The sequence below is a fragment of the Eleutherodactylus coqui genome, chromosome 6, assembly GCF_035609145.1.
Source record: "Eleutherodactylus coqui strain aEleCoq1 chromosome 6, aEleCoq1.hap1, whole genome shotgun sequence".
In the NCBI taxonomy this organism is placed as follows: domain Eukaryota; kingdom Metazoa; phylum Chordata; class Amphibia; order Anura; family Eleutherodactylidae; genus Eleutherodactylus; species Eleutherodactylus coqui.
The window spans coordinates 124,642,360-124,922,322 of record NC_089842.1 but is presented as its reverse complement, the minus strand read 5'-3'; the positions used below and the strand labels follow the sequence as shown (position 1 = coordinate 124,922,322).

The 279,963-nt window shown below is 44.3% G+C and overlaps 4 protein-coding genes across 7 annotated transcripts; 2 read left to right on the top strand and 2 right to left on the bottom strand.

Annotated features, from left to right (window-relative positions):
• Positions 1–39,260: 39,260 nt before the first annotated feature.
• PRIMA1 (proline rich membrane anchor 1) lies at positions 39,261–117,728 on the bottom strand. Of its 2 annotated transcripts, none has more exons than XM_066607514.1 (5): positions 117,409–117,724; positions 111,713–111,828; positions 102,418–102,586; positions 69,091–69,202; positions 39,261–40,359 (listed from the first exon to the last, which is right to left on the bottom strand). In XM_066607514.1, the coding sequence occupies exons 1-5, from the start codon at positions 117,461–117,463 to the stop codon at positions 40,287–40,289; spliced, it is 525 nt and encodes a 174-aa protein (XP_066463611.1). In that variant the 5' UTR covers positions 117,464–117,724; the 3' UTR covers positions 39,261–40,286. The 2 variants fall into 2 exon arrangements, with proteins under 2 accessions (XP_066463611.1, XP_066463612.1); XM_066607515.1 differs by lacking the exon at positions 39,261–40,359 and adding an exon at positions 64,243–64,513 and having other exon boundaries at positions 117,147–117,728.
• A 49,234-nt stretch (positions 117,729–166,962) lies between these two features.
• Positions 166,963–169,847, top strand: FAM181A (family with sequence similarity 181 member A). 2 transcript variants are annotated; one of them, XM_066605742.1, is made up of 2 exons: positions 166,963–167,125; positions 168,259–169,847. In XM_066605742.1, the coding sequence occupies exon 2, from the start codon at positions 168,321–168,323 to the stop codon at positions 169,179–169,181; it is 861 nt and encodes a 286-aa protein (XP_066461839.1). In that variant the 5' UTR covers positions 166,963–167,125; positions 168,259–168,320; the 3' UTR covers positions 169,182–169,847. The 2 variants fall into 2 exon arrangements, with proteins under 2 accessions (XP_066461839.1, XP_066461838.1); XM_066605741.1 differs by having other exon boundaries at positions 167,111–167,200.
• Positions 169,848–171,924: 2,077 nt separating this feature from the next.
• Positions 171,925–236,701, bottom strand: ASB2 (ankyrin repeat and SOCS box containing 2). Its single transcript, XM_066607513.1, has 10 exons — positions 236,473–236,701; positions 212,699–212,957; positions 202,815–202,916; positions 191,505–191,671; positions 191,119–191,274; positions 187,946–188,191; positions 185,193–185,367; positions 182,514–183,075; positions 180,064–180,217; positions 171,925–176,943 (listed from the first exon to the last, which is right to left on the bottom strand). Exons 2-10 carry the CDS (start codon positions 212,953–212,955, stop codon positions 176,804–176,806), a joined length of 1,959 nt encoding a protein of 652 aa, XP_066463610.1. The 5' UTR covers positions 212,956–212,957; positions 236,473–236,701; the 3' UTR covers positions 171,925–176,803.
• Positions 236,702–255,258: 18,557 nt separating this feature from the next.
• On the top strand, positions 255,259–279,475 carry CCDC197 (coiled-coil domain containing 197). Of its 2 annotated transcripts, XM_066607511.1 has the most exons (10): positions 255,259–255,317; positions 255,476–255,603; positions 263,642–263,687; positions 264,070–264,246; positions 264,340–264,497; positions 264,749–264,831; positions 266,135–266,307; positions 271,006–271,116; positions 274,569–274,685; positions 277,123–279,475. In XM_066607511.1, the coding sequence occupies exons 2-10, from the start codon at positions 255,497–255,499 to the stop codon at positions 277,306–277,308; spliced, it is 1,158 nt and encodes a 385-aa protein (XP_066463608.1). In that variant the 5' UTR covers positions 255,259–255,317; positions 255,476–255,496; the 3' UTR covers positions 277,309–279,475. The 2 variants fall into 2 exon arrangements, with proteins under 2 accessions (XP_066463608.1, XP_066463607.1); XM_066607510.1 differs by lacking the exon at positions 255,259–255,317 and having other exon boundaries at positions 255,425–255,603.
• The last annotated feature ends 488 nt before the right edge of the window (positions 279,476–279,963 follow it).

The window sequence follows — 279,963 nt, the reverse complement described above, 5'->3', positions numbered from 1 at the left end:
GCTAGAGCCAGTACTGCAGTACGGGACATGCTGGAGAGGCCCCTGACACGGAACGGCCAGTAATATACAGTAAGAATACCCTGACGGGCGTCTTCCGACATCGGAGCTGTACAGCCTTCAAGCAGAATGTCTTCAGACATCAGACAGTGGATTGGAAAGGATTAATCTATTTTATTCCTGTTTCTGGGAAAGCTAGGCTGAAACCAATATGGCCTCCATTGAAGCTTGCACAGGTGTTGCCTACTGACTGAAGCGAAAGTAGTGATACTCTATAGTCGCCATAGATTGCACTAGACATGTCGGTCCACACGGCATTGTACATACACCTGTATATACAGTACAGAAAACCGTGCAGCGTATACATATCTGTATCATATGTACTATTTCTATACAGGGAAGGAGTTTTCTATTTCTACTAATGTAAATACAGCTGGAATTCAGACTCCAGAGACGATTCCTGAAATCTCACCCAAGTTTATTTTTAAAAGTATTATTTTTTTGTTGTCAAAAATTAACTAAAAATCAACACTAATCTGCAATGCAGAAGTTACGCCAATGTTATTACTGTGGTTCTTAAAGGGAAACTGCGCTATTAAAATCTACAGAAAATATTATTTTGGTAAATACTTTGCATTACTCATCTTGCACCAGTTTTGGATAGAATGATGATCTTTTTCTCCAGTCAGATACAAAGCAGCAGTTTACAGTTTTGCTGGCTTCTCACTATCGTGGAGCAGAGCAGTGTGGGACTAATAGCACAATGAGTAGACTGGGGATAAACCTCTTTCTGTTTCCAAACTGCAGAATTTTAAAAGCAGCTCTGAGGGCTTCAGACGAGTGCATTCGCAAATACGTTTTCCGCTATGGGGCGTATTTGCGCATGAACCGGTTAAAAGTCTCCTTTTTTATTTACTGTTTAAACTTTGTGCTATTGCATGTGGGAAAAAAAGCATAAGAATAGGGCCAGTTGTATCTTTTCTCGTACATATAAAAACTTCATACAAGAAAGAGAGGGCAAGGCGTATTTTTTCTTGCACGCAGGAATATCGAAAATATAGCGAAAATGAGACCATTGAAATCAATGGCTTCGCTTTGTCATGTTTCGTGAGTGTGCTATTTATGCCCGCAAAACGATCCGGAAACAGGCTTGTCTGTTTAAGCCCCGATAGTGACTTAAAAAAACACAAAATCAGTTAAAGGGCCACTCCGGTGATTTTTTTCTATTCATTCATTATGTAGCTGTATCCCAGTATATATAAGTTGGCTCGCGTAAAGCTGCGTTCACACCGCCATTAGGGCTCAGTTCAGGGTTTTCATCTCTCTGCGCTGTTTTTTGGACAATAGAAACTGCATTAAAACTGAAAAAAATTTTCCCCATTGATTTCAATGGGGTTTAAAAAAAAAAAAAAAAAAACGAAAAAAAACAGAAAGCAGAAAAAAAGGCTTCGGTTTGCTTCTGTTCTGTTGGGTTTCCATTTATTTGGAAGGAAAAATAGTGCAGTCTGCATGGTATTTTTCCATTAAAAGACCCCAAAAACGGGGTTTTGTATTAATTTTACAGTCAGTTTATCAGTCGGTGTGATCCCTACCACGCAAACTGTTTACAGAATCTCCTATCACAGTTCCTGATGATGATCACACAGCTCCTGTCACACAGTTATAATAGAGGAGATCACAGCTCATCCTCCTGACTGTATAGTTATGAACTGTAACTTATTTTGGTGAATATAGAAGATAATGATATGTAAACTGTGCTGATGCATCATGTGATTGATGTGAAGCTGAACGTTAAATATTTCATTCTTCAGATGGTGCCTGATGAGTTTTAGGTGGCTGCACTGCAGGGAAGTGGCTGCAATATAGATAGGAGATGTCCAGAGTGTGACAGGCAATCAGGTGAGGGGAGCAGGGATGGAAAAATGTCTTTTCACTGGAGTGGCCCTTTTAAGCAAATTATTAGCAGTTTCTAATTGGATTGTTAATGATAATTGATGTATTTATGGCCAGCTTGTGATAAATTACCGGGGTCATTCTGTACCTGCATCTGACATTTGGTGCTATACCCATAGGTAGTTTCATATTATGACTGCTCTTACAGTAGAAACACTCTTTCAGTACTGATAGATAAAGATATATTTATACATAGCAAATAGGCCATTTAAAGGGATTACCTCCATCCATATTTACCACTAGGGGATGCGAAGAGACAAAAATCTTGTAATGGTTCAGTTGAAAGCTGAGCACTTGGGGTCCAAGCAGTGTGACCCCCATCTACATTTTCAGCTGTATTTTGAGTGATCTGCACAATCCAAAGAGTTACCTTCTCTTAGTGGTGGTGCATAATGAAATGTAGATTCATTAGTTATACACCTCATAAAAGACCCTTAAAGGGGTTGTCTCGCGAAAGCAAGTGGGGTTAAGTACTTCTGTATGGCCATATTAATGCACTTTGTAATATACATCGTGCATTAAATATGAGCCAAACAGAAGTTATTCACTTACCTGCTCCATTGCTAGCGTCCCCGTCTCCATGGCTCCGTCTAATTTCGTTGTCTGCTTGCTTTTTTAGACGCGCTTGCGCAGTCCGGTCTTCTTATTCTGGTTCGTCCGGGCACGAGCAGCGTTCTGGCTCCGCCCCCTTCTACGCGTCATCGCGTAGCCCCGCCCCGTCACGCGTGCAGATTCCAGCCAATCAGGAGGCTGGAATCGGCAATGGAACACACAGAGCCCATGGTGCACCATGGGAGAAGACCCGCGGTGCACCATGGGAGAAAACAGCAATGCATCCTTGGGAAAAGAACCGGCGGCCATCTTTGGGAAACTTTTTATAAGTTGATGAAACACAAGAACTGTGAGTAGAAACCTGCTTTAAAAGCCATTCACACTGGTGCATAGTAATGTATGCTTAAGAAGGGGGACTGGGCAAAAAAAACAAAATCACTGTTGCCTCGAGACAACCCCTTTAATATGGATTCTACTCAGGTTGAGGTTTCTTAGAGATGCTTAGGGCTCCTTCACACTGGCGATTGCAGTATCGGTGTGAGACATTTTGCTCATGTGATGTCTGAGCATCTTGCAAAAACATCGCTGCCGCTTGCAATTTTCTCGCACGTTTTTCTTGCGATAGACTATAGGAATTCCTAATTTTAAAAACGCATTGCACGAAAATTGCAAGTTTGTGCGATGTGATAAAAAGAAGGCTCAATAGGGAAAGATGGGAGAAAAAAACAGCAAAATGCAGAAAGATAGGACATGCTGCAATTATTTTTAACGCCACATTGCATGAGGGAACACATTACATATGGGAATGAAACCATTGAAAATCATTGGTTTCATAATTCTGCATTTTCACTCACTCTCGCATCGCACGATTTTATCGCAAGTGTGAAGGCGCCCTTACAAGGTGCTTGAAAGACAACTAATTTCCTCCAGATGTTATTAGAAGCCTATAATAATACAGAGAGATGATTTATATATATGCTGGCACAGGTTTATTGATTATATTTCCTGACCGGCACTGAATTCCGCGAGGCTATGTTGCCACTTGTGTTGCACAATTACTTGTCATATTTGTGATAAGATAGTTATAATCCTGGAAGTAATATTTTGATGCGTGAAATTTATATATTTGTAGTAGACCAGTGGTTTCCAGTTGTGATGCAGCTGCGACTCCACGTATGCCCTAACAGCAAAATTTGCCCAATATTTTTGTTATTTTTTTCATCTTGTGAAAATTTGAAAAGCAAATGTGGTCTCCAAGGAGACATACGGCAGACTTAATAATTGGACTAAGAAGAAATGGTGCAAGTTTATGCTGCACATCTGTATCTGCTCCTAGCAGGTTAAGGAAATATTTTTTGCACGTCTCAAGAAGTTCGTAAAACTCTAAATTCTAAAGTCGTTAAATTACTATTGTAGGCTATACGTTCGAAGGAAGAAGATTGCATGGCCATGTAGCCCCAACCCTTCTAATAATTTCCATTATATGTGGTAGGCAGCCGTCTATTGAGAACCAATTCTTAACAATTTTGTGTATTTTGCAGTAGGCAACAATATAGAATAGACTAAGGGGTAGATTTATGTCTTAAAGAAAACAAGTCTTGCTTATCCATAGCGACCAATCACAGCTTAGCTTTAATTTTTCATAGTGCTCTTAAAAAATGAAAGCTGAGCTGTAATTAGTTGCAGTTTTTCTTTTAGCTAGTGTCAGAAATTACCCACATTGTGCCATAATAACTCCACATCAGCCAATCAGATGTTATCTTTTTTTTTAGCAGTGCAGATTGGAAGCAGTCATCTGATAGGTTACTACAGGCAAATAGCAACCTATCAGAGCACTTCATGCTCTTATATGCATATTCGTCATTGTATTCTGAGCATGCTTGGAGAATGGAAAAAAATATGAAAACTGATTGGCTGTGAGGGGATCGTAATGCTACATGAGTCCCAATGAGAAAACATGGCATTGTTCCTGGCAGCAACTAATCCGATTTCATCTTTCCATTTATTCCAGTGCAGATTAGAACATGAAAGTTGAATTCTGATTGGTGGCTATGCACAGCAAGGCCATTAGTGGAGCGTCATTGAGTGATTCCCAGTCCCATAGATTATTCATCATATTACATACATGCACACCTGGCTCATGAATCAGTAGAATGCAGTAGCAGAAGATATTATCACTTTCCTCATTTGCTGATCGTAATATCGGCGTCATTAAAGTGCACTTAGAATTCTTGTAGGAGAACCGTGATAAATACATCTTTTTATGATCACATACTGTGCAGTTTATATTTTATTTAGCTGTTTTTTTTGTGGTTTTGTGTTTTTTTTTTCTACTGTGCTTTTTTTTCTGCTTGAAGCATCTGTGAAAACCCAGACCTTGTAAAAATAATTTGTAGTTACCCCAAGGGGTTGTTTTTGGTTGGACTTTCTTGTGTGAGGCTCTTTTTCAGTTCAGCCCATGAGACATACAGATGGAGCAGACTCTATTGCACATTCCGCCACTCTCTCCTATCTGCTACAATAGTGGCGTCCCATGTAATGCAACTGCATGAATCTTTCCGTCTGCTCATTTTCAGCTGATCATCAGCATAGAGAATGCAAAATCAGTTCCCTAATTAATTATTTTTGGGTTGAGAATCACAAATTATGTCCTGTGTTTTTTTTATACTAATAGCGCACATTAACGTGTGAATTGGCGAAGTTTTATCGCATTGCAACCCATAAGGCACAGAGGAGAACTCATGTAGCAATAAAGTCTGCTCCATATACAAACACAACCGAGAATCCCTGAATAAGGGCTGAAAAACATTTGGGGCCTAAATTGCCCCTTATAGATACACGGCGTTTGAAGTGGGGTCTGTCATCAGTACTGTCACTGTATGGCTGTTTTATGGAGTGTGACACATGCGCCCAGGCGTGGTACCCCTATGTCTGTAATTTTGTTTCTGTGCCAGCAAAATAATGGATCCAAATGACTCGTTTACTTTTCTGAGATATTTTATGTTAAGTATTGTAATAAAGAGAAGGAAGTTCTATGTGATTTACTGAAAATGTAAAAATGTGTTTCAATTAAATAAATCCATATTTATTACAGAGAAGGGTCTTCTGTTCATTATAGATGCCAATAGAATGGCTTGCATATGGGTTGTAGATACCAACACGCACATAAACTCCTTATTAATAGGGCGATAGTGACCAATAAATATTGTTAGCCAAAGTATGCTCCATAAACCATGACATTTATAAAGTGTCCTCATAAGCAATTGTTGCCATTATCTGTCGTCACTCAGATGGTGGTCTTTTAATCAGTGCCATCCATTATAGTGTTCCCATCAGTACCTTCCACTGAGGACCATCATAATCAGTACTATCCACATAGTGTCCTCTTAAGCAAAGCAAGTTCGAGTAACCCCGCAATCGCTCAGAGTACCCCTATATACAGTGTCAAAGTGCCTTATTAAGAATGTCTTCCAGACATCTGAAAACAGCCTCGCATCACTGAGAGGCTGAAGGGATCCCCCGCCGCAGCTGTGACAGCCTTGGCAAAAGATAGTAGAGTTCTCCCATTGTTTTCAATGGGGTTCGGTGAAGCTGCCGCCGGCCCCATTGAAAACAATGGGCGATATCACAAAAAGATAGAACATGCTGCAATTTTTTTTCCTGCATAGCATCAAATATGAATGAACCCATTCAAAAGAATGGATTTAATATCTGCACGAGATTTGTGCGTCTCGCATGATTTTGATGCCAGTGTGAAGGCCCCCTAACCCAGCTGGAAGGTTAGAAAATTTGGTCCTAGAGTCCTAGCAAATGTGGATCAGCTACATGGCTGCAGAATGCCACACTCCACAGTCATGGCTACATGACCATGAATCACTCTCCCTCATCTGTGGATTCTCCATCGCTCCATCTCTGCAGTGGTTCTTAGATCTCACATTTACATAATTCCGCATTATTTAGAGTCTGTGAGGCGTTCATAAAATACAGCTGACCACACGTGTTTTACAGGACGCAACACTGTAAACTGTCCCTGAAAAAGTGCTAACAAACAACTCCTAGATTTTATAGGCTGAATGATTGCTTCCGTTGTGCCATAAATCTGCAAAATGAACATTTTACGGCGCATGTTTGGAGTTTATGGGAGCCTTAAACAAGTGCATAAAAATAGAGCAAATACGAAACAGGTGATGGGATAATATATTTATTCTGCATTGAATGAGAGCTGAGGGTTACGGACTTAATAATTTGTCATCTCATCTGGAGGCAAAGCAAGACTGATGTACACTGAAGATCCACAAGGATGACACTGGTGCCCCCAAGAGCCGACTATATTTGAGGCTTAGATAATTAGGGAGTTTATGGATCCCTCGGGATCATGAAGGTAAATGAGGGGTATAGAGGTCAAAAATGAATGCTTCAGCAAGGAAATGATGATTGCCAGAGCTTAATGGATATTGAGCGCTCTGCTTTTATGGTTCCCCATACTTGGCCAAACGAATCTTTCAACCTCTTTATCACTGCACTTATGGTACATTTCTCTCCCATTTTTCTCTTATGGTAGATTAGACTACCCACATAGGCCAGTTTGTGAAGATTGTATGGGCCAATATTAGTGCTAGTCATCAGTTAACCTATGGGATCACATAGCCAGTCTGATAGGATGGTGATCATCTAACAGGCTAACCATCTTCTTACAGCATTGCTCACTTATGAAAGTCAGCTGATTCTGGCATTGTGTTTTATGTTTATGAAAAAGTTTGGAACCACCCATGGGCAGAGGCGTAACTTGTAGCTCCTGTGCCCCAATGCAAAACCTGTAACAGGGCCCCCAACTGTAATGCTTTATTCATAGTACTGGGCTCCCTATATGGAGAAGAGAGGCCTTATGGGCCCCTGAGGCTCCTGGGCCCGGGTGCAACCGCATCCCCTGCATCCATCCTCTACAGTTACGCCCCTGCCCATTGGTCTTCAGCAGCTGTGAGCATCTATTTCCATCTCAAATTGGAAGTGCTAGAGTTGTATGTTGTAATCATGCTCAACATCCCTAGGGCAAGACTGTCCGGCCTTTTCCTTGTTTAATAATCTTGGTGTCGCATGGAGGTCAACATAACCTTGCACCCTCTATTTTAATCCTTTATGGATTGCTTCTATGGTACATAGATCCACTGATATGGGCCTCCTCATTAAACCTATAGCCACCTCCTAGTGCTCCTTTATGAAGCCCCACCACTGTTTACAAAATCTTAGATATATCTCAAGGTCATTGTCTTGAATGTTCCGCATCTTTAAAGTTTTCATTGAGAGGATTGCTGCGTACAGAGAAGGACATTGCACTTGACAGGCATTTGTTCAGAGTAATTATAAAACACACAGTAACTCTCAAGAGGTGACAAGAACATTGTATCGTATGACAAACATGGTTTAATCAATTAGCGTCAGACAAAAATTGATTGATGCTCCTGAAAAAATCTTCTCCAGGGGTGATGATCTATCAGTTGTTCATAGATCCTTCCCTAGAGGGTTATAGGACAAGTTTACCCTTGGACTGCCGAAGACTTGTGGAAACATTTGCTGTGCTCCTCGCATTCACAAGTACCATTACACTAGAGGAGGGGGAACAGCCCTAGGGGCCGGCTGCAGATGTGTAGAAACCATTACCACGGCTAGGTTTTAGGGAGAGCATCAGGATTGGGGCATGTGTCCTGAGGCCTTCACCACCTTGGGACTCTAGGGGGTCACTACGATCTGTCTTATGTACACTCTTTGTAAAAAAGAAATCAAGAACCTAAAAGGAGTTGCTTTGTTGCAAAACTCGGCATGCAGTTACATCTTAGGCAGATATATAAATGATGAGAGCTGTGGGGTGATTAGGTGAACTGTCTTGTCACCTGAGGCCCTAAAAGTGGTTCCACCCTTGGCCTATAAAAAGGCTCTCAGAGGCTCCTTGTTTGTGGTGACCTCTCTTTCTGCTTGTGTAGATCTTGTTGGCCACCTCTAAGATGCAATCCAAGAGATTTTGCCCAGTTAACAGAGTTTGAGAGGGGAGCATTATTGGAATGGTCGTATTGACAAATTGCTACCGGGGCCGTTCTGACCAGCCTGTTAGGAGGTGTTGGGACCAGTGGATGTGTGAGGGCATGCAAACAAGGTGACGGGGCTAAGGATGCCCTCGACAAACCACTAGCTGACCGCACGTGTTTTACAGAATGCAACACTGTAAACCGTAAAATTTACTCTCCCTGAAAAAATGCTAACAAACAACTCCTAGATTTTGTGGCCTGTATGATTGGTTCCGTTGAACCATGAACTGATGTTCTGACAAGCACGTACAGTTTCAACTGTTTCGTTGTCCACCATCCAAAGACCGGAGGCACCATCATTTTCAACCATTTCCAGATGCTTGCTTGAAGGACATTTGGTCTCACAACACCTATTATATGAACTGCCTCTGACACTCACTGTCACCTCCATTTGCAGTGATGTCATGAACGACTAAAATGGATTGCTATGGAGTGGAATCAGGTTGTCTTTAGCGATGAATCCAGGTTTAGTTTGGGCTCTAATGACGGCCATGTTTGTATCTGAAGACCCTGAGGTGACCACATTAATCCTGCCTTTGCTGTGGAGCGGCACACTGCCTTCACTGCTGGTGTGATGGTTTGGGAGGCAATTGCAAATGATAGCCGGTCACCCCTAGTAGTGCTATGAGGGACCATGGCAGCTCACAGATAAGCGCTATAGAATAAGTTGGTGCTATACAAATAAAGATTATTATTAATATTGTCTTGAGGACATCCTGCAGCTATTTTCCATCAGGATAGTGCTCAGCCGCACACAGCAGGGATGTCACAGAATACCTCCACAGCACGGACAGACTTTGGGTCGCCAGATTTATCGCCAATAGAACATATAGGACAATATGGGATGGCAACTTTTACAGCCTACGAATGTGCATGATCTAGAGGCTCAGTTACAGCAAATGTGGACCAATATGCTGAGGGTACCATACAGAACCTGTATGCCTTCATGCCCACCCATATCACATCTTGTATCCAAGCTAGAGGCAGCCCAACAGGGTACTAGAGCCTCCATGTCCGCCTGTATCACATCTTTTATGCAAGCTAGAGGCAGCCAAATAGAGTTCTAGAGCTTCCATGCCCATCCGTATCACATCTTGTATCCAAGCTAGAGGTGGCGCAATAGGGTTCTAGAGCCTCCATGCCTGCCCATATCACATCTTGTATCCAAGCTAGAGGCAGTACAACAGGATACTAGAGCCTCTATGCCCACCTGTATCACATCTTGTATCTAAGCTAGAGGCAGTACCACAGGGTACTAGAGCCTCTATGCCCACCTGTATCACATCTTGTATCCAAGCTAGAGGCGGTACAACAGGATACTAGAGCCTCCATGCCCACCTGTATCACATCTTGTATCCAAGCTAGAGGCGGTACAACAGGATACTAGAGCCTCCATGCCCACCTGTATCACATATTGTATCCAAGCTACAGGTGGTACAACAGGATACTAGAGCCTCCATGCCCACCTATATCACATATTGTATCCAAGCTAGAGGTGGTACAACAGGGTACTAGAGCCTCCATGCCCACCTGTATTACATATTGTATCCAAGCTAGAGGTGTGGTGCTGTTTCTGGAAAAAAGCAGCCATGTTTTTTTCCTGCTGCGCAACCACTTTAACCAGGGATATGGTCTCCCAAGCCCCAGCATACCCCACATTTCGAGGGACACTCAGAGACGCAGCCTGTACACCACATACATTATTAAAGGGGTTGTCCCGAGAAAGCAAGTGGGGGTAAGCACTTCTGTATGGCCACATTAATGCACTTTGTAATATACATCGTGCATTAAATATGAGCCATACAGAAGTTATTCACTTACCTGCTCCGTTGCTGGCGTCCCCGTCTCCATGGTGCCATCTAATTTCAGCATCTAATCTCCCGATTAGATGCGCTTGCGCAGAAGGGTCTTCTCCCTTCTCTTGGGTCTCGGCACGAGCGGAGTTCTGGCTCCGCCCCATTCTACGCGTCATCGCGTAGCTCCACCCCGTCACGTGTGCCGAATCCAGCCAATCAGGAGGCTGGAATCGGCAATGGACCACACAGAGCCCACGGTGCACCATGGGAGAAGACCCGCGGTGCATCGTGGGTGAAGATCCCGGCGGCCATCTTGCTAAGGTAAGGAAGAAGTCGCCGCAGCGCGGGGATTCGGGTAAGTACTAAACGTTTTTTTTTTAACACATGCATTGGGTTTGTCTCGCGCCGAACGGGGGGCCTATTGAATAAAAAAAAAAACCGTTTCGGCGCGGGACAACCCCTTTAAGCGTGTAAAACACAGAGCATTTTTAGATTGTGAATATTTAACATTCTGGCAGTGATGGTGACGAATACTTCCTATCCGTGTGCTGTGGATGTCTCTGAGGCACCGAGTCCATGAAGTCAAGAGTCTAGAAGAGGTCACATCAAAGCCTGGCCACATAGCAAAGCACTTCCCAGCCGCACCAACAGTGTATGTCCTACTAATAGCCTGATGCCCAAGAATCTGCTCTTACTTATACCCGACTGATGGATGTGTCATTAATACAGATCATATTCAGAGGTGGAGATATTTCTAAACGACTATGGTAGCAGGTATGAAATATAAAGTAAATAGATCTCGAGCTGCAGCCTGTGTATTACCCTCCAGAGCTGCCCTTACTATTCTGCTAGTGAAGTCAATTTGTGCATACATTACTTATAGAGTAGACCCTGGTTTGGGTTATATACTTTTTAAAGGAACTTTTATTATGTTGAGAAATAAAGCACATTGAAAATGCTCAAAAAACAGAAATTGACACAATGATACAATCATGACAACGAAACAATACATGGCAATGTCGAGAGCTGCATCAGAAATGCATACTCACATTCGTAACATACACTACATTAGCCTTATCTGTTACTTTATTATGCTCTTATTGTTGCATTATTTACTACAAAACCAGGGGGTTAAGATTGCCAACTGTGGAACCTGGGGATATAAAAGGAGAAAAAAAACTAGTTAAACTCACACAGGTGACTTACTAGAAAAATGGAAGGAAGAAAGTCCCAGAAAATGGGAGCTCTGGCACGCAGAGATGAAGTGAAGCAAACAGGCAGTCTTCTCTAACACTGTTGCAGGACCATGTGTCCAACAACCCTATATCAAATTATCAAGTTTTGCAGGGCAACCATGGCATATATGTTAATTCATACAGGGGTGCTACATGATTAACCCTTTACTATCCAATTTTGGATTCAAGGTTTCCTAGGGGGCTTTCTCTTTCTGCCATTTTACAGTGGTGCCATCTGCTGGCTAGAGCCAGTACTGCAGTATCTGACATGCTGGAGAGGCCCCCGACAACAGAGCGGACAGTAATATACAATAAGAATAACCTGCCGGACGTCTTCTGACATCAGAGCTGTACAGGCTTCAATCAGAATGTTGGAAGACGTCAGACAGTGGATTGGAAAGGGTTAACCACATGAATCCAGGCATTTCTAGTCAGGCTGTTAAGGCTCCTTCACACTGGTGATTGTGATTTTGCAGTGAGAAAATCACTGTAAAATCACGTTTATTCCCGCTGCCACCCACGTGATGGAAAGCGGACGCCCCTGCGGCGGGGTGGTGTGCCACGCGCCGAACCCCTCCTGTTCTTTTCGCGAGATAAAACTGTGCAAAAGTCATTAGGGGTTTCTAATGTTAAAAACTAGAGATGAGCGAGTATACTTGCTAAAGGCAATTGCTCGAGCGAGCATTCCCTTTAGCGAGTACCTGCCCGCTCGAGACAGAAGGTTCGGGTGCTGGCAGCGGGCAGGGAGCTGCGGGGGAGAGCGGGGCGGAACGGAGGGGAGATCTCTCTCTCCCTCTCCCCCCCCCACTCCCTCCTGCTGACAGCCGCTACTCACCACTCCCCCGCGCCGCCACCCGAACCTTCTGTCTCAAGCGGGCAGGTACTCGCTAAAGGGAATGCTCGCTCGAGCAATTGCCTTTAGCGAGTATACTCGCTCATCTCTATTAAAAATGCATCGCACGAAAATCGCAAGTTCGTGCATTGCGATGCAATAAAAAGGAGCTCCATAGGGAAACATGGGAGATAAACAAAAAACGCTAAACGCAGAAAGATAGGATATGCCGCAATTTTTTTTCCACTCAACATCACGAGTGAAAACATTAAAAATGGGAATGAAACCATTGAAAATTATTGGTTTCATAATTCAGCATTTTCACACACTCTCACATTGCTCAAAAAACACACCGTTTTATCGCCAGTGTGAAGCCACCCTTAGGATCTTAGCATGCTTCCAATTAAGCAATATCACTTGCTTGGTGTAGAAAAGCAAAATTTATATAATTGGTTTATATCTTTAAGGTGCATTTACACCACAAAGATTATCGCTCAAAAGATGGCTTTTGAGTGATCATTTTGCATAAACTACTACTTGATTCTAATGCCTATTAGTACCAATTAGTATGAGCCACTGGGAGCTGTATTCAGGGAACAGACACCTTGCTGTTCCCTGATTACATTTCCTTTGTTCTGCCGCAGGGCTGACAGCTGAGAAAATGCAAAAAAAAGGTAATCTGCTACCCGCGGTGAGAACACAGTGTGCGGTCCTGCTTATCACCTGTTCTGCTAGACAATGGTTTTCATGCATAACTGAAATTCATTGTTCAGCAGAAAAGTGAAAGGTGAGCACATTTACACACAATGATTATTGCTCAAAAGACGGCTTTTGAGTGAATTTTGAGCGATAATCGTTGTGTCTAAATGGGCCTTTAGTTGCAAAGCCTGCTAAATTTCCCAGATGAGCATGCATAGCCTATAAGTCTCCTCATTCCATCATGGCACTCTCCACAAGGAGAAACAGTACTCCTTCAAATTTCGAATCCAGTACTGATCTGAATAGCCTATATTATTCTCCAGAGCTGCACTTATAATTTTTGCAGTTTCAGGGCTTAAACATATGGGTGTGTGAAAATCACGGCTGCATAATGGAACAAAATGGAACCATTGATTTCAGTGGTTTTGTTTCCACTATCGGGATTCTTGCGCGTTATTACTCTAATACGTTCCATGGAGGCAAGTATATTAGTACATGCACCCATGTGTTTTTGCCCTCAGAACTGAAATCTCCCAGTATTCCATGTTTGTCCAGTGTCAGCATAGAGCTTGCTCTGTGGTTTACATTTTGAGAAGTTTTCTTCCACCAAGTGCTACACAGTCATCTAATGTAGGAAGAACTAACACCCTCCACTCCAATGGAAGCATAGCTAAACTGCTAGGGAGTGTTTGTTCACCAGCTTGCTGACTGTTTTCAATAACAACCATAGGAGCCTAGTGAGAGCAGCTCTAGATTAACTTAGGATCAGTTCAGTAAGTAACATTATGTATGTACCTAGTGACTCCACTAGCAGAATAGTGAGTGCAACTCTGGAGTAAGGTTGTGTTCTGAAGAGCTCTGCAGGATCCAGGGTGTGGTCTGCTTCTCAGGTGGAGACCTTGTTGAGAGCCTAGGAACAGTGCAGGTTTCTGGGCTTTGTTTGTTATGCAGTCCCGCACCTCCTCCCTCCGATCTTGGTCGGAGGGAGGGAGGACAGAGATGGCCGCAACGACCCCCGCAGTGGCATCGGTGGCTTCTGCAGCTCCAAGATGTTCCGCAGCAGCGGCAAAATATAAGAAGCCAAGAACTGCTGGTGAGCCAGAGAAAAGGACGGTTCTAAGTCGTGGCAGCGGTGACACGGGCTCCAGTTGCAGGTGCAGTAACGCGGGCCAGTCCATCAGTGCAGCTGCATCCGACAGCGCAGGCAGCGAGATGGTGACGCATAGCCAGGCCCGGAGGAAGGCAGGTAAGCCACAGAAGCTGGCAAAGCCGGAAAAGTGGAGTGATAGGCCAGAGGGAGAGTCTGTGGTAGAGCTGGCCTCCCAGCTGGCAAGAAGCATGGCCAAGTATGAGACTGCAGGGAAGCAGATGGTTATGCAGATGGAAAAACTGCGGTCTGCCAGGCTGCAAAGAGACCAGGCCACCTCTAAAGGCAAAAAGGCCGAAGTCTCTAAAGTGATACAGAAGTGCAAAGAGTGCATTAAAGTGTGGAAAGATGTGAGAGACCGGATCTTGGAGGAGAGCGGTCCCTTTAAAGAAAAGATCATGAATGATGATCGCTTTGTGAAGATGGCTGCAGGACGCAGTAACTTGCAGCAGACTGATCAATCCAGTGATCGCGACGACAGCTCGGATGAGGACGACTACGAGGATGAACAGGAGAGTCTGGGGGAGCAGCCTGTGTGTTCGGCTGAACAAGCCCTAACCCAAGGCAGCACTACAAGCACCAGCAATCTCCAGCCAGAGCAGATTGGGCTACCAACAACCTCTGAGGAGTCTGATCTGGAGGAAGGAAATCATAAGGTGGGGGCTTTGGTGCTGCAAAAGTCGCAACTGCTGGAATCCCCTCCTCATATGGGGGGGGGGTCTTCATTTTGGTAAAGACATTCCCAAAGAGGATACAAAAATCAAGGATAAAAAAAGAAAACAAAGGAAGCCTCAGGAGAAATTTGTCTATGTGATGGGGGACGCTGGTTCGGCTGCAAAGCCAGAAAGAGGCACCTCCGACCTGGGACCCTGTGGTAAAGATGAGAAGGCTGAAGGCTATGGCGGTGATGGTGCCAGTAAGGCCAGTGATGCGGAGGGAGCAGCGGGATCAGCATCTGAGGTCTCCTGTGTGACAGGTCAGTCTGCGGGGATCTCTCGGTCCCAGGCACCCAGTGATGCGGAGGCTTCTGGCAAAGATAAAAAGAAAGGCAAAAGCAAAATTAAAAACATCTCTGCTATAACAGAGTGCTGGCCGTGGGGGGAACATTGCGGTAGTTGCAGCTGCACAAGCTGGGGCAGCAATGTTGCCCCCTAGGTCTGCTAAGGCCCGCTTGGACCCTGGTCCTGACCCAAAATCTGGTCCGGATGGTGAGAGTGCGTGCGAGAGAGGTGCTATTGTTAATGGGAAGATTTCCAGTTCAGCCCGGGTCTCTGATACTACTAAGAGATCAGAGACCCAGGGAGCTCTTGGCGCCCCTAATATAGGGGCACCTGCTGCACAAGCAGGTACAGTTTGTTCAGGGGGTCAGGAAGTGTCACAGGTTCCAGTCGTCCCTCCAGCAGCGACAGCACCTGGTAGGAGTTATGCCAGTGTCGCCGCTGGAGGGAGTGGGTCCTCCTTGTCTCCAGGCTCTAGGGAGGGCGTTTTGCAACAGCGCCTCTTGGAGGCTCTACGGAAAGGGGAGAGTTCAATTACAGTTGGAGGAAGAGAGGTGGACCTATCTCTCTGGAAAGAGAGACATGACTTGGGTGCCTTCCGAGAGCAAAAGGGGGAAATCGTATGGTCCCTACCGACACCCGGGCAGGACGCAGGTCGTAGGAATGTGGTCCGTCTTCGTTGGAGGGGCAATGATGCGTGTCCTCCAAGGGGGAAGGTAGTGGAGCTCCTACTGAAGATAGGCTTTAGGGCGGTTGACATCTTTGCCCTGATCCATCCCTTCGGCATGTCTGAGTTTGACATCAGCTTCGTTCGCCCAGAGGGTCTAGAACTTTTCTGGGGGAACTACGAGCTGATGAAAAACGAGCCCGGCTGGCGAGACTTTGCCATCCAGGTGGTGTCTCGCCAGAAGAAAGTGATCGTTTTGACTCGTAACGAGTCACTTTCTTGCTTTGACATTATGACGTGGCTCAGTAGGTACGGAGAGGTGACGGAGATGCCCAGAAAGAACTGGGATGAGCACGGCATATGGTCCGGGGCCTGGACTTTCATGGTCAAGCTGAAGCGTTCAGGAAACTCAGTGGCACACATACCATCTGCAGCCTTCCTCGGCAGGGATCGTATCTTGGCCTTTTATCAGGGGCAGCCGAAGCTCTGCCACAGGTGCGGCGACCCCTCACACTTGAGCGGTGCTTGTAAGATCTTGAAGTGCGCTCTGTGTGGGGGTCTGGGTCATCTTGCCGCCTCCTGTACAGAGATTAGGTGTAACCTGTGTGGTGATTTCGGTCACCCATTTAGCCGTTGTCCACACTCCTTTGCCAATGCGGTCTCAGCCCCTACGGATGGGGGTCATGATGTGGCCTCCGGGGGTGAGGGGACCAGCAGAGCTGGGGGAGCTCAGGAGCCAGGGAAGAACCGGCAAAAGACGGCTGCTCAGCAGAGGCGTCAGGAGAAGCGCAGACGGAGCAGGGAGCTGATGGGAGCGCCCACAATGGGTGGGTCGATGGAGGCCCCTGTTCCAGAAGCAAATCTCGCGGCTGAGGCTTTGAGGGACAGCGAGTTAGATGAAGAGGACAGGAGGATCCAGAGGGAGGAGACCAACTCTGCAGATTCCTCCCACTATGAAAGTGTGGATGAGGAAGGCAAGAGGTGGTTAGAAAAAAGGCGTAAGCTAGGTGCCACGAGGAGGAAGTGAAGGGGGGATTCAAGATCTTCTCCCACCCCGGGCCAAGTACTGGAAGGGGAAGCCTGCTCACCTCCAGTTGGACACTCCAATAGGTTCCGAGCCCTTCAAGACATCTCTTCCTCCTCTGAGGGGGAAGGAAAGGGCAAGTTTCCTGGGGCAAAAAAAGAGTCAACAGGAGGCGCTGAGTCTCCTTCTCGTGGAGGCATAGTTCCTACAGGGGAGGAGGCGACTCTAGAGCCTGGAAACAAGGACGACGGGGTCAGGGGATGCCTTGCTATGGACACATCTATGTCCAAAAAAAGAAGCAAGGGACTTTCCTCTGACCCCGAGGAAGGGGGTGTGAGGAAGAAAGCCATCTAATTTAATCACTCATGATGGCGGCACCCACTCCACTGGCTCTGGCATCAATTAACGTTGCCAGCATTAAGTCAGATACGGCTACATTTGCGGCCTTTGATTTTCTCAGCCGAGTTGAAGCTGACATTTTATTTTTGCAGGAGACCAGGCTGTCCGATTTGGCAGCCATACATAAGGCAAAAAGGGAGTGGAGGTCAGGCCCTTCCTACTGGTCTCTTGCGGCCGAGCAGTATAGCGGAGTGGTGGTCCTTTTCACCGCAGCGGTTGAATGCCGACGAGTTATTGAATTAGGAATGGGAAGGTACCTGATCTTAGATGTCCTCATGAAGGGACAAGAATTAAGACTTGTTAACATCTATGGTCCCCAGTCAAAAAAGGACAGGAAGAGTCTCTTTATGAGGATCAAGCCTTACCTTTTTACCAGCCGCCAAGTTGTCTTTGGAGGTGACTTTAATGCAGTCACAAGAGCCCGCGATAGGGGAGGCTCTGGAGACAGGCGGTTGACTTTTGACAGCGTCGCACTTAATAGTATAGCTAGCGAGGCTCGCCTGGTGGATGTCCACATCCGGCACACCCCAGGCCACGAGGGGTTCACCTTTTATAGAGGTCAGAGCAGGTCCAGAATAGACAGGTTTTATTTGAAGGAGGAAGCCATCTCTTCACCAGTGTCCGTTGTTGAGGTGGAATTCTCCGACCACTGTCTAATATTGTTTTCTCTGAATGTTTCAGAGACCCCCCGGGATGGGCAGAGGTTTTTGGAGACTGAATTCGTCACTCCTGGAGGAAGCAGAGATAAGACAGTCCTTTGAGGATTTTCTGCAGAGCCAGGTACCATTACTGGATCTCTGTAGCAATAAGTCAGTGTGGTGGGAGATGTTCAAGAAGAGGGCGGCGAGGTTCTTCCGAGAGCTCTCCAACCTCAGATGCCTGGACAGGTACCGCCTGTACAACGGCCTGAGGAGGAAACTCGAACATCTCGTTTCGACTGGAGGTAGCCGCGAGGAGATCTCCAGAGTGAAATCTTTGCTCAAGAAATGCCAGTACGATAGACACGCATCCTTGGTTTTTGAGAGGGATTTCGGGAAGTACCGCTCACCTGACCCTTACAGAAACTGTAGGATGTCAGTGAATAGTAAAGTGGTCACTGGACTGATTGACAGTACGGGGTCCCTGAATCGATCCAGATCAGGGATTCTGGAGGTCGTCAGATCCTACTACTCGCAATTCTTGGGAAAGAGGTATCTAGATTTGGAAGTGATGTCGGCTTTCCAGGCTGAAACTGTCCCTGAGCCGGGGGTAGACACCTCTCTTGATGTTTTGACAGAGGAGATCAACATAGAGGAAGTTAAACTGGCGATTGATGGGCTCCGGCTCAAAAAATCGCCAGGACCGGATGGACTAACTTCTGAGTATTATAAGACCTTCAAGGACCTCTTGAGTCCCCTCTTGACTGAGGTATTCAATGAGTGTCTTTCCTCGGGCACTCTGCCTAGGTCAATGAGGAGGTCAGCTTTGATCCTTCTGTCAAAGGGTAAAGACTCGAGCCATATTGAGAACTGGCGTCCCATAGCGCTTCTCAATACGGACAGGAAGGTTCTGGCAAAAGTGCTGTTTAATCGGTTGGTCAAGTTTGCACCCCGGCTCCTCTCGGGGACCCAGCATTGCTCTGTTCCAGGCCGTAGCACCTTTAGCGCTGTTCTCGGTGTCCGGGAGGCAGTGGAGCAGGGTAGGGCTGGTCACTGGGAGGGGTACTTGCTGTCCTTGGATCAGGCCAAAGCGTTTGATCGGGTTAATCACGAGTACCTCTGGTCAGTCCTTCTGAGGTACGGCCTGCCAGTGGGGTTTGTTGATTGGCTGTGAACATTATATACAGGGGCCAAGACTTTCCCACTGGTGAACGGTTGGCTGGGCTGCCCTTTCGAGGTGGGGTCTGGTGTCCGTCAGGGCTGTCCTCTAAGTCCCCTGTTGTATGTGTTTGCGATAGATCCCTTCCTCAGGGAGTTTGTGGTGTCGGAGGTGGATGGCTACTCAGAGGCATCTGGGTCCAGGGTCAACTGGGATAAGTGCGAAAGTCTCTGGTTAGGAAGGGGGGATCCTGTGTTTGATCTCCCGGACACTCTTCCGGTGCCCCAGACTTCAGCAAAAGTTCTTGGCATCAAATTTGGCCAGGGGGATTACCCCATGCAAAATTGGGTAGACAGGCTGGACGGTGCCACTCACAAGGTTAATCAGTGGAAGGGTTGGTCTTTAACCCTTCGGGAAAGAGTTAGCCTGATCAGAACATACCTGCTCCCTTTATTCATCTACCTGGGCAGCGTATGCATTTTGCCAGAGCCTCTCTGGACCCGGGTCTACAACCTGTTCTTCCTAATGTTGTGGGGGAACAGGTTGAACCTGATCAGGAGAGATGTTACATACCGCACGAGGAGACTAGGGGGGTTATCTATGGTCAACCCCGTGGTGTTTCTTGTAGACACCTTTTTTAAGATCAACATAGGCAACCTCTGGCAAGAGAGGGCTCCTCCGTGGCTCTACTCCTGCCGGGGATGGTTTCGGCCTTTCTTCCAGGAATGGGAGACAGGAGGGCGAGTGAAGGACCTTCGCACGCAGCACGGATATCTCCCGGCTTACGCTACCTTGGTTCTGAAGGTGATACGCCGGTGGGGTCTGGGGATGTGGGAGATCAGGACTCTGACGAGGAGGCTCCTCGATGAAAGAGTCCTGTTGACCCATTTCCAGAAGCCCCTGGCGCTGAAGGACTGCCCAAGTCGGGACCTGGAGGGAGGGTTACGTTTACTAAATTCAACCCGGGTCCCCTTGAAGTTTTGGGACTTGGCTTGGCGCTGCTTTCACGGGAGACTGTATGTAAGGGGTAACTTGAAGAGCAGGCCTCTGATTGACAGGGGTTGCCCCCGTCAGGAGTGCAGCGACGTGCTGGAAAGCATGGAGCATTTCCTGCTTCAGTGCCCCTTTAATACAGAGGTATACCAACAGGTAGGGGTCTCCATAGGTTGGCATCAGCTGGCACACCTCTCCTATGCGGAGTGGGCTTATGGAGCTTTCAGAGGTCTTGGTGGCAGGGACCGCTGCACTTTATTTCTAGTTAGCCTAGTGGTCAGGTTCCACATCTGGAGTGCACGGTGTCTAATCTCGACGGAGCTGAAAGTCCTCCCCGTGGATACGGTATGTAGGAACATCCTGGGTGACCTGGTGAAGGTACGTTCTTTGGAGTATGAGAGGCTGGGCACATCTAAGGCTTCTCTTCTATGGAGAGGGCTTGTATTTCGTTAGGGACAGTCTTTTCTTAATTTTCTAGGGGCAGAGTAGGGAGAGAATAGGGACAGGATAGGGAGAGAGGAGGGATAGGGCAGGGACAGTTTTCTATGAAGGGTCAGACTGAGGGGCAGACTAAGGACAGTCTAGGGCAAATTAGGGAGACCTTTTTAAAGAAGAAGGGAAAGGGCATTGCCGTGTATGTGCCCGGTTTACCACCTCCAATCCTGGTGGGGGGCTGTGAGTGCACCATGAAGCCTTTTGTTTTGGTTTGGGCAAAATGAAAAGAAGTAGGGCTGCAGGTGAGCTGACCTTAGGCTTTCGGGTTGTATGAATATTGTATAATATGTATATTGGTGTATGTCGGTGTATTGTTTATTATGGTTTTGTATATATTGTATGTATTCACATTCACATTTTGGGTGGTAGGTAGGTTGGGTGGGGAGTTGGGGGGAGTGGGGTTCACGCCTTGAGCCATAGCCTGGCACGTCCCAAACATAAAACTCTGGGCACGGACTGGTGGAGTGGGCATGGCCCCCAGGCTGCGGCTGGGAAAAGTGTGGTATTGTGGTATAATGTGTATATAAAAAAACAAAAAACCCTGGTGTGGATTGCCACGTCCTGAACTTTGAACTCAGGGCACGGACTGGTGGAGCAGGCATGGCCCCCAAGCTGCACTGGGGACCCAAAAAAAAACAAAAAAACCCCAAAAAACAAAAAATTTTTAGTTTGGTTATATGCCGGTTGGCTCAGTCTTTATGTTAGTATGGTTTGGTTAGTTATTTATGTTATTGTTTAACGCTATTTATTTTCATTTGTGTGGTTTCAGGGGGTTCGGCTGGACCTGTAGTTCTAGTTTTCTGTAGTGATATGCTCTTTTAAGTATTTTTGTTATATATTGAGTATGAGTGGCTGTGTGAGTGTACAGTGGGGGGAGGGGGAATGGGTATAAAGTGACTTTTCTTTTGTTGATTGGTCATGGACCAGGGGGGAAGGGCCTCATCTTGTTGTATACAGTTGTGTTATTGTTCATGTTTGGTTGTGTTTTATACTTTTCTAATAAAAGATCTACAGGATGTAACATAGGATAAGTAATGTAATGTATGTACACAGTGACTCCACCAGCAGAATAGTGAGTGCAGCTCTGGAGTATAATACAGGATGTAATTTAGGATCAGTAAGAATAAGGCTGTTCCGAGCTTCCGTCGCAGATCCGGCACAAAATACCAGAAGAATAATAGCTTCATGCAGCACTTTTATGTCTGGTAAAGTGGACAGCTGGGCGGAAACCAAATGGACTCTATTTTTGTCAATAGTGTCCATTCGGCGCCGTTCGGTTCTATCATAAGACGGATCCGTTCAGCCGGGAAATTTACCTTTCCTGCTCCCATAACAAAGCAGGAAAACAGAACTCCCCACTCAAATGTGAAAACAGCCTTAGTAATGTTGTGTATGTATATGTGACTGCATTGTTTATGTACATTTATTCTATATGTAAATGAAAAATTCATAAATCAGTGCAGTAGCTACCATTACACTCCAGATGTCACTGTTGCAGCACTTCTTAATCAGCTGGATCTACCCCTCCATAGGGTGATGGATTGATAGCGCAGTGTCTGAGCCTTGCTCTAATTAATCAGTTCTGCTCTGTATAAATGCATTTGCAATGTATAGAAGGATGCAACCTGTTAAAATACAGATTAGCTGACAATTAAAATGTCTGATTCCCCATTAACATGTTCAGCTGAACAAGTACAGGGTTGGATTACAGGGAGGGTACATGGGGCACATGCACTGGCTCCTCCACTTCTCACTACCCTTCATAGTTCTTTGTTAATTCTATCCTGTGAACTGGGGAGTGAGAAGCTGGATGGTTGTATCAGCGAATTACCTCCCACCTGGGCCGTTCTAACCAGGCTGTTAGAGTGTGTTGGGATCAGTGGATGTGACGGCACGCACACAAGGCAACCAGGCTCAGGACGCCCTCGATAGGCCACCAGTAGGGTGGATCGTCTAATCATCTGGCATGCAGCTCGAACTGTTTTGTTGCCCGCCATCCAGAGACAGGTGGCACCATGTGTCTGTCGGAACCATTTCCAGGTACTTGGCTCAAGGACATTTGGTCTCACAGCATCCATTACATGTACTGTCTTTGACACACATTGTTGCCTCAATTAGCAGTGGTGTCATAAACTATGAAATTGGACTGTTACGGAGTGGAACTGGATTGTCTGCAGCTTCAAATCCAGGTTTACATTGGGCACTGATGAAGATCGTGTTCATGTCTGGAGACTTCGGGGTGAGCAGCTCAATCCTGCCTTTGCTGTGGAGCGGCATACTGCCCCTACTGCTGGTGTGATAGTCTGGTAGGCCATCGTATACAACAGTCGGTCTTGCATCCAAGCTAGAAGTGGCCCAACAGGGTACTAGAACCTCTCTTCAAGTGTTCAGTTCATAAATTCTCCTTTTGCTCTGATGTTGTAATCACTTAAGGCCCATTTACACGGAGCGGTGATCGCTCAAAAATTGTTAAAAAACGATCGTTTGAGCGATCATTGTTGCGTCTAAACGCGTGGCCATTGTGCACTGCTAGCTGATCCTTAAATTCAGGCCAACCTAAAAATCGTCGTACGGCCTTATCAGGAGTTCTCCACGGGTAGTGCTGATAGCATTGTTTCCCACCAGAGAACAAAGGATCTGAAAGCAGATAAGAGCCCTCAGGCTCTTATCTGCTTTCAGCTAGAGGCTTCATTTGCACACTAAACAGCTATTAAGTAGCTGAGTAGCTACTTAATAGTTTATGCAAAATGATCGCTCAAAGCTGTCATTCAAACTATCATTTGAGCGATCATCGCTCCATGTAAATGACCCTTTACTTATACCAATATTACAATCACACAGAGAAAGTTTCATTTGATTCTGACAACCTCTTCCAGGGGAGGGATTTTTTTTTTGACAATGAGTGTAAATGATATGCATCAGTGGCAAATGAGCAGGATTCAATTGCAATGAGCACTAATTATCTTGGGGGAGCCAAAAAAGAATCCTGCCTTGGTAGTTTGTTACAATATATTAGAGCAGGTGAAATGTATCCATCTGGATATCTCACTCTAAAAACAGTTGTAACAAATCCTCACCTGCGAGACATGGATTGCCTATAGGGGTTTTAAGCCTTTGGATACAAACTACAGTGTTAATATTCACTGACTGCAAACAGAAATGTAATTATAAAGGACCTTTTGCACAGGCCGAAATTAAGATGCGCCCAAATCCGTAGCTGTGGAATTCCACGCTAGAATCTGCAGATCTAATTGCGGATTTTTAAGCAGAATTGCAGGCAGGTTATAAGATATTTTCAATTCCGCATCAAAATCCACATGTGAACTGCAGATTTTGGCACAGAATTTACCACAGCTTGCGGTGCATCTTGTGTCCTAATTCTGGCCTATGTGAAAGGTCTCTAAAATTCCTTCCTTAGGACTTATTCAGACGTGCGTATATCGGTCGGGTTTCACGCCCGGCCAATATATGCTGCCCCGTTATTAGCGTATCTTGACGCCACCAGAAGCTAGGGGTTTGACAGGAGGAATGCCCCTCTCACACCACTAGCTCCCGATTGGCTCAGGTCTGTAAGGTCCTTTCTTTTCAGTCTCGCCGCTGGCCCCCAGCCTTCTGTCAGTCCCATAGGTCCCACACAGTCCCTGTGTGTCCACGGCCGCTGCACAGTGCAGGGAGGGCGACGGGAAAGCGGCTCAGGTGCTCTCGCGGCTCCCTCACTGTCCGCCGCTGCCGTCCCGCATCCGCATCCCCCTGTGTGTCAGCGGCCGCTGCAGAGTGAAGGGAGGCCGACGAGTAAGCAGCTCTGCCGTCCCCGCCGCTCCCCCACTGTCCACCACTAGCCTCCAGCCTTCGCATCCCCCTCCCTCCGTTACTCACTGTGAGGCATCGCAGTACTGTGGCCCCCGCTGCTGCTGCTAATGCCGCCGCTGGTCCCCGAAAATCCAGCGCCACTGCTGAGTGCAGGGAACCTGACGGGGAAGCGGCTCTGCCGCCGCCGCTCACTCTTTCTCCCCCACTGCTGCACAATGCAGGCAGGCGGCTGGGAAAGCCACTGTGCCACCGCTCCCTCACTGTCCAGGTACGCAGCACACTCCAATGCCGGCTAAGGCGCTGTTAGTGAGTGCCAGGACCTGACAAGGGGGAGTGGCTGGCCTGTCAAGAAGACTGTATCTTGTCACCACCCACACTTCCGGTGGCGTCAAGATACACTAATACCCGCTGCCCCTCTTTGCAAGGGTAGGAGGCGGGCCAGGACCTAATGCACTGAGCTCCCACCCCCTCTCCACCCCTCGCCACTCTTTGCAATGAGAGTGGTCGGGGCGGGACTTAGCTCTACCCCGTCCCGCACCTCCCATTGCAAACAGTGGTGAGGGACGGAGAGCGGGCGGGAGCTCAGTGCGCTAGCTCCCGTCCCAACCCACCTCCTCCCCTTGCAGAGAGGGGCAGTGTATATTGGACGGGTTTGCAAACCCGACCGATATACGCACGTCTGAATAAACCCTTAAAAAGACTTTCACCTACTGTTATCCATATTAGTTAAACTTATGGGCTGAATGCAGGTGATCTGCTGAGTCTGGGGATGCAGATTTACCTCCCTCGACGTTCCCCTGGGGTCATCGCTGCATTGAGCAGAGCTGCTAAGCAGTCAGCCAATTATAAAATTAGAACTAGTGGTCTACTTAGTGTACTGCTCAATGCATTGAGCGGTGGCTTCAGCGCTGATACCGGGGGAACGTCGGGGGAGGTAAGTAAGACTCACTGGATCACCTACTTTCAGTCCCAAAGCTTAGCTCATAGGGCTACAATTAAAGATTCACTCTAATTAGTTGTCAGATCACATCTTGACCTTGAGCAGCTACAGTGTCATGTGCTGGTCTGTCCCTACATAAGACGCCTCAGGGGACACTCCATCTGCAGTAAAAACTGGAACCTGTTCTAGATGAATGTCCCTGTCAGGAGCTGCAATGTAATCCTGTAGCCTTTGCTGGTATTTTAATGTAAATGATATTACAGAGAATTGAATTTTAGTGTCCGGAGTCCTGCACACAGCGATTATCTGGGGAGGCAAGGCCCACACTGTGACATGATCCTGGCTCGTTAATCCATTGTCTCCACCGCTAATTAGGTTTTCCTCTTTAAATTTGGTTTTGTGCTGATGTGTTTTAAGAAATATTGAAGAAGACAGAGCAGCAAGGTCAGAGGGGTGGAGGACAAGAATACAGGAGACACTGCTGTCTGCTTACTACACATTAACACCATGGCCAGCATCTGCTTCATATCACCTGCCATGGTTATGTGTAAAGGTCTCCAAATACCTGCAAATTAGGGGTCAAGTAACAGCAGTCCCTCATGCTCAGTTGTACAGAGCAGGCAAAAAGGGACAGCACCACGGTGTACATAGGAACCAGGGGGCCCTATAGCAAAACTTAGAGTTGGGCCTCGCCATCATCTCTTCCCAAGGAGAGCACCCAGAAGGGGTGCTATTCTCAATCATTGTTTTACAAACTTGGCAAAAACTCATACTTTGATTTAAAGGAATGATGCCATCCAATAGGTAGAGGTATTGTTCCATCTTCCTTGTTTGCAGGTCTGAAGGAGAGATTTCACCTTTTCTTTCACATTCCTTGTCACAGGACTGGTTATTTACTGTTATGGTCATCCCTCCCTGGTATTTACCTAAATGCTATTGATCCCAACATCTATGTGCCATTTTACTATCTGTTTCTGGTATTTATCTAGGGCAAATTAACTTCACCATGTTCCTGCCCTCCCATGTAATCATGTGGATTTGTTCCATTATGCCTGAGGAAGGACCCTGTGAGGTTCGAAAGCTCGCTATAACATCATGTACTTTTGTTCGTCATTAAAAGGTATCATATCTACAAGATTACTTGGTTTCTCTCACTGAGAACAATCACATGTTGTTGCTAGATGAAATATACAGAGGTCAGCGTAGCGCTCCTGCGGTCATATATAGTGAGATATAAGATATTAAATGATGACTTACCCGGTACTGCGCAGGGTCTTATACCAAGACAGGCCCTGCCAGCACCTCTCGGTCCAAGATCGCCTTAAAATTTTTGATGAAAATTCTTCCTCCACATCCACAGATTGGGAGAGCTGCAGGGTTCCTTGAGTGCCCCAAGGAGGAGACCCAATAAATTCAGGAAAATGGTAGAAAGAAAAATGACCCCAGCGCTCGCTGGAGAGAAATTCCAATATGTATGGAAATAACTAGTTTATTTTGCAACGCGTTTCAGCCACTGCACGTGGCCTTTTTCAAGCATCCTTGAAAAAGGCTTGAAAAAGGCCACGTGCAGTGGCTGAAACGCGTTGCAAAATAAACTAGTTATTTCCATACATATTGGAATTTCTGTCCAGCGAGCGCTGGGGTCATTTTTCTTTCTACCATTTTTTCATGTTGTTGCTAGACATTCAAAGGAAGGGGAGGCGAGTTAGAGGTGGGATAGGGGGTGAGGCTATTTGAAGGCTCATAGCGGTCGTGGGGTCTTTCTACATGGGCAACACACCACTGGATATCGACCCCTTCTCCTCAGCTGTACAGAGTACATAGACAGAGACAGCGCCCCCTCCTCATCTGCAGTACAGTGCACACAAGTTAACACAGTGCACCCTACTCCGTGTTGACCTCATTAATGCTGACAACTCATTACTGCTTTAAGTAAATACTATTTATTATGCCAAAATAATTAATCACAGCTGATTTCTATGGAGAATTTTTCTCAAGTAATTGTTTTGTATTTTTTCTTTCTCCTGTACGCTGTTATATACTGTAGTTTATTGTATAATTATATAGATTAAGGAAATTGTGCTACATTTTAGCAGTCTGTCCATCTAGCCATCCATCAAAAACCTAGTTTTGCAATTGTGTGCTGCAATTCATAACAATTTTCAAGATCTCTGCTGGCTGTCAGTAAAATAAACATTCTTGCTTACATCCAAAGGCTAAAAACCTACATAGACCAAATACTTCCCAATACTGAGGGCTTAAACAGACGGGTACATGAACCAGTGTGTTTTTTTTTTGACTATCCAAACTCTGCACTGTTGCACGCGAGTTTGAAGAAAAAAGCAGGAAGATGGGTCCTGCACATAGAGGAACTACAAGTGAGAAAGATAGTGCAAGTCCTATCTGTTCTTAGGCGTAGTGTTAACGCGTGAAAATCTGTGAAATCAAGGGTTTTGTTTCGTTACCATTATGTGGCCATGATTTTAATCTAAAGAAGACCTGAGGAACTGTAACAATTGTATCCAGTCTAGACAATTCTCTTTGATTTAGGGCTTAAACACATGAACGTGTTTTCCTCCCCTTATGCGGCGACGAAACCACTGATCTCAATGGATTTCAGTGGTTTCATTTTCACTATCAGGATTCTCGCCTGCTAATTGTACAGTACAAGAAAAGATAGGACTTGCCCTATCTCTCCAGCACATGGTTAATACTACATGCGGAATATATATGGCAGGACCCATCTTCCCACTATTTATTTCAAACTCCTGTCCTATGGTGCGGAGTTTGATTGGCCATTCATGCGCAACTACTCTCTATACCGGATACCGGCGAGCGTAGTTGCGCATACGACCATGTGTTTTTGCCCTTAAACGCAGCAGCACAAATCTCTATCTGGTCTTAGAGTCCAGTCTGAGCACTAATAATTGTATGATATATCATACATACTTCCCAATTGTTGGGACTGTCGAAGAGAGACACTTTCATTTTTTTGTGTAAGGGTTTGTTCACACGAGCTTATTTGCAAGTATTTTATGTGCGCTAAACACAGAAAATAAAACCCATTGATTTCAACGGGTTCATTCTCATGCGCATGTTTTGCATCACAGTATGATCTACTCTTTTTTCCTGCATTTTGTGCCGCAGAGAACACAAAGAAGTCCATGAGAGGTGCGTAAATATGCAAGGGGAAGTGTGAAACACTGCGCAAATGCAGGGAAAAGAACACATCTAGACCTCATTGGGCTAATTAGCCTTTTATTCCACAGAAAGGGTGTGTCACGTGTCATATGGTGGAATAATATACAAATTGAGGTCTGATATACAGTCAGGACCCGTATAGATAAGCAATATATTGAGTTTATTAATGCAAATCTATTTTCTAGGTCAATGAGAGGGACATTTAAGGGACAAAGAGGGACACTTGGGATGTATGATAATATGTAGTAATATTTCATATAGTATGTCATCATTATTATACAGTACCGCCTTGTATTATGATTCATACATCAGTATGAGAATCACTTTGAACATACTCAATATCAACTAATATAGCATCTGTGGAGTATGAACCGTGTGAGGTCCTAAACACACAACCGTGATTTCGGATCATTTTGCAGGTGCGAAAATCAATGGTTTTGTTCTAACTAGCGTGATTCTCTTGCAATGCTACTACTCACCAGAAAAGACAAGCCTTGCCTTATCTTTATAGCTCGTATTTTTCATACGAGCGGGCACAGATAGCGCAGAAGTCATCTTCACGGTTTTTTTTTTGCACAGAGTTTGAAAGGTAAAAAAAAAGAACTTTTCACTGGTTCATGCGCAAATATGCTCTGTAGCGGTGAGCGTATTTGCGCATACGCCAGTGTGAAGAAGCCCTAGTGCTGATATTGTGCCATCTCTCACGGACAAGGCCACACACAACTGTAACTATGAAGTCAATGTCCATAGTGTTGTTTGTCTAGATACGGACACTGCTACCTGCAGACTCTTTAAAGTGTTGATCAGATTGAGCACCACTTAAGTGCACTGGAAATGATCCGCCGGCTGGGTCAAGTGTGCGTCCTGCCTCATTCCAATCAGCTGCACACGTGGAAGAATTGAGCTCGCCCCGGCAGGTTGATTAGATACATTGGATAAGACAGCTGGAAAGTATCCTGTGACACAAAAGATTATGAGGAAGACGCCAACAGTGGGTGACTCAAAGCTCGTAGCCTGGAGCTGAGAATATGTGCTTGGGTGGTGAACAAATCAAGTGAAACCCCAGCAAGTGGCGGGTGCGGTGTTACTCCGATGTCATCTCGTTATAGGCGCGAACAGACATTGAACGCGACATTTGCATGTATCGCCAGATCCCAAACCTGTCACTGCTGAAAACTGGGTGACACCTTAGAGAGAGCAGTGATAGCAGGAACTGACAGTTCCCAGTTACTGCTGTACTCCAGAGATGGAGGCTAATATTGTAAATCACTTCACAGGTGTGAACACTTTTGCATTGGGGGTTTACAGTTTACATCCCACCAGGGCAATGTCTGTATATATTTTCCTTGTGTGAAATGGGAAAATAAATCTCACAGCTGAAGACTTGTTGCAACTGTATCCAGTCTAGACAATCCTCTGTGAGCTAAACGCATCAGCACAAATCTATCTTCTGCCCTGTAAGTTCACATCTAGATGGTGAGTTGTGCCTGAGGAACTCTAGCCCTACTGACATCGGACAGCATGGGAACACCCATCTGTGTGCTGGATCCTATCCTATCCAGGATCCTGCACATTCATAGTATGTGCTATTCTTGTCTGTAAAAATGGATGAGAATAGGCTATGCAGCAACTTTGTTCACATAGACCGTTGAGCCATATGAAAGAACATTAGTGTAAATAGTCTAATTGGCTATACTGGGTCATTATGCTGGCCACAGAATACACATCTATTAATATACTAGCCTGTAGTGAATGGATAGGCTCTCAATTATGTCCCCGTTGATCTCTAGTGAATGGATATGCTGCATTCTCAGTGATGTAATTGCTGCTCTCCAGTGAATGGATAGGCTGTATTCTCATTAATATCACTGCTGCTCTCTAGTAAATGGATGGGCTGCATTCTCAGTGATGTCTCTTCTTCTCGCTAGTGAATGAATAGGCTGAATTCTTAGTGATGTCACCGCTCTTCTCTAGTTAAGGAATAGGCTGTATTCTCAGTGATGTCACCACTGCTCTCTAGTGAATGGATAGGCTACATCCTTAGTAATTCCACCTCTTGCCTCTGGTGAATGGATAGGCTGCATTCTTAGTGATGTCACCATTGCTCTCTAGTGAATGGATAGTCTGTCTCCATTCTCAGTGATGTCACTGCTGATCTCTAGTGAATGGATAGACTACATCCTTAGTCATTCCACCTCTTGCCTCTGGTGAATGGTAAGGCTGCATTCTCTGTGATTTCATTGTTGCTGTCTAGTGAATGGATAGTCTCCATTCTCAGTGATGTTATTGCTGCTCTCCAGTGAATGGATAGGCTGCATTCTCAGTGATGTCACTGCTGCTCTCCAGTGAATGGATAGGCTGCATTCTCAGTGATGTCATTGTTGCTGTTTAGTGAATGGATAGGCTGCATTCTCAGTGATGTCACCGCTGCTCTGTAGTGAATGAACCTTCTGCAGAACTTTCAATATAAATCATATTGTTGTTGCAAGTAATAGTTTTTCTATATTCATGAGACACTGGCTCTTGAAATTGTAAAGTTCCAGTGTCCAGTGTTACTTGTGTGATCTCTTGACTCTCCACTTGTCGGTGTTCTAATTCAGAAACATCTCAGGGGTGCAGTGACTGCAGTGACATCATTTAAAAAATTACAGATCAACACCAAGATCCAGAACTTCTCTGACAGCTGAGACGTAGATCCCTTTGCAGATGCTGATTTATGCTATGAAATCCGTCACGTCTCATCCACTGGATGGCCGAGACAGCGTAGAGTGATACACACGCCTCTTCGTGTCAGAGAAGACTGCGAGGACCCTGGCTGAAAATCTACCAGGTTTAGAAAATCAGATTCATCTGTGGAGGATGTGATTTTATTTGTGATTCACTGAATCCTATACTCACACACAAATGTACAATATTGAGAAGCCATTTGCTTATCTCTGATGTCAAAATATTTCTTGCCCTCTTCATAAAAATACAAAAATAATAAAATACAAAAGGAATCTCATCTGTCACTGCAATGTAACATGCAGAAGAGTAGCAGCCTGAGGGTGAGTTTACAAACATCATCCGAATAGTCACTCAAAACAGTCGCTACAGCAGGTTGTTAGTATACAAACAACTGTTGTTTGTGTGTTTTTACACAGAGCGATTGTTGTTCACTTCTTTATTTTTGTGGTGGCTGAATTGCACACCTCCATTTGAAGTTACTAGCTAGTCCTTGAAAGACAAACGAACGACAGTTTAAGCCAGAGATGATAATTAATCAAGCAGTGACTAGTTTTAGGTGAGATGAAACAAAGCAATTAGTAAATGAATTCTCACTTATCACCCGATTGGTAGTCATGTTTACACTTTCGCTTACATTAGCTCTATCGAGTGATTATTCAGATGTTGAATGCACCTAGTAAAGTCACCTTAAGGATAAGGATGTCAGACTGCCTGAAACTTCAATAAACTATGTACCTATGCACACAGTGATTATAGCTTTGCTCTAATAAAGAGAAACTGCAGTGTAAAGCATTGGGTAAGAACACAGTAGCATTCTAACGGCCCATTCAAACGGCCATAGGTGTTTTTACGTGTGCCCACCAATGCCGTTGGGCCTCACCTCCCTCCCCGTCGCCGGCTCACCTCCTCTCCTCCCGTCCAGCTGTGTGCAATGGGAGGGGGCAGGACAGGGGTGGCGCTAAGCCAGCTGTCTGCAGCTAGCAATGGCAGGAGAAGGGTGGAGCTTAGCTCTGCCCCTGCCCCCCCTCGCATTGCAAAGAGCCAGAGGGGAGGAGAAAGAAAGAGAGAAGAAGGAGGGAGTTTAGCAGTCACTTTGCTAAACTCCCTCCCACCTCCCTTCTCAGGCCGCTATCATTGGCTCCCATAGGATCCCATGCAGTGGCTGGCGTATTTCGGCCCAAAAGATAGTTTCAGGACTATCCTTGCGGGCCGGCATGAAAGTGCTTGGCGCTATATTGGCCTAGCCGGCACTTGCACGCCACGGGAATACGGCCATGGGATCTGATGCATTGGAATCCAATGCATCAGACGGTAGCATATATTGTCCAGACGTGAAAATGGCAGTCCATATACGCTCATGGGAAAGAGGCCTACGCCTCATAACTGGATATTGTAAACATTGATCTTGGTTATGTTGAGTCTTGTGGTGCTATTTATGCTGTAGTAAGGCAGTATTATAAACCCTTGACTCTGGCCTCCCCTGTGGATGTTACTCCGGACCCAGAGGGGAACATAGCAGAAAATATCATGTATGATCACTGGTGACAGAAGTGTCAAAAGAAACAAAGTCTCCTTTCCCTTCATCGTAAAGGTCACATTGCAGCATCTTTACAACTAATGTGACAAATACCTGCAGTATTACAATCATAGCTCTAATTTCCATTCACAAATGTACAGAGAAAGTTTAAAGGCAACTCTTCCCTAAATCCAAAATTCCCATGAATCATTTTTGATGTTCCCGCTACACAGACAGCAGTTGAATACCTTTCATATGATAACAGTGACATGGATATTCATAGGGTGCTGGTTTGGTCTGCAGTTGTTTGTGTGCCATATTCCCACTCCTCCTTAGTGTTCTGCTGCAGCAGGATCCCCTCTCCTTCCCCTCCGCCCCCCTCCCCCCTCCACTGCCCTGTCTGCAGTAAAATAGGTTGTTAAACTCTGCCTTTCGGCTAAGTCCCACCCCTTACCTCTCCTACTGAAAATGGACCTGATCAGCAGGAGATAACCCCTGTGTTCTGTGTAGGATTTCTACAAGACCTTTTGCTTCAGGAATATATGGAAAATTCTGCAAACTGACAAACAGTGGGGGCAAGATTATCTCCTATTTACTTTTATCATTCACTCCTACGTTTAAGTTAATCTTCCTTTAAACTTCAGACATCAATTCAAGATCAGTATGAGAATGGACTGTCAATAGAACCACTGACACCCATCAAGAGATCCAAGGAATGACCCTTATAACTGGGTTAAGGGAAGGGGAAATATAATTGGACGTAATTAGATGAAGCAAGGATACTTTAAGAGGTGGTGACAAAAGCTTGACTTTGACTATGAAGCAAACAGTAAACAGAAATGTGTATTTATTTAACCAAGGGGCATTGATGGATGAGGCGGCTTTTTTCACATTACAACTCTCACTGGGCCTGTTGAAGCTGTCAGCTCGTGTTTGGCATCCAGCTGATCAAACCGAGACATCGGACAATCCATGAATCTTTAAATTGCTTGAAATGTCTAATTGAATTATCCTCAGATTACAGATAAAGAAAGGTCCAGGGAAGATAAACTGCTTGTATCCCTACTGCAGTGCTTCTGTGCAACTCAACCCAGGTTATGTCGGAGAACACGAATCGGGAGACTTTCTGGAGGTCACTTAGAAGATGTCCTTCCCATCGGGGCACAAATCACGAATTTCTAATCAATTATTTATTCCAAAACATGTCATATTAAAAATTAAAAGTTTCCAGGTAGAGGCCATGCAATTGGGATGGACTTCATGAAATTTTGTGAACTGCTTCCATCTCTGATACATGCTCAGAATTGCTCTCTCCTAACTGTTGCTGGGACACGTTAGCCACACAAGTCTCCAAAATGTAGCGCTGGTAGACCCCTTCCCTATACCTGTAAAGGTTCTGTGCTCCTCATACTTGGGGTATTGTTTCTACATTGTAGCAAGCTCTGTCTGTTATCTTCTATATCTACTGTTCCCATTGATGCTTATTCCCTGCACAGTTGTCATGTAACAACTAAATTCTATGCAGCTTCAGAGGGAGTTTGAAAATTACACTACAAATTGTTACATTGTGGGACTTCACAAGGATAACAAATAGTGTTAATACTACAAGCTGGATCATCATTGGTGGAGGGGGCATTCTATTTGTTGATTGGGTGAGTTGAAGAAAAAGTTTCAAACATGTCTAAATTAAAGACACTGTTAACCCCTTAAGGACCTAAAGGACCAGACAGTTTTTAGGGATTTAACCCATGTGGTGGTTTTACTGCCCTATTTTTTTCCTTCAGCTACCAAAATTGTTTTTGCTGCTGTTTTTTCCCATGACTTATAGGGCTACTTTTTATATCCTTTTTCACTGACTTTTTTCCATTTTATTGGATTTTTTTTTCATTTATAGTTGCTTGTTTTTTTAATTAGTATATTTACTTTAAAATAATGTATGAAAATGGGTTCCTCATTTTATTTTGGACTTTGAAAACATTTTCAATAAAAGAAAAATGATTTAAAAACACAACAAGAATAACAAAAAAAAGAGAGGAAAGAATAAACAAAATATATACATATGTATACGTTGGACTATGTTATTGAGGTAATACCTTCAAAATCCCTACAATTAATTATTTGACATAGTTCTCAACATATTTATAATCAACATATTAAATTATCATGTAGCAGCATATAGCTAAAGTAACCCTGCTTATGGACGTTTTGATATATAATATGTATAGCTTTGTATTTAAGGGCACATACAGTGACAGTTTTGGTTGGCTTTAGCTTTGGGTTATTTTTCTATGCATATATTTTTATTTTATTCCATAATTTTATTTTTTTTTGTAACAATTTTTTTACCATCTAGGTCTCCTGTGATGTCATATAATACCTCTGGGGGTCACTCACATTGTATTTCTTTTTTTTTTTTTTATTTCATACTTTTCCACTGTAGCTAGAGCATTCATAGGAGCCCCAATTACAGGAAAAACATGCCCCTGTAGTGAGAATAGTCACTGTCAGAGCTGATCAGGGTCTCCTAGAACCCTGCAGCTCTGCTAAAACAGTGGGCTCCAAGCAGTCACCTGCCAGTCATCCGATGGTCTCATTGAGCGCTACGTACCCAGGAAAGGAGAAGACAGAAGTGGTTAAAAATCACTTCTCCCTTCTCCTCTGGGTCTTTAGCAGGAATTAACCGCTGAGTACCCGACCTGCTCCTGCTTGATTGCAGGAGCAGAGGCTTTAATCCTGTGCTGTATTACTACAGTAAGGCGGGTATTAAAGCCCAGGACCAAGAGCCGTACATTTACCAAGCTTGGTCCTTAAGGGGTTAATATGAAAGCATATGATAATGCACTTTAGCACCATGTGCTCTTTTTTCCTTCCCCTGCAGAGATGTACAGTAGATTTTTGAGGCACGATTAGACATCTATAACCTCCATGTTTGGGAAATAATGCAATGTTTGAGACCCTTCTGCCATAAGGCCAAAAAAGGGGAAACGAACAATAATGCCATGAATTGATTAGATGTAAATAGGTGGACTCCAAATCTCAGCAAAAATACACAAAGAAAGGAGGGAAAAAGGAAGGGGAGGTTAGAAAGATTAGTAATCTGGGTGCAGTTACAGTAAGGATGCAACTATAATGATTGCAGAGCATGCTCTTGAAGCCGAGCCCTGGAACCTTAAGGGCCCATTAGATCTCAGATCCCTATATGAGGAGAACAGTACTATGAATAAAGCATTATACTTGGGTACGGCCTTACAGATTTTGCATTGGGGCCAAGCATCTTCCAGCTAGGTCTCTGAATGTAGCATTAAACTTGTAGAATACTCCAAAGTAAACACATATGAATGTGCGGTCACCTGATTGACTTGTGCATATTTGGCTCAACTCTATGAAGGAAACAAAATGAGGTCTGCAAGCTAAATTGTCAACACAATAACCCTTCATGAAGTTCATATATACATTCATATACAATGCCAAAGACCACAAGGACAACATTGCCTAATTGCAGTATATCGCCCCCCAACTGAACAAGTATACTGATTGTGAACCAAAGGAAAACTATACATGTATAATTGAAGAACACAATGCATTTGAGCTCCAGACAGGAGCCTTTGTCATATACACGTGGTATATAAAGCCATAACAAACATATATACTGTTGATTGGCAGATGCATAATGCCTTGCTGCCAATCCAGTCCAGACCATAAAATACAATATTACATTTGTTTTATATCCTATTTTATGATTTGAACTGAATATTTAGCAAACCATTAAGTATTCGCCTATCGACAGTATATAGATTTGTTATGGTTTTATATATCACATATGCCTGATGAAGGCTCCAATCTGGAGCTAAAACGTGTTGTGATCTTCAGTAAACTGTTTATCATTTTGGCTCGCTAACAGTATACTTCAGTTGGGGTCCATAAGCCGCGCTGAGGCAATGTTGTCCTTTTGGTCTCTTAATATTGTCAAAAGATCAGACCTAGCCATTGATGAATAGTCCTGAAACATGCTGTAAACACAAATTAAACGGTTGTCCAGCTGTAAACTATTGATGGCTTATTCTTAGGATAGGTCATCAATAGCAGATCTGTGGAGGTCTGCCGCCCAGTACCACTATCAATCAACTGTTTGCTGGGCTGGTGCACTCATGGACTGAGCTTATTTCTGCTGGAAGCAGACAGCTCCTTTCTCACTGCAGTGGCCAGGCTTGGTATTACAGTCAAAATTCCCATACCTGTAATACCAAGCCTGCCCACTGCAGTGAGAATAGAGCAGTTTGCTTCCTGCACCCATCAGCTCAGTGCACAAGCACAGCGGCCTGGCAAACAGCTGATTGTCAGCCTTTTTTCTTAAATATAGTTGAGGGTTCACACTTTTGCATATAGCCCCAGGCCAGGTTTCTCCTTATTTGCTTAATTTGCAGAACCTGTGTAGAAAAGGTGATATGATTACCTTGATTCCAAAAATGAAAAAGGCGTACACCGCTTTACATTTGTCTCCTATTCATTTCCATGAAGAGTTTATCGTTATCTGATGACTTGATGACTTGGCCGCATTAGACAGAGGCTTGCCAATTGTCCAGAAATTCCGAGATGATCTGTAATCTTTTTTCCAGCATCCGTGAAAATTACTGGATGAGTCTGTGAATTTTTTTTAAAGCTGTTGGTACTTAAACAGGTTATTATGATTGCAATTATCATCAGTTTACAGCTCACAGTAAATGCTGAGAATGACTTCACATCAGACCTATAGACATGTATTTCTTTTAATCTTTTTCATTCAGTATGGTTGTCCGTAAAAAATTTGGCCATCCATGATTTTTGGATAAGTTGTCCAGGAAAACAAAAATGTGTAGTTGGTATCCCTGATTGGTCATATCTTGGCCAATCCCCCTTTTATGAAAACCCCTTTAAGGGCTCCAGCATTGATGACACAGTAGGAGTACATGTACAACATTGATGTAAAATCACTGCCGTTCTATGTAAATATCGTATATAAGGATCATTATACCTCATTATGTAGAAAGAAATGCCCATCCCCAATGAAAAATGTACACAAAGTCAATGTATAAGGTCAATATATTTTATTTATTATGACTGAGTATAGTGAGTTATCCTACCAGGATCCACGCATATTAAAACAATCTTTCATCGTTGCATGTGCTGCGCTAAGCTGTGAAGATTGTGGAATACATGAAAATGAATTGTCGTTCATGACACAGAATGATAAGTCACATTTATTAGGGGGATGTCACTTCAAGCTGCAGGGGATGGGCTGGCAGTAGCAAGGCTGAACGGAAGGGACTATGAACGCTCGAGCTGTATATGATATTCGTATATAGGGGGGTTTCTGTGGGATTTCAATTGTATTTAACCTAATTCCACATGGAGTAATATTCACAATCTATATAATTATGTGATACTGTATTGGTTACAATTATCTGCTCTCAAAGTTTAACTCATTTTTTTTGAGTTTTTACATGTTATGTTACATTGCTGATATTGCTGCCCGAGGATGGAAAATCTATAGACCTTAGTACATAGAGGCCAAGCTTATAGTAGTGGTAGGCAACTGTTTTATAGGATGAATTAAAAGAAGGGCTCTTGTTGACCTATCAAGTGGTCAAGTTTGCTCACCCTATCCATGACCATTAGATCATGCGAACAATACAGTTTCTCTGGAGAATGGAGCCCTTCCTACCACCTAATAGCAAAGGTGTTGGGACCAACTAGGATAGCCAAGGGCCTATAGCAGCCACGTGTGCTGTCTCTAAGCTATATGGGTGATTTCTGACATATGATTCACCCTTTGATCCATTTATGCAATCAACGAACATGATGGAATATCCCATGAAGAGCAACAAAATTTTAATGAACTGGAATCTGATGTAGAAATCCAATTCCACCTTAATTGCATTCTTACCTCATCTAGATTTTGACTATTTCAATATAGATCAATGTTGGCCCAGGTCAGACAGTGCTTGCGATCATACTAAAATTTCGAACCCATAGAACCCAATCAGAATCATTATTATTCAAGAGCAATTTTTTACAAAATGAGGGTGCATTCCCACGAACGTATATCGGCTCGGTTTTCACGCCGAGCCGATATACATTATCCTTGTGTGCAGGGGGGGGGGGGGAAGGATGGAAGAGCCACGAGCAGGAACTGAGCTCCCGCCCCCTCTCTGCCTCCTCTCTGCCCCTCTGCACTATTTGCAATGAAAGGAGGTGGGGTGGGGTGGGGGCGGGGCTAAGTTCCTAGAATTAGCCCCGCCCCTCTCCATTGCAAATAGTGCAGAGGGGCGGAGAGGAGGCAGAGGGGGGGCGGGAGCTCAGTTCCTGCTCCTGGCTCTTCCATTCTCTCCCCCCTGCACACGAGGACAACGTATATCAGCTGGGCGTGAAAACCGAGCCGATATGTGTTCGTGGGAATGCACCCTGAAAGCCAGGATTTGATTGGCTGTTATGATTCAAAGAAAAATTTGCATATATGACACCATTATATTAACCCTTACATACATGGACAGAACTGATGCTTTATCTTCTCTGGCCATGAGATCAAATATACAAAAAGACATTTGACACAATGTGTATTTTTCAAAACACCCAAAAACTTCAGCAGGACCCATAACCAATTAAGCTACATTAGTCTATCAATGAATATATAGGGTTTCCTTGTATGGTCATCATTAGAATTTTTTTTTCCTTTTTTGTAAGAATATGGCAGGTAGTGCTAGACAAGAACCTTATAATGTTCCCAATTGCTGTGTCCATGCACTGTATTTAATAGACACCAATTTTTTACATGACATCCCAAGTGGTCACGCCAGCAGGTCAGGTGAAAGGAATTCCCTCTGGGAGAGTGCTTGTCTGGCACTTCCTTCCCGCAGAACATTTGACAATATATAGCTTCCCCCATTGTGAAATAATGTGTCGTCCCTATCGTAAATTCTCGCCTTCCAGATACCAGCCTTGAGTTATTGCATAGTAGTGACATCGCTGCTGTGTTCCCTTTATATTAAGTGCATGCAATTCTGTGGATGTTTTTTACATTTAGGGCCTGTCCTATAATAAAATAAGGTTTGTATCCAGGGTATGAAAATCCCGTGCATGCAGTTGATGCTATCCATCTCTGCCTCGTGTTGGATCTCTCTGCCAGTTCCAGAGCCCCATGTGGGCAGTCAGTCAGTAGGGTGTGGACTCATGCAGTGAGAGTGCCATTGTGAGGTTCTCTTTCAAACGTCTGATGAACAGTTTTTATGCTCCACATACGCGCTCCACAGTAGCCAGCCTTGATTATGCTTGGCTGTCTTCGGGTATAACCTTTTTATATTTTACCCCCTCCAAAGCAAAAGTTCAACACCTTCAAGAGGGTGCACAGGAGGAAGGAGTGTGTGTCTGGCCATGATGCTTGGTACTTTGCATCTAAGCTGTTTCGAGGTTCATTGCATACTCAGCAGCCCGGGTTGTACCGTTTTCATCTTTATGGAGTGGTTTCCTTAAGCAAAGATGGAGAATGAAAAATAAAAAATATATATTATTACAGCAATGAAAGGAGGAGAGCATCATTATAGGTCAATTACATAAATTATGACTTCATCCCAGTACTTATCCTAAGTTACATCCAGAGCTGCACTCATTCTGCTGGTGGAGTCACTGTGTACATACATTACATTACTTAAGCGCTGTGGAATATGTTGGCGCTATACAAATAAAGATTATTACTTAATCCTGAGTTACATCTTGCATTATACTCCTGAGCTGTACTCACTGTTCTGCTGGTGGAGTCTCTAAGTAAAGGCACATTGCTTATACTGTACTGATCCTGACTAACAGCCTGTATTATACTCCACAGGAACAGTCATTGTTCTACAGGCTTCAAAGCTAAGATCTAAGTCCTACCTGCTTGTCCAGTGTCTGCACAGAACTTGGTCTGGTGATTTACTGTAGGAACCTGGCTAGTAGTGATGGTGTGTTTGTCCACAAGTGTGCTAGCTGTTTCCACTAATAACCAGCAGCATTGTGAAACCAGCTCAGAAGTATAATACAATCTGTAACTCAGTGAAATGTAATATAATAACCCCCCCATTTATTAGGACCCTTTTACACGGAACGATTTGTTAAAAAAAAAATTGTTGGATCATGCGAACTTGAATGATAATTGTTCAGTATAAGCACGGCTAACTATTGAATGACGAATGAGAATTCATTCGCTTCTTGTTCATGTTATACAGACATAAAACTAATTGTTTGCTTATTCATTGAGGGGGCAATAGGCTGAACTGTACGGACATATGTCTTTTTTCGGCCTTACATACTATTTTCACGCGTCGTTGCGTGTAAACAGCGTTCATTTAGTCATTTTCATTGACTGGTACTGTCTACCTGTATAAACAGGCTGCACAAGTGAACTCTGCCATTATTTGGTTGTGCGAACAATTTATCATTCCGTATAAGAGGAGCCTAAAGGCCCATTTACCTGTAACGATTATTGGTCAAATTTCGTTTAAGCTGACTTTTTAGTTTAAAAAAAACATTGTTGGCTCGCTGGTACTTGTCCTGTGTAAACGTTCAGCGCTTCCCATAGGAGATGAAGCGCTGAGCGAGAAGCAGACGAGAAGTCTGCAACAAGTCTTTCTGTGTAAACGCTCTGCACAAGCGCTGACGACCCTAGCAGTGATGTCAGCTCTCATGCAGCCATTTGAAAGACTGTTGGCCTATGTAAAAGGGCCATTAGGCCTAATGTGCACGGGGACAGATTCGCAGCGGGTCACCCGCACGCGTGATCCGCGCCCCATAGGGATGCATTGGACACCCGCAGGTAATTAAATACCTGCGGATGTCATTTTCCCCTGAGGTGCGGATTGCATGTGCGGGAAAACACCCGCAGCATGCTGCATTTTAGTGCGGGTCTCCTGCAGGGACGGCTCCTGCAGGCTTCTATTGAAGCCTATGGAAGCCGTGCAGATCAGTGGCACACCCGCAGCTGAATTCCTGCTCTCCAGCACGGAGTGCACGGCGCATGCGCGTGGCACGCTGCCGGCAGGCCGAGCACATCCGCTGGGCCGAAGAAAGAAGATCTGGCCGCGACGGAGGGCAGATCCGCAGCGTCCGGACAGGTAAGTAATGCTTACTTTTTAGGCCTCATGTCCGCGGGGCAGGAGGGACCCGCTGCAGATTCTGCATGAAGAATCCGCGGCGGGCCTGATTTTCCCCGTGGACATGAGGCCTTAGTCATGTAACAGTTAAGTTCTTTTTATGTAACAATACTCTGACATTGTTTACTAATAGCAGAAAACCAGTAAAATACTGAAAGCAGCTTCGATGTGACTGCAGAAGAAAACATTGGGGAAAGATTTACTTACACCAGTCTTAATCCAAGGTACACTGGAGTAAAACACACTAAATTTATTAAGGAGGGATCCACCTCCTAATAATTCTGGCAGACCTTCTGGATGTCTTTGCACCAGAAAAGCAAATCTATGCCAGGTGTAGATTTGCGATGTAATTAAAACCAATTTTTCTGGCGCAAATTTGGGTAAGTCAATTGGTCCACAGTAGTGCACCCCCCATACTAAACCCCGTTCACATTTCTAGCCACCTTTGAAAAGTGAAGAAGGAAACAAAACAGCAAAAATTACATTTTTAAAAAATATGTATCAAGCAGTAAACTTTGTGACCTTTTTTTAATTTTAAATATAGATTAATAATTTCCCCCATTGTGTAAATCAAGATTAGTAGACGATAGGTAAAGAAGAGGATTGATAAAGGTTAAGTTATTATATGTGAACTTGTAAGTGCAAACTCAAAGGCAAACACAAAGAATTTTTAGTAATTTTTAGAAAAGAAGTTTCGTTTTCCATTATGTTTAGCTTAAGAATAAAGTTAATAGTGGGGTAATCTAAAGGGAACTTGTCACTGGGTTCATGCTGCCTGAACCATGGACAGCAATAACCCGGGACAGGTGTACCCATTGTCCTTGTGTATGTGTTATTCTGAAATACTGCGGCATTTTAGAATAGCACGCTTTGAAGAAGAGCTCTGTTCTGAGTCAAACTTCAAAGAGGTGGGCCATGCTGAACCTCTCCCTACCTACAGCATGTGGACTGGCAACTCTATCCCTATTCACAAGCAAGGAAAGATCTGTCAGTCATGATGGTGTAGGCAGGGTGACATTGGCGCAGCCCACATCTTTGACTCTGAGCTGTTCTGAGTCAAACTCGAAATTGTGTGTTTATTTTGAAATGCCACAGAATTTCAGGATAACACATACATGGAAGCAAAGTTTCCTTTAAAGAGTACCTGCACTTTCATTTCGGAGCGCTCCTGCTCCGATGGCCATTTTCTACTCCTTCTAGCAGCTGAAGACAGCCCATATAGTGCTTATATAGCTGTATTTGGGGCTGTCTTCAGCTGCCGGAAGGAGCCAAACATGGCTGACGGAGCAGGAGCACTTCGAAGTGAACATGCATGTATTCTTTAAGGCAGGGGTCCCCAACTCCAGTCCTCAAGGACCACCAACAGGTCATGTTTTCAGGATATCCTATGGCAAGAACCCCTGTGGCAATTTCTGAGGCATCGACAATAATTACATCACCTGTGCAATAATGAGAAAATCCTGAAAACATGACCTGTTGGCGGTCCCTGAGGACTGGAGTTGGGGAACACTGCTTTAAGGGATAACTGCTATGATAGCATCACTGGTTGGTGGGCTGATTTTAGACTTGTCACCTGAGATAGGGTATTTTCTCTTCAAGAAAGTGAATCCAAAGGGCTGAGGAAAAAAAAAAAATCAGATGCACACTCCATTATTATAATACAGTGGTCTCCAATCTGTGTCTTTCAGGGAATGCTTGGAATTGCTATTTCACCACAGCTAGAAAGAAACAGGGTGGGAATTGCTGCTAATGTTTCTTCATTCACTTCGATACAATGAGGGTCAATGAATTTGAACTTTCTTCCACAGTTAACTCTTAACTCACAGAAAAGGAAGCCAAATCTGCATCCCCTAATACGTTGCAGGACAGGCTCGATCACCATGTTCCCTGATAGCATGCAGAGTGCCAGATTGCAATAAGAGGCAGCAATTGTTCAGTGCAGACTAAAATGCAGCCACACACCCCAAACCAAATTTAGGGAGGGGTGACTGCAGACAAAATAGTCTGCACATGTGAACTGATACCAAAGATGTCAGCCATAGAAAAGTGAGCAACGCTATACAGTAAACTCACACTGACCTAATACACCTTAAGGTCCTTTAGCATGCAAAAATAATCTTTCAAAAGCCGAAAGATTGAAAGGTTTAAGGCCCATTTAGACACAACGATTATAGCTCAAAATTCACTCAAAAGCCATCTTTTTTTAGTGATAACCATTGTGTGCATTTATACGGAAAGATGATCGCTCAAAATTCGCTCAAACGGCAGTTTGAGTGACAGTTTTGAGCGTTCACTTTGCATAAGCACGCAAGTAGCTAATTAGCTACTTCAGAGCTTATTAGTGTGTAAATGAAGGCTCCCGCAGTATACTGAAGACAACAGGGCACTGTCTTCTGTATACAGCTGCTGTGTTCTTGGAGCGCTCAGCTGGTATACAGCTTAGCGCTCCTAGCGGGGTATGCAGAAGACAGCTGGATCGCTGTCTTCTGAATAAAGCTCCTTTCTTCTCTGAGCTTTCAGCTGGTGTCGAGCCGAGAGCTCCGAGCCAGGTATAGAGAAGACAGCTGAAGCGCTGTCTTCTGTATACAACTGCTATGTTCTCGGAGCACAAAGCTGGTATACAGCTGAGCGCTCTGAACAGGGTATGCAGAAGTGAGCGATGAACGAACAGTGCAGTGTTAATGGCTTTAAAAATCTTCATTTGCATGTAAAAGAACCTTAAATCCCCTTTTACCTCCATAAGTTGTTTGCTCAGCTGGGCATGTGTTAAACACACACAACCAGCTGAGCAAACATCTATCAGCAGATTTCATTGTTCTCCTCCTGGCAAAGTACTCAGTGTACTGTATGCAAAGCAAAACACAATAGGTACACTGTATATCCTGCAGTCTTTTGAAAGATGAGTGAAATTCATTCAAATGGAACGAATTTGCTCAGTCTTTCAGCTGCTGAACGATGGATTTTGTGCAGTTTGAAAATCCATCATTCAAATGAAAAGTGCATGATGCCCGTGTTTACATGTAACGATTATCGCTCATTTTCGTCCATTTGAACAAATTTTGAGCAATAATCTTTGCATGTAAAAGGGCCTTTACACAGCTAAGGGTTTGCTACTGGTCCTACCACCCGGGTTGCAGGAGTGCAGCGCAGGGGAGCCCCGGTTCTAGTGATCTCCCCTGGCCGCTGTAAATCTGGTCGCCGCCGGGCTGCTAGGGAGGCAGCTGGTGCTGCCTCGCGCCGCGTCCCCATTTCCATGACTACCAGGCGTGCTTCCTTGGTATCTGTCTGCTCAGCAAGGCTGGGGGCGGTGTTCCCAGCATGTCCTTGATTGTGCCCTGCTGCTGTCAGGCTCCCCGCCCCAATCAGCTGCTGGGGCGGGAGTTCTGACAGCATTTAAATGTGTGTATTTTCCTTCTAGCTTTGCCAGTGTTAGTTTGGTCTTCCAGCTGCACCCGCGTATTGTTTTGACTCCTGTTGTGACCCCAGCTTTCTGACTTTCTGCTTCTTGGACTGGACTTCGTTTTTGCCTGACCCCTTTGTACCGCGTACCCTCCTATTGCCGACTGGGATAGTCTGACCATTCTACTGTTTGTTTGTCTCCAGTGTCTGTTTATCTTTCCCGTGTCCCGCTTCGCTAGTGAGTGTAGGGACTGCCTCCCAGTTGTCGCCCTGGGGGTTACCCCAGGGGGGGCAAGTAGGCAGGGACAGGGGTCGCGGGTTATCTCAGGGACTTCTATTATCCCAGACCCTGTCCTGACAGCTGCATGTAGTGGCATTTCTTTCTGTAAAATTCCAGACGGCCAGAAACCAAAAAGGATCCCATTATAGTCAATGGGGTCTGTTTGACATTGTTTGGTTCCATCAAATGACAGTTCCATTCAGCCAATGGGTTCCATTCTCCAGCTCCCATAATACTGCAGAAGAATGGAACCCACAGTGTGAACAAGCCCTGACAACACTGTAGTTAAGCTATCATAACTTGTTAAATGTCAAGTTAACGTTTGCATCATCCGGAATTCCCTGTGAGCTAAACACAGCAGTGGCATAAATCCTTTGATATATTATATCACACCCTCAGGATAGAAGAGAACGTTGTAAAGTACTGCCATGATACTTAGCTCATAAAGGACTGCTTACACTGGATATATTGTAACAATTTCCCAGCTATGTGAGCAAATCAAGAGAGAATTTCAGCCTCTGGATGTAAAAAAGAATGCTCCTATTCACTGACAGAAAGCATAAATCTTAAAAATGGTGAGGAATTGAAACAGTGTATAGGAGAGTTGCAGAACTTTCCCTTACACAATGACTTCTACACATAAAACTGGACCAGCCCTTTTAAGTGGGGAAGGTTGCTGGTATGACGGCTGCTGGTGCTTAGCTACTTAGCCAATATGGTTGCCATTACAAAGGTTATTGCCTAAATTTCCATGAAGGAATAGAAAATCTGTTTTCTCACACTCTGGAATGGCATATCTCTCTGGGGAGCTGGGGGTCATGCATTACCTTGCCATTCAGGAGTCTTGGAAAGCTGAATGAGAACTGTATAGGCTGGAGGCAGAAATTCTCCTATATTCATGACACATGAGTTTCCCCCATTCCCAGCTCCCATGGATTTGCTTACAGCTGTTTGGCCTAATTTAATCGGCAAACTATCTGGACAGTTGTGCAGATTTTGCAAATGTTTTTCCTGCATCTATTAATTTTGACGGTGATAATGAATGGTTATTCTGAAATGAAAATCGCCTCCCTCCTGGCCGCACAAGGTAAACGCCGCCGCCGCAATTTATACAACATCAATCATGGTGGAGATGACACTGACATATTTTAAATGGAGACTGCAGACCTTATCAAATCCTGAGTGTAATGGAAGGAAACAACACGAATTGTCTGCAGACTGTATAATAAGAAGTTGGGATGCGGTACAATGGTTGTCAGCAGCAGACATACAAACGTTTGCATTTTCACCTGTGACATGACAGATCCAGCCCGGACTTATTAATGGGAGGATTTGATAATCAGACAGCTCTTAAATCTCCCCAGACAGAAGCAGCAATTAGCAGAATGTAATGGAAGCAATAAATAAATAAAAATGTATTCAATGTTGATACTGTTCCCTGCAATTACCTCAGGGCTGGAGGAAACCACAGCTGACCATATGAGTAACCGAATTTTACTACCGACCTGAGAGTCAACACACTCCATCCATTAGATGTGAAGGCTTCTTCAGTATTAGTTAACCATCTTTATATTCACACACTCTAATTATGCACTGTAATTTTTTCAATTTTTTTGTGCTGTCCATGCTTTAAACTGCAGCACTGATCCAAAAGGACACTATGAACAGTTGGCCTTTTACACAGGTAGATGTGTTCACCCAATCTGCTTGTATGAAGGTGTCACCAATCAGCCAACAAATTTGTCAGATGATCAGATCTTTTACGCGGCATTAAAAATGATCTGTTGTTGGCAGAGTATTGCCCTGTGTAAACAGCGGTGTGCTGCCAACAATAATTGAACAGTACATGCCCAAATGATTGCAAAACCGACTTGCAAAAACATTGATCGGAGCTTGTTCCTGGCAGAAAATCTATCTGCGTTAGGGACCTTTCGCACGGATCAGAACTGCTCTACAATACACAGTGGAATATGCCGCTACGCAAATCCACATGTCTAAATGTGGATTTTAATTTGGAATTGCCAGCAGAATTATGCAGTTTTCAATTCTACATCAAAATCCGCGAGTTAGACGTCCACGGTAATTGAAAATCTGCGTCCTATTTCATTATTGTCTTAGGCTACTGCTTTCCCACCCAATGGTGTAGATATAGGGCTGACTACCCACTACAGTTCTTTTCACTGCGAAATTCGCAGCATTTTTTTTCTCCAGGGGTCAATGGGACTTGTTAATGTTAAAAAAAATCGCGATCGCACAAAATCATGGTTTTGCGGTAAATTGCGATTTTGCCGCGATGCGTTTTTAACATTGGAAAGCCCATAGACACCTGGAAAAAAAACCCCAGCACATTCGCAAACGCTAGTGGGTAGTCACCCTAAGGGTTGCAGTGGGCCCTAGGCTAGGAGGCCCAAAGGGACCCCCTCACTACCATGAGATGCTGCCATTGCCGACCCACAAATCTCTGTAGCAGGGAACAACTACATTACTCTCACTGTTGCTAATAAGGAAGATGGAACAATACCTCTGCAGCGCTGCCTACTGGATGGCAGCTTGCCTGTAAATCAATGTCCGACTCTTTATTCAGGTCTTTACGTCTCATGTCCACGGGCCCGCACCGTTTCCCTGTGCAGAATTCAGCAGCGGATTCCACCCGGCCCGCAGACATGAGGCCAGAAAATACAATATATTCACCTGTCCGGACGCTGCGGGTATCTCCTCTGTGGTGGCTGGTTCTTCACTCTTCTGCACAATGGATGGCTGTCTTTTTTTTTTTAAACTCCTACTTTCCCGCGGTCCCACAGCACGAACGCAGTGACAGCTGTGTCTGTACCGCGGATCCGGACGGCTTCTATTAGCTTCAATGGAAGCCGCGGGAGCCGTCCATGCAGGAAAACCGCACAAAAATGGAGCATGCTACGGTTGTTTTCCCGCATGTGCAATCCGCATGCCGGGGAAAAATGACATCTGCAGGTATTTAATTACCTGCAGTACCCAATGATTCCCTATGGGCGTTGATCGCACGCCTCGAAGAGGCCCGCACAGAAACATCACGGCTGACGCACCAGCTCTGCTCTGCGCACGTGCCGACTGGGCGGCAGCCGGCATATAGCAGACCAGAGAAGAAGCCCGGAGGAGGTGAGCCATGCTGGTCACTGCAGGATCACGGGTCGTATCCCGCTGCAAGAATTCTCGCAGCGGGATCCGACTCGGCCGTCTGCAGGAGGCCTTGCTCTGGGGAAAAGCACAGAAGGGGTACAAGCTGTTACAGCACTCTGACCCCCCCCCCCGAGCGCCAGGTGGGGTGCCCTGAACTTACACCCCACTGTCCATGCCTACTTGCCTCGACCTGGCTAACCCCAGGCGGACAACTGGACGGCGGTCCCTACCCTGGCTAGGGACCTGGCGACTGCACGAGATGAACCTAACTAACGGGGGACAGAGTAGGAAAGGCAGATGGAGTGACCTAACAGAAAATACTGAGCACAAGGCAAAGCTGGAAAAGGAAGCTGATGAGCAAACTAGGGAACTGACTGAGAGAACTGCAGACAGGACTGACTAGCAGCTGACAGAACCAATAACTGGCAGTGAGCTCAGGTCACTGCCAGTCTTATGACTACAGAACTCCGCCCAGGGGTGGAGAGTGGGTGGAGCCAACTCCCCCACTCACGGTACAAGAGAGACAGAGGGGTGCGGCCAGCACCCTACGGGCGGACACGCCCACGCCGCTGCACGCCGCCCGCCCCACGTCGCCGGGGAAGCCCTGACGTCAGAGCTCCAGGACGCCGAAGCCGGAGCTGCGCGCGCTGACCGCTGGACCCTGCGCCGCCCTGCACGGTAACACAAGCACTTTATAAAAAAAAGGCATAGGAAGCTACAAATACACTGTTAGAGCCACAGGGGGTATAATTACTTTGTAGGATGGCACAGAACTACATTGTGGGCGGAAATAGAGGGGGCACTACAACTTTTTTGGCAGGCAGAGAAGGTTACGATTATGTTGTGGAAGGTCACAGAGAGGGCACAATTATGCTGTGAGGGTCACAGAAGGGGGACTTTTACTTTCTGGTGGACCATAGAGATACAAGTGGTAATGCAGTTAGTCCATCACTATCCTGAAGACCCTACCTATTATAGGAGAACTGAAAGGCCTAGGCCACACTCCCTGCAGTGACATGGGTAGTGTGTCAGAGGGTGATGGGGGCGCTATCTTTGGCTGTTGAGGCGCAGTTTAACTGGCAGACAGAAGTGGTAGAGGTCTTTATAAAACAGAAGAGGTGGCATTAGCCACACGCACAACTACATCTGCATGCTGGGTCTTGTGACTGGAGGCCTGCAAGCTGACAAGGCCAGATGACCAGGGACCTGTGTAAAAGATCTGTGTAGTGGCTCCTGCATAGATGACGTTAAGAGAGTCAGAAGTATTCTAAGGGAAAGGCCCGCTGCACAGCAAGTGAATTGTAATATGGAGATCCAGAAGCTCAATGTAAGATGGTGGAATGTTGCGAGGAGAGATGTGGATAAGCTGATGGCCATGCTCCAATGAGTGACTGCCGGAAAAGGATGCAGACTGTCTCCTGAGAGCTGTGTTAGCAAGTCACAGCCAGCATTGTGGTTTCATCTTTTCAGAGTATTGAGCCATCCACCTGTGTGAAAGGCCAAGTTCCAAAGCCTTGCACCATACAATCAGAGCATTGCCATACACTGTAAGAGACCGCTACCTACTGTAGTGTACATAGGTGAACTTTGCCCTTTCAAACAGTAGTGCCCCCTCTTTTGCAGGCATAAAACAGGTGATAATCAGCATTTTTATATGTAGGCTGAAACAGTCATTAACTGATACAGAAGCAGTTGTGTAGGACGTTTCAAACTGGGTGAGGAATAGCCAAAGTCTGCTACAAAGGTGAGGTTGTGGAAGACAGTTTCATGTCACAGGTCATACACCATGGCAAGACTGAGCACAGCAACAAGACACAGCAACTGCATCAGCAAAGTCTCTCTCAGGCTGATTTCAAAGCAGACTGGGGATTCAAGATGTGCTGTTCAAGCTTTTTTGAAGCACAAAGACATGGGCAACATTAAGGACTGTAAACGTAGCAGTCAGCCAAGGAAACGTAGTGCAGCAGATGAAAGACACATCATGCTTATTTCCATTCAAAAGCAGAAGATGTCCAGTAGTGCCATCAACTCAGAACTGGCAGAAACCAGTGAGACCCAGGTACACCCATCTACTGTACAGAGTCTGGCCAGAAGTAGTCTTCATGGAAGAATTGAGGCCACAAAGCCATAGAAACAAGGCCAAGCAACTCACCTATGCACAAAAACATAGAAACTAAAGTGAAGAAAAATGGCAGCAGATGCTCTGGACTGAGGAGTCAAATTGTGAAGTATTTGGCTGTAACAAAAGGCAGTTTGTTGGGGGATTTGGTCAGGATTAATGGTGTCCCCAATGCTGAGAAATATAGGCAGATCCATCATGCAGTATCATCAGGGAAGCATCTGATTGGCTCCAAATGTATCCTGGAGCAGCATAATGACCCTAAACATCCAGCCAATGTCATTAAGAACTATCTTCACTGTAAAGAAGAACAAGGAGTCCTGAAAGTGATGATATGGCCCCACAGAGCTCTGATCTCAACATCATCCAGTCTGTCTGGGATTACGTGATGAGACAAACGATTTGAGCAAGCTACATCCACAGAAGATCTGCGGTTAGTTTTCTAGGGTGTGTGGAACAACCCCCCCTCACAAGTCCCTTCAAAAACTATGTGCAAGTGTACCTAGAAGGACTGATGTTGTTTTGAAGGTAAAGGGTGGTCTCACCAAATATTGATCTAAGTTTTTCTTTTGTTCATTCACTTTGCATTTCGTTAATAGTTTTTTTTCATCAATTAACACTCCTATTTTTAAAAAATGCTTATTCAGATGTTTGTATATCAGCCGGGCTTTCACACCTGGCCGATATACGCTGTCTCTCTCTGCAGGGAGAAGAGGCGGGATGGGACGGGAGCAGTGCAATGAGCTCCCGCCCCCCTCTCCGCCCCTCGCCACTGTTTGCAATGGGAGGGTGGGATGGGGCGGAGCTAAGTTCCACCTCGTCCATCCCCCTCCCTTTGCAAATAGTGGCAAGGGGGCGGAGAGAGCAGAGCTCCGTGCACTGCTCCCGTCCCGCCCCGCCTCCTCCCCCTGCAGAGAGAGACAGTGTATATCGGCCAGGTGTGAAAACCCGGCCGATATACGGACGTCTAAATAAGCCCTTTGTAGTATTTTTTTCCACATTCCAGGATCAGCGATCAGCTCATCGTCCATCATTTATGCTGCATAAACGATGGACGATAAGCTGATCGCTCATCATTCAGTGTAAATAGCGGCCATTCAGTACTGAAGGGCCGCTGCGTTATGTCAACGGAGAGCGGTGGGGCAGTGAGAAGAGAGAAATCTCCTGCATCCTCCCCGCCCTCCTGCTGGCCGCTCTAAGAGCAAGCCAGCACTACTCACTCCTGTGCAGGAGCACAGGAGCCAGGACACACAGGGACGAGTGTCATGCATCATTTGCCCGACATTCGTCCCGTGTAAACCCAGCCTTACAGGAGCTTGGCTGTGACTTTAATTGAAGCAAATAGGGAAGATGGAACAATACCTCTGCAGCGCCACCTATTGTCAGACTTTTTAGACAAGCGTTATAACAATGACTGGGAAAGCACTCACACTATAGATGATGAAGTGCAAATGTCACTGGAAGGTAGAGTTTCTACTTAATTCATTTTTATTACCACTTCCTATTCATCACCATGATAAAACAGGCTGTGAGCACAGAGTGCAGTCATAATAAAGGACTTTACAATTTACAGTAGTATTGTGGAAGCATTATTACAGCTGTAAGCTCCTATTCTAAAAACTCACCAGGATCAGAGTACTTTCATCTATCATTGCTCTATGCCATCTTATTGAGATTGGTACACTCAATAGAATTGACAGGAGGGAAGAAAAGTCGAGTAACTGCACCTGCACTGTATGGTAAACAGCACAGCTATTAGTTATTGTGGATTCATCTTGGACTCAGTATCATATTGAGGGTTCCACCTGTCCCGACGTTCCGTTTTTTCTCTACTGCAGACTTTGAAGTTGGAGCAACGTTCTCTAAATATTCCTCCGTGTCCTACAGCAACAAAGTCACAACACACAGTTACTATAAACACATGTACCATGGCCAGTAGCCAATGGAGAAGAGGGGGTCTGTGTGAATTTACTCATCGGGATAGGGGCTGTCTGTATTTGGCTTAAATAACATCACATGATGATAGTAAAGAGATTGACTACAGCAAAATACCAGTGAAACCAAGTGGCATAGTAAGGAAGGCCATCTGGCAAGGCATAATGTATCAGTAGTATTTGCTGGTAAAGAAAGTGGCTGATGGAAGTGTGTCAATAGCCACAACTAGATGTTTTTTCAGTTTTTCAAACAATGTTGCTATGTAATGGGCACGGGTGGAGGAAAAAAAAACAGAACAGGGAGGTGTAATAAGACCTTTTACCCTTAATGTATGACCTTACAGGGTCAATTCTAGTTCTGAAAAGCAAGCTGTAGAACTAATAAGGCCTCATGTCCACTCGAAAAATACAATCCACACACATCAATGTGATAGCAATGTTGCCGATCCGCGGCAAAAATGGAGCATGCTGCGTTTTTTCTCCCGCGCGTGAAAAACGCAATTCTTTTAAAATGTCATCCGCGGGTGCAAAAATAAATTTAATAGACCGCGGATGGCCAATTGTTCCCTATGGGCAAAATCCGCTGCGGAATCCACAATTCCATTTAGCTAGTGGACATGAGGCCTAAAGCCCAATACTGGTTACTACCGTAGTGGTCTGTATGACAAGTGATACATTGTCCTCTTGCATGGTCCATAGTAGAAACCCCCAACGACTGAGCGTCTCAACCAAGATCTTCACCCATGTATGACTTGGAAAACATGTAGACAGACATCACTTCAGAGCACCAAATAAAAATATCAAACACCTTTAGATATGGTGGCCATAAGTCTTTTGAGCCTGAAATATTAACCAAAAGTTGATTGGTTTTAATTTGACTGGTCATATTTATGAACACCTTAATGACCCAACTATTTTGAGGCTGGAAAGACTGGCAATTTTTACATCTGATTTCATGTTTGTATTCCAAGTGCCAAATACGAACAACCCCTAACGCAATAAATACATTTACTGTAAATGTAGCTATAAGAGGGCTTGTTTTTTGTATTTTTCCATGGCATCATTTTGGTGCACATGTGATCTATTGCTTAGCTTTCATTATTTTATTTTATCTTTTTTTGATGGGGGAGGGGGGGGGGGTGCAAAAGCAGTAAATCCATGATTTGTTCTTTTGGTTTCATGTTAAACGTATTCTGGGAGATGATTACTACTTTGGCACAATAAAAACTGTATTTAAAGAAAAAAAAAGGTTTTGGTTTCAGCACATTCTGAGAGACAGGAGTTTTTTTTAATTTTTCCATCCATGTATGAGGGCTTGTTTTTTGCAGAGTGAGCTGACATTTTTTAATGGTACAATCTTTTGGTGCATACCACTTTATGATTGTTTTATATTTCACTTTTGAGAGGCGTGTCGACAAAAAAAATAATTCTGGCATCATGAGGGTTACTGCTCGTTCCCACATACTGGAATATCTGCAGTACACTGCAGACTATATCACCATGCAGAAAAATACGCATACACCAAAATCTGTATGGCTGCCTGCAGACGGCCGGGTCGGATCCGGCTGCGAGAATTCTCACAACCGGACCCGACCCGAGCGCCTGCAGAGAGCAGCGCGGAACTCACCCGTTCCCGCAGCTCCGACTTTCTCATGTGCCGGCTGCCGGGCAGCCGGCGCATGCGCAGAGCAGAGCCGGCAGCCAGTGAGTGACGTTTCTGTGCGCATGCCGCAGTTTGTTCTCTGCGTGACATTTCGCGCAGATAAACCGCGGCTGTCTGCATAAGATTGCGTATTGTAATGCAATCCTATGCAGGCGTGTACGGGCGGAAATTCTGCGGCATGCTCCAATTCTGTGCGGGGCTCACAGAGCCCCGCACAGAAACGTCACACACCGGCCGCCGGCTCCGCTCTGCGCATGCATCGGCTGCCCGGCAGCCGACATATGAAAGAGTCAGAGCTGCGGGAGCGTGCGAGTTCCTTGCTGCTCTCTGAAGGCGCTCGGGTCAGGTCCAGCTGCGAGAATTCTTGCAGCCAGATCCGACCCGGCCGTCTGCAGGCGGCCCAAGTCTAGAATGTGGATTTTGATGTGGAATGGAAAGTAGCTGAGTTCTGCAAGCAATTCAGCATCAAAATCCACATTTAGACACACAGACACATAGAACATTCTGCAACATCCAGCAGAATATTTTGGTGTCTATGAAAGACCCTGTAAAAAGCATGATAGTTTTATAGTTCAGGCTGTTAAAGACGAGCTATTTGTGCTTTTAATTTGACATAATAAAATTTTTAATTGGACAAAGGTGCGTTCTTTAAATACTTTTAAACAATTTTTAAATATTTTTTGTACTTTTTATTTCAGCGTCAGTTGGGAACTAAACACTCAGAGTATACTGAAGGATCTCTATCACCCCATCGTCTGTCCTGCACGATGTGATTGTGAAGATGAAAGACAGAGAAATGCTAGAGCAGGAGTACTCAACTAGTTTTTGTAAAGGTCCCCTTACTGGGTTTGTTGTCAGCAAACCCAGGTAATGAGGATCGGATACCAGCTCTACACAGTGAGGGCTCTTTCATATGGGCATTGTGATTTTCGGCCACCCGAACTGCAGCCAAAAATTGCATTAACAAAAGGCAGCCGCGACCAGGTCGCGACTGCATCCCCCATTTTCTCGCCCATTCAGACAGCCAGGTGCGGCATATATATACGCCGCAGCCCCGAATACCATTGGCTGAGGGAAAGGGTTGAACTCTGCTACACTTACTCCCCCTCTACACCCTTGGTGGCTGCCAGCAAGGGGAGGGGTGGGGGGGGAGGGAGAAAATGGGACTAAAGCCTAACTAGTCGTGCTAAACCCCCTCCCCAGCTTATGGTAGCTGCAGGCAAGGGGAGGGACGTTAGCTGCTACTAAACTCCCTCCCCCTTCCATTTCGAGACGGCTCACATAGGGCCCCATAGGAGTCTATGGAAAAGACTGGCATATTCTGGCAAAAGATAGGACAAGACCACCGTACATGCTATTTTTTCCGGCTGCACCGGAAAATCGCCCATCTGAACAAATGCATTGGAATCTGAACAAATGCATTGGAATACAATGCTTCGGATAGTCGGGGTTTTGGGACAGCATTTTATAGTGGGAAATTCGCCGCAATAAAACGCTTGTGTTTAAGTAGCCTGATAGTGATTACAGTACAGTTACCTCTAGATATTACAGGTGACCTCTCTTTGGACTATTATCATTCGTTTTTGTTTGTCTTCTTTATCTGGTCCTAGACCGCCACAATTCATTTTCACACACTCCATCATCCTACTACTAACCCCAGTGCCCTTCCCAGTAATCCCCCAATAGTAAACAGTGTACCCTTAAAGGGGTATTCTGCTCTGCCTGACTCCTACACTTCCTGATCAGGACATCATGTCCTGTTCTAAGCAGGAAGTATAGGAGCAGCGCAGCGATCCTAATGATTTCAATGTGAATGAAGCCAGCGCTCCAACTTCCTCTTTTGACCACTGATGACAATGTCTGGCCCGCTCCAGTGCAGTAGGCCAGACTATCAGCTGATGGATGGGAGTCCTGAGTAGCAAACCCCCATCCATCAACTACTGATGACCTATCCATGGGACAGTTGCAAATAAAACATCTCTCCCTCTTTCAGAAGCTCTAATATACAACCCCATGTAAAACATATCTCTTATTCCCTCTTCTTCTCCAACCAACATACAGTCCCATGTTAGATCCATTCTTCCTTTTTCTAACAACTTTACAAGAATTGAAAGAAGGACAATTATGGCGGTATGCGTGTGAAGTGCAGATTTTTTTTCCCTAAGGCTTGTCCCTGCCCCTGCCCACTCCTGACTGCACCCACAGCAAATCATGCCACACCTTCTCCTTCAAATAACATAAAGTAAATATATTTGAAGTTCAAGTTCAAAAGTTGAAATTTAAAAAAAACAAAACATTTCTCCAGTTAAATGCTAAAAAAAAAATTGGTAATGCCGCACCCCATAAACTGCTAAACTATAAAAATACTGTATTATTTATCTCACGTGGCGAAAAAAATAGGTACGCAATGCCAGAATTGCAGTTTTTAGGACCCCCCCCCCCCCCATCTACCTAAAGAAATTGAATAAAAATGCAATCAAAAAAACTTACGCATCCAAAGGGCTTAGTCACCCGGCCGCATTGGCGCCCATGTTAGTGCAGGAAGAAGACGGCCACACTTCAGGACGGACGTCTCTCTGCAGCGCCAAGAGAAAGAACATGTGACTAGTTTCATTGCCGGTCATGTGTTCTTTCTTCAGTGCTGCGGGGAGTCGTCCGTCCTGAAGTGCGGCCGTCTTCTTCCTGCAGTAAGGGCTCAGTCACACAGGCGCATCGGCGCCTGTGTGACTAAGCCCAAAACATGAACCCATTATAAACTATTCCCCATGCCAAAGTCAAGCCTTGACGCAGCTCCATCGATAAAAAAAATACATTCATGGAGGTCAGAAGAGTAGTAAATAGAGATGAGCGAGCATACTTGCTAAGGACAATTACTCGAGCGAGTATTGTTCTTAGCGAGTACCTGCCTGCTCGGAAGAAAAGATTCGGGTGCTGGCGCAGGTGAGCGGTGAGTTACATGAGTGAGCAGCGGGGTGGAAGGGGGGAGGGGGAGAGAGGGAGAGAGAGATCTCCCCTCCGTTCACCCCTGCTCTCCCCTGCCGCTCCCCGCCCCCCGTCAGCACCCGAATCTTTTCTTCCGAACGGGCAGGTACTCGCTAAGGACAATGCTTGCTCGAGTAATTGTTCTTAGTGAGTATGCTTGCTCATCTCTAGTAGTAAAACAAATTTGGTATTGCTGTAATCTTACTGACCCACAGAATAAGTGAATATGTCATTTTTACTGTAATAATGTAAAAACAAAGCTGAAAAAAAAATGTCCTACAAAAACAAAAAAACAATCCCATATAGCGGTCTTGGAACACAGGGACAAAAAACAAAACAAAAAAAAACACCACATCTGCTGCTCGGATCCCCACTGATCAGCTGATTCTCGGGGGCTGCTGTGACTTTCAGTCAACAATAGAGTACTTTAAAAAAAAAAAGCAGAATACCCCTTTTATGGTCTCAAGAGTTTGGTAAAACTACAACTCCCAGCATATCCCAAAAGGTCTGTAACCATCAGGGCATACTGGACCTTGTAGTTCTATCAAAATCTCAACTGATGCAGGACCAACATTTTGATAGATCTACAGCTGTAGACTGATGGCATGCTGAGAGTTGTAGTGATGGGCTAAGCCAGACCTTTGGAAGAAGCAAAGAAAGAAGACATAATTAACAGTACATACAAGCAAGTCCATCAATGTATATTTATCTGGTTTGAGATGGAGTTGAGCGGGAGTAGAGACACAGACTGTGGGCTGGCTGATGCTGCAGGAGGAATGTGGTGACAGGCAGGCCAGTCTGTGACACTACTGGCGGAGGAGAGGTTTTATGTCCTGCAAGAAGGAGCAGCGCCCAGCATGGTAACCACCATCAGGCTAGCCATAGGCAGTGAGCATGGCTACGCTGTGCACAGATCCTATCAGTGTGATTACACTGATGAGAAAAGGAGTTAATGGTCAGGAGAACAGGAACTGGTGGTGGCCCCTTCTCCTGCTCTGGACAACTGGCTGTGGTCCGCCTGTTGAGTACCTCTGCACTAAAGCATTGCCTGGATTGGATGCAATAAATGGCATCCACGTCTCAGCCGAGAGCAGGGCTAGCTATCTATATGTTTAAACAAGAGCGAGTGTTCCCCCACTAATAGCAATCTAATATCCTGAAAATGGTGATGAATGGATCATAAAGTGTATATAGGCTGCTGAGCTCTTTTTTTGCATAACACTGGTAAACCCCTAAAAAGGTACATTTGCTACATTGTATATTTTGCAGTGGGAGAAGGGGGCAGTGGACCATTGCAGACTTTGTTTCTGGCCGCTAATTTTACTTTGCATTTGGTCCATGTTTTGCAGACTGTAACATGGAGCTAATGTAAACCAATGTATATTTACATGGCTGTATTTTTAACAGCCATGTTTTGGGGGAAATACATATCTGTATTTGCCCGGTGGAAAATAAGACAGATGACTGCAAATACATGTCAAACAATGATGAAATACTGATGACATGCAGTTGTAGTATCATTTGTGACACTCCATATTATGGACATGTTACATTATGCCATGTGAAACTGGCCTTTCTTGCGGTCCTCCACCCCGGTGATGGTTGTGCAGTTCGCTGCAGCACCATGATGTCGTGGGTGAATGTATACGGCCTTAATTGTGTTATCCAGGATTGGAAAAACATAGTTGCTTTATTCCAGAAACACAGAAACAGCGCCATACCTGCCCATGGGTTGTACCTAGTACATGGGTACCTTGTCCATGGGTTGTGCAGCTCAACTCCATTGAAGTGAATGAGACTGAGCTGCAATACCACACACAACCTGTGGATAGATGTGGCACCAATTCTGAAAGATAGCAACCATGTTTTTCTAATCCTTGACAATTTTTAGGGTGTGTTACCCTGTACAGATGCCAGTTTTGTGGCTCAGACTCCGCCCAGCCCTGAGTGCCAATGAAAGCTCTATCTTGCCAATTAGGTTGCCAAGATCGTGTGGCTATTGGCAGCCACGGCTGAGCGAAGTCTCAGCCGCATGCCGGTACCTGTATGTGAGAACGCATCCTTAAGGCTCTAGGACTGCATCTACCATCCCAATGAATTTAAGCGCCTCTCTCCTCAGAGACTCTGGGTTCTCCCACCCTCATCAGGATTTATTATTCATGTTGAAGCGAAGTTCTGGTCTTCTGCCATCTGCCTTCTCATCAATCACAATAAACCCAGTGTGCCGTCACTGCAATGTTTTCCCCATCTCCTCACATGAATTCCCAGCGCTGCAATAAACGTGAGGATTCTGTGCATTCAGCCATGAAGTGCGGGAAGCCTGTCACACAATCCCATATGACTATTCATAAACCCTTTCAGGGTTGGATGGATTCTTGCGGCCTCCTATTAGCAGAGATAGGCGAAAACTAGATTGTGACTGGTGGCGAGAATAGGAAAAGTTACCATTAGAGATTACAGCAAGTACAAGGTCCAACATGATGATGGGGATCAAGATGCCATCACATCTTGGGTTCAAGTCAATGACCACTAGGTTAGTGTCACCGACACAGCACTATTCAGTCAAAATAACGGTCTATTCCAATAATCTAGCAAAAACCTCCCTTGCTGGATTAACATGAATACTCAAGATAGTCTAGAATGGTCAATTTTTGCTTAGGAGGATCACCACCATTTATCTGTTGCAGGTGAAGCTATACAACCCCACAAAGGGGTCCCCTAAAATAGGTCTTCTCCTCTGCCTTGTCACTGCAGTATCTTAAAATCACTGGAGTAATTTAGGGGGCCTATAAGGCCTCTCCTCTCCATATAGACCTCTCCTTTCCATATAGGGAGCCCAGTACTATGAATAAACCATTACAGTTGGGGGCCCTGTTACAGGTTTCGCATTGGGGCCCACAAGCTTCAAGTTACACCACTGCTTAAAATGTGAAGTACTCAGCATAACACCCCAGAACCATATAAATAGGAGCTAAATCCCTTTGAACCAGGGGCCCAGGGGTGGACATACTGCCTGTTTAGCTGCACAGGGGCCCAGAGGGTTGGTAAGGAGGGAGGGGAGGGGGCAAAAATGGGACACTTTATGCCTTGATTTGCACAAAATCCTGGTGTTTTGCCATGATTTTATACAACTCTCTACAAAACTGCATTCAGACCCTCTGTGACAGCCTAGTAAGGTAGGGCGTTGTCCTCACTCCAACCTCCACAGACTCACACTTTTAGACCCTGGTGGTACTTCGCGAATAGCCCCACTTATATGTGGGCAGCTTGCTCAACGACCCCCCCACCCCTTTTATTCACCTAAGTGTTTTAATGTATAGTTGTAAAACCTTTAATGTACAGCAGTTTCTAAACCTTCGAAAACCCAATAAAACGTGTAAGTTAAAAAAAAAAATATTGTTGGATCGCGTAAATTTGAACGGTAATTGTTCAAGGTACACACGGCCAACAACTGAATGACGAAGGAGAATTTGTTCGCTTCTCATTTGTCATTCATTTGATGCAGGCATAAATATCATTTGCATATCATTGCAGACGCAATTCCGAACAATCTATCTGCCTGTATGATCAGGCTGCACGTGTAAACTCTGACATCGCTGATGTGAATAAATCGCTCCATGTAAAAGGGCCCTTAAAGTGGTATTCTCAGCTTTTAATGGCAGAGATGGGAAAACCTGGCCTTTTGTTTCCGACCACCTGAGAGAAAACAGCCAAGTGCTTCAGTGCAGCACTACTTGCGTAGCTCTTGTTGAAGTGAATGAGAGCTACAGAAACGGCGTAGCACAGCACGCTACGCTGTTCCGTAACTCCCTGAGGTGCCGATGAATAGCTGAGCTGGCAGGTTGTGTAGTATTCCGAGGAGTAGCTGATCTGTACAAAAGCAGGCTTGTCTTGAGTCAAATACAGATCATGCTACGGCTCATTCACATTGGTGTTCACCCTGTGTTCTTGCTTTCCGTCTCTGTTACGTTTTTGAAGTGGAGAGATGGAATTAAAACTGAATTAAATTGTTCAGTTTTTTTCCCCCAATTGATTTCATTAGTTTATAAGAAAAAACAAAAAGCATATGCAAAGCTCTTAATTTGCTTCAGTTTTTTTTTTTTACAGAAATAGCACTACTGACTGCAGACTTCCTAGTAGCATGATCACATGACAAGCACACGTGATCGCTGAGACCAACAATGAGACTGAGGATTGAGCAGCGATCACATATGCATGTCATCAGCAAATCAGTAGGGACTAGTGCAGTGTGGACTGCAGCAGCTGAAAGGGGAGTATGAACTGTTTTTATTGAAAGGATAAGGGAGCATTTATGGGGGCATTGTTATATTAGTGGAGCATTTATGCTGGCGTTATTATATCAGTGGAGCATTTATGGGGGCATTGTTATATTAGGGGAGCATTTATAGGGGCATTGTTATATTACTGGAGTATGTATGGAGGCATTATTATATTAGTGGAGCATGTATGGAGGCATTATTATATTAGTGGAGCATTTATGGAGGCATTATTATATTAGTGGAGCATTTATGGAGGCATTATTATATTAGTGGAGCATTTATGGAGGCATTATTATATTAGTGGAGCATTTATGGGGGCATTATTATATTAGTGGAGCATGTATGGAGGCATTATTATATTAGTGGAGCATGTATGGAGGCATTATTATATTAGTGGACCATGTATGGAGGCATTATTATATTAGTGGACCATGTATGGAGGCATTATTATATTAGTGGACCATGTATGGGGGCATTTTTATGTTAGTGGCGCATGTATGGGGGCATTATTATGTTAGTGGAGCATGTATGGAGGCATTATTATATTAGTGGAGCATTTATGGGGGCATTATTATATTAGTGGAGCATGTATGGATGCATTATTATATTAGTGGAGCATGTATGGAGGCATTATTATATTAGTGGAGCATTTATGGAGGCATTATTATATTAGTGGAGCATTTATGGAGGCATTATTATATTAGTGGAGCATTTATGGAGGCATTATTATATTAGTGGAGCATTTATGGGGGCATTATTATATTAGTGGAGCATGTATGGAGGCATTATTATATTAGTGGAGCATGTATGGAGGCATTATTATATTAGTGGACCATGTATGGAGGCATTATTATATTAGTGGACCATGTATGGAGGCATTATTATATTAGTGGACCATGTATGGGGGCATTTTTATGTTAGTGGCGCATGTATGGGGGCATTATTATGTTAGTGGAGCATGTATGGAGGCATTATTATATTAGTGGAGCATTTATGGGGGCATTATTATATTAGTGGAGCATGTATGGATGCATTATTATATTAGTGGAGCATGTATGGAGGCATTATTATATTAGTGGAGCATGTATGGAGGCATTATTATATTAGTGGACCATGTATGGGGGCATTATTATATTAGTGGACCATGTATGGGGGCTCTATCATATGAGTGGTGCATTCTCTGCACAGAGGCCCTTGGAACTTTGTGTTCGCCCCTTCACACATACTTGAACATAGAGAATCCCCCCATACCATCATTAAAAAATGACATCACCTGTATAATGTGGAATATTTCAGATTTGCGCCCAGGTTCTCTGATGCAGCCTTCCGCTGCATCATGTACGCCGTGAACCTCACACTACAGAGAAAAGACATCACACAGTGCAGCGAGGACATGGATGACCCTGCTATTAATACACAGTGATGCTCCAGATGGGAACATTACAAGGTTTCTTTATTTAGTTGCAGCGATAGATCCAGCAAAGTGACAGAGCTGAGACATAGAACGGGCTCAGATCAGGCTGATCTCCGTAACAGATAAACAGTGAGCAGATCACTTCAATAACACTCAAGATCTAATCCTGTCTCCCAAAGCAGGCCAATCACTGCCGATGAAACCCTCATTCCCAAGAACTGTGAGAAGTTCTATAATAGAATTGTCAGTTCAGTGATCAGGCCAAGTTGGGAATGGTAGTGTTCTATATATGGAGGATAATAGAACTGTATTATGGCCATGCCCAGTAATTAGGTCATGTTGGGAGTTGCAGTGTTCTGTATATAGAGTATAATAGAATTGTCATGTCCAGAGGTTGGCCAACGCTAAGGGGTTCTATGTACTCAATATAGTAGAATTATGTTATTGTCATGTATAGATATAATAGGATTTATTGTAGTCCTGTCCTGTGGGTGGATTGTGTTTCTTGGTGCAGTATTTTATGCATGGATTGTAATAGAACAGTACGATCATGTTGGGGTTGTAGTTTTCTATGTAGAGTATAAAAAAAATTGTACTATGGTCGTGCCCAGTAGTACAATCATGTTATGAGTGTAACGGCGATACCCCTTTATTGTTAGTCAAGCGGTATATGTTATCGTGGTTCGGTTCCTATAACTGTTGGAATATTAGCTTTAGTGTTGCGCCTGGTGCGTAGCGGCCAAGTAAAAATTGCCCTGTTTTGTGTTATTATGCCCAATTCGTTTTAAGTATTTACGTGGAGAGGCGCACAGATGCTGGGAACAGAGGCACGCTCTGTTTTAACTAAATAACGTACGTGGCAGGAACAAAGTGGGTAGGTCGAATGTGGCAGTAGGGATACTGTATCAATATCACTGTCTACCAGAGTGCATCACAAATCGGTACCCAGCCATGACTGCAGGGGAGTGACTTGTTTTCTTCCATGTTGCAGGACTCAAGGCAAGACTAGTCTATTTCTTCCAGTACTTGAATCTGGAATGGATTAGCTCAAAGGAAATTCCCAGCATCTGCAGCAATCTTCCTTGTGGTAAATCGGTCGAGGCAACTCAGTTTGTCTCATAACGTTACTAGCATTAGCAATGTGGCGGCTTCCTCCATCTATGCCTCACCAGAGACCCCTATTGACCATGCTTCAGCTCTGTGATCAGACTCATTTTTAGCTGCTATGGTACATAGCCCACAGTGAGTCCCAAGACACACATGTTGCCTGAAAAGAAAAATATCAAGCACCTAGAAAAAGTTGGTGTCATTCTGCTGCAAAACTCAACATGCAGTTACATCTCAGGCAGACATACAAATGATTAGAGTTGTTGTATGATTGGATGAAGGGTCTTGCCATCTGAGACCTAGATGCCTCTATGACGCAATCAAAGATTGTGCCCAGTTAGCAGAGTAAGTGTTAATGAAATAAAAGCAGCTGGATGGTTGTATCGATGAACTGCCACAACGTAGTCCATTCTGACCAAACTGATAGGAGGTGCATGAGGGGATGCACACAAGGCGACCGGGCTCAGGACAGCATTAAAAGACCACCAATTGAGAGTATTGTATCCAGATGCTTGACTGAAGGACATTTGGTCTCATGGTGCTAGTTACTTGTACTGTCTTTGACACCCACTGACACCTCAGTTTGCAGTGGTGTCATGAACGACGAATCTGGATGCTACAGAGTGGACCCAGGTTATTTTCAGTGACAAATCCAGGTTTAGTTCACGACACTGATGATGGCCGTGTTCGTGTCTGGAGACCTTGGGATGAGTACCTCAATCCTGCCTTTGTTCTGAAGCAGCACACTGTTCCCACTGCGGGTGCGATAGTCTGGGGGGCCATCACATACAATAGTTGGTCACCCCCATTAGTGGTACGAGGGGCAATGACAGGTCAGTGATATGCTCAGGACATCTTGCAGCCACATGTGTTCCTCTCATGGTGGCTTCCAAGGGGCATTTTCCATTAGAGTAATACTCGACTGCGCACAGCAAGCGGGTCAAAGGAGGCTCAGTTACAGCAAACGTTGACAAATATGCTGCGAGATAACATATGGAACCTGTAACCTTCCATGCCCGTCCAGATATCATCTTGTATCCAAGATGGAGGCAGCCTAACAGGGTACTAGAGCCTCTATACCCACCCATATCACATCTTGTATCCACGCTAGAGGCAGCCTAACAGGGTACTAGAGCCTCTATACCCACCCGCATCACATCTTGTATCCAAGCTAGAGGCAGCCTAACAGAGTACTAGAGCCTCAATGCCACCCATATCACATCTTGTATTCAAGCTAGAGGCGGTACAACAGGGTTCGAGACCCTCCATGCCCACCCGTATCATATCTTGCATCCAAGCCAGAGGCGGCCCAAAAAGCTACTAGAGCCTCCATGGCCGCCCGTATTACATCTTGCATTCAAGCTATAGGCGTCCCAACAGGGTACTAGAGCCTCCATGCTCACCTGTATCACATCTTGTATCAAACTTAGAGGAAGTACAACAGGGTACTAGAGCCTCCATGCCATTCCGTATCACATCTTGCATCCAAGCTAGAGGGTACTAGAGCCGTCCTTCAAGTCTTCAGTTTTCCGCAATAAATTCTCCTTTTGCTCCGATATTGTAATCACTTACTTACATCAACATTACAATCACACACAAAAAGTTTCATTCCCTTTTGACAACTCCTTCTAGGGGAGGGATTGTTTTTTTTAAAGGAGGGCATGATGGAATTATATTATGGTTGTGTCCAGTGGTTGAGTCTTGATCTGTGTTATATTGATTCCTGGATTTTTGATCATCAGTTAAAACTCTGGATGAATGATTAAACTCTTACACCTGAACATTATACAATAAATGCTTATTATGATCAAGTTTCAGCAGATTCAGTGAAGCAATTTTCTCTACCGGAGTGTCTGAGATCAGCGGCCCCCTCATTAGTTACCCCTTACTGTATAATTATGGAAAAGGCCATGGAGCAGGGGGTAAAGCAAAGCAATTAATTCAGTCAGCAGTACACCAATCAGCGTAGCTGCATGATGCTCCATCACAGCTGAGACCACAGAACCTTCACAATTTGTTAATTTGTAGGAATCCCTGCGGTAATTGCGGCTTCTTGAGGCTTCTTTGCCTTAAACATATCTTTTGGGGAAAAACGATTTTTATTTGGTATGCATTTTGTAAAATTCTCTGAATTATTGAATGCAGAAGCAGGACCTATAGGTAGGATTTTTACTTGCATTACATTCTTGGAATGTAGGTTTGTACTTTTATGCTTATACAATGCACATTTAAAGTGGAATGTATAAGATAAAACAACAGCACCTCTCAAGGCCTCAGGCTGTGTCTGGTACTGCAGATTACTGAATAAGATTGAGCTGCAGTATGAGGCACAACCCATAAATAAAAGGGACGCTGTTTCCGAAAAAAAAAGCAGAACGTCAAATGGCCCCTTGAAGACGCTCCATATTGGAGTTGAATTTCTTTTCTGCGTCCTGATTAGAACTGATAGACTTTCCACGCCTCGTGGTAGATTGGGATTGATTCCCTGCATACCACGCAGCAGATAGTACTGGCATTGGTTTTATCTGCCTTGACTTTTAGTGTTCTATAGTTTTTGTAGATGGGTTATGTTTGCACATGCACTAACCATGTGGAAGGATATATGTCTAACTCAAAAAGGGCACCCCCCTCTTCATGGACATTATTTCAGCTTCAATTTCCTCAGCCCTGAAGCTGTTTATGGGGTCCATAAAGAGGGGTGTGCCCTACCCTTTGTGCACAAAATATTCATATTGGAAAGAATAAAATGCCATTCTACTGCCAGCTTAGGATCACGATTTATTAACTACTTACAGCAGTCAATTAGCTGCTTTTAAGGCCAGCAGGATACTGTCGTGTATTAACCCTTTGCAATCCAATTTTGGATTCAGGGTTTCCTAGGGAGTTTTCTCTTTCTGCCATTATACAATGTCACCATCTGCTGACTAGAGCCAGTACTGCAGTATGTGACATGCTAGAGAGGCCTTTGACAACAGAGCGGCCAGTAATATACAGTAAGAATACCCTGCGGTACGTCTTCCGACATCGGAGCTATACAGCCTTCAATCAGAATGTCTTTAGATGTCAGACAGTGGATTGGAAAGGGTTAAAAAGGGTATGAACTTTTGGAACTGTGACATAATATTACAACAACTCTACAAAGCTTTAGTGTGGCCCCATCTAGAAAATGCAGTTCAGTTCTGGGCACCAGAGAAAGAATGCCCTGGAGTTAGAAAAGATACAAAGAAGAGCAATAAGACTAATAAGGTTTGTGGAGTATCTTAATTATACAAAAAAATTAAAACTAAATTTATTTGGTCTTGAGATGTGATGTCTAAGAAATCGGGAAGGGAACAGGATTAACCTGCATACATTCAAAAATAAATGACCTGCAGGAAACATATGGTAAAAAAATTGTTTGATGTAAAACAGCCTCAGAAGATAAAAGGATGCTCTCTCAGACTGGAGAAAAAATTGTTTCAAACTCCAGACACGTCATAGCTTCTTTACCATAAGAACTGTGAGAATATATTCACACGCCTAGGAAGGGTAGCTTCCCGCGCCTAGGAAGAGTAGCTTCCCGCGCCTAGGAAGGGTAGCTTCCCGCGCCTAGGAAGGGTAGGTACACACATATAGCCACAACGCTATACAGCGGAAGTGGCTGCAGAAAATCTTTGGCATTTTGCAGGAGTGTGGATGGAATTTAAAGAAAACTCATCTACAGGCTGCTGAAATAGTCTGTAGTGGAAATTGACCTGTGGTATGGATTGTAAATCTGCAGCATGCCAATTTAGGCTGGGGATTATGGTAGTAATCCAGATTTCAGCTCTTCACCTGAAGGAGTTAAATCGATGTCAAAATCCACATTACATGCTGATTTTGGCATTATTTGGCATCAACACCTTCTATCTGTGGACATAGTCTACATCGGTGGAATAGTCACCCTTAAGAGCTGGACACAGCAGTAACAACTTGATTGAAAAAGGTTTCGATTATTTCTTATAACAAGATAACATTGAGGCTGCATCCACACGGGCTACAAAAGCTGTGAAGCTTATGGTTTCCAATGGGCTTTTTCACATGAGATGTTTTGTAGCCTGCAAGAACCCACTGAAAACCATGGGCTTCACCTACATGTGTTTTGTAGCAAGATGTTTTAGCCCGTGTGGATACAGCCTGATTCTTATAGAATGCTACAAAAGTTTTTGTTTCCCACACCGCTTCAGCCACATCTTTTCCCATCCCTTGCTTGAACTTAATTGACGCAAGTTTTTTAACAATACTATGTAACTAGTTGAATTAGGCTGGTTTCATATCTGTGTTGGAACCGTTTTTCTTTTGTTTAAAAGCTGGCCAGCTGAGCGGAAACTGAGTGAACCCCGTTATAGTCAATGGGTTCCTTTTGGAGCTGTTTGGTTCCATCCAAAAATGGAGCCATTCAGCCGCTGAGATTCCCCTTTCCTGTTCCTCGGATGTAGCAGGAAAGCATCCTGGCTCTTCATAGGAACAGCCTCAAAATCACGTAGTAATGCCCCTTGTAAGATAATTTGCATATGACCTCCCATTTTTTTCAGCCCAGTTTGGGAAATTGTAATAGGCATGGAATTCAAGTTTTACTACTTATAGGATGCAATTTGAGACCCGTAGCTCTCCAGCTGTTGCAAAACTACAATTCTTAACTTTCAAACAGCTGGAGAGCTACGGGTTGGAAACAGCTATTCTTGATTGTTGGATGTGTTCGGACTACCCGTGTCTTACCTTTTTATTGCTTTGTAGCACATAATAACCACTATGAAGAGTACAATTGCTGCCAGGATGATGAGCAGGAAATGCCACCAGGTCTCTTCCACACAGCACTGTGGGAGTTCTACTGAAAAGACAAAGTCAATGAGTCAGTGGAGTAAACCTACACCAATATTTACCAACAGCCAAACAGTGATCCCCAAATTATGGCTCTCTTACAATTTACAGCCTGCTGGGAGTTGTAGTTATGCAACAGAAGCAGAAGAGACACAGATTGGAGACAGAAGTACACCCTAAGGCCTCTGTCACATGAGTGTTATTTTGACGCCAAGTAGGCGTGCCAAAAAAATCGCGACCATTAGAACCAATGGTTTCCTATGGATTCCTTCAGACATAGTTTTTTTTGACATGCAAAAAAAAAAAAATCATACCGTAAAAGATGGCACATAAGCGCGTTATTTCAACACTTGAAATATTTGTATTTCCCTGCAGCCAGACATATAAATGGATGGAAACATCATGAATAATAGCTGCCATCTGGTCGCAGCTATTCTTCGTTCATGTGATTTACTGCTCCAATGGTTGCGATTTTATAGAGCAGCTAACATAGCGTCAAAATAACGCTCGCGTGTAAGAGGCCTAAAACAACGTGACTGTGGGAGAGACTGCACGGGGTCTGTAATTTGTAGATATGAAGACACATAAGTCTGCAAAGACGCTGTATACACAAAATGGCATGAGATGTTTCAGTAGGACTATTGGAAAAGTCACTTCATTTTTTTAATCTCAGATGTGTTAGAGCAATAAAATAAAAAAGTTGTAAAATTCTATTATATATATTAATTAGGCAGCTCTTTAGCGAACCTGCGCTTTCATCAGAGGCTGAGAACTCATGGATCACCCATCAGTTATTTTACAGCTATTGTTCAGATAACGTGTGACCTCCCTTGTCAGATGAGCTTATTTATGACATATGGAAGCTGCGGTTTTATAGAAGATATTGATCTTGTGTTTCAGGTAAAGACAAATGTGGTAATGAATAACCATTCAGAAAATACCAGCGGCATCTAAGAGCTCCTGTCCACGGGCGCAGGCGTAAAATGCTGCAGGTCTCCTTGCAGAGTTTTACTGATGTATAAGCATCGGCTCTCCCGGCAGAGACCACGTAAGTGCACTGCGTATGGCTGCGTATCACACGCACATGTGCGGTGAGTTTTTTTTTAGTTTCACACTTTGTTTCATACGTATGGTAACGCTGCCCAGATGCAATGTATTGAGTATGGACAGCATTTCATACGTTGCCTACACCAATTTATAGGGCTCACGCTGCGTGGTATGCGGAGAAATAGGGCATGCTGCGATCTACTTCTCGTTCGTATCAATACAGTGTCTACACACATGTGCATGGATCAATGAATGTCCATTGACTTTCATTGATTCCATTTACCATGTATCAAGCGGCTGTGCAGCGCACACGTAATACATGGTGAAAACACGGTCATGGACATGAGCCCTAATTATAATGAATAACAGAGCTACAGACAAGGGCTGGTTATAGCTCTGCCTAACAGCCATAAAGGGCCACTAATCTACTGCAGCAAATCACCGGTCACAGCAGCCACAGGTCCTATTCAGCAGCAACCAGGAAGGACAGAAGGATTGTGAAGCCATTTTAAGGTCTTTGACCCACTAGTGTTTTTTTTAATGCTGCAATAACATTAGAAGGTCCCATTGAAAAAAAAACGCAGCGATATCGCAGCGTTAAAAAAACCCCAAAAAAACGCTAGTGTGTAAAAGCCCTAAGTCATGGGAAACCCTTCTATAGTTAGCCTCACTAACAGGGAGGAACAGAATGGATTCACATGTACCAAAGGCAGCCTTTACAAACCAGTAGTGTCTAGTAATTATAGAAGCAATATATTGTATTCATCTCTCCTACAGTCAGCCTCTTCTAAACCTGAAATGAGTGATAACAGGGAACAATAAACTATTCATATGCCCTATAGTTAAGGCCCATTTACACGTAATGATCATTGCTCAAAATTAATTGAAAAATAAGCGATAATCATTACATGTAAATGTGGCCGTCTGAACAATGATTTTAAGATGAACCTAAAATCTATCGTTCGGCTGCAGGGGAGATAACATTATATTCTGCTGGCACCCCTGACTAAAACAATGCAGCTGTTTGCACAGCAGGCCATGTGATTAGTCACACACTGGGCTCAGCAACACAGCTCCTGGAGGCCCTTACATGCAAATGAAGATGATAAAGTGTTAATGTCCATTAGTGTCCATTAACACTTTATGCAAAAAGATCGCTAAAACTTTCAATCTTTCAGTATTTGAAAGATTATCTTTGCAAGTAAATGGGCCTTTAGCCTCTCCCAAGTCAGAAAGGATATCATGGAGCAACAGATTGTATATGGACATGACAAAAGTCATGGGATAGGAATTAATATTGTGTAGGACTCACTCTAGCCCAGCAAATTGCAGCAACTCAACATGGCATTAATTCCACAAGTGTTCCGTCCGCCAAGGACGTGCTGGATCTGTAACCTGCAAATATGCACCCAAGTGTCCAATGTGCAACAACCAATATAAAATGAACAGGTAATCTTTCCCTCACTACATGACAACGGGGAAGAGAGCCCTGCCTAGCATTGCAGACTGATCACCTCGATAGATGCGGGCCTGAACTCGTTCCTGGGCCCTTAGTAACCCTATGTGGACCAGGACGAAACCAACAGAAAAATAAACAAACAAATGCAAATAGAAAAAGTAAACAAGAACGCAGGATTTAGCTTTAAATGCTGAAGCAGCACACTGGATAGTCCAAGCAGAAACTGAGCTGTCCAGGTAGTTCTCACTGCCAAGTCAGACAGGGAACAACTGAGAATACACAGCAATTTTACTCAGTCTCTAGCCAGGATAAATAGCCAGCTAATTACCAACAGATGTGACCACAGCAAATCACACCCACTGAGCAAGAAGGTGGAAACCACCTCTAAAACCGGCAATAGACTGGTTAATCCGGCAGTGATCCCAGCAACGCTGCAACAACAAGTGGATGAAAGACGTCTGGAGGGATGTTGAGCCATCTGAATAGCCACCCACCGCTCTGTAGTAGTTGTAGGAGCAGGATGTGAGTGGACCTCCACACCACATCCCATAAATGCCCAATTGGGCTCATGTTAGTTGCATGTGCAGGCCGCACCATTATTAGGATCTCACCAGAATGCTCCTCGAACCAATTCTGGACAACTTGGGCGTGATGGCACGGTGTATTATCCTGTTGGAATATGCCATCATTGTGGGGTACATGAAGTCCATGAAGGGCTGCAAATAGTCACCGAGCTGTGAAATGCAGTGGGCACCTGTCAATGTGTGTTTAGGAGAACCAGTGGACCCAACCCATATCATAAGAACACCCCCCACACCAGTATGGAACCACCACCAGCCTGCACAGTGTATTGTTGACAAATAGGGTCTGCACCACATAGGAACCCCACAATCAGTTTGAAACTACTGGTACCACAACTCATCAAACCATGCCACATGTTGCTAGTCCTCTAGGATCTGGTTAGCTATCTCACGAGCCCCGGTGAGACACTATGTCTGGGGTTGTGACGTTAAAAACGCTCACTGTTGCCCTCATCCACTCGATTTTTTCAACTCGCTGCTGATCGGCCTTCCCTGTGCCAGACTCTCCCCTCTCCAATCCATGTGCCAGCCAGGCTCATCTTCCTGTCCAGCCACTTGGACGCATCTGCCCTGTGCCAATCACTGCACTGGCTGCCAGTCAGATACAGAATACAATTTAAACTCACCACCTTCATCCACAAAGCCCTCTATGGCACCACAGTGCCCTACATTGCTTCCCCCATCTCAATCCACCACCCAGCGTGCGCCCTCTGCTAATGAAATCAGAGTAAGTGCCCCTTTAATTTGAACCTCTCATTCCCGCCTTCAAGACTTCTCCAGAGCAGCACCAGTCCTCTGGAACACACTACCCCAAACTATCTGGGCAATCCGTGACACACAAAACTTCAGGCGTGCTCTAAAAACAAACCTCTGGCACAGCAGTGCATGCATAGAGAGGCTGACTGTAGAACAGGTGAATGCAGACATTGCATACAGATATTGATTGCCTCTTGTGTATATGTGTTGGGTGGAATTTCTCAGAATCACATGAACTTGCTACAAAAAAGAAAAGATTAACTTTGTGAAAAAAACTTTTGTCAGTTTCTCATATTGAAGGTGATTTTGTTGTTTAACGTTTGCTATTTCTAATCCCTCAGCCCCTGTGTACACAGCTGATAAAAGAAGCAATCTTCCTTTGAAATGAAGCAGAGCCATAGCCTGTAGGTAAAAGACAGCATCCTCATTGACTTGATTACACGGTTATCGGAGAAGGAATCTACCACTGCAGTTTATTTCTTATCTCTATCAATGCTGCAGAGCGTTATTATAGAAGAATTCTTAAAAACTCTATTGTTCCAGAATATTTTCCTTTTAAAGGCAAACTCCACAGTAACGGCCTGCACACAATAGCACATTCCACTGAAGCATGTAGACATTCCGCATTATTCTGCAGCCTGCGGTCCTTACAGCTTGTCTTGGTGACCACCATTTGATCACCTGTGGCTATGTGATGTAAAGTGGTAACAGGAAGTTCTATCGGCTTCTACAGACGAAAGTATGCGCAAATACAATCGCACAACGGAGAGTATTTGTGCATGAACAAGTCTTTTTTTTTTTACCATTTTGCGGTATTGTGTGCGGCGCAAAACAAAAGCAGGAAGACAAGTCCTGCCCTATCTTTTCTAACATGTATAAAAACTATGTACGAGAAAGATAGGGCAAGGCCTATCTTTTCTCTTGTGCAGTAATACCGTATGAGAATCACACTAGTGAAAATATAAACATTGAAATCAATGGTTTTGTTTCGTCACGTTTTGTGGACGTGATTTTCATGGCTACTAAATGATCCAAAATCACAGTCGTGTTTAAAGGCCCTTTTACACACAAGAGTTATCGCTCAAAATTTGCTTAAAAGCCTTCTTTTGCACGCTAATCGTTAGGTGTAAACGTGCCCATCTTTCACTTTTCAATGATTTTCAGTTCGGCATGAAATTCATTGTTCGGCAGAACAGCTGATAAGAAGGACCGCACGCTGTGTTCTGCCTGGGGAGCGCTGATTACATTGTCACAGCTGTCAGCCCCCTGGCAGAACAAAGGGAATTTATTCAGAGAACTGCCTGTGGTCTGTTCTCTGAATACAGCTGCTGGTGGCTCACACACTACTAAATGGTACTAAAAGGCAATAGTACCAAATAGTAGTTTATGCAAAATGATCACTCAAAAGCCATCTTTTGAGTGATCATCTTTGTGTGTAAAAGAACCTTAAGCCCTTAAAAAGGCTCCTTTCACTCATCCTGAATTATGCAGCTACAGGGAAAAAAAAGAAATAAGGAAATTACAAAAACGCATTTCCTTGTCTTTCTCTCTTGCATCGCACAAAAATCGCAAATGCACAAACTTGCAATTTTTGTGCCATGCGATTTTAACATTAGAAAGTCCCACTGAAAAAAACAATCGCTAGTGGGTAAAAGCCCTTATGAAGATGGTCTGTGCAAAATGGGCTTGTCATTCTGTTATGTGTATTGCACAGCTGCTGCAAATGATGGGTTAATGTCTGCAAGGTGTAAGCTGACAGTCTGTAAATGTATCAATTCTATCCTGTCACGTGGTACAAGAGAGAGTCTATAAATGTGAGTGCTTGAGAGCAGGAAAGGAGTTCCATGTCTTCTGGAGTCGTAGTCAGGAGGTCGAGCTGCATGGGGGCACCTTCAGCCCTCGTGTAGTGAAGAATGAAGGAGGAGGAAAGATTTCCAGAGCACAAGGATCAGCATAAGCAGTAAGTGAGCCCCAGAGAGAGAGAGAGAGCGTGAGCCACCCTTAAGTCTTTTCTACACAAGGCCCAGTGCAGAGGTATGCTCCTTCTTTTCAATTGTTCACACTCCAGCGTCCTGAAGTCTGGATCCTACAGAGTGGAGGTACTCATCTACAATTATCACACAAACAAGCATCCTTAAGTCTGGGATTGCTGTGTGGAAGTACTCGTCTTAAAGTTTGTCTGTATATATTTCTAATTCTACCTGCACATGGAATAATGTCTGTTTTGTCTTGTAGCAATTAGGTATTAGTGTATCTTGACGCCACCAGGAACTCCTGGTGGAGTCAAGATTGACAGGAGGGTGACGCCCCCTGATGCTGATTGGCTGCACATCAGGCTTGAAAAGTAGGTCCTGGAAGGCCACTAAAAAGCACAGTTTAAATGAAATGCTGTCTGCCGGTGGCCCTGTCAGCTCAGTGGCCTCAGCTCCCCCACTGACATTTTTTCAGCCGCCGGGAGTGTCAGCTCCGTACTCAGCGCTCAGCCAATGAAATTGACCGCACTCACCGCCACAGGGAGTGTGAGATGTCTAGCTCATGCTGGCCCACTGCCAGCTGGTGGCTCAGAGATGCCTTGCGAGCGGCTGCTGTAAGCTCTGTAGCGGGCGGCCGTTGTGAGCTCCATAGCGTGTGGCGGCTGTGAGCTCCAGAGCGGGCGGTGGCTGTGAGCTTCAGAGCGTCGTCGTCTGTGAACTCCGTAGCAGGTGGCGGCTGTAAGCTTCCTAGCATGTGGCACCTGCGAGCTTTGTTGCTGCTGGCACCTGGGAGCTCCATTGCGCCCGGCGCCTGTGAGCTCCGTGCTGTCCATGTGCTGCAAAATGTGTGCACTGACAGGGGGCTTATGGGCTAAGGGCCGCGGCAGGGGGACCTACTTGCAGCTGTGTCTGGAAGGCCAGCAGCCGATTTATCCCTTTTCTATTGTTTCTTGCAGGACCTAGTGCACAAGACGCTGTGCAGCCAATCAGCTACAGGCGGTGTGACCCCCCCCTGTCAATCTTGACTCCACCAGCAATTGCTGGTGGCGTCAAGATACACTAATACCGAGCAATTATCAAGTAAAGTTATTGCCAGGCCCCGTGGCTCAGTTATTTCCTCGCCGATGTTCATGCTGGTGGGTGCCGGAACAGTGGCGTCACCCGTGACAACCTCAGCACCTGTTCTGCCATTTACTGGGCATCCCCATGCCGGGGGTGTCAGGAAGAGGCCCAGCACTGCCCTGGCCTTTGCTGCGTGCGTCCCTCCGGGAGGGAGCATGGTAAGTGCCACCGTGACAAGCCAGCATCTTGCCCTCCCAGCTCCTCAGCATATGCCATGTGTCCAGGGTCACCGTACGGAACGCCGCAATCACGCAACCTCAGAGCAGCTGATTGCACCCAGGACCAGCTTTAAGGATGTGCATCAGCCGCTCTTACTGAAGAGGCTGCCTCGGATGGCAAGGCATCTGAGCCTCTGCCCACCACAAATCATAGTATTAATGTAGCTTTGGATGTGAATGTAGTATAAACTGGATCATTAGAAGATGAATAAACATAGAATTCACAAGGTTGTAGATTTAACCTGTACTATGAGGTTCAAAAATCGAGCTACACAATAGAGTATGACACTTCTACCTGCCACTCAGGTGTAGGATTCAGCTGGTTTGGGTCAGTTCTCTTGATCTGGTTGTTAGAATCACAACCAGACTGCAGAACCAGTTATAGGCTGAATCCGGTTCTCTATACCTGGAGGGAAAGATATTAAAATAACAAACACCATACTCACTTCTTTTACTCTCCCATTTCTCCATTTTGGTCTTGTCCTCTTGCACTTATGGGTAACACACTCACGTGATCTTGGCATATGACTGCTGCAGCAATCCCTAGTCTAAGTGTCTGAGGGCCGGGATTGGCCACAATGATAATGGCATGCGAGTTTGCAACCCTAGAAGCGTAGGAGGCCAACACCAGAGTGGAGCAATGGGAGAGCAAAAGAGACAAATATAGTAGTTTTTTTCATTTAAAAGCATAAGAGGTATTTTTAATAATGGGTCAATGAGATGGAGCTTTAATAATGATGGGGCTAATAAGAGGGAGCATTTATGATGATTGAGGCATATGGGGGCAATATTATTGATGGACCCAGCAAAGGGGGCCCTACTGTGTGGGGCAACATTTCTATTTTGGCCATAATGGATGCAGAAGTTGCATAGAGGGGTGGAAGGCATACTGAGGCTGCTGGAAAAGCAAGGAACTAAAATGTCTGTATGTCAAATGTTGTAGAGACAAATTGTGCTTGGAAGAAGTCATCATGGAGGTCTGGGTCAGGTGTGAAGAAAAGGTAACGTGAATGACTCCAATCAGAGATCAACTGGATATAATACTGTAATCACTTATGTAATCTGCAGAGTGTCTGTTTAGAGCTAGTATTTACCATTATATTTATATATGATCACTGCATGGTGATAATATTAAGGCCCATTTACACAGGACGAGTGTCAGGCAAACGATGCCCAACATTCATCCCTGTGTCTTCGCGCTCCCGTGCTCCTGCACGGGAGCTAGCAGAGCTGTTATGCTCACACAGTGGCCAGCAGGGAGGCGGGGCAGTGCAGGAGAGATTTCTCTCCTCTCGCTCCCCCGCCTCCCTCCATTCACATAACAGAGCTGCCATTCACTACTGAATGAAGGCTGTTTAAGCTGAACGATGAGCGATGAGCTTCATCGCTCATCTTTTATGCTGCATAAAAGATCAGCGATGAAGCTCATCGCTCATCGTGCAGTTTAAACAGCGGCCGTTCAGTAGTGAATGGCAGCTCTGTTATGTGAATGGAGGGAGGCGGGGGAGCGAGAGGAGAGAAATCTCTTGAACTGCCCTGCCCCCCTGCTGCTCGCTCTGTGTGCGAGCCAGCTCTAATAGTACAGGAGCACGGAGACGCAGGGACGAGTGTCGGGCATCGTTTGCCTGACACTTGTCCTGTGTAAATGGGCCTTTAGTGTTGTATAGTGTTCTTTAATCAGTGACAGTATGGTGGTATTATTCAGCCATTATATGGTGGTAATATGTGACCATGGTGTGGCGGTATAATTTGGTCCTTATATATCGCGTTGTTTGTGGTAATATTGGTCTTAGTATAGTGGGTTTTGTTCAGTGACAGTATGTTGGTAATATGAATGGTAGTAATATTTGTACATGGTATATGCGGTATTATTTTGGGGTTGAGAGTAACCTATCAGTACTTAGCTGTTTCTTACACTATTCCTAAAACTCAGAGTCAGGAAATAATTTTTTTCCTCCAAATGAGCTAAATTGGCTCCTTGTTTTTTGTTTGCCTTCCTCCGGACCAACAAGGAGGGGGTGGGGGCTGTTGAAACAGGCTGAACTAGATGGACATTGTCTTCTTTCAGCCTAACATACTATGTTACTCTGTTAAGAGTAAAGGCACACTTAGCGGTCTAGTTTATGGGAGGTTTTAAAATGCCACCTGGCAGAAAAGTGTGCTCTTACATCGTAGGTGGTGGTGCAACACAGGAATCAGGATGTGATGCAGCAGATGGAGTAACCAAAGCTTACAATATTTATTGATAAACACAGAAATAGAAATAAATAATAGTATAGTAATAATGGTTACAAACATTTTTACAGGATCAGCTAAGGATAATACTTTGTGCACAATAGGAAATCATTCCAGAAAAACAATATCAACAACACTCAACTGATCAGCACGGATTCACACACCAGTTATGGAATATATGGCACAGCAAAACAGCTTCCGCTTAGGGGTTAACACTTCAGTACAGTCTCTAGGGAAAGCTGGCTTCTGTATTCATATCTAATAGCCCTTCAAATAATACAGGTTTGACGTGGAATCCGTGACCTTTCCACAATGCCAATTGCAGAAGGGCTACGGATCGGATGGCTTTCATTGACTTCAATGGAAGCTGTCCACGCAGAATCCGCGCCAAAATGGAGCATGCGATTTTTCCTCCGTGAGCGGAAACCAATTGTGTGCAGGGAAAAGCACTTTTCCATAGCATACTATGGAAGGTATTTGCTGCAGAATCCAGAGGCGGACGCCCACTCCGGATTCCACAATGGAAATCTGTCTGCGTGCAGGCGGCCTTAGTCCACGGTTAGGAGTGCTCCTTTGCCACGATTTCAGTAGATCCTTGTCTCTGTCCAGGTGTCCCGCTAGTCTGAAGACACAACGCTGGCTCTCTCTCTATGACGCTGTCATAGAGACGTCCCTTTTATAACCAAGGCTCGAGTGTCTAGAATGTTCCTACTAAGCATGCTCAGTTCTAATGTACCAAATTTTGTACACGGGGTGATTTTGGCATAATTTTTTGTGCAAATTACAGTCCAACTCTGTGGCAACATTTTAACTGGAGATGAGCGAGTATACTCGCTAAGGCACATCACTCGAGCGAGTAGTGCCTTAGCCGAGTATCTCCCGGCTCGTCTCTAAAGATTCGGGGACCGGTGCCGGTGACAGGTGGGGAGCGGGGGGGGGGGGGGGGGGAGACGGAGAGAGAGAGAGATCTCCCCTCCAATCCTCCCCGCTCTCCCCCGCTCTTCCCCGCCGCTCCCCGCCCCCCGCCGGCCCCCGAATCTTTAGAGACGAGCAGGGACATACTGGGCTAAGGCACTACTGGCTTGAGTAATGTGTCTTAGCGAGTATACTTGCTCATCTCTAATTTTAACCCTTTAGGATAGCCACTTAAACGTACATGAATTTTCACATAGGGATGGTAAATATTTGCTATAGGGCCCAATCTTTTCTAGTTACACCTCTGTAACATAGTGTTCTATCGGTTGGCAGCAGATTTTTCTAGTTTGAAGGATTTATGGATAGGAAATGTTTTTTAATATCAACCTTGAGTGAATCACTAAGGCTTTTGTTCCAGAAGATAGCTATACGGCCTTTAGACTAGCCGGCGGGGTCAAACTGACATGTTCCTAACTTGTCACATATGTTCATAAACATTCTATGTAAACAACTTATTGTTTAGATTTACTGTTCCAAGAAGTTAATCATGTATGGTCAACTCTGCGCCTGCGTGCGTTTGGTTGGCATTTTAGATGTCAAATCCTTTATCTTGTATATATTATATGTTGTTTATGTTCTTTGACCAATGGTGACAAATAAATTATAACAGATTTGAATTATTGTAATTGAACATGTGACCCTATATCGCTTGTCACTCACTTTGTATCACAACCCATGCTGCGTGATTTGATGTTAGTCTCCTGAGCTCAGCTTACCTCTAACTAAGAATTTGGACCTCAATGTCATATTGTATAGCAAAGATTGGTTTGCACTAACAACTCCTAGCCAATCATAGGAGGGATGGTAGGGAAAAAAAGAACTTGTGAAGGAAAGTCGAGGTTGAAGAGGGCAGGCTGGCTATTTGGCTATTTAGATGTAAAGGGATACCAAATAGGGCTAAGCCTTTCCACCATTTCATAGACCAAATTAGAAGGAGTAACTGTGTCTCAGAATCCCAGGTGAGCTAAAAATCGTAGCCTTTCTAGTATTTGTGCCACATCTACTGCCCCCTCACACACGAAGACCATTAAGCTTATTGCACCCCTGTTGCACCCTCCTACTTGGTACCTTTCACATTTTTTTTATTCCTCGCACATCCTGCCATTCTATTTTTGCTGCTGCTCAGTGTCCCTGACACCACCTCACTGTCCCTGATGTAGCCCACCTGCTCTCGTGTGCCTCGCCTCACAAATCAAATGCCTCACCACCCCTGTATTTATTATGAGCTTGGTTCTGGAGCTGCAGTTATATTATGAGCTTGGTTCTGGAGCTGCAGTTATATTATGAGCTTGGTTCTGCCGTCGTATTGTAATGGTTTTATACAATTATTAGTGTACGGTGTATTTTCTGCAGTACACTATGCTGCAGGCACCTTTCATGCACATTTTGCTCAGTCAAGTAGGGCACCTCTTGTTAAAAATTTGATTTGCACCTTTGCTGCAAACCCAAATTTGGCTAAACGCATTAACCATACATGATCTAAAACCAGCATAGAACAGCCCCAATATTTTCCCTGCGCCATAAACTCTAAATATAACTCGGCATGCAGCGGAACCTAAATGAATTTCTTAAAGCAGCCGTAGTTAATTAGCCCAGATTCATGCCAACTGCGAGCCCATAATCCATGTTCTCTCCTTCTACACAATTATCAATTATTATAAAGATTAAATGTAACACAATCTAATAATGACGGCGCTCTGCTAATGAGCTGCAAAATTACTCAGGCCAAAAGATGGCACTAATGATAGAGGTGGGATAATCACGCTCACTGTTGTCACAGCTCCGCTGCAGTATTTATAGGGTCGCTTGGTGTATTCTATTAAGGAAATGGGCCAAATGCTCCATTGTTTCCTGCAGCTATATATAGCACAGCTTAAAACCGTTTCCACTTTATTAAATACACAGCACGATCGTCCATCAGACGACTAAACAATAAGGCGTGTACAATGATGCGTCTGAGAAATGCACTCACCCGTCCAGATTGTTAGTATTTTACATTTTTGTCCTTGTCTAAAGATAATTCTCTAAAAACAAAACCTCAGCCAAAACTGAAGACCTATGAGCAAAACCGAGATTTGTTCCCCCCAAGATTCATATATTATAGAATATATACACAAACACACACCGTGATAGGGGCAGAGGGCCATGAACTCCATTCACCTTCCAGTTGCACTACACCCCTCTCCCTTCCATGTCTCTGGATAGCATGGGAGCCCAGATTACTCCGTCTTTCAAGTGTAAATTTTTATTAGAAGAAGCATAATGATCATAATGATAACTGACAGCAATAAAACCGCTGTGGGCAATAGTTAAAGGGAATATCCATCATTGACCCCCATTTTACAGTTTATATATAGAATTAGTCTACATAAGCAGTAGAGTTACTGTGTACACATTTCTGTATTATAATCAAGAGCGGCACTCACTATTCTGCTGGTGGACTCACTGCGTACATACATTACATTACTTATCCTGTACTGATCCTGAGTTACATCCTGTATTATACTGCAGAGCTGAACTCACTATTCTGCTGGTGGAGTCACTGTGTACATACATTACATTACTTATCCTGTACTGATCCTGAGTTACATCCTGTATTATACTGCAGAGCTGAACTCACTATTCTGCTGGTGGAGTCACTGTGAATATTGAGTAATATTTATGATCTGGCTTGCACCAGAGCTGTCCTGTTGAAAAGTCACAATTTTACACTTTTATACTTGTCTGGCATTTTTTCAAAAATGGGTTTGGCTTACCATTAGGAGATGTGGCCACGCACAGTCCACGAGACTTACTATAATTTACACCAGAAACTGGCATAAATTGTAGTTGAAATTCATGCCTGCTTGTAATTGGCTGTACCAGCAGATGCAGAAAATGTATTAAGAAGCTTGCGGCTGACAGCTGCTGTGCTCAGCTGCCATGAAGGTAGCCAATCGGGAGCTGTGGGTGCTCCCTATAACTCCCCAAGGACATACCCATGTCTCCACCTGTAGTTCTGGTGGAGACAAGATACACCAGTACCTTGCACCTCTTCATAGCATTTGTTGCATTTCACTCCAGCACAAACTTTATTTATAGATCAGAGTATGAAACCTCAGTCTAGGTAAATATGCCCCCAGGTCTTTGCACTAGTGCACAGGAAACCCAACTAAAGCTTGAGTGAGTTCAAAGGCGGACAACTAAAGTAATAAATGGAATGGGCGGACTACAATACTCAGAGAAGTTATCAAAATTGGCATTATTTAGATTAGAAAAAAGACGGCTGAGGGGCAACCTAAAAACTATGTATTAATTTATCAGGGGACATATACACCCATGTGAATGAGCCCTAACTAGGGTGTATTCTCTATGTCTAGGAAACAAGGTTTCTACATAAATATAGAAGGGGGTTCTTTACTGTAAGAGCAGTGAAACTATGGAACTCTCTGCCTGAGGACATGGTGATGGTGAACTCACTAAAAAAGTTCAAGAGGCGCTTGGACGCCTTTCTTGAGTGCAACAATATTTCATGTTATAGTCACTAATTACTTCAGAAGAGTTGTTGATCCAAGAATGCATTCTGACTGCCAGATTTGGAGTTGGGGAGACATTTTTTTCCTTAAATGAAAAATGAGGAAAATTGGCTTCTACTGTATCGCATGGGGGAGGGGTTGCTTTCCTCTGGTAAACATTGCAAGATGCAGGCTGAACTGGATGGACATATTTTTTTTCAGCCCTGCAGTCTGGATCAGTATTAGATAACATGCTATGCTAGTTGTTACTGGAAAGTCGGCATGTTTATTCTAACAAATTTAGCAGGCCACGTATAAAGTAAGGGGAGGTTTTGCTATATTAGACGACTGTGCAGTGTCTGATGGAAGGATTACATTTCACATGATGCAAATCATCAGTGCAAGGTAAGTGCAGACATTGAACAAGCAAGGAATGCTGGGAGATTACAGCTCTGAAGCATGCAGAATTCTGACTGTAGTATGAAAAAGGCTGCCACTCTTTCTGTCTATGACCTACTGGTGTTTTTTACGCCAGTCAGAATTGAAGTAGTAATATAGGCATTTACACCAAATTTGGCTTTCGGACCTACGAGCTTGTATATAATTATTGCAGGAATTTGCACCATTTTCACTTAAAGGGATATTCCTGGCCTTTACTACTGATGACGTATCCTCAGGATAGGTAACATAACACACCATTACAAATAATAATAAAATTATATATATATATATATATATATATATATATATATATATATATATATATAAAACAAAATGTTTGTGCTTCTTTCAGAGTTTTGGGTGTGGATTCCAAATTCGTGCTCAAATGATTTATGGACAATAACCTTCATAGCAGAATAAAGACGTGTAGATATAATTGCAATTAGTTATATGATTTATAAATGCATGTATAATCAACTTGACATGAGATCACCAGGCGGCAGATCTATAATAACAAAGAACGTCTAGATGTGGAATTAAAATATAGGAAGTTAGATGCAATGTTTGCAGAAGTCACTAATTTCTTTTATGTCCACCAGTGTTCTCCCATAGAATATTCCAGCAGTCATCAGCCAGCAAATAAGGAAGATTGAACAATACCTCTGCAGCACCACCTATTGGTTGGCAGCATTCCTTCAAATCAATGTATGACTTTTTAACAAGTCTATAAATAGAGATGAGCGAACGTGCTCGGCCCCGCCCCTTTTTCGCCCGAATACCGCGATTTTCGAGTACTTCCGTACTCGGGCGAAAAAATTCAGGGGGCGCCGTGGCGGGTTGCAGCGGGGAGTGGGGGGGAGAGGGAGAGAGAGAGGGCTCCCCCCTGTTCCCCGCCCGCACCGCCGCGCCTCTCCCTGCCCCCCGAATCTTTACGCGCGAGTACTGAAGTGCTCGAAAATGGCGGTACTCGGGTGCGTAAGTACTCATTACAAGTACGTTCGCTCATCTCTATCTATAAAACAAGGAAACCATACACAAACAGCTGTTTTGGGGTATTTGCCCCTCATCAGTGTGCAATAAGTTTCTGGCTTGGCTGGTGAAACGCCTGTAATGTGGGTCAGTAGGGGTGTCGTATCTCCTTAAGGAGAGCACCCAAAAAGTTTGTGGAGACACGTAGGTGGTGAGTGGATTGGAGGATGGCATCGTTTCTCCTCAAAGAGAGCACCCAGAAGGGGTATAAGAAGTCACCTGAAAAGTGAGTGAGGAGACTTTGCTCCTCTGGGTAATTTATGTAAATAAGGAAGATGGCACAATACATTTGCATCGCCACTAGAGATGAGCGAACGTACTCGTCCGAGCTTGATACTCGTTCGAGTATTAGGGTGTTCGAGATGCTCATTACTCGAGACGAGCACCACGCGATGTTCGAGTTACTTTCACTTTCATCTCTGAGACATTAGCGCGCTTTTCTGGCCAATAGAAAGACATGGAAGGCATTACAAATTCCTCCTGTGATGTTCCAGCCCTATACCACCCCCCTGCAGTGAGTGGCTGGGGAGATCAGGTGTCACCCGAGTATTTAAATCTGCCCCGCCCGCGGCTCGCCACAGATGCATTCTGACAGAGATAAGGGACAGCTTATGCTGCTGCTGCTATAGGGAGAGCGTTAGGAGTTATTTTAGGCTTGAAGAACCCCAATGGTCCTTCTTAGGGCCACATTTGACCGTGTGCAGTACTGTTGAGGCTGCTTTTAGCAGTGTTGCAAATTTTTTTTTTTTTGTATATCGGGCGTGCAGAGCATTGCGTCCTCAGTCTGCAGTCATTGTACATAGTATAGGGGCAGTACTGGTGAGGCAGGGACAGTGGGAAAGGTGAAAGAGATATACTGTCTATATAGGCAGTGGGCTTTTTCAAACAAATTTTGGAAAAATACTATCTTTGAGCTGCCTGTGACCGTCTTGAGTGTACTGCGTGTCTGCTGGGGGTAGTAGTCCTAATTAATACGCAGCTAAGTGTTACAGCAGGCTTGCGCAAAAGTGTTCCCTGGCTCTGCGTTGCCCGTTACATCACCGCCGTCATCTCGTCCAGAGGGAAACAGTCTGCAGTAATTTTACATAGTATAGGGCCAGTACTGGTGAGGCAGGGACAGTGGGAAAGGTGAAAGAGATATACTGTCTATATAGGCAGTGGGCTTTTTCAAACAAATTTGGGAAAAATACTATCTTTGGGCTGCCTGTGACCGTCTTGAGTGTACTGCGTGTCTGCTGGGGGTAGTAGTCCTAATTAATACGCAGCTAAGTGTTACAGCAGGCTTGCACAAAATTGTTTCCTGGCTCTGCGTTGCCCGTTACATCACCGCCGTCATCCCGTCCAGAGGGAAACAGTATACATATATACGCTGCCTACAGTATCTGTCTGCTGTATCAGCTCAGCCTTTAAAAAAATAGAAGCAAAATACTTAAGACCTACTACTGCCCTTTGGACACTTGACTGCTTCTGCGCTGTGAATTCCACTAGCTCAGTCATACGCACCTACGTCTCACTACAGGCTTGCGCAAAATTCGCAAATTTGCCCAACCTTTGGAAAGTTCCCGGGGTCCGGGGGATGAGGCTGGGGACTTCCGGCAACTGTCTCAAGAGCTTTCAGTGGGTGAGGAGGATGATGATGAATAGACACAGTTGTCTATCACTCAGGTAGTAGTAATTGCAGTAAGTCCGAGGGAGGAGAGCACAGAGGATTCAGAGGAAGAGCAGCAGGACGATGAGGTGACTGACCCCACCTGGTGTGCTAAGCCTACTGAGGACAGGTCTTCAGAGGGGGAGGCAAGTGCAGCAGCAGGGCAGGTTGGAAGAGGCAGTGCGGTGGCCAGGGGTAGAGGCGGGCCAGACCGAATAATCCACCAACTGTTTCCCAAAGTGCCCCCTCGTGCCATGCCACCCTGCAGAGGCCTAGGTGCTTAAAGGTCTGGCAGTTTTTCACTGAGAGTGCAGACGACCGACGAACAGTGGTGTGCAACCTTTGTCGCGCCAAGATCAGCCGGGGAGCCACCACCACCAGCCTCACCATCACCAGCATGCGCAGGCATATGATGGCCAAGCACCCCACAAGGTGGGACGAAGGCTGTTCACCGCCTCCGGTTTGCACCACTGCCTCTCCCCCTGTGCCCCAACCTGCCACTGAGATCCAACCCCCCTCTCAGACACAGGCACGACCATCTCCGGGCCTGCACCCACACCCTCACCTCCGCTGTCCTCGGCCCCATCCACCAATGTCTTTCAGCGCACCGTCCAGTCGTCGCTAGCGCAAGTGTTTGAGCGCAAGCGCAAGTACGCTGCCACGCACCCGCACGCTCAAGCGTTAAACGTGCACATAGCCAAATTGATCAGCCTGGAGATGCTGCCGTATAGGCTTGTGGAAACGGAGGCTTTCAAAAGCATGATGGCGGCGGCGCCGCGCTACTCGGTTCCCAGTCGCCACTACTTTTCCCGATGTGCCGTCCCAGCCCTGCACGACCACGTCTCCCACAACATTGTGCGCGCCCTCAGCAACGCGGTTACTGCCAAGGTCCACTTAACAACGGACACGTGGACAAGCACAGGCGGGCAGGGCCACTATATCTCCCTGACGGCACATTGGGTGAATTTAGTGGAAGCTGGGACCGAGTCAGAGCCTGGGACCGCTCATGTCCTACCCACCCCCAGAATTGCGGGCCCCAGCTCGGTGCTGGTATCTGCGGCGGTGTATGCTTCCTCCACTAAACCACCCTACTCCTCCTCCTCCTCCTACGCAACCTCTGTCTCGCAATCAAGATGTGTCAGAAGCAGCACGTCGCCAGCAGTCGGTGTCGCGCGGCGTGGCAGCACAGCGGTGGGCAAGCGTCAGCAGGCCGTGTTGAAACTACTCAGCTTAGGAGAGAAGAGGCACACGGCCCACAAACTGCTGCAGGGTCTGACAGAGCAGACTGACCGCTGGCTTTCGCCGCTGAGCCTCCAACCGGGCATGGTCGTGTGTGACAACGGCCGTAACCTGGTGGCGGCTCTGCAGCTCGGCAGCCTCACACACGTGCCATGCTTGGCCCACGTCTTTAATTTGGTGGTTCAGCGGTTTCTGAAAAGCTACCCACGCTTGTCAGACCTGCTCGGAAAGGTGCGCCGGCTCAGCGCACATTTCCGCAAGTCCAACACGGATGCTGCCACTCTGCGCACCCTGCAACATCGGTTTAATCTGCCAGTGCACCGACTGCTGTGCGACGTGCCGACACGGTGGAACTCTACGCTCCACATGTTGGCCAGGCTGTATGAGCAGCATAGAGCTATAGTGGAATACCAACTCTAACATGGGCGGCGTAGTGGGAGTCAGCCTCCTCAATTCTTTACAGAAGAGTGGGCCTGGTTGGCAGACATCTGCCAGGTCCTTGGAAACTTTGAGGAGTCTACCCAGATGGTGAGCGGGGATGCTGCAATCATTAGCGTCACCATTCCTCTGCTATGCCTCTTGAGAAGTTCCCTGCAAAGCATAAAGGCAGACGCTTTGCGCTCGGAAACGGAGGTGGGGGAAGACAGTATGTCGCTGGATAGTCAGAGCACCCTCCTGTCTATATCTCAGCACGTTGAGGAGGAGGAGGGGGAGGAGCATGAGGAGGAGGTGGAAGAGACAGCTTGGCCCACTGCTGAGGGTACCCATGCTGCTTGCCTGTCATCCTTTCAGCGTGTATGGCCGGAGGAGGAGGAGGAGGATCCTGAAAGTGATCTTCCTAGTGAGGACAGCCATGTGTTGCGTACAGGTACCCTGGCACACATGGCTGACTTCATGTTAGGATGCCTTTCTCGTGACCCTCGCGTTACACGCATTCTGGCCACTACGCATTACTGGGTGTACACACTGCTCGACCCACGGTATAAGGAGAACCTTTCCACTCTCATACCTGAAGAGGAAACGGGTTCGGAAGTGATGCTATACCACAGGACCCTGGCGGACAAACTGATGGTAAAATTCCCATCCGACAGCGCTAGTGGCAGAAGGCGCAGTTCCGAGGGCCAGGTAGCAGGGGAGGCGCAGAGATCAGGCAGCATGTACAGCACAGGCAGGGGAACACTCTCCAAGGCCTTTGACAGCTTTATGGCTCCCCAGCAAGACTGTGTCACCGCTCCCCAGTCAAGGCTGAGTCGGAGGGAGCACTGTAAAAGGATGGTGAGGGAGTACGTAGCCGATCGCACGACCGTCCTCGGTGACGCCTCTGCCCCCTACAACTACTGGGTGTCGAAGCTGGACACGTGGCCTGAACTCGCGCTGTATGCCCTGGAGGTGCTTGCTTGTTCTGCGGCTAGCATCTTGTCAGAGAGGATGTTTAGTGCGGCTGGGGGAATCATCACAGATAAGCGTACCCGCCTGTCAATCGACAGTGCCGACAGGCTTACACTCATAAAGATGAACAAAGCCTGGATTTCCCCAGACTTCTCTTCTCCACCAGCGGACAGCAGCGATACCTAAACAATACGTAGGCTGCAACCACGGATGGAAGCATCGTTCTCTATAACCATAAAAAATGGGGACCTTTTAGCTTCATCAATCTGTGTATAATATTCCTCCTCCTCCTCCTGCTCCTCCTCCTGAAACCTCACGTAATCACGCTGAACGGGCAATTTTTCTGAGGCCCACAAGGCTCAGTCATATAACTTTTGTAAACAATGTTTAAACGTTTCAATTCTCAATTCAATAAAGCGTTGAAACTTGCACCTGAACCAATTTTTATTTTAACTGGGCCGCCTACAGGCCTAGTTACAAATTAAGCTACATTAACCAAAGCGATTAATGGGTTTCACCTGCCCTCTTGGTTGGGCATGGGCAATTTTTCTGAAGTACATTTGTACTGTTGGTACACCAATTTTTTTGGGCCCTCGCCTACATTGTAATCCTAGTAATTTTTAGCCCACCTGCATTAAAGCTGACGTTACCTCAGCTGTGCTGGGCACTGCAATGGGATATATTTATGTACCACCGGTGGATTCCAGGGAGCCACCCATGCTGTCAGTTCACAGGGACTTCACATTAGGGATTTGTACCTGCCAGTGTCTATGTATTAAAAACCCCGGTCAGACTGGGGCATGCAGTGTGGGCCGAAGACCACCTGCATTTAATCGGACGTTACCTCAGCTGTGATGGGCAATGCAATGGGATATATTTATGTACCGCCGGTGGCTTCCTGGGACCCACCCATGCTGTCGGTCCACACGGAGTTGTAACTCCATGTGTCCACTTCTAAAGAACCCCAGTCTGACTGGGGCATGCAGTGTGGGCCGAAGCCCACCTGCATTAAACCTGACGTTACCTCAGCTGTGATGGGCACTGCAATGGGATATATTTATGTACTGCCGGTGGGTTCCAGGGAGCCACCCATGCTGTGGGTCCACAGGGACTTCACATTAGGGATTTGTACCTGCCAGTGTCTATGTATTAAAAACCCCAGTCAGACTGGCCGTGCCAACCCTCTGCAGTGTGTGCCTGTGGTTCCTCCTCATGGCAGACGCACTTATAAATAGACATGAGGGTGGTGGGGCTATGAGGCCAGCGTGTGGCATGAGGGCAGCTGAAGGCTGCGCAGGGACACTTTGGTGTGCGCTGTGGACACTGGGTCGTGCTGGGGGGTTCGGCAGCATGTAACCCAGGAGAAGTGGCAGCGGAGTGTCATGCAGGCAGTGATTGTGCTTTCTTGGAGGTAGTGTGGTGCTTAGCTAAGGTATGCCTTGCTCATGAGGGTTTTTCAGAAGTAAAAATTGTTGGGAGGGGGGGGGGGCCCACTCTTGCCGCTAGTGTGGCTTAATAGTGGGACCTGGGAACTTGAGATGCAGCCCAACATGTAGCCCCTCACCTGCCCTATCCGTTTCTGTGTCGTTCCCATCACTTTCTTGAATTGCCCAGATTTTCACAAATGAAAACCTTAGCGAGCATCGGCGATATACAAAAATGCTCGAGTCGCCCATTGACTTCAATGGGGTTCGTTACTCGAAACAAACCCTCGAGCATCGCGAAAAGTTCGTCTCGAGTAACGAGCACCCGAGCATTTTGGTGCTCGCTCATCTCTAATCGCCACCTATTAGATGTAGTCAGCCAGCATCGCACGCATCCACTTTCCTTCATACAGTTTTTCAACTGTATGTAAGTCTTGGTGAAATCATTTACCATGCTCATTTGATAAGTCTCTGCATCTCTCTGGGAAGTAGTCAAGGTGAGAGTGCATGAAATCTACTTTCAAGGATATGTTGAAATCACACAAAGATTTGGGATGCAACATGTCGCTCATAATCTGTTTGAATTCGTTTGTCATCCGGGCAGATTATTCCTTGCTTGTTAAGCATTCATTGGGTACTGGTGTATCCTGTCTCCAACAAATTTATAGGTGGAGGCATGGCTGGCCTGCCGGAGCTAGAGGGTACACACATAGCTCTTGATTGGATGTCGGCTACACACCATCCCTGAGCTGATGATATTTTGTTAAGGAGCTTTTCTGGGTCCTGTTCTGATAACCTCTGGTAAGTAGGGTATGCTCCTCCTTCTCCTCCTGGCCACCGCTGGACTATTTAGTCCAAAACACTTTCCCAACACTGTTCCTCTGGACCTCGCTGTCGAGACGCTGGCCGCCTGCCACTGTGGAGGAGCCCGCTCCCTGCTGCTCTCCACCAACGGTGTTCCTCCGGACCCCGCTGTTGGGCTGCCGGCCGCCTACCACTGTGGAGGAGCCTGCTTCCCGTTAGGACCACTGCTAGGCGCGGGGTGACGGGGAGGGAGAGATAGCGCACAGCCGCTTTCAGCGGTGAAGTACTACCCGCAGCACGCATTTTAGCTTATATGGCATTCCATGGGGGTTACTATCAGTGCAGGAGCCAAGAGGGGAGAACAGAGAGTGGCTGCGGGGGGGGGGGGGGGGGGGGAGGTGTCAGCGCAGGAGCAGCAAGGGGAGACTGGCTGCCGCAGTGACAGTAGCCGAGAGGGGAAAGGATTGCAGAGGGATAAATCCATAGAGGATATCCAGACAGACCATCAGCCCATCAGAAGCTAGGGGTGTGACAGGGGGGTCAACTCCATCTAAGGCCGGTCAGCCCCTTGACACCAGTGAGGGTGATCAATGAGTGGAACAGGTTGCCACGGGAGGTGGTGAGTTCTCCTTCAGTGGAGGTGTTCAAACAAAGGCTGGACAAATATCTGTCTGGGATAATTTAGTAAATCCTGCATTGAGCAGTGGGTTGGACCCGATGACCCTGGAGGTCCCTTCCAACTCTACCATTCTATGATTCTATGAAACTGTTTCATAAGACCTAATTCAGTATGTAAAGGAGGAAGCAGGATGTCTTTAGAGCACAAAAGACTTTCCAGTTGAACATTTTTGCCCCCATCTCTCCAATTTCTATAAATTGTCACGTTTCAAGTTGGAGAAGATTCCATTCTTACATCCTAAAGACCAGAAATTCCACCTTCCTTTTACTTCAGGCTTAATTACGTTAAAGCATTAACCCTTTAATGTTGCAGCGTGTACATTTACGATCCCACTCCATACAATGAGAGTACTGGCTGTCTTTTACAGTTGACACCCACTCTCAATTGCTCCGATCAGCAGTGCTGCTGATCGGACCTGTTAATCCTTTGGATGCTGTAATCAATTCTGACAGTGGCATTTAAATGCCCGGATCGATGTTCCTGGGAGTCCAGAACAGGCCTCATCGATGAGATCACGGGATGCGGTGCAGCTGCCAATGTAGAGTGGCTATCAAGCCATGCGTGTGATGTGGCTTGATAGAATGCCTGTCAGATCGCGGTATTATGTAATGCTATGGTAATCCATCATACTGCAGGAGCGATTAAAGCATTACAAGTTTGATGTAAAAATTAGTTTAAAAAACGTTTAGTCTTAAAAAAAATAAAAGGTAATAAAAGAAAAAAAAAACCTTTTGCCATACTTCTAAAAAAACAAAATGTATTTGGTATCGCTGTGTCCATAAAAGTCTGATTGATCACAGTAACTCATTATTTACCCTGCACGGTGAATGTTGTGATTTAAAAAAAACAAAAAGGAGTTGCACTTTTTTGATCACCTGTCTTCACGAAAAAACATTAAAAAGAGCAACCAAAAAGTCATATGTACTCCAATAGAAACTACTGGATGTCCAGCAAAAAACAAGCCCTCGTACAACTATGTTGAGGGAAAAATAAAAAAGTTATGGCTTTCAGAAGATGGAGGCAAACAATTTAAAAAAATAACATTTCTTTGAAAAAGTAGTACAGCAAAAATAACTTTAAGGTTGGGTTCACACAGGGCGTATTCCCGTCGGAAATCTTGAGGTTTGGCCGCAGCAAAAACCGCGAGATTTCCGCCGGGAGAACCGCCGCGGAAAAAGCCGCGGTGGCTTTGAAGCGGCCCGGCCGCTTGCTTTTCCGTTGCGGCCGGTGCTCCCATAGAGGAAAGCGCGGCCGCGACAAAAGTAAATAATAAACAGACATGCTGCATTTCTGAAACCGCGCCGGACTTACCGCAGCAGCGGATTAGCTGTCCTGTGTGGACGAGATTTCTGAGAAATCTCGTCCACATGGCTGGCTAATCCCGAGATTAGCGGCCGCGGGCGGATTTGCCGTGGCGAAATTCCGCGCGGCAAAACCGCGGCAAATCCGCCCTGTGTGAACCCAGGCTATAAATTTGATATGATTGTAATTGTACCAATGCATAGAATAAATTTATTGTGTCATTTTTGCTGCAGTGTGTACATAGCAGAAACAAGCCCCCCCCCCCCCAAAGATGGCAAAATTTTGTTTTTTGTCCACTTCACTCCACTTAGAATTTTTTTAAAAAGTTTTTCCGTACAGTATATGGTACATTTAATAGTACCATTGTAAAATACAACTCATTCTGCAAAAAACAAGCCCGCAGACAGCTCCATGGATAAATAAAAGAGTTATGATTTTTTAAAAGTGGGGAGGAGAAACCGAAAATGAAAAAGAAAGGGCTACTTCCTTAAGGGGCTAAAACCTGCCTGTGTTAAGAAGAGAGGAGTTGGATGTTCTGTAGGTTTAAATGTAGGATAATTTCTTTCACTGCTTGATGGAAATTTGTTCCTTTCCTGCATTGTCTCATCATCATCATCATCTTCAAGTTCTGCACTTGAAGGACTTATTCAGACGATCGTATATTGGTCGGGTTTTCACATCTGACCGATATATGCTGCCCCTCTCTGCAAGGGGAGGAGGCGGGACAGGAGCTAGCTCTGCCCACCCCTCCTATTGCAAACAGTGGAGAGGGGGCAGGAGCTCAATGCACTAGCTTTCGTCACGTCCCGCCTCCTCCTCTTGCAGAGAGGGGCAGTATATGTCAGTCGGGCGTAAAAATCCGACCGCTATACGGTCGTCTGAATAAGCCCGAGGGTTGTAGATAGGAGTAGTCTCAGACTGTGGTACAGGTCTCATTGCAGATGGCAAGTTGGGATACACAATGTGACTTTTACACTTTCTGTTTGTGAAGCCCTTGACTTTTGTTAGACAGGAGGAACAGTCTGTTGCACAGTCCGTTTGTTTCCTCCATAACATCGGTACCCCAAATGACATTGATGTAACTTGTGACCAGTTTATTAATTCTACATATCAGATGGCACAAGAGAAATATGAGGCCCAAGTCTTGTCCTAAGCTCCGATTTCACATCCAAAGTAATGCTTGTAGGTCCTCCGTATCACAGACAGCATCTTCCTCTTATGCCTTTCAAATGTCAACTCTCCACATAAATAGCAAAAGCTGCCGGGTTTGTTTCGGCATCTGTATATGCCAAATATGGGGCCTCAATTATCAAACGTGTTTAACAGTAAAATTGTCTAATTGTTCTGGGACATCGGATCACCATTATAGTGATTATCAGCTGGGGTGCCGCAGCTCCCCAGCCGGTAATCACTCTGCATCACCGCGAGCCGGATGCACTGCTGACAGTGTGCATCTGGGATCTTTGTCACCTCATCCCCTTACCTTTCCTCTTTGGTTCCCTAAGGCCTCCTTCCCACGAGCGTGACGGGCTCCGCAGCGTAATATTCCGCTGTGAAGCCCGTCACGGCGCCCCCCAGAGCCCCTATACTTACCTGCGGGAGATAGCGTGAAATCGCTTCCCCGCCCACCGCCGCCGCGTCACCGCCCGTCACCGCCCACCGCCGCGCGTCACCGGCCGTGTCACGTGACGCGGCCGTGCGCGTCATATGGCGTCATATGACGCGCGGCGGTGGGCGGGAAAGCGTTTTTTCACGCTATCTCCCGCTGGTGACAGCGGGAGATAGCGTGAACGGACGGCTTCCATTGACTGCAATGGAAGCCGTCAGTGCGTACAGCCCGTCCTCACCCGCAGAAAATAGAGCATGCTGCGGGTGAGGACGGGAGAAATCGCGGTGCGTAATTCCGCGGTGGAATTACGCATCGTGAGCATTGTGCTATTAGGTTCAAGGCCTAAGGCCTCCTTCCCACGAACGGATTTCCGCCGCGTAATTCGCGGCGAAAATCCGCTGCGTTGCCCGCAGCTATTAGGTTCTATTGAACCTAATAGCACAATGCTCACGATGCGTAATTCCACCGCGGAATTACGCACCGCGATTTCTCCCGTCCTCACCCGCAGCATGCTCTATTTTCTGCGGGTGAGGACGGGCTGTACGCACTGACGGCTTCCATTGCAGTCAATGGAAGCCGTCCGTTCACGCTATCTCCCGCTGTCACCAGCGGGAGATAGCGTGAAAAAACGCTTTCCCGCCCACCGCCGCGCGTCATATGACGCCATATGACGCACACGGCCGCGTCACGTGACACGGCCGGCCGCGTCACGTGACACGGCCGGCCGCGTCACGTGACACGGCCGGTGACGCGCGGCGGTGGGCGGTGACGGGCGGTGACGCGGCGGCGGTGGGCGGGGAAGCGATTTCACGCTATCTCCCGCAGGTAAGTATAGGGGCTCTGGGGGGCGCCGTGACGGGCTTCGCAGCGGAATATTACGCTGCGGAGCCCGTCACGCTCGTGGGAAGGAGGCCTTAGAGGAGAGGAGAAGGGAGGAGGCGCTGCTGCGACTGCAGCGCTGAGGGGAACGTCGGCTCTGTAAAGACCAGGAAGAGGTTAGTATATGGGTCTTAGGGGGAGCGCTAATACTGTAGTGGCCAGGTACATGTTTCCTAGCCCCCTTCATAATGTCATACGTGTCTTGTCCTATGTTTGTGCGCTGTGCAAATCTGTCTAGTCATTTTGTAATATGTATTGCACAGCTGCAGCGTGTGATGGGTTAAAGGGGTTGTCCCGCGCCGAAACAGGGTTTTGTTTTTTTTTAACCCCCCCCCCCCCCCCGTTCGGCGCGAGACAACCCCGATGCAGGGGTTAAAAAAACAAACCGGAGTGTGCTTACCTGAATCCCGGCGGTCCGGCGTCTTCATACTCACCTGCTGAAGATGGCCGCCGGGGTCTGCTCCCTCCGTGGACCGCAGCTCTTCTGTGCGGTCCATTGCCGATTCCAGCCTCCTGATTGGCTGGAATTGGCACGTGACGGGGCGGAGCTACACGGAGTCGGCATTCTGCACGAGCGGCCCCATTGAAGACAGCAGAAGACCCGGACTGCGCAAGCGCGGCTAATTTGGCCATTAGAGGCCGAAAATTAGTCGGCACCATGGAGACGAGGACGCCAGCAACGGAGCAGGTAAGTATAAAACTTTTGATAACTTCTGTATGGCTCATAATTAATGCACAATGTACATTACAAAGTGCATTAATATGGCCATACAGAAGTGTATAGACCCACTTGCTGCCGCGGGACAACCCCTTTAAGTGTTTGCAAGAGACGGCAGATTGCCTGTGAGTGTATCAACTTATGTCCTGTCATGTGGTATGAGTGTGATTATAAATAGGAGTGTTTGAGAGCAGGAAGAGGTCCATGTCTTCTGGGTTCCTGATAAAGAGTGCCAGCTACATGGGGGTACCTTTAACCCTAATGTAGTGAAAAATAGAAGAGGAAGAGAGGTTCCCTGAATTGCTTGATCTAGAATGAGAGAGGAGTGAGCCCCAATTGGAGAGAGAGCGTGAGAGAGAAGTGGAGTTTTCCCCAAGGCCGAGTGCAGAGGTATTCTTATCAATTGTTCATACTCGAGCGTCCTGAAGTCTGGGACCGCCGGGTAGAGGTACTCTTCTTCAATTGTTCATGCCCAAGCGTCCTGAAGTCTAGGACCACTGGGTGGAGGTATGCATCTTCAATTGATCACACACAGGCGTCCTGAAGCCTGGAATGGCCGTGTGAAGGTACTCCTAATCAAGTCTATTTAAATGCCTGCACTTAGAAGATTCTCTTCTTTGCCCTGTACTACTGGAGTTTAAGTAAAGTTGTTTCAGGCCCTGACCGTTCCCAGGGACCTGAGGTACATTATATCTGTCTGTGGCTTGTTTATTTTCCACCAAAGGTCATTCTGGTGTGTATCGGAACGGTGGTGTTACCCGTGACAACCACTATCCTTGTTCACCAGTTTATTGGGCATCCCTCTCCGAGGGGTGTCCGGAAGAGGCCCAGTGCTGCCCTGGCCATGGCTATGTGTGTGCCTCCAGGAGGGAGCATGGTAAGTGCCGCCGTGACAAGCCAGCATCTTACCCTCCCTGCTCCTCAATGTATGCCCTGTGTCCAGGGTCATCTTATGGGACGCTGCAATACTATGGGGCTTCTCTGGTGTGTCACTACTATTGCTGAGGCTTCTGTGTGGGGTCACTACTATCGCTGGGGCTACTATGGGATATCACTATTATTGCTGGGGCTACTGTGGGGTGTCACTACTATTGTTGGGGCTACTGTGGGGTGTCACTATTATTGCTGGGGCTACTGTGGGATGTCACTATTATTGATGGAGCTGCTATGGGGTCACTATTACTGTTGCAGCTACTATGGGGTATCACTACTATTGCTGGGACTACTGTGGAGTGTAACTATTATTGCTGGGGCTACAGTGGGGGGGGGGTCACTTTTACTGCTGGGGCTACTGTGGGATGTCACTATTATTGATGGAGCTGCTATGGGGTCACTATTACTGTTGGGGCTACTATGGGGTATCACTACTATTGCTGAGGCTTCTGTGGGGGGTGACTACTATTTCTGGGGCTACTTGGCATGTCACTACTATTGCTGGGGCTACTGTGGGGTGTCACTACTATTGCTGGGGCTTTTGTGGGGGGGGGAGTCATTACTATTGCTGAGGCTACTGTGGGGGGTCACTATTATTGCTGGGGCTTCGGTGGAGTGTCACTACTATTGCTGGAGCTACTATGGGGGGGTCACTACTATTGATGGGGCTACTGTGGAGTGTACCGTATATACCGGCGTATAAGACGACTTTTGAACCCCGAAAAATCTGCTCTGCAGTCGGGGGTCGTCTTATGCGCCGGTAAAACAAAAAAAAAAAGTGTAAAAAAAAAAAATTTTATTACTCACCTCCCACGGCGTTCTGTCGCGCTCCGGCAGGATGTCGCTCGCTCCGGCAGGCTGTCGCTCGCTCCTCGTCCCCGCCGCAGCATAGCTTTCTGAATGCGGGGCTTGAAATCCCCGCTTCCAGAAAGCTAATACACACGCCGGCAGCCATGACAGCATTGAATGGCTGTGATTGGCTAAAGCACACGTGGCTTCAGCCAATCACACCCATTCAATGATGTCATGGCTGCCGGCGTGTGTATTAGCTTTCTGGAAGCGGGGATTTCAAGCCCCACATTCAGAAAGCTATGCTGCGCCGGGGACGGGGAGCGAGCGACAGCCTGCCGGAGCGAGCGACATCCTGCCGGAGCGCGACAGAACGCCGTGGGAGGTGAGTAATAAAATTTTTTTTTTTTTCTCCACTGAATACCGGCGTATAAGGTGACAGTTGGGGGGTCGTCTTATACGCCCCGTCGCCTTATACGCCGGTATATACGGTAACTATTATTGCTGGGGCTACAGTGGGGGGTCACTTTTACTGCTGGGGCTACTGTGGGGAGTTACTATTATTGCTGGGGCTGGTATACGGGAGTGCTAATTCTACTGGGGTACTGTGGAGGGTCACTATTATTGCTGGGCCTAGTATAGGAGAGCGCTAACACTACTGGGGCCACTGTGGGGGGTCACTATTATTGCTGGAGTTGGTATAGGGGGACGCTAATTCTACTGGGGCTACTGTGGGTGTCTCTATTATTGCTGGGATTGGTATAGGTGACACTATTACTAGTGAGGGCACTCTGCACATGGAAGCATACCCCAAGATGTCTTACGGTATGATTACACATGGCAGAAATCCTGTAGAATGTCCGCAGCGTAAATTTCCGCATCTAAAAAAAACAGTCAAAATCTGTACCATTGGTGCAGATTTTGACTAGAAATGAGCTGCAGATATACAGTGGTGCTCCCCCTCACCTCCTCCAAGGGCTCCCCACTGTCAGCGCTCGCCAACTGCCTGGTCAAGTGCGGTGCCGCTAGTCAGGTGATGCTGATCAGGTGAGGCCACTACAGGCCGCTGGGAATCGGAAGCCGGGGAGCGCTGACAGCGGGAAGCCTTTGGAGGAGGTGAGGGGGAGTGCCACATGGTATAAAATCAGCGGCGGATATTTTTGAAACGGCCTTGTCCTTTTTATAACAACGGAGGTAAAATCATATGTCGTGATAAGCCCTGTCACTGACCAGACACCTATGTCCCGCTTTGACCCTGGGAAAATCTGGTCACCTTAGCTATGGGGAACAAAGATAGTTTTACTGTTAGTTTTGATAAATGAGGCCCATGTTTTTAATGATTAATATACTGTAACCACGATCATGGCAGACACTGGCATGACTATTTGCCAGTTAAAAGAAGCTGTCCTTGTTAGACGAAAATGGCGACAGTTGATTCATAGGATGACCCAGAGTCAGCAACAACTGAATGGTTAATCATCATCATACTGTAACCAGATGGTACAGTATTGAATATCCTACTTTCTTATGATGTCTTTAACTTCATTATCTTACCCGACAGATAATTTTGAGGCAGAGGGCTCAACTGAAATTCAAAATTTAGTCACTGTATTGACCCTATTAAAATGTAACTTTTATTAACAATTTTTTAAAATAATGCGTAAGACAAGACACATAGGACATACAAAACAATGAGCCGACACATAAAAGAGAGTAGGGGGTAGACTATGGTATATAAGCCCCTACTTATCGACCGTCCCAGATAAGGAAAAATATCTTTCTCAGATACAATTCGATGAGGCTTGTCAATAATGGTCAGTTATTATAAATGATAGACCTATTGTAATCACATTGACCCCCCTAAATTTTTAGTATATGAGATCTGGAGTAAATCCAACTGATTACGAGAGTGCCGGACAAATGATAGTAACTATTTTTCTCAGATACAATTTGATGGGGCTTGTCAATAATGGTCAATTATTATGGATGATAGACCTATTATAATTAGAGATGAGCGAATATACTCGTTTCGAGTAATTACTCGATCGAGCGCCGCGATTTTCAAGTACTTCCGTACTCGGGTGAAAAGATTCGGGGGGCGCCGGGAGGCGTGGCGGAGCGGGGGGTAGCAGCGGGGAACAGGGGGAGCCCTCTCTCTCTCCCTCTCCCCCCACCACTCCCCGCTGCAACCCCCCACTCACCCACGGCGCCCCCCGAATCTTTTCGCCCAAGTACGGAAGTACTCGAAAATCGCGGCGCTCGGGCGAAAAAGGGGCATGCCCGAGTAGGTTCGCTCATCTCTAATTATAATCATACTGACCCCCCTAACTTTTAGTATATGAGATATGGAGTAAATCCAACTGATTAAAATAATAGTAACCAGTTTACTATATAAGATGGTGCTGCTACAATGTGCTAAATCACAAATTTCCCACTTGTGGATATACAAGGGAACTCGTAGTTGGTCTGGGTCATCATACAAAACGACTCCCACTAAGACCAAATGTGTATGGGTTCAATGGATCGATGGTAAGTATATTAATAGATGTAGTAGTTCATTGATTCTGTTTCAAGACCAAATGTGTATTGGTTGAATGGATCGATGGTAAGTATATTAGTAATAGTTCATTGCTTCTGGTTCAACACGTTTCTGTCATGTGAATGACTCATCAGGAACCATTAGATAGATATTCATCAACCCACCATATTAATACAGTTTGGATCTGGGTACAAAGACCCGCTGTTGTCTTACCCAACAGATAATTTTGGTTGCTATATTTGGATTCAGCACCCTGAATATAGGTAGGAACACTGATTTTTACACAGGAAAATATAATCTTGAAACACAGTGTTATCAGTAGTTGATTGGCAGGGATCCGCGCGCTTGGGATCACCGCTGATCAGCTGATCCTCCAGCCTGCTATCAGTGCAATAGGACTGGATGTCGTCATCAGTCGTCAGGACCAGAAGTTTGATAGACAACTTCACTCCCATTTAAATCAATAATAGCGATTTCTCCTATTACACTATCAGCTCCAACTGCAATAAGGATCTAGAAGTGTAGTAGCAGGCATCAGTCTCATTGATTTGAATAGAAGAGAAGTCAGCTATTCCACTTTCAGTCCGACCACTGATGACGTCTCTGCACCGCTACACTGACAACGGGCTGGAGGATCAGCTGATTGGCAGAGGATAGGTCATCAATTGTAAAAGCCCAGAAGGTTCCTTTAATTTACGTTAAATACACTTGACATAAACTACACCTTTGGGGACCATTGCCACTTTTCAAATTTGACCACTCTCAAGTTAAAGAGAAATTTTTTTTTTTTTTTCATAAAACTTGTAGTGTACAGTTCACACCAACAATTAGTGCAATTTGATCAGTAAATGTGGACCCATGTCTTTAAACCCACTTTCAGGGAGAGTAATAAGTATGATCAATCCAACAAAATAGAGGGTGCAAGAGATTGTTCTAGAAGCACAGATAATGGAATTTTAACTGGAAACTTGTTAAACTTGCTAAATGTTCTTTCATCTAGAAACATCTTGTATCATTGTGTAATTCTTCTCTATAAATGAGCATTCTCACCAAACATGTTGTGTGTGAACCATGACCAAAGGCAGCTTTTCAGAGCTGGCCATGTTTCAGGAGAATTCATAAATTGCAGTTTGCCTGTATAGGCAGAACATTATTTTGTTGGAAACTAGAGGTATTTGTTATAGTAAAGCATTAGAAGTCTTGAAAAAAGCCAAGATTTTGAACAGTTTTATGAACAGGCCAGATGATGCTATATTAATAAAAATGACCGCTCTGCATTAATGAGGTTTCTACTATTTTTACTCATACATGGGAATTTCCCATAAAACACTCATAAATACGACTCATCAAGTTCTTAGCTATATCCATTGCTGGAAAAGATATGTGTAAACGAATATAGCCATTTTGATGATCTGATTCCTTGAAAACTGATGGAGATTTTTGCTTCAAAGCAATTTTCCATCTTAGGCGAAAACGATATCAGGCAATGTTTTATAGCTCGATATCGTGCCCGCCAGCATGTGATTTCCCTGCATCCTTATCTCCCTCCAGAGGCAATAAAGACCATCTACAAAACAATACTTCCTCCAGTTTACCCAAAGTTGCCAAACTCAACATGCTCCTACCCTATCTAAGGCAACAGCTCAACATATCTTCAGAATGACCGATCACACAATACATCTTCCAGCTGACGCAACAAGAAGGAACATGATGTATGCTCCATCATAGTCTACAACACAACACTGCCCCAAAGTGACCAAATAACACAAATAATAAAAAATAAGGTATCATTTAGTAACTTCACGGTATAATACTTAGATATATTTATCAATAAGTTTCAGCATTCAAATACATGGCTTGACTAACCCAACTCAAGGTTCATTTAGCTCAGCAGCCTTATATGCTATATATGAAATTTACAACACGCTTCACTTAGTACTCACTGGTTGTCACGGGGTACTCACTCGGGGGAGGAAGTCTTGGAGGCGGAGGTGGAGGAGGAGGTGGAGGCAGTAATGGAGGGGGTCTGCACTGGCACAGTTGCTGACAACCACTGGGTAGATTTTCCACTGTGGATTTGGCACATGTCTTCTGGAGTTCAGCCTGAGCAACCTAGAAGAAAACAATGGTTAAGGCTTTCACTTTTTGTAAGACTTTCTGAAATGGACAACTTCATCCAAAATGCACAATGCCAATATACTAGTTGGGTCTATGGGCCTTCCAATGATGGTATCTTCTTACATGTTTTTAGCTAATATGTTAGAGGGCAATTTTAGGTTAAATATTCCTTTAATCCTTTACTAACAAGTCTGTATGTTGGCTACAAAATAATTGTAGACCTTCCAAGAATTTTCATGTGTGAAGGAGTGGGGGTGAGGTTACAGCTCCACAAGACCTCCATTGATATAATAGATGTGGCGAACAACCAGTACCAAGACCTCCTCTTGTGGGGTAAGGGACATCTTAGTCATGTGTATGAGCACCAAGACAGGTCCCATTTAGATTTGTACTAGTTATTAGTATTATTGATACTATCAGTATTTCTGGTGGCACAATGCTCCACTTACTAGTATAATGATAGTAAGCTCTTGGCATTATTAACAATTTTGCTGAACATTGCAAGCAGCTGTGAAAAAGAAAACTTCAGTAAATGTACAAAATAGCAATAGTCACACTGCAACATTTAATCCTGTGAAGCTTCTGAAGAGATTGGAGTTGGTAAAAAGTGAAATTGATAGATTGGTGTATTCAGCTGCTCGCTGAGGAGACATGTTGGCTCATTGCTTTCGCATATGAGCAGCATGTGATTTACAAACTTCAGCAGCTCGCTGAGAAGACATGTTTGCTTGTTGCTTCTGCATATCTGCTGCACGAGATGTACAAACGTCCGCTGGTGGCTGAGGTGAAATCATGGCTTGTCGCTGTTTCAAGTAAGCTGCATTAGCTTCACAGCAGCATTGAACCCTCTGTGGTTTCATGTTTGCAGAACGGTGATAGTTTGTTTTAAACACTGGACAATGGTTGACGATTAAATGAAGGCTGGACTGGTGTTGACGGCATTAGCACTTGAGATGACATGATATTACGTTCAGGAGACTGAAGATAGTGGGGAGTGACTGTTCTTCAATGTTGTTGTTGGTCAACATGCGCCGCCAGCCATGTTTGTGCAGATTTGTGAGGTGTGATTTATTAGTCTCCACACAGGTGTACAGCTGTCTCACAGCAAACCATAAATTGCAAAGTGAGTACAGCTGTATCCATAGCAACTGAGACCGCAGGGGTTTGTGAGGACCTGCAATTATGTCATGGGGCGGACACCATGCATTGACATCATAACAGGTCCTGTGAGCACAGAGCTGCTGGCATGCTGCGTGCTTTATATTTATGCTTTTAGTGGTGAAAGACTATGTTTTAATGTTGTTGGTCAATATGCACTGCCAGCTATGTATGTGGACATTTGTGAGGTATTATTTATTGGAGTCTCCACACAGGTGTGCAGCTGTCTCACAACAAACTGCAAACTGCAAAATGAGTACAGCTGTATCCATATCAACTGAGACCGCGAGGGTTTGTGAGGACCTGTGATGATGTCACTGAGGCAGAGCTCAGTGACCGTGTGACTGCGCGATGACATCACCGTAATGTGATCAGGGGGCGGAGCTAAGTGCATGTGGCTGATCACATGACAGTGGCATCATTAAAGGCCCAGTGAGCACACGGCTGCTGTCATGCTCTGCATGTTTCATGCTGTAGAACCTGCAATGATGTCATCAGCATGTAATCAGGGGAGGAACAGGAGAAGCACCCACACACATACATACTTACATACTACTGGACAAGTGGTCATTAGTAGTTTGACTAGGGGCCCCCATCCTATATAGAACGGCTTGATCTTGAATAGTTGGAAGTTGGACAGCAAAGTTGGATACAAATAACTTGCAGGAGATCCTGTCCTTGCTGTGTACAGATCCTTTTAGTCAAGTATGTTTTATTGATTTGTTGCCTTCAATGTAACCAATATGCAACTCTTTAGGATAAGGGGGTAGCATTTTGGTATAAATTAGTACCAAAAATGAGTCCCATTTCAAAGACATTCAACGGCCCCATCCCTTATATATACACCATTAGACATTCCACTACTGAAATCCACATTCTATAACATAGGAAGTCTATGCTCGATACAAGCAATTAGTGGGGCATCCAATACTTCTTGGGGAAAGTTCATCATCTATAGTCGAAGATTTTCTTTAATCTAGTATTATTTTTTTAGATTGTTGAGTAGAAGGCTACAATCACCAAGCCTTCCAGGATAAGAGAGCTGGGGTGGGGTGGATTATCACCAGGGAAAAGTGCAATTTGAAAGAGGATTATTTGTCCCTATACCTTAAAGAACCTGTCACATCCCCATAGCACCATAAACTAAGTAATGGTGTTGTTAGGGGATGTGACAGGATGTATTTTTTACACTAACCTGCTTACATGAACCACCATGAAAATCTGACTCTTTTCAGAGTCCCATGCACGCACTCTCCAAACACGTCTAAAGGAAAGTGCATGCACAGGTCTCGGAAAAGAGTCATCATGCACAATCTTCATGCACTACATGATCTTCACCAGGTGACAGCGCTGGAACTAGGGAGCAGGCGAGTATAAAAAATACATTCCTTGCCTACCCGTCAGATCTACCAACAGCACGATAACTTAGTTTATGGGGCTGTGGGGACGTGACAGGTTACCTTTAAATACTGACAAGCTAAATTGTAGGGAATCTTTTCTGGATATAAGCTACTTGGTGAGACACCCAATTAGTCATCTATATTAGAAGAATTTTGAATGTGTATGAGGGTCTCCTGATTCTCCATTGTCAAATGATGGAGGAAAGAAGGATCCGTCAGGTTGAATTTCAATGTCCAATCCTTTTGTCCTCCCTGGAGATAAGCTGCCACCAGAGCTGACAACACACACACATTCTACAGAAACTGATCTTACTAAAATCTCAAATGATCCCCGATGACTAAATATAATAGTAACTACTCTCTGTTGATTCTTCTTGATCTCTCTGTGGTGTTTGACTCCAACTCCTCTTCAGCATGCTCCACTCCTATCGGCGTTAAAGGGCCACAATGGTGATTTTATAATTCATTATATACCTATTACCCCAGTATATATAAGTGAGCAAGTGTTACCTTGGTTAGTTATTTCTTTCTGTCTGAATCAACCAGCTTTTTTTTCCTCTGATTGTTATGTGATGTCATTCTGAATTGCTTGAGGGTTTTGGGTTAATTTTCTTGCCAATTTTTCAGTCTGTGGAATACTTTTAGTTGGCTCTACCACATATAATGGCTAAAGGAGGATACAGGCACTCCTGTCACAGTTACTGATGATGATCACACAGCTCCTGTCACACAGTTATAATAGAGGAGATTACAGTTCAGTCTCTTGACTGCATACTTATTGGCTTATTGTAGCTTATTAATGTAGCTTATTTAGGTGAATATAGAAGGTAATGATAATTAAACTGTCCCGCATGCAGGCAAAAATGGTATAGTCTTAACCAATGCAGATTTGGCTATCAGTACCATCGCTATGCTGATGATGCCCAATATATATCTACCTGTGACAAAATTAAACTTGTACATCTGCTAACCAACCTAAACCTGACATTTCCATTACAGTTTGTGGTGCTACCATAACCTCTAGGCTGAGTGCTCACGGTTTGGAGGTAAGATTTGATTCTGATCTTTTCTTCACTCCCTATATTCAGTCCCTTCCATGCTTATGTCACCTGCACCTCATAAACTTTGCAAGAATCTGCCCTTTTACAGGTGCATTTACATGGGCACCTGCAAAACAGGTCTGAGGACGTTTTTATATGCGAGTGCAATGTATTTTGCGAGCAAGTGAGTGAAGAGACTTATAAGGCCATGCATGCTCCTCTGGGTAATATGCAAATAAGGAAGATGGAACAATGCCTCTGCAGTGCCACCTAGTGGGTGGCCAGAGGAGCATGAATGGCCTTATAAGTCTCCTCACTCACCTTCTAGATGCTCTACTCAAGGAGCGACAATACCCCTCCTGACCCACGTCACAGGCCTCTCACTAGCCAAGCCAGGATCCTACTGCACACTGATGAGGGGCAAACACCCCGAAACAGCTGTCTGTGTATGGATTCTGGCTTGGTTTTCAATTCCCAATCTTTGTTAAGACCTGTATAAAGGGTTGTACATTGATTTGAAGGAATGCTGCCATCCAATAGGTGGCACTACGGAGGCATTGTTCCATCTTTCTTTTTTGCGAGAAAAACACATTGCATTGCTACACTTACTATTTTCACGCTCTTCCAAAAGTAAGAAAAGAAAATTGCATTGCACTTCGATGAAACTCGCATTTATATGTGAATGCGATGCAAATTTTTTTTCCTTCCTCCCTAGCGTAGCTTCACACGAACATGTTTTTGTGCGTACATAGGTGCGTACATAGGACAGCCTATTACATTTACACGGGCCGATTATCGTTCAAAACCCTGCGGGAGTGCTGGAGCCTGAACAACCAGAACGATAATTATCATCCCATGAAAAAGGGCCTTAATTTATTACTAATCAGTCTTTCCTTCACTAAACTATCCTGAATGCAGCAGCCAGGCTCATCTTTCTGTCCAGATGCTACACCTATGCCTCCACCTTGTGCAATCACTGCACTGGTTGCCTATCCACTATAGACTACAATTTAAGACAGTAGAAAGAAGATCCTGACACTCCAAATATAAAGTTAAAAACAAATAAATGTACTCAAAACATTAAAAACCAGCAAGTGCACAAGGTAAGGGTACCTTTTTTACAGGATACCTGTTAGGTACATAAGTCCCTGACAGCCGTCCCAAGGACTACCGATATAGCAGACATCTGTAGCAGCACCTCAGATTCACAAACCCCGCTGGTGCCTAAATACTCCTTCCATGCCAGATTAAAGCCGTCCCTATTTTAAGAAGCAGTTATATACGGTTGACCAACGTAACTGATGAAGGTACTTCTTTTCCTCAAAACAACATTTTATTGCTGGCATGAGGCCTAATGCCCACCGACAGATTATGGCTGCGGAATTCATGGCCAGATGCCCGCGATGAATCCTGTAGCAATAGCTGTCCATAGACATGCTGTGGTAAAAGATTCTCCCCTGCCCGCGAGTGGAAATCAACTGCGATTTTCTGCTCGCGGGGGAGAATCGCAGCATGTTCTATTTTGTGCGGAAAATCGCATGGTCGGCTTCCATTGCAGTCAGTGGAAGCTATCCGTCCCGCGATATTCCGCACAGTGGGCACAGCGGAAATATCGCAGGAATCCACGTGAGAGCCCAGCGCTGGAATGTCATGCCCTGCACTGCATATGTGCTCCAGCTCGCCGAGCGAGACATTCGCTGCAGATATGGACAGGTGAGAAAGGTGTCGCTGTGGGGTGTCGGATCTGATTCCTCTGCGATATTTCGCAGTCATAATCTGACCCAGCGGTGGGCATGAGGCTCAAGTTACATAAAAGACACCCAATCAAATCGTCTATAAGAACTTTTCTTTGGAGGTGTGCGCCGTGTTCCACATTGCCTGTTACACCCCCTTTGAGTGAGGCGTCTACCTGGTTAGCAGTACCTCCTATCCATTTCTACTTACACCTCCTGCTTCAGGCATGGGCTTGGGTTTGCTCCACCCTACTCTCTACTTGCTCTTAAAGTCCTTCACAATCTGAACCTTCCATTCTCAACTCGAAGACTTTCCTTGTTCTGCACCAGTTCTTCTAGAATGTGCTCCCCCAGAAAATGAGATTAACTTGTAACACTCCCAGTTTTAAGCATGCCCTAAATACACATTTTTTGGCGGGTTTATCACATGTCCTAATCTGACTCCGTTCACCCCCAACACACAATTTTCCATAGAACACCATTCCTTTATTCAACAGTATCCCCCACTTATCTGCACTTTAGATCTGTGCATAAAAAAACTGGCTAGTGATTGGCTCATGCAGCTATACCATTATTAACCCCTTTAAAAAAAATATATAAGATGGATGGACTATTTATACAAAACAAATACTTATCTTTTGTTTCTTCGCTATTCCCTCATTAATAGTAAACTCTTGCAAGCAGTGCCCTCATATCCATGGCTAGTTTCTTACTATGTAATGTGTGATTTTGCTTGTTCATGTTTCCTCTGAATTGTAAAGTACTGTGGAATATGTTGGTGCTATATAAAGGTTATTACTATTATTTGCTCTCTCTTCATGCATCCAGACCATTGAAGTCAACAAATTGTTGCAAAAGTCAGCTCTGTTCTACATAAGCAATCTATAACATTAGAAGGCTGCTTTCAGGTGAGTGAGTATATTTTTACTCTGTATTTGGTCTGGATTTTAAGGACTGTAATACGCAGCTAATATAGATCTATGCATGTATTCACATGGCAGGATTTATTACAGCTTTGTCTTAAAAATTCAGCATGCACTACTTTTGTCCATTTTCCTCTCTATATTTGCATTAATTGGTATATTAATTGGTAAACAGATCTGTATTTACCCAACAGAAAATAAAACTATTGACAGCAAATACAGAGGCAACTATGGATCAAATAATGACATATGACACATCCATATTACAGAAGTGTAACAATACACTCACCTGAAACTAGTCTAAGGCTGCATGCACATGGCTGGGTCGGATTCTGGCTGCGAGATCTCGCAGAGAAATCCGACCCTGTGCCGGCCAGTGACACTCTCGTACCTGTCCTGGATGCACTGCTGATGTGCCAGCTGGCGCGCCACCGCACATACGCAGTGCAGAGAATGACGTGCTGCCAATGACGCGGATCCGAGGTGATTTCGAAATTGACATTTCGGAATCCCCGTAGGACAGATGGCTTCCATTGATTACAATGGAAGCCGTCCGTGCGAGTCTCACACAAAAATAGAGCATGCCGTAATTTTTCCTCTGCGAGCGGAAATCGCAAGTGATTTCCGCTCGTGTGCGTGGGAGAAACATTTTATATTGCATGCTATGGACGGACATTGCTGTGGAATTCGCAGCAGGCGTCTGGCCGCGAATTTCACAGCAAAAACCCATCCGTGTGCATTGGGCCTAACATGGTATATGAAGTGAGACGAGAGCACATTTATAATCAGGTGTGGTGCCCTTTAAATGAAGGACAAGTTCATATACCATTATTCTAGTCTGATCCTCTCCAGTAAAGCTCACTGTAACATTCATGCCAGACCAATCATCCCGTCTTAATTGTTTCATTTGAGATCATACCATTTATGGAACAGGAGGTCGGGGTATAAATAGCCAGATTTCATTGAAGCTCATTTCATATACACAAATAAAGATCAAATGGCTCCTGTTAAATATAGACGGTTGGGTTTCATGCAGCGAGCAGAGACGACATCATAAGGCGAAAACAAAGTTGAGTTATTATTAAAAGTTCAGTCAAGCCAAAAAAAACCTTGTTATAAGCAAGAAGTCCAGATCATTGTCTTAATAATAATAATAATCTTTATTTGTATAGCGCCAACGTAGTCCGATGCGCTTATAAAGACAGGGGGAATACAAAAAGGTGAAAGTACAAAAATTACAGAACCACGGTTACATAGTAATCAGTTGATGGAAACAGTAGGGCTGAGGGTCCTGCTCCAACGAGCTTACATACTACAAGTAATGGGATGATAGAGAAGGTAAAGGGGCTGGAGATGTGCACGGTATGGTGAGATGGACAGTGAGGGATGCTATACACAGACAATGGTCAGACGCTCAACTGTGTGACGGCAGAAACGGTACGACTGCAGGGGGCAGTTGATGGTGTCTGGCAGGGATTACATTCAGTAGGTCAGGGAGCATGTTAGCAGGCAGAGTACAGAGGGGTTTGGTTTAGGAGATATGGTATACCTCCCTGAAGAGGTATGTTTTTAGAGCACGCCTGAAGTTTTGTGAGTCCTGGATTGCCCGGGTATCCTTTGGTAGCGTGTTCCAGAGGTCTGGTGCTGCTCTGGAGAAGCCTTGGAGGCGGGAATGAGAGGTTCGAATTAAAGGGGCGCTCAGTCTGGTTTCGTTAATAGAGTGGAGAGCCTGGAATGGGTGATAGATTGAGATGACGGAGGCAATGTAGGATGGAGCTGTACTGTGGATGGCTTTATGGATGAAGGTAGTGAGTTTAAATTGAATTCTGTATCTAACGGGCAGCCAGTGCAGTGATTGGCACAGGGCAGATGCGTCCAAGCGGCTGGACAGGAAGATGAGCCTGGCTGCGCATTCAGGATGGATTGCAGGGGGTAGAGTCTGGTGCAGGGGAGGTTGATCAGCAACGAGTTGCAATAATCGAGCCGGGAGTGGATGAGGGCAACAGTGAGCATTTTTATCGAGTCCACGGTGAGAAAAGGGCGTATTCTAGCGATGTCTTGAGGTGCAGCTGACATGTTCAGGCCAGAGATTGGATGTAGGGTGTAAAGGAGAGATTGGCGTTAAATATGACCCCCAAGGCAGCGGGCATCCTGGGAGTTATGGTGCCACACACTGAGATGGAGATTTCAGGATGAGGTCGGTTAGTAGAGGGCGGACACACCAGGAGGTCAGTTTTTGAGAGGTTCAGTTTTAGGTAGAGAGAGGACATAGTGTTAGAGACAGCAGACAGATAGTCGGTCTTCCAACTCACTTAGTTCATTTAAGGAACTTAATGTTCCTTAAAGGAACTATATTACTGCATTAAAGGGGGAACTACAAGAAAAGCCTTCTAGGCAGCGATACCTTCCATAGGCCGTATTTACACACTGATGTGTGATATCAGTTCAAGAAACATGAAACAATATTGCACTTGTATCATTGTAAATCGCATGTTGTTTTAGCAGTAAAAATAGAAAAGTTGCATTGTGTGAAACTCATATGCTATTGTGATGCGATTTATTTTTTGCTCCCATAAGAGGATGACACAAGGATTAGAGGGATGTTGATAGCTGTAGAATCAGAATTGTTCATTTTTGAGAGGAGCTAGGTTATAAGCTAACTCTGCCCTTAAGAGAGGGTCACCAGCATCTCCCTAACATGCACATAATGCTGACCAAGTCTGTAGTCAGCACATCCCAGCTGCTTCATCCAGTCTACTATGTTATACCGTTTCAATGTACATTATGTAATGTGCTGCCACCCAGCAGACAACATGGCAGATAAATATTTCATACAAAGCAATAGATGGATCTGCCAGCCTCTTACCTGGAGGAGTCCAGCAAGGGGGAGCGTTAGACAGTGAATGAGGAGGGTGGGAGAGAGGAGGCAGAAGCTCCCTGTGTTCTGCATAACTCCTGGGGAACCAGTCACAACCTGCAAAACTGGGAGAAAAGACAAAAATGCAGGTGGAATTATTAGATGATGGAAACAAGCAGCAACCGGAGCAACAAAGTATAAATACAATGAAGGTGGCTTGTGTCGTTCTATTGTCAATGCAAGAAAGTTGAATCATTGTGTGCCTTCATTGCTTATACTGTATTGAGTTATATTCTGTATTATACTCCAGAGCTGCACTCACTATTCTGCTGGTGTTTATGGTCAACAGTGAGCAAACTTATAGAAAGACAACTTAACACAGCTTAGCTGAGCACCTATAATGCAGGGAACAATTAGCTTTTTACTACATCAGATAAGAGCCCACTTACACAGAGCTGAGTAATAGCCCACTCTAACGGCAGCTATTGACAAAGCATGGCGTTCATAGATGGTAGGCAATTGGCTGTATGAGGACAGCGATCATTATTTGATTGTTCATTTCCATAAAGCTGTCATTAGTTGGCTGTACAACTCCCTGTTCACATAGGAAGATGTAGAGCCAACCGGCGACCATTTTTATACTCAAATAACTTGCAGATCAGCTGACGAATGACTTTTTGCTGGTTTGTCAGCTGATCTTTTATATATTCAGACAGACCGATTACCAGGGAATTGTAACTTAGGATCAGCACAAGATATGTAATGTATGTATACAGTGACTCCACCAGCAGAATAGTGAGTACAGCTCTGGAGTATAATACAAGGAGTAACTCAGGATCAGCAGAAGATAACTTATTAATATATTTACTACTTCATGGAGTTTACACGGAATCTGTAAAATGAGTTGCGTAACCCTTTTTCAGTATATAAAAGCCAATGCAAAAAACTATGGCTATATTATCATGTAATAGTTATGCAGCTGAGTCAATTCCCACTGATACTTCAGTTTTGTGTTAGAGCAGTCACCTCCATAGAATCATATGGAGCTGTGTGGATGTCAGATGGACAGCTTCTAGAGGCCAACCTGTTTCAAGCATGCTGTGCCATTGGAATAAATACATTTGACAGTCACTCAAACCAGCTATGGCAGAAGTTAGGCCACTGAAACAAACCATCCTGTATCATATATATATATATATATATATATATATATATATATATATATTCACACATATACAATTACAGTAACATAACTCAGTTTGCCCCCCACCCCGCTCCAATAGTGTGACTCCCCTTGATTCACAGACATCGCAGAATTTAAAATCAGGGAAAGAGTGAACTGCTCAGAGTCATATTCTGGGGTTTGATGGAGTGAACCAGCACCTTCAGAATGAATGGAGTCCCCAATTTTGGTTTTCCATTGTACCCCATTCTTTGTAATTATGCCTCACCTGTATGGTTAAGATTTGTCTATATACAGAATATATAAAAACTCCCCCCCCCCCATCATTTTAGGAAAAGCTATTTGAAGGGTTTGTGCCACCATGAGATAACAGAAAAAACAGCGTCACTTACATGTGATAATGCACAAAATTAAAGTTCATCATCGATGTAATTAAAAACAGCAATGCATGTACAGTAAGGGTTCTTTTACATGCGACAACTATCAGGTGCTGAAGCCCCTGACAATTGTCCCAAAGTTTATCGTTCCTGTGATTTATTCACTCACTGAATGGAAGTGAAGCATGCCATAGATCTCTTTCGGCCGCCTGCTTCCATTCGAAGTAGACAGGCAGTCCTTCATATATGAATGACTGCCTGTTCACACGAGCCAATTAGCATTAGGCTTTAATTCCTGCATAAAAAGTGCAATAAACAAAAAGTGGATATCCCTAAAAGCTACTACTCACTTGATTACTTTGGAAATGTTTTATTAATGATTTCCTAGATAAGAGACCCTTTTTATGCTTTGCAGTCTCTTTTGTATGAGGCTTGTATGGGTTTGTGCTGTGTCACACTTACAATCTGGAACCTAACCATCAAGATTATAGTATGCAGCAGTTAAAGAAGTCTAGTAGAAGGTATGAAGTTCTCTGCTGAATGCTCCAGGTTATGTCTCTCAAAGCTCAGTAGGAATTTGTATTAAAGTCTCCATACACATTAGACTAAAGTTGATGAAAATGGATGATTTCAACCAAAACAATAGTTTGAGTGAAATTTAACAACGAGCTATCATTTTAGCCAACCAATGACAGACTATTATCTGAAAAGCCCATGTTTGAAATTTTGTTCAGATAGTCAGATGAAGGATTTAATTGAAAGAATGTTCACAGAAAGATATTTTTCTGTCTCGCGGTGTCATTGAACATGTATATTGAAAGTCAAAAAAATGATAGAGAGCGCCACAGGTAGATCCAATCCACACTCACTGGGATATGCGGATACAGTCACAATGTGTCTTTTGAACATGTATGACCAGTTTGAACAAATGTGATGGTCAATATGGACTTAAATGTGTATGGCTGCGTCTGCATAATGAACGCTCACCAGAGAATAGTTTGTTCAATGGATATTCAGTTAGCAGCTTACTTCTATCGAATGTGTATGGCCAGCTTTAGTCATCTAAGAATCTTTGCTACAGGGCTGGAGAGTGGTGGTACATAGTCATGGGTTCTAGATCCCATCACCATCCAACTGAGTGCCAATGCCGGGTCACTACGGGGCAATTAAGATCCAGGTTGTCACTTAGTGCAGCAACTGTTGCAAAGTGAGGGCTTTAATGTATTGGGGATGCAAATAGTGTCCTAAATGGAGGAACCAATATTGGGAAACTCAGTTTTTTTGCCTAAAGTCAGCCTTTCTCTAGTCAAAAATAGCTGATAACAGGGAATAGGTTGAATTAAACTGTGCAGAAGAGGGACACTTTACGCTTATTGGCTCTTTAAGCAGGGATTGTCAAAGGTTGCAGAGTCGGGTATGTTTAGATGCTTTTGGGCTGAGTGTGTCAGATTATTGGGGAGAGGACTAAATCGGGGGCAGCAGAGCCGAGTATGCAAGTGGTGGAACAGCTAGGTTTTCCAAGGGCAGAAAAGCCATGTTTGTTAGGGGCAGAAAACCCAAATTTGTTAGGTGTGGAAACTCAAATTTGTCAGAGGCAGACGAGTACAGTCTATCAGAGGCGGAAGGCCAAGGTTGTCAGGGGCAGCAGAGCTCAGTTTGTCAGATGAAGGGATGAGCCGAGTTTGTCAGAAGTAACAGAATACAGGGAGCGAAGTATGTCAGAGATGGCAAAGTGAAGTTTAAGTGATGAAGCAGATTTGTGTTTGTCTATCACTGCTACATACAGTGATATCATTTCATGTGATCTGTGGTTGTAGCTAGGACTACTATTGAGTGTCATAGTTAAGAAAGTCATAATGTTGGATGAACAATATAGCCTTAAGATAATTCAGCACTGCTATTCTTCTTACCAAGGTGACAACCACTACAATTGATCAAAACTTTCATCTGCTACTCTGTACTTTTGCTCCTGTCCCCACCCAACGATTCCTGAAAGAGTCCAGTTGTAAACAGCATAATTCATTAAATTCTCTCTGCGAGAAGAGATTGACCAGGAATGAAAATCCTTACCCATCCTCTTGCAATAAACAGTAGAGCTATTGTCATCTCACAGTGTGGTACCAGATGACACCAGGATCTGTGGCCTCTACTGTATCTCGAGCCTCATCCAAAATACATCTATACACTTGTAAGGATGCTGCAAGAAGCTTCTATTTTCTCCCCATGTTCTTATGGGCTTCCTCCATTTTTTGACCAGCACTCTACAATTTTCCTATAAAATTGGCCCTAATTTGGAATAGTGAGATTAGATTGTGAATTTCAGGGCACAGGGATGATTGGAGTTACACATTTGGAGTGGAATAGTGAGTGTGAGCTTTTAGGGACGTGGACTGATGGGAGCAATTACAAACTGTCTATAGTGCTACAAATTGGATCATCACAATATACTGTAAATAAAGGATACTAAATACATATTAGATATATTCTTCTTTATAGAAAGGATAGTTGGCAGCAAGCCTCATGTCCTGGGCAACAGCTTCTTTGCATAGATAGCATAGTGAATACTTTAAAATGTAACAACTTCTATTTCCCAGTAATTATGGCACGGGGATGGGGTATTTGCACTAAATTTTCCAACTGCTTTACATACAATTGGGCATATTATGTACTTATATTGCTCTTACCAACTGGAGTGTGATTTAACCTTCATGCACTTGTCGATCGATCTGTTCCCACTATTCTTTAAAAGGGACAAACTAATGATGTGATACAAACTACTGATTTGGATTCATGTGCCCATACAGGCTGTTATCTACAGATATTGCACCATAGTTTCACGATACGTGGCTTGCTATGTAACCACACCCCTTTCTACGGCAAAGAAATGGCTGCTTGAAGCTTGATTTTTCTATGTTGCCAGTTTCGCCCATGTGAAAGACCAATGCATGTGCCCTACAATTTACAACACGTTCCACAGTAGTAGTCCTCAAACTGTGGCTCTCTGTAAAACAAGGACTCTCAGCATGTTGCATATATACGGAGGGTTAATAACCGTCTGGCTTCCTATAGACCCTCAGTACCACCTGCAATGACCTCTACATCATAGATGTAAGAAGGACCAAATTATAAGGTGACATTACTGGAGCAGTAGCTCATGCCCAAAGCTACAACTGGTTCTATTCACCTCTATAGAAAGAAGTGTCAGCAGTGACTGGAGATCACACACACAGGGCATAAGACATTAAATGAATAAACTTTCAGCCCATATCTTCCCAAGACTGTAATATTCCCAAGCTCTGAAGACTATTTCACTGTTTCAGATTCTGTGTGTTCAGGAGGGGGTGGAGGTAGGGGGGGAGACTGCCAAATCTTAACTGGATTTGTCCCTGGAGATTGTTTTATGCTGAGGATGCATAAGGTGCACTGTTTACATTGCTTGGTTTCATTGCAAGGATTCCTTAACTCTTTCTTTGCAGGAATTGCTTGGAGTAAGTTGCAGCTCAGTCTATGCAAGGCAGTGCTTCTATAGCGTTATATAGGAATATAGGAATGATACATGCAATCAAGTAGTAACCTTATTAAAGCTAAAAAGCTTTGCATATCAGGACATGCAGAGCTGACTACATATCTGCTGTCAAGTGGTTCTGGGATGTTGAGGCTCAGGCAGCTTTATTGGTGAAGAAGAGTGTTTGCATTTTGTGTATCTGCTTTGTAGTAAAGTTTCCAAATCGTGTATGTATCATAATATACCCGGCAAGTAGCAACATTGTAACAAATACAAGCAATACATAAATAATGGACAGGTAATACCAGGGAGTGCATGTGTCAAAAGCAATTGTCAGACTCTACTGACTGCACTTTCAGGAATCTTATGCTGACTTACCTCTTTAGTTGTTGGGGTCTTGGAGTCTTCAGATGTCTCCTGTCCCTTAAAGGAAAAGTTAACACCTTGTGGGGAAGCAGGTCCTCCCCTGCTAGTGGTTATATCTCCCATGTCTCAGCCTCACCCCAGCTTGGCTTCATCTTCTTGTAGTTCCTGGACAGTATAGGACCCCCCTTCCCCTAGTTTGCTCCAGGAACCAGAGAGACACTGAAGCTGGAGTCCTGAGGTGTCTATTAAGATAGTAAAAGTGTAGCTGACTCACAAGCAGGGACTTCCAAAGACAGAGCAGGGTGGAAACCCTCCCAACAAGGTAACATCTTCCATTCTTCCTCCAAACTCTCCTGCAAATAGCAATCTGCACAGACCACAACTACAGGTCACATCCCCACCAGCTGAGGCTGGAGAATGCAGAACTACAGGGAGACAAGAGCAGAGCCAGAGGCTGACTGCAATCTATCCTCAGCATACTGCAGTGATTTTTCATCCCCATCTAGCGAGTCCATTGTGTATTTGGCACTCAGTGCTATTTGATTGTTCCGTTTTTCTAGAGCCACATGATCCTGGATAGGTGGAGGGAGCTGCTCCACTCCCCACTCCTGTTAGAGGGGGGATGCCCCTGCACCTGACTGGGATCAAAATGCTGTGGATGATTCCAGTGGGGAGGGATGGGGATCCTGGATTTGCTCCACACAGGCTTGTGAAAAAGTAGAACGTCTTAATGGGGAGAAATAAACTATGGTGAGAGGCTGACTTTTGGATCTTGTAAATTAGCACACATGACCTATTAGCACCATCACAATATGTAAGGATATTGGAGCTTCTAGTACATAGCATACAACTAGATGCAGAGAAGTGCAAGATGCATGCAAAAATAAATAAGTTATATTCTGCATCTATCCAAATTAGAACAGAATAACCTGTAACATGATGTTATATAATGGGTTGAGATAGATGATGGCACCTAATGATGTGCAGAACTATTATTAAACCTTTTGCAAGTTATATAGGCAGAATCTTAGTCTATGGGGAACAAAGAATGTGCACGTGCAGAGACAGCTAATAATGGCCATCTTGTGAAGAATGATGTTAAAGATTTGTGGTTTTACCCCCTCCCCTCCCAAAATAATATCCAAAGAGATGTAAAGAAATGAAAAGAAAAAATATTTGCAGTACTGGAAATGACCACCAGGTGTGCCAAGTCCTCCCTTTCAAAGTACTATTATTGTACAATTATATGGATAGTATATACAATTATGTATTATATTCAGTGCTGTGCATGTCCCTAAGAGAAATAATGACTTCATACTATTCCTCTTTTGGTGCCATCTATATGTACATATAGCTCTAAATGTATATATCAATATATGTTATAATTAAGGGGGTCTTCTATCCCTACAAGAGCTGTGAATCAACATGACTAGACAAGGGTGAGGGGATTGGGTAAGAGGATCTCCATCAAGGGTATATGTACCAGATAGGTAGCCAAAGTAATTGCCATGAAGCCCAAACTAAAAGGGGAATCTTGATTATGTTGATCTCCTCTCCACTAATGTGCAAAGCATTCTCTCTCCACAGATTGTGCATTTTTAGCAAAGAAAAAGTTTGGTTTACCAGGCTTAATGGTGGGGCTCTATTTTGAATATTACTATGGATCCCCCTCACAGCCCTGTTCAAACTGTCCTTCTCTCCTGCAAGGGATGGAGAGAACAATGGAGCACAGTAGCAATGACTTTGTTCAGAGATGGAGAATGGTGTAAATTCAGAGGGGAACGTCTTAATGGGGAGAAATAAACTATGGTGAGAGGCTGACTTTTGGATCTTGTAACTTAGCACACATGACCCATTAGCATCATCACAATATGTAAGGATATTGGAGCTTCTAGTACATAGCATACAACTAGATGCAGAGAACTGCAAGATGCATACAAAAATAAATAAGTTATATTCTGCATCTATCCAAATTAGAACAGAAAAACCTGTAACATGATGTTATATAATGGGTTGAGATAGATGATGGCACCTAATGATGTGCAGAACTATTAATAAACCTTTTGCAAGTTATATAGGCAGAATCTTATTCTATGGGGTGCATAGAATTTCTGCCATATCGCTTGGGTGGCGATATGGCAGAAATGATCCTATAAAGGGCCGGTCCAGTCTTGCAGTGCATAGTTGCCAACATTTAAATATTTTTTTAGGAAGACTTGGGCATTGACATTGGGTGGTTTATCAGGGTGTTGCGGTGCGGCTTGTCATGGGGAAGGTTTTCCCGGATATGCATTTTTTTCTAAATATTCCCTCTATAATGTCCTGACTATAATGACCAAACATTAAAGATCGTATAGAGGAAGGGCATGCCTGCAAGACTGACCTCAGACACTGTTTAGCATTAAAGAAATAGTTCTTATTAAGCCTGAATAACCCCTTCAATCCAGACCAGACTTCAAAATTATTCCAGACCCCACATCAGACCCGATAATTGCTGATTTAAAAAAAAAAAAAAAGACTGTCATCTTCCCACTTCTGGGATAATGACAGCTATTCCAGACTAATAGAAATGGAAGGATATTTGGGTTTACTTCTAAAAAATAGAAATAGTCCTGGTAATTTCGGGACTGTTGGCAACTTTGGTATTGTATAATGAAAAGTTTTGGAACCTTCTAATAAACTTTGTTCATCGATTCCTGAATTGCTTGCTGCAGAGTCCAGTACTTCACAGTACGGTATAGTATGATATAGCATGTCAGAGTAGAGAATGGTAGCGTGGTAATAAGGACGTGAGTACTGTACAGTGTAGCGCGGTACAATATATTATAGAAGTGTACAGCATAGTACAATATTGTGTAGTATCTTATACAGAATACTGTAGTATAATGCAGTATAGAATAGTATTGTATAGTGAATTATAGTATAGCACAATATGGAATATTGATGTACAGTATAGAATAGTACTGTATAGTGTAGTTTAATATGTAGCAAATGTTGTAAAGTGCTGCATAATATGTTGGCACTATATTAAGATTATTATTATTAGGCATCAAAATTTTCTATTGATGCACAACTTACCATTTGCATATATCAATTTGGTGCCAAGATAGCAGCTTTCAAAATGACCCACTGCCCCACATAGATTTGCCCCCTTAGCAAAATGCCACATACAGGATGCCCATCAATAGCTAGTGTAATGGACTTTTAGTGTTGTGATGGAAGCAATGCCCCCCTGGCTTCTGTTTTCCCCTGTATCCCTTTGATGTAACCACCATTGAAATTAATGGGATTGTAATACCCCAAAAATCTAACATATCCGATATTTAAAGATGAACATACCCTTTAATTACTATATCAATAATACTTTCAGGAAAATCACTGCTCTCATATGGTCGTTGATTTCTACTCTCTGCACATGTGGTCACAGTTACGTTTTTAATACATTAATCCTGGAGCTCAGTCTCCTTCTTCTTCAGGAATGTCTGCTGGAGTCTTAATGTATCTTGATGGTTCAGTTCTATAGTTTTTCAGTAAAGGACAGACACGATTCCTGCTCTTCCTCAAGCTATTTCAGCACTTGTGCTCAACACCGACCATAATACACTTGGCCATCTACATACATGGCAGTACATGAAAGAGAAAGTCGCCTAGGGGCTCAGCAGGCTGAGATACTGCAGCCAATTCTTCCAGGCTGAAGACACAATGACTTCTTATTAAAGGGTCCTGCATTCGCTCCAGTTTTCATTATGTTCATCAATATGCACAATCTGCACCCATCAGTGGCTGCTGCAGAACCTCTTGGGAGCACAATAAATCTATCATTTAGTATAGAATAGAACCAGGAGGGGCTCTGCTGTGCAGAGTATATAATGACAGACAAATGACAGAGATTATAAATTGATTGCATAACTGTTGTATTTAGTAACTGCAAAAAAGTGCTGGGTTCTTCACACATATTTTGATCAAAACATGTGGGCCCATCTACTACAACCAGATGGCCTCTATTAGGCCTCGTTCACACGAGTGCTATTTTAGTGCATTAGAGACGCATGAAAAGATCGCGTCTATTAGAAACAATGGTTTTCTAAAGAAGCGTCCACATGAAGGAATTTTAGACGCGCTAAATACTCGCACCAATCAAAGATAGGACATGCGGCTGCAAAACTCGCATCTTAGATCCTTGGTGTAAAAAAAGGAAGGACCTGACCTATCTTCGGTGTGTGCTTTCCATAGACTTCTATGGGAGCTGGAAAACACGCACCTCTGATCATGTGAACGGGCAATTACACAGATAATTAATATAGTTTGAAATCACCAGTTCATGTGATCTTCAGTGCAGAATAGCCGCAAATTTTTCACGTGCCTATACTGCGCTAAAGCAGCGTTTGTCTGAACGAGGCCCTAAGATGAGTCCTACTCTGTAGGGCCTTAGCCAAAAATGCATTCAAGGAAAGTGGAATCCAAATTGTATACTCTAATTAAAACATCTGGGACAGATGGTGATGTAGGGTACAGACAGACATGGAGGCAACCACTGCTCCACAAATGCAAATGCATCAAAAAGCAAACTCCGTCAACACTTCCTACAAGTGAATTAAATGCAGAAGTGCATGTTAGATAGGATTGCAACAAAATAGTAGCAAAAACAGGCACCTCAGCACTCAAATACATTTTATCATAAAGTGTAACATCTTATTTAGGGGCCGTGGTACAGATTTTGCATTTGGGCCAATGAGCTTAATGTTACCTGTGTGATTTGGGCTTCTGGTGTAGAATGATGGAAAATAATGTGACAGCTGTTGCAGCGAGGATCCTGGCAGCAGCCACCAGCTCGTCATACTGTCTCTAGCGGCCAAATTATGGAATAAAGTTATGTCCAGTCACATCTAGAGCCAAAATATTGCTTCTATTAATGTTGTCTTCATAGAATCCAGGATATGAAATTTCCTTCCTATTCACTTTTTGTTGTTTTAGTGATATTCTTTCTCAATCTTTCTCTATTTGGGGGGGGGTTAAGATGCAGCATACTCTGGGTCTGGTGTTTTACGAGTGTCGTCCCATTGGCTCTATTGGAAAAAACAGCAAAGAAAAACAAAAAAACGCAAGTATCATCCAAAAATCATGCAATTTCCCTTGCATTTCTTCAACAGCCAAAAGAAAAAAAGCCAGAAAAAAGACTATATCTGTAGGAATCCTTTAAATAGTAACTAAATCTAAATTTAGTAGCTTATAAGAGTATAACTAACCAAAAGGAGTGACTAATATCACCCACACATACGGATGTAAATTTCTCTGAAGGTAGTAGCCTACTGTGAAAGGTGGCAGACCACGTGGTTATTATGGGGCCTGTGAAGAAGCAAGGCCTTGTCCCCCTCATCCCCTGAAAGTCCGGGCAGCAGTAGAATCCTTTCTAACCCATCAGTCCTCTCAACCCCCCACTTGACTTCTCCCATAGTCTCGAATTGCTAGGCGAGTTGGAGCTAGTGGGCGGCACACTATACCTTAGAGGGGCACAGAGAGGACCACTAAACTTTTGAGGGGCCACAGAGTGGTTCTATTACTATGAGGGTTACTGACAGGGGCATTGAAGGTAGCGGCAGGACGGGGAAAGTGTGCAGCAATGAGTCAAGGCTGGAAGAAGTAAGCCTTCATTGTGCTCTGGGCCTACATAGAGAAGGAAAATGGATGACTCCTAATACGAGTAGACATCACCTGTGATAACTCAAGGTAACTGCACAGTAATCACTATCACTGCGTAGAGCAATGATAGAGATATGCTGTCCCCAAATTTATTTTTTGAAGGGGAGGACTATTTCTGAGTTTTCCTACGGGGCCCCATGGGTTCTATGTCCACCACTGTCTGGAGATTCTCACTACTGGAGATGTAATATAAAATAGTCATCATGCCTAACATGGACTCCATTGAGGAACACTACAGTCAGCCACTCACCAGCCTGCAAGGATTAATAACAGGGAACATAACTTTAGGGGATGCAGTTGCACCCGGGCCCAGGAGCCTTAGGGGGCCCAGTACTATGAATAAACCATTATAGTTGGGGGTCCTGTTACAGATTTTGCATTGGGACCCAAAGCTTCAAGTTATGCCTCTGCCTACAGTTATTTACCCTACCTTTACACCCAAGGCCCAAGCCAGATATGGCTGATAACAGAAAGCAATAGATTACATTCAATTGTCCTACAGTCAGCTTCTCACGCCTCTGAAATGGCTGATAACAGGGCGCAACAGACTGAAGTTAACCACAAGATATATTGCAGGTATATTATCCCTTTAAATCATATCAGCTGCTATGTCTTGTGCTTTTCAGCCTTTCCATTAACAGAGAATGACCTTATTATCCAGCCCACACCCCTGCACTTAAAGGAACGTATGTTATTTGTTGTGCACGGTCACTGCTAATTATGTACAAGGCCAGTAGCTGAAGGGAGCAGAAGAGACAAGTCTCACAGATCTGACATGGCAGCGGCTCAGTGATATGTATTGGCATTCTGCAATTTTCAACTCTTTCATGGGAAATTGTGCCTGTCCACAGAGGTGCAACCTTGGGAATTTTCAAAATTTTCTATATGAACGACTGCCAGGATGAAGGTCGCTGGGTTCAGCCAGAAAGATCACATTGTATAGAACAGAATTGCCTGGATTCATAGACTGCTGAGGTTATACTGTAGGAATGTGTCATCTGTCACTTCATTACAAGGGTAAATCGGGAATTAAATGGTCTCCATCTAGGAAGTGTTGTAGCCTTGCAGCCAACCATTAACTTGATTGGCTGTGGCATTTGTTTGCATCGGTCAATCAGTACAAATTAAGAGAGATTTGATTTGCATCATAATTTGTCACCTGTTTACTAGCAGATTAACAATGTTGTCGCCAAAATATTAAAAAAACAAATCACTGTTGATGGGGATTTTCCTGCTTGTCATAACACTAATAGAAAGCTGAGAGAATATATAGGGAAAATGTCTGCTGCTGGGTAATATGGCATGCCGTAGCAGGAGGCAATACCACTCTGATGGGACAATGGGAAGCCAAAAGCTGAACCATTGTCCCATCAGAGGACCAGCAGGGAAGTAGCTAGGGGAGCTACCAGGGCATGTGCTCCAAGTGTTGGGTGCCATGTGGGGTTGCCAGCAAGCCACTTTGCCTTAATCAGGGTACAGGGCTAGGGCAGCAAATTTGCCCTGGCTGAAAAATGCCTAGCTGCAGGGACATTTCAGCTTGGCCCACCAGAGTTTGCAGCATAGTGGAGATTGCAGATATCCCAGCAGTGCTGCAAGTTTGTCTAGAAGGAGAAATTAGAACTTTGCTTTCATACCATGTTTGCAACCTGTAGTCCATTAGATTTTGGGTTCTATCACAATCTATGCAGAATTTGATACAGAATTCTGCCATCAATTCCACCTCACAATCCGCAGGTAGACATGCAGGCTTTGTATCGGAATAAGCCGCATTTCTTGGTGTGTATTGCGGGCTAATTCTGCCCATGTGAAAGCACTTTTTAAATCTCTATTAAATTGCATAAAGGACTGATCTAACACATTTCAAAGCTCTCAATTCCTTGTGAATAGTTAGAGCGATTTATGCAGGTGCTCTATAATTCTATAATGAGATATTGGAGAGCAAGAGGCCAATGGGCTGTGCTTACCATGAGCAACCATGCTCCATCTTCCTGCCTGCATCCATCTCCTACCCCAAAGAAGATATGAAAAGGGTGGAGATGGACAGTACACATCAAAATGCTGTCCCTTAAAGTTAGAAAAGAATGTAGACTTAGGCCTCCTTCACACGGGCGACAACACATCGTTGCGAGAAAATCGCAGCGATATCGCATCACTGCACCGTGCGATATCGCTGCGATATTCTCGCAGCAATAATGCGATTTTGTAGCGCTACAAAGTCGCATGGGATGCTACAAAATCGCGCGACTTTGTAGCATCCCGTGCGAGGATTTTCGGTGGGGGGGGGGGGGGGGGGGGCTTAAAATATATGCTCTACCCCGAAAATAAGGTGTAACTAAAGGAGGGAAAAAAAAGTATACATCACCTATTCCGCGCTGTCCGGGCGCAACCGCAGCTTCTCTCCAGGTGTCGGCACTGATCTTCTTCTTCATCCTCTGGCCAGGGATTGAAAAATCCCCGGCTTCTGGAAGCGCTGGCTGTGATTGGCTGACACTTAGCCTATCACAGCCAGTGCTCGAAGAATGGCTGTGATTGGTTCAATTACTGCCATTCATTGAGCACTTGCTGTGATTGGCTAAGTGTCAGCCAATCACAGCCAACGCTTCCAGGTGGCGGGGATTTTTGAATCCCCGGCCAGAAGAGTCGGCAGATCAGTGCCGGGATCTGAGGAGAAGCTGCGGCTGGACTGACAGCTCGTCTAAGGTGAGGTATGTGTGATTTTTTTTTCCTTGCAGTTAGGGCTTAGATTATAGCTTTGACAGTAGCATTTGCTACTGTCAAAGTTGCATCGCATCGCATGCAAACCGCGAGGTTTGTGTGTCGTTTTGTAGCATGCTACAAAACATCTCATGTGTGAAGGAACCCATAGGAAACCATGGGCTTCTCATACATGCGATTTGTAGCATTGTAGCAACGCTACAAAATCGCGTGACTTTGTCGCCCGTGTGAAGGAGGCCCAAGGACCAAGTTTTGGTGCATATCTGCCACCATCTATACCTTGAGAATAGCAATCATAGCTGAATATGAAAGCATCATGCTGAACAGGATCTATATACACTGTAAAAGTGGAGCATTTATTTTTTGACTTGATGTGTATTGAGATCTTTGGAAGGTCTCACTGCCTAGCTAGAAGAAATGGTTCTTTAGTCAGGACTGTGTAAGGTCTAGATGTAAAGGAATAGAGGTACTGGGCCAGGTTTGCAAATAAGGACTAGGCTGCATAAAAGCATCTAGACCTGGCCTGCAGGAACCTGGGGTGAATGATGGTGGTGATGGTGGCGAAGCTTAGTTAACAGCACATTGAATGGTTTATTGTTGGACTTGAGGTCCACTGATCTGGAAATTCGTTTTATCCAGCATGCTTGTCCTGGCGATAGTGGATTGCTGAAATTCTACTGCATCCTCAAAACAGTTCCTTGTTGTATGACTATCATGAATAGTATCTTTAAGGGGTTGTCATGTTTGGTCAGCAATGTTTAATTTTACAAGCTCCTCCCTTACAGTGGACCAGAGAAGCGGTCTGCTACCTGCGTGATTAGTATATTGTAATAGGCGTCCTCAGTATTCATGCCTGCAATATGTGTCTGTGCTATCTAGTAATTCCATAGAAGATGTCCAGTACTGAGCTGCAGTGAATATGACTACTGTCTCTCGCTTGTGGTAGGCAAATGGAGTCCCCAGTTCCAAACTGGGGACTCCATCAATGAGCTAAACATGCCTCGAAGTGGTGTTTGAATGGGTTGTCAATAACCAAACAACTTTCTTAAGGAACTAACCAGTTTAGCAAAGCCATTTTAACATTGTGAGCTCCTACAAATAAGCTGGTATGCCAGTGGTGGGGTCCCACTGTTTTGACCCCTGCCAAATGATTATTAGAAGCATATGGCGGCCATTGATTTCTGATGTAGCTTTTGACTTTGGCTAGTTGGCTGGTTGTTATCCAAGTGAGACCTCCTTCATCGGCTCAGCCCTTTAAAATGTTCTTCCACATTTCGGTTCCTGAGGAGTTAACTCTGAGAGCCAAATCTGTCCATCCATCTTCTCCTGCAGAATATTTACTTGGGTGGAAGCGGAATATTTGCTTTCCAGAATTAATTTGCTGCCTCTCATCCGCGTCTTGAGAGGTAATCCTTGCTCGGTGTCTCCCTGTCATTTTTCTTGCAACAGATTGTCATGTCAGAAGCGAGGGGGATTAGGGGCCAGCTCGCAGTAAACTCCTCTGTGAGGTACATTGCAGCGCACGACTCAGGGAGATATTAAGAAGCAAATAAATGTAGAACAAACAAAAGGCGCAAAGGCGTTTAATAATGCAGCCTGTGAAGACGCCGGGGGCACAGCTCTTCTCCCTGCTGACAGTGACGATAAAGCTCCCTCTAAACAAAGGTAATGCAAACTTTTGTGAGACCCCAGTGACAGAAAGCGCCTAAGCCTCCATCTTGGCATTAGTGATGAGATACATAAATAAAAGGGATTTGCGGCCTGTGATCTGTATTATTTGGACAGGAGAATTACCCATAAGTTGTGACCTTCAAACTTATTAAACTGTCCTAAGCTAACTAGAGGAGAAGAACATAATCCCTGACATTGTAATTCCTAATATTTATGGGACTAAATCCGTGCTTGGCGTTTATCCCCCCTCCTGCCCCCTTATTTTGATTCTTAGTTTAATCTTTTTCGGATGAGGCTTTTGAAAACTGTAATAGGAGACATTTAATGCAGGAGCAGCCACAAGGCAGAGGACTATACACTAGGGGGCACTGCATTGTGGATTTTTATGACTTTCAGGTTAAAAATTGTGCTAAATGTTTCCTCACCTGCTGAGGTACAAAGCAAAAAGGTTCTTCAGATCCATAAAGCTGGTTTTGAGGAATTTCCTTTGATGGCTTGTCTTCATGCCCATCTAACAGGTAATATATATGATGCCAGTTACGGAGGGGCGTCACACCTGTTCATTTGAACAAACAATATGTACTAAATGTATCATAACGAATACATAGTGATGAAGTCAAAATAATCAATTTACTGGTGATGAGACTGAGTGATGGTACTCAAGATTGCACACCGCCAAAACTTGAATATCTGGGTACTGGCTGTCAGACTATCTGCTCTTAGGCCCAATGCCCATGGATGGATAATCGCTGCTGAATTTGCGGTCAGGCACCCGCAGTAAATTCCGCAGCAATGTCCGTCCATAGACATGCCATGTTAAATGATTCTCTCCTGCCCACAAGCAGAAATTAACTGTGATTTTCCGCTTGCAGGGAAATCGGCATGTTCTAATCTGTGCGGAAAATCGCGCAGACGGCTTCCATTTCTGTCGATGGACAGCTTCCATTGCAGTCGATGGAAGCCGTCCATCCCACAATACTTCTACAATGAGCACTGCGGAAGTACCGTGAGAATCTGCATCAGAGCCCAGCACCGGCGCGTCATGTGCTGCACTGCTCATGCATGCACACCGGCTGGCCGGGCGACACTCTGGCGGGGGATCCGGAGTCTGAAGGGGTCACTGGGGGCGCCAAGTCTGATTCCACTGTGATATTTCACAGGCGGAATCCGACCCAGCCGTGGGCATGAGGCTTGAGTGCTTGTCTCTCTTCCAATAACAGCTCGGTACTTGCGGTTTGTAGTTGCAGCCGACATTTCCTTGGACAACAGGCAGACCTCCCTCTGCAAATTGTGTTGTAACCACTGGGTAGCACCACTCCACTAATTCGAGTTGCACTCTCTGGTACAGGAAAACCCAGCACTGGGGCAGCTCACTCCTCACAAGGCTTCTCTTCTTTGCAAAACCTGCTGAGTCACACTTGAGCCTGCAAACAGTACCTGACTTTTATATTAAGGCCACTCTCACATATGGCGTCAGTAAAACATTTTACGACAATTTTTGCAGATTACTGCGTCCGCCAGCACTTTTTTAACGTACCTCATCATTGTGATGGGTGTTGAGGTTTGTTAAAAACTGTGAAAATGCGCCAAAATATAGCAGACAGTGCTTGAAAATTACGGCATTGGAAAACGCTGTGTTCGAGTGCAAGTCTACTGTGATAGACATGATGATTGCTATTATAAAATGTCTATCGATTAATATAACCCAAATGTATTTTGCTGTTGTAATGACTTTTAGCTCAAGAGTTTAAAGGACACACACACAATCTAATCATGGTATTTGCTAGCCAATGGATGGGTGATGTATTTGCTCTAAGTACATAGAAGTTGCTCAACCAGTTTCTAAGAGTTAAAGGGCCATAGTGTCGTGTATATCCTGTGTTCAATACTGAGTGTTTACCTAGGCCCCCTTCCACTCTCATCCTGAAGCTAGGTAAACAATGATTCATCACTACACGGAGATGACTTCAACTAGGACAAAAGTCCACATTATACTGGACTTGAGAGAAGGTGGGCAAGGAGGCTGGGAATTCTATATGATCCAGCAAATGAGAATCTTATATGTTACTGATGTAATCTGTTGCACGCCCATTGAAGGGCGGTTGTCATGTGTTATAATAAAAAGCCTGAGCCTCTACACAGTGTAGAGACTCTCCCGGTTTTAGACAAGCATTTGTGTCTGATTCTGGTCGACGATGTGTGCACACGATACTCAATTCGGAAAGCGACAAAATACCCCAAAGCCTGCTGGAGAAATCATAATCCAGATCACTACAAGGACCCGATAAAATCAATAGAAGTGTTGTACCGCAATTACCGCGGCATTTAAAATGCGGTAATTGCTGTAAAACGTACATGTGTGAGAGTGGCTTTAGCACTTCAACCAGTCATCAGGGCAGCTCAGGTCCTGTTAATCCAAAGCAGCAAAGTTAGGGTTTAAAAAAACAGTCACGTGACCTCTCTAAAGGTTCTCGCAGGATCATATATAAAGTCTCTGAATAATATATATAGATATATATTTCTGACTATTTTACCCATTATACCTGTAGCTCAGTTTCATTCAAAAGAATGGAGTGCATAGCAGTACCAGAGACAGCTCCATGTATGGAACTTCCCATGTGTTTTACAGTAGATGCTCTGGGTTTAAAAATCCAGTGTGTGGCCCTATCCAGCGATTGGCAGCTATCAATCACTGATAGGACCGCCCATTGGATCTCTAAGAATGAGCAATCATTAAACTAAATAAATAAAAAAAAGATAAGTTATACAAATTTTTTTCTAACAAAACTTTACATTAATTTGCCCAGCTCTTGCTAATCTGTAACATGCTGCCTGCAGACTGGACTGCATTTTCAACATGATGGGTTTGCTTAAGACCTCCTGCAGACAGCCAGGTCAGGATTCAACCTGTGCCCCTGCAGTGACTGCTGCGACTCAACTGCTCCCGGCGTCTCGCCGCTCTGCAAACACGCACTAGTGACATTTCTGTGCGGGCCTCTGCGAGACTTGCACAGAAATAGGACATGCTACGATTTGCTTTCTGCGCGTGTGTTCTCACGTGGTCACAGCGCAGCTGTCTGCATAGGATCGCATTATCTAATGTAATCCTATGGCAGCGGGCACGGGCAGGAATTCTGCAGGAATTTCCGCCCATGTGCAGGGGGCCTTAATCAGTAAAGGGGCCTTTGTGATCCAATAAGCACTGATGGTCAAAGTCCTACTAATCACACATTCCATCCTATGTGGAATAGGATGGAATAAAATAGAAATTCCTTTTAAAGATCCTTTAGTTGAATTTTCTAGGGATTATAAATCTGTTTCCTGAAGACTCACAGACACAAATGCAACATTAGTTTTGAATGATGAACACGTTCGGTCATACTTTGTATAAGAGACGTAGGTCATTGTTCATACTGATTCTTCTGGTTCATGAATAAAATACCAAGACACCAACACTGTAATTTACTCAGATGGAGCTATAGTAGGATGAATGCATTCCCCTCCCTATAGCAGTGCACATTTCTATGCCGCTTGGTGGCTAAGGAAATCTGGGTGATGACACCTGTAATGGTTGCTTTTAGTTGGTGTTACCCAGGTGTAGGAGACCAGAAGAACTGCTGACTTCATGCTGACTATACAGCCCCAAAGTGGTGCAAAATGACCCAGTGCTTGTTTCCTTCCTCCCACACAAGTGTGTTAGACACCTTTACAGCAAGCAGGAGGAGGAAACCATCAGAGGTTCCTACTACTTACTGTAAGCTGGAGATGGCATCAACTAAAGAAAACTTCCTCTTTTAATGGACCCCATAGCACTGTTAAGAGCCACCTAAGGGCTCCCACACACTCCCACACGATTGTCAATGTGACTTTCTAATGGTAAAAAACGCAACGCACCAAAAACGCAAGTTGCGTTTTAACGTTAGAAGGTCCCATTGACAATCGTGTTAAAAAACGCAAGTGTGTGGGAGCCCTTAATGGGATATATCCCCATGTCTGATCCAGTGTATTATATAAGGGACCATGGGCCCAATAGTTAACATAACATTTAAAACTAATACAAGCTGTGAGACTCCCCTGATCACCATTCAGGACTCTCTGATCATGCAGGAAACTGCTGAATAATTGACGAAACCTTTCAATAATGAATAAAAGTCATTACTAACTGATTAATAAACAGTGTTCTGGCTGACTTTCCTAATGAATTGATGAAACGAACTGATAATTGGGGTCAGAATCTCCATGACTGATTTCTGGGCCTTGGATGTTCAGTTACATGGAAATTAAAGGGATTGTACCAAAAACGACTTTTATTACCTTTCCGTAGGATAAGTGATAAAAGCCTGATCGGTGGGGGTCTCCACTGTTTTCGAGAATGGGGGTTATATGCTCCCACTTCTCCTCACTACAGGCTTGCTGCACCTTCTGCAGTGAGGAGAAGATTGAATAGAGTGGCGGTCGCGCATGTGCGCTGTTCTATTCATTTTCAGTAAAACTGCCAGAGATAGCTGAGAGCCTACACTTGGCTATTTCCATGAGCCGCACTGAAATCTAAGGAGCGGTGCATGCATACCACCACTGTAACATCATTGTGGGGGAGTAAAGCGACTCCCCAGTGACAAGAAGAGGAAGCCCCATTCTTGCTGAGACCCCCACTAATCAGACTTTTAGCACCTATTCTGTGAATAGATGGGTTTGCAGTGAATTCATAAAAAGTGAATGATAAAATATTTTCTGTATACCATGGAGGTACTATGGGGCGCTTGGAGAGAACTTGGTTGACTCCACCCAGTTTTGCTATTGGGTGGTAAGAGCCTGTCCTCTCCAGAGAAAGAGGATTGTTGGCAAGCAAGTGGATGGACTGTCCCAGAGATTATGTTAACCTTGAACAGTGGACATGATTTATTTGTTAGACTTCCGTGGATGTGGGGTCTCACAGTCTCCTATATATTGTGGTTACATTTTCTGCGCAATAATGAACTGGATGTTTACAATAACTTGTTTTTATTAATTTTAATAATAGTCAAAAGACATGTAGAAATAATCAACTTTTATTTACATATTTTAGTAATGTTACAAAATAAAGAGCTGGGAGGTACGTGATTCTTGGGCTGGGTCTGTGAGACTCCACATTCACAGTTAGGGCTAATGCCCACGGACGGATTATTGCTGAGGAATTCACAGCCAGACGACAGCCGCGAATTCCGCAGCAATGACCGTCCATAGACATACAGTGTCAAAAGATTCTCCCCTGCCCACGAGCAGAAATCAACTGCGATTTTCCACTCGCGGGGGAGAATCGCAGCATGTGCTATTTTGTGCGGTAAATTGCACGGACGGCTTCCATTGCAATCAATGGAAGCCGTCCGTCCTGCAATATTCCGTACATTGGGCACAGCAGAAGTATCGCACGAATCCGCGTCGTAGCCCAGTGCCGGCGCGTCAAGCCCTGCACTGCTCATGCGCACCAGGCAGGACACTGGCGGCAGATCAGGACAGGTGAGTATAGGGTCTCTGGCGGGCGTCGGGTCTGATTCTGCTGCGATATTTCGCAGTCGAAATCCGATCTGGCCGTGGGCATGAGGCCTTAAAGATTAAGAGTGTAGAGGCGAACACCAGGCCCTAGTGCATTGGGAGGCAAACCCTGACACCATATTGGTAGGGCCCACTTTTGACTTTGCTATGGGGTCCCTTGTCCTCCATTTATTTTACAGTACACCCACTAACTTCTTTAAATACATTATTTAAAAACAGAAGCTGGAATTGTTACATTGCAACATTGTTGCAACACTAGTGTAAACCTTTGCAAAACTGGAAATTCCCATTACATTTTTTCTTTAGCGGATCGCCTATTTCAGATTACCTAGGGAAAGGTTACCATACAGGAGTTAATGGCTGGCCAACAGTATGATATTATTCACTATAGGGAATAGCCAACATCTATGGCTAACTATGAGTTGACTTTGAATGATAGTTTCTGTGTTTGTCTTCGTTTACTTAAGTTTCTGCACATTCTTAATAACAGGACATCTATCAACTGCACTCCTTCGTGCAGTCAACATAACTCAAAAATCAATGTACAGTCTGCTGATTTCTCCATTCCTTCAGCTGTTTGGCATATATCATCATTAGTGATGCCCGGGCATTCCCTGGTCCGGACACATTAGACTGATTTCCTTATGACGGATATCAGTACATGTGCAGGAGTGGAGGGACACTTTATATCTCCTGCACCTCTATTCCACAATCAGCTGCCTCTTAATCCCAGTGCTGGCATTTATTAATCAGGCTGCTGTTCTCTTGCACATCAGGGGTCTCAGCTAATTACTGGAAAGTAATTAGAGCATAGCAGGCAAGAGGATTCTCTCCCTAGCAGTGGAATGAGCTTTAATGCTGCAGTAAATACTCTGTAACATATACTATATGAAATGTAGCTGCTGTCCCTGGAGACAGTGACCTTGGTCTCTTAGGTCATTCCTATGAAGAATTACAATCAATCCCAACACAATGGCTGCAAGTAAAAATACTGAGTTCTATATATCTAATATACGTCACTCAGTTCTGCACTCTGTAGATTGTCATAAGCAACTGTGCCCTTATAGACACCAGCAAAACAATTAGATGGAGCAGCACTGCGTGTTAGGGTGTATATATCCTCCTGCATTTGCATGAATTACATAAAAGTACACACAAAGAGGATATAAAAGACTTCCCTACCTATTCAATTCAATATTGTTGTACAAAGGAACAGTATTAGAGTAGTAATATTTTTGTACATGAAGGCAGTATTATAGTAGTTATATTCTTGTACATAGGGGCAGTATTGTAGTAGTTATATTCTTGTACATAGGGGGCAGTATTATAGTAGTTATATTCTTGTAGAAAAGAGGGGCAGTATTATAGTAGTTATATTCTTGTACATAGAGGGCAATATTATAGTAGTTATATTCTTGTATATAGCAGACAGTATTATAGTAGTTATATTCTTGAACATAGGAGGCAGTATTATAGTAGTTATATTCTTGTACATAGGAGGCAGTATTATAGTAGTTATATTCCTGTACATAGGGGGCAGTATTATAGTAGTTATATTCTTGTAGAAAAGAGGGGCAGTATTATAGTAGTTATATTCTTGTACATAGAGGGCAGTATTATAGTAGTTATATTCTTGTACATAGGGGGCAGTATTATAGTAGTTATATTCTTGTAGAAAAGAGGGGCAGTATTATAGTAGTTATATTCTTGTACATAAAGGGCAATATTATAGTAGTTATATTCTTGTATATAGCAGACAGTATTATAGTAGTTATATTCTTGTACATAGGAGGCAGTATTATAGTAGTTATATTCTTGAACATAGGAGGCAGTATTATAGTAGTTATATTCTTGAACATAGGAGGCAGTATTATAGTAGTTATATTCTTGAACATAGGAGGCAGTATTATAGTAGTTATATTCTTGTACATAGGAGGCAGTATTATAGTAGTTATATTCTTGAACATAGGAGGCAGTATTATAGTAGTTATATTCTTGAACATAGGAGGCAGTATTATAGTAGTTATATTCTTGTACACAGGAGCAGTATTATAGTAGTTATATTCTTGCACATAGGGGACAGTATTATAGTAGTTATATTCTGGTACATAGGGGCCGTATTATAGTAGTTCTATTCTTGTACATAGGAGGCCGTATTATAGTAGTTACATTATTGTACAAAAGGGGCAGTATCATAGTAGTTATATTCTTGTACATAGGGGGTAGTATTATAGCAGTTATATTCTTGTACACAAGAAGCAGTATTATAGTAGTTATATTCTTATACATAGCGGCAGTATTATAGTAGTTATATTCTCTACATAGGGAGCAGTATTATAGTAGTTATATTCTTGTACATAGGGGGCAGTATTATAGTAGTTATATTCTTGTACATAGGGGGCAGTATTATAGTAGTTATATTCTTGAACATAGGGGGCAGTATTATAGTAGTTATATTCTGGTACATAGGGGCCGTATTATAGTAGTTATATTATTGTACATAGGAGGCAGTATTATAGTAGTTATATTCTTGTACATAGGGGGCAGTATTATAGTAGTTATATTCTTGTACATAGGAGGCAGTATTATAGTAGTTCTATTCTTGTACATAGGAGGCAGTATTATAGTAGTTATACTCTTGTATATAGGGGGTAGTATTATAGTTGTTCTATTCTTGTACATAGGAGGCAGTATTATAGTAATTATATTCTTGTACATAGGGGGCAGTAATATAGTAGTTATATTCTTATACATAGGGAGCAGTATTATAGTAGTTCTATTCTTGTACATAGAAGGCAGTATTATAGTAGTTATATTCTTGTACATAGGAGGCAGTATTATAGTAGTTATACTCTTGTACATAGGGGGCAGTAATATAGTAGTTATATTCTTATACATAGGGAGCAGTATTATAGTAGTTATATTCTTGTACATAGAGGCCGTATTATAGTAGTTATATTCTTGTACAAAGGGGGCAGTATTATAGTAGTTATATTCTTGAACATAGGGGGCAGTATTATAGTAGTTATATTCCTATCAGAAAGATAGCACATAGAAACTGTGATCATGAAAATATGATCTTCTGGGGCCTACCTGCCTTGCAGATTGAACTACATTGACTTGTGTCTTATTTGAAGCTCATTGTGTTACCTGGTGATATCACTAATTCCTGATAAATCTGGTCTGAAGACTATATAATAAGTACAGAGTTGAATATCAGACTCCAGCTGCTTGTGTATATGTACGTGTGTTTCAGCTTTTAGTTGGACATGGTCACTGTGTATCACTGAGCTAATCTCATATCAGTAACCAATTATCTCCTGGCAGCTATTATGGGGGTTTGGCTGCTCTTTTAAGAACAAACAGATGTTATACTTTGTAAGTTGTTGTATTTGGGAGCTATGCCAGTCTCAAGCAGAGCTGGTTGTAGCCAACAATCAGTTACCCATATATTTCCAAGAACTGGAGAGAAAATAAATAGTTGTTACTTTGCAGTAATAACGTCATACAGACCTGATCCCACAGTGATTGTCAAAGTATGCTAAAATATGTATTTCTACCATTGTAGAGCCAAGGTATGCAAATCACTGTTGTAAGGCCAGCTTCTTATATAATAAATGAAATGTTTAGGGTACATTAATTGGTAAAGTTACATTTATGTATCTGCAGATTAACTAACCTACTCTGCCACCTAGTGGTAACTGACTTTAGGGGATAGCATTCTATATTGAAATTTAAGGGGTTTTCCCGCTAAACAAATTGGATAGAACTGTATAATCACTGAGGTCCGACCATTGGGACCCCAGGGATCACAATAATGGCACTACTAGAGTCCGCTTATTGAATGGAGCAACGTGTACATTGCTCTATTCAATTCTATGTGGCTAATGGAGATAGATAAGCACAGCACTCAGCTATCACTATAGACATTGAATAGAGAGGTCAGCACACACACCCAATATCGTTTCGTTCACTAGGAGGACTTAGGGTGCGCCTTCCTCATGATTCCTGGGGATAGGTGCTAAATGTGTTTAGTGAGTAAACTCATCTAAGTAGAGTTACATTATGGAAAATATAGTGCTATGCAGTTGTCCATATCGCAGTACACACACATGGTCAGCAGACAGTATCAAACAGGATCGGCATAAGGCCCATTTACATGCAAAGGTAATCGGTTAAACGATTGAAAGAGTGAATGTTATTGTTTTGCATAAAGTACTAATAGGCACTAATGCCCATTAGTTCTTTATCAGCTTCATTTGTGTGCAAATGAGCCTCCCTCTGGAAGCTGTTGCAGAACTGAGCAGGTGGTTTGAGCTCTGCAATTATCTCCATTGTTCTGGCATGAGCTGCTAAGAGAAAACAACGTTATCTCTAACTTTCGTAGAGATAACAGCCTGTGGTCTGTTTTCTCACAGAGAGAATACAATGTAATCTGCTCTTGTGGAGAACACGGCGTGCGGGCTGAGCGATAGCTTTTAAGCTCACCTACAAATCATCGTTCAGACGAAAAGTGCACGATGGTAGCATTTACACGCAACAATTATCGCTCATCTGCCATAGTTTTAACGAATTTTGAGCGATAAAATGTTGCATGTAAATGGGCCTTTAGATACATTGGCTCAGCAGACAGTATCACATATAATAAGCTTATATATAATGGCTCAGCAGACAGTGTCACACATGACAGGCTTGTACTAAACCGTATTGCACTACTTAGATACACTAGTTCAGAGAAGACTGCTTCCGCAGAGTTTAACATTTCCTGTCTTTCTGTTGGTGTGGATAATAGATCTGCTCCTTGTGGTGCAGAGTTTAATATTCCACTGAGGTCTGTGATGGTTTCACATTGCCCTTGTTGAAGTTGCTGGTAATTTCGGTGACTGCTGTTTCACAGTTTCTCTATCTACAAATTGTTAAGTAATTTTCTTTCTCCGTGTGGAAAGTCCAAAAATCAGTTTTTCTGTAATTTGTCCCTATGCAATGTTAATCCTGAGCTTTCTGGTTCAATAATAGAATTCTAGATATACAGTAAAGAATGACACGCTGGCTGGTGATAAGGCCAAGGCTCACTATAATAGCTATCATCAAAATACTAACAATGACCTATCTGTCCGTGTGTGAGTGAGTAGTGAGCGGGTTTGTAATTGACTTACATGCTCTGTCCCTGATCACATGACAGTGACGTAATCAAAGGTCCTTCATATCCAGTGAAGGAGTTACATGCTCTGCCCCTGCTCACATGATGGTGATGTCATCAAAGGTCCTTCATATCCAGTGAGGGAGTTACATGCTCCGCCCCTGAACACATGACGGTGACATTAGCACAGGTCCTGTACGCACATGGCTCCTGTCTGGCTAGGTGTTCATTATAATTCCATAACAACTGAGGCTGTAGGGGGTTTGTAGTCCACCTGTAATCTGCACAATGTTGCAGGACCTTTGATGACATCACCATTGTGTGATAAGGGCTGGAGCATGTGCTAATGTCACTGTCATGTGTTCAGGGGCAGAGCATGTAACTCCCTCACTGGATATGAAGGACCTTTGATGACGTCACCATCATGTGAGCAGGGGCAGAGCATGTAACTCCCTCACTGGCGATGAAGGACCTTTGATTACATTACTGTCATGTGATCAGGGGCGAAGCATGTAAGTCATTCACTCGGTATGAGCATCACTGTCATGTGATCAGGGGCGGAGCATAATGGTGACATCATCACAGGTCCTTCCTCTCCACTGCTGTGCTGCTTCTCACCCCTGTTGTATGTGATGAACAATGTATGTAGCAGTGCTGCATGTGTGTGGCGTGCATGTAGCACAGCTGTGTGGCACAGAGACACTGCTACTATAATTTCCTAACAATTACTATTGTTGACTGATAGAAGAGACATCACAGGGGAGGATATGCATATGACTGCTCACACTTGTTTGTACATATGTGCTTCTGTTATATATTGAAATACTTTGTATGTAAGTGTATGTAAACATATCACTGGAGAACACAATTTTTGTTGACCTAGATCTTACACTTTAAAAAAAAAAAAGCTTTTGGCTTCTAAATCCAAAAATGACCCCAGTTTTACTCTATCACATCAACTTTTTAAGATACAGGATACCCTCAAAAACCATACAAAATCTACATACAATGGAAGAATTCAAAAATTACCTGAATATAATGTTTATTTACAGTTATCTTGTCCATACAAAGGATATATTATTTTTTATGTCGCATTGTGTACAAGTAGTAGAAGTTAAAGGGGTTGTCCCGCGCCGAAACAGGTTGTTTTTTTTTTCAACAGCCCCCACGTTCGGCGCGAGGCAAACCTGATGCAGGGACCTAAAAAAAAATCCGCACAGCGCTTACCTGAATCCCCGCGCTCCGGTGACTTCTTACTTACCGGCTGAAGATGGCCGCCGGGATCTTCTCCCTCGGTGGACCGCAGGGCTTCTGTGCGGTCCATTGCCGATTCCAGCCTCCTGATTGGCTGGAATCGGCACATGACGGGGCGGAGCTACACGGAGCCGCTCTCCTGCACGAGCGGCCCCATTGAGAAAAGAAGAAGACCCGGACTGCGCAAGCGCGTCTAATCTGGCGATTAGACGCTGAAAATTAGATGGCACCATGGAGACGAGGACGCTAGCAACGGAGCAGGTAAGTGAATAACTTCTGTATGGCTCATAATTAATGCACAATGTACATTACAAAGTGCATTAATATGGCCATACAGAAGTGTATAGACCCACTTGCTTTCGCAGGACAACCCCTTTAAGGTAAATATTTAGGTGAGCAGAAGTTAAGGTAAATAGCTTTTGCTAGAGTGTTCAATCTGTGGGTAATCTCCTCTCATGCTCCAACAATAGTCGGCCATCATATGGACATCCTATCTACCCTGATACCATCCCTCCATGACCTTCAAATCTTGGTGGAATCATTCGCCTTGCTCATCACTGACCGCACCAAGGTTTTCCGGGACGTTGTTAAGAATGCAGAAAATGCACCTTAATGCTCATGCTGCAACCAAGCATTTTGTAGCTCTCCAAGAGTTCCTGGACAATTTCAGTGTAATTCTTTGCTTGCTTATTTCCAAGAAAGTCCTTGATAATGTCTTTTAATGATAACTAATCGTTCTTTTAGAGTTCTGACGTCTGTTCATTTTGAGTTGCCGAATTTTTGGACCCTTTGTCCACATCCGTAAACTCCAGACATACTGCTTGCATACCTTGTGAGGGCCCAAGACTTATCTTGATCACCAAATTTAACTTTAAAATATGCAAAATGTGCTGATGTTCTCCCTTTGACTGCGAATGGTGAAACTGTCACAGATAAAGTAAAAGTAATCAGGGCTGTTTAGGTACTTATGAAGAGAAATAGCAGATGCAGCCATGATCTGAAGGAAAGGAAAGAAGTAGGGAAATAATAAAAATACATTTTGCTTATTTCACTATATAGAGCAGCACACAACTGCTCACCACACTGTTGCATGTGTAACTGAATAGCCTAGACCAGTGTTCCCCAACTCCAGTCCTCAGGGACCGCCAACAGGTCATGTTTTCAGGATTTCCTCAGTATTGCACAGGTGATGTAATTATTGTCAGTGCCTTGGACGTTGCCACAGGTGTTATTACCATAGGATATCCTGAAAACCTGACCTGTTGGTGGTCCCTGAGGACTGGAGTTAGGGACCCCTGGCCTAGACAATTAACAACCTGTTGCTAGTTGCCAAGGTCATCCTCCACCCCTCCCCACTTGAGGGAGGTTTGCTCTCAGCCAATAGAGAACGCTAATGTTCCACTCAACCCAGGCTTGAGTAATCTGTATTATAATAAGCTGTAGAGAAAAGACTCATTTGGTGGAAGAAAACTAACTGTATTTTTTAAATCAGCATGCCTATTTTATTCTAAATCACTAGAGAAACCAAAGTCAACAAAAACTGTGTTCAAAATTGTTCCCCAGTTAATTAATAGCATTTACATTCTTAGTTTTTATTTATCAGTTCAGCAGTGAATATAAGACTGGTTTCACATTTGCTCTGGAATCTGTCACATAGCGGCCAGGAGGAGAGAGGGGAAGGGACGATACCTATCGATCCCACATCTGTCGTCGATCACTCTAGCAGTATTGCAAGCTTGAAGTCGTTAGATTTGTACCCAGCTTTCCTAGGCTTCTGGACATATGCAATTGGAAAGCGCAAATCATCCACCTGATCCGTTCTAACGTATTCCAGAGCTCTACAATACTCATACAAATAAACGCTTTCACCACCAGTTTTGTGATCGGCACACTGGAACTTGATTTATGAATTATGAACACAATCTACAGAGTTATGATTCGTTTTTAAAATGGACAAGGCTGACTTTTAAATTGCAGATTTAATCTAGAAAAGGTCTATAGCAGTGCAATATATCTCATATGTACAAAGATATATAAAGAAAAGGTTGTTACATAAGAGCATAATGAAATACAATATGAATACACAACAAGACAGATTTTTAAAATAACCGGATACAGGATTTGGACATCGGTCCAATGTTCCAATGCGTGCAGAGTTACTGAAGCAAATGGGACAGCTTTACGTGGAGGCATATCTCTGTAGGATCAGACAATTTAGGGCCTGTGGGGTCCCACATTATAAAGGGTCCCCCAGAACACGCCTTCCCCCGCCCCCTTTGATATCATTCAGGAGGGTTGGGGCGGAGTCCTGTTTTCCATGTGGAAAAATCATAATTCCCCATTTTCAGCCATATCTCGGCGGGCGGGCCTTCGATCATGAATATTTAGTCATAATATTACATATGTTTTGAGCCCATGCACGGATGGGTTCACTTCCATATTTTCCCAGATATGCGGTTCTGGGTGTTCTGGGCCTTGGACCTCAACGTGTGTAGATGCATTTTGCTCGGCTGGCCAGCCCAATTCTGCAAATATAATTCATATCGGGCTAGGACCTTCATACGCCCAAATATCTTTTATTAAAAGATTTCCTTCTGATGGGAATTTGGCGCTGCTTTGGCTGTGTGAACGGAGGAAGGTGTCACTCCACACCAGCATTAGGTCAATTTAGCATCTCCTTGTCATTAGCCAATTTATAGCCACCGGAACAAGGAGGTTTCCTGTTCTCTTGTACATCAAAGGTTTGCCAAATACAAGAGAGGAAAAGGAGATTAGAACATTGAATTAATTTAGGTTTCCTAGGGCCTGACAAACTACAAACAAAAAATGGAATCTGAGATAGGCTCAAGGCCTGACACACAACATGTCTGACAGCCTGAAGTCTCTACACCACAGAACCTCCATTCAAAGTTTCCATCACAGATCTGGCACAAAATGCTGGAAGAAATAGCACTGCATTTTGGACTTTTTTTTCTGGTAAAATACCAGTCAGCTGAGTGGAAACCCAACGGACCCCATTGTAGTCAATGGGTTCTATTTGGCGCTGTTTGGTTTTGTCATAAGTTGGCCAAGAGAGTCCCCTTTCTTACTTCCTGAACTGAGCAGAAAAATGTAACCCCTGCTGCAGATGTGAAAGCGGCCTAACCGATAGTGGATATAGTTATTGTGTGGGAGCACATAATTGCTTTCTGGTTTTACACATGGTCATGCTTTGTCAGTAGCCCACAACTTCTTAGGCCTCATGTCCACGGGGAAAAGAAGAATTAAAATCCGCAGCGGATTTTAACTCTTCACCCGCACGCGGATCCGCACCCCATAGGGATGCATTGACCACCTGCGGGTAGATAAATACCCACGGATGGTCAATAAAAATGAATAAAAAAAATATGGAGCATGAAAAAAAATGGACCATGCTCCATTTAGGTGCAGGTCTCCCCTGGGGACGGCTCCCGCAGGCTTCTTTTGAAGCCTATGAAGCCGTCCGGATCCGCGGGAGACCTAAAATAAGAATTAACTTACTCGCAGCGGACCATGCAGATCTTCTCTTCTTCACGGCCGGATCTTCTTTCTTCGGCCCGGCGGATGTGCCCGATGCATGTGCGCGGCACGTCGCCGACGTGTCGAGCACATCCGCAGGCCGAAGAAAGAAGATTCGGCCGCGAAGAAGAGAAGGTCTGCACGGACCCCTCCGGGTAACTTTATTCTGATTTTTTAGCATCATGTCCGCGGGGCAGGAGGCACCCGCTACGGATTCTCCATGGAGAATCTGTAGCGGGCCTGATTTTCCCCGTGGACATGAGGCCTTAAAGAACAAAAAACAATCAACTTCACTGGCGCACTGCGCATGTGCCAGAAGACAAGACAATGGAGGCGCACAGAACATGCATGAGAGTTCAGCACTACAATCGTTGACATATTCACAAAAGTAGTGTCCGCGAGAGGCAGAGGAAGCTGGCTGTCCCATGTGATATCTTGACTTGGAGCAATAGTGGCACCGTCTCTTTGACTCGAGGCGGTGCATCAGCACATTGGACATGCTGGATGTAAAGTAGGGTTTTGACTAGATGTTACTTGTATTTTTTAAGGCAAAAACATTTTTTGTAAAGCCAGTTAGATGCTGTTTAAGAAAGTGGTGGCAACTGAGATACCAGTCTGCTGGTGACAGGTTCCCTTTAACCCATTAAGGACCAAGCATGGTAAATATACGGCGCCTGTTTCCGGGCTTAAAGCCCAGACGATAGTAAAATTATGGCCGGGATTTAAGCCTCCTGTTAGTGACAGATGATAACCCGGAGGAGAAGGCAGAAGGGGTTTTAACCCTTTCTGCCTTTTCATTCCCCGAGTACACAGTGCTCAATGAGCGCTGTGTACTGTAAAGTGAAAGTGTAACTTCCACTACGGGAACCAGGGGGTCATGTGACCGTGGGGATTCCCTGCTATAGCAGAGCTGCAGGGTCGTACTAGACCCTGGCCAGCTCTGACAGTAACTAATGTCACTGTAGGGGATGTTTTTCCCTGTAAGTGGGGCTCCTATGGATGCCCCAACTACAGTGGGAAAGTGTCAAACATGTGAAAGTTCCCCAGAGGTCTTATATGATCTCATGGAGGATATAGATAGTACAAAATATAACTACATACATCAGTAAATCAAAATTACAGAATACAACAACAATATATACATCAGAAAGAAAATAACCCAAAGCTGACGCCAACCCAAACCGTCGCTGTATGCGCCCTGTAAACCAAAACCATACATACTATATATCAAAATGTCCGAAACGAATCGAGGAACCCATTCCCGTACTTTATTTTAGCATAAATATACTAATTAAAAAAATAACTATAAATGTTTAAAAAAATCATTTTTTTTAGCTTTTTACCCCCAATAAAACTAAAAAACAGAAAAAAAGTCAGTGAAAAAACTATTTAAAAAAATCGCCCTATATGTCATGGAAAAAACTGATGTTCCCCCTTTCTTGGTTCAAGGAACACTTACCTGACACCTTTCAGAAGGTAAGATCTGCTTACAGATTTAAAAAAGCCAGAAGTGCAGGAAAAGCGCTTTCTTCATGCACCGCCCTTCTATGTCTGATGATGTTGTCATTTCAGAAGGAAAGATACAGAGCAGAATTATGTACGGCATTTTAGAAGTCAGTTTTGCCTGCGGCAATGTTGCTATTATCTGCAATAAATTTGTCAAAATGTTGTGCAATGTTGATAAATTGGTTGCATCTTTAACCCCTTAAGGACATGGCCTATTCTGGACCGAAGGACGCAACAATTTGGGGGGGGGGGGGGGGGGATTTTTATCTCCACTTTTCAAAAGCCATAACTTTTTTGTTTCCATTGACATGGCCATATGAAGGATTGTATTTTGCTTGGTGATCTAAAGTTTTTATTGGGATATATATAATGTATTATATAACTTTTTTTTGGAGGGCAGGGAGGAAAAAACACAAATTCTGCCATTGTTCTACAGCGTTGACCATGCAACATAAATGACATGATGAATTTTTTCTGCAGGTAGGAATGATTAAGACAAGACAATACCACAATTATATATATATATATATTTTAGGCTTTTCCATTTTTAAATAATAAAACAACTTTTATTTTAAAAAAAATAATAATTTCTTTGCATTTTTGCATTTAAAGTCCCATAACTTTTTCTCATTTTTCCATCGACAGAGCTCTGTGAGGTCTTGTTTTTTGTGTGACAAGCTGCAGATTTTATTGGTACAATTTGGGGGTGTACATGCTTTTTTAAATAACTTTTATTGTAATTTTTTTTTTGCTTTTTTTTATAGCATTTGCTGCGCTGATAATTTGTTTACTTACTGGTTTTCATTCATTTTAAGCAGGCATAAAAATCACCTTTTGTCGTTTACCAGTTTTTGCATGTAAAAGGCGATTGTTCAGTCATTTGCAAACCATTCCCAGGCATTTCCAGATTCCCCTGACAGAACAATAATGGACTAAACGACTTGAATAAAAAAATAACAAAAAAATATAAATAGTTCTCGACACTTATTAATGAAAGTAGAAGACTTATTCACTAGTTCACTTGTTCCAACGATAAACTAATCCTCATAAAAGGACCCAAAGTCTATTAGAAAGCTGCAGAACATATCATTATGTATTGACTATTATCATTCACATAGGTCTGCACTGGCTCTGGCTTCCCCTTTAACTACTACTTGACTTAAATGGAAGCCATGCTCTTCAATAACATTTCTCCATGATGAAGTTTAAGTGAATAATGCGTGATGATTCTTTTAGGATTGTGCTGAAAAGCGGAATGAATTCCTCCTGCGCAGCCTTCATCCCCTTGGTATTGCGCATTATTGGCAGTCGTCTATTTTCGGCCCAGGTTGTGTATAATTGGAAACATGAATGAATATTTTATAATGACAGATATAAATGGCTTCCAGTGATTTCTATTTCGGAATCCTGACCTGTAAGTAACTGTAGCCTTATTTAAAATACCATTTCCACACTCTAGTTTTTATACTGCATTGACTCCCATTACCCTGGAAGTGCACCCTGGGAGTTGTATAGACGTGAGTTGGGATATTCTTGGAATCCCCAAGAACCTGTGTTTTGCCGACCGTTACTAACGTTCGTGGAGTGAAGACGTAACGGTTTACGTATTAAAGTCTTTGGAATTCTTCCGTTTGCATTCTATTTCTAAAATAACTTTCTGACAATGACGAACTTTATGACTTAACTTTCCCATTATGAGCCATTTTAGGCTGGGAAGAGACTGAATGTAGAATAGGTGAATGCACTCTATTGCTCCCTGTTATTAACCATTTCAGGCTAGGGAGAGACTGATAGTAGGACAGGTGAACACTACATATTGTTTCCCTTTATCAGTCATTTAAGCTGGCCATACACATTAGATGTTGTCTGAAACCTGCAGTTTCAGCAGGACCGGACAGTCATGTAATGTGTATGGCAGTGTCCCAACTCTGCCCTGATAGCATATGTTGGGGGAAAGACTGATTGGGCATGTTGGGTTGCAATATGCCCAATCTTTTGTTCTGACAGGAGACATGCCACCACCAGAAGACTGTGGAGGGGACAGAGGTGTCTGGCAGCAGTTTATTCCACTCATCCCATTTAGAACATATGCAAATAGAGGAGAGAACTATGAGATGACAGAGTGGAGCACTATAGAATGGGACCACAAAGTAGAGCACTACAAAGTGGGGCCACATAGGTGGCACTATAACTTACTAGGGCCACATAGGGGGCACTATAACTAAGTGGGGCCACAGAAGGGGTACTATCAATAGGGCTATAGAAGGTGCATTATTAGCTGGTGGGGCCATAGGAGGACATTATTACTTTGTGGACATCGCAATATTCCGTCCTGCCCGTGGACACTCAGCCTAAGTGTTAGCTGGGAGGGATAGGGGCCTTCTACATAGATTGAGGGTGCAGCTGGTAGAGATCCTCAGTTCCTATAATAATATGGAATCATCTAGTTCAGCCCTGGAACAGTCACTAAAAACTACAAACAGTTGTGAGGGATTTTACAGTGTACTTAATTCCCTATTCCAGTGCAGTTATCCCACTGTGTGGTTTCTGTTTGATGGATTGTAGAGGGACCTGGTTTACCAAAAATGAACACTAGTTAAGGGCTCATTCACACGGGCGTATGGGGGCTGCATATCACAGGCATATTTTTTATGTGCTTAATATGCAGTCCTAAAAGCCCATCAATTTACATTGGAACATTAAGAGATGCATTTTTCATGACCCCCAACTTCCCCCCAATATGTCTGTATGAATGAGCTCTGATGCACAGGCAGGTTGCCTTGAAATAAAAAAAGAGTAAGTATGAGGCACTGTACCACATAGTTGTCACTTCTTTATAGGACTATTAGCAGAAGGAAGATAAATTTAAGATTGGCTAATTTGCAGTAAAGAATGATATTTCTACATGTGTGCAATGATTATTAAATAAACTGGAATTATAATTGTTGTTAGACCTCTTTAATAAACTATTATTTTGTCCATGTGTGCAAGTTTCCATGTGGGCATTTATGGCCGTGGGCTTTTCTCTGTAGGTATTTTTCCTGTGGGATATTTTCCTGGCACCCTAGTTCTGTGCAGAGGTATATCTAGGTCTACAGTGTGCCCCCCCCCCCCCCCCCCCCCATTCCAATTAATTAATGAAAGTAACTTTTAAAAAAATTTATTTTCTTACTACATTGTGGATTCAGGATCTGGACATCTAAGGATGAGGCTGCCTGTCCACGGCCGAGGCGAAATATCTCTAGCGATATTCTGCCTCGGTTGAGCAGGGGAGAGAACTAACAGGTCTCTGTGGTGAGCCTATGTGATAGACAGGCTCACCGCGGAAAATTGCAGCATGCCGCGATTTATCGCCGCGGATCTCGTAATGACAATTTGCCTGTGGACAGCCAGCCTAATGTCCCACAGTGTGACTTCTGGAAAGTTGAAATGCAGTTGAAACAGCATGTTGGGACAGTTTGTAGATTGATTGTTATTGGCTGTGGGATTTTGCAGGTAAGGCCTCAGTCACACGGGCGTTTTTGCGCGCGATTTGCGGATCGCATAACGGATACGCATCCGCAAATCGCGTGACCGGGGCTGACGATTTGCTGAAAAATCTGCACCTAGCAGCGTTTTCAGCGAAAGGTGCTGAGCGCTGCCCGCTATCCTCTGTTACAGCTGTGGAACAGCTGTGGCAGAGGGGAACGATGTTCGCCCATTGAATTCAATGAAGCCAGCAATACAGCCGGCTCCATTGAAAGCAATGGGCTGCCGGCAAGTGCTGTATGAATTTTCGGGGAAGGGCTTAAAATATAAGCCCTTCCCTGAAAACCATCCTGAAAATGTGTAAAAATAAAAAAAAATGTATACTCACCTTTTTCCTGCAGCCGGAGTTCAGCCGCATCCGGCCAGCAGTTCTCCTGAACTGCTCTCTGTAGTATTCAGCTGCCTCTGATTGGTCACAGCCCTCACCAATCAGAGGCAGCTCTCACTCACCCATTCATGAATTCATGAATGGGTGAGTGAGTGCTGCCTCTGATTGGCTGAGCGCAGGGACCAATCAGAGGCAGCTCTCAGCTATTTAATGGTTTTATATTTTAAGCCCTTCCCCGAAAATTCATCCAGCGCTTGCCGGCAGCCCATTGCTTTCAATGGAGCCGGCTGTATTGCCGGCTCCATTGACTTCAATTGGCGAACATCGTTCTTCTCTGCCACAGCTGTTACAGCTGTGGCAGAGGAGAACGATCTTTAGTATATGTTCTCAATGGGGTCGGCGCTACTGCTGCCGGCCCCATTGAGCGCATATATAGAATACAACGATTCGCAGAACGCAGATAGGCGCGTTCTGCGAATCGTTGTGTCCTATAATTTATCGCACATCCGCATAAAAAATGGACATGTGCCTGGTCCCATTGGGATGCACTGGGTCTATATATCTGCAGATCGCAAGCGCCTCTGCAGATCGGACCAAAAAACGCTCGTGTGACCGAGCCCTAAGGGTGACTACCCATTAGCGTTTGCGAATTTGCTGTGTTTTTTTCCCCAGGTGTGTATGGGGCTTTCCAATGTTAAAAACGCATTTTGGCAAAATTGCAATTTACCGCGAAGTCACGATTTTGCGCGATGCGATTTTAACATTACAAGTCCCATAGACCCCTGGAGAAAAAAACACTTGAAATTTTGCAGTGAAAAAGAACTGTAGTGGGTAGGCACCCTTATGCAGCTGTTTACCAGCAAAGTTATGCAGCCATTTAACAATGAGTTTGAAACTGTTTCAAACAGTATCTTGTCACAGTTCTCAGCTGCTCTATGACCATGTCACTCCTACGGCTATAGATAAAGGCTCACGGATCCTGGTGCAAAAATTCAGTTCAGGCCCCTTTGGCACAACTTCTTTTCATGGCTGTTAGCAACATTCCATCTGTAACCTTCTGTTCACACATGGTAAATTGAAGTGAAAATCCACATCAGAACTCTGTGTGGCGACTGCAGATTTCTGACATGGATTATCATGTGTTAGACCTCATTCACACAAGTGTTTTTACACAGTTGTGTAGCCGCATAAAACCGTCAGCTGGAAGTCGTGACCATCTGAAGCACTGGATTCCAATGCATTCATTCAGATAGGCGATTCTAGCCGTGTAAAATAGGATACATCGGATTAAATAAGGGACTAAGGTCAAAGATTATGTAGATTATTATAAGATTCATAATGGCTGTGTAGGCATCTTAGGTGCTCGTGGTATGCTATTTATGAGGTCTGGTATGAGGGATTGAGCATACATAAATCTCATGGGGCCTCATAGCAAGACGCGGAATTGCCCCCCCCCCCAAAAAAAAATGTATATGTATGGTAGATAGATAGTGCAGTTATGCATTGTCTCAGCTCCTTCTCCCCATCCTTCCTATCCTGATGCTATCCGCAATGCCCTTATCAGTGTCCGCATAGTACTAGTGTAAAGCCCCATTTAGACACAACGATTTGCGCTCAAAATTCGCTCAAAAACCATCTTTTGAGCAATAATCGCTGTGTCTAAACACACGGCCATCGTGCATTTTTCAAGCACTATTTGTTTATCGCTGTCTTCAAGCCAGATTGAAAATCATTGTACAGTCTTATCAGGACAGCACGCTGAGTTCTCTGCAGGATAGCACTGCTAGCATTCTTACAACTGCTATTCCACTCGAGAAAAATGGAGCTGAATGCAGATAACAGACCTCCAGCTGTTATCTGCATTCAGCAAAAGGGCTTCATTTGCACGCTAATAAGCTACTAAGTAGCTGAGTAGCTACTTAGTAGTTTATGCAAAATGATTGCTCAAAACTGCTGTTCAAGTTATCTTTTGAACAAATTTTGAGCGATCATCTTTCCGTGTAAGTGAGCCTTAAGGCCGGCTACTTGTGCTTGCCGCCCTCTTGCTATTCCTGGCAGACGTGGGCGTCGCCCTGCTCCCTCTGTATGAATAAACTGCTGTTTATTTACCACCAGCTCTACGGGAGTTAAAACCCATTCTAATGGTCAAAATTAAGTGCTAATCGTTACGTGTAAATGTAGGCAGTCATGCACTATTTATCCACTTGTTGTTAGCTAAGGTTTTTAAACCAGCATAAAAACCATCATTTGGCTGCTGGAAATACATTCTATTTGAATGCAGGTCGTTCAGTCCTTCCAGAGGCTAAGGGATGGCTTTCTTTGCATGCTCAATTAGTACAGTGTTTACTCTGCCATGAGCAGAACAATGGAATCTGTAGGGGCAGATCTTGCCATAACATCACATAAACACACGCCCAGCTGAGCAAGCAACTCGTGGAGGAAAATGCAATGACTAAAACCATTAATCTGCAAGTGTAATTTTATTAAAAAGTGCCATCAGTTCGTTCAGTCGTGCGGTTGTTTAAGCGGTAATCGTAGCGTGTAAAAGGGCTCTTAGTCCTCCTCAGTGCTCTCAGCCCAGCTGCAGGGTAATTCACTAATCTGGAAAGTCCCCCAAAAGGCCAACTGAAATAAAACCACTTCCAACACATGGAAGGGCCGCAGGTCGGACGGCTTCCATTGACTTTAATAGAAGCTGTCCCTGTGGAATCCGCACGAAAGTAGAGCATGCTGCAATTTTTCCTCCACTTGGGTGCACACAGGTCCAGCTACAGGTCAGCTCTGCTGCAGCTCTCACTGACTTATTCTCTCTCTTTCCTGCACTGTCTGAAACTGCTGAGTCACACTGAGCCTGGGAAAAGGACCTCTCTTTTATACAATGGTACACAAATATGTAAAAAGATAGAGCATGTTCTATCTTTTTTTTGCGTGTCCAAAAATGTGATCACTAAATATGCATGTATGAATCAACTCAATTAAATCAATTGCGTATTTTGCACACAAATACGTGTGTGGCTAAATTCACACAGACATATTTGCACGTCCAAACTGTATGCATGCAAAATGCATATAATAGAACCCCTTTGATTTCAATGGGTTTGTTCACAGGCGTGTATTTTCCTGCACATTTCGTTCGTGCCAATAAAAATCCGTCAGCACTGTGCTCTGCTCTCTAATTGGCCAGTGCTGTTCACGTGATCAGCACTGACCAATCACAGAGCAGAGCACAGTGTGTATTAGGTAGTAAGAAAATTGCAGTGGCTATCTTGGCTGCCTGGAAACTAGGAGTTGATAAAGACCCCTGGGACGGGTTGAAACGTTGCTGGTTACTTTGTATGGAGCGATAAAGAATTTATTTTTATTCATCTGATGCTGCCTGGACCACATACTTTATTTGGACATTTATTTGGGTCGTGATCCGGACCCTGGTTGGGCTGTGCACTTCCCTCCTTGCCCTGGAATGGGACTTATAAAACACCAGGGGGCTGAATTGGCCTTCAGATGCTGCTCTGTGCCTAATCCTGTTTACTGAAAACTAGGAACTGTCAGAATGGGGCAACAGCAGAGAAGTTCAAATACAGGGAAAATACCCCCTCTGGTCCCTGGACAGAATTTTGTGCCAAAACCGGAAGGTTACTTTAATGCAGGTTTATGGCTTGTTGCAGTGTATCAGAGAGGTGCCAGTTGGGAATGATAGGTTTTCAGTCCCTAGATGAAAGTGTTGTTATTCACCGACAGCAAGCAGAAATCTTGAAATTGGTGAGGAATCAAAATGCAAAATATGTATATTACAAAGTTACATTGTATTTTCATTATACAGTGATTAAGCTTCCCTGGGAAGTCCTTTTAGTGATATCATTGTACAGACGTGCATGGGTGGAATATGCTGTGGTTATGGGTCCTCTACCATTAGTTATAGAGCATTAATGCATGGATATAAATGACTGCTTCCTATGTAACGGGCACTGGCTCCTAATTAAAGACTATACTTAGTCTCCTTGATGGTATCTACTGCATGAAATGAGAGGGATAATGTAATTTTGTGTATAGTAATAATATAAGCAGCGTGTCATGTATCCAGAGAGCAGTGCATCTTCTCCTCGTCCTGACACTTCCCAGCCGCCTTTATTCACGCTAAATTACTCCTGCCTCTGCTTATTTTCACTGTCTCTAATTAGCGTGATGAGCTTCGCCGTCTGCTCCTGCCCCTTCCATCACTGAAGCTCAAGCTACATAGTTTGGATGCAGCAATATGAACATTGTTGTTAGGTTGTGCTGCTGGAGTTTGTTGTTCTACAGGGTTCCAGGAGCACACCTGCACAGGTAAGGGTTAATTGAGCTGGCTGGGTGTGGTTGTGCAGGTCAGCCAATGCCCTGGGTCTGGGTGTAGATATATAACCCAGCACCTCTGCAATGAGGAAGCTGTATTTCCTCAGTCTGGTCTGCTGTGTGAGTAGTGTCTGGTCAGCTTGCAGCTTGCTGTGTGTGTAGTGTCCTGTGCTGCCTGTTTAGTGTCTTGCTAAAGTAGGGACTGTAAGACACGAGGAGCCTTGTCAGTGCCTTGCAGCTTAAGTTCATTGGCCAATGTACGAACTGATCCCCCGCTTTCATATTCAGCTTTATCATCTGCTTTAGCATGCGAGGTTGTGTGGTGAGTTTTTGCATTTAATGTGTCAGTTTCGTCTGGTTGCGAGTGTCACCCTTTTAGGGAGAGCAGGGTCGATCTTCCAGCATGGGTCCGCCTTTATAGAGGCTATCACTCTGCTTGTAGGTAGGGCCAAGTCATCTTCCCTGCAGCACAGGGTTAGTTTCCCCTTACCAGTGTCTTCGGGTCACGTTCGTGTGGGCCCGGTGCTTAGTTGCCCACATGAACGCAGCAATTATGACTTTAATCGTACCAAAATTCTTACAAACTTAATGTACTCCAATGGTCCTTTTACATGGGCCGATTATTATCCGGCCTGAATGTTCAATAAAAAGGCTGTGTAAAGAGACCAACTACCATAAAAATGCTCACTGATTGGCCGTACATCTCACCGTGTGAACAGAGGGATGTACAGCCGGCCTGTGGGGATGGACAATCACACTAGCACTCATTCATCCCCATAGGCCAAATCGTAGCCTGTGCTAAAGAAAATTAAACAACCAAATTGGGCCAAGAACTCGGCTTGTCTAATAAGGCCCAGTGTCATCATAGTAACATTATGGCTACTAAGGGAGATGTTACAATACCTCTGCAGCGCCACCTATTGGAGGGCAGCATTCCTTCAAGTCAATGTCAGACTCTTTAGACAAGCCTTGTAACAATGACTAGGAATTGAAAACCAAGCCAGAACCCATACACAGACAACTGGTTCGGAGTGTTCGCCCCTCATCAGTGTGCAGCAGGATTCTGGCTTTGCTAGAGAGAGGTCTGTGACATGGGTCAGAAACGCTATCTTTTCTCCTTAGGGAGAGCACCTAGATGGTGAGTGAGTAAAGAAACTTAAAAGGCCATTCATGCTCCTCTTGGTAATATGCAAATAAGGGAGATGGAACAATACCTCCACAGTGCCACCTATTGGAAGGCAGCATTCCTTCAAGTCAATTTCAGAGTCTTTATACAAGCCTTGTAATTACTGGCAATTGAAAGCAAAGGCAGACTCCATGCACAGACAGCTGTTTCGGGTGCATACCGCTCAGTGTGCAGCAGGATTCTGGCTATGGCTACTTTCGCACAAGCGCGTTATGGCTGCATTTCTTCCTTTATAATACGGGTGTGTTTCCCTATCCTATATTCTTCAAATATTTGTAACCAAAGTAACTACTGAGATTATGAGTGTAAGCATGCATGCCACGCGAATATGAGCTGTATTAAGTATGGAGGGATGAAGTATGATGCAGTTTGACCATGGCAGTTCAACAGGGTAGGAGACAGGTAGGCCTCAAAATTTGCCTGAATACTTTACACTTCAAAGCTATCACTAACGCTGTCACCTCTGTTCTCATCCTTGCTCTCAGTTTCAGAACTTCTTTCAAGTGCCAACCTCTGGGGCACACTATTCACATTAGCCCCTCTCTCCTGTCCTCACCTATGCACAGCTCACATGCACTCCTTACCTTCTTGCTTAGCCTCAAACCCCCTAATGCCACTAACAAAGATAACAGTCATCCTCATAAATCTCCTAACTATCTGCTAACCCTCTCTATCCTGCTGCTACTATCTGCTGGGGATATCTCTCCCAATCCTGGCCCACCCTCCACTGCTCCTAGCTATTACCCCCTACCTGACTCACTAATGAAATCCCCAAGCCCAACTGCTAGCCCATGCATACCCTCCCCTGACTCCTTTAAATGTGCACTCTGGAACTGCCAGTCAGCATGTAATAAACTCCCCACCATCCATGACTTTTTTGCTGCTAAATCTTTAAATCTGCTCTCATTCACAGAAACGTGGATACAGCAGTCTGACACGGCCTCCCCTGCTGCACTGTCTTACAATGGCCAGCAGTTGTCCCATACCCCGAGACCAGATGATAGGCGTGGCGGAGGAGTATGTGCTCTTCTCTCCCCGAAATGTACCTACCAGGTCATCCCCCCTGTACCCTCACTCACTTTTCCATCATTTGAGGTACCTACGCTACGGCTTTTCCGTCCGCTGTCCATGCGAGTAGCAGTTATCTACTGCCCCCAGGTGCTCCTCGCTTGTTTTTGGACCACTTTGCTGCCTGGCTCCCCCACTTCCTATCCTGCAAAATTCCAACCCTCATCTTAGGTGATTTTAACATCCCCACTAATGACCCCAACTCCCCATCTGCCTCTCAGCTTCTTTCACTCACCTCCTCCCTTGGTTTCTCTCAACTCACACCCTCTCCCACTCACAGGGATGGCAACACTCTTGATCTGGTCTTCCTCCATCTCTGCTCTGTTTCCAACTTCACTAACTCCCCTCTCCCACTCTCAGATCATAACCTCCTCTCTTTCTCTGTTACGCTCCCTAACATCTCTCCAGACCCACCTACCTACCGTACCTACAGGAACCTTAAGGCCATTCACACCCAGGACTTTGCTGAATCCCTACAGTCCTCTCTGTCCCCTATCTCTCTCCTCTCCTGCCCCAACCTGGCTGCCGCTCACTGCAACACCGCTCTCAAACATGCTCTGGATGAAGCGGCGCCCCCCATGACCCGAGTCATCTGATGTAGAAAGCGTCAACCCTGGCTCACACCTCAAAACGCTTCATCCGGCGGTGCTCTAGAAGTGCTGAACGGCTGTCGAGGAAGTCGCAAATGTCCCCAGACTTCTTCCACTACAAATTCATGCTCAGAACCTATAACCTCGCCCTTCACCACGCCAAACAAGTCTACTTAACCTCTCTCGTCTCCTCACTATCGCACAGCCCTAAACGGCTATTTGATACTTTTCACTCCCTTCTCAGCCCTAAACTGCAGCCCCTGTGACGGATCTCAGTGCTGAAGGGCTGGCTGCCTACTTCAAAAAGAAAATTGAGGACATCCGTCAGGAAATAACTTCCCAATCCCAGACTAGCCCTGACCCTAGTCCTGTCAGTAACAGCCCCTGCTCACTGTCTGTACTCAGACCAACGACAGAGGAAGAAGTCTCCAAATTGCTCTTCTCTGCTCACCCCACCACCAGCGCTAGCGACCCCCTCCCCTCACACCTACTCCGTTCCTTCTCCCCAGTGGTCATCTCCCATCTCACCATTATATTCAACCTCTTTCTGACCTCTGGCATCTTTCCCTCTTCTTTCAAACACGCCATCATATCCCCACTGCTAAAGAAGCCGACTCTTGACGCGACTGATGCTGCCAACTACCGACCCATCTCTAATCTCCCCTTCATCTCCAAACTATTAAAACAACTAGTTTACTCCCGCCTTGTAAGCTATCTATCAAAGCACTCTCTCCTAGACCCCCTACAGTCTGGCTTCTGACCTCAACACTCGACAGAAACCTCCCTTACAAGGGTATCCAATGACCTACTGACAGCCAAATCGAGGGGCGATTACTCCCTACTGATCCTCCTCGACCTTTCTGCAGCATTTGACACTGTTGACCACAAACTCCTCCTCAGTATGCTACGCTCCATCAGCCTAAAGGACATTTCTCTCTCCTGGTTCTCCTCCTACCTCTCTGACCGCTCTTTCAGCGTCTCCTTTGCTGGCCCTACCTCCCCTCCTCTTCCCCTTGCTGTTGGGGTCCCCCAGGGCTCGGTCCTCGGCCCCCTCCTTTTCTCTATCTACACAGCCCCTATTGGACAAACCATTAGGAGATTTGGCCTCCAATACCACCTGTATGCTGACGACACCCAGCTATACACCTCTTCCCGTGACATCTCTGCACCTTTCCTCCAAAACATCACCGACTGTCTGTCCACTGTCTCTAACACTATGTCCTCTCTCTACCTAAAACTAAACCTCTCTAAAACTGACTTACTGGTATGTCTACCCTCCACTAACCGACCTCATCCTGACATCTCCATCACAGTGTGTGGCGCCACCATAACTCCTAGACAACATGCCCGCTGCCTTGGGGTCATATTTGACTCTGATCTATTATTTATTCCCTACATCCAATCTCTCGCCTGAACATGTCAGCTGCACCTCAAGAACATCGCAAGAATCCGCTCTTTTCTCACTGTAGACACGTTAAAACCGCTTACTGTTGCCCTCATCCACTCCCGGCTCGATTATTGCAACTCGTTGCTGATCGGCTTCCCCTGCACCAGATTCTACCCTCTACAATCCATCCTGAATGCGGCAGCCAGGCTCATCTTCCTGTCCAGCCACTACTCGGACGCCTCTGCCCTGTGCCGGTCACTGCACTGGCTGCCCATTAAATACAGAATACAATTTAAACTCGCTACCGTCATCCACAAAGCTCTCCACAGCGCAGCTCCCCCCTATATAGCTTCCCTTATCTCAATCCATCACCCAGCCCGGGCTCTCCGCTCTGCTAACGAAACCAGACTGAGCGCCCCTTTAATTCGAACTTCTCATTCCCGCCTCCAAGACTTCTCTAGAGCAGCACCGGTCCTCTGGAATCAAAGGCTACCCGAGCAATCCAGGACTCGCAGAACTTCAGGGAGGAATACCACATAACCTAAACAAACCTCTCAGTACTCCACCTGATAACATGCTCCCTGACTTACTGACTGCAATCCCTGCTAGCCATCATAAACCACTCCTGCAGTCATACAGATTCTGCCGTCACACGGCTAAATGTCTGACCATTGTCTGTGTTTATAGAATCCCTCACTCTCCACCTCGCCATACCTGCACATCTCCAGCTCCTTTACCTTCTGTATCACCCCATTATTTGTAGTATGTAAGCTCGTTGGAGCAGGACCCTCACCCCTATTGTTTCTATCAACTGATTACTATGTAACCGTGGTTCTATAATGTTTGTATTTTGTCTTTCTGTATTCCCCCCGTCTATGTAAGCGCTGCGGAATATGTTGGTGCTATACAAATAAAGATTATTATTATTATTAGAGATGAGCGAATATATTCGTTTCGAGTAATTACTCGATCGAGCACCGCGATTTTAGAGTACTTCCGTACTCGGGCGAAAAGATTCGGGGGGCGCCGGGGGGCGGGTGGAGGCGTGGTGGAGCGGGGGGTAGCAGCGGGGAATAGGGGGGAGCCCTCTCTCCCTCTCCCCCCCACTCCCCTCTGCAACCCCCCGCTCACCCACAGCGCCCCCCGAGTACTTTTCGCCCGAGTACGGAAGTACTCGAAAATCGCGGCACTCGGGCGAAAAAGGGGCGTGGCCGAGTAGGTTCGCTCATCTCTAATTATTATATTATTACTAGCTTACCCGTCGCGCGTTGCTGCGAAGACAGACAGACATACATTCATTCGTTTTTATGTATCTAGATAACAACCAATCACAGCGCAGCTTTCATGTTACCTCAGTGGTATAATATATAACAACCAATCACAGCGCAGCTTTCATGTTACCTTAGCAGTATAAAATATAACAACCAATCACAGCGCAGCTTTCATGTTACCCCAGCAGTAAGAGAAATAACAACGAATCACAGCGCAACTTTTATTCTGCCTCAGCAATATAAAAAATAGCAACCAATCACAGCGCAGCTTTCATGTTACCTCTGCGGTATTATATATAGCAACTAGAGATGAGTGAACGTACTCGGATAGGCACTACTCGTCCGAGTAATGTGCCTTATCCGAGTACCGCTGTACTCGTGCTGTAAGATTCGGGACGCGCTGCGGAGCGGGGAGCTGCAGGGGAGAGCGGGGAGGAACGGAGGGGAGATCTTTCTCTCCTTCTCTCCCGGCCGCTCTCCCCTGCTCCCCGCTGCGACTCACCTGTCCGCAGCGGAGCGCCCCGAATCTTTCAGCACGAACACAGCGGTACTCGGATAAGGCACATTACTCGGACGAGTAGTGCCTATCCGAGTACGTTCGCTCATCTCTAATAGCAACCAATCACAGCGCAGCTTTCATGTTACCTCAGTGGTATAATATATAACAACGAATCGCAGCACAGCTTTCATGCAACCTCAGTAGTATAAGAAGTAGCCACCAATCACAGCACAGCTTTCATGTTACCTCAGCAGTATAAGAAATAGCAACCAATAGCAGCACAGCTTTCATTTTACCTCAGCATTCTCAATATCCAGCAATTGTCTTGCGAAACGTTCAGCGGATGCATCATTTTGTAGTTGAACACTCATCCCGTTGCTCGTAATGCCTTTTGCTTTCGTGCTTGAGATGGAAATCAAATGATCTTTGTCTGGGGGGCATAACTGTCGACGACGCTCGTACGCGCGGCACCTATCGTAGGATAGTTGTACTATGCCAGAAACCTTCCCAGGAGTGTACTCAACAACTTCCCAAAGTCTCATGGCAATTGGATGAATGGTGCAGTAATGCATAAAGGACAGACAGACAGACATACATTCATTTATATATATCAGGAAGTGAGAGAATTAGATTACGTACGTAAAATTTGGACGCTAATTCTTTTGCGCATAGAATTGAATAATGGAGTTGGGACCCATTAGCTTTTCCTATTTATCACATATTCAATGCCCGTGCCAAATTTCAAGTTTCTATGTGAGAAAATTACATTCCGTACGTAAAATTTGGACGCTAATTCTTTGGCGCATAGAATTGAATAATCGAGTTGGGACCCATTAGCTTTTCCTATTTATGACATAATCAATGCTCGTGCCAAATTTGAAGTTTCTATGACATTGGGAAGCGAGAAAATTAGATTCCGTACGTAAAATTTGGACGCCAATTCTTTTGCGCATAGAATTGAATAATGGAGTTGGGACCCATTAGCTTTTCCTATTTATGACATATTCAATGCCCGTGCCAAATTTCAAGTTTCTATGATATTGAGAAGGGAGAAAATTAGATTCCGTACGTAAAATTTGGACGCTAATTCTTTGGCGCATAGAATTGAATAATCGAGTTGGGACCCATTAGCGTTTTCTATTTATGACATATTCAATGCCCGTGCCAAATTTCAAGTTTCTATGTGAGAAAATTACATTCCGTACGTAAAATTTGGACGCTAATTCTTTGGCGCATAGAATTGAATAATCGAGTTGGGACCCATTAGCGTTTTCTATTTATGACATATTCAATGCCCGTGCCAAATTTCAAGTTTCTATGACATTGGGAAGCGAGAAAATTAGATTCCGTACGTAAAATTTGGACGCTAATTCTTTGGCGCTTACAATTGAATAATTGAGTTGGGACCCATTACATTTCCTATTTATGACATAATCAATGCTTGTGCCAAATTTCAAGTTTCTATGACATTGGGAAGCGAGAAAATTAGATTCCGTACGTAAAATTTGGACGCTAATTCTTTGGCGCTTAGAATTGAATTATCCAGTTGGGACCCATTAGCTTTTCCTATTTATGACATAATCAATGCTCCTGCCAAATTTCCTGTTTCTGCGACATCGGGAAGTGAGAGAATTAGTGGCAACGATGGAAATCGAACGATCTACGTGGGGGGGGGCATAACTGTCGACGACGCTCACATGCGCGCCATTTATCGTAGGATAGTTGTACTATGCCTATAATCTTCCCAGGAGTGTACTCAACAACTTCCCAAAGTTTCATGGTGATCGGATGAATGGTGTAGTAGCGCATAAAGGACAAACACACACACACACACACACACACACAGACAGACAAACACGCAGACATTCAATCTTATATATATAGATAATTTTTTTTATGTTTCGGTGCAATTTTACAGGATAGTTATCTACTACTGAGACTGTGATTTCTTGAACAGTGCATTATATTCCCAAGTACATGATCAATGAAATATGGAGCTCTGGCACCATCTGCTGGTATTTTGAATGCACAACGTGAGGAACATCTGTTAATCATTCATTCTGCGCAATGATACAATGGGAAAGATGTATTAATAACATCTCAGGTACATGTCTATATTTGTAACATTTTTAAAACGTTGCTCATATCCTAATAAATATCTATTAAACTGAGTCATAGTTGCTGACTCAGGTCTGACCTGTTAATACATGTGGCCACTTCTATAAGACACAATTCCTATAAAATGATTCATACTGAGGACTTAGAAGCTGTACCTATGCAACACCCCTTATAATATTCTTAAAATATAATAAGAATAAGTATCTGTGAATGGAGTGCTGACCAAGCAAGTCAGCGAGACACTCGACTCTCTCTGCAGGCCCACTGAAAGTGAATGAAGCGTTAGTTTGCTTGTGCGACCAGCACTCCATTCAGTGTCCTTCTCACTGCAGGGGGTGCAGTAACCTCATAGTGAGGAAGACCGGAAACACAGGACCCCCGTTTTCAAGATCAGCGGGGGTCACTATTGTCACTGCAGGGTGATATTTTCCCCTGTAACTGGGGCTCCTATGGATGCCCAAGCTACAGTGGAAAAGTGTTAAATTAAAGGAAAAAAAAGGCATTCTGAATGATCCCTAGAGGTCTTATATGACATCATGGGGGTCATAGATGTTAAAAAAACAGTTACAAAAATGAGTTAAAAAAAAATTACAGAATAAAATCAAAATATATACATAAAAAAGAAAATGATCCAAATCCGACGCCAACCAAAACCGTCACCGTATGCACCCTGTAATCCAAAACCATACATATTATGTATCAAAACGTCCGAAACAAATTGAGGAACCCGTTCCCATACTTTATTTTAGCGTAAATATACTAAAGAAAAAAGAAAAAAAACTATAAATGTTTAAAAAATCATTTTTTTTAGATTTTTATTTCCAATAAAATTAAAAAACTGAAAAAAAAACAGCGCAAAAAGATATTAAAAATCGCCCTATATGTCACGGAAAAAGAAACACAGCAGAAATAATGTTGGTAGCTGAAGGATAATAAATAGAGCAGTAAAACCACCACATGGGTAAAATCCCTAAAAATTGTCTGGTCCTTTAGGACCAAAACATCCTAGTCCTTAAGGGGTTAATGGCCCAGGAAAGACCTTCGTACATCGAAAAAATAGTATTGAAGCAATATGTGATTTTTGCATGCATTCTTCACACGCGTGAATATCGCAAGTGTAGCGATGCGTTTTTCTCTCAAAACACATTACAGTTGCATTAAAAAAAAAGGAGGGGGAGGGAGTTTAGCAGCGTCCAATGTTGCAAAAAGCTTACAGCTGGCATTAGAAGGCATGCCAAGGTTTTATGAGATTTCCGAGCTGCAGCATATATTTTTGCTAATATGCCACAGCCATTCATAAATGGGCTGAAAACGTGAATTTTGGGCACGACTCAATCGCCGCTTTTTACTGTTCATGCTTTTTCTGCTGCAGTGCGGCCGGCGTAAAGGCGCATTGCCCTTGTGAAAGCGGCCTTAGCCTGATGTGGTGCCGTTTGTTATCAAAACAACTGTGCAGTCATGTGTACGCATTATGTACTACTACACGCTATGCCTCACACTCAGGCTGCTTTCACATAGATGAGTGTGAGTCGAACTGATATCACAGTCTTAGAGCTTATTCACACGGCCGTAGGAGTTTTTATGTGCACCTGCCAGCACCGTAAAAATGCGTGAACGGGTGCACAAATCTAACATTTGTGCGCCCATTCAGATGGCATGGGCCCAGCGCATATATGCTGAGCCCGCATTGTCGTTGGGTAGGGGTAAGACAGTTTAGCTTTGCTAAGCTGTCTCCCGCTTCCCTTTACCTGCAAGGGGAGGTGGCAGGACGGGGCAGGAGCTAGGGTGCTACGCTCCCGCCCACTCTCTGTCCCTTGTCGCAGCCAGCAATGGGAAGGAGTGAGGCGAGAGCTTAGCAACAAGCTCCACCCCCATCCCGCCCCTCCCAGCTGGTAAGGGGCAGAGAGGAGCAAGGAAGGGGGTAGTAGTTTAGAGGTCACGCTGCTAAACTCCCTCCCACCTCCCTTCTCCAGCAGCCATCATAGGCTCACATAGGAGTCTATGGCAGCGGCTGTATTGCACCTGAAAAGATAGTTCCAAGACTAGTTCCCGATGAGTTTTTTTCCTCCGCAAAATTGTGCAGCATATTGTGCAGGTATCCGGTATGCATATGTGCACCCCCCCCATAAACCCCTATGGGGCCTTGGGTGCACAAATGTGCACTAAAATAGTGCATGTTGCAATTTTTTTTGTGTGTGCAAAAGCGAAGAGTAAGAATGAACCCATTGAAATCAATGGGTTATATTCTTTGCATATTGTGTGCGCAAACACGCTTGTGTCAGACCACTCCTAAACCTGCGATTTTGGCCCCGTGTGAGATATACTGTATGTTTTGCAATAAAATTATGTTGCTGCCCTTGCGATTTAACATGTGCGTAAAAATAGTAGTAGTAAAGATAGAAAAATCACATCGCACTTGCATGAAAATTTTATTTACATGCCAGTGCAATGTGAGTTTCTTTTTGTGCCTACCATAGGAAATAATGGACGATCCTTAAACTGGAATTGCCCAAAAATAGGATATGCAGCAATTTCTCTATCTTGGACTATCGTTCTGAGAGAAAAATCACTTATGCGAATAAAAAGATTCACCCTCTCTCTCGTTCGTTACGTATTTAGGGAAAGACTTCCCATTTATTAGTTTGTTTTGGCCGCCGCACTGTGAGCAATTATTGTGCATGTCTGCAGGTGCTGGTCCAGCATGTCCTGTGCAGACGTAACAATCCACACAAGCAGAGTTAAGCTACCTCTCTCAGGCCAGGCTCACACTAGCATAATTTCACTGCATATTATGTGTGCAATATATGCATACGTGATACACGATGAATGGAGTTTTGAATGGAGTCAATGAGAGTACATTGATTTTCTTTGATCCATTTACGTTTGCGAATATTAATTACGTGAATCAAACTCACAAGCGTACACCATAAAATATACACTTCTTCTTCAATCATTGCTGAGGTTCCATGACAACCGTTTCACGAAGTGGCAAAATCTTAACAAATTACAAACTTAAGACCTGTGAAATGCTGATACGTCCTTGAACAGCAAAGCTAAGGAGCAAGCAGAGAGAATAAGAGTTCGAAGGGACTTCCACATTGGTTTGTCCTGGGTATATTCTAAATAGCTAATACCTTAATCTTATAAGGCCACCTGCACATGAACAGATTTGCATTGCGGAATCCGCGGTCGGCGTCCGCATCGCGGATCCGCAGCAAATACTTTTTGTTACACGCTACGAAAAATCGCTACTTCCTGCACACTCCCGGAATCGAATTGCAATTTCAGCGAGAAGAAAAAATTGCAGCATTTTCTATTTTACTGCGGATTGCGCACGGATGACTTCCATTTCATCTGACCTGCAGCCCTTCTGCAATTGACATTGTGGAAAGGTCGCAGATTCCGCGTCATTGCCTAGCGAAGGCGCGGAAAAAGTAAACGAAAAAAAAGTACTGCGCACATCTGACAGCGGCTCGCCACAGCCATCTGCTGTACAGATAAAAGACAGGTACACGCCGACGCCGGCTGCTGTTGGGGTCATGTGCAGGCGGCCTTACTCTTATTCCTAATTCCACTGAAGATTTTCCCGAGCATGTAGATATATATATATATACACTATATATATATATATATATATATATATATATATATCCAATTTACATATATCACCTCGTATAGACTGCCATCTCCGTCCTGGGTCGGGTTTCTACTGGTTGTTGCATTACTGATATACAGAACATTGCTCCGTCTACCTCCTGACAGATACACATAGATATGTACTGCAGATTATTACACTACTAACTTCTCTAGAGATCTGCTGACCATTATTCTATTCTCTCTACTACCTGACAGATGTATATTGATATATTCAGCTAATCATTACATCACTGACGCCTTTAGGGATCTGCAGAATATTTCTGTTTCCTATGCCAATATGTTATTATAGGTTCTGAATATTCTCTCTTTTCCCACTGTCTATAAGGTTAGTTTGCCGGTCTATTTAAATTGTAGGCTCCTGTGCACTATCTGCCCTGTTCTGATAAATATTTTGTTATCTGCTGCCGGGTCCCATAGATAACATCATTATAATGTGACTGCTAATAGCTGCAGCTTTGTGTGCAGGGTCCCAGCATGTGAGCGGTTAAAGAGGCAGCAGCGTTATTGTGCAGCCAGCCAGCTATAGAATGACAATCAGCACACAAGGCAGCGCAGTCTTGAATTGTTAGCTTCCCTCTATGTGGCTGACACTGTCTATTGAGGGAGCTGATTCTGCCATCTGTGTGAATGGTGGTGCTCGTCTCTCAAATACCAATCTCCTACACTCCCATCTCCCGGCTCCTAACAACTTCCCAGGCTCTGCCTGCCTCTCAGGACCAGACAAGATCGCTGGCAATGTGAATGGCACTTTCTTAACCAGCCTACTGCTGGACTTGGAAAGCCTCACATTGTAACGTTAACTCCATTCGGTGTATCTAAACTTGTTATTTGATACTTTCTGTTGAGCTGCTGTATCTAAGCATACTGTCTGCAGAACTTCTGTTCCTAATTAGGCCTACCATGCATATATCTAAGCCTATCAGATAGGATACTGATTGCTGATCCAGTGTATCTAATTCTACCATGTGAGGTGCTTCAGTCTCATTGACCAAATTCCCTATATAATGTTACTAAATTTCTTTATGTCCCTACGCAGTTTCCTAGGAGATGTTGTGATGTCCTTCAGGTCATACACTGATTTTCCTTTGACTTCCCAACAAGACAATTCCAGAACATAAAAATGTGTGATCCCAGGAAAACTACTCCTGCGCTGTCATTAAAATGCCCCCGAGCCTCATGAGGGGGGGCTTTTGTTAATTGTTCCATTCACATTTCCATTAGAAGGAACATGGTCTGAATGAAGAGGAACAATAAGAATTCACTGCTTCTCAGAAGACACTTGTTCCATCTCTGACCCTGCAAGTTCATGCACTCAGTAATATCATCTGAGAAACATTACTGTACATGGCAGCTGCACCGTCCATAGAACCAAGATCGATACAGAAAGTGATAATTAACTAATAGATTTTAACAAAAACTTCTCTAATTTTTAATTTCCGATTTCTACAATTATTTGTCCTTTTGGTTTATCAAATCTTAAAACAAAAACAATAATTCATCATGCACGTTATTTTGTATTCTAATACGCAGTCAAAAAATAAAAAAATGTTTTTATTATTTTTTGGACTTTTTCATGTATTTTCTGTCTACTAAGCGGCCAATCTAATTCAAATATTCTTCACTTGCCCCTGCGATCCATTCTATCTACTTTCTATTTCTTGCGCACGGCTATTTCTATACATTTTTATATTTCCAACCCTATGGGAGGTGAGATATACAGATAATTTCCAGACATTCTCTAGATATTTCCTTTCTCTTTAATGGACGGTAGTTTGCTTCTATGAATGGGATTTGTCCACCCCGATCTCTGACACAATTTTGTTTGCCTAAATAATCAAGAGGCCAAGTAGATATTTGTCATAGTGGTTAGACTTCCCACCTCCACGTTCCGTCCCCTCATCCATGCAAAGCCGGAGACTTGCTCTCAATGGAGGCATCAGTGTAACGAGCGTCTCTTTACCCCTCATTTCTCCACACTTGGACGTTGTCACTCCAATAACCCTTTCCCCATCTGTCAATGTGTCAACTCGCCAATATGTAGTGCGAATAGACCGCTGGCATTTCCAGGGTTAAGTAGATTGTCCCGTCTTCAGTCAATGCCATCGTTGGCAGGGTGACAGTACTCGAGTGTGCAAACTTGTGGGTATTGTGTCGAGGCCTTTGGGGTGCTATGGAGACACGGTAATATGACAGAGGAAAATGTTTGCTGATGGTAATTCTATGGGCTTTGTCTAAGTCATTCTCCATCATGACGACTCGATTTAAGTCTCTACTGTTTGAGGACAAATGTAAGAGCGCTTTCCAGCTTAGGGCCTTTGTCCAGCCGGTTTGAATGGGTAATTCAGCTTTTGTGTGGCTCAATTGTGGGGGCAAACATAAAGACAAGATTCTTCAGCTCTTAAACCTCCTTTCCATGGCTATGCGCGCATCTCTTTAGGGATTTGTTTCATTCTTACCTTGCTGACATCACCCTTCATCCAAAAAAACACAAAAACAAAAAGAAAAAAGGGGGCAGAGGAGAACTCTGGTCAGTGGAGGGTAGGCTTGGCTTCTCAGTAATTCTACTATTGTCCTGTGTCATTCAACTATGGTCGCCTCCAGCCTCCCAGACGGATTCACTTATTTTTGAAAAAAAAGGAAAAAAAAGATGAGGGGAGGTAAGAGGGTGTCCAACTATCCCCTCTCACCCATCAGCCTTATACAACATGTTGTGCGGAGGGGAGAGGACTAAGGAGGACACTAAGAGAACCAGCAGAGAAATCATAGTATTTATTTGTGGCCTTTTTTGTGGCTGTCCCCATGACGACAATTTGAGATGGGGAAAAATGTGGGAACGGGCAGACTAATGCCTAATTGAAGCGCTTTGTATTTGGACGGTGGAATTTGATTGGTTGATGAAGTCTCCCCTAACTACAAGAATTCATTCACTTTACTCCCAAAGGTCTGGCTGGCATCATCCTCACTGCAGCGTACAGGTTTGTAGTGTAACGATATTATTCTGCGCGGCTCTGATACAGCAAACAGAAGGATTGGGGACATTCGTGTCTACAGTAAGTAGGTGTTGGGTGGGGGTTGGAGAGACGTGTCTGAGGGTGTGTGTTCTGTGAATGGATCATTGAGGAAACGGAGAGCAATGTTTAATTACGGTCCTTAATTGTGCCCATATGGTAACTGATAGGAAAGGGTTATTGTCCTCGGATGTCACCTACAGTATATGGATGAAGGGAAGTTTGATGTAACTTTTTTCTGTTCTTTAGTTGCAATATTGTAGCAGTTATAGATATTGTAAATTTCAATTCTGATAACTCTGCTTAATAATAAGTCTATTCACCCGGTTCAGAATTGCGGATTTGTAAATCGCTCTGCAGTACTGAGCAAGTGAAAACCAGGAAACTGACTACATGCTATTGGCCAGTGATCAGGGAGAATTAATTGCTCATGTCTGCAATTTTATTGGGTTTTTTGTCTGTAAATTTGTAATTATTTAACACAAAGAATTAATATAATCATTACCACCACATTCTCTACTATTGACACCAACACCTCAAACATCACCTCCACATTATTATCACCATGACCACCATCATGTTTTCCACCTTCTCCATCATTAACATCCACCACTGTTATCATCATCATCATCATGACCTCCTTCTTATCATCACCTCAGTCTCCATCAGCAACATCATAATCAGCACCTCCATCATCACTACTACTGGCTCCATCTTTATCACCACTTCCATCTTCACCACCAGCACAGTGTTGCAGAGTTGATATTACTGTCAGTGCCTCAGAAATTGCCACAAGTGTTCTCTCCATGGGATATTCTGAAATCATGACTTGTTGGGAACACTTGAGGACTGGAGTTAAGAAACACTGATCAACACCACCACCTCCATAATTATCACAACCAACACCTCCATCATCACCACTCCAGCCTTCACTATCAACACCACCACCTGAATCATCATTATCATCACCATCGTGATCATCACCACCATCAACGTGATCATCTTCCAATAAGCAATAATTTGTATTTATATCCATTATAATTTGCATTTTATATTGCTTGACTTTGCTTCATTTTTTAATGTTCCTTCTTCTCTTCTAGATCCTTGAGTTACAGAATAAGTTATTTTACAATATTAATGGAAATTTGGCTCCTGGTAAATCATGGCATCAGACAATGAGGTCAAGATGTTGCTGAATTTTGTCAACTTGGCATCATGTGACATAAAGGCAGCTCTGGACAAGTCAGCTCCTTGCAGGAGATCTGTGGATCACCGGAAATATCTGCAGAAGCAGCTGAAAAGGTTTTCCCAGAAGTATTCCAGATTGCCCAGATGCCACTCATCCAGCAGAACTGTGGACCTGAGGAAGGGGTTGGTGGAGAGACTGAGCTCCACCACTCATAGTAAAGGGCTCAACGACAAAGTCATGGGTACATTGGAGGCACAGGAGGGTGTAATGGGGGACGTGTGCTCTCAAGAGAACAATATGGATGCTGGAAGGCAGGATCAAGTGCCAATGCGGAAAAGACAGTTGCCAGCATCATTTTGGGAGGAGCCCAGATCTTCCGCCAACCTTGGGGATATGCCCTGCCCTTCCAGACTAGATATCATATACAAAGACAGAACTGAGACATCCTTTCCTGCTTCTGACAGTAAAAAAGTTAAAAATGTAATAATCCCAGACAAATCCCATATGTTCTGTGCCCATTCCACAGAAGATAAGGAAATTGGGAAGATGCCACCTATAACATCCTTTAATGAGCGGGTCAATGCCTGCAGTTGCTGCTCTCTTCAGTACCATGGACAGCAAGTCTTGTACCAGCACAGCCATGGGGTCCACCACCACCCCAACCCATTCACTACTCTGGCACTATGGAGTAAAAATACAACTGTGCCCACTGTGGAAATTCAGCACTTGTGTAAAGATTCAGGGCAAAGACTATATAGGCATGTCGTTCTCAAGCCCATACCAACCAAACCAGCTGTGCCACCTTCTATTTTTAATGTTTTTGGATATATTTGAATTGTTTGGACCATATGGCTATTTATTGTAGATTCTTACAACCTGTGGGTTGAGATGAGTAGCACTGACCTTCAAAATACAGTTCTAGATTCTGAAGGACATAGAAGCTCCATCCTGAAGGTCTCTATGAACAATGTTTTTTTACCCAATAATTAAATAAATTTCCATGTCATAGCTTAGAGGGAATTATGATGGCAACATTGCCTCATATCCTAGGGGTCATAAATCTTTTGTTCTATTAGTATGATATATGTTATCATTGATATGGAACAAATCTGCAACATTTTTGTTTGATAGTTGGAAGTCATATAGCAGGTCAAGGTTGCTTACTTGTATGTAATTTATTGGCTACCAAGAAATTGTGGAATCAGTTGATACATATGGCTAATAAGGTATTTGTCCCATTACCTGTTGACTGATGCAAATATGTTGGATACACTGTCTCACTGGTAAGGACAATGGGGCAGAGCCTCTGCTCAGGCTCAGTATTTGCCCCCTTATTACAGTTTTTGCAACCAAGGCACATTTCACTGTGATGTTTTTGATGCCTATTTTTACATTATGTATAGAAAGCAAATGTTTCACACTGATTCACCTGCTCTATTGTGCAAAATAGGTAACTGGGCAGATTGGAGAATCTCTAGACATGTGTATATTAGAAATAGAAAGTAGAGAATAAAAAGAATTAAAAATGTAATATTTGTAAAAAATGTACAATTTTTTGTAAATATTCTCCTTTAAATTCTGTAACAAATGTAACATACATGTGTATTTGTTTTTATTATTCAGTTGCATTTTGGATAATGAGGACCATAATTTAAGGATTTTTTTAGGTTAATTTGTTTGTGGTTGGCTATGTTAGGATTTGTATTGTGGAACAGTAGGGATTTTAGACAACTCCTTAACATCATAAAACCTGTAGTAACTAGAAATTGAATTCAGCAGTTTCTTAGTTGTATCTGTGTCAGGAGAATGCTGGGGGTGGCCAATATGATCACCATTAGAACTTCCACAGGGGTTGTGACTCAACTTTTCTAGGTTCCTGAATGGTAAATCTGCCCAGTTATCCATTACAGGAATGATTTCTATACAAATGGGTGACTGATTCCCCTGGCTCCTCATCTTGATGTCTAGCCAGAGGATCCTTCTCAGTAACATTTCATACACCCTCATGAGGGCCCTTTATGCTGCAGTATCCATTTCCACAATAGATAGTGGGTTTGTACCTGACCTGGCAAAAGGTTACAATCTGCACACAGTTGTTCACATCCTACAATGATGCAGTGCTGAATTTGTCATTTAACTCTTTGCGCTGCTTCGCTTGTGCATATTGATAATTTTCTGTTTAGATAATTCTATAGAAACAGATAATGCATCAAAATATCACCATGAGCTGACAGCTTACAAATGTATCTCTATGCCTCAATGTATTAACAGATGTAGCAGAGCTCAATTCACTATGGAGTTGGTCCTTATGTGCATAATGATAAGGCAGTAGGTTCACTAGCAGTCCTATCAGATAACACAAATCGTTATGATTTCAATAAAATGACAAACCCGCTCTGCTACATCCATTTATTCTCACACAGGTTCAAATGTATTCACTATTTTATACTGTATATATATATATATATATATATATATATATATATATATATATATACACCTGTGTTATATATACAGTTCTGTGTTCTCATGAAACCCATTCAGCATCAGCACTCAGGGTCTGCTGAATTATTCCCAGACCTGGAAACTATGCAGCAGCTGGTGGAGAAGTCTTTAAAGTTTTAAAGGAAACTCCATAACTTTTTTTGGTTTCATTATACTCCACACCATCTCTAGTAATTTAAATACTGTTGCCTGTTTTGCTTTAGGATATTTTTAAGGGAATGAACACTTAAAATAACTGGAGACTGTTATATAGTAACAGCCCATGTGACACAAGTTGGCCGCTGCCACTACCATCACTGCTCTGAGGTTACAATGTAATGTACTAGTTACTAGTATTGAGCGATTATTGAAATAATCGGATCAGGAGTGACCGACTAGGTTTTAAAAAATAATTGCGAATCAGGACTCCCTATTCCGACTTCCATTAAAATCAATAGGAGTAAAAATCAGGTTCTCTAATGTGGCCTCCTTGAACAACAGTGGAGGTGGTAGTGGCGGCAGCAGCTGCCCAGTGGTTAACACTGCTGCATTTCAATGATGGGGTCCCAGGCCCAAATCCCAGTCAAGGTTGGCTTCAACCCTAGAACTTCGGCACTGCAAGGCAGAAGGTGCCAAGCTCAAAGCAGAGAGCCAATATGTTGGCGATTTTTGCTGAAAATCGTCTCGATTTTTTCACCCGTCCGATTACAACGAGCAGCACTAGATGTCACCTTCCTAGTAATATTGATGGAGAACACCAAGAGGGATTATTGCTTGGTTTCCCAGATCTAACAGATATAGCAGAGAATCATGGAAGTTAAAATTGCTCAAAACTGACCCAATTTGACCTAGGGTAGGGTGGAGCTAAATGTGCTGTCCTCTGTTCAGCCATAAGCCTCCTTTGAACCTACTCCCACGGGGTCTGGCTGGGTGGATTAAGGACATGGTAATTAACACAGAGCAGATCGGAAACATTATCTTCCTTTGATGCTTTGCCGTTTACACTTGACATATTTTAGGATTGTTTTCCTTGTTGCGTTGGTTTTCCTGTGCGGTGACCTGGTCATGTGACAAATCTGCACAACTCTTGTAACATTATAAACATTTATTCCAAATCAGATTTGTAAACAAACACAAAGTACAAAAACAAACTGTAAAAAAGGAAACAAATTATATAAATTCCAAGTAATCTCACACAGAAAAAAAGTGCCTGTGAAGAAAAAAATCAAGTGAATTGCACGTTTAATATCAGAAATATTTTAACTCATTCAACCTCGGCCAATTAGATCATTTTGCTTGTCACAAATCAAGCAGTAGAAATTCACACAACTATGCAAATCAACATATCAAACACAATCAATCGCTACGGTTGCCCACAATGCTGCCAACTCCAATATTAAGACAGCGTTCACACATAGCGAAAATGTTGTGGCTCTCTGAAGCATTTCCGTATCAAAAAAACGCACTAAATTTCGCACTACTGTGGATCCGCAGCTCATTTGAACCTTCAACGCCATTCTTCCTACTTCATACTGAGCCCTCAATGCAGCGCACATCCCTCCCCTGGCTAGCACTACTAAGTGCTATCTATCACTGATCGGGTGATGTGCCCATGCGCAATGACAATGCCACACATATGGGTTATAAAACAGTCTTTTTACAATTACGCTTTTGTAGTTCTGTAGATCTATCCCATAATGCCTTAGGGTAAAGCTTACTTATTCCTTTAAGAGCTGTTTCACATGGCCATTAAAGTCACGCAAGTTCTGTACGGTCCGACACGGACAGAACTCGCATGGAAAATGAACCATTCATTTTAATACGTTTATTCACATGGGTGATATTTCACTTGAACCGATGGTCCAAATTTGAAAAATCGCAGAATGTTCCATTTTCTTGCAGTCTTGCACAAGAATGGGACCTGTAATGTGCGGAGGTAGTTTCTGTGTCCTGTGCTAGGTGAGTTGCACCTGACCTTGTTGGACACAAATCGCACTGCCCATATAAATAAAGCCTTACCCAGGGAACAGCATTTTCCTTTGCTTATTGTCGCCTTCTAATGAGTGATGTGCTTTGTATATGCTAGAAGAGAGCGGCAAGTGACAGCTGATCTGAGCCTCTTTGTGCCTCATAAAACTGTTTTCCCCACCATCTATTTGAATACCATCATCTACAGGAGAGACTATATCTATAGTTATACTGCCTCCTATGCACTATAATAATATAACTACTATAATACTGCCCCTCTGTGGAAAAAAATGTGGATCTGAACAGATTGGAGAATTATTCATAAAGTGTTACCTTTCAAGTGTTCTAGAAACTGTGATATACAGTATATTTTATTTAAAATGACCTCCATTTCTGATACTCTAGATCGCATTTACTACTTTTCTTTACCGGCATGAAATTAATTGATAACATTTTAGCTGCCTGAAACCTCCACTAGGGGCAGCTAACAGCATTGAACTCAAGGATGCTGTAAATGTCTCTACCCGGTGTGATTCCCCCTAGTAGTGGCTGCAGGGAAATCTGCATGTCGGAAGACAAATGAAGCAGTTCAGTGCTGGGCACCCTCTAACGATAGAGCCCAATAGTTATTGTGTTGTCTGTCACTATGGCAGGTACTTCACTGATAAATGCAGTAGGTGTCACTCTACAACCTCCCATCATTATACTATGCTATGTTTATACTAAATAAGCTTTGCTCCTCCTAAGTTAGTGATAATGCAGGACTCTAATCGGACACACTTCTTGGCCAGGCCTTTTTCCCAATCTGATATTTTTGGAACATACAGCTGGTGTCTTGACCCTAATCTAACATACTTAAAAATAACTTGAGAAAGTCGAAGGGTAAAACTGCAATGAAGATACGTCAGCCCTTCAGCTGGGGATGGGTTCCTAGCTGAGACATGTGCACCCAGGGGAACAGTCAGTAATGAAGTACTAGTATTTTTAAAAACTATATTTTACTATTTTGACCCCTTAGGGTCAGCACAATAATAAGGTGCCCCGAAAAGTAGGAGATAATTGCTGCACTAAAGTGGTTGTCTCACCACAGACATCACTGTTGCTTTAGCTCTCAGCACTCTTGGCTAGCCAGACTGTTACCCTGTACATGTAGTATAACATTGCAGACACAAAGCCCACCATAATTGTGGCTGGAAACCCACTCTATGAAGTTCATATGCTCTAATAGGGCATGTGCACAGGGATGCTGCATATGAAGGCAGCCCTTTATGGGATCACAAGGAGCAATATTTGCACACAGGTTACACTAATGGGGGACCCTGAATTCCCTCAGGCAACTGGAAGCAGATATGGCTGAAGTATTGGTCTTTTCAACTGCATACATCATCTATGTAGATGGAAGAGACTAATGACTGGTTTAGGGCTTCTTCATTTTAACAATACATGTGAAAATTTTGGAAACCCAGTGAGAGGATTGCTGAGAGGTTGAGAAGTTCAATTGAATCATATTGAGGCAGATTTACTAAGACTAAACCTTGTCATAAAATGTGCTAAACTTTGGTGCATTTGTGGCACATAATATTGCAGCAAGTCCGACGCATGATGCAAATGTACTGAAAAGAATAATCAGCTGCGTTTCACTTGACCAGGGGGCCTACCTTAGAGAGAAAGGGTCTAAATATGGCAAAGTGCACCAAAATTGCAAATAGGTTTTTGGCACAGGCCAAGCCTTCCAATAGACAGTAAAACATTAGTGAAAGGTGTCTACAGGTATTTTTGATCCAGCATAATCCATAATGGTGTATTTTATCCCATTCAGTCTCACTTCCTGAGAAGGGGTGACATCCTACAGTTTCTATGCATATATCATGGCCACCACTAGAGGGAAGTAAAAACAAGCTATTAAATCCTATTTGCCAACTACTTTAAAAGCCATGCACACCTTTTGGGGGAGCTGGGAAAACTTTTATTTTTTCACTTCAATGCATGTATTTTAGGCTGAAAATCTTTTTTGCAATAGAGTGTAATTAAAAGTTTTGCACCGTTTGTCTTCTTCACCTTCTACATATCACTGTATAGACACCGCAGTCTAAGGCCTTATTCGCATGACCGTACATACGCAGCTATTGTAACTGCGTCCAAAAATCGCGACCATCTGAAGCATTGGATTCCAATTGCATTCATTCAGATGAGCGATTTTTGGGCGCGTACAAAAGTCGCACTGGAAAAAATAGCACATGAAAAGGTAGGTCTTGCCCTATCTTTTGCGGAGATACATTGACAGCTCCTATAGACTCCTATGGAGCTGAAAGAAAAGGGAGGGGAAAGGAGTTTAGCTGCATCCAACGCTTGGAAAAGAAGATGCTGGCTCTATTTAAGTATTAGCAGTCATTCCGAGGATTTCTACGTTGCAGCTTTTTTTTTGCCAATACACCGCATCCGCCCCTGTATGAATGGACGAGAAAACACTAATTAAGCTGCCATGGAACGTTCATGTGAATAAGGCCTGAGCATGTCAGTCAGCGCTCGTTCCCTCCATGTACATGGGCAGATTATCTGCTCAATGGGGACAACCAATCATTAACACTATCATTCATCCTCATATAGCTGTAAATGATCAGCTGCACGTCTTCAAGTTTACAGAAGGAGATGTTCAGCCAACTAGTGAGCATTTTACTGCTCACCTAAACAACACATTCAGATGAATGATCTGAGAGCTTGCTCGTTCATTGGCTGATTATTTGTTCTTTTACATTCTCAACTGTTCATAGGAATATTTGGGCCAGATAATTGGCCCGTATAAAAGGACCATAAGTCAGTCCAGCCTCACTGACGGATCTCCTATTCAGACTGCAGTGTCTATATACAGTAATATGTAGAAGCTGCAGAAGACAAATGGTACAAAAATGTTAATGAAGCCCTGTTTAAAAAATGATTGTCAGCCCAAAATATATGCAATTAAGTGTAAAAAAGTGCCTCCCCAAGGTGTCCATAGCCTTTAACCCTATATCAGCCAGTCATGGCAATAAAATATTCTGTTTCATATTTACATGCAGCAATTTGTATATTAACACTCTCAATACGATATATGTTATTGTAATCCACACAAGAACGCCATAGTAATCATATACCTGCATTTAAAGGGCCAGAGCGATCCTAATATAGCTCCCGCTTGGCACTTGCTGCACTTTCTGTCACTTGTTAAACTGAACAAGACTACAGTCGGCCTCTTCCAAGCCTGAAATGACGGATAACAAGGCGCAATCGACTGCACTCAACTGTATAGCCAATTGAGAGAATATTGGTTTTCTGTCCCCTTAAGAATGTAAAATTGCTAGCAAAACCAAACTTTGTTATCCGAACATCCAATGTTCACCTATTGCCTTATCAAACAGTGAGTTTCCATGTAAAACTACTAAATACAATGTGACAATTACGGATACAGCAGTGCAATAAACTCGCATCCTTTTAAAAAGAACTTGCCACTCACATATTGCAGCAGTTTTAAGGTCCATAATTAACCTATCAGTGTGAATCCCTGATGTATTAAAGGGACAGAGTCCAATTTAAGGAGTTTCGCTGTAACATATCATGGGTGCATTTATGCCCTTTGTGATATGGATGAGTATCGCTGCCTGACTGCAGGTATACTGAGCTGTGCTTAGAATTTCATAGGGATCTACAATACTCTGAGTTTGGGTCAGTAGGCCCATGGTTAGGCTGCGACACTCAACTGTATTAGAGTGCATAAATGCGCTCCTGTGAAACTCGCCTAAGAGACACTTATGTGATCACCGTCTGTAATGAATTCAGTAATTTTACACCTCTATTGTCTATTTATAACTTGCATCTTGACATGGCCACCGAGAAGCGCTGTGATCTGAACACTGCGCCGTATGAAGGCACTTGTAAGTATGGCAGGAATGCTGCTGATTCCACAGCCTGGGTTCCATCACTTGGCTTCTCTTCTTCTCAGTGTTTCATCACAGACTCTTATCCCACAGCTAACACTCGGAGGTGTCATAGCTCAAGTATCGGATCAGTCTGCCAGGAAGAGGCAAGGTGTCCAACAGTTTCAGACCATTTCTATCCAGCATTTTCCGCACCTTCAAGCGGCACAAGTGGGTAAGAGGTCTTGGAGGATCTAGAAGAGGAACAAATGTACAAGTTTAGAAGGTTGGTGAATGATTGAATTAAAAAATGTCATCATAGTAACATAGTATGTTAGGCTAAAAAAAAAGCCAAAGGTCCATCTAGTTCAGCCTATTAACGTCCAATGTTGATCCAGAGGAAGGCAAAAAAAAAAACATGAGAGAGAAGCCAATTTTCCTAATTTAAGGGAAAAATTTCCTTCCCGACTTTGATCTGGCATTCGGAATAATCCCCGGATCACCGACCCTTCTGAAGTAATCAGTGACTATAACCTGTAATATTGTATTACTCAAGATAGGCATCCAGGCCCCTCATAACCTCTTTTTTCGAATTCACCATCACCCGTCCTCAGGCCAAGAGTTCCATAGTCTAACTGCTCTTACAGTAAAGAACCCCCTTCTATGTCAGTGCAGAAACCTTCTTTCCTCTAGACGTAGAGGACGCCCCCTTTTTACAGTCACAGTCCTGGGTATTAATAGATGATGGGAGAGATCTTTGTATTGTCCCTTGATATATTTATACATAGGTATTAGTTCGCCCCTCAGTCGTCTTTCTTCTAAACTAAATAATCCCAATTTTGAAAACCTCTCTGGGAATCGTAGTTCACATATTTCATTTATTACTTGAGTAGCCCATCTTTGAACCTGCTCAAGCTCTGATATGTCCTTCTTGAGTAGCGGTGCCCAAACTGTCCACAATATTCCATGTGTGCTCTGACCAGTAACGAGAAGGAACACTGTTCTCATCATGTGCCCCTAGACCTCTTTGATACACCTAATGATCCTATTTGCCTTGGCAGCAGCTGCCTGACACTGGTTGCTCCAGTTCAGTTTACAGTTAACTAAAATCCCCAAGTCCTTCTCCATATCAGTGTTTCCCAGTGGTTTCCCATTTAGTGTGTAATGGTGACATGTATTTCCCTACCCATGTACAGAAACTTACATGATCAGAATTTGTTAAATGTTGTATGATTTCATGGAGCAGTTATAAGATTTACTGTTTGTCACAAGTATGCAAAATTAAGAGTGAACAAATCTTATGCAGCATGTAGGCAACAGAGTTTTTTTTACCCAGATCCAAAGCCAGTTTCAGCCTTAGCCAAAAGGAGGGGCTAATTACTGAGGAGTCACAAAGGGGGACCTAAATACTGTTGGGCCATAGAGGGGGCATTATTTCTTTGCATTGAGCACAGTGTGGGAACTGTAATTGTGTAGGAGGCACTGACAGGAGCATTTGAGGGGGCACAGTATGTGTTGTAATTCATTTTAGGGCTTACAGTGTATTATTTATTTCAAGGGCAGAGTGTTTTATAATAAATTACATTGGCTAGAGTGCATATTATAATTTATTTCTGGGGGTGTAGTGAGTAGTGCTATTTTCAAGTGCACTGCTATTATTTTCAGGTAAGCCAAAGATGTCTAGGCTGAAAACTTCACAAAGGCAGTCATGAAGGTCTGGACCAGACAGAGAAGAAAAGGAACACGTCCAGAAGACGTTACTTGTGAGTCACTCAGTGACATTGTGTACTCTGCTTTCGACTGTGTCACATCAGTACTGCATTCACATGTAAGGTGTGCAACATTCTTGATTGAAAAACTACAACTCTCAGCATACCCTTACCATTGTTCAAGTCATACTGCCATCTATATTTTTACATGCTAAAAACTTCAATAGCAACTAATGAGTTGCCAATAAAGTTTTAGTATGCAAAGTATACCAAAGCATTATTGGCAATCCAAGTTTAAATATGACTCGCCCATTCTGTCTTTCATTCTCTTGTAAGCTAGACATGTCTCTTTAAGCTAGCTCCAATGTAGCTCCTGAGTTTCCAGCTGGGCAATAACTTATTAACATGCAGCATCTACTAACTGTCACACTCCCTTCTGTCAGAGGTTCGAGTTTTGGTCCCCTACCCACGGTACTACATTCAGGAGAATGAGAGAGTGTGACACTGTCAGAAGAAAACGTTCTTTGATGCCTCGCCATTTGGAGAAGGACAGCAGATGGGGCCACTCTGAGGTCCACAGAGAGGAGTTCACTATTACTAATGAGGGCCACAATGGGGGCACTATACTAATTGGGGGTCACAAAGACGGATAGTATTACTAAAAGGGGCCACACTTTAGTACAAGGGGCCTTAGAGGATAGCGCCATACTATAAGAACGATAACAGTCAGTTATTACATTATTCATACATTTACAGATGGAATAATGGAGATAAAATTGCACATTGTGTTAAGCCACACCCCTTTTTAAGATTGGCGGGTATTTTTTGGGTGAAAAATGTGTCAACCCTAGGAAACACTCACATCATTCAGCAGTGTTGGTCACGAGTGCCTACTACTCACTATTATTATACTAGGTTCTTTTCTACTGAGGTGCTGTTAGTGTTGTTTTAAACTGAGCACTGTAGCCTATTTCTAGACTATACCATGCGATACTATTTTAGGTGTTTAACACTAAGGCACCACAGGGTCAGTGCTATTTTAGGTTCCCTAATGAACCTGCACACAGTCAGGAGAAATATATCAGAAACTTTTTTTTATCTCCCAGTGTTATCTCCGTGCTACAGAACCTTTTAGTCTTTACTATTTTGGTGTTACATTCCTGACAATTGTGGTTTTAGACATTCCTTTTTCGTATTGTAAATGGCAATATAGACCTGTGTACATTTTTGGTGTTGTATATGTATCTTGTGTGTGTTTATTGTCTTATTTCTCCAGTCTGGAGGTTATGGCAGTACAAAGGTCAGGGTTGCCTATTTTGGGGTGGCTACTCTGATAAGGTATATTTTCATTAATGCACAACAGGATACAAACAATATATTTTTGTTTTGTTTTTGGTGCTTCAATTAAGATACAAGGGCAGCATCTCCTGCACAGAAGGTACCCTGTCAGACATTTGTGACACCATTTCATCTACAAGGTAGGTGACTCAGGTACCACTATTTTGCGGATAGGGGTAATGTCCATCCCTACAGGCACAGCTGAATCTTCACATTTGCCTAAGGTGCACATATTTTTAGAATATAATGTTTCTACATGCAGATGAAGTGTAATAGAGCAATACAGCTCTCATAGGATTCTTCTAATGTATAATTGGAACAAGATACCTGCTTTTCTCTTAATACACTCCCATTCCGAATAGCTGTCTAGATGCTCCAGTAAACGGGAACAGAGCCGCACATTCCCCACATAATCAAGCAGGACGTCAATAATGGGACCAGCCCAGCGACTTAACTCTGGAGTGGAAACCATCTCACAGAACTGTAATAATGAGAGCAAATCATTGACAGGTTCAGTTAATTTGAAACAAATATGGTAGTTATATTCTTGTATATAGGAAGCAGTATTATAGTAGTTATATTCTGGTACATAGGGGGCAGTATTATAGTAGTTATATTCTTGTACATAGGGGGCAGTATTATAGTAGTTATATTCTTGTACATAGGAGGCATTATTATAGCAGTTATTTACTTGTACATAGGAGGTAGTATTATAGTAGTTATATTCTTGTACATAGGGGGCAGTATTATAGTAGTTATATTCTTGTATATAGGGGCAGTATTATAGTAGTTATATTCTTGTACATAGCAGGAGTATAATAGTAGTTATAGTATTATAGTAGTTATATTCTTGTACATAGGAGGAAGTATTATAGTAGTTATATTCTTGTACACAGGAGGCAGTATTATAGTAGTTATATTCTTGTACATAAGGGGGGCAGTATTATAGTAGTTATATTCTTGTACATAGGGGCAGTATTATAGTAGTTATATTCTTGTACATAGGAGGCACTATTATAGTAGTTATATTCTTGTACATAGGAGGCAGTATTATAGTAGTTATATTCTTGTACATAGGGGACAGTATTATAGTAGTAATATTCTTGTACATAGGGAGCAGTATTATAGTAGTTATATTCTTGTACATAAGGGGGGCAGTATTATAGTAGTTATATTCTTGTATATGGGAGGTAGTATTATAGTAGTTATATTCTTGTACATAGAGGGCAGTATTATAGTAGTTATATTCTGGTACATAGGGGGCAGTATTATAGTAGTTATATTCTTGTACATAGGGGGCAGTATTATAGTAGTTATATTCTTGTACATAGGAGGCATTATTATAGCAGTTATATTCTTGTACATAGGAGGTAGTATTATAGTAGTTATATTCTTGTACATTGGGGGCAGTATTATAGTAGTTATATTCTTGTATATAGGGGCAGTATTATAGTAGTTATATTCTTGTACATAGCAGGAGTATAATAGTAGTTATAGTATTATAGTAGTTATATTCTTGTACATAGGAGGAAGTATTATAGTAGCTATATTCTTGTACATAGGAGGCAGTATTATAGTAGTTATATTCTTGTACATAGGCACAGTATTATAGTAGTTATATTCTTGTACACAGGAGGCAGTATTATAGTAGTTATATACTTGTACATAGGGGCAGTATTATAGTAGTTATATTCTTGTACATAGGAGGCACTATTATAGTAGTAATATTCTTGTACATAGGGAGCAGTATTATAGTAGTTATATTCTTGTACATAAGGGGGGCAGTATTATAGTAGTTATATTCATGTACATAGGGGACAGTATTATAGTAGTTATATTCTTGTATGTAGGAGGCAGTATTATATTGGTTATATTCTTGTACATAGGAGATAGTGATATAGTAGTTATATTCTTGTACATAGGAGCAGTATTATAGTACTTATACACTTGTACATAGGGAGCAGTATTATAGAAGTTATATTCTTGTACATAGGGACCGGTATTATAGTAGTTATATTGTTGTACATAGAAGACAGTATTATAGTAGTTATATTCTTGTACATAGGGGGCAGTATTATAGTAGTTATATTCTTGTACATAGAGGGCAGTATTATAGCAGGTATATTCTTGTACATAGGGGGCAGTATTATAGCAGGTATATTCTTGTACATAGGGGGCAGTATTATAGTAGTTATATTCTTATACATAGAGGGCAGTATTATAGTAGTTATATTCTTGTACATGGGTTAGTATTATAGTAGTTTTATTCTTGCACATAGGGGACAGTATAGCTTGGACTGCCATAAATGGGACCTGAAGCTGGCAGGTCAGACTTATGGCAGAGAAGAACAAGTACAGGCAATATACTACCCTCCATTCTCAGGACAGAATTTTGTCCTGAAACTATACGGGGTGCTATAAGGCGAGCAAGGCTCAGTTTATAAACAATCTGTAGAAATATACAAGTGATTAAAGAAAGAAACGGATAACGAATATTACAAATACAGATAAAACAAGTCCTTACTTATAAAAGCCAGAAACCTCCAAAAAGCAGCTGGAAGTTGTAAATGACTTTCTATGTACTGCAGAGGAGCACTTCAGGGTCCTGTACAGTACATACAATGTACTTTGTCACTTTATGGTAAGTGTGGTTTCAAGTTTCGATGGCCAGAAAAGGCCATTGTATTTTGAAAATATTGTAACATGAGGAACTTCTTGCTTCCATTCACTGACAGTGAACAAACAGTTTAAATATTCATATTACAGTTTGGCTATACCTGGACAATTTTCAGTTGTTTATTGTCTTGGGGTGTATCATTCTGCCGTCTGTGTACTTCAATTGGAGGGTGCGGGCCATTTCCGTATTCACAAGTGAAGCAGGAATCTGCATCGCCCCCGAAATCCATGATGTACTTCAGCAGGCTTAGATACTTCATGGAGAACATGATGGTGGCTGGGAAGGAAGTTGGGTGGCTGGAGATATAAGCATTTATATTTGCCCCGTGATCGATAAGCATCTTCATGGTGGTCACGCAGCCATGTCGTATGGAAATCAGCAATGGATTGATAATATCAACATTGGCGTTGGCTCCGGCTTCTAGCAACAATTTAGTTGCATAAATATTGTTGTTCATAACGGAAAAGTAAATTACGGTGCTGCGCCTGTCCTCGTACAGTCTGGCTCGATCATGAGATAGGGTGAAGTTGACATCATAGCCTGCATTGATGAGCTCTTCCAAGATGTCGTCATTATTGCGCTCCGCTGCTATGTGTAAGGGGCTTATCCCGCTCCTCTTCACCCGCACGCGACTCGTTACTGGGATCAACATTGAGACTATGCTAAAATATACAGAATGTAAAACATGTGACAGCAACTGTCAGAATACTGTATGCACAGACAATTACAGAATTGTAATTAAAAACATGATAAGAGATAATGCTCGAAGATAATAATCAGCAATGTGATACATAGCTCTGAATTAAAACAAAACATCTGCGATTCCAGATCACATACTTTCCAGCGGTCCTGATTTTCTAGGAATGAAAAATTGGCTTTTTTATACTAAATGGTATTTTGATGCATCCTTGGTGGAATAATATTAAATTGTCCTGTCATTTAGGGTTCAAATGGTGGGATTCTGAGAAACTAAAGCAACACTCTGAACTAAAGGGGTTGTCCAGGATTAGAAAAACATCTCATTTTTTTGCAAAAACATGGCCATATCTGCTTATGGGTTAATTTGGGGTAATTTGCTTTGGTTTAGCTACAATACAAGCCCGTGCACAGGGGTGGCACTCCGCTATCTCCATCAGTCCCACAGACGTTGAATGGAGCAGCAGCACGAACAGGGATTTGGTGGGGGTTACAGTGGTGGGACCCTCAGCAATTAGACTCCTAAGTTGGCTTTAGACGGAATGCTTATTTTTACAAAAATCATTCAAACAAATGAAAGTGAATGATAATCATTTAGTTTAAACACGAGCCAACAACTGAATGAGGAATGAGAATTGTGCGTTTTTTCATTCAGTTTTAGCTGGTGTAAAAATTATCAAAGATATGATAGCTTTTAATGGCTAACAAAAATACATGATGTTATTGCAAGCTTTCGAACCTCTCAGGATTCTTCTTCAGGCTTAATCCTGAGAGGTTCAAAAGCTTGCTATAACATCATGTATGTTTGTTAGCCATTAAAAGGTATGATATCTAGTGTTTCTCAATTCCAGTCCTTGGAGACCCCAACAGGTCATGTTTTCAGGATATCCTAGGGTAAGAACACCTGTGGGAATGTCTGAGGCACAGACAATAATTACATCACCTGTGCAACACTGAGAAAATCCTGAAAACATGATGGGGGGCATGAGGACTGGAGTTGGGAACACTGTTATATAGAAAAGTAAAACACTGAACGAGAAGTGAAGGAGAAGTTCAAAATTCCCAATAATGATTTGCCTGTTTAAGGCTAATTTTACATGGGTGAGTGTAATATAGGGGCGTGAAACTTGTGCTCACCAACGTGCAATGTCCCCGCGGATGCGAGGCATTTTTGTGCTAAAGACACCTCACATCACCTCAGGGAAGTAGCAATTTCGCGGTGGAGGATCATGGAGCATCGCCTATTGTTTTCAATGGGAAACCTCGCATTGCACTCGCATGTACCTCGCATGCTGTGCAATGCCTTGCTGGCCCCATGGAAAACAATGGACAATGCTTTCTGAGGGTACACCTAAGGATAGGACATGCCACAATTGTTTTCCCCACCGTTCATATTCGTGCATATTGCAACACTCACAAATCTCGCACGATTTTCTCGGCCGTGTGAAAACAGCTTAAACAGGCTAGCCGAGTGCGAATGGGTCAGTGATGATGTCACCAGCTTGTACAGTCGGGCAAATGAGAATCGTGAGGTTCTCGTTCAGTGTAAAAGGGCCATTATCCTGCTGATAGGTGATAAGTGTTTATTCTGGACAATGAGATGCAGTTCCTTCAGCTACTCCGAGATACAGTAAGACATATAGCTCTGACATAACAAGTCAGACAGATGAAATAATGAATTAGATTATAGAGGTAATATATCAGTCTCAGCTTTTCTTCCCCAGGTCTCTCATACTTTTCATAGGTAATCTTTACTATAATGCTATATAAACTAAGTGACTTGAATCAGCAATGGCAGACCACCCCTGTGACTTTAATGCCCGTTCTCCATGTGTTCCTCAATGTGATATGGATGTATTTAGTTGTTTAAACAACAACGTTCCAGATTCCTGAGCGGTGACATCAGACCCCCCGCGGACGCAGCACCAGCGCGCTGTTAGTGTTAGCAGTGCCAGATGTATTAGTCAGTGTGTGCACAACCTGTCAGTCTAATCTCACTTTTCTCATGTTTGAAGCATGCAAAATGTTTTTTGGGGGTCAGAGTTGATAGGTGAGAGGGGTATGTGGAGGAGGGGGGACTTACTCATCATTGTCACGTTTCTTGGCTGCAATGTGAATGGGCAAAAATCCATCTTTATTTTGTTTGTTGGCGTCAGCTCCTTGCGACAAGAGGAACTCAACAATGTCATCGTGCCCATTTTTGCATGATTCAAAGAGGGCGGTGGCACCGTCATTGGCTTGGGTGTTTATGTCAGCGCCTGGTAAAAAAGATAGACAATCTTTGACAAGTCATTATCCATCTCATTCCTAATTTTTATTTTACGAAAATCTAATTATGGCCATAAGAGATGGAGTACAGCCAGGACTCATTGCCCCCTTTCTGACAATTTGGTCTTGACCTGAAGTCTTAAGTAATTAGAGCAGACTGGTTACTAGAAACAGTTTCTCTGCAAACCTCACTGAAAAGGCTGTTTGTTAGCCTATGTGTTACTAGCAAGTAACTACTGCTGGAATTCCATCAAGGGTGGAAGCAAGTGAAGGAACCTCTGCACCCTTTCCTCCCATCTTTCTTTCCAGCTATCAGTTTCTAAGAAAGTTGGGTGACAACCAATATAGTGGCCATCACAGCTTCCACATAGGTTGTACTCCTGTAAGAAGATGCAGGTCGTGGATGATGGTGGACAGATGGAGACAAAACACAGTTTTATGCGGCAACTCAAAAACTTTACTATGCATGTTATTTACAGTTAACTCCATAGGAGGGCACAATACTTAAAGCCTTGCCCAAAACAGTCCTGTCCAACTACAGTTAACAATCGGGCCTAACGTTTGTTCTCTATAGCCTCTCATACAGGGCCTTTTTAGTGTTTTTGTCCCACGTTGAACTTCCTTGCTACAGGGGCAATGCTCTCTAGATTGTTCTGGCCAGGCTCTCTATGGCAACATCCACTTACGTCCACGCCTTAGCGGTCTCTATGCCCGGGCACTCAGCTCTTCCAGTGGAACTGCTGAACACTTTGGCAATGGCTCAGCACTTGACAGGATTATCTCCACAATGCCAGCTTTGTTGCTCCTTCTACCACAATAACCTTCTCTGCACTCTATCCACTGAAGCACTTTGCTCAGCTACTCCGCATCTCATGGCACACACTGCACAAGCATACTGCAGTCACATATGGTAGGTCCTTTCAGCAGGGTGGTCATCCTTACCCTGTCACCTCTCTGGTTAGCCATATCACTGGTCATCTCATGGTACAGACTACCTCTCTTCCCTTGCGCAGGTGCTCTCTTGCTCAAGACCCAATCGCTCGGTCATCTGTGGCAAGCCCTCTAGTCTGCTAGGGCCCTTGCCATGCTGTAGATCAGCACAGCAGCTGCTGCACAGACTTTTACAGAGGCCCCTTTTGCTCATAGGTATCAGCTGGGATACTCATTGATGGCCTGAACTCTCATAGGCCTCTCAACTGCTGGACGAACATCTTACTTTGGGCAACAATGATTACCCTAGGCCCCTACTGCACCTCAGTATGGGGATGCGGCCACATGTGAGGCCTACATCGCTTTTTTTTTGCTGATGGCCTCCGCCACTTCAGCTCCTGCTGCTGTCTGAAACTGTGCCACACTCTGCTCAATGGCACCTATAAATACTGTCCTCGCCTATAAGTTAATGTCACCATGGAAAGACTGGACACTTCCCTATTTATCCCCTGAACTCTTGGGCCACTGAATGCTAGCCACGTCACCTTCAATATGATAGCCAGGGGCAGACCTCACTCATAGCTGCTCAAGTGGTCACATCACTGAATAGGATGAAACTATCGTCCTGGCCTACAGAGCTCAGTGCAACAGCGGAGGAGCAGGACAGCGATGCTCCTCTACCACTTATGCTTCGTTTACACAGGGTGGATTTTCCGCAGACTTGCTGCTTTTTCTCCGCACACACAATCTGCAAGCAAAATTTTGCTTCCAGGTTGAGTTGAACTACCACTTTTATTAATGTGTGTTTTAAGTGATTTTCCATACGGAATTTCCACAATAGAAATGAGCATGTGGAATCAGCTGCAGATTTCGCAATTTCCATTGAAGCCTATGGATCTACAAATCCGCACTGCAACAGCATTTCCATACAGTGTAAATGTGTAAATTTTCATCAACATGAGAACCAGATTTTGCAACACCACATTGACTTGGCTTATACTGTAAATACTGCAGATTTTCTGTGTGGCAGGTCAGCGTGGAAGAAGAGTAGCAAACTCAGCCTTACAATTACCTAGCTATTCAGCTATACAGGACTTGGGCATTTGTCACAGCATAAGTATCAGATTTAACATTCAGCAGTCTGGGAAAGCTTGGTGACAATCTGGTGTGAAGCTGTAAGGGCAGCCAGATTGGTTGTAACTAGAGATGAGCGAGCATACTCGCTAAGGGCAATTGCTCGATCGAGCATTGCCCTTAGCGAGTACCTGCCCGCTCGGGAGCAAAGATTTGGCTGCCGGCGGTGGCGGCGGGCGGGGAGCGGCGGGGAGAGCGGGGAGGATTGGAGGGGAAATCTCTCTCTCCCTCTCTTCCCCCTGCTCCCCCCTGCTCATGGCCGCAACTCACCTGTCACCCGCGCCGGCAGCTGAACCTTTTCTTCCGAACGGGGAGATACTCGCTAAGGGCAATGCTCGATTGAGTAATTGTCCTTAGCGAGTATGCTCGCTCATCTCTAGTTGTAACCCAACTTTCCCTGAAACAGATATAAATAAGAAATGGCTGAAGAAGATTTTGAGCAGGCATTGAGTGGAGCGTGTCTTTTGTGATAGTCTCGTCATTATCTTTAGCTTCGCCACCTACCACATTTGACGATGTAACGCAAAGCCTCCAGCTGTCCGCTCTGCGCTGCCACAAATAAGGGGGTGATTCCGTAACAGTTCTTGGCTTCAATCTTTGCTCCTCCCTTCACCAAGACATCAATGATATCCAGAGCGTTCCTCGCCACCGCCTCATGCAGCGCCGTCCAGCCCTGGTTACACCGGTGATTTACATCAGCCCGGTACTCAACCAGCATCTTGACAGCATCGGTGTTCTTCCGCTCACTTGCTGCAAAATTAGTATAATGTGAGTTATAATGAGACATTAGTCAATATATCTAAGACTATCATGTGTGATACTGCTTAATGAGCTGACGTATGTAAGCTTATTATGTGTAATACTGTCTAATAGGTCTCAGTATCTAAACCTATCAGTGTGATACTGTCTAATGAGCTGATGTATCTAAATGGTCCTTTTTAGTTGAATTCTTGGCCTGATGTAACAAGTGCCGATCAGCACACACGTTGATTGGCGCTTGTTTAATTTTCTTTCACATCATTGACTCATGGAGGCGGACAATCACTCTTACAATCATGCGGCCCATGGGCTGGCTGTAAATCTCTCCGTTCGCATGGGGAGATGTACAAGTGATCACAGAGCGCTTTTATGCATAGTGAAAGCCAGCAATCAGCCGAAGAACAAGCCTTCGCTCATTCTTTGGCTGATCATTGACAGCTTTACATGGCCCGATTGCCGAGCAAACAAACGCACTCAGGCCATGTAAAAGGACCTTAAAGGGAAACGGTTACCTTGGAGCAGCTAAGTTATGGCGCTTTTCCAGGAGATGATGGGGAAATGTGATTTTTATGGTTATATCATCTCACTGTGGTCTGAGAAGAGTCAGATTTTCAGACCGCGCAATCTTCACCGGCGGACATTGCGGGAACAAGGAAGTGATTGACTATAAAAGACACAATGACCTCCCGACACAACATCCTAACTTAGTTTATGGTGCTGTTCCGAGGTGACAGGTTCCCTTTAAGTCTGCCTTGTATAATACAATCTGGCTGAGCGGCTAAATCTAATCTTATCATGTGTAATACTGCTAATTAGCTGATAAATGTAAGCCTATTGTATGATACTATGTAATGAGCTGATGTATCCAAGTCTATCATGTGTCATATGTAAGAGGGAAGGACTGCCTGTGCAACCTTAGGGTGCGGGCAGACGAGCGTAGGCGTATTTACGTCCGCACGAGCGCAACGTATAATCGCCCGAGAGAACGTTTTTCACCGATCACGACCAGAGCTAGAAAGCGTATTATCGTTTGTTCCTACTTTGCAAACTATCTTTTCGGCCATCGAATATGCGTTGGCGCGTATTTCGGTCGCATATGTTCCGGTTTTTTTTCGGGTTGCCGTTTTTACGCGCCGTAAAATCGCCCATGTGAACGAATACATTCGAAACCATTGCCTCAGATGGTCACGTATATACGTTTGGTCTCAAAAACGCGCCGTTTATGCGCTCGTGTGAACGCACCCTTATGCAGACACTTGCAGAGGCAGGTGATGGTAATTTAGGTCCCGCCCCTCCGGTCCGGGACCCACCTGGGAAGGGGAGTAGGGAGGAAGAAGTGACCAGCGCTAGCAAGCGTCAGTCTGTAAGCTTTGCAGCACTGCACCAGAAGGCAGCCCTGCACCGGCAACAGCCATGGACAGGGAAGAAGGGGAGACAGGGGAGATTTCATCGCCAAACGCACAACATTCTACTGAAGCCTTTAGAAGGCTGAAGAGGCGGATTCACTGCATGTCACTGCCCAGAAGACGCGGACCAGATAGGGAAAATGGGGGGCTAAAGCCCATCCCCAGAGCCTGGGAAGATTTTGGTGCCACAGGGCGCACAATAAAAGGCCTCCGACCTGCATCACAGCAGGCAGAGGAGAGAAGACAGGCAGTTTTTACCGTGTATCATGCGTGCGTTGCATGGACACATTATACAGGATGAATGGAATCAATGAATATCAATGGACTTTCATTGATCTATGCACACCGGCATGTGGACACTGCGTATCAATACGTAAGAGAAATAAATCGCAGCATGCTCTATTCTCTGCATACGTATGTAATATGACCCCCTAATACTTGTATAGGCTGCGTAAGAAACGCCATCTGTATGCAATACATTGTTTACAGGCAGCATTGCCATACTCCATAGGAGCGGACGAGTACTTTTACACGTTACGTATTTACCGGAATTGACACTTGTAACAATAATTTCAGAGCAGGAAATGAAAACAAAAATTCCCACTGCGCATGTTTGTGAGTGTGTGAAACGCGGGCATGCGCAGTGCCATATGCAGTCATAAACGCTCTCTGTGAACCCACACCATTGTACTCATATGGCCGTGGGCATGAGCCCTTACAGTGGATTGTAGCCTACAGCCCCAGACATGCAAGAACAGTTCAATGACGTTAGCATGTGCATATTAAGAACATCATGACGGATGAGTTTGGAGTGAGGGAGTATCTCCCCGAGCGACTGCGACATATGGCTGCGAGAGAGCGTTTATGGTTACCTATGTTAGTCAGTGAGTGACGGCGAGGGTTGTGACGCCATGTTTAAGTTGGCAGGTGTACTACAGTTAGTGAACCATGTGATATGTAATGATGTACGATGTAAAGTAGATTGTACCAGGGGACAGGGTGCTTGCAGCAATACGTGCAGAGGAAAGTCTATGTGAAGATGATGGAGATGTTGTTTGGCAGCTATGGTGTGCCTCCAGTGATGCGGAGCTCCTAAATGTAGTGACAAGCTCTGGCACCTACAGTGCATTAGGCTGACGTGCAGCGGACCTTTGAAGTGCCTTATCTCCCTACGGTGCACGGAATCCGCATGCCGCAGAGTTCTGGGAGAATAATGTGGAGATATATGCTACACATGTTAATTCCGGTTAAATACGTAACGTGTAAGTACTCATTCAGTCCTATGGAGTATAAGCAACTAATTACTAGCTCGTTAAGAAAAAGTTTATCAAAAGAAGGAAGGCTGTCTCAGTCCGTCACCCTGCGCTGTACACCACCTGCTTCACATACTGTCCTGCTGAGCTGATATATCTAAGCCTAACATGTGTGATACCATCTTCCACGCAGAAGTAGCGGACCTGAGCCCATTCTATGTGTTGAATTTCAGTTGGAGATGATACTACATGGTTTTACCTTTGTACAGAGGGGTTTCCCTGGCCTTGTTCACAATATCCGGCTCAGCTCCAGTTTGTAGCAAAAACTGTATACAATCCAGGTGTCCGTGTAGAGCAGCGAGATATAGCGCCGTCTCCTCCTGCAGAGTCCGCTGGTCAATCGTCGTAGGATATGCTGTATAAAGCGCATGTTGTCAGGTTTAGTGCATCTTAGTTTTAGCTTTTGAAAGGTCATTTGTGTATTTCGACTTCGCAAAATCCATTTTTACTAAAATATTTACAGTTACCTATAAAATGACTGGTAGCCATACGGTAACAAATGGTAACCCACACAGTGACAGGCGGTCATACAAAAGCAGTTTTCCTTCAAGAATAAGCTAAATAAACTAAATTCAAGGTTCAAACCTTTAAGTAAAAGCTTCAGACATCGGAGGGAACCATAATAGGCTGCCTCATGCATCGGCAGCCAGCCATCTTTGTTGGGCTCGCACAGTCTTTTCCCGGATTTCATGAGATTATGCAACGCTTCCTCGTCTCCTTTCATGATCATCTGCTCAATGGGGTTCCGTTCTCTATGAGAGAAAAAAGGCCAACATTAGAGGAAAGCTCTGGGAAGGAGCAACAGGTATTTTGCTGGCGTCCAACATTTGAAGCATCCCCATGTACAGTAGTTGCCCAAAAACTCTATGTAACACGATTTTTGTTCCTAGGTTATAAATGTCATTTCCTAATTGATTCTATCATAAAAATATGGAAAAAGTTTGTTACAAAGTCAGCACATTGAAAGGTTAAAAATGGCCTATTTTCATTAAGAAAAATTACAAACTCTTGGGTTTCAGGTAATAGAAAGATAAAAAACATTATATATCAAACCAACCATATATTTTTACCAAAATGCTACAAATAGATGAAAAGGAGCCTAGAAATGTGTACTTTTGCGAGATTTGCAAAGGTATGTCAAATCGTTTTCATGGACTAGTCCCCCATCATGTTTTCATTGTAGCTTCCCTGGTAGAGATGTTCAAATGGTGGGAAAGGAGGAGTTTAAAAAAAAAAAAGGAAGGCACATGCACACATCATGCCGCCGGTGTCCCGAGCGCATCCGCCATGTAGAAGAAAGAAGATCCAGTCTGCTTGGAGGAGAGCCCCGCAGCGTCCGGACAGGTGAGTATTCTGCATTTTTTGGCCTCATGTCTGCGGGCCGGGTGGAATCCGCTGCGGGATTCTGCACGGGAAAACCATGCGGGCCCGTGGGCATGAGGCCTTACACTTTGTAGGACAAAGGTTCCTGATCAAATCATTAGCATCTTTTTGTTGGGATAGTATGGTTTTCTTTCATTGGTTTGATATTTAGGACTGTAATTTGGATTAGCAACATCTTCATGACTTACATAGTTACTATTTTCATTACCAGGCTGATCTCTCTGTGGAGGAGTAGGAACAGGACGTTCTAGGCCATGAAGCAATGGATGATGGGATGTTTGGATAAATGATTGCAGGTACATTCTTGCCAGCACGTTGTAGAAGGGTCCACCATGCAAAAATAGCAGTCCATAGAATGATCAGTGGATTCTCGCCAAATGCGTGGAACACCAAACTTCATAGCCCTCTGTTCTCCTCTGTACTATCCTTCCAGAGTTTTCTTGCACTTCTCACATGTGAAATGTGGAGCCCATGATTTGTCCTGGTTTTCAACAGACACCCGAAAGTATGCCTCGTACGCTTCACACATCTTAATTGATGATAAAATGGAGAACTTTTATAAGATTTTGGTCTCTTTCCAGGACTGGGGACTGGTGGCCATCTTTTCCTGAATACTGGAAGGGTTGCAAGTAGAGATGAGCAAGCACGCTTGGTAAGGTCAGTTACTCGAGCGAGCCTCGCTCATCTCGAGTCACTGCCTTCTCCTCCAAACGTGCTCGGGGGGGCGGAGGGGGTGAGCGGCCGGGGGCTGCAGAAGGGGAGAGAGAGATCTCTCTCACTCCCCCCCCCCTGCTCCCCTCCGCTCTCCCCCGCTGCCCCCCCTTCCCGAGCACGCTCGAAGGAGAAGGCAGTTACTCGAGATGAGCGAGGCTCGCTCGAGTAACTGACCTTACCGAGCCTTCTCGCTCATCTCTAGTTGCGAGTGCTTTCTCAATTAAATAGGCGTTTGGGAAAATGTGGCAACAACCAGTACTCCTGTAGATGGAGGAACCCAACGCTTTTCTGATTACTGAAAGGCAACTTTAGTTTTTTAAACACATAAAGCTTCATTTTTTCCCTCCTTTACATTATTAATTACAATTGCTATTCATGTCTCTAGGAAAGCTGGGTGGTTACCCCTGAGATTGATTAGTGTAGATAAACTAAAGTTGCCCACAGCAACCAATCAGATTGCTACATTGCAATGGGCAAATGTCCATTTTCTAAGAGAGTCTTATCAAAATCAATGGAAGGGACAAATGACATTCACCATGACATCCAATCAGATGATTCCAGCTCTTATATACTCGTTGTAAAAAGAAAAAAATGAAGCAGCGAGAAGTTGTCAAAAATAAATGAAACTTTCTGTGTGCGATTGTAACATTGATATAAGTAAGTGATTAAAATTATCACAGCAAAATGAGAATATATTGTGAAAAACTGAGCAATTGAAGGAAGGCTCTAGTACCCAGTTGCACCGCCTCTAGCTTGGATACAGGATATGATACGGGCGCGCAAGGAGGCTCTAGTACCCTGTTGTAGCACCTCTAGCTTGGATACAAGATGTGATCTGGGGGGCATGGAGGCTCTAGTACTTGGTTGTACCGCCTCTAGCTTGGGTACAAGATGTGATACGGGCGGGCATGGAGGCTCTAGTACCCTGTTTACCACCTCTATCTTGGGAACAAGATGTGATACAGGCAGGTATGGAGGCTCGAGTACCCTGTTGTAACACCTCTAGCTTGGACACAGGACGTGATATGGGCGGGCATGGAGTCTCTAGTATCCCGTTGTACCGCCTCTAGCTTGGATGTAAGATGTGATACGAGCGGGCATGGAGGCTCTAGTACCCTGTGGTACTGCTTCTAGCTTGGATACAAGATGTGATACGTATGAGTATGGAGGCTCTAGTACCCTGTTGTACCACCTCTAGCGTGGATGTAAGATGTGATATGGGTGGGCATGGAGGCTCTAGTACCCTGGTGTACTGCCTCTAGATTGGAAACAAGATGTGATACAGGCAGGCATGGAGGCTTTAGTACCCTGTTGGGTCACCTTTAGCTTAGATACAAGATGTTTTATGAGCGGGCATGGAGGTATTCAAATTCTGTATGATATCTTGTGGCTTATTAGTCCACATTTGCTGTAACTGAGCCTCTAGATCGTGCAAATAGTCTCATACATTTAGCAAATGGGCGGCCACGGAAGTGTGACAATGTTGTGGAGGCTCCTGTGACCCCCTTGTGTGCGCGGCCGAGCATTATCCTGCTGGGAAATGCCTCTTTGAAGCCGCCATGAGAGGAACACGTGGCTGCAGGATGTCCTGAACATATCGCTGAGCTGTCATTGTCCCTCGTACCACCTCGTGGGGGTGACCGGCTGTCGTATGCGATGGCCCCCAAAACCATCACACCAGCAGTGGGGCAGTGTACTGCTCCACAGCAAAGGCAGGATTGAGCTGCTCACCCCCAGGTTTCCAGACACGAATATGGCCATCGTCAGTGCCCAAACTAAACCTGGATTAATTACTAAAGACAACCCGATTCCATTCCGCAACAGTCCAGTTTCGTCATTCACGACACCACTGCAAACGGAGGTGACGGTGGGTGTCAAAGGCAGTACATGTAATGGATACCGTGAGACAAAATATCCTTCAGCCAAGTGCCTAGAAATGGTTCTGATTGACACAGGGGTGTAACAATGGCACCGTCTGTCTCTGGATGGCAGACAATGAAACAGTTGGAGCAGCTTGTGCTTATGGGATGATCAGACGATCCTCTCTACTAGTGGTCTGTCAAGGAAGTCCAGAGCCTGGTCACTGATCCCAACACATCCTAACAGTCTGGTCAGAACGGTTCAGGTCACAGAAAAATCGACGATGCGACCATCCAGCTTCTGGCATTCCAATAATGCACCACTTTTGGTAACTGGGTGAAATCTCTTCTCCGCATCTTAAAGGCGTCTAGCGGTCAACAAGCTCTACACAAGCAGAAGAAGAGGTCACTACATACAAGGAGTCTCTAAGAACCTTTTATAGGCCAATGGGGAAACCACTTTTAGGGCCTCAGGTGGTAAGAACGTTCATCTAATCACCCCACAACGCTAATCACTTAGATATCTGGCTGAGATGTAGCCTGCCGCTCACCATTGGAGCCGCAGGCGCTATCAGCAACCATTCTCATCTCTGATATCTGCTTGCTCTAGCTACCATCCTTGTAAACCTTATAGGAAAGAAACCTACCTGCAGCTATAGCTAGTTTCTCCAAAAGGGACTAAATTACTTCTACTTATCTTCTCGTGGATACGAGCTATCTCTTCTCCTATCTTTGAAACAGCTTAAAAAGCAGTTGGCCATTTGGGCAGTTACTGCTAGCCTTTCTTGAATGATTGGGGTATTGACCCTTTCATCCATTCTTTGTTCTTTTGGTCCTCGTGATGACACGATATTGATGATGGCATTCACTTATGGGCATCACTATATGTCTATAGCTGAATAACTAAGATTGGGAAGCTGAGTCCCTTTGCATATACCTGGAGATCTTTTATAGGCACATATCAGTGCACTCAAATCTCCGTATAGCATTGAAGACTCGTATTACCCTTTGAAGGTTTAATACCTAAACCATGACTACTTACTGGTGACATCTCTAAACATTAGTTACCCTACACCAAGGGTTCTAATGAGGCTACAAAAAGTTTTGAGCAGCATTGATTACTCTGTACTAGTGCGTAACATGGAAATTATTCCATATTAGCACAAACAATAATTACTAACAGAGCAATAGAGATGAGCGAGCGTACTCGGAAAAGCACTACTCGCTCGAGTAATTTGCTTTATCCGAGTATCGCTGTGCTCGTCCCTTAAGATTCGGGTGCCGCTGCGGCTGACAGGTGATTCGCAGCGGGGAGCAGGGGAGAGTGGGCGGGAGAGAGGGAGAGAAAGATCTTACCTCCGTTCCTCCCCGCTCTCCCCTGCAGCTCCCCGCTCCGTGCCGGCACCCGAATCTTCAGGGACGAACACAGCGATACTCGGATAAAGCAAATTACTCGAGCGAGTAGTGCTTTTCCGAGTACGCTCGCTCATCCCTACAGAGCAACCTTTGTCTTGGACCCACACCTTTGGGCTCAAATCAAACAATTGGTGGAACAGAGTGGTCTTTTAGGATAAACAGACGGACTCCCCGCGGGGACTCCGTTACTGTATATCCGGAAGTGACGGACAAATCAAGCCATGCATTTTTTTCTCATCTTTTTCCTCTCTACTCTGGGGCAATATCTATGCCCAGCTCCTGAAGTACAGTCAGTAACCCCGATAGGGAAACGCGTCGAGCACAAGCATCGAACTAATATGACCATGCAAACGAGTTTCAATGAGGATAGGGACGTACCTATATACTAATCCACAAGATAACACTATCGAGTCACCCCACATCCCTGATCAAGGAGTGTATCTAACTTAACTATATTGTGGATGTCATGTGGATTAGGCTTAATCGAAAGCAATACGAATAAATCATCCATTGTGTGAGGAACACCGAATTCCCCCGCACACCGATACTCTTGTTGTGAACTGAATACACAAGAGATTCACAGGGTATTGCTGATCCGTTTGGGTGGAGCATTGTTACATACAATTCTCTCCCTTTCTTTTCCCCTCTCTCTCCCCCTTCCTTTGTCCTGTCACTTTATGTTTTGTGGTTGTCTTTTTGTTTGCCCTGAATTTTAATAAATTTCAATAAAGTTATTGTTTTAATTCTATATCTGTGAAGGGCCTCAAGCTTAGATTATTCAGAATATACATACCACTGTGATTTTTTTTGCATGCTGCGTTTTGTAGCAAAATGACAACTCCTTCTAGGGGCCTGATTTTTTTTTTTTACAAAGAGTGTATTTTAGAGACTCTATGGAATATAATAGCAGCAATCTGATTGGTTACTGCAGGCAAATCACTTATTTTTGCATTCACTTTGCTAAATCTCCACATTTGTGTGTGTTGTACACGAGGCCTGGTGTGTCAGGACATAATGAAGCCTGACAGAGGGGAAGACGCCGCAGCACATTGCTCCCTTTCTCCTGCATTATAGTCTTCGCTTTTCTGTTAGATCTGATGAGGGTTGTCATTTGGTTTCCTGATGAGCTGACACGCAACAACTAGAGGAACAGGAACCTCATGTATGACATGAACGCAAGAGGAATTATTTCATTTTCTTGGATAATTAGCCTTCATGTTGTGCAGCTCCTCGGAGTAAAGTCATCGCCAAGACAAATATCACTGGTAAAATCTGTACAGATGCTGAAATCATTGTATAAGAATCTGGGTCCATATCTTTGATGTGTCTCTGATGTCCGTTCGTCAGGTTAAAGAGATTACTCAACAACCAGAGATCAAAATGCCTTGTGGGCGCTGAAAACCAGCAATGTCACAGAGACACACAAGTACCCCTGCAACCCATATTACACTTTTTGAGTACCCATAAAATTATTCCTTAACAGAACAAGCCACAATGCAACAGAGTGCCATCATAATGCCTCTATAGCAATGTACCCGGCAAAGTACCACCCTAAATACTAGCCAGAGATGCCCCCATGACAATGTACAAGCTACAGTGACAACATGAGTGCTAACTACTTATGCCTCCATTACAATATACCTGCCATACGTATCAGCACAGTACTCCTATAATAATGTACCAGCCATAGGGCCAGCATACATACTAGCCAGAGATTCCCCCATAATAATATACCAGAAACAGTGCCGCCATAGGTGCTAGCCAGAGATGCCCCCATAACAATATACAAGCTCAGTGCATCCATAACTGACGGACACAGCTCTCCCATAGCAATGAACCGGTCCCATTGTCATCATAAGTGCCAGCCACAATTGCGTCTATGGCAACGTAATAGTCACACTTACACCATTAGTGCTAGCCAGAGATGCCCCATACTAAGGTAATATCCACAGTGCCATAATAAGTGCTAGCCAGAGATGCCCCTATGACTGTGTACTAGCCCAGTGCCACTATAAGTGCTAAGCACAGTGCTCCCATAATAATGTACCAACCACGGTACCACCATAAGTGCTAGACAGATACACCCCATAAAAATGTACAAGTCACAATGCCACCATGTAAATAAAAGGAATGAAGTTCAAGTCTGGTAGGAAACAATATGGGAGCACAGCAGGGATCAATACAGAGGCGGGTAAACTCTTATAGCTGCAAACAAAATGGAGTAGACCTGCGCTGCTCCCGTCAATAAGGGGAACAAAGATTCACCTTGTCAAACATCACTTATCTCCCAGCAGGTTGCTGATCGGTCCTCTTGCTGTTAGGCTGTATTCACATGCCTGGGAAAACCTGCGAGTTTTGTGTGTTGCCAGATAGGCAAAGCTCACACGAAGATGTAACCCATTATTTGCAATGAATGTATTTACATGGGCGATTTTTCTCTTGCAGCGACGCTGCGACACGGAAAGTTGCAGCAAGTTCTCACATGAGAAAAGAACATGCAGATGTGCCGTCTCCTGTACAGTAGACAGCAAACAAACGGGGTGCGATGCAATGCGGGAATGTGAGGTGCGACTCGCCCATGTGAATGCACCCATAGTTGTAACCACCTCGCGGTCTGGTCAATGCTCTATCTGGCCCGCTCCTCCACTAGTCTGATAAGCAGCTGAGCCAGTCTAACAGCCATTATAACAGCCGCCAGTTTAATGCATTGTGTACATGGGTGCTGACTTGTCCGTAAGACAGGAACCCATCACCTCAGAACAATAAACTAAGTTATGCTGCTGTCCCAAGGGGTGATGGAGAGTTGGGGAGGTCATTTTTATACTCACTCCCTGATTCCCATGGTGTCTGCCAGCAAAGATGGCACTGAGCATGAAGATATGCCTCATCATCACATCACACTTGCATGCACTTGATACGGCATGCGAGTGCCATGTGATGTCTTTAAAGGTCCTATTGAAAACAATGGGTGATGCGTCCTGATTAGAGATGAGCGAGCGTACTTGCTAAGGCAAACTACTCGAGCGAGTAGTGCCTTATGCGAGTACCTTCCCGCTCATCTGAAAAGGTTCGAGTGCCGATGGGGAGCACGTGGGGGAGAGCGGGGAGGAACGGGGTGGAGATCTCTCTCTCACTCTCTCCCCCCCAACTCCTCCCGCAACTCAACGCTCTCCCCCGCCAGCACCCGAATCTTTAGAGACGAGCGGGCAGGTACTCGCATAAGGCACTACTCGCTCGAGTAGTTTGCCTTATCGAGTACGCTCGCTCGTTTCTAGTCCTGATGAAACACCAAAAGATAAAACACGCTGTCATTTCTATCCTCACAACATCGCTATGAGGAAGAAAAAAAAAAAGATCGCTCATCTGAATAAGTCCATTCAAAAGAATGGAATTCATATTTGTACAAATTTTCTGCGTCTCGCAATGCACAAGACTTGCGCAAGATTGTTACTCATGTGCATGTAGCCCAAGAAATTGTTAATTAGAATTTGTAAATCTTATATCTAGTAATCCAGAAACTCTGATAATCCAGCACAGTAGAATGTAAAATTTGAATGCCAGATTCCGTTTACTGTAACACGTACTACTCGGTGCATCTCCAGAATGTCGCCAGACCTGTGTGGGCCCCCTGATCACCGTACACAGCTTCACATGTCACATTGTGTGAATTTCATGGGAACACATATGTAACACGTTAGTTATATGTAAAGATCTTACGGGTGGCTCCTGCACTTGTCAGCAAACTGACAGCAAATGTTCTCTCGGATGAATGGAAACTGTTTCAGCTGTCATGTCAGCTGTACGAGGTCAGGGGACCCCTATGGAGAGAGGGAAGTGTGTAAACCTAATTAGCCTGTAACGTATGCCGGAGGCCATAGCAGAGGCTGGACAGACCCCATTATATATCTGTCTGGGGCCATTCGGTTCCGAAAAAGGACAGATTAGACTTTTCCCTTTTCTGTGTCTATGTCGGAACGGCAGTATATGTCCGACTTCACAAGTGCAACAGAATACCTGGATCAATAACACTGAAAATTCGTGCCTAAATGGCGCAGATTTGGATGTGCTTTTTAATTGCAGCTCAGCTGTGAAGTTTAACTTTTGTATTGCAAGGGTTGAATTCTTGATCATAAATCCGCAGCATAGATAAACGTGCCGTAGATTTAAAATCTGCAGCGTTTTTCAAAAACACTGCGAATTCGTTGTGGAGATTTTACGCAATGAATGCGAAAGAGATTTTTTAAATCCCCTCCACGTGGCTTGTACTGTAAATGCTGCGAATGTCTGCTGAGATTGAAGCCAGCCTAATGCTAGTGTGAACCTAGCCGTGTCTAAAAGAGTCTGTGGTAGTCTGAATTTCACCAACCGCCTCATTGGACTCATGTTGCTATTCTTTCCATCCTCCATGCTTTACACTGCAGCCCTGCTTGTTTAAATTATCTGCTGCGTATAACCACAAATTCAGCAAAAAATCTGTACATAGAGATTTAAGTATAGTTAAGACCCGTTAAAAAATTGTGTCTGGAAAAATAGGACATTGACTGAAAATGGTGACCGACTTTATATGCTGCGTCTTTTGCCGAGGTACACTGGAAGCTCCCTTTGACTTCTATGGGAGCTGAAAAAAAAGGGAGGGAGGGGGAGGGAGTTTAGCTGTGTCCAACACTGGGAATAGAATACAGCTGGCTCTAATTTAAGCATTAGTAGTCATTCCGAGGATTTCTGCCGTTCGAGGCATTTCCGCGCTGCAGCGTATTTTTTTGCCGATACGCTGCAAACATCCATGTAAATGGCCGATAATATGCTAATTAAGATAGGGACTTGATTGTGGCTATCCTTCTTTCATGCGATTTTACTCCTCGTTTAGGCGTATGTAAAAACTCATACGGTCGTGTGAAAGAGCCCAAAGGCCACTCTCAAACATGTGCTTTTTAACACTGCAGTAATCGCGGTAGACCTCTCCCATTGAGCGGGGCCTCACAAACATGGGTTCGAACGCCACGATTTTAGAGCGCTGTCTGCTCTATTTTGCCACACTTCATCAACAATCACAATGATGGGATGCGTTAAAAACCGCTATCGGATGCAGTAACCTGCGTCCCAAAAAGCATTGGTAAAATCGCGGCAAAATACAAGCGCTATGTGTGAGAGTGGCCTAAGGGTCATTTCACACAACATATTTAGGAAAAAAACTGATTTTTGCTGGCATTTTAATCCCTGGCTTCTTTCAAGTTTTTTTATTTGATTTTTTTAAAATCAAAAATATTGCTGGTTGTAGGGCAGAAAGTTCTTTTTCCTCATTATTGGTATATTTTTTGGATCCGTTGATCTTTTTTCGAAATGCAATGTGCTCTACATTAGGTTTTTACATAGGCTTCTCTATAGGAAACAGAAAACAAATTAATGTCAAAAACGTGTGACCAAACACCCCCTCCCAAAAAGAGCAAACACTTGTAAGAAAAATGCCTAAAAAAATAAATGTGTATAAAGGCCGCCTGCAGACGGGCGGGATTTCCCGCGAGATTTCCGCCGCTGGAATCCTGCATAGGATTGCGTTAACAGCGCAATCCTATGCAGACGGCCGCGGTTTGGCCGCGCGAAATCTCGGCACATGAAAGATCCGGAGCTGCGAGGCGTGGGTGAGTACGCGCTGCTCTCTGCAGGCGCTCGGGTCGGGTCCCGTGGTGAGAATTCTCGCTGCCGGATCCGACCCGGCCGTCTGCAGGCAGCCGAAGTATAAGGACAAAATGATAAACTACAACACCAGTGAGAAAAAAATGTCTATTTTGTTAATGTATCATAACTGCAAGAGAAGGAACAGGTATATTGTACTTCCCAGTAACCAATCACATGGCAGCATCCAGCACTGCTCACTTCTGACTGGCTACTGAAATAATTTACTACGAATCAAAGCCTCTTGAGCTAAACAAGCGGTAAAATGCAGACTTGATTAGTGGAATCTGGCCATGCTGCAACTCAAAGCAAGCAGGATCTGGACACTGACCACATGCTGCAGAGGTTACGTCAGCCATCTCTGCTGTGCAACAGTCATTATGGGGAAGGATCTACAGCTCCATTCTTCCAGAGCTTCTTGATTTATGAATATAATGACAGAACTGCAGTAAAGACTGACACACATACGAAGTAGTAGAATAAAAAGTGTAGCATTTTAGATTTATTTGTCATTTTGCTACTGGGAAAAGCTGTGTTACAGCCTCTGTGACGTGCCCATCAGTCACCCAGCATCTGTAACCTGTACTAGGCACCATGACTACTGAAACTGATGAATGGGATATCAGTTTATTTCATACAAGAGCACAGCTGATGGCAACTGAGAACGTTTTACATTATAGCAGGTAATATGATCACATTTGGGGAATTGCAATCAAAGCTATTTCTATACTGCAATGTAGTTCCAAAAAATACCTCCAAAGATCAGAGAATTCCCCTCTATTACAATTATTCCCCCCCCCCCCCCCCCCCCCCCCCTCCTCAGCCCCTGAAGACAAAAGATGTCACTTACGCAATCTGGGCGATGCGACAATAACTCCCATCGTATCTTTTCTTGACGACCCCCGTGTTGAAGTCAGGGTTCAGGGGTTGCGCTGCAGCAGCCTGGACGGACCTGGGTTTGGGACGACATGTGTGAAACAATGAGAAATACTCTGAGTAGGAGAAGCAGATCATCTCCACTACACCTTGTGAGGAGAGAGAAGAGCCTCATACAGAGCGCAGAAGGAGCCTGCGACAGATAAAAGCTCCTGCAGGCTGAATGGAAGCAGATGGTGCTGGGCTCTGGAATCAGCTGCTAAGAGCTCTTGATTATTTTTGGCCCTGGGAGGAAACGTCAAGGGATTTGAATGACCATATAAGATAACAATGGAACAAAAACAACACTCACACTCTTAGGATCTATAGGTCCAAGGGCCGGGGGTTCACCTCTAACACATGTGGCACTGGACATCTCTAGCATTGACCCCCTCCCCGTGCTGCAAAAGTGTCCCTGTCCACAGTATAATAATCCTATACATGTCTGACCATCAAATATCATCAAATTATGCTTTCACCTTTGTTTTACAAAGATGTAGCCCACTATTACCCAGCTTGATACACACAGTCACATTGCATGACATACATTAGGGGAGATTTGATATTACCGCTATGCTGGGGGTCATGTATCTTTGTATAATATGTTTGGAAATACACTTTCTCTTCCACTCTATATTAGCTATATTAATATACTCATATACGACATGGATATAGCCATGACAAGTAGAATGAAAACCTCCATTCTTTACACTGCAGACATAAAAATCAAACAACGATCGGCCGGTGTAAACAGACAATCATTCATCTATGAACAATGGCCTTTCTACTGTGAATGGAAAGGCAAAAACGAAAAACTGATATCTTGGCGCCACTCTTCAATAAAAGTCGTAAGACAATAGGATGAAATATCCAACTTTTTTTTAATTAAATGAATTTAAAGGGGTTGTCCCGCGGCAGCAAGTGGGGTTATACACTTCTGTATGGCCATATTAATGCACTTTGTAATATACATCGTGCATTAATTATGAGCCATACAGAAGTTATTCACTTACCTGCTCCGTTGCTGGCGTCCTCGTCTCCATGGTTGCCGTCTAATTTTCGCCGTCTAATGGCCAAATTAGCCGCGCTTGCGCAGTCCGGGTCTTCTTCTTTTCTGAATGGGGCCGCTCGTGCAGGATGCCGGCTCCGTGTAGCTCCGCCCCGTCACGTGCCGATTCCAGCCAATCAGGACGCTGGAATCGGCAATGGACCGCACAGAAGCCCTGCGGTCCACCGAGGGAGAAGATGCCGGCGGCCATCTTCACCGGGTAAGTAAGAAGTCACCGGAGCGCGGGGATTCAGGTAAGCGCTGTCCGGTGTTCTTTTTTAACCCCTGCATCGGGGTTGTCTCGCGCCGAACGGGGGGGGGGGGGGGGGGTTGAAAAAAAAACAACCCGTTTCGGCGCGGGACAACCCCTTTAAAGCCAGCAGAAGATACATGTTTTGGAGTGAATCCCTTCATCAGTGAGGCTGGGTGGTACATCACTCTTAGGACTGCAGGGATAAGGACACAAAAGTGCTGGTGGCACCAGGAATGGAGAGAACTGGGGCTGTGACGCCAGGAGAAGCAGACCAGGGCTGTGACTCCAGGAGTAGCAGACCGGGGCTGTGACACCATTTCTGCTTCTCCGGGCCTCTCCAACCCTGCTGCTACCAGCATTTTTGTGTGTTCGGATAGCTTTTTCGTTTTTGTGTATCTCTTCCACACACCCTTGGGGGGTCAACCTTGCTGGTAGCACCTCTGTTGCCCATTCTTCACAACCCTCCCCAAAACTTTTTGGATCCTGGTCACATATCTGGAACTCGAACTGGGTTTGCTGCACCCCTTTCCTCTCTCTCTCTCTCTCTGGTCGATCACTGGACCTCTCCGCCTCCACTTACTGAGTGATCCTCGCTCCTGTGTGAGAGTACACAAGCAATGATTGCTGGAATGACTGTCAGACACTGAAGTACTCGTCAGTCATCCTGTGTGAAAGAATCCTATGGTGGCTTCTAGATAAACTAGTATGTCACATGATAGGCTTAGATACACCAGTTAGTACCTCACATGATGGGCTTAGATACATCTGCCAAGATAGCATCAGTTATCTGCTGTCTCTGAAGTTTTGGATAATGTGAGTATTTAGCGCATCTAAAATTCCTTCGTCTGAACGATTCTATAGGAAACCATTGGTTCTAATAGAAGCGCTTTCTTTGTGTGCCTCTAATGCGCTAAAACAGCACTCCTGTGACCGAGGCCTTACAGGGATCATCAGCACACAGCTGTAAGGGTCCTTTGCACCAAACAATTAGCGCTTGAACGAGCGAATGATGTCAGAGTTCGCTCAGGCAATCTGTTTATACCAGCAGATACATCGTTGGTTTGATCGCACGAGAAATCATTCAGTTGTGCACATTTCCTATATAAGTGACTGACAACCTCTGAATGAGCGCTATTTGAACCGAACGATTAGTTAACGCGCCAACAATGATTTTTATTCCTGCATAAAATGGACAACAAATGAAAAGTGAATGATTTATCGTTTGTCGCAGGCTGAATTTTTCACTTTTTTTGAACAATAATCATTTCGTGTAAAAGGGCCTTAATAATGTGATATTATCTCATTTGTTTGTCTGGTTCTGTTTATCCATGTAAACTGATGACGTTACTATAACAATGGGTTCATTGTGTACTCTCATGTATGGAGAAGCAGACTGTTATCAGCGTGGAAGGAGGTGTTGGAAGATGACGGAGGGGGCTGCGTGCTCATGTAATAAGTCATATTCTCATAATAGGGGTGGGGATAGGGACTCTGGCAGTCCTCACTTATACTATGGCTGTGAGGCGTTCAGCCAGCTGAGTGTGGACGAGTCACCCACTGTACTGTCACTGGTCCAATGGTCTGTACTGGGTGGGAGGATGGGGGTCTGTAGGGGTCTTCAGCTGCTAGGATCCTCAGCATATTGGTCTATAATATGTAAATTTATATCTGCTATTTCATAGAATTTATAGAAAATGTCCTAATCCCGCATTTTAAGGTAGCAGAGGGGGGTCCCTGTTAATAAATGACTCTCCAGTTATCTGGTGCTATGGAAATAATGCGTAATTATAGTATGCAATAGGTTTTATGTTACAGTTCTTCACTATTTTTCAAGATCTCTGCTTGTCATTGGATGGAAACATCTTCCAGTTTACACAGCTGTAGGATTTATTATTGTATTAGTGCAGATAAAAATCATCAGCTTGGAATTCAAGATGTATGAGGCCACTCTCACACGTCCGTTTTTTCCCCCGATTACGCTGCGGTAATCGCAGTATAACGCTCTCATTGATTATAATGGAGTCTCGCAGACATTTGCTCGAACGCGGCACTTTCCAACGCTGCGATTTACGAGCTCTGTCTGCTCTATTTTCTGTATTTAGTACACCTCATCAATGATGGAGTGTGCTTAAAGCCGCTGTCAGGGGCCGGAACCTACCTCCGAAAACGAAAGACCATGCATGAGAGTGGCCTAAGGGCTCATTCACACGGGCGTGAAAATCTTGCAGAAGATAGCTACGCAAAACAAATTGCGGCTAAGCACTAAAAATCGCATGAATGGACAATTTATCTGCGCAGTCCTGAGCTTCATTAGTGTAAAAATCACCTATTCACACGATCTAAAGCTGCGTGTTGAAGAAAAAATGCGCTGCTGTTCGGAATTCCCTCGGTCGGTAGAAATCTTCCTAATGACTTCTGATGTCTAAACTACAGGCACTTTTCTTCTTTTACGAGCCTTGGATGCAGCTAAACTCCCTTCCCCTCCCTTTTTTAGGTTCCCATTGGAGTCTATGGACATCCTGCGCATCACGCACCAAAGATAGGTCAGGTCCTATCTTATAACGCAACAGGGAATTTGAGTTGCGTGAATTTCAGTCGCTGATGTCCTATCTTTTTAGGTGCGATTTTCTTTTTGTGCAGCTAAGATTCCTTCATCTAAACGTTTCCATGGGAAACCATTGGTTCTAATAGACGCAATTTTTGTGCACATGTAAGTTAGCTGCACAAATTCCCTTGTGTGAATAAGCCCTAAAGGAGTTTTCCTTGACTTTTACTATTGATGACCTATCCTCAGATATGTCATCAATAGTTGATTGGCGGAGGTCCACCGCTCGGGATCCCCAACGATCAGCTAATCGCAGAACCGCTGTCAAATAGCACGGTCTGTATTGTAGTGGCCAGCTTTGGTATTGCAGGCACAGCTCCCACTGAATTCAGTGGGATCTGTGCCTCTAGTACCAAACCCGGCCAGCATGCAGAGTATAGTGGTGTGCATGAGGCTTAATTTACAGAGGATTGCCTTCATTCATATGTTGTAACAAGTCCAACAGCTTAGTGAACTAGGGCAGGGCAGGTTTCTAACCTCTATGAGTACTTTTACACAGGCTGATAGTTACCTGAGTAATCGCTCAAAGGAGTGATTACAGGCGACTGTTATCCCGTGTAAACACAGAACTCGGCAGGGCAATTGAGAAAAAAAATGCCTAAAAACCAAGCGACCATTTGCCATGTAAACAGGCAGTCATTCATCTATGCTGGTTTACTCTGAATGAAGGCGGGTGGCTGGAAGAGATCTGCCTCTAGTCAGTGAGCGACCATCGCTTCTGTGTGAAAGCACAGCAGAAATAATCGTTGGAATGGTTGTCAGGCACTTAAGCACCCGACATTCATCCCATGTAAAAGTATCCTTCAGAATGTTTCCATCCACTATCAGCAAACAAAGATCTTGATAATGTCCATGTAACAATTGTCGCCCATAAAGCAATTATCCTTGGTTCATATAAATCCAGTATGTGACCTCTGGAATGGTGCATCTTAGGAGTATTTTCTTGGATTTGCTTTTTGTATTTTGTTCCTACTCATCAGATTTTGAGGGTGCAACGGGCTAGACCGCAGAGAGGGTGAGAGCGAGGGCAGTGAATGATGGTAGTCACCGTGGCGTCGCTGCTCCTCTCCGATGTTATGCTTTGGTGGTTTTCTTTAAGGTGCTACCTGTGTAGTTGGATAGGGTAAGGTGGTAATTCCCAGTGCGGTGCTACTCACGCTGTCGGGTAGGGTAAGATGGTGGTTTTTTTTGTGATGCCAGTCCATATGTAAGCTGAAGCCTACGCTAGACAAAGTGATAATGAAAAGAAAAATCTAAAATAAAAATGTCCTTATTCTCCTGCAGTGTAGTGTGGTAGCCCAGTGCAGCTGTTGCAGTTGGTGGGAAGGCACTCCAGGAGACAGGATTAGATGGTAAAACAATCAAGCGCTTTATTTGGCAGGGAGCAAGGGAGTTCTTTACTTTGAGGCAGTTACACAAATTGTATTACGATTACTTTAGACAGATGATGACAGTTGCAATAAGAAATCACTTTTCTTAGATTTGAGCGTTCTGGGGTTGGAATCCCCCTTTTTCTTCCCTTTGACTATACATTCCAGCCTCACTATTACGATTGTGTGGGCAACTAAACACAGGGCCCACGCGATCGTGACCAAGACGGATACACACGGGTTTCAAACAACTGGCCTTGTGCTACAGGGAGGATGACATGGCCCTACCTGAGCGGGGACATCGCCCTGATAAAGGGCGGCCGAGCGGTCTTCGGTACTGGGCCCTAGCTGCTCCTAGGAACCACGCCACCAAAAGAGGACACATACACATGTCACATGACAGGGACAACTGGACAGATGAAGAAGACACACAGAGCCAGAAAACACAGCATACAACAACCAAAATGCAAACACTAATAGCAGATAGTAAAGCTGAATATAAATACCAGGTATTAGTTGACATTTTGATCAAAACATGGAAGCTAGCGGTCCACGTCACGGCTCCTGGCTATACTGCTAGTCCCTACACTAACCAGGAGTCTAGAGGCACCGGACACAGTTCACACCGCAAGCTGCAACAGGACAGACAACAGGACACAAGTCACACAGCAAGCTGTACAGGACAGATGACAGAACACAAGTCACACAGGAAGCTGGAACAGGACAGACAACAGGACACAAGTCACACAGCAAGCTGTACAGGACAGACAACAGGACACAAGTCACACAGCAAGCTGCAACACAACCTTTCTTGCAGCCACTACACATAGACCCGGTTCACATCACAAACAGAGACAGAATGAGCACTGAACAGGACTGCTCACACCAGACTACAATAGGTAGTGCATACAACATGGACTCCACTCAGAGCTTACATGCACACAGATGAAACACCACAGCAAGTCTAACAGTGTCCTCATACCAGGGGGATAGACAGTCAGCCACCGAGCTGACATAGGGAACTGTGTCAGGGATCACCAACTGACACACAGACGAGACATAAGACGTTTGGAGGCCGCACCTGTCAGGGGAAGGAAAGAGGGGGTCTGCATATGATACAGACAAGGACTGCAGGTGTTCAAACCATCTTTGGGAATCAGAGAGACACAACAGACCTACATACAAGCACAGCTCTGAGTGGGAACACCACAGATATATCCAAACAATACAAAGACCAGAATCAACTATTGAGAGATGCTGGGTTTATATGTGTTACAGACTAAAGGGGATTGGCTGCTGGAGAATACCACACCCAGTCAACTCAATTAACCCCAGCCTGAGGAGCTGTGCTGCTAGGAACCTTAATACTACAGATCCCAGCAGCACACCCTGACACTCATTCTCTGGCAGTGCATAGAATGATTTACTTTTCTCATTCTTGCCTATTGGCTCGACCCTCTTGCTACTGACTCTTCTTTGCTAAACTTCTTTTTCTCACCCTCTCTCCTCTGCTGACCCTCTGGCCGATGGACATAAACTTGCTTTTGGTGTTCACACTTTTCCTTTCCTCTTTCCCACTGCACTGGCTCTTCCTAGATGTGCTTTAGTCTTCTCCTCCTGACTGAAGCTCCTCCTTCTCCACCTTTTACACTATCACAGGCCCTCTTTCTTCCTGCTATCTAACTAACCACTCCCCAAGCTGTGGCTAGGTGACCTAAAACCCAATGGGGACGGGAACCTGTCAGTGAAACAATACACAATGGTGAATGGAAGAACACATTAACTTAACTTTTGACATACACAATTATATACATATTAAAGTCATGAAATCACCACAGAAGAGCTGTAGTGACCCTAATCCAGCAATTGTGCAGCCTCCCTGTAATAATTACAAGTATAATAATAGATATGGAGGCACCGTATGGACCACAAGAGACCTGCACGATTATCCTTCATCTTTATATATTAGAGTGCTATAGGGATTGTCAGCAGGATTTTTTTAGACTGTCTTATCCAGAACTGCAGGTTGTATCTAAAGTCCAATAATTGTCATGACTGCCATTAGTTCAGGGTGGATCTAAACTGGAGACACAGTTGTTACATACAGAGTCATCTATTAGGCTAACTTCACACGGGTGAGGGTGATATCGGGCAGTGAATCCGGCCACCATATCGCGCTCACCATCCATGTGAAATCCCCGAGGATGAAAGGCGTTTTCATGTCAAAACAGCCTTGCATCACTTTGGGGATGCAGGGAACCTGTCAGCCGCGGCGGAGGTTCATGGAGTTACTCCCATTGTTTTCAATGGGAGATCTCGCATTGCATTGCATGTGGTAAAACAATGGGGCTGCAATGCGAGAGCACGCGCAAGATAGAACATGCCGCGATTTGTTTCTCATCACATCGTCATGCGGTAAAACATCGCTCATGTGTATGAGCCCATTCAACAGAATGGGATTCATATTGATGTGAGATTTGTGCGTCTTGCAATGCACAAATCTCATGCAATTTTCTTTCCCATTTGAAGCCGACGTTAATGTAAGCAAACCATCAAATTACATAGATGGCCATTCCACTATTTTCAGTCCTCCATTCGCCCCCAAGGGAGAAGTGTGACAACTTATTTTAACCCCTTCAGTGGCGGGTTTCCTACCACCCGGTCGTGCCCACCAGGGCAGGTTTTTTAAAATGGTCTAATCATTGAATTTCAACTAATTTTGCAGTTGCGTCTCAAGAGCCATAACTTTTTCATTTTTCCATTGACACAGCCATATGAGGGCTTGTTTTTTGCGGGACAAGTTGTGATTTTTTAAACAGGGGGGAGGAAAAACAGAAATGGGGAAAAAGAAAAAAAGGGGCCATGTCATTAAGGGGTTAAATAATGTATTAACTTCCTTCTCTGGGTCATTACGACGCATGGATACCACATGTGTGATTGTACTTTTGATTTTTTTACAAAGTAAAGGGAGACAAGTGTTTTTATAATTTTTTTTATTTTTATTTTTTGTCCCTTTAGGGGACTTCCACAGGGACCCATCAGGACCCCTGATCACATTCCGGGGGTCCGATGGTGACAGCCCTTTACATGCTGCAGTGACAGCCCTTTACATGCTGCAGTCACATAGACTGCTGCATGTAAAGGGTTAACACAGCAGAGATCGGAGGTTTTCTCTGATCTCTGCTGTAAGAGCTAGTACCTAGCTGTCCTCTGACAGCCCAGCACCAAGCTCTCCCTGCCACAGAGACCATCGGCTTGCTTCGGACAAGCCGATGGTCTCTATGGCAACCTGTAAACAAAGCAGGAGATTGCCGGCATATCGGCAATATCTTCTGCTGGTTTTTCAAAGCCCTTGCTTTGTTCTTTGTGGGTCTGTGCAGGCAGAGCACACTGTCACAGCTTGTGGCATTGTGCTCTGCAGCTCCCATAGTGATACATAGCCCGGAAATCTTCCGGGCTATGTTGCTATGAGCAGTGGAGCTCGTCCCGGAAAATTTCCGGGCGTGCCACTCAAGGGGTTAAAGGGGTTGTCTAGCCACTAGCCATGCTTTAAAATAATACAATACGCACCTTGCTGACCCCTCCTGGTTTATATACTTCCTCCTCCCTGCTGATATAGACAAGTGACTGCTGCAGCCAAACACTGAGCACTGCAGCGGTTACATGTCCATGTCAACAGGGACTTGTATAGCCAGTGATTGGCTATGGCAGGCATAAGTCTGTGTCAGTGGGAAGCAGGAATAGTAGAAATCAGCAGGGAACCTCAGGAAATATTAGAACGGAAGTGGTGGAGGATTATAAAGGAGAGTATGACTTATTCTATTTTAAAGCATTCTGAGTAATTTAAAAAATGTAAGCGCCCTTTAAGAGGCAGAAATGTGCTCAGACGTGGTCACTTCCCTTTTCTTACTGTTTTGTTTGCATTACTCAGCAGGGGGCGACAATGAGCTGAAGGGAAAGCTCCTCCAAGGGATGTGATGCTCTCATTAATGGCCCTTTTACATGGGACACGAACTGCATGATTTTCATTTGCCTGAGCTGGTGCCCTTCTCATTCACTTATCGTTCAAGTATATCACATTCCTATGTGAAACACTGAAGATCGGTTTTTAAACTGGCCGATGAGTGAACGAGCCGGTGCTGATTTTTTTGCCAGCTAAGGGCTTTTACCCACTAGCGCGTTTTTTTCGCTGTGATTTCGCTGTGTTTTTTTTCCCACATGTCAATGGGACTTTTTAATGTTTAAATCGCATCGCACAAAAATTGCAGCCACGTAAACTTGCGATTTTTGTGCAATGTGATTTTAACATTAGAAAGTCCCATTGACATTTAAAAAAACGCAGCGAAAAAAAGTGGGTAAAAGCCCTGAAACTGAATGACAAAGGAGAACCTCACCCTTCTTGTGGCTCGTGTTTATACTGCCCAATTTTTATTCAGTTTTGCTTCTTTGAAAGATATTCTGAACAATATTATTCAGTCTAAATGCAGCATAAATGTGAGCACACTGGCCCTTTAACAGCACATTTTAGGGTCTTATGTCTCACCTGTTGCTGGGCTGTGGGGGCCGATGAGAGGGCCTGCCAACCCAGTTTGGAGCAGCTGAGGGGTCGGTTTTGACGTTGCTGCGCTGGTGTTGCTTCTGATGCTGCTGGCTGGTTGGCTGGCTGGTACTGCTGTCAGAGAGACTCTGTTCAATGGCCATCTGTACCAGCTCTTCTTCACTCATGCTGCTGTAGAGGCTGTACTCCTCCGAGCCTAAAATGCTCTGGGAGGGTCTCGAAGTGGAAACCTGCGTCGCCATGTCTGGGAGTAAATGGAAAGAATATCAGAAATATACCAAACACATACATGAAACATACATACTACTGCTGTCTAATATATATAAATATATATATACTGCAATACGGCAGTGAAAAGATGTGCATTTGGAATAGTAAATCTGCCCCATTAAACTCAGCATCATGACGCAATGGAAGGAGGGCTGAAGGCAAGTGTTAGGTCACCAGGCTATCAAGTGGAGGGAGCAGGGACGTAACTATAAGGAATGCAGAGGATGCGGTTGCACGCGGGCCCAGGAGCCTTAGGGGAACCATAAGACCTCTCTTCTCCATATAGGGAGCCCAGTACTATGAATAAAGCATTATAGTTGGGGGCCCTGTTACAGGTTTTGCATTGGGGCCCAGAAGCTTCAAGTTACACTTTTGTGACGAAGCAGTGTGTTCCAGCAACTCAGACTATTTTAGAAGAGAAGTTTGTTCCTCTCATTGGAAGTTACAAACAGGAAGTTTTATAGTGTGAGGAGCTCCACAGCAGCACAGTGTATTTCAGTAGCACAGCGTGCTGATCCTGTGGAGGGCAGTGTGTCAGGGGCTACACGTGATAATGTGAAAGGTATGGAGCTGTAATTTCTTAACATTTCCTTGAATGCCGCGAGCTAATTAAGGAGGCGGCACATGACTGGGAACAGGTACAGCAGGGGTTAAGTAGAGCGAGCAAAAGGGGGGTGGAGTTTAGACAGGAAGAGAAAGGGGGGGGGGAGCGGAAGGAGCTCAGTCGTGAGACAAGAAGAGAAGGGAGAAGATTGGAGAAGAGACAGCAGCAGAAAGAAGATTGCCAAGGGCGAAAAGTGTTTCCAGAAAGAGGAGAAGAGGGTCGGCAGAAGGAAGGAGTATCCAGCAGAAGAGGAGAAGCGGCGAAGAAGTACCTGCAAGCGGCGTGGAAGAAGAGAACGCAACCGCGTCCGGCGATCCAGAAGTCCCAAGATCTGAAGATGGAGGAGCTGCGAGCGCAGATTCGGGAGGCGATCCAGACGGACGGCGCGGAATGGCTGGAAGAGATCATCGCAAGCTGCAGATCGGGATCGGAGTCCGGAAGGCCAGTCGGGCCTGCAACAGCTTTTCCGGCGGCAGCCGAGGGAGCGGAACAGCTGGGGGATGCCGGGCGAGGCCGCCCGAAGAGAAGACGGAACCCCCCTGCGAGGCTCAGTCCGAGCCCCGCCGCCAAGAGGGTCGGCCGCAGGAGCGGCCGCAGCGGAGAGATGATGCAGGGCGCGGGACGCGCCACGAGGGCGGAGGCGCGAAATTCAAATCGCGCGGCGGTTGGAGCGACCGCGGAGGAGCAGCGGGAACAGCCGGGCGGCAGTCCGCAAAATAACAGAGGGGCACCGGCAGCATCAAGCAGGGGCTCCGTGTCCAGGAGCCAGCGCGCAGTCGGGCGCACGGCAGCAGGAGACACCGGCAGCATGGAGCAGCCAAGGAGGCACGTGCCACGTGCAGACGCATGGCGGGAAGGCAGGCAAGATGGCGGCATAGCAAGGCAGCAGCGCCAGGTACCGGGGAGGAGGGGGGGAGGAGCGTCCTCAGAGGGTCAGGTGGCCAGGCACTTAAACCCATTACCCGGGAGGTATAACCCTGGGGGGGGGAGGGATAGGGGATATAGCCCGGCCACCAGCTCTACCAGCAGTGCAGCCACCAGGGCAGGGAGCGCTCAGGGAGTTAGGGAAAGTGGGGAGATTATAGGGGAAGCGGGGATCCCCTTAGTTGCCCTTGTCCCGGAGGGTCCCCCGATCGGGGCTTATGTGGGTCACCCTATCCATGAGCATCGACATAGCCGGTATGTCACTTACATCCCGCCCGCTGGCACCGGGTACGCAGTCAGCACCCAGACTCGTGAGCATAGCGGTCGCGCGGCTCACAGATATCACCTTCCACAGCAGCAAGCAATATCGGCCCCTAGCGCACAGAGGCTTTGTTATGTCAACCCACGTTTCGTGGTGGCAACATCGTCAGGTGGGGGGGATTCCTCACAGGGCTACGCCAGTCGCGCAAGCGGCAATAGGCAAGGTTTGGGTGCCAAGCGTAGACAACGCGAGAGAGCTAGGAGGGCAAGGTATCAGCAAAGGCGTGAGAGTGAGCTTGCGAGAGTAGGAGCGCAAGCAAGCGAGAGCATAAGGAGGCCGAGCGGAGAGTCTCTGGGCGACGGATCCAGGAGTCCAGGTGTACGGCACCACCAGGATACTTACCGCCATGCGGAACCTCCGCCAACACCTTCAACAAGCAGGCACAACATACGCCACATGCGGCGGGATACACCCCCGGGACGGCCAGAGCGGGGCCACCTTATGACAGCGGGAGGATATGCGACAAACGACGCTCCGCATGTGAGTTCGCGGCAGCCATCGAGCAGCAGAGGCAGGAGCCCTGGGAGAAGGACGGCAGGGACCTCGCCCTTGGCGATGCCGGAGGACGGTCGTGCCGGTGAGTCAGACTGTTTAAATGCTTGGAAAAATGTAATGGATCCCGCCAAGGTGGCGGAGAAAAATGATTTGGTGTTAGTATTAAAATCGGTGTTGAGAAAAATGGATAAAAAAGATGTTTTATCGGTGTCCTGTGGATCCCCGGGGGGCGCGGGCCCACCCGTGGGGCAGGAGGGTGGCCTAACAGCCGGAGGTGAAGTGGACCCGATGGAAGGGTTGAGATACGCAGACTCGCTGTTCTGCGGGGTTGCCCCCTTGGGGGTCGGTGTGTCGGATGATCTACTCGATAAGATCCGAAAAGGTGTTTATGTGGATATATGGTCTCTGTTGTCTCCGGACCATGTGACGGTTGATAAAGAGAGGGTGTCGGATCGTGTGGATAAAAATCCGAAGGTCGCTAAGACTTTCTGTAATTGGGTTCAAGCGTTTACGGTTTTGGCGTACGTTACATGCCAACAGTACCCTAAAAAAGGTCCCGAGATGTTGGTCTATCTTAACACCATTTTCAGTGCATATAAGTTGCACGGAGGCACCGCGTGGTGGCGCTATGACGAGGACTTTCGTCGGCGCGTTTCGGGTACGGCCGTGAGTTGGGCGACAAAAGCGACCGATGTATGGTTGCAACTCATTTTAGCTCAACGCCCGCAGAAAACTACCTTTCAAGGGGGTGCCGCGGGGGGCGGGCAACAGCCCCCCGCGGCCTCTCCGCGGCCAAACGGGGCATGCTGGCTCTATAACGAGGGCCACTGCCGGTTTTTCGCGACGTGCAAGTTTAGGCACGAATGTTCGGTCTGCGGAGGACAACACTCCGCGGTGCGCTGCTTCAGAAAACAGAGACAGCCAGTCGCCGGGGGCGGTGCCAGTGGAGCACCGAACCCCGGTGAAAAGCAAGTACCTCTTCCAGTGGCTCGACAGATACCACAGGAGGGAGGAAGCAAGAATCCTTAGGCAAGGTTTTACCGACGGTTTTTTAATCCCCTTTTCATTTCAACCTGCTTCCACCTTGTGCGCAAATTTAAAGTCGGCCCTGGATAATATAGTATTAGTCAGTGAAAAAGTTAACAAAGAGGTGGCGGCGGGCCGCATGGCGGGCCCCTTCGACGAACCACCATTCGCGAACTTGCGGGTCTCACCATTGGGGCTAGTCCCTAAGAAGGAGGCGGGCAAGTTCCGATTGATCCATCATCTGTCCTTCCCAAAAGGGGAGTCGGTAAATGATGGCATTACAAAGGAACAAGCATCGGTGGTTTATGCGTCATTTGACCAGGCGGTCGCTTTGGTCAGAGCAGCAGGTAAGCGGGCTCAGTTAGCGAAAGCCGACATTGAGTCGGCTTTTCGGCTACTGCCAATTCACCCTGAGTGTTTCCACTTGTTGGGTTGCAAGGTAGATAATCAGTTCTTTTATGATATGTGTCTGCCGATGGGCTGCTCGATTTCGTGCTATTACTTCGAGCTTTTCAGTTCATTCCTGGAATGGATGCTCAGGTTTGAAACGGGCATCACATCGGTGACGCACTACCTTGACGATTTTCTGTTTATCGGTACGGAGTCATCGGGCACCTGCGGTTTTTTGTTACGCACATTCCGGTCATTGATGCAGGAGGCGGGGGTCCCATTGTCTGAGGAAAAGACTATGGGCCCGGTGACAAGGTTAACTTTCCTAGGGATCGAAATTGACACCGAGGAAATGGTTTTTAGATTACCGATCGAGAAAATTGCCCGCCTCCGTCAGACGGTCAGCGATGTCGTAAGGTGTAAAAAAGTTACGCTGCGCCAAATACAGGTCCTCTTGGGTTTATTGAACTTTGCGTGCAAAGTGATACCCATGGGTCGCGTTTTTTCACGGAGGCTGTCGCTAGCGACGGTGGGTGTAAAGGAGCCGCATCATTTTATTAGAGTCACGCCAGGGATTCGAGGGGATTTACACACATGGAAAATCTTCTTGGAAGCGTTCAATGGGCAGGTGGTGTGCCCTAAGGAAGAGTGGTCGGGTACAGGTCTTAGCCTGTCCGCGGACGCGGCAGGGTCTACAGGATTTGGGGTTATTTTCCGGAACCACTGGTGCAGGGAACCATGGCCAGTATCCTGGATAACAAAGCGGTGGAATCAAAACATTACTTTATTGGAGTTTTTCCCGTTGGTGGTGGCTGTGGAACTATGGGGTGAGGAGTTACAAGATCACAAAGTGTGTTTTTGGTCTGATAATGCTGCGGTGGTGCACATTATTAATCGGCAGTCTTCATCTTCCCCACCGGTGTTGGCACTCGTGAGACATGTGGTTCTGAGATGTTTACAGCGTAATATATATTTACGGTCAAAGCATGTGCCGGGATATAAAAATGTGGCAGCTGACGCGCTCTCTCGTTCGCAGATGGAGCGGTTCAGAGAGCGGCACCCTCAGGCGGATGCGTTGGGAGTACGCTGCCCGCTTTTCTTGTGGGATCTGGCAGAACAGAGCTGCTGAAGCTTGTCGAGTCATCCGTGGCAGTGGGAACCTGGAAAAATTATAATGCGGTGTGGAAAAAATGGTTGTGTTGTACGGATGGCAGGGTAGCTGGGGGCGAGAGGGCCAGGTCAGCTACCCTGGATATGTTAGCGTCCCTACGGGCGGGACGGGCGTCGGTGGATGCGGCGAAAAAGCATCTTGCGGGCGTCGCTTTTTTGCTAAAGTTGCACGGGTTCAGAGATGTTACAAAAGAGTTCGTTTTTCGCCAGATAGTGCGCGGGTGGAAGAAAGAAAAGGCCGGTTCCGATGCCCGCCGCCCGATTACTTACCAGTTGTTGTGCAAGTTATTGGACACTTTGGAGGTCACGTGTTGCAACGGGTACGAGGTTTTACTGTTTAGGACGGCGTTCTTGCTGGCATTTTTTGCGGCGCTCAGGATCGGCGAGTTAGTTCCGAAGAGCAAGTTTATGCCGGGAGGTCTTATGTTTGACGATGTGGTACCGGTAGACGACGGGCTACGGGTCAGGATTAAGAAATCAAAAACCGACGTTTTCGGTAGAGGTGAGTGGGTGCCGATCTCGCGGCTAGGCGCAGTTTGGTGCCCAGTAGATACGGTAGCCAGTTACATGGCAACAAGGCCGGCGGGGGAGCAGTTTTTGGTCCACGCATCCGGCCTCCCCCTCACCAGGTTTCAGGTAACGGCGGGGTTAAAATCGTCTTTGAGGTCTGTGGGCCTCGATCCGAAGGAATTCGGAACCCACTCCTTCAGAATCGGTGCGGCCACGTCGGCAGATGCGGGTGGAATGAACGAAGACGGGTTAAAACGGCTTGGGAGATGGAAGTCCCAGGCATATAAGTCTTATGTGCGACCCGATCTGGCGGTGGGAGATTTAAGTTAGGGCCTAAAGGCCCCTCGTTTTTCTTTAGTGCGAGGCAGTGTTTTTCAAGTTGGTTGCCCTTGTTTTTGTTTTTTCTTGTTTTTATTTGCAGCAGCAGAACCGTGGAAGGTGCACATAGTCGGGCATTCCTATATTTACTGGGCACAAAGGAGGGCAGCAGTACGCCCGTTGGGATCGGAGCTAGGCCTACCCGGAACATCCGTAACCTGGCACGGAGTCCGGGGGCTAAGATGGCCCGACATGTGGAAGTTGGTGGTGGACATAGCCAGAAGTACCCCCCGGAAAGTGGTGTTGGTTGTTCACGCCGGGGGGAATGATCTCGGAAAAGCAAAGACACGAGACCTGTTGGTCATCATGAAACAGGACTTACTGCGTTTTCGGGAATGTTTTAGTGGATGCATCATCGTGTGGTCTGACATTGTCGCGAGGAGGCTCTGGAATGGAGCAAGGAGCCTGGAAGCGGTGGATAGAGCCAGGAGGCTGATCAACATGCGGATGTCGCAGTTCGTTCACTCTATCGGAGGGGTGGCGGTGCGCCATTGGGAGCTGGAAGAGAAGGAAAAGGGGGCATTGAGGAGGGACGGTGTTCACCTCAATGATGTAGGGTTGGATACGTTCCTATCCGGCTTGCAGGATGGGGTTGAGAAAGCTTTAGCTCGGTTTGGTGGGGTGGGGACGGAATGAGCCGTAGTAACGCGGCACATCCCGTGTGGCCCGGATTTTTTGTCCATGCTGTGAGGAAGTAGAGGAGGGTTTGCAAGCCGAAGGAACGGGGCTTACAAACGTCCTCAGTGGACTGTTTACGGACTTTAAAGTTTTAGCATACGGACAGCATGGACAGTTTTTTCAATAAAGTTTTTTCAATAAAGTTATCTGATATTCGTTAATAAATAAAAGCTGTGGCCTACCCCACAATTGGCAGAAACAAGAAGTTGTAAGTATTGGTTATTTAGTAGATAAGTGAGCGGGTAAATGATTGAGAGTGTTCCCAGTCTTGAATGCCGCGAGCTAATTAAGGAGGCGGCACATGACTGGGAACAGGTACAGCAGGGGTTAAGTAGAGCGAGCAAAAGGGGGGTGGAGTTTAGACAGGAAGAGAAAGGGGGGGGGGGAGCGGAAGGAGCTCAGTCGTGAGACAAGAAGAGAAGGGAGAAGATTGGAGAAGAGACACCCGCCCACCCGCCCTGGAGGGATAGGGGAGAGGTGGGATGGTTATGAAGGACTATCGTCGGAAGTTGTCACAGCTGGTTTGGCCCGGATTTTTTGTCCATGCTGTGAGGAAGTAGAGGAGGGTTTGCAAGCCGAAGGAACGGGGCTTACAAACGTCCTCAGTGGACTGTTTACGGACTTTAAAGTTTTAGCATACGGACAGCATGGACAGTTTTTTCAATAAAGTTTTTTCAATAAAGTTATCTGATATTCGTTAATAAATAAAAGCTGTGGCCTACCCCACAATTGGCAGAAACAAGAAGTTGTAAGTATTGGTTATTTAGTAGATAAGTGAGCAGGTAAATGATTGAGAGTGTTCCCAGTCTTGTTATTATAAGAAGTAATGTCCAGGCACTTAGAGGCGGCCCCGGCAATCAGCAGCAAGCGGGAGGGAGCCACTACTCCAGATTATGTTACTATTATTGCTGACATAAGTAGCACGCCGCATAGAGCACATTTGACAGCAGGAATCACACTTTCCATGTAGTCAGTGGAATGTGAAGAATTATAATACTATAAACACTGATATTAGTAGCCCCCCTCCTCCCAGAGAACCGCTTGCCTAAATGATATCATATGGCGGACTGTTATTCATTGCTGCCATCCATGTGCAGCTTTCATTCTCCAATGCCAGGACCTCTAGTCATTACTTCTAGTGATAGCACTAGACAAGTCTCTAGGGTGCGCCGTGAGACAACGTTAATACACTGCACTAGTTTTCAAAGTTGAGAAACAATTGAAAATATGTTCAAGACTTCAAGTTACTGTATTCCAAAAGGAACATGTATCCCTCTGGGCCCCAGATTGTAAATTGTGATATCATCATATAGCATTGTATATGATGCCATCACATTGTATAGGGTTTGTATTCACTACAGAATGTAATATTCAATTATATTTTATAGTCAGGGGTACCCCAAGCCTTCATGAGGCAAAGTGTGAAATAGTGCCCCTCCCCCACACATAAAACCCACTTATATTACATGCATTTAAAGCACCAATACACAAGATAGCCAATCCATATTTGAACCTCTAAGACTTGTCTGAAGTAACAGTGTCCCCAGTAGTGACCCCAATAGTAAATGTCCCCCTTCGTGGTCCCAAAAGTAATAGGGACCCATTTAATGGTCACAGTAGTAATAGTGACCCTGTTGTGCGTCCAGTAATTATTGGCGCTATACAAATAAAGATTATTATTATTATTATTAGTGACCCCGCATAGTAGCCCCAGCAGTAATAGTGACGCCTATAGTAGCCCCAGTAGTAATAGTGACCCATCTAGAGACCCCAGTAGAATTAATGTCCCTTTTAATGGCCCCAAGTAGTAATAATGACCCCTGTAGTAGCCCCAGTAGTAATAGTAACTCCTAAAGTGGCCTCAGTAGTATTAGTTTCCCTCATTGTTAACCCAGTAGTGATAATGACCCCCTTAATGGCTCCAGTAGTAATATTGTCCCCCCATAGTGGCCCCAGTAGTAACAGTGACCCCATGCCTGACCTCTCTGCACACAGATACCGAGGGGAGGGCATCAGGGGTCACATTCTGATCACAGTACCTACAACCGCCGCTGGACAGAAGCAATGAGGCCAGTGAGTTGAATGCTTAAGGGTCGCTGCCCAGGTGGAGGTTAACTATGGGGGACACTATTAAGACTGAGACCACTAACAGGGGTCACTATTACTACTTGGGCAACTATTACTACTATGAGTAATGGTTAAAGGATCTGGGAATGTTTAGCTTGCAAAAAAAAAAGGTTGAGAGGAGACGTAATAGCTGTCTACAAATATCTGAAGGGCTGTCACAGTGCAGAGGAAGCAGCCCTATTCTCATTTGTACAAGGAAAGACTAGATGCAATGGGATGAAACAGAAAGGGAGGAGACACAGATTAGATATTAGAAAAACCTTTCTGACAGTGAGAGTGATCAATGAGTAGAACAGGTTACCACGGGAGGGGGGTGTTCTCCTTCAATGGAAGCTTTCACCAAATTGATTCTAAAACTTAGCTTTCATTAATCTACATTAACATTTATTTCTGGACTATATATACAGAAAGCACCAATCCACCCAAGTGTACTGCCACCACCCTGAGTATTGTCTTTTCAGTGGGAGAAGGCAAAAACCTATGTACCAAATAATCTCTTTAAAATAATAAGGACTCACTGATCAAATTTAGATCAGCCGGCATTTCTAACAGGAAAACACCCTTTGCTAGAACCCGGTTTGGGAATGACAATACACCCTGGGTAATCAAATAGGGTTACATGGGAAGGGTACAAGTCCTCATATGACCAAAAGGCACACAGCGAAGGCTCCAATATTTATAGCCCGCTATGTGCTAATGCGTCAAATGATTGAGGAATAGTAACCCACTACAACCAGCGGACCCCAGTGAAATGAAGTGTTGGGTGTAACATCACATACTGTTTCAAACTATATGACTGATATTGGACTGATGTTGATTTACACATAAATCTAAGGGGAACTTAGGTGGAAAAAAGGGAATCTTATCCCAGATAGTGAAATGTCCCATCAGAGCACACATCTGATGATACTAAATTGATCTATGGTAATAATCCAGCACACTAGTATTTTTATTTGTTTCTATTGGGCAAAAATAACTGCCAGTAGCTAATTTATGCCTCTAGCTGTTGGATTCCTAAACTTTAGATTTCTTTTGGTTCAAAACTTTGGGTTCAACGCGTTTCTGCTGATTACTCAGCTTCATCAAGAACAAATTTTTACAGGTATACAATCATCAGATGGATATAATGACGGCTGCATGTTGTACAACATAGGATTGTAAGATTTTAACATTACAAGTCCCATAGACCCCTGCAGAAAAAAAACGCTGCGAATTTCGCAATGAAAAAAAAACCTGTAGTGGGTAGTCACCCTTAAGGAGTAATTTTGTGTCTAAATAGCTGTACTGCTCATTCATGCCATGGAGGGATCCACATAATCATAGTAAGATACATTTGATGCAGGATTGGGCGATACTAGAGACATGATATCAAGGTACATATAGCTTTAGCCAGTAGTGACAATAACCCTTCTAATGGCCCCAGTAGTAATATTGTCCCCCTAAAGTGGCCCCAGTAGTAACAGTGACCCCTATGCCTGACCTCTCTGCACACAGATGCCGAGGGGAGGGGGTCAGGGGTCACATTCTGATCACAGTACCTGCAACCGCCACTGGACAGGAGAAACGGGGTCAGTGAGCTGAATGCTTAAGGGTCGCTGCAAGGTGGAGGCAAACTATGGGAGACACCATTAAGACTGAGGCCACTAACAGGGGTTACTATTACTGCTAGGGCCACTATTACCACTATGAGGAATGGTTAAAGGATCTGGGAATGTTTAGCTTGCAAAAAAGAAGGCTGAGAGGAGACTTAATAGCGGTCTACAAATATCTGAAGGGCTGTCACAGTGCAGAGGGATGAGCCCTATTCTCATTTGTACAAGGAAAGACTAGAAGCAATGGGATGAAACTGAAAGGGAGGAGACACAGATTACATAGGAGGTGGTGAGTTCTCCTTCAATGGAAGTCTTCAAACAAACACTGGTCTGAATTCTGTCTGGGATTATTTAGTGAATCCTGCACTGAGCACGGGGTTAGACCTGATGACCCCGGAGGTCCCTTCCAACTCTACCATTCTATGATTCTGTGGCTTCCTTCCCGCCCACCCGCTGTTGGGCACTTCACCCCAGGTGTCTGGATGGTCCATCCCCGCTCCACTTCTTCCTTAGATGTTGCTCCTTAGTCTGCAGCTGCTTCCCAGCATGGAGATACAATACATTTCTTTTGCTACTGTAAAATGGTCACCACCACAGTATATACAACAGTCTCTGCTTTAGTGTATCTGTATTGCTCTGCTCTTACTCTGCCCCCCAGGGTCTGGAACTGTTTTGAGGGGTTCCTGATTCCCACTGAGCAAGGTATGTTTGGACCAAATGTCATTAGAATATGTTCATCAATCCTGGAGTTATATCTAACATGCGACACCCTGCATGTAAACTTATCAAACTAGTTTAAAAAAAAAGTTTTGACAACACTACGGTTGCTTTAAAGCCCAGTCAGTGATACCGCAGGCAGTATTCTCTTTTATCACTATGTTCTCCGAATAATTGACACCAAAATTCCATACGCATAATTCATTATTCACTACATGACTTTTTATAGTCCAGTTTAGCATCTTCTATGATCAGTGGCATATGACACCTCTAAGGCTGGGGTCACACGGAACCAAAAGCCTGCAGAAACCTTGCCGAATGACCCCACGGAAATAACACAAGATTTCCGCAGGAGAAATGCAGAGGCCGCTGCGGAAACGGGGAAAGAATTGACATGCCGCGTCTTTGAAGTTTGCGCGGCATGTCACATTTCAGCGCGGCTTGGCCGCAATGTGTGGATGAGATTTTTGCTATCCCGGGATAAAAAGTCGCGGGCCGAATATCTGTGCAGAAAGTCTGCACGGACATTCTGCTGCAATTACACCCCGTGTGAACCCAGCCTGACTCTACCAGGGCCAGAGTGAGACTGAAAAGCAGCCCTGCCACACAAACTCCACCAGCCTCCATACAATATTGTCTCCCCCTCATCCATGTCATTAAAAATTGTGCTTTACTTTGTTTTAGGCCAGTCTCACACGCTAGGATTTGTATTGCGGATTTTGTGAGCGTATGATATGCGGTAATATGCAGGCAATCAAATGCATTAACTTAGTTTCGCTCACCTTTCTGTGTAGGAATTGCGTATTCTGCGAGTGGAAGAGAAATCGTGGCACTCTCTATTTTACCACGGTTTCTGCGCACATGAGCCCCAATGATCTCTATGGATGTGTTCTAAATGCAGTGCATATGTAATTCATATTGTATATAGATGCGGATTCGTATGCACGTTGCTAGGAGACCAGCTAACAAATTGCAAAAAGAAAGCAGGAATTTGTGGGCAGACAATGCAGGGCGGAGTCTGGGGAGCAGCACCCCCATCCAGACTGCTGCCTGCAACCTCCGCTTATTTTTCTGGGCTCTTCCTCCAGAAGAAAGTGTTTGGTTTTTTAAAGTGGTTTATACTACTTTCAAAAAAAGTAGTATAGATTAGCCAAGCCTAGAAAAGGTCGCATGCGCGGTCACCTAAGACAGGTGTTTCCAGGGTGTTGGGCAACTTTCTGATGTCATTCCCCGCTTCTCTTCGTTCCTATGAGCGGACGATACACTGTCCATATGCCACACATTTGCCCGGAAAACAGTGTGCATATGCGTCCATATGCAATTCGCTTCAGTAGTCATACGCATTTCATCCGCTGTGGATATACACTCATGGAACCCGACTTGCTAATGTGAGCCCGACCTTATTGTAGGAGACAAGTGCTACCTGTTAAAGGGGTTGTACAATTTCTGTAAATCTAGCCCACCAAGCAGTAAAACAACTAATTAGCATATACTCACCTCTCCTTGCTCCTGCGGTGTTCTCGGTTCTTCACACCTGTGTTGGTGTACAGACTGCAGTATTCGTTTTATGGGATGTCACAGGCGCTGCAGCCAATGGCTGGCACTGAGCTTTATTATTGGTTGCAGCGTCTGTGACGTCCCATAAACAGGCTGGGGAAGCCTGCAAACGTGACATCAGAAGGGAGACCCGGAGCTGTGGCGCGGTTCAAAGCAGAGAGAGGTGAGTATATGCTTATTTGTTATTTTTATTATTTTTCTTGTTTATTTATTTTATTTTTTTAGTGTTTATTTGTTATTTTACTGCAGAAATGGTAGAACTCGGAAAACATTTAAAGGGGTTCTGTCACTAAAAAAGAAAAATGCTATACTTATCTATTCCTCTACTTACCAGATCTTCACCTCCCCCATGTTCTCCTGTCTCCTGCAGTCCGGGGCCTCACTTCAGCTCCAGCTGCCTGATTCTTCTCCTTCCTGTTAGGTTACATACATTAGGTTGGCAGTCTGCCAATGTACGTTACATCAGAGCTCACAGGCCAGCAGGAGGACTGCCTATCTTCTTCAGAGATTGCTCATGCGAGCTATCTCTGAAATAGATTACAATTCCTTCCTAGGCAGTGAAGCTACAGCACAGGGATGTGACCTTCACTTACCCAGCAGGAAGGAGTTTGTGATAAGCAGCCCTCATAACAAGCTGGGCCCAGCCTGCAGTGAGCTGACCTGGGGCACTGGAGAGGCTCAACCAGGAGAAGATGTGATAAGGAGACAGACAGGGAAGGGATAGGTAAGTTTAGATAATTTTTCTTTTAATGACAAAATCCCTTTAATGACAGTGTGGCACAATGCCGTTTATTAATGACTCTTGTTTGGATTAATATTTGTTCTTGTGGACAAGTGTAACTATGGCCTTTTTCTCTATGGTTATTTTCTACTTTTAATTTTACAAAAAAGCTAAATGAAATATCAGCAAACTTGTTTAAATATATAATTAATATTGTCTGCGCTTTGTATAAAGATTTACAGATAGATTTAGATTGTAGCTGAGTAATGTATATGCATTCCTTGAAAGAAATACAAAATAGGATATTTATACATATACTATACAGTATGTAGCATATAGTATTCACCTAGGACATGTTTCATGCATTTAGCCGAATCTAATCTTAAACCTCTGTTCACTCTAATGTCATGATTGCCATTCTTATTGGAGCGATGACTGGTATGACAGTTTTCAAAGGATTACCTACAAATCTTGACTTATAATGGCATCTTTCAGGTTTCCTTTTTACGGTAAGAAAAGCCCTGCAGACTACAGTAATCGGGCTTAACCCCTTGAGTGGCAGGTTTCCTACCACCCTGTCGTGCCCACCAGGGCAGGTTTTTTTAAATGGTCTAATCATTGAATTTCAACTAATTTTGCAGTTGCGTCTCAAGAGCCATAACTTTTTCATTTTTCCATTGACATGGCCATATGAGGGCTTGTTTTTTGCGGGACAAGTTGTGATTTTTTAAACAGGGGGGAGGAAAAAAGAAATGGGGAAAAAAGAAAAAAAGGGGCCATGTCATTAAGGGGTTAAATAATGTATTAACTTCCTTCTCTGGGTCATTACGACGCACACGGATACCACATGTGTGATTTGTATTTTTGATTTTTTACAAAGTAAAGGGAGACAAGTGTTTTTTTTAATTTTTTTAATAATTTTTTTACTTTTTTTTTTTTTTTAATTTTTTAAATTTTTTTTTTTTGTCCCTTTAGGGGACTTCCACAGGGACCCATCAGGACCCCTGATCACATTCCGGGGGTCCGATGGTGACAGCCCTTTACATGCTGCAGTGACAACCCTTTACATGCTGCAGTCACATAGACTGCAGCATGTAAAGGGTTAACACAGCAGAGATCGGAGGTTTTCTCTGATCTCTGCTGTAAGAGCTAGTACCTAGCTGTCCTCTGACAGCTAACAACCAGCTCTCCCTGCCACAGAGACCATTGGCTTGCTCTGACAAGCCGATGGTCTCTATGGCAACTTGTAAACAAAGCAGGACATTGCTGATATGCCGGCAATATCTTCTGCTGGTTTTTCAAAGCCCTTGCTTTGTTCTCTGTGGGTCTGTGCAGGCAGAGCACACTGTCACAGCTTGTGGCATTGTGCTCTGCAGCTCCCATAGTGATACATAGCCCGGAAATCTTCCGGGCTATGTCACTATGAGCAGTGGAGCTCGTCCACTCAAGGGGTTAAAGGAATTGTCCCGTGCCGAAACGGGTTTTTGTTTTTTTTTAACCCCCCCCCCTTTCGGCGCGAGACAACCCCGATGCAGGGGTTAAAAAAACAAACCGGAGAGTGCTTACCTGAATCCCGGCGGTCCGGCGTCTTCATACTCACCTGCTGAAGATGGCCGCCGGGGTCTGCTCCCTCCGTGGACCGCAGCTCTTCTGTGCGGTCCATTGCCGATTCCAGCCTCCTGATTGGCTGGAATCGGCACGTGACGGGGCGGAGCTACACGGAGCCGGCATTCTGCACGAGCGGCCCCATTGAAGACAGCAGAAGACCCGGACTGCGCAAGCGCGGCTAATTTGGCCATCGGAGGCCGAAAATTAGTCGGCACCATGGAGACGAGGACGCCAGCAACGGAGCAGGTAAGTATAAAACTTTTGATAACTTCTGTATGGCTCATATTTAATGCACGATGTACATTACAAAGTGCATTAATATGGCCATACAGAAGTGTATAGACCCACTTGCTGCCGTGGGACAACCCCTTTAAACAGACGAATGTATTTGCAGACGTGAAAATTTTGCCTGTATAATACAATGAAGCAAAACCATTGAGATATTATTGTATCTTGACGCCACCAGGAACAACTGGAGAAGTCAAGATTGACAGGCCGGTGACACCTCCTGTACCTGATTTGCTGGACATCTGGCTTGGCTGCAGGTCCTGGCAGCCCAATAAGGTCATGCTGCAGCTGCAATCCAGGGTGGCCTGCACCTTCGTTGCCTCTCAGCCCCAGGGCAGCCTGCACCTCCATTACCTCTCGGCCCCCGCTCCAGGCGTGCATTGGACCTGCTGAAACCGCTTCCCCGTCGGCCTGCGCCTCCGTTGCCTCTCCGCCCCCGCTCCAGGCGTTCATTGGGCCAGCTGAAACCCCCCCCCCCAGCTGTGTTTGCGGTCGGCAGCAGGGAGGACACACGAAATCACAGACGCCGTCCACCCACAGCAGCACAACAGCAGGGAGCTGGTAGCGTCGACCTACACTTTCTGACATTATGAGAGCAGGGAGGCTACAGCGGCGGAGGAATCACAGTTATAGCACCAGGTCACAGACAGCAGAAGGAGGAGGACAGGTGGGAGGCCAGGGGACAGGCGGTTAGCTGCAGTAAAAGCGCTGCAGCAGAGCGCCAGCTAACAAACACGGAGGCAGTTTACCTCCTTCCAGGACTTTCACCTCTTGAGCCAATTGGGAACTAGAGGTCTGACAGGGGTGTTCTTCCTGTCAAACCCCTAGCTTCTGGTGGCGTCAAGATACAATAATACCAGCCATTGATTTCAGTGGCTTCTTTCTCACGAGTAAATTTTTTTTCGGACGAAAAACCTACATGCAAAAAGATAGGACCTGCCCTATCTTTTTTGGACATTTATTTTCTACACCTCTGAAAAGCTAGGTTCTGCCTTATCCTCATATGTCACAGAGTGTAAGCTCTCACTCACGACCTGAAGGTTGCAAGTTCAAACCCCGAATGGTTCAGGTAGGCGGCGCAAGGTTGACTCAGCCTTCCATCCTTCTGAGGTCAGTAAAATGAGTACCCAGCTTGGTGGGGGGTAATAAATAAAAAATTACCTGAAAGTGCTGCGTAATAAGTTGGCGCTATACAAATAACAAGATTTTATTTTATTTATCTTTGTCCGTTTTACACCCTAAAGATCCCCTTTGGTAGTATTTAGAGCTTCGAAATTGCCATCGTTCAAGAAGTCATGTCCCCAAGTTCAAAAGGACTATCTCACAAACCCAGATAGAACAAGTAGCACTGCAGAATAGCGCGCCGCCACACCTGTCACCTATTTATAGTTTCTTGCAGTGGCCAGGGTCAATGATGACAAGTTCTGATCTTATCTGTGTTTTTTTTTTACCCATGCAACCGAATGTAAAACGTAAAAATAACTTGTTCATGCGTAAATATGCTCGGCTGAAGGAGCCCTCTGTGCCATAAAAACAGCAAGCCAAAATGTATCACATTATAAATGTGACTTTAACTACTGAACAATTTCCAAATTTGCAGTTATATATGAGTGCTCATCTTTCTTTTTTATTTGATAGTTGGAGCTGAAACCCCAGAAACTTGTACCATAAACCAGCAGGGTGCTCGCTGTATTTCTTTTTGCTAAAAAGAAAAATTAATACCCCAATGAGGAAGGGGGGGGGGGGACACAGCGCCAATGTGAATACAGACTAAAAGATATCCTTGCTGTATGTTCAGTAGGGCTTCCCTTCCCTCAATGATCATATTGGCCAGTCAACAGCACCAGGATGGATCATCTGAAAAGCTTCACTACTTCCCTTATAACATGGTGCATGTAGTCCTCCGTAACCCACAACCAGGACCCATACAGCCCAGTTAGGGCTCTGAGGTGCCATTTATTGGCTACAGGTACATCCACTTATATAGTTCTGCTATGTAATCTTGTAGATACACTTATTTAAAGAGGTCTATCATGATAGAACCTCTTCAGGATTGGATCGGGTATCACCGTTTTTAACAACTTCATATTACACCAAAATAGATTTGTTTCTATATGCGCTTGTTTTGTAGCCTGTGACATTGCAAGAATACAAAATCGTGGCATGCTCTATGCAGCTGCGATTTGCGATGTTTTGTAGCCCATGTTTCCCTATGGAGCCTTCCTTTCTGTTGCATCGCATGAAAACGCGGTTTTTGTGTGGTGCGATGCAACTTTTACAGTAGAAAGTCCTACTGTTTGTCCCTAAAATAAGCCCTCGCTACATAATAAAAAAAAATGTTTACATTATCTAGCAGGCGCTGTTCGCTTTGCCACACTTGTCCTTCTGAAGCTCCGGCACTTATTTGTAGTCTTCAGCCAGTGCTTCCTGGTCAGGAGGTTCAAAAATCCCTGCTCCAGGAAGAGCTGGCTCTGGTTGGTTCTCTAGCGCCGTGGCTCAGCCAATCACTGCAGCACTCAATGAACCATTCACAGCCAATCAATGTGATGGCTGTGATTGGCTCATAGAGCGCTGCAGTGATTGGTTCTGGATTTCCGCGGGTCAGCCAATCAGAGCCAGTGCTTCCTGAAGGCGGGATTTTTTAACCTCCTGACGAGAAAGCGCCAGCTGAAGACTACAAACAAGTGCCAGAGCTTCAGAAGGACAAGTGTGACAAAGTGGACAGTGCCTGCTAGATAAAGTATAAACTTTTTTCAATGCAGCCAGGGCTTATTTTTAGGGTAGGGCTTATATTTCGAGCCGGCAAATCCTGGCAAAAGGGTGCTACAAAGTCGTACGACTTTATAGAGCCACAAAATTGCAATATCACAGCGATTTTCTTGCATCAATATCACAGTTGCCTGTGTGAAAAGGCCTTACATTGCAATAGTGGGAGAAATGTTCCTAAGACCCCATTCACATATCTGGTCAGTATTTTACATTAGTATTTGTCAGCCAAAACCAGGAGTCGGTCCAAAATACGGAAGAGATGCAAATCTCTCTAATATACTTTTCTAGGTTTCCTTTTTGGTTTTGGCTCACTAAACAGAATAATACTATACAGCATTTATTCACATGGGCGATCTTTTGATGAAAAATGCTGTAGGCTTCCACAGACTCCTATGGGAGCTGAAAAAAAGGGAGGTGGAGAGAGTTTAGCTACATTCGGTGCTCGAAAAGAAGACAGCTGACTTTATTTAAGCATTAGCAGTCATTACAAGGATTTCTGCCGACTTGCGCTGCAACGTATTTTTCACGCGATATGCCTCTGTGAAAAGATGAGAAAACGCTAATTAAACTCAGGACTCAATCGCGGCTATTCTTCACTGATGAGATTTTCGCCTGTGATGCGGCTGAAAAGCACGCACCTCCGATCGTGTGAACGGTCTACTTCAAATTACCCCATTCACGCGATCTTTAGTGCTGTATAGCCCAATCTTTGCACGTGGCTATACTGTGCGCCCACAGCACTCGTGTGAATGAGGCCTTAGGCTGCTTTCATACAAGTGTGTTCTAGCTCCCTAATTGGTCCATATTTTACAGACCGTAATATGGAGCTAATGTAAATCTATGGATCTATTCACTTGGCTGTACTTTTCATGTAAAATGCAGCATGGCCTATTTTTCCCGCTTTTTGTCTCCTTATTGCTATTCTTTTCTATTGAGTAAATACAAATCAGTATTTGCCCAGTAGGAAATAAAAATATGGAAGCAAATACTGATGAAATAGTGATCTATAACAGTGGTTCTCAACCTGTTTCAGCCCAGCGCCCCCTTTAGGTATTGAGATGGTGGCCAGCGCCCCCTAAGCCTTACTAGTTTAAAGACAGTCAAAGTTTACCTTGTTTACAAAGTTAAAGTACAAATTAAAATATTGAATACTTTTTTGGGGAAGTTTGATAGTGTTTAACAGATTAGCATTAATTGTGAAAACGTCTCTAAAAATTACCAAAGTAGTATTTTAGTCAGCTACATTTTAGGTGCTAAATGTTTAACAACGGGTTAATTGTGGATACAATAATAAGTAGGTTTTATTGTAGAAGATAATCTTTGGGGGCAGCAAGCAATAATACAATCTATAATTATCATTCAATAGAAACTTATAAAGAAAATGCAAGATACACCTTAATCCTTAATGGTCACAAGACTAATTAAAATGCAAGAACAATGAAATTCAACTGATAATAATAATGTCTGCCACAAACAATCTGTGTCATTAACCCTTTAATGACGCAGCCCTTTCATTTTTTCATTTTCGTTTTTTCCTCCCCTCGTTTAAAAAAAATCATGAATCCTTTATCCATCGACGTCGCTGTATGAGGGCTTGTTTTTTGCGGGACGAGTTGTATTTTTCAATGGTGCTATTTAATGTACTATATAATGAAAAACTTTTAAAAAATTCTAAGTGGAGTAAAATGGGGAAAAAATGACATTCCGACATCTTTCAGTGCGTCTTGTTTCTACGGCGCACAAACTGCAACAACAATGACCTGATAACTTTATTCTATGGGTCAGTGCGACTGCTAAGATTCTAAACTAGTATAGTTTTTTTTTTTGCTATACTACTTTTATTTTTTTTCAAAGACATTTAATTTTTTAAAATTATTTTCTGCTGCCATCTTCTGCTTGCAATAACTTTTTTATTTTTCTGTTGCTGTAGCTGTACGATGGCTCATTTTTTGCGGGATGCCCTGTAGTTTATGTTAGTATCAATTCGGAATACATACGACTTTTTGATCGCTTTTTGTTGGCTTTTTTCTGAGAGACAGGGTGACTGAAAAAGTGCATTTCTGGCGTTCTTTATTTTTTTTTCAGATGGCGTTCACTGTGCAAGGTAAATAATGTGCTACTTGGATAGACCGGACTTTTACAGATGCGGCGATACCAAATATGTATTTTTCTTTTAGGATTTTGATTTTTTTATTATAGATATGGCAAAAGGGGGTGATTTTAACTTTTATACCTTTTTTTCCTACAATTAATAAAACTTTATTGATCTTATTTTTTCATTTTTTTAGCCCCCCTGGGGGCAATAGGAACAACAGTTTACAAACAGTTAAGAAGTGTAAATGTACATGGAAACAAAATTAAAACATTTAGAAAGTAACCACTGCAACACAGAAAAAGAGGAGTGCAGACACAATGTTAGTCAAAACACTCTTTTATAGCTATTCCCCAACTACAAGTAGGCAATAGTGTCCAGAGATATGCAAGGTGAATAAACCCTACCTAACATTTGTTTCTCTGAAAGTAAGACACTGTCTTATATTAATTTTTGTCTATTTTCGTGTCTTATTTCTTGGGGGGGGGGTGCCTTATACTCAACTGGTCTGCGGCGTCCTGATGCCTCACAATGGTCTCCAGTGGCGCTGCGGCAAAGTGCAATGTCCTCCCCGTCTGCCATCTCAGCTTTTTCTGGTGACGGGTTTTAAATACCCTGCCTCCAGCAAAGTGAGCGCTGTGATTGGCTAACCCATAGCTAGCAGCCAATCACAGCTGGCGCTCGATGACCCAATCACAGCCATTCAGTGATGTCATTCATCGAGCGTCATACCAAGGGACAAAGAGTAGAAAGGAGGCCACATTGGCTTATTGTGAGCCGTGAAGCAAAAAGGAATAGTTCAGTGCCTTGAGTTCCCAAAGCACATGTACCAGAATGGGAAGTGCTGTATAATATAGTAACTTAATATGTTAGGCCTCGTGCGTGGAGCATGTTTTACAGCTCCTATAAGAGTCTATGGGAAGCACGCACCAAAGATAGGTCAAGTCTTTAGTGCATCTAAAATTCCTTCATGTGAACGCTTCTATAGGAAACCACTGGTTCTTATAGAAGCGTTCTTTTCGTGCGTCTCAAATATGCTAAAACAACACTCATGTGAACAAAGCCTAAGGCTGAAAAAAGACATATATCCATCCATTTTAGCCTATTACTCCCCCAATGTTCATCCAGAGGAAGGCAAAAAAACCAAAACAATGACGTAGAAGCCAAATTCCTTCCTGACCCCAATCTGGCAATCGGATTAATCCCAGGATCACCGACCCTTCTGAAGTGATCAGTAACTATAACATGTAATATTGTAACAGTCAAGAAAAGCGTCCCGGCCCCTCTTAAACTCTTTTATTGAATTTGCCATCACCACGTCCTTAGGCAGAGAGTTCCACAGTCTGTGAATATAAAATACACAGAGAATGCTGTATTTCTCATTTTATATTCTCTTGTGACTTGGATTATTAACAGTCTCTTAAATATGTCTACAGGGTAGGATTCAGCCAATTCTCCCTAGCTGGTTGTTAAAACAACAACCAATTCACAGAATTGGGGAGAGCTGGGATTGGAGATCTGGTTCTCTTTTAAGTCAATTGTATCCAAGTCTTTAAGGCACCGATAAATTTATGATAGTGCCAAACTCATCTTCTTGTTCCGCATCTGGTGTGTTTTTTGTAAGGGTCCACTTACACCAAACGATTATCGTTTGAATGAGTGAAAGATGTCAGAGTTAGCTCATTCGTGCAGCCTGTTTATTCGGGCAGCTACAACGTTGGTTCGTTCAAACAAGAAATCGTTCTGTCATTCACATTCACTCTATAAGTGAATGAAAACGACTGAACGAGCGCTATTTAAACTGAACTATATGCAATAGTGCCTGTACAATGGCTGCAGTAGTAATAGTGACCCCCATAGTGGCTCCAGTAATAATAGTGACCCCCATGGTTGTCCCAGTATAAGTGTTCCTTAAAAAGGTGGCCTGAGTAGTAATACCAGGGTAGTCCAGCCCTGATTATCTATCACCCACAGTATAACCCCCCCCCCCCCTCTCCGTATTACCTCTGCCCCATATCATCTCTTCCCACCTAGAATAATTTATTCCTCATCACGAAAGGCACTTGTCTTACTTCCTGGTCAGCACCCTGTCCTCTTGACACTTTTAGCATTGTACTGTACTTCTTGTGAGTCTCATCATTCCTGTGCTTTCTAACACGTGAGCGGAGTCTCTCTAGTTACATAGGAGCTGTGAGAGCCGGGGTGAAGAGCTGCTGACACCAAGAAATAGAGTAGTGTGGAGAGGATAGGGTGCTGACCAATAAGTGACACAGCTGCCTTTAGCAATAGTGCCCTCTTGAACTCAGGAAGGATGATGCTCCCTATGCAGCCACACGGGGCCATGGATAAGGCCAATTTGATACAGTAACATTTTGGCCCATATTTTTTATCTGCATTACTAAGTATTTGTCAAGCGTGAAAACTATGATCTGCACCTCTTCCGTATTTTGGCCCCAGACCTAGTTTTGGTTTACAAATATTGATGCAAAATACTGTCTTGTGAAAATGGCCTATAGTGGGACAAATCAGCAATTTCACCCATGATCCCGGGGAATCGCTACTTGTTAGCTTTGAGGATACAGATGCCCATTCCTGCAAATGATTTTCAGGTCAGCTGTGGCGCAGTAGTCTGTCTCTTAGGCAGCAGAAGACTTCTTATAGGTCAGATAATTTTATATCCAAGCATCATGATTCCCAATCAAGGAGCACATGGCTTTTTCCACATAAACAGCCCCACCCCACCCCATGCTCTGTCTCATCTGTTTCACCGGACGTCCCAATCAATCACGGATCAGCCTATCAGGCACAGGAAACACTTGTCAACACATGAATGTGACCCTGATACAACATAAGCATCGCCCTCTGGTCCTGAACGCATCAACCCAACATTTACCCACATATAACACTACACTTGTTTATGTTGTGTACAACAAATCTTAAAGGAATCATGCATCTCCACAAATTAGAAAAATTAGGGTCTCTCTCCTCCCAAGACCATGTGTCCATACCGGCTGTCACTCAGCTTTTCCAGATTGGCCCATAAATCTGCATTCTAATGTATCAGTTCTGTAGCTTCAACTTTTATGTTCATGAATGGGTTGAAGAGCCTATAGGTCCTACCTAGATAGAAGACTAAAGCAGTGCATGGAATTGTGGGAAAACACAGAAAATATAACACTGATGATGAAGATAAATCCTGTTGATTATTAGCAACAATGTTGCAAACTTGCTCTTAATGCCTCATAGTGAATCGCCATTGACAATGCAAAATGCTGTCAATAGTAAATCAAGATAATAGGATTGAGATCAACAATCCATAAAGTTATATTCAGTCACTAATAACATAGATTTATACAAATTAATAGTGACTCATTACTATGTGCAATCAATTAGCACTGCTTAGTTGTATTTCTGGTTGCTATGGGTTACAACATTGTTACATTATATAAGTAAATATGCCAATTCTTATGTAATACCTGTTATATGTGAGTTGCATGTTACAAAATTCAAATATTCATTACCTTAATCTCTCGCAAATTATACAAAAAGAACCCGGTTTCTGGGGTTCATAAACTTCCCATGCAATGCACCCCTTCAGATCCCTCTGCTGCAGGTCTTCTGTGTGACTCCCAGGAACCTGTGTCTGGAAGTTTCAGTGTATTTCTGGAACAGCACATGATCACAAGTGACAAGCCAAAGAGTTACTCAGCCCTGTATCTCACATTTCCAGAGTGGTGATTACAGGACACATCTCCCTCTGTTACTTCAGTCTGCAGAGTAGAGCCCCTGGGCATGCAGCTCCGGAGACTGGCACAGGGGTTAAATCTGCAGTTGCATCACTGTTTATCTGCCCTGAGCTGCAGCCCATATAAGGACAAGTTACTTGGAAAGTCAAACTAATAATCCCATGTATTTCCCAAATAAAGAAACCTGAAGGAAGATGTAATTACCAAAAACACGAGTCTGAGCAAACTTCATCATTATGTCTGATAACCGATAAAGCAGGACAAATGAAAAACTGGTGCTCATGTAATAATCCCAATACATGGTTATCTAACATGCACTGATGCTCTCAGATGTGTCTATAAGGGGCAGTATTATAGTAGTTATATTTTTGTACATAAGAGGGCAGTATTATAGTAGTTATATTCTTGTACATAGGGGGCAGTATTATAGTAGTTATATTCTTGTACATAGGGGGCAGTATTATAGTAGTTATATTCTTGTACATAGGGGGCAGTATTATAGTAGTTATATTCTTGTACATAGGGGCAGTATTATAGTAGTTATATTCTTGTACATAGGGGGCAGTATTATAGTAGTTATATTCTTGTACATAGGAGCAGTATTATAGTAGCTATATTCTTGTATATAGGGGTTAGTATTATAGTAGTTGTATTGTTGTACATAGAGAGGCAGTATTATAGTAGTTCTATACTTGTATATAGGGGTCACTATTATAGTAGTTATATTCTTGTACATAGGGGGCAGTATTATAGTAGTTATATTCTTGTACTTAGGGGGCAGTATTATAGTAGCTATATTCTTGTACATAGGGAACAGTATTATAGTAGTTATATTCTTGTACATAGGGGCAGTATTATAGTAGTTATATTCTTGTACATAGGGAACAGTATTATAGTAGTTATATTCTTGTACATAGGAGGCAGTATTATAGTAGTTATATTCTTGTATATAGGGGTTAGTATTATAGTAGTTGTATTGTTGTACATAGAGAGGCAGTATTATAGTAGTTCTATACTTGTATATAGGGGTCACTATTATAGTAGTTATATTCTTGTACATAGGGGGCAGTATTATAGTAGTTATATTCTTGTACTTAGGGGGCAGTATTATAGTAGCTATATTCTTGTACATAGGGAACAGTATTATAGTAGTTATATTCTTGTACATAGGGGCAGTATTATAGTAGTTATATTCTTGTACATAGGGAACAGTATTATAGTAGTTATATTCTTGTACATAGGGAACAGTATTATAGTAGTTATATTCTTGTACATAGAGAGGCAGTATTATAGTAGTTATATTCTTGTACATAGGAGCAGTATTATAGTAGTTATATTCTTGTACATAGAGGGCAGTATTATAGTAGTTATATTCTTGTATATAGGGGTTAGTATTATAGTAGTTGTATTGTTGTACATAGAGAGGCAGTATTATAGTAGTTCTATACTTGTATATAGGGGTCACTATTATAGTAGTTATATTCTTGTACATAGGGGGCAGTATTATAGTAGTTAGATTCTTGTACATAGGGGGCAGCATTATAGTAGTTATATTCTTGTACATAGGAGGAAGTATTATAGTAGTTATATTCTTGTATATAGGGGTTAGTATTATAGTAGTTGTATTGTTGTACATAGGAGGCAGTATTATAGTAGTTATATTCTTGCACATGGAGAACAGTATTATAGTAATTATATTCTTGTATATGGGGGGAAGTATTATAGTAGTTATATTCTCGTTCATAGGGGGCAGTATTATAGTAGTCATATGCATGTACACAGGGGGCAGTATTATAGTAGTTATATTCTGGTACATAGAAGGTAGTATTATAGTAGGTATATTCTTGTACATTGGAGGCAGTATTATAGTCGTTATATGCTTGTACTTAGGGGGCAGTATTATAGTAGTTATATTCTTGTACATAGGGGGCAGTATTATAGTAGTTATATTATTGTACATAGGGGGCAGTATTATAGTAGTTATATTCTCGTACATAGGGGGCAGTATTATAGTAGCTATATTCTGGTACATAGGAGGCAGTATTATAGTAGTTATATTCTTGTACATAGGAGGCAGTATTATACTAGTTATATTCTTGTATATAGGGGTCAGTATTATAGTAGTTGTATTGTTGTACACAGGAGGCAGCATTATAGTAGTTATATTCTTGCACATGGGGAACAGTATTATAGTAATTATATTCTTGTACATGGGGGCAGTATTATAGTAGTTATATTCTTGTACATAGGGGGCAGTATTATAGTAGTTATATTCTTGTACTTAGGGGGCAGTATTATAGTAGCTATATTCTTGTACATAGGGAACAGTATTATAGTAGTTATATTCTTGTACATAGGGGCAGTATTATAGTAGTTATATTCTTGTACATAGGGAACAGTATTATAGTAGTTATATTCTTGTACATAGGGAACAGTATTATAGTAGTTATATTCTTGTACATAGAGAGGCAGTATTATAGTAGTTATATTCTTGTACATAGGAGCAGTATTATAGTAGTTATATTCTTGTACATAGGGGGCAGTATTATAGTAGTTATATTCTTGTATATAGGGGTTAGTATTATAGTAGTTGTATTGTTGTACATAGAGAGGCAGTATTATAGTAGTTCTATACTTGTATATAGGGGTCACTATTATAGTAGTTATATTCTTGTACATAGGGGGCAGTATTATAGTAGTTATATTCTTGTACATAGGGGGCAGCATTATAGTAGTTATATTCTTGTACATAGGAGGAAGTATTATAGTAGTTATATTCTTGTATATAGGGGTTAGTATTATAGCAGTTGTATTGTTGTACATAGGAGGCAGTATTATAGTAGTTATATTCTTGCACATGGAGAACAGTATTATAGTAATTATATTCTTGTATATGGGGGGAAGTATTATAGTAGTTATATTCTCGTTCATAGGGGGCAGTATTATAGTAGTCATATGCATGTACACAGGGGGCAGTATTATAGTAGTTATATTCTGGTACATAGAAGGTAGTATTATAGTAGGTATATTCTTGTACATTGGAGGCAGTATTATAGTCGTTATATTCTTGTACATAGGGGGCAGTATTATAGTAGTTATATTCTTGTACATAGGGGGCAGTATTATAGTAGTTATATTATTGTACATAGGGGGCAGTATTATAGTAGTTATATTCTCGTACATAGGGGCAGTATTATAGTAGCTATATTCTGGTACATAGGAGGCAGTATTATAGTAGTTATATTCTTGTACATAGGAGGCAGTATTATACTAGTTATATTCTTGTATATAGGGGTCAGTATTATAGTAGTTGTATTGTTGTACACAGGAGGCAGCATTATAGTAGTTATATTCTTGCACATGGGGAACAGTATTATAGTAATTATATTCTTGTACATGGGGGCAGTATTATAGTAGTTATATTCTTGTACATAGGGGGCAGTATTATAGTAGTTATATTCTTGTACTTAGGGGGCAGTATTATAGTAGCTATATTCTGGTACATAGGAGGCAGTATTATAGTAGTTATATTCTTGTACATAGGGGACAGTATTATAGCAGTTATATTCTTGTATATTGGGGTCAGTATTATAGTAGTTATATTCTTGTACATAGGGGACAGTATTATAGTAGTTATATTCTTGTACATAGGGAGGCAGTATTATAGTAGTTATATTTTTGTACATAGGGGGCAGTATTATAATAGTTCTATGCTTGTATATAGGGGTCAGTATTACAGTAGTTATATTCCTATACATAGGAGGCAGTATTATAGTAGTTATATTCTTGTACATAGGAGGCAGTATTATAGTAGTTATATTCTTATACATAGGGGGAAGTAATTTAGTTGTTATATTCTTGTACATAGGAGGCAGTATTATACTAGTTATATTCTTGTATATTGGGGTCAGTATTATTGTAGTTGTATTGTTGTACATAGGAGGCAGTATTATAGGAGTAATATTCCTTTATATAGGGGACAGTAGTACAGTAGTTATATTATTGTACATAGGAGTAGTATTGTTGTAGTTATATTGTTGTACATAGGGGGCAATATTATAGCAGTTATATTCTTGTACATTGGGGAAATATTACAAGAGTTATATTCTTGTGCATAGTGGGCAGTATTCTAGTAGTTATACTCTCGTACATAGGAGGCAGTATTAATTATATTCTTGTACATAGTTGGGCAATATTATAGGAGTTATATTCTTGCACATGGGGAACAGTATTATAGTAATTATATTCTTGTACATGGGGGGGAAGTATTATAGTAGTTATATTCTTGTACAAAGGGGGCAGTATTATAGTAGTTATATTCATGTACATAGGGGACAGTATTATAGTAGTTATATTCTTGTACGTAGGAGGCAGTATTATAGTGGTTATATTCTTGTACATAGGAGGCAGTATTATAGTAGTTATATTCGTGTACATAGGGTGCAGTATTATAGTAGTTATAATCTTGTACATAGGGAGCAGTATTATAGTAGTTATATTGTTGTACATAAGGAGGGCTGTATTATAGTAGTATATATTGTGTACATACGGGGCAATATCATAGTTGCTATATTGTTGTACATAGGGGCAGTGTTATAGTAGTTATATACTTGTACAAAGGGGTAGTATTATAGCAGTTATAGTCTAGTATATAAGAGAAGTATTATAATAGTTATGTTCTTTTTCATAGTGGACAGAATTATAGTAGTTTGATTTTTCTACATAGGGGGCAGTATTATAGTAGTTATAGTCTTGTACATAGGGGTAGTATTATAGCAGTTATAGTATAGTATATAAGAAAAGTATTATAATAGTTATATTATTCTTTATAGTGGACAGAATTATAGTAGTTAGATTTTTCTACATAGGGGGCAGTATTATAGTGGTTTTTGTAATAGTTATATTCTTGTACCTTGGGGGCAGAATTATGGTAGTTTTCTTCTCTATTGATTGATGTTGGTTAATTCATTCAGAAATGCTACCAGTTAATTAAAACTTGGGTCTGTTACTGTGTGACTTAGTGCTGGCTGCTGAAAGCCATTCAGTACCAATGATAATACCTAATGTTTGAGGAACCTGATTCTTCTGTGGACATATGATCCATAGCAGCTGCTCCTGGAGAAACAAAGAGCTGATGCCGGAATTTCCTCATATTGTCTAAGCGATATAACCAAATATAACAGAGGGATGTATGTTGTAGTTGGAATGGTAGTACATCCATTTGCCTTCTAGTGAAGGTTATGCTTTAAATCACTTGTTGGTAATATGTGGCTTTCCAGCTGTGGCACAACTACAAATCCCACCATTACCTCATAAATCATGAATTGTCCAGAGGTCCATATTCTTGAACCAAGTGATTGACGACTCTATACATTATAGTAGCTGTTTGGTCTTCACCTATAGAATTTAATAGTATATCAAGCTTCTGCTCAGGTGGAAGTCCTGTGTTGGTCTGGGAGATACCTGTATTATAATAGCAGTTGTTGGGTAACTATGTCTTATTTACCCCTAATACTGTATTTATATCAAGATGTTTCTTATCCTCCTGTGTAAAGAATGCTTAGATGGAAATATGGACGGAAACACTAGCATAACTATAGGGAATGCAGTTGCACCCGGGCCCAGGAGCCTTAAGGGGCCTATAAGGCCTCTCTTCTCCATAGAAGGATTCAAGTACTATGAATAAAGCATTATAGTTGGGGGCCCTGTTACAGGTTTTGCGTTGTGTGATTGTTCTCAGTGAGAGAAACCAAGTAATCTTGTAGAAATGCTTTTGGGTTTTCTATCGACCCTTCATCAGGCTAAAATGGAACTGGTTTGGATGGGGCACATATATAATATACAAATGCAGAGAGGACACCCCTCTTGATTGAAATGCAAATGTTCACACACAGAAATTTGAGACTGTTTTGCACTCAAAACTGAAAACAACAGACAACCTGAGCTGAGACATAAATACTTAATCAGTCCATTGAGCTCAATAACGTGACAGTTTTATGCTGTGTTTTATTTCTCCTTCAACCTGCACATGGAAAGAGATGCAGCAACATCTATTGGATCACAACATTACTATAAGTCAAGTTCAGAATTTTTATGAAGTTAAAAAAAAAAGAAAAAAATGATTGGGAAGAGGACATCCCTCTTGACCTCCTTTAGACCTTTCATATTTTCCACTTATGCAAGAATCCCAGGCTGAGGTTCATTCCATTCTTGAGGGTATCAAACATGTCCATAATTTTCTACTTCCAAATTCTTCTGTGATGCTGCAACTTAAAAATTGCCCTTCAGTATGATAACTGTCATCTGCTCTATGCTGTGTTCCTGGCCACAAAAATGTTTTGCCACAGGTAAATCAGACTTTCGATCTCTAATTGAGTTGCGATGAGATCTCATCCTGGCTTTCAGGTTTTGCATTGGGGCCCAGGAGCTTCAAGATATGCCTCTGCATTAAGGGGTTAAGAGAAGTTGGGGGGCCCCAAGATAAACTTTTGCACCATGTCCATGAGCCTTTCGCTACGCTCGTGGATGGAAATATCTGGCATACGGGCAGCACAGTGGCTCAGTAGTTACTAACATCCGCATGGTGTTTGTCCCTGAGTTTGTCTGGCATCCCTCCCACAATCCCAAAACATACTAATAGGTGAATTTATACTGTGAGCTCCAATGGGGGACAGGGTCCAGTGTAAGTGATGACAATCTTTGTACAGTGCTGCGGAACTTGTATGTGCTATATAATACATAATAAATGAGCCGACTGCAGAGTATGTAACTGTAACTGGCAGAACCAAGGTAGATGACACCACTAACAGCGATGATGCCCCACAGAGCTGGAATACCAGGGCAGGGCACATACACAAAGGTTAGGTTTACTAAATGCTTATTCACACAAACACATTTGTGCTGCGTATTATGTATGTAAAATGTGCATAAGCAATACGCAGTCAGTAGAACCTATTGATTTCAATAGGTTCATTTACATGAGTGTATTTTTCACGCGCATTTTGTTTGCCCAAAAAACGACGCAGCATGTTTTATTTTCATGCACATTGCATTCGAAAATAGCACATATTAAACTTAATTGTCCATTGAAATAGGAGCACACTTACATGTTTCTTTGTGTGCGCAAGTATGCAGGGCATTCATGTGCAAAAAATACAGTACAATGCGCACAGACACACGCAAAATGCAACGCTCATTGTGCAAATCTGCTTTGCAAATGCTCGCATAAATACGCTTACACCTATGTGAAACAGGCCTAAAGTGTATACTGAGGGAATAGGACCTGTCACACCCTGTACTCAAGACCTGCAGCCTACTAAGGCCACTTTCACACATCCGTTTTTTTACCGCAATTACCGCAGTGTTCTGAACACAGCAGTAATCATCGTATAACAGTCTGACTGATCCGAATGGGGCCTCACAGACATGAGCTTGAACGTGGTGTTTTCCAGCACCGCAATTTTTGAGCACTGTCTGCTCTATTTTACGCACTTCATCAACCATCACAATAATGGCATGCGTTAAAAACTGCTGTCGAGCACAGTGACCTGCGTCCCGAAAAGTGGTGAAATTGCGGCAAAATGTTGTGATTCAAATTGCGCCGTTTTGCCGACCTTGTGTGTGAGAGAGGCCTAATATATACCTAGACCATAAGAGATCAGTGTAATATCTGTGTTACGTCCGCTGGACGCACCCTGCCGCAGCACGGACGCGGAAATGGCATTGCATTCTCACAGGACGCGCTTGCTGGAACACCAAAGGGATAGTGAACTGTATACGGAGACCTGGACTCATGGACAGACATAACATTGGCCAACACACTCACCAAACATCCCCGCACGTATAAACAGATAGAATTGCTATAATAAATACAAGGAATTAGTTTATGAATTGGCCAAGTCACTTAAGCTGCGAGCTCAGCTTCAAGGGTCCTCGTGTCTCATGGGCCCTACTCTAACGAGACAACATGAACCAGAACCCTACCTGCAAGCAGAGCAATCGCCTCGATAATGGCGGCCCTGTGCTGGAACTTAAGGGCTACACTAGCCTAGAAATGATACATGATCCAGCAGCACAGGACACAGTTCACACATCAACACACTAGGGCTAGCATCTAAGACAGAACAACCATAGAACAGGACCATCCACACCTCATGTCTGGCCACCTGCACAAACACTGGACAAAACCCTGTTCACACACACAACACATATACAGGCATTCAGGACGAACAAACCCTAGAGTGAAGGGATACAAGCTTCCTCTTGCAGAGGGGCTGGTGTATATATATATGCAGCAGACCTGGGGAGATTGGCTGGCAGGAGGAACTCCCCACCCGGCCAGCTCAATTATCCCTCACCTGTGAAGCTGTGCTCATGGAAACCTGTAGAACTACAGATCCCAGCAGCACAACCTGACAATCAGATAACATTGTCTTCAAAGTCCTTATGCAGCAGGGTTTGACCAAACCAACAACCATTGAGGTTATCCCTGAGATCTGTGACTTGAAACTGTTTACTGTCTGGTACAGGTCATATACTATCATGATTGAGGTGGTCCTACTCCCCTTTTAACGAGAGACAATTCTCGTTCAACAAGCACACGCGTGAGTGACATCACCAATAGTTGTTCGTGCTGGTGTAGAATGTTTAGACAGGCGGATCATCGCTGAGAATTGTTCACTCCTCACTTAGTATGTCACATTCCTATATGAAACACTGTGTGGGGAGTGTTTAGACGCAGCAAGAAGTGAGCAAAACAGCAATGATTTTTATACAGGCTGAAACTGAGCGACAAACGAAAAGTGAACAAAAAGTGCACAATGGCTCGCATTTAGGCATAAAAATTATTGCGCACTTTCATTAGTTTGAGCGCCACCGTTACATGTAGATGGGCCTTAAGGCCCTCTACCATATTAGAAGAGACCAGTATTATAAAAAGAACATAATAGGTGAGGGGGATCACCTGTATGACCCACTGTAGGGCTATACTACTCTACCTGGGTCTATAAAAAGGTCATGGATCACACCATTTAATGTCTGAATAAGCAGACCTACATATTCTAGAGTAGTCTGCCTTGCACATTCACCTCTAGCAAGGACGATCTTATCTAGCAGTAGTAAAACAGTAGACTAGTCCCGTTCTGCTATGAAAAGATTGGCTCTATCACTATGAGTGGTATGAACCTAAGCAGAGCAGGTGCTGTGATTAAGGTCCATATAGAGGTTGGTTGAAGGGCCAAGGAACATTTAGGTCCTCTCTTCTCTGCAAGACATATTAGAGTATGAATATGCAGAACCAGGCCTTCTTGTTCTCAAATGATATGAGTGGCATGAGTGGTACCCAGTACAGAGGGAGGCTATTTTGTTCTTTGGGTGCTATCTCCAATATACCAGTATGTATACCCCTGACTGTAGGTCTGGTGATCAAGATACACAATGTCAGGTTTAAAAAATGGGCAGCATGCACAAGCTATGAAGCTCTGTTCCACAGATATGATATTTCAGATGCCTCCATGTCAGCTGCATCACCTAAGTTTAGCATGAGGGAATGCCAGTTAATACATGGCCAAACTTATGTCTGTTATAAAACAGAATGTTGTATTGAACAGAAACGTCTAATCTGCTAAATATAGGGTTGTCTGTTATATTGTATTTGACCATCTAGCTCAATGAAAACCAAGGCAAGGCCGGGCTAGCTCAAAAGAATGCAATAATCATAATAAGGCTACGTTCACATCTGCGTTGTGGCTGCAGTTTAGAATGGAAGCCACAGGGCTGTACTCGGTCTATAGCATGATGGACACTGGCAGCACCCAATGGAACCCTTGACTTATAATGGGGTCTATTGGGTTCTGCTGAGTTGTCCATCATTTTGGTGAAAAATAGTTTTGCAGCTATGTGAATAACATCAGATAACTCATATGCCAACATCTGACCTCCATGTTATAGCTGCATCCACACAGGCTACAAAAACTTGCTACAAATTTATCGCTACAAAATGCATGTATGTGAAGCCCATGGTTTCCAATGGGTTCTTTCATAGTAGCATAGTATGTTAGGCTGAATGAAGACAATGTCCATCTAGTTCAGCCTGCTTCAACCCCTAGTTAATCCAGAAGAAGGCAAAAACCACCTTTCCTTCACACACTTGTGTGACCCTCGGTGGAGAATAAATGCAGCCACAAACAGTTCTTGAGTACCACGGGTCTCCAGGAATGGTTACAGCCCAGCATGAACTTTACTTTAGAAAACTTTAAACAGCGAATATAAGGCAGTTCAATTAAAGTCTTTACAGTGCAGGCAAAACAAAGTATTTGAGGTCAGGGAGGAAACTCAGGATGACACTGGTCCTGCAGTCCACGTTATCTGCCAGGACCGCTCCTGGAAGGGGAACACTCCGGAGGAGGAAAGGGGTAGGGTCACTCCACAGACACTCTGACAGCAATTATTAGCTTGAAGTACCTCCACCCAGCCTTGGAGATGTGTGGGTGTGACAAATAAAGGGTGTACCTCTACGCGGTGATCCTGGCTCTGGACGGCCGCGTAGGAAAACTTGAGAATTGATTAGTACCTCTGCACTGGCCTTGAGAAGAAATAGTTATTTACAAATGCTGTCTCTTACTCTTGGGGGCTCACTCCACTTACATCCAGAACACAAGCAACACAGGAAATCTCTCCTCCTCTTCCATCTTCACCATAAGAAGGCTGAAGGTGCCTCCGTGTGGCTCTGTGCTTTAGACTCTCTCAACTCCCGAAGAGGGAACTCCTTTCCCACTTTCAAACACTCCTATTTATACCTTTTCTCATACCACATGACATGACAGACTTGATACATTTACACGCAGGCTTTGGATTTTATTAAACATTTAACCCTTCAAGCACTGCAGCTGTGTAACACTTACATTGGAAATGACAAGACAGGTTTACACAGTGCATCAACATAGGACAAACATGTATGACATTTATAGAGAGGACCAGAATAATGTACTGGGCCACTACATTAGTATACTGCAGAGACCCTGTAATCCAGTCCTGTTCTGCTGCTGAAGTGACTAGGAACGAATATGGAAGCACAAGCTGTGCGTGAGAAGGCAGTCCCTGTTTGTAATGGTAGCAGGGGCAGTGTAGGGGTACAATTGCCTGAAAAGATGGACATTGATGGCTCAGAAAAAGGCAACCCAGAGGTGCATCATCAGCCTGCTGGCCTAGGCCACATTCTGGCAAGCCAGGAGGAAAGTGTCTTGACTCAAGGAATAGCAGCAGTTTCGCTCATTAAAAAGGCTCCACAGGTGCAAATGGGACTGTAAGAACCTGCAAGTAAAAACCCAAGAGTTGGAGGTGACATGTAAGTTAAAAAGAGCTTCTACAGATGCACATAATCAAGTTACAGAGTTGGAAATTCAGTTAGCAAAGAGATAGTGAGATAGTGAATGGGAGTTGCAGATAACGGAGCTCAAGGAAATACTGGAAATAGAGAAAGCTGCTTGTAGTCAGGCAGAAAAGCAAGCAGAGATCTTGAAAGAAATACTGGGTTACAAGGAAAACCAGGAAGCACTCCTGGAGTAACTGGTGTCCCAGCTACAGATTAACTTGGGTAAGGAAGCTGAACTATATGAAGCCCAGATCCAGGAACTTAAACAGAATCATGCTCTAGTTATGGGGGAACTGTCCAAACAGTTGGAGCAAACTAAAAAAGAGAAAGAAACCTCGGAAAAGGCCAAGTGGGCTTTGGAAAGTAAATGTACTGAGCTAACCCATAAGGTGAAAGGGTTGTTGGAAGAGAAGTGTGAGTCTGAATGCGAGAGAAATTCAGTGATTTTTTTTTTTAATAGTAGCTCTTGAAGCTGTGTCTCTACTCCAAGTGACAAAGTGCAGACAGAGCTGTCTGAGAAGCTCAGATTGAAAAGTTTCAGAAGCTGGTGCAAGAAGAGATGCAGCAGAGGCTTGGCTTTGGTGCACACCTGAAGGGAATGGAGTTAGAGGAAGATGAAGAAACTAAGAAAAACCTGGCAGAGCAGATTTCAACACTTCAGGTGTAGGTGTCAGATATGGAAAAGAAAATGGATGAGAACCCTGCATGCTGGGTCTCTGTTGAAGAGCAAGAGAAGGAGTTCCTATAAGAATTGGACGCTATAAATCAACTGCTTTTTCCTCATACCGATGTCTATGATGAACTTGAGAAGTGTACAGTGAGTCTTCAGCAGGAAGTAGAAGATATTAGTGTGGAGCTTGATTATCAATGTCAGATGGTGTCGAGCTGGGAGAAGAAACAGAAGATGTGTGAACAGTAGCTTCCTGAGGGGAAAGCAATGTCTGCTAAAGATGCAAAAGAACGGCTTAGCAAGCGGGTGCGCACTGAAATACAAGACTGTATTAGCGCCAAGACATATGCTGGACAGAGAACTCTGGTACAGGAAAAGCTCAAAAGCATGTTCTAACAACCGGTAGCAGGAATAGAAACCCGCTTGCTTACTATAATAAATAGAAAAAGTATGTATGGGTGTGTATATGTGTGTGTGAGTGTATATGCAACACCCCACAACGACCAAGACCCAAGGCTTACACTGAGGAGCTGGCAGGGGTAGAGGTGTCACTGTCAGGGTGGCTCTACCAGACTCCTCCACGGAGGAATGCATGGAACCTTGGCCCAAGTACCGCTAAGTGTCTTCCAGGCAACCCTGGGACAGCGGTTACCTGTATAAGTGTGGTGAACTTGAAGTTGTTACGCGTGCCACCGCCATTCCTTCACACTGTTGAGTATCCGGCGGTTGAGTCCAAAAACACGATAGGAACTTAATAACTCAGTCACTGGGAACGGGCAATGACCGGTGAACTTTACTGTATAATTTGCATACAGTACAGCTTACTCACATGTGCAAGAAAGACAGTTTTGGTGATTGGTCAGGGAGGAAAACTCAGGATGAAATCGGGCCTACAGTCTCAGTTATCTGCGGTGCTCCGCTCCTGGACACACACACTCTCTGGGACTCTGAATTACTTCAGAGGAGAAACACGACACTCCACTGACACTCAGAACACTCTGCATGGCGGACGCCTTCCTCCTTTCTCTCCTCAGAGGTGGTTCCTGGCATGGAAGGTCTCAGGGTACCTTTTCTCTTCCTCCATCACTTCACCCCATGAGGGTTGAAGGTACCCCCATGTGGCTGGCACTCCACTCACAAACGTTGAAGATGATGAAAGACTCACTTTAGCTCTCAATCACTTACATTTATAGAAGGGAGACATCACGTGACTAGACAGGTTTTAATACTTTCCCAGACATATCCCAGCCACTTTCAGACATTAACCTCTTGCATGCTGCAGCTGTGCAGTACGCATAACAACAGGCAAGACACTGCACAGTGCATCCACATGGAAGACATGACATGTATGACAATTATGGAGGGGCAAGCAATAGGTGTTATTCGGGCCACTACATACACATATATAAAATTTCTTTTTATTAACACACAAAAATAAATGGAATATAAGTCTAAAGTAAACTTGACATTGGTTCTTTGCCTAAACAGATACATATGTATAAACAAATTTGCAGACAACACAAAGCTAGGATGGATGGCTGACACTAGAGAGGATTCAAAAACATCTAGACAAGCATGAACAATGGGCTGTGACTAACAAAATGGTATTTAACAAGGAGAAATGCCAGATCCTACATCTGGGCAAGAAAAATGAAAAAAGCACATCCAGAATGGGAGAAATTTGGCTAAGCAGCAACACAAAAAGACTTGGGTATACTAATAGATCATAGACTGAACATGTGTCAACAATGAGATGCAGCAGCGAAAAAGGCAAACACAATTCTGGGATGTATTAAGAGAAGCATAGAGCCTAGATCATGTGAGGTCATTATTCTTATCTTCTTTGGTCAGACCTCATCTGGAATATTCTGTCCATTTCTGGGTACCCCAATTTAAAAAAGACATAGACAAACTAGAGCAAGTTCAGAGAAGAGTTACCAAGATTGTGAGCAGTTTGCAAATCATGTCCTATGAAGAACGGTTAAAGGATCTGGGAATGTTTAGCTAGCAAAAAAGAAGTCAGAGGAGACGTAATAGCTGTCTACAAATATCTGAAAGGCTGTCACAGTGCAGAGGGATCAGTCCTATTCTCATTTGTACAAGGAAAGACTAGAAGCAATGGGATGAAACAGAAAGGGAGGGGACACAAATTAGATATTAGAAAAAACTTTCTGACAGTGGGGGTGATCAATGAGTGGAACAGGTTACCACAGGAGGTGGTGAGTTCTCCTTCAATGGAAGTCTTCAGAGACTCAAAAGACATCTGTTTAGGATGATTTAGTGAATCCGGCACTGCCAAGGGGGATGGACCCGTTGACCCTGGAGGTCCCTTCCAACTTTACCATTCTATTAAATATATATGTATATAAGAAATAACCTCGTCACTATAGATTTTTCTTGTTCTCTTCTTCTCTTTGTTAATAGGTTAAAGTCAAAACAGACCAGATGTGTTCTACACTGGTCTGTAGTCTATAGTATACTGTATATATTGTGAATATTAGTGCATGTGGTTGGATGGGGAATACTATCTAAGGCTATGACATAATTATGTGGTTGCACGCATATGGGTATTATTGTTTTGTTTTTATTTTTGTAAATATCTTATGTATATATTGCTATTTGGCCTAAAAGAGGAGGGACTGAATATTGGGTGTGTATATAATAATAATAATCTTTATTTGTATAGCGCCAACTTATTCTGCAGTGCTTTCAAGCATGGAATAAATGCAAAACAATACAACAATTACAATGTGAGGTACAATCAGTTTGAAACAAATGGGGTGGGGGTGGTACAAGAGGTGGAAGGGAGTTGGTGGGGGGGAGCGAGGGATGGGGAACACAGGCAGTAGGGGATTTCATGTGAAAATCATTTATTAGACAGCAAACTGGGTGGGGCGGTAAGGAGGTGCAGGGGTAGAGGTCGTACGTGATAGGCAGGGTGGAAGGTGTGGGGAGCCATAGGGAGGGGCGGGGGACTAGGTCAGGGGATTTGGTATGCTTCCCTGAAGAGGTGCGTTTTTAAGGCACGTCTGAAATTTTGTGCATCAGGAATTGTCTGGATGCCTTGGGGTAGAGCGTTCCAGAGGATGGGTGCTTCTCTGGTGAAGTCCTAGGGCGAGCATGTGAGGTTCGTGCTACAGGGGTGTTTAGTCTGAGTGTGGTAGCGGATCGGAGTAAGCGGGCTGGGTGGTGTATGGACAGAAGGGAGGCGATGTATGGTGGTGCGGCGCCATGCAGAGCTTTGTGGGTGAGGTTGAGGAGTTTAAATTTTGTTCTGCAGTGGATGGGCAGCCAATGCAGTGACTGGCATAGTCTAGAGGTGTCTGAGTAACGGCTGGATAGAAAAATGAGCCTAGCTGCCGCATTTAGTATGAATTGGAGTGGAGCGAGTCTGGTGCGGGGGAGGCCGATGAGTAGAGAGTTGCAGTAGTCAAGTCGGGAGTGGATGAGGGCAATCACGAGTGTCTTTAGTGTGTCCGTGGTGAGGAACAGACATATTTTAGCAATATTTCTGAGGTGCAGGTGGCATGTTTGGGCCAGAGATTGGATATGGGTGATAAAGGAGAGGTCAGAGTCCAGTGTGACCCCAAGGCAGCGGGCATGCCGTCTAGGGGTTATGATGGTGCCAGACACTGGAGTGGAGATGTTGAGGGGAGGTCGGTTGGAAGGTGGAAAGACGAGGAGGTCAGTTTTAGAGGGGTTAAGTTTGAGAAAAAGGGAGGACATAGTATTAGAGACAGCGGAAGGACAGTGAGTGATATTTTGGAGGAATGGTCCAGAGATCTCATGAAAGGAGGTGTATAGTTTGGTGTCGTCAGCGTAGAGATGGTATTGGAGGCTGAATTTGTGGATGGTTTATGTGATTGGGGCAGTAGAGCTAGAAAAGAGAAGGACACCAAGGACCGAGCCCTGGGGTACCCAACAGTGAGAGGAAGTGGAGAGGAGACACTGAAAGAGCGGTCAGAGAGGTAGGAGGAGAGCCAGGAGAGAGCAGTGTCTGTCCTTTAGATCAATAGAGTGGAGCATAGTGAGAAGGAGGTCATGGTCGACAGTGTCAAATGCAGCGGAGAGGTCAAGGAGGATTAGTAGGGAGTAGTCACCTCTCGACTTTGCCGTCATTTGATACTTTTGTGAGGGCAGATTTGGTCGAGTGTAGAGAACGGAAACCAGACTGAAGGGGGTCGAGGAGTGAGTTGTCAGAGAGAAAGCATGTGAGGCGGGAGTAGACCATGCGTTCTCGTAATTTGGAGATGAAGAGAAGGTTTGAGGCGGGTCTGTAGTTGGCTGCATCAGTCGGGTCCAGAGTTGTTTTTTTAAGAAGATGGGATATGATGGAGTGTTTAAATGAGGAGGGGAAAGTGCCAGAGGTTAGGGAGAGGTTGCAGATTGTAGTGAGGTGAGTAATGAGAGCTGGGGAAAGGGACCGGAGGAGGTGAGAGGGTTGCTAGCGCAGGTGGTGGGGCGAGCAGCGGAAAGCAGCCTGGAGACTACTTCCTCTGTCGTTGGTTCTAACATAGAAAATGCGTAAGTGTTGGATGCAGTGCTGAGGAGACTAGGATCGGGGCTAGCCATGCAGTTTTCAGAGATTTCTTTTCGAATGTTGTCGATTTTTTTTCTTTGAAATAGGCAGCTATGTATATAGAGAAAAAAAATTCTGGTATTTTGCTTAGTTTACATATTGTTTACTTTGTTTTGCTGTAATGAGTGTATTGTAATATTGAAGATATTCTTTATGTTCTACATTTTTACAGCTTTTGGTTTAGTGTTAATTTTTGTACATCCAAAACAAGTTTGTAAAGTCCAGAAGCAACTTGATGAATAAAAAATTTCACTTTATTATGGCATCTCTTAAAACAGTGCTGACGGGCATCAATTGCCCCCTAGCGCCAACATATTTTGAGCGTGATCGCTCTTAGGGCTTAAGCAGATGGGCATATTTTACTGCTGTGATAACTACAAAATAAACCTTTGATTTTAATGGTTTGCTTTTCACTATCGGGATTCTCGTGCATTAATACTACGTGCAAGAAAAGATAGGGCTGGACTTATCTTCCTGTTTTGTATTTAAACTCGCGCCATCTAGTGTAGAGTTTGAATATTCTGTAAAAAAACAAAAACCCTGGTTTATGCACTGTTATGTTCTATAGCGACAAGCTCATTAGCGTATGCGCCCATGTGTTTTTGCCCTTAATCATGCCATGAATCAGTACAGGATAAGGAATGTAATGTATGTACACAGTGACTCCACCAGCAGAATAGTGAGTGCAGCTCTGGAGTATAATACAAGATGCAAATCAGGGTCAGTACACAGTGACTTAACTGTTTCAGTAGATTATTCTATATGTGATCTGTAATATGGTGATTGAAGGTGAGTATAAGATTTAACAACCAAGCTGATTATTTTCTACAGCAGTTGATAATGTCATCTGATTCAATTTCTATGGTTTTCCCTGGAGAAAGATCCATGAACATGTCATCTCTTTAATAAGTCATCAGTCTGTGACTTGAGCTGGTGGGGATTTGGTTACCTTACTGATCTACTTCACTATGTCACTTCATGGAAGCAGCTTTCTCTGGGACAATAGAATGAGAACTCCTCTATAACTTCATTTTTTTTGTAAAAGGAGAATCACTTTAAAAGAATCTTTCCATGTGTTACATCAGTTCAAGTGACCATTCAGTCTCCTCATTCATTATGCGCAATTTATGGAGTGAGTTACATAATAGTGGGGTTGAAAAAACCAAGACACACCTGTCGGCTGACCACTGCTTCCCCGACATCCCATACACATGAATACCTGGCTTAGCTGAGAGTTCTGGAGACCTTTCATGGAACAATAGATCAGGTGCTGAAATGCAATGTCCCCAATCTTTCTTTCTCCTGACATCTCCTGAAGTTTATTAGCACCGACCGATGTACCGCTAGGGGTACAGGTGAAGGGGGGCCCAAGCAGAACTTTTGCACTTGGGCCCCTGAGCCTTTAGTTACGACCCCCGCCATACACATTTAGGTGCTTTCACATGGACGGAATTATTTCACCAGGATGCACTGCCAGGTGCAACTAAAGTTGCTGCTGGGGAATTCTGTGAATCTAAGGGTATGTTCACACTGCGGAATTCGCAGCAGAATTTTCAGTGGTGAATTCCACCTCAAAAACCACATCAAAACGTGATTTACTGTGTTGAAATTCCACACATGGATTTTGCCTATTAACAGAGCAAATTCTTCATGCAGATCCTTGCCAAGAACAACAGCAGAAAAATGCGGATTTCAACACGTTTTTTGAGGTGGAATTCAACATTTAAAATTCTGCATTGAATTCCACCATGTGGACATCTTCTATCTGCAGAGTTTCATGTGGCATTGCAGGCAGTTCCACATCAAAATCCAGGTACTGCTGCTGATTTTGGTGCGCAATTTACCAAGTGTTGCGGTGTGGAATCCATATGAAAGGCTATTTTGAGGAAATGGGTCAGTGTGTTATAGTATAGACGTATTTCCTTTTGCAGACAGATGGGTCTCTCTTCTCTGTGTACAAGACTCCTGGTTACTAGAGAAGTTGGAATTAACCCTCCCTGGTAAGTAAACAGTCCCCTGCTCCTATAACCACAGCTCTACAGTCCCAGGATGTGGGCGGAGTATGTGATTGATAGGCAGTTGCTATGGTGATAGAACGCTGACCAGATCTTGTATTCACGCAGGATACAATGTAACTTGTGAGCTTCTTATCTTTTAGTTTTTCTTCAAAAACTTCACAATGACGGACGGGGAGCAGCTGCTGCCCCACAGGGACCCACTAAAATATGAACTCAACCTGGAGATTAGGAAGAGGAACGTGTTTGTCACTCAGTTGGAGGAGGGCAGGTGAGAATGTGACCTGACTGCACTTTGCACAGGCTTGTTGTATGGATTAATTATGTGACCAGAAGCCCAAAGAGCATCTGCTGGTATATGCCTATAATTGTATATGTACAGCTGGTCTAAGTTAGACAACTTCTTGTATGTAGAGATCTGGACCATTCTGGTATATAATGATATATGTATATAGTGATATGGAGCATGCTGCTATACCCTGTGCATCTTCTATATATAATTATACATGTACAGCTGGTATAAGTTATACATCTCCTGTATATAGTGATATGAAACATGCTGATTAGAGATGAGCGAGCACCAAAATGTTCGGGTGTTCGTTATTCGGGACGAACTTTTCGCGATGCTCGAGGGTTCGTTTCGAGTAACGAACCCCATTGAAGTCAATGGGCGACCCGAGCATTTTTGTATTTCGCCGATGCTCGCTAAGGTTTCCTTGTGTGAAAATCTGGGCAATTCAAGAAAGTGATGGGAACGACACAGCAACGGATAGGGCAGGCGAGGGGCTACATGTTGGGCTGCATCTCAAGTTCACAGGTCCCACTATTAAGCCACAATAGCGGCAAGAGTGGCCCCCCCCCTCCTCCCAAAAACTTTTACTTCTGAAAAGCCCTCATTAGCATGGCATACCTTAGCTAAGCACCACACTACCTCCAACAAAGCACAATCACTGCCTGCATGACACTCCGCTGCCACTTCTCCTGGGTTACATGCTGCCCAACCGCCCCCCCTCCCCCCAACAGCGCACACCAAAGTGTCCCTGCGCAGCCTTCAGCTGCCCTAATGCCTCACCACCCTCATGTCTATTTAGAAGTGCGTCTGCCATGAGGAGGAACCGCAGGCACACACTGCAGAGGTTGGCACGGCTAGGCAACGACCCTCTTTAAAAGGGGCGGGGCGATAGCCCACAATGCTGTACAGAAGCAATGAGAAATAGAATCCTGTGCCACCGCCATCAGGAGCTGCACACGTGGGCATAGCAATGGGGAACCTATGTGTCACACACTATTCATTCTGTCAAGGTGTCTCTGCATGCCCCAGTCAGACTGGGGTTCTTTACAAGTGGACACAGATGCATTTATAATTCCCTGTGGACCCACAGCATGGGTGGCTCCCTGGAACCCACCGGCGGTACATAGAAATATCCCATTGCATTGCCCAACACAGCTGAGGTAGTAATGTCGTGCTTAATGCAGGTGGGCTTCGGCCCACACTGCATGCCCCAGTCAGACTGGGGTTCTTTTCAAGTGTACAGATGTAGTAAAAACTCCGTGTGCACCTACAGCATGGTGGCTCCCTGGAACCCACCGGCGGTACATAGAAATATCCCATTGCATTGCCCAACACAGCTGAGGTAGTAATGTCGTGCTTAATGCAGGTGGGCTTCGGCCCACACTGCATGCCCCAGTCAGACTGGGGTTCTTTTCAAGTGTACAGATGTAGTAAAAACTCCGTGTGCACCTACAGCATGGGTGGGTGCCAGGAAGCCACCGGCGGTACATAGAAATATCCCATTGCATTGCCCAACACAGCTGAGGTAGTAATGTCGTGCTTAATGCACGTGGGCTAAAAATTTATTTGATTACACTGTAGGCGAGGGCCCACAAAAATTGCTGTATCAACAGTACTAATGTACCTGAAAAAAATTGGCCATGGTCAACCAAGAGGGCAGGTGAAACCCATTAATCGCTTTGGTTAATGTGGCTTAAGTGGTAACTAGGCCTGGAGGCAGCACAGTTTAACGAAAAATTGGTTCAAGTTAAAGTTCCAACGCTTTTAAGAGCATTGAAACATCTAAAAATTGTTTAGAAAAATTATGAGTGAGCCTTGTGGCCCTAAGAAAAATTGCCCGTTCAGCGTGATTACGTGAGGTTTCAGGAGGAGGAGCAGGAGCAGGAGGAGGAATATTAGACACAGATTGATGAAGCAGAAATGTCCCCGTTTTGGATGGTGAGAGAGAGCGTAGCTTCCATCCGCGGGTGCAGCCTACGTATTGCTTACGTATCGCTGCTGTCCGCTGGTGGAGAAGAGAAGTCTGGGGAAATCCAGGCTTTGTTCATCTTGATGAGTGTTAGCCTGTCGGCACTGTCGGTTGACAGGCGGGTACGCTTATCTGTGATGATTCCCCCAGCCGCACTAAACACACTCTCTGACAAGACGCTAGCCGCAGGACAAGCAAGCACCTCCAGGGCATACAGCGCTAGTTCAGGCCACGTGTCCAGCTTCGACACCCAGTAGTTGTAGGGGGCAGAGGCGTCACCGAGGATGGTCGTGCGATCGGCTACGTACTCCCTCACCATCCTTTTACAGTGCTCCCGCCGACTCAGCCTTGACTGGGGAGCGGTGACACAGTCTTGCTGGGGAGCCATAAAGCTGGCCAGGCCCTTAAAGACTGTTGCACTGTCTGGGCTGTACATGCTGCTCGATCTACGCACCTCCCCTGCTACATGGCCCTCGGAACTGCGCCTTCTGCCACTAGCGCTGTCGGATGGGAATTTTACCATCAGCTTGTCCGCCAGGGTCCTGTGGTATAGCAACACTCTCGAACCCCTTTCCTCTTCGGGAATGAGACTGGGAAGGTTCTCCTTATAGCGTGGGTCGAGCAGTGTGTACACCCAGTAATCCGTAGTGGCCAGAATGCGTTGAATGCGAGGGTCACGAGAAAGGCATCCTAACATGAAGTCAGCCATGTGTGCCAGGGTACCTGTACGCAACACATGGCTGTCCGCACTAGGAAGATCACTTTCAGGATCCTCCTCCTCCTCCTCCTCCTCCTCAGGCCATACACGCTGAAATGATGACAGGCAACCAGCATGGGTACCGTCAGCAGTGGGCCAAGCTGTCTCTTCCCCCTCCTCCTCATCCTCCTCATCCTCCTCCTCCTGAACGCGCTGAGATATAGACAGGAGGGTGCTCTGACTATCCAGCGACATACTGTCTTCCCCCGGCTCTGTTTCCGAGCGCAAAGCGGCTGCCTTTATGGTTTGCAGGGAACTTCTCAAGATGCATAGCAGAGGAATGGTGACGCTAATGATTGCAGCATCGCCGCTCACCACCTGGGTAGACTGATCAAAGTTTCGAAGGACCTGGCAGATGTCTGCCAACCAGGCCCACTCTTCTGAAAAGAATTGAGGAGGCTGACTCCCACTGCGCCGCCCATGTTGGAGTTGGTATTCCACTATAGCTCTACGCTGCTCATAGAGCCTAGCCAACATGTGGAGCGTAGAGTTCCACCGTGTGGGCACGTCGCACAGCAGTCGGTGCACTGGCAGATTAAAGCGATGTTGCAGGGTGCGCAGGGTGGCAGCGTCCGTGTGGGACTTGCGGAAATGTGCGCAGAGCCGGCGCACCTTTACGAGCAGGTCTGACAAGCATGGGTAGCTTTTCAGAAAGCGCTGAACCACCAAATTAAAGACGTGGGCCAGGCATGGCACGTGCGTGAGGCTGCCGAGCTGCAGAGCCGCCACCAGGTTACGGCCGTTGTCACACACGACCATGCCCGGTTGGAGGCTCAGCGGCGCAAGCCAACGGTCGGTCTGCTCTGTCAGACCCTGCAGCAGTTCGTGGGCCGTGTGCCTCCTATCTCCTAAGCTGAGTAGTTTCAGCACGGCCTGCTGACGCTTGCCCACCGCTGTGCTGCCACGCCGCGCGACACCGACTGCTGGCGACGTCCTGCTGCTGCTGACACATCTAGATTGCGAGACAGAGGTTGAGGAGGAGGAGGGTGCTTTAGTGGAAGAAGCATACACCGCCGCAGATACCACCACCGAGCTGTGACCCGCAATTCTGGGGGTGGGTAGGACGTGAGCGGTCCCAGGCTCTGACTCTGTCCCAGCCTCCACTAAATTCACCCAATGTGCCGTCAGGGAGATGTAGTGGCCCTGCCCGCCTGTGCTTGTCCACGTGTCCGTAGTTAAGTGGACCTTGCCACTAACCGCATTGGTGAGGGCGCGTACAATGTTGCGGGAGACGTGGTCGTGCAGGGCTGGGACGGCACATCGGGAAAAGTAGTGGCGACTGGGAACAGAGTAGCGCGGGGCCGCCGCCGCCATCATAGCTTTGAAGGACCCCGTTTCCACAACCCTATACGGCAGCATCTCAAGGCTGATAAATTTGGCTATGTGGACGGTTAACGATTGAGCGTGCGGGTGCGTGGTGGCGTACTTGCGCTTGCGCTCCAACACTTGCTCTAGCGACGGCTGGACTGTGCGGTGCGAGAAATTGGTGGATGGGGCCGAGGACAGCGGAGGTGAGGCTGTGGGTGCAAGCCATGAGACGGTTGTGCCTGTGTCCTGAGAGGGAGGTTGGATCTCAGTGGCAGGTTGGGGCACAGGGGGAGAGGCAGCGGTGCAAACCGGAGGCGGTGAACGGCCTTCGTCCCACCTTGTGGGGTGCTTGGCCATCATATGTCTGCGCATGCTGGTGGTGGTGAGGCTGTTGGTGGTGGCTCCCCGGCTGATCTTGGCGCGACAAAGGTTGCACACCACTGTTCGTCAGGCGTCTCTGTGAAAAACTGCCAGACCTTAGAGCACCTCGGCCTCTGCAGGGTGGCATGGCGCGAGGGTGTGCTTTGGGAAACACTTGGTGGATTATTCGGTCTGGCCCTGCCTCTACCCCTGTCCACTGCACTGCCTCTTGCAACCTGCCCTGCTGATGCCCTTGCCTCCCCCTCTGAAGACCTGTCCTGAGTAGGCGTTGCACACCAGGTGGGGTCAGTCACCTCATCGTCCTGCTGCTCTTCCTCCGAATCCTCTGTGCGCTGCTCCCTTGGACTTACTGCCCTTACTACTACCTCACTGCAAGACAACTGTGTCTCATCGTCATCGTCCTCCTCACCCACAGAAAGTTCTTGAGACAGTTGGCGGAAGTCCCCAGCCTCTTCCCCCGGACCCCGGGAACTTTCGAATGGTTGGGCATCAGTGACGATAAACTCCTCTGGTGGGAGAGGAACCGCTGCTGCCCAATCTAAGCAGGGGCCCGAGAACAGTTCCTGGGAGTGTTCCCGCTCCTGAGCAGGTGTCATTGTAGTGGAGTGAGGAGGCTGGGAGGAAGGAGGAGCAGCAGACAGAGGATTCGGATTTGCAGCACTGGACGGTGCAGAACTGTGGGTGGATGATAGCTTGCTCGAAGCACTTTCTGCCATCCAGGACAGGACCTGCTCACTGCTCATTTTCTAATAAAGGTCTCCCGCGTGGACCCATTAATTGGGCGATGAATGTGGGGACGCCAGAAACGTGCCTCTCTCCTAATCGCGCAGCAGTCGGCTGCGACACACATGGATCAGGAGCTCGGCCTGTGCCCACACCCTGACTTGGCCCTCCGCGTCCTCGGCCGCGTCCACGTCCTCTAGGCCTACCCCTACCCCTCAGCACGCTGTATTACCAGTGATTTGATTTCCCAGGCAGGAAATAAATTGGCGCAAGCCTGCAGGCCAAATATAATGTTTTCGCTTTTTTGCAAAGGGAAGACCCCACTGCGTGTATTCAATGAAAAACAAGAAGTTTAATATCTGTGGTGTGGCCCTCAAAAAGTGTCACACAACTTTAGTGTAGCAGAGTTATTAACTCTGGCAGAGCAGGTATTTGCCAGTCAGGAAAGACAATGGCGCAAGCCTGCAGTAAACCGTAGCTGGTTGCGTCTGATTTTTGTACGTTGTCCACGCAGCACACACGTACACGCAGACCTTAGGACTGACACAGGCAGGCAAAATATAATTTCTTTTCCTTTTTAGCTTAGGGAAGCACCCACTGCGTATATTCAATGAACAAGAAGTTTAATATCTGTGGTGTGGCCCTCAAAAAGTGTCACACAAGTATAGTGTAGCAGAGTTATTAACTCTAGCAGAGCAGGTATTTGCCAGTCAGGAAAGACAATGGCGCTAGGCTGCAGTAAAGCGTAGCTGGTTGCGTCTGATTTTTGTACGTTGTACACGCAGCACACACGTACACGCAGACCTTAGGACTGACACAGGCAGGCAAAATATAATTTCTTTTCCTTTTTAGCTTAGGGAAGACCCCACTGCGTATATTCAATGAACAAGAAGTTTAATATAGGTGGTGTGGCCCTCAAAAAGTGTCACACAAGTATAGTGTAGCAGAGTTATTAACTCTAGCAGAGCAGGTATTTGCCAGTCAGGAAAGACAATGGCGCTAGGCTGCAGTAAAGCGTAGCTGGTTGCGTCTGATTTTTGTACGTTGTACACGCAGCACACACGTACACGCAGACCTTAGGACTGACACAGGCAGGCAAAATATAATTTCTTTTCCTTTTTAGCAAAGGGAAGACCCCACTGCGTGTATTCAATGAATAATAAATGTCTTCTGGCCCTGCCTACACAATTCTATCCCTGTAGTATTAATGCCGGGTGCAATGCTCTGCACAGCCGGTTTTGAGAAGAAAAAAAAATATGCAACACTGCTAACAGCAGCCTGGACAGTACTGCACACGGATAGAAGTGGCCCTAGAAAGGACCGTTGGGGTTCTTGAAGCCTACACTAACTCCTAACACTCTCCCTGCCTAACCCCCACTTCTGTCCCTATTGCAGGGCGCAATGCTCTGCAGATCCAATTTTGGACAAAAAAAAAAAAAATACTGTGCTAACACAGTACTGCACACTAGTAGATGTGGCCCTGAGAAGGGCCGTTGGGGTTATTGAAGCCTACACTGACTCCTAACGCTCTCCCTACAGCAGCACCAGCAGCAGCACTTTCCCTCAGCTAAGTCACAAGGCATGTGTGGCGAGCCGCGGGAGGGGCCGATTTTTATACTCGGGTGACATCTGATCGCCCCAGCCACTCACAGCAGGGGGGTGGTATAGGGCTTGAACGTCACAGGGGGAAGTTGTAATGCCTTCCCTGTCTTTCAATTGGCCAGAAAAGCGCGCTAACGTCTCAGAGAGGAAACTGAAAGTAACCGGAACACCGCGTGGTGCTCGTTACGAGTAACGAGCATGCCGAACACCCTAATATTCGCACGAATATCAAGCTCGGACGAGTACGTTCGCTCATCTCTAATGCTGATATAACCTGGATATATCCTGTATATAAATATATATGTACAGCTGGTATAAGTTATACATCTCCTGTATATAGTGATATGGAACATGCTGATATAACCTAGGCGTCTTCTATAAATAAATATATATGCACAGCGGCTATGACTTATATGTCTTCTTGTATGTAGTGGTATGGATGATTTTGGTGTAACATGGGCATCATGTGTATAATTAAATATGTACATCTGGTATAAGTTGGTGTAACCTGGGCATATTCTAGATATAATGACGTGTACAGCTGGTATAAGTTACACATCTTCGTTTATATTGTAATATGGACCATGCTGGTAGAACTTGGACAACTTATGGTATATAATATTATATTTGCATAGCTGATATAAGTTATACATTTCCTGTATATAGTGATATGGACCATGCTGGTATAACATGGGGCATCTTCTGTGTATAGTTATATACGTTCAGCTGGTATATGTTATACATCTTCTGTATATGGTGATATGGACCATTCTGGTATAATCTGGACATGTATATAATTATATACAAAAAGCTGATTTATGTTATACAACTTGTATATAGTGATATGGACAATGCTGATATAACCTGGGCATCTTATGTTCAGTATATACAGTAATTATATATGTACAGCTGGTAAAAAAATGGACCATAAGGTATATATCATCCTGTATACAAATATAGTGATATGAGTCATGCTGGTATAACATGCTCATCTTTTGGCCTATGTTATGGCCATGACTCTGTGTCAGACTGACCTTGTTGTGTAGAATCAGGCTACATCTCCAGCAGTTGTATGATTTGGATCGCTGTGCATGGTACAGGGGTAGCTCAGGCCAGCCTGCCATAAATGTCACCAAGTTGTTTTTGTGATCTGAGCTCAGCTGGCATTGTTCCCTGTCAGTGTAAAGAAAAGAGACTTGAAATGTCCCAGTGTGAGATCTCTATAGGGAGCAGAAAGTAAATCCGCTTTTCAGTAAAGCTGTAACTTTGTTTTTCAGGGATGATGAGGAAGAAGATGTCACCCAGATCCCAGTCGTAAAGGAGGTGTGTTACAGGTTTGCTTGCTGTAATTAGTGTTGTTCATTTTGATTGTCCGGGAACAAAATCACCCCGATTTTAGCAGAATCGAATTGGGTAAGTACGAACTTTTTTTTTTCCCCGAAAATCGTGGATCAATTGAATTTTCCATAATGCCTGCTGCAGAGGTCAGCGTGCAGCCAGTCAGCAGCCAGGGCGATTGTGGATGTCACCAAATGTGTCCGCCATGTTGCATATGGGCATTGGGCAGCAGTCTCATTGGATGCCTGCATCACATGACCTAGCCATATATAACATAGGCATAGTGTAACAATTGTACATTTTAGAGCGTTGCAGAACTTTTCATTATGAAACATTAACTAACATGTCTGTTCTCTGATGTCTCAAGGCTGCTGGTAAGATACTGGACACCAGTAAAAACACTTTACAGAAGACGTTGGTTTTGAAAAAGGAGGTGGAGTACGACCGCGTAAGCCAAGAGCTGGTTCACAAACAAGAGGAGTATAGTGAACGCATGCACTGCCTCGAAGAGCGGAAGGAGGAGTTTGCACTGAGACAGAAAGAGGTGAGAAGAACAGAGGAAGCTTCTGTTCCAGTATGAGAAGAGACCCCCAAATATTTCCTGGTAACATTAATAATTTGTCTTCTTTGTCCGCAGTACTCAGAAAAAGCGGTAAAATTTGAGCGGTTCCTGAAGGATAGTGAAGCCAAGAGAAGACGGGCAATAGCAAAATACCAGACAGAGTCACGACAAAATGAGCTTCGTCAGACCGAGATCGAAGAGCTGGCAACCCAGCTGGAAGACAAGAGGAAGAGGTAGAGGGTTCCAGTAGTGTCTTCTGCAGCACCTTGGAGCTTTGCTTGGGCTATATACACCTTATCCCCTTCCTTACACTAATGCAAAGTCTATGTGACTTGTCTGGTTACAATATATTACTTCTTGTAGCTTTACATTTCAGTAACCTCTAATGTCCCCTGCCGGATTAGAGCTGTAGCATTGCTCTGTGCTGGAGACAATTCCAGGATCATTGAATATGTACTGACTCTTTCCTTCATCCCATTCACAGACAGAAGAAGCTGCATGAAAGAGTGAACACACACAAAATCTATGAGGATTTCTTATTGAAAATGGTGGAGAAGGTCCCAGATAGTGAGTAACTGGGGCCTTTCATATTGGAATATACCAGTAACCACATATCAGTTTGGTTAAATCTCTATATACTGATTTCACACTTCCCAATGTATCCATCCACTGATTGGCCTACAGAATGTATATGACTCAATGTTTTATTTAATCAGTTTATGAAAGTCCAGTATTTACCACCCATTAAGTGGTTTATCCAATGTATACTGACCCCATGGGTGCCATCCCTTATGTGCCCTAACCACACAAGATAACTGTGGTCAGCTCACTGTCTGAAATCCATCTATACTTTATTGATGAATAGCATACATGTCCATTCAGAGTACAGCTGTCACAGGCTAAACGTTTCAACTAGAAGCCTTACTCATAAGCTACTAAACAATTTTTGCATTGTGTGAGGGCATAATTACCTTGCTGAATGAGGCTACTGCTATTGCCATGAAGGGATGTACTTGTCCTGTACAATGTTTAGGTAGGTCATATGTGTCAGAGTAATATTACATGAATGCCAGGACCCAAGCTGTCCCAGTAGAAATTTGTCCAGAGCATCACGCTGCCTCCACCGACTTGCCTTCTTCCCATGGTGCAGCATGGTACCATCTCTTCCCCAGGTAAATAACATATCTGACCGTTCACATAATGTAGAAGAAAACATGATTTATCAGACCAGACCATCTACTTTTATTGCACCATGGCACAGTTCAGATGCTCACATGCCTATTGCAGGCTCTATCAGCATGATTGCCCTGACTGGTTAGTCCCATACACAGCAAGATGTAATGCTCTGTGTGTTCTGACATCTTTCTATCATAGTCAGCAGTGACTTTTCAGAGGTTTGCTTAAGAGAGTAGCTTTTTGTGGATTGGACCAGATGGGCTAGCCTTTGCTCCCATGCACATTAATGAGTCTTGGGTGTTGATGACTCTATTCACAGGTTGTCTTTTTCTTGGACAGTTTTTGGTAGGTACTAACCACTGCATCCCAGGAACACCCCACATGACCTGCTGTTTTGGAGATGCTCTCACCCAATCATCTAGACATCATAATTGTGGCCTTTATAAAAGTTACTTAGATCCTTAGACTTGCCCAATTTTCGTCCTTCCAACTCATCATCTTCAAGGAGTGGCTGTTCACTTGCTGCCCAGGTGCCATAGTCACAAAATAATCAATTTTATTGACTTCACCTGTCAGAGATTATATTGTTATGGATGATCAGTGTATGTATGTAGATACGTTTCCAATGTATACTAAGCATGGAGTTATCCATATGTACACCAATAGTACCAACCTGTTTCTCATTCTATTGTAGATTATCTAGAATATGGTGTAGATTCCCCTATGAAGGCCATTATCAGACGCTATGAAACTCTCTCTCTTACCAATGAGAATTTGGTGAACAATCTGACAGTTCTTGCGGATAACCAGGAGAATTCACAGCACAGACTGGAAGCTCTGAAGAGACAACATGACACCGTGAAGCTGGTAAATAAAGCTCTGTACCCTGATTCCATGTATATACACAAATAACATGTAGAAAACTGTGTATATAACACTACATATATGTACAGTTGAGTCACATTATTATGACCACCTCCTACTTTGAACTTTGGCAGCTTGTAGCCCTTGAAGGAAGTGACATGTCGTAGGTTGGCTTGGTGGGTATGTAAGGTGTGTGATAGGCTGTCTGCTCAAATATCACTGGTTGTCATGGGTAAAAGAAACGTTTTATCAGTGTAGTAAAAATGGATGATTATTCGCTTTCAGGCCAAGGGTGGTGGTATGTCCCAAATAGCGTAGTTTGTGAAGGTTTTCTTGCTGCTGTGGTGAAGGTGCATCATGAGTGGACAAATAGCACCATTGGAAATTGCGGAGCACCTCTTGCCATTGATGTCAGCGGTGTCTGTTACGAAGGTGCATGAGGGCCAATGGATACACTACAGTAGAGCAGTGAACCATGAAAATGAACCAGGGGCCTACCAGACGTGTCTAAAACAGTTCCGTGAACTCTACTGCGTATGGAGCTCCAAAGCAGATGGATGATCACTGCACCTAAGCTAACGAGGGTTTATTGGAAGAAAAGGCTTCACTTTGCATGACCGTTTCAGAATAACACCCATACATGCTATTAGTCTTCCCCAGGGCAGAAGGGATCTTCCAGTAAGACAATACGACATGCCACACAGCTAGATATGTCCAGCAGTGGTTGGAAGAGCACGACTAAGACTTCCAAGTATTTCCCTGGCCCCCTAGTTCCCTAGATTTGAAGCCAATTGAACATCTGTAGGACCACCTTGATCATCATGTTCGCTCCGTGGATCCTTCCCCCACACATCCTCCAGCAACTGTGGGGTGTACTGCAATCAGCATGGCTCCAGATACCAGAGACAACCTACCAGCACCTTGTTGAACTGTATTGAGTCACTCCTAGTCCATCTAGGTGCTCTCCATGACCTAGTGGTCATAATAACGTGTCTCGACTATGTATTATATTCACATATTCTTACTTGATTTGGGGTACCTGTTACTGAGCTCTAGTCTGTATTATACTCCTGAGCTCCACTCAATAATCAGTCATTAATCTTGTCGAAAGACACCACCCTAATGGGTTAGCAGAGCTCCTATGAGCCAGTGGGATGAGGGAAGGGAAAACAGAAGCAGTTAGTTTTTTCTTTATCAAATGTCTCTTCAGCACTTGATGTGAAAAACCACTTTCCAGACTGCATATTACATGATCTAGCTCTGGGCAGGCACTGAGCAAGCAGTAAATGCTGGGAAATTTCACATGTGAATCAGTATAGAATATATAATGTAATGTATGTACACACTGACTGCACCAGCAGAATACTGAGTGCAGCTCTGAAGTATAATACAGGATGTAACTCAGGATCAGTACAGGATAAGTAATGTAATGTATGTACACAGTGACTCCACCAGCAGAATAGTGAGTACAGCTCTGGAGTATAATACAGGATGTAACTCAGGATCAGTACAGGATAAGTAATGTAATGTATGTACACAGTGACTCCACCAGCAGAATAGTGAGTACAGCTCTGGAGTATAATGCAGGATGTAACTCAGGATCAGTACAAGTAATGTAATGTATGACTATAGTTATGGCACTTACAGCATTGTGAGCGCAGCTCTGGATTATAAAACAGGATGTAACTCAGGTCAGTATATAAGCTAAGATATGTAATGAAATGTATGTGGCTTGTAGTAGAGCCTGTAGGAGTGTATTATTGATCCATTGACAAGACACAGGCTGTCAAGAATTCTGGCGACCATAGTACTAGAGAAGTGGAGAGTTTGTATTTCCAGAAGCCCTGCGAGTTGCCAGTCCTCAATGAACAACTATCATGGTATAATTTCTTTGCACTGTGTGCTGCATAGGGTAAGATGTCCATAACACAGCTTCAAAGCTGCAGGAATCTGGTCAGGGCAGGGGGACATACATTCTATAGAATAGAGCAACCTTCTTTAATTTATTCTTAAGAAGTCAGGAATTAGAGTGCAAGCTTGGCAGACAAGCACTTTATGTGATGGATAACATGTTGTTGGTTTCGTGTTGCACTTTTGAATGTGATCTCCTCAGAGCATCGCTCCTTTTGTGGTGGAGTTTTGCCCGGAGAGTTGAGCAATCTCGGATCTTGTACCAGCAGTGACATAATTAAAGGATTATGGGCGCTCGTTCAGATTCAACCCCTCGCTGAACAATAGATGATTGTGAACTAAAATAACTGAATTATAAAACAGCCACAAAGAAAACAATGGTGGACTGTAAAAGTGTCAGAGATCTGCAACACTGATCTGATGCACCGATGCAATAAGCAATGTGAACCATCCGGTGAATACTGCCAATGAATGTCGCCAGCGGGAATACCAGTGTGGGATAGGCTGATGTCCTAGCAAGGGAAGTTCTGGTTGAATCCACCATGACAAATGCTTGGGAAATTGTATTGCTATCCTGATCCAACGCAGACCCTCCGTTACTCGTGTTTTCCTGCAGTTTCGGTTTTCAGGGGACAGGGTTGACTTTTGGGATTCAAAAAGGACAAATCTATGTGTAAGTTGGGACATTAGCAGTAGAGCTAAATTGTTGCTTGGTGGAATTTGGCATCCTAAAATTTTGATCTGCTGAGAAAAATGAGTCAAAATCAGTAATAAATAATATATAGTTTCTGTTATACTGATAAATATAAATTACATACACATTGTGGATGGAACCTAACAGCATTTCCTTATCTGTGATATATAGTCCTGTGTCCACATTTGTCTACCATCCTTTCACATAATTATTTTTACAATAATATTTATTGAGTTTTCAATTAAGCTTACATACAAGGGTACAGCAGTATGGAAAGATTTCCAGTCTTGATGCAACAGAGTGATAACAAACCTTGTATCTTCCAAATGGGTGTGTACTAAGATGATAGCAAACAATTGTTATTTTAAATCACAACTGTCAATGCAGATTTCCGAAAAAATAATATGCAATGAGTAACAATGGCCTGGCCAGGGCCAAATAGTATGTTGGGGGTGGGGGAGAGGGGGAGGGTGGGATGGTGGGGGGTGGGGGGGTATTTCCTCTCTCTCAGGACTGCCGCCTGTAGGGGCGAAGGTACCAAGAAATCATGTTTAGGTCAGTAGGTTCATCCCCGCCGTAGGGAGGGCATAATTTATCCATGGGGTCCATATATTAAGAAATTTGTCATTTTTATCTTCTGCTATCGAGGTTAGCCTTTCGTTTATCAGGTACCAATTCATGCAGCGTTTAACTTCGGAAAAATCTAGGGAAGCTTTACGCCAGGAATGGGCTATGGTTTGTTTTGTGGCTAAGAAGAGGAAAGAAATCAATTTTCTAGAGTTTGGGGATATATCCTTGATCTTTTTGTTCAACAGGGCCTCCCAGGGATTTTTGCGCAGGTTATGATACGTTTCAGAATAAATAAGGGAGTATGTTCTAATCCAAAATCTTTTGACCCTGGGGCAGGACCACCATATATGGAGCGTGTCTCCAGGGGAAGAACAACCTCTGAAGCAATCTTTAGAGTAACCAGGGACCGCATGTGCAATTCGTGTTGGGACTAAGTACCAGCGAAGTAGGATTTATTTTATTACATCTCCTCAGTTGTTATCTAAGTATATATTAGATACGCCATCTAGAAGAGTGTATCCAACATTGTAAAATTCCCTTATTGTTATGTATCACTATCTTTGTACATTCATAACCATCTAAGGGCTCTTTCACACGAGCGGATATACAGCGATGGCCTTTTTACGTTTTCAAGCCTGATCCCTATAAATGCCTGAATGGGTGTTTTTCTGCGATCACGGCCAGCGTTTTCTCGTCCATTCACACGACCAGGAGCGCCATTTTTAGGGAAAAAATATGCCGCACCCTGGAAAACCTTCGCTCTGCCAAAATCCTCAGGATGCCTTCCAGTGCCTATATGGAGGCACCTGTTGGACACTGCAAAAATGCCTCCCCCTCCCTTCTCTTTCCCTGCTCCCAAAAGAGTCTATAGAACCCGCTGCAAATATGTGCCCAAACATAGTTCCAGAACTATGTTTTGGCTGAGCGTACATGTGCCCGCCGGATATATGTTCCTTTTTTCACGCTGCCGGCATATTTACGCACCGTATAATCGCCCATGTGAACGAATGCATTGCAAACCAATGCTTTGCATGGGTAGCATATATACGCCCGGGCGTGAAAACGTGCCATATATGCACTCGTGGGAATAAAGCCTTAGTCTGTTAGATCCACTTTCAAGATGGATCTATCCAACATTGTAGGACATCCTTATTATTGGGGTACTGTCATGTACAGTCCTGTGTCTACATTGGACTCACATCCTTATGCATACACAATCTCTCTTCTGTATCTAAGTGTTTGACAGATACACTTTCTAGAAAGTTGTACCAAACATTACCATAAGTAGGAAACTATCATAGACTATGAAGACCATAAATGGGACTTAGTGTAGCAAGGGATCATCGTCTTGAATTTGCATCTAGTGGATGCTGTATAACCTGGACGTATGGATAGAATTTGGATGGAGTTGCACCTGTATATCTTCCCATTTACTATAATTATCTTGTTTGACCAGGATTGATCTTTCCTGTAAATTGTATTCCCCTCATGCATGGCGTCACGTCACATGTCTCTCTGTCCCTTAGACCATGACCAGTGAACTTTCTCAGCTGCAACTGGAATACGACCGACTCTGGGAGAGAAATAAACAGCTGGAAATGACTTTTAACTTGGAGAAGAGTCAGTTTCGGAACCAGGTGAGTGTGGTCAGAGCTTCACGAAGCATCGAGCTGTAGTTGGAACTGAATAATGTACCAAGTGCAGCTTAGTAGTCTTCCTAGCTAGACCAGGAGGTAAGGCCCACTGCCTACACCCCCAAAACCCACTCTCATAACAAGGTGCGTCTTTCTTTACCTTAATGTGCAATTGCTAAATGGCTCCCAAAGGTCTTTGCTCTGGCGGTTAGTCTTCCCAGGCTGGAGTCCTTTCGGGAAGGCTTAGCGGAATCATTCTGCAGCCGCCATGTAACCCTATGGGGCTTGAAATCATTCGAAATCCGCATGTCTTTAATTCAAATCCGCACATCTCTTTTCCGCAGCATAAAATGTTACCACCGCGGAACAAATGACATCTTTAGAATTGTTGTTGCAGATTTCTAATATACAGGAGATACAATTCCGGAATTAAAGTCTACAGTTGGAAAATGCACGAAATTCTGCAAAATGCATCCTGCAATTAAAAATCAACAAAATCAGCATTATTTAGCTAAAACTGCAACTGCGCTGTGTTTTGCGGAATAATTCCGCCCATGTGAATGCACCTTTAGGGCTTATTCAAACGACCATGGGCATTTCGGCATGTAAAAAGTCGCAAATAAAACGGAACCATGCGAAGCATTGGATTTCAATGGCTTTTTTTAAAAAGATGAACATGTTTTTTCCGTGTAAAATATTTGCGCAGAAAAAAAAAATTATACCTACTCGATCTTTTTTGGCAGTATATTTTATATGTCACGTGAAAAGATAGGTCTTGCCCTATCTTTTACCATGTTACGCAGCAAGCTCCCATAGACTTCTATGGAAGCAGGAAAAAAGGGAGGGAGTTACCCTATATTTTTTTTACGTTCACACAGCAGCATCCTGTGTGAATGACTCTAAATGCACCAACTAAGATCAGAACCGATCGGGTCAAAAATTCATTCATACGATTATACGGTGCGTATGGACGAACGTATAAACACATGCGCTCATGTAGCCTGAGGAAGAGCCCAAGAGGCTTGCAAGCTCGCTATTACATCATGTATTTTTGTTAGCCATTAACCCTTTGCAATCCAATTTTTGGTTCAGGGTTCCCTAGGGGGGTTTCTCTTTCTGCCATTATACAATGGCGCCATCTGCTGGCTACAGCCAGTACTGCTGTATGGGACGTGCTGGAGAGGCCCCCGACAACAGAGCGGCCAGTAATATACAGTAAGAATACCCTGCTGGACGTCTTCCGTAATCGGAGCTGTACAGCCTTCAATCAGAATGTCTTTAGACGTCAGACAGTGGATTGGAAAGGGTTAAAAGGCATCAAATCTACAAGCTTATGTGGTTTCTCTTACTGAGAACAATCACATTATGCACATATTTTTCACGCGTCGCAAAAACACATGTGCAGCATCCGAGGAGTGGACCCACAGCCAAGGACATAGCGGGGTAGATTGAAGCCTTATCACAGGGCTCTACGCTCTTCTCCCCTGGAGGTAGCACGGGACCCGAACAAGTTACTGCTGGGGGAGTCACACGGGAAAAATCTAGTTTGCGGTTTACCTTAAGTCCTTGTCACTCATGACGCCACCGTTCCGTCCTCTGCGGTGAATCCAGAAGTTGGAAATAAGTAGTTCACACACAGAGATAACTTTATGAGCAAGACCAGGAATGGTCGGTAGAGCTCATTTACTCCAAATAAAGATTACATTCCAAAACTTTACATATGCCAGCAGGACACTGGTGCAGACACAATAGTGGTGTGACAGGGAGGATTTACAGGATGACAGATGAGTCCACAGTCCTAGTTATCTGTGGGGTTCTGTTCCCGACTACATTCTTTCTCTCTCCAGCTCTCTACCGGTCAACACTCACATTTTGGAAGTAGCACTCAGGGCTGCATGGCGGCTCCTCTCACCCTCTCTCTTCACCAGACAAAGTTCCCTCCATGACTCTCTTACATAGACTGACTTTTGCAAGAAGACCATTGCACTACACCTTGCATACACATATATAAAACATGATCACGTGACATACAACAAGATACATCTTCCAGACATAACCCAGACATTAACCCATTTAATGCTGCAGGGCTGCAATACACATCACAAATGTACAGAAATTGAAGACACTGACAATACCATTGCAAGAGAGAAACAAATTCATACTTATGGAGAGGCTCAGTTAACTCTGGGCCACTACACATGTACATGCATATTTGATGCATATATAAAATGCCCATGGCCTATATTGGTGCATAATACGCACCAAAATAGGCCAAGCTGCAGTTTTTTTCACACCCGTACAGAAAAGCCCAAATGTGAGTGGCCTAATAGAAATAAATGGGCATTTAGCATAATACACGCGTAAACGCGGGTGACATACACATGTGTGAGCCCTTAGCCCTTATTGAGTCCTCCCCCTGACTGCTAATCAACTCACCAACAGCCCAGAATACAGGAAAACCCTTTCCCTGCTGGACATTTCCCTGAAAACTTGCCCCCTAGTGGTACAAACCTGACATGCCAGTTGCCACTCTCCCACATAAGATGTATTACAAACTTTCTTATATTCGCTTGTACTATTGATTTATGCAAAGTTTTCCGAAAGTTGTGAAAGTAAAATACTGACTGAGGTAGTAGTATCATAGTGCATATTAGCATGGCCTGATGTCTAATGATAAGGTGCACAAACTAAACACTCGCTGAAGCAGCGAATACAAGAAAGGGAAATCCAGCGCCACAAACTTAAAATCCAACTTTCTTTCTTTGAAATGTTCACAAGTAAGTAGACAAACAGATCCAGGTGAACATTTCAAAGAAAGAAAGTTGGATTTTAGCCTCCTGGTGTTGGATTTCCCTTCCTTTGTTGAAAGTACGGTGCCTATTTAAATTTAAGCTAAAGTCACTAATCATACCTGTGTCCTAATAGAGCAGTGCTATAGTGCAAAGCATGGGGGAGATTATTTATACATTATCTAGTGGCTTTGTAAATGCTTTGTGTAATTTATCCTGGACTGATTATGTCTTAGGGCCCTTTTACACCGGCCGATAAATTTACTGTAAATGCGTGCACCGATTGAACGACGAATGAGAATTTGTTCACTTCTTGTTCATCATTAACGGCCGCTGTTTTAAGTGAATGGAGAGAGGCGGGGGAGAGCGAGGAGAGAAATCTCCAGCCGGCCCAGCCCCCTGCTGAGCAAGCCAGCGATACTCGCTCCTGTGTAACAGCAGGGGAGTGAGTATGAGCAGGCACGAGTGTCGGGCATCATTTGTAGTCACATCCAGAGCTGTATCCGCACTTCTACTGGTTTCCTGTTAGCTCCCAGGCTGCAGGACTTCACACTTTCTTGCTGCCCCTGTTGGTTTAGTGTCTGTATGGGACTTATCACAGTGCATTGTGATAGATGTAGTATTTACAGAGATTTAGGTTTGCACTAATCTTTTCCGTTTCTGCAGAGCGTGGAAATTGGCAGCTTACTGCTGGCTGTGATAAATCTGGCCGAACAATGTCACATGAAACATTATGGCCAACTGGCTGAAGTGGAGCTCACAAAAAAACTGGATATGATCAAGGTAAATCTCACATCTCTTATATTCAAGCTTCATTTATCCGAGCGTATATCGACTGCGCTTTTACGCCAGGCCGATATACGCTGCCCATCTGATGCATTGGTTTACAATGCGTCAGTTCAGACGGGTGTTTTCCCGTGGCTTTTACACCGGCCAGGAAAGATAGCCCTGCAACTATCTTCCTAGCTGGAATATGGCGGTGGCTTCCATAGACTCCTATGGGAGCCTATGGTAGCTGCCTGTGAAGGGAGGTGGGAGGGAGTTTAGCAGCATGACTGCTAAATTCCCATCCCCTTCCCTCCTTGCCGACCTTTTGCAATGGAAGTGGATGAGAGCTAGTTGCTAAGCTCCCGCCCTGTCCCACCCTCTCCCATTGCTGGCAGTCAACAAGGGGCGGAGAGGGGGCGGGAGCTTGGCACACTAGCTCCTGACCCACCCCGCCCTCTTCCTGTGCCAAAAGCGGGCAGAAAGGGGGAGGAAGTTTAGCAGAGTAAACTGTCCTCCCCCACCTGAAGGCAATCTGGGCTTGGCGTATATGTGCCAGACCCGGGCAATCTGAACAGGTGCACAAACGGCAGATTTGTTCACTTGATTTTCTGTCGCGCTTTGGCTATGAGACAGCTGACCGAAAATCGCTATGCTCGTGTGAAAGAGCCCTCATGCAGATCACTCATTCAGGAGGGCTGGAGCTGTAATGGATGATGTTATGGCTCTCATCCAACTTTCCCAGGCTCTTAAATGGCTAAGGGCTCATTCACGCAAGGGTATTTGTGCAGCTAGCTTACGCACGAAAAAAACAAAACAGCGACTATTAGAACCAATGGTTTCATATGGAAACGTTCAGATGAAAGAATTTTAGCTGCTGTGCAAAAATATAGGTCTTGATCTATCTTTGGTGCACAAAACACAAAAGTGTCCATAGACTCTGATGGGAGCTGGAAAAAAAAGAGAGAGAATGTGAGTTATGCTGCCCCACTAAAGCCAGAGAAACTGCCAGAGAAGCTTCGCGGGGATGAAGGGAAGCCACGGGGATTCCCTTCATTTCCTCTGGGGTTTGCTTCATCCCCACGCTGAAGGGAAGCCCCAGGGAGATGAAGGGAAGATAAAGGGAAGCGCTGGGGTTTCCTTTCATCTCTCTCTAGCAGCGCATATTTTCAATCCCTCCCATTTGGCACGGAGAGATTGCAGCTGAAGCTTGGCACTTTAGCACGGAAAAGTTGTCCATTCATACAATTTTTCAGCAGCTATAGTTGCAAATTTTTTTTGTGCATCTAAGGCTTTATTCACACGAGCATTTTATCGCGGCAATTGTGCTGCGATAAAACGCTGGCCAAAAATCGTGACCATCTGAGGCGATTTTTTTTTTTAAGCATAAAATTGGGTACCTGGAAAAGATAGTGCATATGGAGCACATTCAGGCCCAACGCTTTTACGCTGACTGGAAAAGATAGATCTGGACTAGAGATGAGCGAACATGTCCGTTACGGACACATCCGCACCCGGACACCGGCTTTGCCGAACACTGCAGTGTTCGCGCGTAAAGGTCCGGGTGCCGCCGGGGGGCGGGGAGATGCGCGGCGGCGCGGGCGGCAGTAGCGGGGAACAGAGGGGAGCCCTCTCTCTCTCCCTCTCCCCGCCGCACCCCCCCCCGTGCTGCCACGGCGGCCCCCGAACTTTTTCGCCCGAACACTGAAGTGTTCGCAAAGTTCGGTGTTCGGGCGAAAAAGGGGCGGGGCCGAACGTGTTCGCTCATCTCTAATCTGGACCTATCTTTTGACTGGAATACGCCAGTCGGTCCCATAGACTCCTATGGGAGCCGATGACAGCCGCCAGAAAAGGGAGGTGGGAAAAAGTTTAGCAGTGGCTCTGCGAAACTCCCTCTCTGCCCCTTGCCGGCTGCCTGCAAAAGGAGAGGGCAGGATGGGGTGGGAGATTAGCGCACAAACTCCCGTCCCCTCTCCTTGCTGGCAGATGGCAAGGGGCGGAGAGGGGGCGGAAGTTTAACACACTAGCTCCCACCCCATCCTACCTTCTCCTCTTACCAGCAGCTAGCAATGGGCGGAGAGGGAGATGGAAAGGGGAGGAGTTTAGCACAGCTAAACTCTCTCCCCCGCCTGATGGTATTCTGGGCTGCAAGACAAGCAGAAGCCACAGCACTCAAAATATACTCCACATTGGAGGAGGCGGATTGCATGCAAAGCCACTTAATGTTGACCTGAACCCACAGTCACCAGAAATATCCAGCCAGAGAAAATTGTAGACACTGTCAGCATACATGGTAGTCTCTTGGTTAAAAAGTAAAAAAACTTTATTAATTCCATAAGAGCAACGTTTCAGCCCCAAAAAAGGCCTTTATCAAGGCCTTTACACAACCAGTCACGTAACTACTTACGATTCAATTCATCCCAGGTCTCTAACAGTTTTTTTTGTGTCTTCCAAGGAATATATTCTGGAAAAAATGCAAATAGAAAAATTGGCAAAATCTCCCTATGAAGATCTGCAGCTTCTGTCGATTACGGAGGAACATGGCACAAAACTGAAAAAGACCGCAAGCAACAAGGAACCTCTCAAAAAAAAACTAAATAAAAACATGGGACGCACGTCAAACACCGGATCAAAAGTGTGATTGCAGTGCTGATGCCGGAAACTGTGATCACCTCCCAGGAGACTAAAGTGGCACCAAATACCATCCTGCATCTTGGGGGTTAAACCTCCTGTACATATATAGCCCCCCAGATAGTTGTATATGTGTAGATGTGTGACTATTTAAAATTCTTTTATGGTATCTTTACACATTGAGAATCTCCGCAGCGGAAAAATGCTGCCGATCTTAGTCAGAATCAACATGTGTTGCTTGCAGATTTTTTGGCGCTGATTTTATTTTATCCCCCTCATTTTGAAGATGTGAAAATAAGGCACTGTGAAAATCCACAAAATTAACATGTTGTAAAATCTAATCAATTTAGGCCCTGTTCACACAGAGGGGTTTACCATAGAATCCTATTGAGTTCAATGGAATCATGTGAACTATGTATGTCACCAGAAAATACAACTGACCTGTCCATTGTTGATGCAGATTCAATGCAGAATGCGTCTAGGGAAATCCACACTCTTAATAGCCCCATTGGATGGTGTAATCCGTGAGCTGATCAGCGGCATCCTCAAATGAAAATCCGTGTTAGAAACGAGCTGTAACCATGCCGATTTCTGATGTGGGTTTCCATTGAAATGTACATCTAATTTTTACAATGTAGAATTAATATCGCGTTAATGAGGCCCGAGGCTGGATTCACACGAGTGTATATTGGCCCCCCTTTTGCACTCCCGGCCGATATACACTTCCCCTGTGGTTTACAATGCATCAGTGTACATGGGCATATTTCCGCGGCATAAAAGTGCCCAGCCAGCCAAGATAGTGCATTTCGGCCGGGCGCTTTTACGCTGCCGGCGGCTTCATAGACTCCTATGGGAGCCTATGACAGCTGCTGGAGAAGGGAGGTGGGAGGGAGTTTAGCAGCGTGACTGCTAAAATTCCACCCCCTTCCCTGCTCCTCTCCGCCCCTTGCCAACTGTTTGTAATGGGAAGGAGTAAGATGGGGGCGGAGCTAAGCTCCCCCCCCCCTCTTGTCGGCCCTCCCATTTTTGGCTGCGACAAGGGGGAAGAGGGGGGTGGGAGCTTAGCGCACTAGCTCCCACCCTATCCCGCTTCCTCCCCTGGCCGAGAGACAGCGAGGGGAAGGGAAGGAGGAGACACCTTAGCAGAGCTAAATTGTCTTCCCCCGCCCAATGCCATGGCAGCCTTGGCATATATGTGCCGGGCCAGGGCCTTCTAAACGGGCGCACAATCGTTAGGTTGGGCGCCCATTCACACGTTTTTACGACGCCGGAGGGCGAACTTAAATACGCCGACGCCCATGTGAATCCAGCCTTAGGGCTCTTTCCCACGAGCGCAGGCATTTTTACATGCGCCTGCCGGCGCTATAAAAGCCTGTGAGCAGGCGCACAAATCTAACATTTGTGCGCCCATTCAGACGCCATGGGCCCGGCACGTATACGCCAGGGCCACAGTGCACTAGCTCCCAGCCCGCCTCCTCCCCTTTGCAGAGAGGAGCAGTGTATATCAGCCGGGCGTGAAAACCCGACCGATATACGCCCGTCTGAATAAGCCCTTACGCTGATGGGAGGCAGCTGTTTAGGTGCAGCGTCTCCTCTATAATATACAAATTAAGTTATAGGTTGATGAATTTAATAAATAATAACAGGAAACATAATTAACCTTTTGCATGCTAATGGGATAATTACTTTTCAATTTTTTTTAGTTTCCTAAATTTTGCCATTTTTGTTAAAAAAAAAATTTGGTTTGTAAAAGGTTAACTAATAAGGAAGCAGGTGCAAACCATAGGTGGAAGGACTGGAAGATTGCCTGATGGTTTCTTAGGTTTTATTCACATGGGTGTTGCAGTTTGCGGCCGAAAATCGCATGAACAAGAGAAAGCCGCTACCAAGTCGTGGCTAGATCTCGCGTTTTCACACGGCCGGGTTTGGGCATATATAGACTTCTATGAGAGCTGACGGCTGATTGCGGCCAAAAGATAGGGCAAGATGTAAAATCGTCGGCAGCGCATGTGCCACCTCTTCCGACCGGCCGATTTTATGCTCATGAAAACGAATCTGAATGAATGCATTGAAATCCAATGCTTCAGCTGGTCGCAATTTTCGGCTGACGCTATTTTGTGTGAATGGGTCCTTAGGAACATTTTCCCCACTATTGCAATAAAAGGTAAATATGGAAACATTTTGGTGTAATATGAAGTTGTTAAAAACTGTTCGAGCCAATCCAATCCTGAAGAAGTTCTGTACTAATGAAATAAGTGTATCTACAAGATTACATAGCAGAACTATATAAGTGGATGGCACCTCAGAGCCCTGACCGGGGTGTATGGGTCCTGGCTGTGGGTTACGGAGGACTACATGCACCAATGTTATAAGGGGAGTAGTGAAGCTTTTCAGATGATCCATCCTGGCGCTGCTGACTGGCCAATGTGATCACTGAGGGAAGGGAAGCCCTACTGAACATACAGCAAGGATATCTTTCAGGTTGCTTTCCCATGGGATCCCAGCTGTCATTAAACCACAACATTTACTGAATAACTAGTATTTTACATTAAGAAACGATACTCAAAATGTTGATTAATAAAGGCTGTGGTATTTATTTTAAGAGTTATACCTAAAAACACCTTAGTAATTGAATGAAAAATAAAATTATAACTCCATAACCAGA

Excerpts from the sequence above, each read along its gene's own strand:
- ASB2 (XM_066607513.1), bottom strand. The coding sequence starts at position 212,955 with ATGGCGACGCAGGTTTCCACTTCGAGACCCTCCCAGAGCATTTTAGGC. Across the intron at positions 188,192-191,118 it reads GGAAACCCCTCTGTACAAAG|CAAGTGAGCGGAAGAACACC; the intron begins GTAAAACCATGT and ends CTAATTTTGCAG. Across the intron at positions 176,944-180,063 it reads GTGTATTAAGAGAAAAGCAG|ATCCTCCAAGACCTCTTACC; the intron begins GTATCTTGTTCC and ends TTCCTCTTCTAG.
- FAM181A (XM_066605742.1), top strand. The coding sequence starts at position 168,321 with ATGGCATCAGACAATGAGGTCAAGATGTTGCTGAATTTTGTCAACTTG.
- PRIMA1 (XM_066607514.1), bottom strand. The coding sequence starts at position 117,463 with ATGTTACCTTGTTGGGAGGGTTTCCACCCTGCTCTGTCTTTGGAAGTC. Across the intron at positions 69,203-102,417 it reads TGAGTACCCCGTGACAACCA|TAGAACTCCCACAGTGCTGT; the intron begins GTGAGTACTAAG and ends TTGTCTTTTCAG. Across the intron at positions 40,360-69,090 it reads TGCTACAAAGCAATAAAAAG|GAAACCACTCCATAAAGATG; the intron begins GTAAGACACGGG and ends TCTTTGCTTAAG.
- CCDC197 (XM_066607511.1), top strand. The coding sequence starts at position 255,497 with ATGACGGACGGGGAGCAGCTGCTGCCCCACAGGGACCCACTAAAATAT. Across the intron at positions 264,247-264,339 it reads TTGCACTGAGACAGAAAGAG|TACTCAGAAAAAGCGGTAAA; the intron begins GTGAGAAGAACA and ends CTTTGTCCGCAG. Across the intron at positions 264,498-264,748 it reads CTGGAAGACAAGAGGAAGAG|ACAGAAGAAGCTGCATGAAA; the intron begins GTAGAGGGTTCC and ends TCCCATTCACAG.